Here is a 213,812-nt window from a genome sequence, read left to right on the forward strand (position 1 = left end):
GCGCCATGAGTAGTGCACTCATGCATCTCAGATTTGCTAAATGTAGGCTATAAACCAACAATTAATGGATATATTAACAAAAACTGCCCTAGTGTGCTCTTCTGAAACATAAACTCACTGTTATTCAGTCAGCTGGCAGAGAATTTTGATGTTGATGCTGGTGACTGTTCTGTTTGCTTGCACCCGAGCATGCCACAAGACTGCTCAACTAAGGGAAGAAGAGCAAAACAAATCAATTTTGTCTTGCATCCAGACACACCACAAGATTGTCTGACTTAGACCAGGGAGCAAACTATTTTGCAATAACTGTTTATTTCATGTAGTAACACTGTAGTATCAGTCTAGAATAAAGGCACCCAATCTGCAACTATTAGAAGGAAATATGTATTTCAGATCCTACAGATACATCACTGCCATCTGAATAGACTAGACCTGTGCAGAGAGGAGAGAAGACAAAACATTGCTTTGGATCAGGCAGATCTTGACCTATGGAAAAGTGTATTAATACTCCCTCTTTTGCCCAACTGGTGATGCTGTTTGATGCATCCTTGGATGGGGTTTGCCCTCCTGGCTCACTGCTGACTGCTGAGCTGCTGCCCACCATGAACCTCAGATCCCTCTCTGCTGGGCTGCTCTCCAGCTACTCCTTTCAGGGTTTGAACATGTGCCTGGCATTACTTGGTCCCAGGTGCAGAAACTGGAATATCAGAGACACACAGACCCACCATGCTCAAGGTTGGAACCAGGCTAGATCTGGGCTATGCATCCAGTGGGTAGCTCTGCTCCCAAGTCTCTGTGCCCCCTGTAGCATCCCAGTGATCGAGAGATTTGCAGGAACATAGAAGAAAGAGGGTTTATTTTAGGTCAAATGACCTGAAATTATGATGGTTACATTGTGTAAAAATGGTACTTCTTTAGCACAAAATTACTAGCACGGGCTTAACTCTGCATGTCTCCAAGACTGGTGTTAAGGACAGAGGCAGGACCATGAGTCAGAAGTGGGGAATATTTTTCAGGCTATCTTCTTTCTCCAGAACAATTCTACATGGTAACCAGCCAAATTTTCCTGCAAAGGACAGGGAACTGTGTCAAAAACAGATACAAGAGTGAGATCAGCTCTGGTGAATGCTGTTCATGTACCTAGCAAAGGGTATTCAGACCAACAGGTAAGTACTTCTGGTTTTGTTGCATGGCTAGTTTTTTTTTTTTTTATTCAGCTCCTGATGTTAATAAAAAACCCTCTTTTTCTCTTGATTTCCTCCATTTTTTAAATTAAAAAATCAGGAAGATATTTTAATCATCACTACGTATTTGTACAAGTATGGATAGGATTTGACTGACATGACCAGAAGTGCTTTTTCCTCTATGTCATTCATCAGCCACAATTGATGACAAATGGAATGGCATTTTCTGTCTATGATTAGTATGCTTTTAAGCAGGGAATTCATCTGTATTAATTTCTACTTCATAAGTGGGGAGAGCTTGTCTCTAAACTGGGACACATTATGCTGAAAACTTTCAACTAGGAATGCCAAATGTTGCAGAAGCAAGGAGATTAACACAGATCTGGCTTGATATAGCATACCAAGACAGCACAGAGGAAATATTTTAAAAGCTGAGACTACCCAAGTTATTTACAGACGATGCCCAGTGTGAAAAGCACTGAAATGTCACCTGTTTATGTAGCAGGTGCCATTCATGACAGCAACTGTTGTTGAAAAACATCCTTAAAACTCTGCCAAGATTTGCTGTGCCCATGACTTGACACCACATCCTTCTCTTCCATTGCTTCGCAACACACTCAGTTCTACACAGTACTTTCTAGAGGGACACTTTAATGCCCTTTTTGCTTTCCACTAATCAAAAAGGCTAAAAAGGTGGCCTAGCACTGAAAGAAAATGACCGAGGGTCTGAACATGGACTTTTCAACACATGAAACAACCATAACATTATTATTCATAGAGAGCTATATTAAGCATCAGGTGCTGAATATATAAATATAGCTGCATTCATAAGTGTATGCAGAGTGTTTGGAACTACTTGATTAAACTACACCTTATTAGTGAAAATTATGATTAATGATGAGCTTATAACAACAAAGCTCTCTCTGCAAGCACTACAGTAAAAAGAAAGAAACGAGAAGTACACTTTAGGTTGCAGTTGCTATGCTAATATTTAATAAATGAAGCCGCGCTGAAAGGGTATGTGGAAGATTTTTATATTATAGAGTTTAGGTTGACAAAAAAACAATGCAATTTGTTCTATTATTTCTTGGGGTTTTTTAGAAAACAGTAAGACTTCATTGTTACTTGAATTTTGCAACATGATGAAAGAGTGCCAAAGATCGAGATAAAGGGTCAAGCTGGAGGCCCTGGGAAAAATACACTTAAGGGAGTCTAAGCAGATTTGTTGCTCCATTATGTTCCATAAATTAAACTTGTGGCTTTTCCATCCAGCAATAATATTAATCCATTAGCTGAAGAGGAGACAGGATCCTTCTCATTTATTATTTATAAGACAGGGCACGCATAACTTGTCTGACATCATCCTTGTCAGCTAATGAGAAACTGCAATAAATCCATCTATATGGATCTCTCACAGAAGATATGAAAAATCTTAGATCTAATGATCCATTTTTCTGCAGTAGAAAAGGGCTTGCTAACCTACACAACTAAATAGATAATTGTATATCACTGTGTATTCCCAAAGGGATGAGCTTTCCACACCACTACTACTGTTTGAGGGATGTCTCTGTGTCCACATATGTACATTGTATAAACATCAAACAACCAGCATGAGTCAAAGAGGTGTTTCTACCATCGACAGGAGTAATCAAAACTAACCAGAAAGCAATTTGAACATTTGAATTCCTCACCTCTTAAATATATTTTACTATGGTCGATCAACAGTGTTAGGCTGAGATCCTGACTGGCACAGGGTGGGGTAACAAAAGCCAATGCCAAGATCCAGGGAAGCATTTCCAATACAAGTCCAACATGAGCATGAGGGTCATGAGTTGAACTAAGCTGGCACCTGGAATGAGGCTCTACATCACTCTATTGTGTAAAAAATTATCTTCCAGTGCACATCTTGATCTCTCTCTTACCCGTGGACTGCCCTAGACCAAAAGCCTGGCTCAGAACATGCAGGCAGTATTTTGGCCGCACCTCTGAGCACAGAAAGCTAAGGACTGGAGCAGTATTTAGTTCTCTACACTTTATTTAGCAGTACATCTGTAACGTGGAGAGTAGTAGAAATGCAAGATGCTGCCAGAGGATTGGGGAAGGCTGGGGACACCACTGTTACAAAAAACCTCATTGGAGTTGGTCAGAAGTGGTGATTTATGTAGGAATTGTCCTGGTATGGAGACACAGAACAGTATGGAGGGAGAAATTTGAGAAGGAAGGGAAGGTTTACAGAAGGCATTTTATGGGGAAAGTGCAAATAGCACAAACAAGGATCAAGGGCACAATCCTTTAATTCCCCTTCTCTCCCAGCAGGTCTCCAGCTATCTGACATTAGCAATTTCTTTCATAGTGTAAATGATTTTATAGGACAGGATTTGACAACAGCTGGTGTTTTCTTGTAAAGCGCATCAGACCACTCTGAAGCAACTATCACATTCCCCAGGATCTCAGCTTACATAATTTAAAATCTGACAGTAATTTTCCTATTATTTCTGCAGAACTCCACTCTACACCATATATAACTAACAAACATATAGGAAAATTAGCCTGTCCTAAAATGAAAAAAATACAGGCAGCTCCTTTTGCTTCACTGAAGCTTTAACTAAAACTCTGTTGCGGTTTAATCCAAGCTGTTAACTAAGTACCACACAGATACTTTGCTCACCCATCTTCCCCCCTCAGTAGGATGAGGAGGAGAATCAGAAAGATGAAACCCATTAGTTGAGATGAGAATAGGTTAAGAAATGCAATTAAACAACAATAACAATAGCAATAAGTTTGATGCAGAGGAATACAACAAAGAAACAAAACCCAAGTGAAACAAATGATGCACAGCACAGTGGCTGACCAATGCCCAGCCCATCCCTGGGCAGTAACCAGCCCCTCCCACCAGCTTATATACGGCGCATGACATTCTGTAGTATGGAATATCCTTTTGGCTGATACGGCTAGATTGTCCTTGCTGTGCTGCCTCCCATCTTCCAGTGTGCCGCCTTGTTGGCAGAGCATGGAAAACTGAAATATCCTTGATTTAGAGAAGCACTACTTAGTAACAACTACAACATTAGTGTGTTATCAACATCATTCTCATACTAAATACAAAACACAGCACTGTGCCAGCTACCAGAAAGAAAATTAACTCTATCCCAGACAAAAGAGCAATTTAAATACTAACATTATTATGTCCTACTCGTGGGAAACCAGAGTGCTAAAGCTCTGACCTTTGCTATTTTCCACCAGCTGTCATATCTGAAATAGGTGGTGATTGGTATATGCAGCCAGCTGTAACATTCTCCTGTAAGAAAAAAGAAACCAAACCTTACCACTGAGAGGGACCCGAGGCACTTTCATGCCCTCCTGTGAGATCACCAGAGGAGATCAAAACACCTGGCCCATCATCTCACGAGTGTAATCATCACCTATCAGAAATAATTCCTTATTTTGGTTTCACCCGGGCGTAGAAAGTTTCTACAGATAATTTTAGGGAAGACAACTAAGCCTTATTTATTTCTACTCTCACTTTCATGGTTGCACAATGTTTTTTGCCCATAAACACATGTAGGTCTTCACAGACAGTATGAAACCTTCCTTTCTCACAGCTCTGGTGTATGTCCATCACAACCAACAGCTTGCTAAAAGTTCCAATGACCATCTTCTGCTAAGCTGATCAAAAAGAAGACAAAAAATGCTAATGAAATAAATCACTCATTTAAAGATTTAGCTCAAGACTGCTAAAGTACAAATATGTCCATTAAAAACACATTTAGAAGAAAAATGTCAACCTACTGTACCAAAAAGTTGTGTGAGTTGTTATATTTCTTAGCTGAAGCAGAAATAATTGCTGAATAATTGTGCCTATAACAAGAAATATTGCTGAGTGAATTAACACTTTTTTTCAAAAAAGATTAAATCTTCCAAATGATCAAATATTTCAAAATTTGACATGCATATTTTCAATTCTGTGTGTTATTCCAAACTCTTCAACAAAATGCTCTTTTGCTTTATAAAGCCTATACTTTTGTATGTTTTAACACAGAAACTAGTCCAGTATTTTAGAAACAGAGAGAGTAGGGTCCAAGAGCCCCCAAAAATTGTGAAGTTCAATGACCATGGGCTAGCTTTAGATATGTGATGTATCAGTTTTTATTGGAAGCATTTCTGTGCTTCCATTAACGGAAAGAAAATATGGTCCAAACCAGAGCTTCTTAGGTCCTCTTTATTATACCTTATAAATCTGTGCCTGTTGCCTTGGAGGTCATTAAAAAAATCACATGTAAGAAACAGGAAAACAATCAAGAAAGAAGGACAGAGAAGCCAAAGGTTTTTGAGTTGGCCCCAAAAAGGCCAAATTCACCCCAGTGTAATTCTGCTGAAAACAATGGAAGTACACAGCAGCTGAACTTTTCCCACTGTCTTTATACAACAGTAAGCAGCCTGTAAAACTATTTTATCCAATACTCCTGCACATTTTCAGTAGATGAACAGAACTTTGCTATGTGGAACTGAGGACTTTTTTACTATTTTTGTATTCTTGCAAATTATTACTTTCTTAATCTTTGGAAATCCTGTTTCCAGCCAGAGATTCTTTGTGATGTTGAGAGGGTGACAATCCTGACACAGGAGAGGAAGGGACAAGAATGAACACTGACAATACCAAGCCTCAGCATTCACAATCAGTGCCAGAGCACTCCCTAGGTAACAGTAATTTGCTATAAGCTCATTAAGGGATAAATTTGGCTTCTTATAATTCAGTTTCTGATAGCAAGCAATAAGAAGTTGTTTTTCGAATGGACAGCTGATGGAGCTCTTATACTTCTGGGAATACAGAGTGAGGACAACTTCCAAAGCAATGATGGTAAAACTTCCCTGTGGGTTCCTTGGTGTGAGGGAGCCTCTGCCTTACATCCCCCCACGCAGAGGTGATCAGTGTGATGGGGCAGAAGTGCATTACCTTGCAACCCTCAGCATCAGGAGCTGCAGTTCTGCCGAAAGAGATGCACAAAAGACATCTCCTTCTTGCAACAACCACCCACCCTTCTTAACAGGCCCACACAGGCTGCTTGTCACCATTACCCTGCTGTCACCTCCCCAACGCTGGAATGAGATTTCCCAGCAATTTCTGCAGGAGCTGCATTAAGTACCAAGGTGCAGCCGCAGAGGACATCAAATAGATGATATTCTTTGGCTTAGAGAAAATTACCCACAGATTTACACAGTACTTAGACAGATTAAAGCAACACTAATATTCCCATGAAAAAACAAGGAAATACTCACTACTTGCATTTTTCACTCTGCTAATGTGTGTAGTTTTAACTACAATAAAAAAATTTGTCTGATTACCAAAAAAAATTTGCTGAGAAGCGTAGTGCAGTAAACTTACCCTAGCTCTGCTTTTTCTCTTGCTTTTACAGCTAGATCATTACTAGATCATTAGGGCATATGCAGAGTAAAAAGCAACAAATCATTTGCCAAAAAGAAAGACATTGAATTTCTGTAAGAAAAAGGCTTACATTTAAAAATATATACATCTACTTCAGCTAGCATCAGACCAAAGATAGGAAAGTGTACATTCCTTTGAGTAATAAATCATACTTGGCACTCTCCTTGGGAGGGCTTTGTTAAGGAACTAGTCTCCTGATAGAAACACATGAAGCTATTGAAATTTTATAAGCTTTCTACAGCTGTATACATGAGAAAAAAAATAAAAATAAAGCAGTAGGCATGAAGTAAGTTTGTATAAGAAATAATTTTATGGAGTGTGAAAAACGTATTGTGCATCCCTGTGCTTGAAGGCAGAGCTAAAATTCAGCGAGAGGCTTTTGCATAGGGAGGGTGGTGCTGCAGCAATCTGCTAGCACATCTATAGAGCAGAGCCCAGATAAGCCTTCGGGAAAGGAGAATAAGCTCATGTGCACAGTCCTACTCTTCACCCACCCTACCAACACACTGCAGCCTGTGAGTCACTCAAAAATCCTGTAGAGACACAGACAATAGAGTTATTTGCTTAAATACACTATGAATGCTTTCCCCACCTGCAAAAAGCACCAGGACACCCATTAACATCTCGCACAAACAACTGCAGTGACCACGGGATCTGCTGTTGAGCTCGTACTTACATTACAGCATCAGCCGGGACAAAGCTCGGCATTAACTATTTCTTCGTAAGCTGCTTCCACATGCTTGTCTGCTCATTGTCTGCCATTCCTTCCATTGATTGCTTGTGTTTGACAGCATCTGGATTGCCAAATGATCCTTTGCCTCTTCTTTTGCAAAATCAGCAGGCTGCGGAGGGATGCGTGACCACTGCTGCAGCCGATGTATCCAAACAACTCAATGCAGCAGAGGCTTTAGCTCCCCCTTCCTAGCCTGGGTTTTTTCTTTCTTTGTCTGTGTGGGGTTTGTTTTAAAGAGATATTGTCCTAACTAACCTCAGGTTTCAGGAGCACAATACAAGCTCCAGGCGCGGGGCAGTCAAATAGTTGTGGAAGGATACCAAGACGGAAGGCCAAAATAACATGATTTGAAGAGATATTACTCAAGGCATAACATGTATTTGAACTGTTTCCTGTAACAGATCAAATTTTGTGATTGGTTGTGTTTAATTCAAAATTTTCTTGACATTTTGCTGCTTTATTTCTTCACTTTTTGCATTTTCTTCAGCTTATACAATAGAAATAATAGGTTTTCTGCTTATTGATGTCACTCTTCAACTCTCCTTCTGTGTCAAAGAATATTTGCATTTTAAACATTCGCAATTTGAAGAAGTCTCCTGCTAAAACTTCTCTATATATAGCAGTTTTACAAATCTTTACTCTTCTGCCTCTGTTTTGCTAACATAGCATGCTCACATTCTTCTTTCGAACTTCCTGAAATTCATTTTGTCAGTGCTGATTACCTCTAGAATCAGGAGTCTGTGGGCTACCAGTAGCATCCCAAGCTTAATTACACTTTTCCAAGCTGGCACAGGTAGCTGTTAGCACTTCCAGATTTTCAAAATTGTCTCCTTATTAACTTCGCATTCATATTCCTATCCATGTGATCAACTGCATAAAGCAGAACTCAGCATTTAAGGCATTTCTATGATTTTTCATTCTCTCCCCTCGGTCACTCATGCTAACCTGTCAGGTTGTCCTCCAGGAAAATCAAGAAACCTTTCCTCTGAGAGCCCTTCTAATCTTGCCAGTTGCATTTCTTTGAATTCCACAGTGTAGAATGCTGCCCCTCCCCTTGATCCAGTAGCGTCCTGCCAGAAGCACATCGTTCCAACCTGTCAGTCTTCATTTAAAATGCTGGACTAACACAGCACTTCACAAGAGCTTCAGGACTGGCTCAGAGGATGAAGTTAGGGATTTCTAGGGAGTCTTTAGCTCTCTTTCCCCTCTGGTGTCCTGAACTGCACAGGTGAGGCACTAGAAATCTCTATAGGGTAATGACAGCAGAGGCAGAGAAAACAAACACAAAGTGCTAATGTCCTCCTTAGACAACTCTTGGAGTTTACTACAACTCTGCTAGTTACTGCAACTCTCTTTTGGTTAGAAAAACCTATTTTCCTGCCAAGGAGCTGAGGCTGACTTCTCTCATATTGAATGTTAGAGCAACACCGCAAACACTAAGAGGCTATTGCTGGTCTGTATAAAAGAAAATATTATTTTTCCAAGGAAAATAAGTCTGTTTCATATTAAAAGTACATCTGATAGTAAGCGAAATTATTTGTGTTATCATAAGCAATTTACCAGAGGAGGACAACATAATTATATTTGGAGTCCTGATGTAAGGTCAAGAGGAACTGAGCATAAGTAAACAACAGCACTGTCCCTACAATATTGCTTTTTGTTGCATAGAGATCAAAGAAAACACATTTTTCTGGTCGTCACATCTCAGCTTTAACCACAGAAACAGTAAGAAATCCTTTCTGAGTTTGAGTAAACAAAAGGACATTGTAACCAGGCAGAGCAGATTGTTTAGCCAGGAAAACATGTAGTGCCAGTCTCCAAAACATTGCCCTGCTGGATAAGCTCCTGCAGCACAGTGATCTCACACAGCTGTCATGTTGCTCCCAAGTTTCACTGCTGGCCCCAGTGCAGTGGCACTCTGAGAACGACCTTCCTGAGCAGGGCACACATGTCGGCTGCAACTGCCCGTGGCTATGCTGGCCACATAGGCCAGTAGCATGGCATCAGCCCTGTTTATCAATGTCACATTCTGAATGCAAAAAAAAATCCATATAGAGGGGTGGGAATGAAGCCACAGATAACACAGGAAACATCGCAAGGATAGGAGACAACAGGGGACTGGACATCGAAATAAAAATGCTTTAAAAGCACACTGTCACAAAGTGCTCAAATCCTTTTTAAGCAGCAGGAATAAAGAGCCCTCCTCTGAAATTCCATTCCTAGAGTGAAAATAGAATGTGAACGACTAGCATTATTAGCAATCTTCTTATAGAAGAACGTCAGCTGAGGATAGCTCTGTGTCTGAAAACTGAGCCTGAAAAAGCAGCTGGGCTTCCCAAGTGGGAAGCAGGTGAAGGGCAAATTTCCCCTCCAGGGACATTTTAAAACAAAGGCAAAAATAAGTATTTGATTGATGCATTCAGCATCCCAGCTGTGAAAATCAAGTAAAATTACAAGGCTCATTGCCACTGCTGCTGAGTTTGGTATGACTTTTATGACGTGGGTGAAGTGCAGCTGGCTACTCAAATTGGTGGCTTGCAGAGCTGACACCTTGCAAAATTCACCTGCCTCCTCTTTCAGAAACATTTTTCTTATTTCTCTTCCTCTTAATTTTAACTTCCCTCCTCCTTAAATGGGACACCTCCTCTCACACAGCACCGTCAGCATTAGCAGCCTCTCTGTGTTGTCCGTGAAGCGAGAGGCACTAAGTCACATCCCCCTGTGCCTCCTGGGCATTCACTGTGGCCGTGGCAGAATGGGCAGAGCTGGGTTCCCACTGGGCAGACTGGGCTGGAGGCAGCCAAAAACACCTCATTCACCCTGCCATGTAAAGGGCCAATGCCACATGCCAGAACAAGCAATGGTTTCATCATCCAGATGCAGCCCACAGCCACCCCCATAATGAGGGGAGCTGAAGTCTTCGAGTGGCAGGGTACAGCACCTAGGTAACAAACCCAGTTCAGAAGGTACAAGAGAGCTCTGACTGCTCTAACTGTGGAAAATCTCATAACACCTGGCCCAACTACTCTGAGAAATATGAATCAAAACACAAAATCTAAATCTAAATTATTTTTTAATAGTGAGCTCTATTTCCTCCACAATTTTATTGGATTTTTCCCAGGCATTGCAAGGTCACACTCCTCTGCTATAGGAGGAGGACTGGCAATGTTTGCTTAATTCTTCTCCCCAGCCCCCAGCACAGCCAGCCTCCGATTAAACAGAATAAAAATGAAATTTAGCCATAAAACCTTCCTACAAATTCCATATGTAAGAGACCTGCACTATGTAACAGCAAAGATTCAGTGGGGTCTTTGAAGCTGGTGAATATATAATGTAACTAATCAGTGACATTTGAAGATAAACTGAATTGTTGACAACCTGAAATAATTTTTTTAAGTATCAACAATAGTGACCAGGTTTTAATCCTCTAAGGTTAAATATATGGAACTGCATTATCTGGACCTTGTAGTAAGATCACTGTAATATTTGGAACAGCAAACTCTTCAGCACAACCTGGTTCAGCTGTCTCGAGTGACTCACATGTGGTTTAAAGCCACTGCAAAGAAAAAAGTTTTTTAAAAAGACAAAATATGAGGAAGAGGTGACCTAACTGAAAATTCTCCAGTACTGCAAGTGCCAAGGCACTTGGTTTACTTCTGTTTTAGGTTGAAATTGTGATTTCTGCATTTTGTAATTGATCATATCTGCAGTAGACCTCTTGTTAGCCTAGATAAAAAGAAAAAAAGTTATAAATTAACATTTCTAGGCTGTGATCCAGGATGATTAAAATCCATCTTGCTCAGGCTATTAGTGCCATAACAATTTTAATGCCAGCAAGGCCAGGCAATTAGCGTTTGTGTGATTAAAATACCAGCCTGGTCTTCTAGACCCAGAGTGATTAGTATATTACCAGTCCTAGCTATTAGTGTTTGCACCATCAACGGTGTGGAATTTTATAGTCCTTTGAGAATCAATTTAGACTCATATTAGCTTGACATGATGCTTTTTGTTTTACCTATACTTTACCTCATTGAAATATACATATGCATATTTCAAATATTTACATAATCATAAGAAAAAAATATTTTGTTTGTTTGTACCATCATGATAATGGGAGATTTAACATATTGTCTGTGTAGGGGTGCTCATGAAAAGACTGGATTATCAAGTAGGAATTCCAAGCAGGGAACTTAAAACAATGATGAAATTTGTTCACCCTCAGACTAAAACTTAAATGCCAGCTCAGTCAGTCCATGGCATGCAGCCAGAGCCGTGCAGCCTGACTGACCCCATTTGCCCAGGGCAGTGGATGCATTAACCACTGCAGTGCAGTGCAGCCCTCTCTGCATCCCCAGCTGGGTGCAGAACATGTGGGTGGGTCCCTGGGGCGAGTTGTCTTTGACACCAAGTGTTCAAATTCAGGAGACTGGTTTTTCTGTGATAAATACTGGCAACACCAATAAGGGGCAAAATTCAACATTAAGGGCAAAAATGTCATGGCAGAGACCTTGGCTTAGGCTGCCAGGAAAAGTGGGGCCATGAAGAACCACCTTTGTGGAAGCAGATACCTACAGAAGGCTGAAACCGTGTCATGGCAGATTGTTGGGCTGTGGCACTCAGGCCATCAGTGCTCAACTCAGAATTGCACCTACACTGCATCTTAGGATCTGTGTGGCTTTTGTATATTTGTATATCTATATGCACACTCTGTACTCTCTATATAATCATATATGCATATCGACCATTTACTGCAACTTTTAATTTTGTATTATTTAATCAACTCTCCAGATATCCATGCAGTCTTATTCTGTGACCACTCTGAAAGCCTAAAAAAACCTTCATCAGTGGATTCAAATGCCTTAGGAACTCTAGGTAGACAGGATTTCCTGTAACCCCTTACGCTGTTCCTCTCAGTTTAAGTGGGTAGTGAGGTATGATTTGCCCTCACAAAATTCATGTTGACTTTCTCAAAGAGTCATAGTTATCCACGTACCCTCTAATTTTATTCTTTATTTTAAATCTTGTGGAAGTGTCCTGTATGAACATAACAGTCTGTCGTTCCTCAGATCCCTGTTGGAACCCTTTTTGAAAAATGGTCCTATCAATTGTTTTCCAGTGCTGTGAGAGCCAAAGGGTTTTGAAGGGGAAGTTGCAAGCATGGACAACCATTCAAGTATTTCCTTTAAGAGTTGTTAAATGAGCTGATTTTTGAAAGTGTCTAGGTCCTAGCAATTTGTTATTCTTCATTTTCTCTACTGTTCTATGTATGTTTCAGTCCAAGGCAGCAACTCTGTGTAGTTTCCGTCTGGAAGGATGCCAGTGTGGAGATTGTCCTGTGCTTTATTGTGGTGAACAAAGACACAAATAACTGAATCAGCTTTTTCTGTGATGGGCTTATTTGTTTTGTTTACCATGGAAGAGTTTGAAAAACTAGGTAGAATTACTTTTGCACTTTTGCAGGCTGTTCATCAGCAATCAGCTCAGAGCTGTGTCACTTCCAGCCTCGGTTTATTTATTAATTCACCTCTCCTACATGAGATGTTTCACCTAAGCACTGGTAGCTAGTACCTTCTTCAACATGATGTCACAGGGAGTGTAAGGTTGGCATGAGCTAGCAGGAACCACTGTGTTGAACAGCCAGGCAAAGCTATTCTTAACATATTATTTTCCACAATTCAAATTTACCAAAGAAATTTACTCAAGAGAGGAAGATGAAGACCCATACATAACCATTTGCAGACCCCCAATGGAAAAGCTTTGGAAAATGTTTTAGGCATCTCTCATCTTTCTCTCTTGTACCTGCTCACCAGACATCATGACAGGACAGAAACGCAGGCTGTGTGAAATGAGAGGTATCATGAGTCAGATTGCAGTGTCAACACTCTGCACCCTGCCTCCATTCAGCAGACAGAGAAAATATTGCTAATTATAGCAGTAAATAATAGTAAAATTACTATACAAAATTGTCCTAGTTTGGAGGACAGGTATCTGCTAAGAAAGACAGGAGCTTCTCTTTGAAATGGAGAATGTAAACGCCCTCCCTCCAAATTATTATAATTTTGAAATCAAACGGTTCTCAGGCAAAGATATGGGAATTAGGAATAGCAGTTCTTTACTAGGGAAATTAAAATAGAAATACAATACTACAAAGAAACAAACTGCAAACCCTGACAAAGTCAGAGTACAACCTGACACCCCGTCAGGCAGGGTGTTGGTAGCAGTCCCATTAAATGGTGGCTGCATCCTCCTGCAGTGACAGATGTGATTCAGTTGGAGCAGTGCTCCTGCAGAAGGTGCAGTTTCCCTCTAAAGATCCAGTGGTGATGTGGAGAAATCCGGTTTTCCTCTGGAGTCCAGTGGAGAAAGGGGTTCCCTTAGTGTCCCAAAACCTCTGTTTTTATCTTGGTAAGAAATGTTGGGCTCTTCCCCCTGGCTGGAGCAACTTCCAATGGGATGAAGCAATTTAATCAGTCCCACAGTGGGACTCAATGGCCATTAGCAGAAAATGACTCGCTGGAGGAAGGAAGGGTTGTGAAAAGATAAAGAACAATGCCCCGTCTGGTTTCAATGGATGACCCATTAGCAGAATATCTGCTGTTGAGATAAGGATCACTGCCCCCACCCTCAACAGATGGTGATAGAATAGACCTTTTATCACACTCTGTATTGTAACCCAAGACAAAAATACAGATGTCTTATATTTTTAGTGTATATTCAATAGATAAATACAATGGAATTTTATGTATTTATTTAGAAATAAATTTCTTTCCAAAAACTACAAACCAATTTGATAATCTTAATAATTATTATAAAAGTGTTGATAACTATTATCTGCTGGCATAGTGCAGCCATGACAAAGGAAAGTGTGATCTACAGGGGACAAAAAAAGGTAAGTTTCTATGAATGAGAGCTAATTACAAGATTCTATCAGATTCTGATTTAGTCACAGTTAAGAAGGATGACAAGAAGACATTGAGAGCAGGTTCAGGGAAGCCCTAGCAATGCAGTTAGAGAACCAATATTCACCTTAAAGAGATTAAACCTGCTTAATTTGTTTATCAAAAGAAGGTGAAAAAAATATGACTAATCACCAGCAAAAGTCATCGATAGCCAGGAAGCAGAATGTGTTTTGATGTTTTGAACCTACTGGACAGTATTAATTTCTTATGCACAAATTCTCTCATTGTCTCCTCATTTTTTCATACTTTTTTTCCTCTTTTTTTTTTTTTTTTTTTTTGTGTCTGTTCCACATTTCACAGTTATAAGCAAAACTTTAGATTAGATAATGGGAAGAAATTCTTTGCTGTGGCAGTGGTGAGACACTGGAACAGGTTGCCCAGAGAAGTTGTGGATGTCCTGCCCTCTGAAGTGTTCTTCAAGAAGCGTTAGATAAGGGCTTGTGAGCAAGCTGATCTAGTCGAAGGTGATCCTGCCCACAGCACAAGTGTTGGAACTGAATGATCTTTGAGGTCCCTTCCAACCCAAACCATTCTGTGATTCTGTGAGAATTGTTCCAGTGAGTCATACCAAGCTCATGAGCCCCTGTCAGTGCAGGGACATTTGGTCAGAGCCCTAGGTTACATTCCTGGCTCTCTCAGGCACAGGTTCCAAAACACTTGGCACCTCCATGATGAGCCTAGAGAAAACAGATCCTCTGCACCATTCAGTGTAGTGGCACCAAGTGTCTGCTGGCAAGAGAAACTGAGCTGCTGTTAACAGTGTTGATACTCACAAGGCTTTTAGTTACCTGCAAGAAGAAAGTCTTGAGTCCCCAAAATCAGGAAACCTGCCTACAACAGCAGCACAATAGTTCAGATTTCTTTTTTTTTTTTGTCTCTGTCAAAACAAATTTCATTTGCCTTTTTGTGCTTTCTGAAGGAATTGTTTGACAGTGACAGCTGGCTAGCAGGTCTTTAAATGGTGCATAGGATCTTAGGGGGCAAAACTGGAGAGTATAGCAAATGAACCACATCACTGCATCAATCAATTCAGAATCTGCATGGTAGAGTAATGGCTTCTGAGAATTCAGGACACTAAAATAGAGCAAATACCGACTATTTAGCTGTGATTAGCATAATCTTGATCCCAAGATATTACACTCTGCTGAAAGGCAATGTATATTACCTTAGGATGGATGCCACATAAACACTTGGAGCAGGAAAAGAGTGAGCAGATGCTGGTCTACAAAAAATGGTGTAATCATATCGTTTGCCTGCATGCATGGACCTACTTCTAATCAAATTTTGCAGATGACACCAATTTGGGGGTAAATTAGTGAATGCACTTGAGTACAGGCCATTCAGAAGGATGGAAGAATGGTTCAACCTTGTGAAATTCGAGGACAAATGCAAAGTCTTGCTTCTGGAAAGGAGGAGCCTCTGGCACCTATGCAGGCAGATCCTGCCTGGCTGGTGACAGCTCTGTGGAGAAGCAAGTGAGCAGCAAGATGTGTGAGCCAGCAGTGCCCTGGCACCAGAGAAGGCTAACAGATACTGTGCTGGGGCAGAGCCAGAGATCAAAGGAAGAGATTATTCCCCTGCACTCTGCACTTATTATATTACTGCCAGACCCCAAGTACAGGAGAAGCATTGACTGTAACTGGATCAAGTTCAGCAGAGGCACCGCTTTGGTGGGGGCTGGAGCCCTGGTCCCATAACGAAATTCTGGAGGAGTGGGATTGCTCAGCCTGAGCCAAGACGGCTTCAGGAGATCTAACAGCTACTGGAGGCAACAGGAAAGTCACTGAGGGGGAGCCGGATTCTTCACAGCAAAAGACAGGAAGATGGGAACCAGCAGGTATAATTTGAAATAATAAAAGTTTAAAATGTTGTGCTGGTTTGGCCTGGAATAGAGTTAATTTTCTTCACAGTAGTTGGTAGGGGCTGTGTTTTGGACTTGTGCTGGAAACAGTGTTGATAGCACAGAGATGTTCTCCTTACTGCTGAGCAGGGCTTGCACAGGGTCAGCCTTTTCTGCCTCTCACCACACCCCACCATCATGGAGGCAGAGGGTGCACAAGGAGTTGGGAAGGGACACAGCGAGAATATCTGACTTCAACTGGCCAAAGGAATATTCCAGACCATAGAGCATCATGCTCAGCAATAAAACTGTGAATGGAGGTTGGCAGGGAGGCAGCTGCTCAGGGACTTGACTGTGCATTGCTCGATGAATGATGAGCAACTGTTTTCATTTTCATACATAATTTTGTGTGTGTGAGTGCTTTATTTTGTTCTTGGTGTTGGGTTTTTTTTTCCCTTACAATTAAAAAAGCAAAACAACTTTTGAAATATTGAACAGGTTTTATCTCAATACCTTAGCTTCTTTCCCACCTTTACCCTTCAGATTCTTTCCCCCATCCCACTGCAGGGGAGGGAGCAAGCAAATGTGCAGTGCTTTATTGCTGGCTGGGGTTAAACCACAGCAACTGGATAGAAGTTTGTCCCTGTGAGGACACCCAAGCAGAGGCACGGGTTGTCCAGAGAGGTGATGCACTCTCCATCTTTGAGGGTTTTCTAGCCCTGACTGAATGAAGCCCTTTTCAGCCTGGTCTGACCTTAGAGCTGACTGCTGGGAGAGAAAGTTGGACCAGAGGCCTCCTGTGGTACCTGCTGCTTTTACTGCAATCCTATGATCCCATGATCCTTTGAATCCATCCTCTTGAAAATGTGTCCCTCCAGTCCATTAAAATTCTGGGCAGACATCACAGGAACAGCTCCACTTCTATCCTGGAAGCAAGTGCACAGCCACCTCTTGCTGTACCTTACCTTATACTTGCCTGAGGTCTGATCCCAGCAGCACAGCTGCACTTCGGCAAGTTGGCTGAGACAGATTTCTTAGGACACGGAGTCGGAGAAGCTTATTCATCCTTCCTTACAGTAGTTCTTGGTTAAAAAAATCCTGAACAAATAAAGAAAAAAAACAAAACACTGCACCTTTATCTTACTTTCATATATGCAAACAGGAAAAAATGATTGATGAGAGCCCCCTTATCTCTCCGTTAAGAAGCTTAAATGGGAGTCTGGGCTATCTGCCTTGAAGACACTCATGTGGGTTCATTTCCATTAGATGCTCCAGAAGGTAATAAAAAACTCACTTGTAAGCAGTATGTGAGTTTACATTTGTATCTGATTCTGTTCTCAGTTTGTCTCATGCATAGCTCAGGTCATGGCTAAAGAGTTTTATTCCCAGACCAAATGCATTGTTCATAATTTTTTATGAAACTAGAACATTCAAATTTCTTCAAATTCATAGTTTAGGTATTTTTGATTGAAAAAAATCCAAAATGCATTAAAAAACCAAGAAATACTGGATTATATAAATTGTACACTGACATTTCTTTAGCTCCACAAAACTAATCCTGCTGGAATAGATAAAAAATTGCAATGTTAGTGCCAGAGGAAGGATGAAACCGTGTCCCTCAAACTGGGATAAAAAAACTCTTGTGTTGACACTGTAATTGAAACTTACATCTGCACAATGAATATAGGCACTAATTACTCAGAAAACTGTGGATTTTCATGCTGTATGTTTTTAAAATATAGGTAGATGCTCATGTTTACACCAGCACTGGCACTGAGTAATAGTCCTAAGATCATATACACAGAATCATAGTCATAGAAAGTCAATCTTACCCTGGGCTGCATCAGAAGAAGTGTGGTAGCAGATTAAGGGAGATGATTCTGCCTCTACTCCTCTCTCATAAGATCTCACCTTAAGTGCTGTGTCCAGGCCTGTGACTCTTAATATGAAAAGGATGTAGACCACTTGGAGTAAGGAGGGCCAGAAGATGATTAAAGGGCTGGAGCACATCTCTTGTGAAGACAGGCTGAGAGAGTTGGGTTTGTTCAGTCTAGTTGCTCTGGTTGCTCTTAGAGCAAACCTCAAGTACCTAAAGGGAGCCTACAGGGAAGTCAGGGTGGGACTGCTTATTGGGGAGTGTAGTGATAGAATAAATTGAGCGGTTTTAAACCAAAAAAGAGTTTATCTAGATTAGAATTAGGGAGAAATTCTTCTACTGGTGAGGCAAAGAAGTTGTTACCCATCCCTAGAAATGTTCAAGGCTATGTTGGATGAGGCTTTGACCAGCCTATCTTTCCTCATGACAGAGGGTTTGGAATTAAATGGACATTAAGGTATCTTCCAACCCAAAGTATTCTATGGTTCTATGAAAATCATAAAATCATGAAATTGCTAGATTGGAAAAGATCATTATGTCCAAACTTCAGCCAAGTCCACTAGAAAAGAAATTCCTAAGTGCAACATCCACAAATTTTTTGAACACTTCTGGGGAAAGTGATTTCACCATATCTCTGGCCAGCCTCTTCCAATGCATGACCATCCTTTCTGTAATGAAATTTTTCCTAATATCCAAGCTAAACCTTCCCTGATGCAACTTGAGGCCATTTCCTCTCATCCTGTCACTTGTTACTTCGGGGAAGAGATCAACTTCCACATGGCTACAACCTCCTTTCAGGCAATTGCAGAAAGAAGGCCAATGCAATTGCATGGTCCTTTCTCCAGGCTGAGGAACCCAGCTCCATCAGCTGCTCCCCATGGGAGCTGTGCTCCAGACACTGCACACTCCAACCCCTCAGTGTCTTGCTGTCACAGCGCTGTTTAATTCCTTCTTGTCAATTTGCACTTGCATTCCCTTTTTCGCTTCCAGTCGGCTTCCCCGGGGAGCGCAGCTTTGCCGTGGGTGTCCGGGAGCAGAGGAACCAGGGCTGCTCCCTGCGTTGCCACCACGAGAGGTCCCCCCAGCCCCGCCAGCCGGGAATGCTCTGCGGGATGCGCCTGGAGCCCGGCGGCGTCTTGAGAAACGCACTCAGTCAGACTTGGGCGCCTGAAGTGAAGCACCTGGATACGACATTTACTTATGGGGTTTTTTCCTCCCCCACAATGGATGTATCTGTATTGGGAATAAGAACAGGAAAGCAAGATGCAGCAGAGAGCAGTCTGCTCATAGCTTATCCACCCAAGTGTGCGATGGTGTTTGTGGTTCTTTTACCTAAGAATGTACTTTAAATAATGGTATTTGCAAATTCCTGCCTCGTAGCCTCACCTTTGCACTTATATGTGATTGAAAGGCTGCAGTTACATGTGGCGCTCTTTTAATACAGTAAGTTAGAAAAAAAAGAACAAAACAAAATAATAAAAGTAGAACTAGGAGGTGAAAAAAAACATTGACTAAATATTCTGAATAATTTAGAGAAATATTCTGTCGCTGGTAAGCCCTCAATAAACCCAATTATTTTCTCTTCTCTCCAAAGTTACTTTGCAAGTTGTAATGGGTGTGCAAACATTTTGCTGCCAAGTATGGGCCCCTAGTGAATGGATGCGCATTAAAATTTTCATACAACACTTGTCACTGAATCCTATTTGGAACTGCATTTTGGTAGGCATCGAGATGACTTCAGGCAGGGGTGTGCTCCAGCTGAATTATGAATGTGAATAAAGGTCTGTGGTAGCGAAAGTGACACATACCTCTGCAATATTCATCAACATGAAAGGCAGGTGCAGGCAGCAGCAAATTAGCCATCCTGTTAGGTTTGGTCAAGCTGCATCTCAATGGTTGTCACTCTTTTTTTTTTTTTTTAATTAATTTAAAATCGTGTGAGAGACCAATTCGTTGCAAATTAATTGTGATTGCAAAAGGTAATGGGCGAGGAACAGACTGACCTAGTTGTACAATTAGAACCAGGGGCTAAATTTGGTGAGATTGTGCCCTAGCCTTAATCCAACAAAGCATGCATTTAAGTTTGTAAACAATTCATGATTATTCTCATGTTCGAAACTATGCACCTGTAAAAATGCCATGCAGGATTGGACCTCTCCCTTCAATACTTCAGAGTGTTCACACAATAGTGCTCTTTGTAGTGTCTGAAAATCTGGTTCCTCAGCTTCCTTTGCCTGCAGTGATACTGCCTCATCAGAGAAACAGGTCATTTTGGGCCCAGTCCTGCCATGAGCTCCCCTTAGGCAGATGTCAAAATCACTAAGAGTTTCTATAGCCCAAACCTCTTAAAACCTGTTCGCACTAACTGCAGTGATGAATCCAGGTGCCTGTTGCATTCTTGCTCCATCAAACTGAGTTTGGAAATATGGCAAAATGACTTGAGGTAATTCAAGATCGTTGCTGCATCAGGGGAACTGCATTAGCTTGCGTAAAAATTAGGCAGTGCCTTGTCTTGGCAAAACACCCTGTTCACTTACAGCCTCAAAATTCTGTAAGTGACTTATGATTAGGACACTGTAAGAATACAGTCCAGTGGACTTAAATGTTTGTTTACCTAAGCTGCCTAAAATTCTTGCTTAATTCCCAGATAAAAATGTTCAGTAAGTATACAGCACTGTTACCAAGTAAAACTGGGGAATGACGCTGTGCAGGGATGTGTGGTGCCTCTGTAACAAATCTCAGAGGTACTGCACCACTCAAAGCACAAAACACAAAACACACGTGTGTGTTTGCATGCACTAGCCAGAAACACTTCAGCTTTAGCACTGGATGAGACAGGGGAAAATGAAGTAACCTTGTAAGGGGCTGATTAGAAGGGGAAAATGTAGTCCTGTCATTAAAGACTGAAGAGAGGAATAAATTTCCAATCTGAAGACATGAGCTGAAAGAATTTGAATTCCTCTCTGATGCTAAGTATATCAGGCATTTGGACAGCGGCCATCACTGCAAAACTCCTGTGTGGTGAGCCAGGAGTCAAGTTCACCATGGAGCTGTCACCATGGAGGAGTGGGTGCGAGGTGCCCTTCCCAAAAGGCACTGGCACACCGGCATGGGTTTGTGTTGGAGCTCGGTCACGCAGCGAGCTAGGAAGTGCCTTACAGTAGTGCCTTCAGCCACGGCACCAGCTTTTTGTTTGGATATCAAAGAGACAGGGAAAATATTTGTGTGCATCTGTATTCCTACAGGCATTATATTCCTCTCAGAGAAAATAGAACCTGACCCTTTAAAGGGGCTGCTGCAGAGATTAGAGCAGTAGTTTTCAGAAGCAGTTGCCTTCAGTCTGCCAGCTTTGTACTTTAACAATTTAAAGTTCTGAAATTTGTGTTTAGTGAATATTTCTAACTTGAATGGAAAGTGCAAGAGAGGGCTTATATCCAAACACAGACTGGGGTTCTGAAGCCAACTGTCTTCTAAAAATCTTAGCAATTGTGTAGAAAGAACTTGAACAAACCCATATGTTTCCACCAGCTTTGAAGAAAGCATATGAAAAGCTTCTTCTTAGGGCACACATTTCTGTGTGCTATTAAACTATGATCACATGTATTTGTATATAAGGGCTTTTTCCTTTTTTTTTTTTCATATACTTTATGATGGTTGGTACCAGAATTACTACAGAAATGGGGAAACTATATCATATAAAGTGTATATATCAGCAAAAATTCATGCATGGAAGCACATGAAATATGTAAATAGGTATAGAGGGTATGAGTAAAGTCTCAGTAGAAGAGTGCGTGCTACACAGTTATCACCACTGCAGATGCTCCTGGGTGTCATGTTTTTCCCCAGCACTTCATTTCCTCTTTCTATTTTTTTTTAAAATTTTTTCTTCTCTTACATAACATGGAAACAGTGGTTCCAGGATGCAGTTGTTGCCATGGAGTGCAGAAAGTGCATTCTGTCCTTTCTCTTCACCTTCTGCACAACTTTGACTTTACATTAGGGTGTGACCCTCCTGCTGCTTTATGAGCTGAAGCATAGGAGTGATTTCTCCAAAACAAGTTTCTAGAAATGCCCTATTATCTGCACAAACCCCAAGTCCCTGAATATGTTTCTTCATGTCTTGATATTAATTCAAATCTCATCACTGCAGTACAAATTACAGCTGAATTTGGCCTTTGCTGGCTTTAAAGCAATAAGGGAAAACATGTGTGTAATCATTAACATCTGTGAATTTGCACATTTTGAAGTTGGTTTTTAAATTAAAGGAATGTGCTCTCTGAAGGTCTTATTAGTTGAGCAGGCATAAATCCTACAGCTATATTGAAGTCTGAGGTGCAAATAACAGTAAAGCTTTGTCTTCAAATGCTCACAAGACTTTTCATTAAATATTCTACATTGGGCAGTAGCTTTATCATAAAAACTTTCAGAAAAAACTCAGACCATTGTGCTGGAAGTAGGACAGATCAGAAATAAACACATAAAGACAGTGTTTTTAGGAAAAGGTAATAAAGACCATATTTGGATAATATAGACCATAATACCTCTATTCATATTCTTCATCTTGCTTATGTCCTTAAATGGTCACTGCTACTGTAGCACTAGACGCTGCCCAGAGGCAGGATTCTGAGTTTGAAGTGCCCCTTCATTTTTTTTTCTTTAATACATTCAAAAAGTTTTAACATATCTAGGAGTTCACCAGTAACCCACCTGTGATGTAGCAGATATTTTATTTTTAAATAATCATCACACATTTGAAAATGCCTAATCAATCTGCTCTGTGCTGCTGCTCATTGAAAATGTGACTGCACAGAAGTGTTGTTCCCAGAATCCAGCAAATGGCTCCACACAACAGTGGAAATATTCCCACCATTTCCCCATCACCCCATCATTAAAACTGTACCCACACAGAGAGAACCATATAAACATTTTAATCCTGTTGAATGTTTGGGCCCATAGAGGAAAAATTTGCACCTAAGTACTGAAGTTACCTTTGTAAAGTTTGGAGGGGTTTATTTTTATTTTTTGTGGCTCTGCCTGAAGCACAACTAGTTGCCAATGTGCTCCACCATCTGCATCCAGCTCCCTGACTGACCAGGCATCTCTTGGAGTTCACTGTAGCTTTAGCCTGGCTAGGACATCCCCAGATGTCCCTCCTATGAAAACCAGGTATTTGAGGTGGGATGGCTGGCATGCACATGGGTTTACCTCAAAATGTGATCCAGACATGGCCTTTGTTCACATTCTGGGTCAGAAACTCAGATGTTTCCTGGGTTATGGTGTCTAGACATAGGCTTAATGCTTCTGGGACAATAATTTCCATTTTCCTGCACATAGGTTTCTCATCTGCATAGTGGAGGTAAAATGGTGCTGTCCATGTTGCTTGCTGTTGGGGATAAGAACAGTCTCCTGAGCTCTTTGTTGAGAGTTAAGACATGCACACTCTAATTTCTGTTTATGTCTCTAGCTAGTGCTATAATTAACACATGCCCAATAACTTGTTGCAAAGTGTTATAGCATCTATATAGAGCTTATCATACTTCATACTATGAGAAATCGAAAGGGCAGATTCAACTGAAGTTTGATCTCTCAAGGATATGTAATGTGTGCTTCTCTGCTGCAGTCTGACTGTGGAGATGCCACATACCACATAAATGCAGAATGCTTATAGAAAAAAGTATGTCACACCACCTGTTCTCATCCAGCTTTTCTTTTTTTAACTAAAGCAACTGCAAGTGAAACGCAGACTTTCAGGCCAAAGAAACACTTCAGCCAGCATCCAATTTCAAAGGGTTCATATTAAAATTGTATGAAGAGAAATCCAACAGGAATAACTCTGGGAATTCAAAAGCACAAAAACTGGCAGTTTCAAATTCCATTCTGGAAGATGACCTATTTTTAGAGACAAATGAAAAGTTCTGCTTCACTTTAAAACTGTTCTATTTCTGGAACTCCAGCCAGCTGCCGTCTCAATAAAAACGAGTAATAATAATAACTACAACACATGAACATTGGCCTTGTCACAAGGGCTTGCAACTTTGAAAAGAAGCATTGCTGACAGTCACTGCAGCGATTGCATCCATGGCCACACTCACCATAAATGAAGGTAACTGCAAACTTTTGGCAGCAAATTTTGTCAGGAATTATTCTTGGTAAATAAATGCAATGCAAGCTGTCAGGAAAAGTGTGCATCTGGACACCTGTTTTTCATTTATAACATTGGATAAAGTTCATCTCATCCTGGAGGCAGGAAAAGCATCATCTGAATTCATCTGTGAGAAACTGAGTAAATGATAACTTATGCAAGAATGCAGAAATTCCCTTTCAACTAGAAGTTAACAAAATGGGTCAGTGGTAATTAAATTATTGATTAACTTGGCCTACCACCCATTCCACAATGTTAACTGATGTTTATGCGTTTAGACAACACATCTCAGCACACTTTTGAGCATAGGAGCCCTGACTATTTAAACAGGTAGTTACCTCCCAGTTAATATATGAATATTGTTTTTAAAGCTCAGTACTTTCCAGAAGGGAAAAGAACAAAAAATGGTGAGTTTTATTTGTGTAAACAGAGGGACCCTGTGTCTATCTAAAGTCTTTTCTACCAGTAAATTTTCTAACCCAACTCCTTTGGCTCCACATTCAGAAGGGCTTTATTGCAGCTGTATAGGTGATACACACAAAAAACAAGATCCAAGTGTGGAGGCCAGGCTGCTACATACACGTGTGACAATTTCTCATCCTTCTCTATATATGAATATGCCATGGCTGTTGCCTTCAGCTAGCATGCATGATGTTCCTAATTTGTGGCTGATGAATGTGCCTTCAAACAGTGAGTTTGTCAAAATAAGTAAATACACATATAAATATAGTAATTTCACGACTATAAGGTGCACCCTTTTGACTAAAATTTTTTCCAGAACCCGGAAGTGCGCCTTATAGTTCGGTGCGCCTTATCTGATGGACAAAGTTCGGAAATTTGCCTACCTGGAAGTGAGAGCTGCGAGCCGCGAGGGGAGCCGGCAGTGCCATGGCTGCCAGGTGGAGGCAGGGCTGCGCCCCAGCAGGCATAGCCCAGCCCCGTGGAGGCGGCACGGAGGGGCGGCAGCCACAGCTTGGCCCCGGGGAGGCGGCACAGAGGGGTGGTAGCCAGAGCCTGGCCCCAGAGAGGGGGCAAGGAGGGGCAGCAGCCACAGCCCGGCCCCGTGGAGGCGGCATGGAGCAACGTCGGGCATGCCCCGGCCCTGCCGGGTGGAGGGAGGCCCGGGGGCTAATGGTTGCCGGGTTGAGGTGGGGCCTCGGCCAGAAACCGCGTGGGGGGAGCTGGGGGCGGAGCCTCACTGCAAAAAAAAAGTGCGCCTTATAGTCCGGTGTGCCTTATCTGATCTACAAAGTTGCGAATTTTGCCGACTCCCCAGGGGTGCGCCTTATAGGCTGGTGCGCCTTGTGGTCGTGAAATTACTGTACTTCCAAATTAGAATCAGTTTTGCCCAGAAGTTAATGAATTACATTCTTGCAACAGTGAAGAAATAGAATATCACAATTGCTGCATCATTTGAATGATTTTTTCAGCAAATGGTTACAACTCTCAAGTGAAAAGTCATTGTTGTGAAAGACTACACAATTGTCTCAAAAAAAAAAAAAGGCCAATCCAGATTTTTGCAATTAAATATGTATTTTCTTAAACAGTTGCACTTGTGAAGAAGACATTCATTCTTGTTGCAGACGGAAATAGTCTCAAATAAACAAAAAGGATTGATTCCCAAATTAACTCTATCTCAGCCAAAATCAGGACAGCCTCTGTTTCAGTGTGTTTGCACCTAAACTAGTCCTTTTTTCCCTCACTAGTTCCTGTATTGTTAGTTGCCAGTACAGCAACTCATTTTCATTGCAGAAATCTAAACTGTGAAACAAGAGCAATATAATAGTTAATCGAATACTATACAAATAGAAGCATTTGTATCATGGCCTTAAGGGCATTGGCTGATTTTAGATTCGAGTTTTATCTTGCACATCATATCATCTAGTGTAAAATTTGAATATAAATATGAGTGAAGATATTTAGGCAAGCAATACCAAAAGCAACTTCAGCAGCATCTCCAGTGTCTTGATTTTGCAAAACAGCTGCGTGTAAGACTACTTTTTTCTTTCTTTCTTTATTCATTATACCCTAATGTTACCTAGGCTTACCCATTTTGAGGGGCTTGTTCCAATTCCTTTTTAGGGAACATATCAAGGTGAGAAGCCAAATACAGCTTCTGACAAGAATAATTCAGCAAGACTGTTGTCAGACAGAGACCCTTGGATAGGTTCATTATTTCATCCTAAGCAAAATTTGCAGCTGTTACTTGCTGACTGAAGACCTTCCAAATTTTTCCTTTTTGTTGTGGATCTTTAGATATCATTAGTTTTGTATATGTCTGCCCAACATGTCTTGACAGCTACTTGATCTCTTATTATCTGATAAGAAAATGTAGAATAATTTACTGTTATTAATTATAAACTCTCTTAAGCGCTACTTTGCAAAAGCAGAAGCAAAGTGTACTCACATAAAATGAGCAACATGTGAGTATGCCCTGACAAGTTTTGCCTTTATTCCCAGCAAAACCTCTTCTCCTTATGACTTCACTCAGCTGGTTCTGGGGAAGGAAAGATGAAAGGGTGCTGGGCTTTGCTGCACATGCTCTGCTCAGCCATAGGCAACTCTGAGCTCCCTCAAGCCATGCAGGCAGCCCAGCTGTCGAGATGCTGAAGGCATTCTCTGCCTCTTGATGTCATGCTTCCCAGCACCCACAGGGCTGGGAGCATCCTGGTCTAGGAATACAGCTGTAATAATGAAAGGGTTGGAATAAAATTTAAAATAAAAGTATCTGTGTAAAAATCAGAAGAAATCCAAGTTTGCCACTCTTTCTACAGCTGCACAGAGGCTTGTGGGCATGTCTCTATACTTTGCTACCAATGGTTGCACACCTGCCAAACCCATCTCCCAAGCCTGGCAGACCTTCAAGGCATCTATATTAACGGAGTCCTGAGTTTAAGGGAATGAGTTTTTCTGAGAAGTAATAAGTATCTCATACTACACTAGTGTGTTTGCATGGATGTCTGTCCTGAGCTGGTCCTTGTCTGGCAGGTTCAAAATGCAAGCGCCCACGCCTGCCCATACAGACAAAGGGTCTGTATTTTTCTGCTCTCCATATGTATACATATCTATATATGCAGATAAATTCCTTCCCAGTCCCTCAGAATTATTTTTTCCAATGAATTTAACATCACTAGCTCTAAGATAAAGCCTTCATTTTTTTCTTTTTCATTAAACCAAATTCTCTCATGATGAATATGGATATAAACCTGCAAACCATTATTTCTTTCTCTAGTCTTTATGAATGAAATTCAGCTCTGGCACAGATGGCTGTATATATCATCTTGTCCTAGATGAAAAGATTGCAGAAAAAGGGACTGCAGGATTTTCTACCCAAAGTAGCTCAAACTCTTAGGAGAAAGGTCTCAGCTCCACTGCTTAGGTTACTGCATGGTGCTACAGCCTCCAGCAGCGACTTTGGGAGTGTGTTGCTGTGAAGTTCCACAGCTATGCAGTTTGCCTGGCAGTAAGACATGAAGGTCTAAGTCTGCAAATGCTAAACCACAGGCTGCTCTCTCTTAAGCTCTCTGTTCTGTACTTCTATTACTGCTGCAGGAATATTTGTGATCTATCCGTTCCTGGCACATTGTTCCTTAGCCTTCGGTAACAGGGTTCACAGAAGCCTGTACAAAACAAAAAAAATCTAGTTGTCAAGAGCTTTTATGATATAATATTCCAATCTCTTAATGGATTGAGCTAACTAAATGGAAGTAAAAAGTGGTTTTGCTGCAATGCCAGTTCAGCTATGAGGTACCTACAATTCAGCATGAAGGGGGTTTATCAAATCTCCTCTTAAACAGTACAGTACTGAGTCCCAAACTAAGACTGATGGAATGAAACAGCTTTTGATTATGAAGTAGACTTTCAAATGAAGCCATAAGTGCCTAATTCTTTGCCTTGAGATTATATCTGAACATTTTTTTACAGATTGCAATCCCTCTGAACTTTAAAACTTTACAATAGCATAATTGATTTTAATCCTTCCTAAGCACTTATCTGATATATAAAACTAGATACTTTATATTGTGATTCAGCCCCAAGCTTTAAAATTTGTAGATACAGTCACTATGAAAAATAAAATGTAAAATCAAAAATTATATCTCTAATGACAGTGTTAGATTTCTCAGTTTATGGTTTTAATACTGTGATTAATATGCAGCCCCTGTGCTTGATGTAAAAGGAGCCCATAGTTGTGAGATCTTTTGTCCAGTGTAGAACAAACCATTATTAATAATTGACTTCACAGAAACGTATTGTCAAGGACACTAGCTCAGCTATGCAGGAGTGTTTAGAATACAGGATTAACAAGACAATATTTAGGATCTTCAGCACTTCTGCCATGACTGTGTCATTTTAATGCCCAGCAATGTCGAACTCCACAGACAAGTTAAATGCTTGGAGTACTGCAGTGGAGTGAGGCACGTGAACATCTAGGTGATGGGGCAAAAATCAAATTCATAAGCAAAATTAGATATTGAAGTGTCCACACTACCTGGCAGAGTCTGAAACATCTACAAATGGGATATTTACGGGAGGGCACACTGATTGCGTAGCCAAACACATGAAGTAGAAAATGGGGAGAGAAGGATAGATCCCAGTGTCTTTCTGTGGGCCTGAGGGTGCAGCACCTTGCTGCCAGATCTGGTTTGCAGCCACTCCAACCAATAATGTGTATGGATGCCTTTTGACTAAAAAATAGTTGTTAGGATTGCGTAAGAATTTTGGATTAGATTATCCCATCTTTCAAGCAGACAGATTACAAGATGTAATGGTTGTATTCAGACAGACTCAGTTTCATCTACCATCAGTGAAGCAGAGCAGGACACTTTGGGAAACTACTTGCAGCATTTGGATTGTCTACGTAAATTTAGCCTACTTAGACTTGCCCTCACGAGAGAACAACCATCACTCATGAGATCCTCTACAATGTCAGGGATGGCTATGACGAGGGCAGAAGTGGGATGGAAAGCAAGAGGCTTAACCCTTTCATCAGTCTTTATACAGTGGAGGAATATTAAGGAGCTTTCACCAAATACAGCTGCTCCACTCATGCAGGAATTGCGAATGCAGTTGGGGTAGTCAGGTGAATCCCTCCAGGGTTCCCTTGGCCAATGCTGGCACAAGTAGATGTAATTTCGATCTCACAGGTCAGCAGAGGAGAAGTGGTGAATGGGTGTCTCTCCTGCTTTTAGGGCAGGAAAATCATAAATTATAAACTGAATGTAATGTCTACAAAAAGCTAGCTCAGGTATCTTCATGAAGTGGGGCCTGCCCGCCCCAACCCTGAGATGGGGTTGGCAAAGTGGCTAAAGAAATAATAAAGGAACAGGAATGACTAAAGTTATTATAACTGGAAGTTTTAATACAAGGAGAAAAAAAAGGGGGCGCACAAGGGCGCAACACAAAACATAACCCGAAATGCCAGCTCACAGCTACCTCTGAGAAGCAAAGTCCTTGCTCCCTAGAAGTACGATGTTCACAGGTCTGTGTAGCTCCTTTAGAAATTAGCCCCTGCTATGGGGTTCAGCTCACACTTATATAGACCATGGGGGAATGTTCTAGAAAATGTTCTTCCAGCCAATCACAGACTGTTGTATAATCCCTATTTGCATGGTCCCTCCCAGTCATTCCCATAATCTTTTTCTTCTCCTTTACTTCCCACCGTAGCTTCACTGGATGATATGTATCTTGGCTTCTCAGTGTCCAGGCTCCAGTGTTGTTACCTGCTGTGTGGGTGGTTCACAGCCTGCCCCTTCCAGGATGGACTGCTACATTTGCATATTTCAGACCTTAAAATTGTGCTTTAATACTGATTGAAAGTGGACATGATTCATGCTTCATAAGAAAGCAATGGGAGCCAAACCTAGAAAATACATCAAAACATTTATTTGTTTTCTCCATGTTTTTCTTTTTTCCTAAATTACTCACTTTATGGCAACACCGCCAGGTGCCAGTCCAGAGTGGGATAAAAGGATACAAAAATAAAGCTGCAGTGCATTTGAGAACCCAGGTGCCTGCCTAACATGAGGTGTTGTACTTTGACTACAAAGCATCTCACAGGGTTTAGGACACAGAAAATAAACAGGACCAAGCACAAACACTACAAAGACTAATTTTAGCCCTTAGTCTCTTATTTCACTGTCTTGAACTGAACAGAAGCTGCAGAAAAAGAATTCCTGAGAGCTAAATCTCCATCTTGAATACATGGATATTTCTCTATGTTATATGACACTCTCCAACCTGTCATGTTCTGCTAGGACTCAAAACCATTCATAACTTGTTAACAAGGTGGTGAAAGGGAGCTGGATATTTTTCCAGAATGGTATTTACACATTTTAATAAAGATAAATATCTTGATCATTTTAAGGCTACATAGACTAGTGCAGAAAAGTAGCCTTCATTGACAACTGGAAACAAGTTCATTTGCTAGGAGGTGCTAAAATTTCATGCACAAATTGCTTTAATCAAAACTAGACTGACCATTGACAGGATCAAAACACATACCACAGATTTCTTGATAACTTCATAGCTATTATTAATAAATTAGTAATAATAATGTAGGACAAACTCTGTGAAAGCTAGAGAAAACTCAGGTTGGAGAAGAATGAACCATTGTGGTCTTGATGCAGATTTCTTTAAGAAACATGCATTGCTGAAATTCTGAAGGCAAATTAATTTATTATTTTTACAATATTCACATATTTTCATCGTGCTTTTGGGAAACTGCCCCAAAATAAGTATTACATTTTTAAATATATATAATGTGAGTGACTGAAGAAAGTAAATTTGGTATGTCTTGGTGAAATTAATGCAGATCTAAGTCCTGTCACCATGTATGAAATCCTAAGAAAGATGTAATTAATATAAAATCTGTGAAATATAGTGAGAAAAATACAAGGTTTAATGAAAAATGTAATGAATGTTAACTTCATCTCTGAAGTCCAGGTAAGAAAATATAATCATCTCTAAGAACTTAACAATGCATCTATAACAGACTCAGTCCTGAAGCCCTGAATTAGAAGAAACTTTGCATCTGTGCCAGCATCTGCTGAATCAAAGTTCACATTGAAATGAGCTTTCCCTCTTTCAAATTTTCAGTTTTCTTTGTTTCTTTCAGCCCTGTTTTCCCCTGAACCCACCACCACACAGCCTCTTTTTTCTTTGTTTGTTGCCAGAATGCATAAACGTTCTTTAAGTATTTTTCCCAGCGCCATCTGAAGAAAAACATCAAACTGAGATGCAAATAAAAATGCCATCTGTTTTCACATCTTTTAAAGTGTCTGACTTTTTTTGTTTATAATTTTATAAATTACTTAATTTTAAAACCTCAGACTTTAAATGATATCTTCATTATGCCATGGAAACTAGCAAAAGAGCAAAGAATTAAGAAAGCAGGTTTTTTTATGAACCTTTTCTTTTTCCCTGAGAAGCTTTAACAGAAGCAGCTGCAAGGGTGAAATAGTTAATTAGCTGTATGATATTTAACCCTTTGGTTGCCAACTTTAATCTACATTTTTAAAGGGAATCAACATGTTTTGTGCACTTGCTCCACTTACCTCCCAAGTTAAGCTTTTGGGACAAGTGAATTCTCCTCTCCTTAGCTGACAACCAAAATGAAAGCTCCATGCTTTACTTTTACATGTGTTTTGCTACTAGTTACACTGTTGTCCTGCAAGTATAACTGAGAGAAGTTATGACCATTGAGTCGCTAGCACTCCTGTGCCCAAAAATGCAGTCTTTGTGAGAAAATAAGTTGCTGAGATACTGCCTGCAGGCACAACTGAGAGCTATGATAAATAAATAAAGAAAAAATTACCAAAAAAAAAACCAAACAAGAAAAAATACCCCAAGGTTTTGTGGGTTGTGTCTTTAACATTCCCTGAAGTACAATCCTGAGATAATGTGTGTCTGTAAGTGTATAAAACTAGGCTGTACGATGATCACATTTGGTGGAGAGCAGATACAGGTGTAGAAAACAAGTATCAGCCACTTTTCCATTTCCTTTATCCCAGGCTTCTTGATGGCCAAACCAACCCCCAGTATCATATGTGAGTAAATCTAATTCTACAGAGCAAAACCGCAGTGGGAGGTGGTGCTCAGGCTGTCCCATGTCCTTGGGATCCCTGTCACAACGGACACACATTTCTTCATGCTGTGAAGGTCCCCAGACAGTTGTTTGTTTGTTGGGTTTTTTTGAGCACCACGTGCAGCTTGCTAACACACAAAGGCTGAAGTAAAGACTGAAGGAATTGACCTGATCACTCAGGCTCCCATCTGATTTCTTCAGGAGAAGGAAACTGCAGGTGCCTCGAGGCAGAGCAGGGCTGGGGCACAAAGAAGAAAGTGGCAGTGGCAAGCAGCCACAAGCCTCCCCAGGTGCCACCTCCTTGCAGAGTGCCACAGGCTGCTCTCAGATCTCCAGCCACTGCTGCTGTATGTAGCTCTCACGAAAAAAAAAAAAAAAAAAAAAAAAGCCACCCACCCTTAGTTAACAGGCATCCAAGAGGCATCCAGGTCCTATCCTGGGGCTATGCTTCCTGCTGCAGTGGGGTGCGACCTGCAGGGCTGCCCGTCATCCAGAGACATAATTTGTTCCTCTTTGCAAAGCAGAAGTGCCTAAGATCCACAGCCTGGATTAAAATTCAACTTTTAAGGTTTTCTAAATGGTGATTAATTTAAAACTTTCCTATAAATTAATTTAATTTGTTGAGACCTAACAATTATCCTAGAAAAAGGATTTCCAAGCTCCGTAGCTGTGTTGCTGCGACCTTCTTTCACAGAAGTTGGATTGGAGTAGGATATCTTTTCTAAACTCCAAATATAGTATCCCCCATCCACATTTTACCTTGGGACACCTCAGGTAAGTCCCAAGACACAAGCTGAAAGTTATTTCCCCAGATGAATCCACCCCCCTCAGAAGAAGTGGGGTCAGATGGAAATGTGGATGGCAGCATCAGTTCCAGCACACAGGCCTGATGTCAGTGAGATGGGCTAATCCCTCTCCTCCATGAGCATCAAATATAGCCCAGGGTCCCACACAGCTCTTTTACACAACAAGGAATTAGCCAATTGTATAGGAAATGTGATCCTTTGCACTACTTTGGAGTACTGGTTTTTGGGGTGCTTTTGGCAGTCTTTTTGGTTAAAGACATTAAAAGTAGATTAGGCTGCCTGATTTTGTTACTGGCACTATATACCCTTGTTGGCCAAAAACTGCTACATTAATGGTGATCACTGGGAAGCAACCTGCCAAATCAGAATAAGGTCATTGCAATTTACACCCAATAAAAAAGAAAATGTATTAAAATACATTCCCAGGAAAACACATCATCCAATGGATGGCACACAAAATAATTCAAGGGTTGCATAACCTCACAATCTAGCCAAGTACACATGCATTAAAAAAGTATTTGCTGACCATCTAAGGAACCATTTGGGAATTTTAGCAGCTTTTTAAAGCATGTTACTGTTATCTCTTAGTCCTCTGTAAACACCATTTGCAACATTTTATATACATCAGTGACTTGTGCCAAGCAAAAGATCACTGCCTCTCCAATATGTGTCATTCAGTACTTTTATGGGTTTCAACACTAGTGAAACTAATTTTCACTTTATTCAGGCAGGAGCTGTGACTCAGATTAATGTGCTGATTTCTTCCCCACTGACACATTACATAAACAACCTCTGACCATGCTATCCTCTATATCCATTTATCCTCTTCCTTCCACTCGTTTCATATAAGCATGTAGGAAAGCATGTTGGGTGGTTTGGGGTTTCTTTTTTTGTTTGTTTGTTTTCAGGGAAGGGGGGGAGGATTGTTGGCATTTTTTTTGTTGTTGTTACTTGGTTGTTGTTGTTGTTGTTTTTCTTTTTTCCAGAAGATAAATGTTTTTTATTGTTTTCCATTTTCATTATATTTGTTTGGCTTTTTTTTTTTTTTTCTACTCTGGTTCCTTTTACATCTTTAGCTGTTTGTCTTCCAAGATCCCTATCCATCTGCCCAACTCATGCTCCATCTCTGAGACTACCTTTTTTTCTGAAATAGTTTGTAATGCTCTATTTGTTTCAGATTGTAGCTAATTCTCCTGATTCTATGTAGACAAAGTAGGGTTTGTTAGATTAATATTTAACCAGGCCAGGACCGACTGAGATCATCTAACCTAACTCTCTGAATAACACTGGCCACAGGACTGCCTTGAATTAACTTCCCTCTCAACTGGAGGAGACCTCTAGAAACACATATGAACTTGATTTAAATTATTCCAGTGATGGTAAATCCACCACAACCCGTGATAAACTGTTCCAGAGTTTAATTAACATCTGTATTAAAAATGTGTGCTTTATTTGTAGTTTACATTTATCTGCTTCATCTTGCACCAACTGGAGGCTATTAAAGCCTAGTTTGTTTTAGAGTTCAAAAAGTCTTTTCATGGTGAGTTTCTGGTTTTGATATAGGTACGTAAGCATTCATTGAATCTCACCCTGAGGCAAGTTTTTTAAGACTCTGGTCATTACTACAGCCCTTCACCTTCTTGACATGCAGACATAAGACCCTGTCACTCTGTTTGTTCTCTAAGTTCCGTGACCATCTAAAGCCACAAACAGTATTTCAGGTAAAATTTTCAGTTTATAATCCACTATTTTCACATCCGAGTAAAGAAAATGCATTTTTCAACAAAGCATCATATTCTGATGGCAATTGTCTTGAAAATTTCCTGCATAGGAGACTGAGACAGGGAGAGAAACATCGCAGCCAACATATAACAGGACACCATTTATGAATTAAAGTGTTACTACTGATAGCATCAAGCTGTTCTTACTAACAGCAGGTAATGATACACTCAAGTACTGAGACAGAAATGATCCTGCATTTGCAACCTGTCTTTTTCATATTTAATTCTTCCCCTAGCATCTCAACATCAAAACAAACTTTCATATAAGAACACTGAGAATCCTTTTACGTTGTCTTTCACACAGATCATCTTGACAGGAATATTAAAATATGTACGTGTGTTTCAGTATTTAAAGAATTTTTTTTTTATATATATTAAATGTTCTTCCTTCCCCCAGAAGAACTTGAAGTGAGCTTTACATATTCTGAATACATTACAGATATTTAATCACCATATATCTTCATCTACTAAGATAATCGTGAGTGGAAAATAAATCACATTTTTGTACAACTCCTTGGAACTCCCAGAAACTTTGACATTTGAAATATATCAAAACTGTCTTTAAACTGTATATCATGGGTTTCTGAACTGAAAAATATCACTTGCTCATAATGTGCTCCATAAAATATTTTAGATTTTATTCTTTCATAGCTGTATATCAAAGCAATATTAAATTTAGAAACAATAACATAAATATCCCCAGCCACAATTTTCTGCTGCCTCCATGAATTGTAAACATTTTAGACAGGAACAAGTTAAGACAAACTTATCACAGATCCTCAGAGTCTGCTGAAATCAGCAATAGAACTACCCCTGACCTCAGTGTCTATGAGCCAGTCCCTTAACACTAGGATTGGAATGCTTCATTCACAGGGTTTGGGGAAAAAAATTAAATTATTGCAAAAAGTCATTCACTGTTGTACAAAATAGCTAGTTTTCCTGATGATCAAAATTTATTAGTTTTAAAAAATAATTAAGTAAACCAAAACAAAACCCAAAACAGAACAGCTGAGCTTGGGAAATAGAGAATATTCTCTTAGAGAATGCAGACTCCCTAACCCACAGATCAGAATTGATCTAGTAAATCTCTACTGCTCACCTTACTACACTAAACTTTCTTTATATAACTTCTCCCATATGTGCACATGTTTAAAATCAAACTACTTCACTGAGGTGGAAGAGAATTTATTAATATTTCTGGAGCAATGTGATGCCAATATAATATAAATTCTACATCCTGAGACACTCTGTTGAACTGAGCAATGTTTCTTCTGATTGCCCCTGTAGGATTGAGTCACCTTTACGAAGAAAGGTTCACATGTGAGTGTGTGTAGGACATAAGGTTCTTATACAGAGCTGTAGCAGTTTGGGTTTGAAAGTGTGTGTAGTTTTACCCAGTAAGACAATCTTCCTAGCAAGACCTCAAGCATGATGTGCAGCTTCTTTTGGAGTTTTTGTGTGCTCTGGAGAAAGCTGGGCATTTTTTTAATCAGGAAAGATCCCAAATTTTGCAGTACATGAGGGAAAATATCCAGAAGTCTATGACTTCAAGGACCCTGGATTTTTTTAACTTTTCAAGCATTTTCAAGTTTTAATCTGATGATGAAGCATCCATTCTATAATCCTGCTTCTGTGCTATCTGATAGTGGGTTGTTTTTATTTCATCTTTCAGTCTACAATTCATCTTTACTACACTGTGGACTTGCCTTTTTAAGTTTAAACAAGCCTGGTACAGGGCAGATCTCATCTCTCAACTCTATTATTTCTGGCTTTCTCTGTGACTTCAGGAAGGCAATTCTATTTCCATACAGCCATACAAATAAACTCACATACTTTCTCAAACTTCAGGGCCAGAAACATTTTAAAACTAGGGCTGGGAGTTTCTCTGGAAATTTACCAACTTATTTTGGAATAATTACTGCAATAAATTCCAGTAGCTTCACAAGTGTGGGCACACCCTCAAAATGGAGACAACAATTCTGCAGTAAAGGGTAAATTCCACAACAAATCCTTTCCATAAATTACTGCCTCAGCAAGGATATAACAATTCCTCTACATCTACACATCTGGTCTTGTTTTTAATATCTGCCAAAAGATTTTGAATGGATATTTTTGATATGAGTTGATTTTGTCCTCTTTTGTTGTTATGGTAATAATTCTGACCAGTTCCTTTTTAAAATTGAGAATCTTGACCTGGAAGGGCTCACCAATTCAACACATCATTATCATAATTACTCTTGTATTAATGGAAAAAATTATTTGCTGTTTTCATGACAGTAAGAACAAATTGGCTCTCTTTGCTATTTTTACATCAATAATGTACCCTTGTTCTACAGTAAGCATTTTGGTTTTCAACACTTCTAATACTTTGGAAATAGTTTAACTGTCTTTTGTGTAACTGGTTGCATTCTAAGCCCAGGATGCTCACCTACCATAGCATTATTTGCTGGACTCCTTCTTGATGGTTTCTAAGCCTTTTCAGCAGATAAATGATGTTGAAAAATACATATCTTTTTTATTCCTGAAATTGTTACAAGCATATTTAAACATAACAATGTGACAAGTATGTAGTGAAATAAATGATAGCAAAATTTTGCCACGTGGTATCTGTCTGCAAGCATGCACCTATCTGTATGTGCACATGTATTTGCCAGTGTAAACATGGCAAATAAACACTGGCAGTTATGACATTTTACTATCCCAAAGCCACAAACGTTAGTTTTAAGAAAGTTGCACACTGAATGTCTCAAGAACATTTTCCTTTGATCAAAGTTGATATTTCAGTCAACCATTGAACCAAATGAAAATCATTTACACAGGGGATGACTTAGATCAGTGGAAAAAGTGAAAGATGTTATTAAAACACGAACGAAAGGGAGGTGTAGTGCATTTAAAGAAGACAAGGTGAGATTTGTTTTAATTTCTTTACCTAAAAGTATTTTAGAGATTTGTCATCAGGGTGCCCATTCTTCTCCTGTAAGCATTGAAAATCTTCACAGGAGCAAAGGTCAAATGTCCCACACTATATATCCTGAGAGCTGAAGGACATGGGAAACTCCAAGCATATTTCAGAGGATGAGGGTGACAGCAGTGCAGTGGGAATTCATCTATCTTGCTGTAATTTGGGGAAGAGCAGAGCATGGGGCTTGGTGTTACATTCCCTGCTGATATTGGGTCCCCCCTCTCCTGCTTGTTCTCCTCCTCCTGCAGCCAGAAGCTACAGCACTGCTGGCAGCCTTCTGCTGAAGCCTTATCATGAGAACTGCATCTGAATGAACTGCAAGTCACAGCTGAAAGGCTACGTGCTTCCTCACCCCAGGCTATGAGATATGTGGAAGTGTTTAAACAGAGCTGATTTCAAAGGCCAGAGTCATTTTTGGTCCTGATCCTTTTGGCCTTAGTGCAACTCCAGAGAGCTGAGTAGTCACAAAGCACAAGTGGTATAATGCACTTTGTATATCTTATCCAGTTTTACCACTTAAAGCAGTAGAATTAAAAAGCAATCAAACAAAAAGTAGTTCTTAATCACTACTCCTTGGTAGGGTGGGAAAGAGCAAGAGGAATGAAACCACTGTGAATATCAAACTAGCCAAGATCTCATTAAGTGAGTATGATCTTCTGCGATGCTTATGCTACTGGCCCACCTTAGTGCCTTCAGGGAACTCCTCACATGTGGCCCTCATCACACCCCCAAATCACTCCCTGCCTCCTCTGCAAAAAGAGACATTGGAGGGTGTGTCTGCCAGCAAAACCCCTCTCAGGTACCACCAGGAGAGACTGTCACAGGTGGCAGAAGCCAGGGCTTGCACAGCAAAAGTCAGGGCTGTGAATCACGTAGGGCTTCCTCCACAGGCTCAGGAGCATTCCCCAAAAGAGATGCAGTAGAGCTGTGGGTCATTCTCCTTTCCATAGAGCTGAGAACACTCAGAGGACGGTACACCACCAGACTGCAGACTGACACGTGAAATGGAAATAACCTGTCTTGCTTACAGATAACTTCTTTGAACCCCAATAGCAACACAAGGTGACAGTGCTAAGTCCAGGATAATTTGTTCTTCACCATGCTGTTCATTCAAACTGCTTCTCACCCTTGAGTTAGCCATACATTTCTGCAGTCACCTTAGGATGAGCACTCGGCTGGACCCTGGAATAAACACAAGTGGTAGGGGCTGTCATGACTCTCAATGAACCAAGGAGGATACGGGATATCTGCCCAGACTGAGAGGGCTCTGGGCTTAAAGAATGGCAAACAAAGTATTATTTCCCTTGAAAGACCTTTAGGAGATTTTCACACACATTTCCTAACCAAGAGTATATCACATAGGTTTTACCACGGGAAGGGGAATCCCGGGGCATTTTGATAACCCAGAAAAACCTGTTTAAAACTTCTGAGCTTAGGGCATCTGCATATAAAATAAGGTGGGTGTATGCATGGAACAACTACATCAGATTATACACACTTCCACCTCCTACAAAATTACATATGCAAAAGAAGGAGGCTACATGTAAAAGAGAGAACTACAGTTGTCTGTATCAAGATAGACACAAGTTTCAGGAAATTATTTTGGCACGAGACATGGAATACTAAATAGAAATATAGTGATAAGGCATAGAACCATGACACATCTTCAGTTTAGATAAGGCTGCACAGCATAAAAACATAGATCACTGTTTTTACTCCATGGCAGGTGGCTACAGATTCCTGCCAGACAAATGACAGCTAAGAGACAGCAACACTTAGAGAACATAAATCACACTAACCAATTGTAATATTCAGAAATTCTAACTAGTAAGAGCTCAAGTTACTCTATGGGTGGGCAGAATGAGACAGGCTTTGAAATCCATCAGGAAGTACTAGAGTTAAAATATGGGAACAGGGCTGATTTTTCATACTAATTGAAGAGTCCTCTAATTCTGCTCATGGTATCTTCTATCTTGCCCTCCTACTGAAAGGAGCATCTGCTTACTGGGAAACATGTGAAAACGTGCTTCAGTATACTGTACACGTGATGCTTTGAAGTCAAAATTTACATTAGGAAGTCTTCAATTTAAAGCAGATAAATTAAAAATTTCTTTCTAGTAAAGTGAATAGTTCTATTTACTTCAAGAAAAAAAAAATTTCCACCTTTTGTAACTTAAATACTTTCAAATGTCCTAAGTAACTAAATTTTAAACACTTACATATTTTATTTTCCAACATCTGTGTTGCTTGTTCAGTGATAACATTTTGTCACCTATGTCATAGACAGAAGTGTTTTCATTTTGTTTTGTTGTCAGTCTATGTCCCTCATGCAGGAAGAGAAGCTTATGAACCAAATAAGAATTTAATGCTTTTTAAATAATTTTAATAAGTTTTCTGGAGAAAGAAAAAGGAAATACTGAATTGCATGCAGGAATCACAATTAATTCAGAATTTACAGCATACTGTATCTTTTGCTTGGGCAAGCACATTTGTACAATAGAAGCCCCAGACATAATCCCTGCATTTAATGAAAATATGTAGAGATTCTACCTTATCAGAACCCACTTCTTTATGTATGGACTATGAAACTGTTAGGATGTCAAGCACAAGTCAACTTGTGGCTTTCAGGAATTTTTTGTGAAGATTTTATGTGCTGGGACTTTTTCCACTAAGATCTGTTATGTGAATTCGCATCTTCTTTTGAAGCATCTTTTGAGGCTTTGGGCTATGCCACCTTGGTAGGACTTTGTTTAACATCAGGGCATATGAAGAGTAATTCAATGAGAAAGGATTACTAAAGTCGGATTTGGGCTTGCTCTGGTTATCCTCGTTTACACTCCCTGAATAGTGAGAAGTCAGAGGAAGGAATTCTGAAGAAAACTCAGCAGTTCTATCACTGTGAGGACTGTGGGAGACCTCACAGTGTGATTTGTAGGAAATATGGAAGAAATAAGACCTCCAGCAAAATCAAACAAAACTTTTATTTATTTTTGCAAGTAATGGAATTTTCAAGTAAAAAGGTCAAAAAGGACAGTAGGGCAAATTTAGGAACTATTTTTTGAAATGCGGGGCCAGGCAGGCTCGGCCCGCTCATGGTTGCTGACGGGGCCGGCCGGGTGGTGCTGCAGCCGCCGCCGGGCTCACTGGCCCCCCTCTCCCATCAGCACCGCCCCGCCGCTGCGTTTACGTACTCGCCCTGCCGGCAGGCCAGCCACTGCCGCCGCTGGCAGGCATGCCGGCCACCTCGCCGCTGCGTTCACGTACTCGCCCTGCCGGCGGGCCAGCCGCTGCCGCCGCTGCCAGGCTCGCCGGCCGCCCCCTCCCGTCTGCACTGCCGCCGCGTTTCCTCGCCCTGGCCGGCACTGCAGGCCCCCGCACCGCCGGGCTCCCCCACGCTGCTGGCCCCGATTCTGCTGGGCTTCCCCCGCTGCCAGGCAGCCCCACCCGCCGGCCTTCCTGCTTCTGCCATGCTCCCCTGCACTGCTAGCCCCAGTTCTCCCGGGCTCCCCCGCCCTGCTGGCCCGGGCTCTGCCGCACCCCTGCCCTGCCCTGCTGGCTCAGGCTCTAATTATCCTTTATATAACTTCCTATACTTCTTAACATCTCCACCTTCTATGCTATTTGTAAAAAATACCAAAATCTTTGCCAAAACATTTTCCAGATATCAACAAAGGAACATATTTCATATTAGTATCAACATAAAATTTTTACATATTTCCATACCTACTAGCTAGTTTTGACAGTTGTACATTTCTGTGGGCTAAAAGATTTATTAAGTGGAACTGAGTATTTCGTTGACACAAAAATCAGGCAATGTCTCAGTTCCCTGGCATAGCATATTTCAAGCAATGCGAAGAAGAGCTGCAAATTCTGCACCAGTTAGCCCTTAACCCAAAAGTTTTTTTACAACATCTTTTTCTTCAGTGCTGGACCACAGTAGCCTTTATTGTTTTCTGACTTTCTGCTGCTTATTTTAGAGTTTCTTCAGTATTTCTATTGTAGTGGTCATCAGAACAGACATCCTCCTCATACTGACAAACATCTGTAAGATGTTTCTGATTCTTTCAGACAATCAACTCAAAAAAGTTTATTTTTCTCTTCTATTTACCCTGAAAGAAGAATCTCATTGCACTAGGGGCTGAGCAAGGAGAGAAGCTGCTGTGTCTCAGCCAAGCTGTGGTAGCTGCTTATTCCTGTTCTAAATACAAACTTCAACAGAACAAAATCATCTAAGTCAAAGTGTGTAATTATGCTATAACCTAGCAGCATATACAGGGAAAATTATTCTGTTTCAAGTGTTGGTATAACAAGATGAAAAGTTCAAGCTCCTGGCTTCAAATGGATTTAACCCATTACAGATACTGTAGTGGCCACTGCTACATCAACTGCGGCAGCATCACCATGAAATGTGATTGACAATTACCAAGTATTCATAACAGTTACCAGTAACAGTTACCAATATATTTGGAATTATTTGGAGGAAATGCCACAAGCATTAAATAGAAATACTGGTACTTTACACAGGAGACGTTGTGACAATTAAAGCCAGTCCCAGCCTCTTCAGGTCTGCTCGCAGCAGTTCCTGTCCATGGGCTGAAATCCTTCAGGTGGGCAGGTATGGAAAGCCCTTGTGAGCTGCATGCTTCTGATATTTCAAGGCACTTCTGTCCATTGCAGCAGTTCCCTGAGATACACATAAGGCTCTTTGCAGCTTCCGGAAAGGGAAGAGATGGGTTTTTGTTTCAGACCTCAGCGAGACACCATTGACTGACAGCACCACCCAAAGCCAGCACAGACATCAAAGTCTGTCAGCTGAATGACAGTCACCTCACCATGCCCACACATACTGTCATCACACCTCCCAGTGGCAACGTGTGGATAACCTCACATGTTCTGTTATTAAAGACCCTTTTATTTTGTAAAAGGACTTTTACAAAAGGGGTTGCCACTGCCTATAGTAGTAGTAACTTACTTGTCACTGCTTAGGGTGAAGTCTGCCTGTTCTGAGGACGGGCAGAGCAATGGTGTGGTCTCACAGGAATATCCAAAATCCTTCTAGCTGATTCTGCTGTGGCAAACCCACATCAAGGGAGAGGCCTTGGTCTTTTCAGAGAAAGTGTTATTTAAGTCTCTTTGACCTCTCTAATCCCTCTAGCATGCAATTGTACTTTTTTATTACTTGCATTAAACAAACTTAAAGAATGTAGGGAATTATGACTAATAGCCCCACTTCCCCTGCCTGAAAGCATTCACAAAGGCACATCTGTCATAAATGTTTAAAAATCAAGCCAGACAATATTACAAATATGAATTTAAATGCAATCTCAGCTGTAAACTTCATTGCCTTCTAAAATAGCTGTAGACAAAACATTACTGTAACACAGTTTTTAAAGATTCTCAATGTCTCACAAAGCATATTTTACAATTTTTTTACAAAATAAACTATCAAGTCTTCCAAACTCAATGAGAGTTATTCAGTCTTCAGTCCATCCCACAAGTTCAGCAAGCGACATTTAACTCATTCTTTAAGTCCATTCTTTACAGCTGAGTTAAGGACTTTCTTTTCTTTCATTCTTGTGTTGACTCCTACATATATCAGCATACTTCACATGAAAAAAGAACTCCTTAGAGATGGATTAACTCCCACGGGAGAATATCACTAATATATACACATATGAAGCATGAAAGAGATGAAATAGCAGCAAATTTAAAAATGCTAGTTCAGATTTATCCTCCTCTAGCTAGGTAGGGAAGGAAAGTCATCCCCCATAAAGTGTTTTATGGGCAGGAATTTAAAACCTCCAAAGGTACATCAGGTAAGTACATTGCCAAACATTCATAGTTTGAAACAACAGGAACGACCAAGGTAATTTTTTAATTTATATGGTAGTAGAATATATTGAATTTTCAAGTAGTGATACCTAGTTGTGAAAGAGTGGCCCTGACTCTCACTATTTCTTCCTTTTGATAAAGACTCAATTAGCATAGATGAAGGAAAATTTCATTATGCTTGAATATCAGATGTAAAACAATCTTTTCAATAAATATTCAGCCTTGACAAAACACAAAATAATTTCACATACACATTTGTTTATAATATATATTGTTTTTAATCATGAGATTGCAAAGATGTCATTCACCACCACCCCCATTCTGCTTAAGAGTGTTGACAAAGTGCTTTTGGTGTACATTGCCCTGGTGGCTCAGCAAAACAGGGAGCTCCCATTGTCTGTTCCACTTCTTTGAAAGAAGAGTCCTTCAAGGGGGATCTAAAACAAAGTCTCTGCCACTTTTGTGCCAAGTCTAGCATTTTGATAACCCCTTTTTATGCATAGCTTAAATTAAGTGCAAGAAACTGTGTCAGGAGAGGTTTAGGTTGGATATTAGAAAAGGTTCTTTACCCAGGGGGTGTTTGGGCACTGGAACAGCTCCCCGGGGAAATGGTCACAGCACAGCCTGCCAGAGCTCAAGAAGTGATTGCACAATGTTCTCAGGCACATGGTGCTGCTCTTGAGCTGTCCTGTGCAGGGCCAGGAGTTGGACTCAATGATCCCTGTGGGTCCTTCCAACTCATGATGTTCTATGATTCTGTGCTTCTGTACAGAAGCCCCTGATGCGCTGGTCCTGCTGTCTCCATTGGAAGAACACAAGCAGTTATCTTGGAATGGTGTGGTGACCTCTTGGAGGTGGGTCTCAAGATCTGTGTGGTTTTCGGTGCTACCTCTCTTCCCTTGTATCCAGTGAGTCTTCAACTTTTACCAACTTACTTCATTTTGCTCACATACCAAATTTCCTAGGAGTTATTATCTTTGTTCTTCATACCAGAGGAGAGAGGTGAAAAAAGAACCTTTGGCTAATTTTGCTGCCATCCTTTCTAGAACTCCTTGGTCATGAAATATTTAAACTTCTTTCCCACGAGGTATCAAACAACGTTATCATTATCTTTAATTACAAACTAACCTGATGTATTTTTATAATTAAAGGGAAGTAAATAAGATTTAGAGTTTAACTGTGAGCTTCTGAGGATGGTAGTGCTTAAGTTAAATCACTTATTGGAAATACAAAATACTATTCACAAAAGAGGAAGGTGAAATGGACATAACGACAGACAAACGTGAATCATATCCACAGTACCTTCTATTTCAGCAGAAGTTTCTGTATGGTTTCAGCATGAAGATGAAGAGCCTAGCTCTAAGAAGTATTTGGGGCAACCATATCATGACACTAAAATACAGCTTTGAACAGAACTACATTTCTTGTGAAACAGGAATGAAAACTACTGTTGGCATATCCTTAATTAAAAGGTAGCTATCAAAGCCTTTTAAACCAGAGAGATTACCAGCTTCCAAAATGTAAAGCTTACATTCTCCTCCTTCTATACAGTCTTCTAACATGCATTTCTGTTTTCTAAGTGTGTGTGCTGAGGAAGAGGGACATGAAAGCTGTGGATATCAAAATGCCAATACATATTTAGCATTAATGCGATTTCCAAAAGATTAAAAATCCAGTAAATAATATGATTATTGATTCTGTCCGTTTTGAAGTGGTGTGACATGCTGCTCCCTACATCCCAGGCAGAATGAATCAAGCAGCACACCACGTGCTGCACGCTGCCTTTCCCACAGGATGGCAGGCAGCATCTGCTCCCTGGCTCAGAGTGGATCACTGTCCCACCAGACAGCCCAGCCAAAGGCAGCCAGACCTCAGTGACCAGCGCCCCAGGGCAGCATCTGTCCATGCCCCAGGGAGCCTGCACAGGCTGTGGCTTGGGACGGAAGGGCTTTCTGCTGAACAGATATGCAGGTAAGCTCTTTTTCAACAACAGAGTCAACACCCCCACAAAACCTTTGTGTGGTCTGAGCCAGGCAACAGTGAGCTTTGGCCAGGCTGAACCAGCAGGGCTGAAGGAAGAGCAGATGTGCAGAGCTAATCTACACAGCGTGTTGGTACAGCCCCAAACTGCTGGCAATTAAGTCACTTTCCCATAGCTGGCTGAAAGATAAGCTTTTAACAGTGTTAAAATGTTGTAGTAAATCATAGTGCCAATAACATACACAAACATATTTACGGCACTAAGGATCATAAAAGGTTCTTACATCAGAACCTTTCATTTTCTGTTGCAAAAGATAGGGTCTTTATTATAGCACTTGCTATTTGTAATTCTGTCTTGGAGTTATTGCAACATTATGCAAGGTCCCATACTTTTCAAAGTTGCTCTGTTCTAAGTCTTGCATGAAAATATAGCACTAATCTGTAAATCTCTATGCATTTTCATAAATACTGCAGCAAACCTCTTAATTGCTGATTATCGTGTTCATGCAAATTATAACACATTTTCATCTGTGTTCACCTGCCACTCTGCCCACTGGCTTTCTCTGTGTTAGAGATCTTTTCCAGTGATTTAGCATCTTCCACTGGCATTCATTCTTGAAGTGATGTGTGGGCCATCATCAGGAAAAGAAAACTTTCATGAAGCTGAACTCTCTATGTAATGGGATTTGACCTGTGTCTACACACTCCTATCAACATAATGAGTCTAGGAAATAAGTGCATTTGAAATCACACAACAGTGCCTCAAATGACTCGTATATGATACATCCGGATAGCAGTGCTGTTCTGAGGGCTCCTGAAACCACACCTGTCATCAAGTATATCCTGAACCCACTGCTGGCTGAAGTTTTTTCCTGGCAGCAGAAATGGCATGAACAGTACTGGGCACTTCACTATTCAGACAGGTTTACAGAACAAAAGCCTCTTGTTTTCTAACACCATCAAGCACCAAGTCTTTAGGTAATTATATCTTCCTCCAGGTACAGTGTACAGCTTTGTGATGCAGGGCACTAGAAGCAGGTTGGGCTCTCTGAATGAACAATGAGCAGTTGTCCTGTACATTCATTGGGAGGTAGTAAGATCCCCTGTTGTCCCTTAGATATTTGAGTCTCAGAGATATTGGATGTCCCATCATTGCCTCCTTACCAGTGTTTGTTCATTCTTTTTTCTGCAGCCAATGAAGAGGTATAAAATGAAATAATACTTTTTCTTTATTTTTGAATTATTTATGTATATATGCCCAGTAGAGATAGGAAGTGAAATGAAGAGCACACATGTAAAATGGGTTGTTCTAGCTGTTCCCCTGTCCCAGTAAGGTGCTTGTTCATCAACACTGCTCATGCAGCTTGGATAAATAACAGGAATAATTGCCTCACAAATGCCCAGCAACACAAATTTTCTTTCTCCAACCAGAGTATCTCCAGGTAACAATTGACAGAAGAGCTTGCTGTTCAGCATGACAGAACTGAATGGCAGCCTGCACGTAGCCTGACAATGTAGTATCAGCCAACCTGCTTCTGATCACTGTTTAACTCAGAAGATGACACAGCTATTAAAATCAGCACCTGGAGTCGATATAATGCCAAGTTTGTAGGCAAATCTGCATTTTCTCCCACCAGCCCCTCACTGAATCCTCCAGAGGGTAAGCCAAAGCTCTTGATATTGATGGCCCTTCTGCCTCCTATGGAAGGACACACTGCAAGAAAGTGTTGCTCTTTGGCTATGGCTGTACCTCAGGTCATAGAGTGAAGTAAGACTGGGCATTGCCTTATGGGTTTTATTGAATTTAAGTTGTTGGCATGTTGCAAACACTTTCCAGCATGTGAAAGGGAAGAGCAAACAGGTTCTTCCATTTAGACTCTCTGTAAAGAAATTTGAATACTGGCACAATTTTGCTTGGCACAAAAGATACCTTTGTAGCCCAGTGACTAACCAAGGCTGGAGAAGTCAGTGTAGCTGCAGTTTACCAGAATGTGAGTGCAGCACAGCTGTACAGAACAATGCTTACAGCTGATTTGAATGATTTATTTTTCCTTATCTGAACAAATAGTATACTGGGGACAGACATACAGAAGCTGATGAAATGACAAGTTTTATTCACTTTAAGTAAGCAAATACAGCCAAGATCATCAAAGATCAAGAAATAAGAGCAAGATGTTCTCAGAAATCCTTTCAGACATGTTTTTCCTGCAGTAGTGATGAGTGATACTTTGTGAACTTTTCACTGATACCAGTACCAAATAAGTATCATGAAGTCATAAGTGTTTTAGTCTTGCTACAATCTTTCACAGAAACAGTCAGTGCCATTCCAGAGCTGTCACTTTTGTACCGTGGAGGATACAGGACATCTTCTTCTAAAACACTGCACTCTGTTTTCATCCCCACTACACAAAAAAGAGACGTGAACAGGTTGGAGAAGGGCCACAAAGATGATCAAAGGACTGGGAAACCTGCCATTTGAGGAAAGACTGAGAGAACAGGGCTTGTTCAGCCTTGAGTAAAGAAGGCTTAGGGGAGACCTTATCATCATGTTCCAGTATTTAAAGCGTAGCTACAAAGAAAATGGAGACTGCTTTTTTACAAGGAGTCAAATGGAAAAGATAAGAGGTAATGGGCACAAGTTACTCCTGGGGAGATTCTGATTGGACACAAGAAGAACGTTTTCACAATGAGGAAAATGAATCACTGGAATAATAGCTCCAGGGAAGTGGTGGATCACCCAGCATTGGACAATTTCATGATTTGGCTGAACAGGATTCCGTGTCATGCTTTTGCAAAGAAAGGTTGGACCACATGATCCTTGAGGTCCCTTCTAACCTGGTATTTTTTGATTGACTATGACTGGAAATTATTTCTGACAGTCAGTGCCACTGCAGACTGGTTCTCAGAGCCTGAGGTGTCCTCTGTGTTCACCTCTCCTGTCTCACAAGACCCATTTTGTCATCCTCTTCCTCTTTTAGGACATACAGATTCCCTACTGAATACTCCAGTCTGCTCTGAGAAGAAGCAGGTGTTTCAAAAGACAAGAGAACAGGATGTGAAAACACAGACAGTTTCAAGGCTCTGATCCTTCTTCTACTAGAGAAGAGACCCTCTGCAAGTAGCATCTGTTCTGGTTTGCAGGAGAAAGGCAGGGGCAGTGTAGGGCCAGATGCTGCAGGTTCACAAGGAACAGAATAGATCTGTGTTGTGATGGTTGCAAACTGTTACACTGACATAGCAGGAGCACCTAAAATTTCTGAAAACACTTGCTGTTGATGATGGTGACATCAGTATATAATCCTGAATTACCCTATAGATCTATTCCCACTCTGCAGCTTCTTGTAGGCTGCATCTTCACCCAGTTCCTGCTTACAAAAGGAGTCCAACAGGGCAGAGGGCTTAGTCTAGACATTTGCTGTGATTTTAGGGAACACATAGGAAGCCTCATAGATCATGCCCCCTTCAATAGCTGGTTATTACTACTAAAACTTCAAACAAAATCACAAGTGTTGGTATGGAAGAAATTTCCCCTGTTTATTTCAGTATGATAATTTGTGGGTATAAAATAAAACAAGTCACGAGGTCCAGAATAAACAAAAGAAAGAATTGCTTCATCCAGCATGATGTTAAGTTGCAGAAAAATGGGGACATTATCATGTTACTGATGGTTTTGACCATGTTATGAAGTTCAGTTCATTCCTTGATAAAATCTGTGTTTAGAAACAAATGCATAGACTAGGTCAGACGATGGGATATATCACATAAATAATGGATCCACATTTCTACAGCTCAATGTTTTTGAGAGAGAGCAAGTACGTCACTCAGAAATAAATCAAGAAATAAAACACTTCATCATGCAAGGACATGTTCCACAGAATAAATGGGCTTCCAATAAATTACTTTTCTGTGGAAATTCAGTAAGGAATCTAAAAAAAGCTACCCTGTCCTCACTTATAATACGACTTTGAAGATATTATTAGAACTTATGACTCCTTTTCTTGAGTCATCTTCACTTAGTCTTTATAGTCTCTTGTTTTTTCCATTGTTTTCAACTATTTTTTTCATAGCTCATTGATTTTTAGAAGAGCACAAAGAGATTTAAGGTGAGGAAGAGTGCAAAAATGTATCTAGGGAAAATATACTGAAACATTTCAAATCATGAGCTAGGAAATGCATGTTAAAGTAGATACAGAGCTCCAGACTAAAACCAGATGCATGTCAGAAGAAGAATATTTGCTTTGATCAGCCAAGCCTGATCTCTTATATAACCTCTGCTTTTTTGTTTATATTTTTCCTATTTTTGTTTATATTTTCATTTGGTATTTTTATGGCTGTCACTAATATGGAAGATTTCTTAAGGACAGTAGGACAAAGCTGTGAATGTTTCACACAGGAAAGGTGTAGTTTATCATCTATAACCAGGAAGCGGGGGAAAAAAAAGAAAAAGAGCTAATCTCTCAACTTTTTCAAAGCAGAATAAGTGAAAAAAAGTTGTATTGCAACTGGGACTGCAGACAATTGCTTAGGGATTAGATTATTTATATCCTATTGACTGTCTCCTACTTAAAGATATGGGCATATAAGCTCTTTGCTGTATGGATATATAGATGGAATTAAAGAAATCTCAAGTCTCTCCCCCTTTTGACTTCTGACTATAAGCTTTTGAACGACTAAGTTTAGGCTCTTGACTGCAGAGGGAGTAAGTGTCTACAGTTTGCAGTCATTACATAAAGAACTTGAATTACTCAGCAGAGAAACTTGGATTTTTGCTTGCAGTATGTGTACAGTAATTTCACGAATACAAGCCGCACCATTTTGACTTAGATTTTGCTCTCAAACCGGAAATGCGGCGGGAGCGGTCTGCTCTCTCCATGCCCAGCCGGGGCCGCGGCGGGTGCGGGGTGTGCTCTCCGTGCCCGGCCGGCACCGCGGCGGGAGCGAGGCCGGGGCGAGCGAACCCAGAGGCGGTGGCCAGCCCCGAGCGGCACCACCGAGCTGAGCCACCTGGCCCTGTCAGCAACCCCTAGCGGGCCGAGCCTGCACAGGCTTAGTTGAGCCAGTAAACCCCCTGCCATGCCGCGGTTCTGTTACTATTTGGCAACTTTGTTGCATGCGGGTCGTCGCTGCGAACGACAGAGCGGCTTATATTCAGGTGCAGCTTATTTATGGACAAAGAACGAAATATTTGCCAACACCCATAGATGCGGCTTATACTCAGTGCGGCTTGTATTCGTGAATTTATTGTACTTTGGAATATAGGATTTGATATAGGCAGTCCATGATTTTTCATTTGAACTACTAAACTGAATTCCCAGATGCCAAAGTAATGACAAACAAGGAAAACTAGAATTATATTGTTAAGGTCTGTGCTAATATAATTCACAGGAAACTACAACTATTATTTTAGCATTTTGAATACTGCATTCCTACAGGTTCATGCTTTACTTAAACAGGTACTGAATCAAAGCTCTGGTATAAAAGAGTGTTTTAGAAAACAATTTCAAGTAAAGAACTGACCAAAAAAATTCAAATAAAACACTAACCAAAGCCATTAAACTTGTTCTCACTTTGTTCTTGATTAATTGTGGGGAAAATAAAGATTGGGAGAGAGGGCCAGTTCTGCTTAAGAAATAAGGGAAGGGAGTATTACAAAATCTGTGAAATAGACTGAGAGTATTTTATTTAAATGGGGAAAATTCTGAACTGTGAAGTTCAGAAGAAGAATAAAGGGCAAAAGTGAACAAATGCTTGAAGATAGAAGTGTGGTGATGTGATTGCAGTGTCTCTATGATGAGACACATGTATTTATAAACAACATTTTGGCTAAAATAAGAACATTCTTTTTAGCCACAACTCACTTCATGATCTTTTAGAAAGAAGTGCCAGCCAGGGTGCCGAGCCGAGTGCCTGCCAGTAAAACCCAGGATTTTGTGATTGTTACAAATTGGATACTGTGTTGTGCGTCGGGTGGGGCCAGCTCAGCGCCGGCAGCGTTGGGGGAGGGAGGGAGGGAGGCAGGGGAGTTCCCTACTTCAGGCGGGGAAGAGGCAGGGGGCTCTGTGCTGACATCCCCACAGCTCGGGGAGGAGGCGGGGGGCTCCGCCCCCGCTCTCCGCCGCGGCGCCGGGAGCAGGGGGCACTCTGTGCTCGCCTGCCGCCGCCGCGCCGGGGCCAGGCACCCGCCACCGGGAGCGGGGCGTGCTCCATACTCGCCCGCTGCGCCAGGAGCGGGGTGTGCTCTCCGTGCCTGGCCAGCGCAGCGGCAGGAGCGGGCCGCTCTCTCTGTGCCCGACCGGCGCCGCAGCGGGAGCGGGGTGTGCTCTCCGTGCCTGACCGGCACCGCGGCGGGAGCGGGGCTGCGGCGAGCGAACCCAGATATTTTGCTAGAGTTTCCTTAAGGGAATGCTTCTGATACTCTATGTTTTGATAACAACTAGGCAGGCGGCCATCTATGATCTCTGCTTCGGATCACTGATTTGCACATCTCAGATTTGTTTCTGCATTCCCTTTCTTTCCACTTAGCCTGATTTAATTGCATCTTCTATTGAACATTTAGAATTGGATTTGGAGATTTTTTGGGGTTTAAATTGTTTTCTGCAAACCATGACAGCTCATGGGTGAAACCTCAGTATGCTTTAAGAGTAAAGGTTGGATAATAAAGTGCTTTGAAGAAAAGGGTATGCTTCAAGGTACGTAATTTTTCTTTAAAGTAGGATGAGAATACAGTGCTTCAAAAATATCCACTCGCTCCTGAAATACAAATTATAAAATCATTGAATTTCCCATTTCAGCTGCATGAGCAATATTTCTAATCAAGCTTCAGCAGCCTTGGGAAAGTCAATTCACTGACACAGCTCCACCAGCACCTCTGGAAAGAGTGCTAGGTTATTAAAGTTTGCAGGTTGGTGCAGAACTTCAGCAATCCTAGCGGGCAGAAAATCACAGCCAACCATTTCAATACAAGTGAAAAACTCAATGTAGAAGAGGAAAGAAACTTTGTGTTTTCATTTAATGAAACAATGAAGAAGGAAGACACGACAGAAGCTTCTTTCTTCATTTCTTGGATGTGCGTGAGGACAGGTAAGGGCTGTGAAACTTCAGTGAAATACGCTATTGCCCTAGGGATGCTTGTTATTCTTATTAATCTTCAAGAACACTTTCAATACAGAAACTTTTGACGTTTCAGATCCAGATTATTTTGGTTTGGAATTAATGAAGAATTGCTTTGCATTATTTCAGGTAAGGTATTACAAACAATTATTGTTACATTATTCCGAAGGGATAAGAAAATGTACTGAGGGGAGATGGATGGCCACAGAGCATAAACTGACATTATTCCTTTGATTTCATTTTACCTTAAACTTACACAACTGAGAATCTACTACTGAGAAAAAGTAACTTGCCTCAAGTCATAGCCATGTAATAGATCCAGGAATAAAACCACAATTTCTGACTCCCAATCACAGGTAAATTAGTTATTACTTCCTACAGCATGCATCTACATTATCCTTGAGGACAACCTCAAAGCCAAATTCCCAACCTACCACGTTATCTAGATGTGGCAATGCCCGTGAGGCTTCTCTTAGAGTGATCCACCTGGTGAGCCAAGAACTAAAAATCTCCATTATGCTTAGATCTTAAGGTACTCATAAGGGAACAAGTCAATGCTGTCTCCTATGAAGACCCACGGGGGGAAAACCCACAGGCAAACTACAATAAAAAATGAGGACCAAAGACAAGCAAAACAAAGCTGTTTTCTCCACCCAAGTCACGAGGTCAGAGACCTGCTATTGCAGAACACATAAATGACAGACAGAATTTTTCTCCCTGAAAGTAAAAAACTAATAGAACTACGTCCAAAGCTAGTATTAACTAGAGCAAGTTGCACTGCAATTGACTGTACAGAGTGTTGCAGATTAGGGTGAGTCTGATGACACACTAGGTGATAACAGTGAGCCAGTTTTTCAGGAAATGCCAAAGGATCTTGATTTTTCTGCCTAAAGGTCCTGTATCTGAAGTTCTTAAGCATTATGACTCTCAAGGAGCTTGCAAGTGCTGAAGCAGGAAGTGGGAGCGGGTATCAGCAACACCTGGACTAACAACACCCATGTGATAGAGCAGAAACAGGATGTTGGCTTTTATTGGGGTGGCAATGCAGATAATGCAGGAGCTTGGATTTGGGTATTCTAAAGCATCTCCTGACCACAGGAGTGACTTGCCTCACAGAACAATATCCCCCTAAATGCTTTAGGAGAGCAATGATCAGCACTTCTGACATCAACTGGGACCAGGATAGATAAGCATTACTACAGAGATAGCTCTGATCTGCCATAAAAGGTTCTGGAAATGGTCTTTCACCTCTGTAAATCAGCATCTCACCACTTTTCATCAGGACCAGCAGCCACAGTAGATATGCATGATGAAAGCCTGTAATTGCAACAATCGGTTGTTTGCTCTGTGATATTAATAATAGGATATCCAGCATTTATGCCACACTTAGAAAGGCTGCAGCTGGCACAAACAATGGCTGCATGGCCAGTGAGTGGGCTGCAGCACTGGCACTGCCTTTTCTGTGATGATTCCGCCTCTCTGAAAGTCTGTTGGAGCACCTATGTACTGAGGGAAAGCAAAGGGAAGAGGTGCAGCAAAGAGGTGCAGACAACACGTGTCTAAAGCAATATGATAAATCATTTGATGTATATGATACAAGTATGTAAGGCTTAGCTTGAACATTGGATATGTTAAGAGTGGAGCAGGGGTACAAACCCCTTTGTTTGGTTTGATTGTTTCTTCCACAAATAATTTTTCCCAAGATTTAGTTGTACTTAAGAAACGCCTCCAGAAAGTTTTCATTTCTATCAACTGACTATCTTTTATGGCTTTGATCCAGTTAAGCATTGGCACTTTTTTCTGTTTCCCTAAAAATCCTTAAAGAGGAATCTAAGAGCCTGAGATCCTCATGTAGTAAAAAGAGAAGGATAAACCCACTAAACGTTTCTCAAGGAAGATTCTGTCTAAATTTAGAAAAATTTAAGCAATTAATTGGGAAGAGAGCATCTCCCTCTGCACGACTTCGAAGACACCTCTCTGGTTTCACACAGGAATCAAAAATGCTTCTCCCAGAAAATCTTTTTAGATACTTAGAGAGTGAGTAAAAGTTGGGTCCTCAGCTTCAGTGATCTCTGCTCATACTCCAGAAATTTCAGTGATTAGAATCAAGTATCTAGAGAGGAACCTAAAGGATTTCAGACCACTTGTACTTGAATGCCTTGCTAGGTTAGTGACTTCAAGAGAAAGCATGAGCAGATGATCAAAAAGTGTAAAAGTAAAGTGTCATCTTAGGTAGGTTCTGTTTCTGACTCAGGTCTGTTCTGTGCTTTATACAAATCACAATATTAACTTCATTTTATGTAAGGAGAAAAAAATCTTTATCAGCTTTGGAAAAAATACTGAACTACAGAGAAAACTGTTGTTAGCATTACACACATCTGGCCAAATTTTGAGGAACCATAGAATAGGAATTAGCAGATCATTCAGGCTGACATGCTCCACAGTGAAAAATAGTGTCATAAATGTAAAAAAGTGTAAAATGTAATGCTTAAGCTTCAGAAGGTTAAATTGGCAATAATCAACCTTACTTTTTCATATGTATGAAAGAAAGTTCAAAGACGTGTAATAAACCACCAGGAGTTGTTTTTACTTAAAATCCAGAGGAAAAAGAGGTGCCTTCTGTAAAGAACATTGTTCTTAAAGCACCATTGAAATGAAAGGACCTGTTTTAGTTCTGCACAGTCCACCCATAGATTTTATTTCAATACAAGCATTTCCAGTTTTACCACAAAAGCTACAAATGGAGTCTTAACTTTCAGGTGATAGAGGGCTGTGTGTCAGAAGAGCACAAATTAATGTTGAAAGAGAAGTAAGCAGCCTGGATAATTTTATTTATTTATAATAGATGGAAATGGAAATTAGAAAAAGAGAGAAATCTATAGTTTGTTCACATTTTTCCCAAGTAATGTATACCTGAAAGTCAGATTCATGACCTGCACCATACTCCTTTGTACGTGCATCATCTCTTCTCCCTCTCAGTTACCAGAACATCCCTCAAAGGCCTGCCTGGGTAGGTGACTCAAACCAATATTTAAACTTCGTCCAGCTAGGAATAAAATTACTTTCTGCAGCACCCTTTGTGATGTTCTCGAGTCTTTGTGGAAGTGTTCCTTGCCATCTCCCGGAAGCAGAGCGCTCCTTGCCGACCCACTGCTGCCCACAGTGCTCCATCCCGCCAGCAGAAGGCTCCCTATCCCACCGAGTGCGGCGGGACCGTCATCCCCGGGCAGCAGGAGCGGGAGCGGGAACCGGAGCGGGATGCGAGATGCGGGGTGCGGGATGCGGGGTGCGGGATGCGGGATGCGGGATGCGGGATGCGCAAGGCGAGGAGCGGGGGGCGAGCGCGTAGAGCGGGGTGGCTGCAGCGCACACACGGGGAGAAGAACAAGGGATCACCACCGGGCACTCCATCGCTCCCAGCTCGGCTATCCAGTGCCCATTATCCGCCGATTGTTTGCTTTTGTTCCGACGCTCAAGGCAACTGGGTTTAGCGTATTGTCTCTTTTTACTTTTGCCTTTTAAATGAATTCTCGGTTACTCGGTGTGCAAATATTTGCCTGCCGCTAGCAGTTGACAGGCTCGTATCGCTTTCATCTGCACATGTGGTGTGCTCAAAGTATGGGGTGTGCTCGGATGGGAGCTTCAGTGACATCTTCAATACGGCTGATCATCCTAAAATCCATCCTGCACGATAGTTGTATGTTTTGTTAACAGCTGAAGTACAGAGGGGTGAATTTATCTCTGTGCCAAAAACTAGCTTAGCCTCAGATCTCAGAATATGAAATACAGTAGTGCATTTCTTCTGCTTTTCCTCTGCACTGCAAGAAAGTCACAGCAGCCTTGAGGATTCCCCTGCTCTCCAGGGCTACACGGGACCCTTCAGCAATCCTGGGGACCATGGCCTGCAGCAGCACAGAGAATGTCTGTCCATACACTTTCATGACCCCAAAAGCCTCCCACTTCAAAACTGCTCTAGCTAAAAAATGCCTTTGCGCTGAAAAACACTTCTGTGAGTTACTTATGGCAGCTTCACAGCTCATTTGCGTAAAGGAATCATGAGCCACAGATGAATCAGGCTCAAATAAAATGATTTGCAATAGCCCACACAGTAAGCAGCAGGGAGGACGTGAGCCAGGGACTAAGAGCATGCTCTATTGTGCTTGGTTTTGCCAGTGCAAAAATCCAATGCCAGCCTGCAAAATACAGCATTTTCTATGCTACAAATCTCGACAAAGAGATGAACAAAAGCAGTTTTCTCTTGTGTCTTCCAGCTGCCTAGCAAACCGACCTTCATGTCTGACTTTCAGAACTTTATGGAAGATTGTAACTTCCTTTTGCAGACAAAATTATAAGGCATCTTTTAAAGAAACTTTATAAGCTACACTATTCTCCCTCCTCGGGAGGAAACGTAAATGTAGTGAAGACTTTGAAGTGAGCCTTGGGTTTGTTACAATGGACTAACCTGATTAGAAATCATGCAAACTCTTGCTGCTCTTTAGCTGCATTCCCCCACAGGCTGTATTACAGCTCTCTAACCAGTCCCACAGCATTGAATGATGTCATGGGATCTGCAGCTCAGCGAGATGAAAGGGATAAAGCGGAACCCGCTGGCACTGGGGAAAGCTTCCAACACACAATCCACAACACAGCTTGGGAACTCAAAAGCTACAGATCCAGCCACTCAACCCCAAGCATTTCAGAACCGTGTGCATTCTCCCAGCACAAGGAGCGAAAGGGGGGAGAGAGCTAGTGCAGAGCACTGAAAGGCAGAATTGGAGTGCAGCTACCTGCTGGAAAAGGAGCTCTTTTTCCTCGCCAAAGCACTGCCTTTGATGTACGGCAACTGATCACTGATCAGATTACAGGCATTTGGTCTCAGTGCTCGTCTGCCTTTGATCTGCATGGTTAATTTTATTTTCCCGGATTTGGAGTTTCGTCTGGGCTTGTGCCGACATACTTTTTTTTTTTTTTTTTTTTTTTTTTTTTTTTTTTTTTTTTTTAGGTAAAAGCATTTAATACAGAAGCTCCGGCGGTGTGAAATTAAGCTGCAGAAACTCTCTGGCACTGGAAAACTTCATCAGATAACAGGTACTGAATTTCGGGGTCTTTTCAGTTTTGTGTTGCAAGATTTTAAGAAATTATAAAGTTCACATAACCAATAATACTACACATCACTGTGTGTACAAAGTTCAAAAGATTGTTTGTAATTTATGCAGCATTTTGTTTGCAGCTCTTGGGCATATTGAGAACAGATATCAATAGATAGAAAAGTGAAGCAAACACAGTATTTTTCAATGAGTTGGGGGTATGTAAAATTTTGGGTTGCACTGCTCATTCATACCATCTATAGGCTTGTAAATTTATATTTGAATACATGTATTACATGATTAAGGGGAGTACTTATTTTCTAAGGAAAGACCAACCATATCTCCTACACACTGTAATACTTTGTTTGCTCTCAGTGTGTTTATTAAACTGTGTCTTCTTCAAACAACACTTTTAAGCCTAATAGTTCCATGCTTGTGATGAAAAAAAGTCTCCACTTCCAGAAGTTATTAGAACTACATTTATAAACATAACATCCTTATACACAAAAGGAAATGGTTTTATTTTAAGATTGAAGAGATAATAGTTCAGCTGTACCATATGAAATCTTGAAATAAAAGTAATCTTTTAACCTGATGATAGAAGTTTCCCCTAAGACATTTTAATAAATATATTAAAGAAATCTTAGGTTTGTCTACAGCCAACAGCTAGTTTTGTTGAACTCTGTATAAGTTTTGCTGCATTTTAGTGATGCAATTTCCATTCACAGTGTTTTGTATGCTGTTCCTCAAACTCATATTTATGAAAAGTATTGTGTTGAAGAGATTTTAAGACATCTATTCCAGAAATTCATTATAAGGGAGCAGTCTTTTGAAGAATTATTCACACATTTGCAGTTTTAAAGGGCCAGATCTTTTTGTGAGTTTGGGCCAAACCCATGAGTATTCTGTGCCTGCAGCTGGAGTCAGATTGTTAAAATAAGACTCAAACTCCTTCTGTAGTATTTAAATATAATTTAGATTTTCAGAGGAACTTAGAACCCATAATTGGGACCAGACTTGCAAACATTCCAGACACTGAGGTCTTTGAAGACCTAGTCTTAATGGTGGATAGTAATACTGACTTACATATTCTTAAGTCTAAATTTAAGTGTTTATAAATATGTTTAAATATGCTTATTAACAAATTGCAACTAAAAGTCAGCATAAATTATAGAAGTTAAACATCACTTGAAAACTATTCTTTGAGAGGTCTACCAGGCCACAGGACCTTCAAGATGTTCATATTTCAGTATGCACCATAGTGCAACATGCAAACCCAAATTTTAACAGTCTGCTTACATCTGAGTAAGATCGAGTTATCAACACTTACAGATAAATGTAGTTAGCTTTCATTAGTCAGTCTGCAAAATTTGTTTCTTCTAATTAAAACTGTATTTGTGTATATAAAACTTCCATTTACTGAATATCAAGAGATAATACACCAGACACAGATTAACTAGGCCTGACTTGGTATCATTTTGTTTTCTGTGCCACCAATTAATTCATATTCTTACTTAACAAGTCAATTATATTATAAGGAAAGTAATTAGCACTGTATGAATAATATGTGCATAGCTGTAAAGGAAGAATATAATTTAAGGCCAAGCCAAAGCAAACTTTAGCATTTCTCCGTAAGTAACAATGATGTACTAAAACATGTTCCTGTAACCCTGAAAAGATGGCTTTATTTATTAATTCTATGCTTCACTCATGAGTTTCTCTGCCTTTCCAGTCCCCTCTTTCTTGTTGCTTGTTTTTCAATATGTACATTTATTTTCTGAGAAAAATTATTTCTAAACCTTACCTCTGCTTGGTGTAAAGTAGCAAGGGAAGCAAATTTTTAAAAATAGCACAAGGAGTCCTTTTCCTCAGAAGTCAAAATAGCTCTACAAGTCTAATACAATGAAACTATCACTACAAGGATCTGACCTATCACACAAATGGGTGAAGTTGCACACAGAAGGAACTCTGGTTAATCAGATAGATTACACTGTTGAGTAGGATTTGCATAGATAATTATTTACAACAGTTGGGCCCTGAAAATGCATTTAAGAAACAAAGTTTTTTTTCATTTTGTAAAAAGTCCCTAGGATTTTAGGTAATCTCCCCAGATATTTAAACAAAGATGGGCGTCAACTTAATTAAACTGAAAAACTCTTTGCTTGTCTGTATGTAAGTGAGGCTGAAATGAAAGTGCACTTGAACACATTCAAGCATGGTGGGAAGAGGATTTTCAGCATTTTTGTTGTTTTAAATAGCAGTGCTCTGACAGTTTAGCCTGTCATTGATCTGACTTTTAAAGATTAAATAGTAATAATTCTTGGCACTAGTAACTTTGCTTTTACTAAGAGCTGTATAAACATTAATTAATCCTCAGGCTTAAGCCTTCAGAAACAAAAAGTTCACAATGCTTTTTCAAGCAAATCTGACTAGGAAACTCACAAGTATATGATTTATTTATAAAAATAGCTTGAGCAATTTCTGATTATAAATGGAACCATTTCCAAACAGTGTGCCTTAGATAACATCGTAAACATATTTTAAGGTTTGTAATAGTTCAGATTATCAAAAGACATTGCACAGTTGTACTGACATCAGTTTCCAACAGCTGTCATAACAAGAGTAGATCTATCTCACAGTTGACTGGGGGAACTGTGTTAGCATTTGAGATATGGAGATAACAACTTCCTATTGCTGTACAATTTCTGCTTCCACATCAGATATGTCACGCAACTTAGTCTTATCAAAGGGGTCAGCTGAAACTGCTTTCCAAATATTTCTTTTTTGCTTTCTCTGTTGTAGTGAGAATCTCTGTACTAGTTCTAATCTTCAATTTCCTGAGAAGCATCATGATTTAAAACAAAGTGAACACTACAATCTTCAACATCTTTCAGTGATGAATGGAACTAATTCATCCATTTTACATTCAGAGGAAAGATTTTGCATGCTACAACAAGGACTTACAAACTTTTAAGTTTCACGTTGCTCTGAGTTCATTAGCATAGTAACCCACTCTCTGATGAAAGTCTTAATGTTTTTTTATATGGTAATCCTGAATGTTTAGTCAACACCTCAAGAACTCTGAGATATTTTAATACCTCTGTCTAACTATACTACTTTAAAACAAGTATCTGAAACATACATGATGATTCTACTAAGAAAAACTCACACAATAGTTTCACTGGTGGCTTCAGAAAACAGATAATATACAAAAGATTGTCTGCAAATAGTGAGGCTGTGTACAATGCTCAGTGCTGTGCAGCAGCTGCTATTCACAACAGATGCGCTGCTGTTGCGCTGCAGTATGCCATTCCTCACTGAAATTCCAGCCTCTTGCAGAGCTCCTCCTGGCAAGGGTCCTGAAGCAAAGCTCTTCTTTGAAGGCCCTTTAGAAGATGATTACATGAAAACCCCTGTACATTCTGAGTTGTTTGGGTTTCATAATTGAAAACAACTAATTTCACAGCAATCATTTCTCTCTTTGCATGCAACTTGCTGGATTTCAATAAGCACTCCTCATTTTCAGAGACGCCCATGTGGCTGGTGGTCTTCAAAATTTTGTCTGTGAGGAGCTCCAAAAATTCTGTTTATTTGAAAATGCTTTGCCTCACAGTATAAGCATTTGTTCATATTTTCAGAGCCTAAGCCTGTTCCTTGTGTGTCTGTACAGTTGTCTAGACTGTAAGTGGATCATTAACCTTTTCATTAGAAGTGAAACTAATGACCTGAAATCCCTGCAGCAGCAGTTGTTTTACCAAGGTCTCCAAGACTCGTTTCACCAATGTTGGAGCGTCATTAACTTCAGAACAGATCCTAATTTGTGTCACAATAAGTAGCAGTAACATCCAACCTAGCAATGGCGAAAATTTTACTATCTGTGAAGGGCTGGATTTCTCCATTTCTTCATGGATATTTGCATTTGGTATCTACACTGTGCTTACAGCTGGGTAACTTATTACCTGCAAAAATGGGTATTTCAGGCTCTGAGCTAGCAGGAAAAAAAAGCTACTCAAGTACTTTGGGAAGGAGGGCTTGCAGAAAGGAGAATTTGCAGTCTGTTGTCTGAAAGCCTCTGTCATGATTTTTGTGTGAGAGAGGTGGAAAGGGCTTTCTTGAGTTACAAAAACTCATTCTGCAGAGGCCAAGGGCCAGTCCCTTTAGAACAGCCCAGCAACCATAAGCCTGAGCTCCCTCTGAGGGGGATCAGCAATGGCAAGGCTGCAGTCCCAAAGCTAGGCAGGGTCTGGAGGCAAGAGTGGGCACGGGAGCGCCCTGTTATCCTGTCCTCCTGGTGGAATAAAAGGGACACCAGCGCCTCACTTGTGATTCACCCTCGCTTTGAACCACTGGTACGAGGCACACACCCACTCATACCCTCGCAGCGCGGACACACAGTGCCATCCATCCATCCATCCATCCATCCATCCATCCATCCATCCATCCATCCATCCATCCATCCATCCATCCATCCATCCATCCATCCATCCATCCATCCATCCATCCATCCATCCCTGCATTGGCTGCCCGCGCTCGGTGACGCTCCCGGGGCGGGGCGGGCGGCGTTGCCGCGGTGACGGGGCCGGGCAGGCGGGATCGGGATCGGGATCGGGGGCGGTGCGGGGCGAGCGCTCCTGGGCCGGCCGGGGCGGCCGCAGCCGCGGCGTGGCAGGTGGGTGCAAGCGACAGCCGGGCGGGCGGAGCGCGGTGGCCCCGGGGCGAGCAGCGGCTGCTCCGGCACCGGAGGGACACCGCGGGCTGGCCGGGCACCGCCGCCCCGCCTGGCACCGACCCGCGCTGCCCGCCCCGGGGCCGCGGTGGGCGGCGGGGCAGTGATGGTACCGAGCTCCCGGGCTAGCCGGGCCCTCCCCCGCTCCCTCCCCGCTCCCTCCCCCCGCGCTCCGGCCGTGCCGCTCGGAGCCCCCCGGGTGCCGGGCACGGCGCGGCTCCGCGGGCGCGTCCTGCAGGTCCCGACAGCCCTGGAGCGGCCGCTCCACGCCCCGGAGCGCGGCGAACAAAAAGCCCTTGAAAGCTGGGCTTTCATGTTCACCAGCGCTTCTCGTGTCTGCTGCATAAATAAGCTGCTGTTTGCTTCAAACAATTCTAGAGCTGGAGTTGAAGGAATAGGAGCTCCTAACTTATTCTTTGGGCCGGTAAGAGGCTTAAAAGCCCCTGTTACAGTTCGGTTTATTGAAAAGGTTTTGATTGTTTAAATTCCTTTCGTGAAAAGTCTAAATACTTATTTGACACCTTTATGTTTACGACTACTTGAGATGGATGCTTTTACTAAGTTTATGAAGTGGTGCAGTAGGATTTCATATGAGTAAGTGGCAAATTGATTCAATCTGTAGGTAGGTTTCTTAACTGCTGCATAATCTCTTTCAAGCACGCCTTCACCATCAGGTGAAGTAAAGCAAGTGACTTAGGTATGTTACCTGGAAGCTTGTTGCCATAAGAGAAAAGGTTGGGTTTTTGGGTTGGTTTTTGTTGTTGTTTTTGGTTGGTTGGTTGGTTTGTTGGGGTTTTTTGTTTGTTTCTTTTAGACCTAGAAGTAAGCTTCTTCATTAGTTTACTAGTAAGATGCTTAAAATGTCAGTTAAGGAGGCTATAAGTCTCTTTCTCACTTTCCCCAACTTCCAATTCTAATAAAAGAGAGTGGTATCAACGAAAGTAAACTCATGCCTATGGTTTTGAAGACATTGCATGCCATTCAAAACTGCTCAAGCCCGGCTGGATAAACGTAGCATACTGGCATTGCACCATTGCAAGGTGTATTAACCAGCCCAATGCTTTATAACTCATGATCCCTAAAAATTACTTTGAAAAATAACTTTTAGTATATTTTGGTGTAAATGAAGTATGACTATGGTACTGGCATTCTCAGTGTATTACTTATTCACATATCTAAGTACCAAAGTACAAGTGCATCTTGACATTGAGTTTTCATCAAGCAAACCGGTGCCTCCTAGAATTTGAGATGGGTGAGATGTATTAAACAGAGGGAGCAACATTTTTTCTTACCTCAGTTTTGATGTTGTATGAGTAGGCTCATCAGCTTTGGTGAGAGTGGGAGTTCTTGTGTGAATCACAGGCTCTGATCCTCTAAAACGCTTTGTTTATGTGTAGGAAAAATGTTGCCACATTGCACCTTTGTTACAATATTTTACTCTAATGTCTAGTTAATGATAAGCTGGGTATGTTGAAGAACACAAATGATAAACTGCTTTATCACCATTATTCCTGTAAAGACAAGTACTTCAATTAATGTAACTTGAAGCGTGTGGTGCTCAGAAGGACCACAAGTATTTCCTGGCTGTGTCTTATGGCCCTGTCTTCTTCTCATCTCCCTCAGCCCCTAAAATATATCTAAGTGTTCCAACAAGGTTCTAACTTTGATCTGCTACCTTTGTCTGTACAAAATTAGGAGTAACTCCATAGCTGCTTAATGTCATACAATTTCACGTATGGTAGGTTCGTAAAATACAGATCTTTTCAACGTGCGATGAATTTTATTATTTTAATGTGATGAACGTGCCTTAGCTGACGGTATGGAGTTTTTCCTCCCACGTTTCTCAGAGAAGTTGGAGCAAATGTGGTCAGACAAGACCTCATTTACTTCACAAAGGGGATGACTACAAGGGTTGTGGGCAGGGTGTGAAGGGAAGGTGCTCTAGACCTGTGAGACAGAAATAATAATGTGCAGTGCTGTAGTGGAAGTTCTTGTCCCTAACTTGCTCCCTTTCTTTGTCTTTGCCATTGCAGCAGCATAATCACTTTCCCTTCTCTTGTTTCTTGCCCCTGGGGCACTGACTCTGCTAAAGCCATCTGCCACTCCTTGTTTTATTGCCTGCAGTTGACAGCTGCGGGTGGGAAGTAGGTGGTTAGAAAGGAGCTGAGACCCTGTTTGTTGGATACCAGAGACCTCTGTTGGCAAGATAAGACGATTATATTTCCATCCCTCTTTCTTACCCAGAGCTTCTCAGAGTACTCTGCCAGTGTTATAGAGCATGTGAAAAGTGGTTGTCAAGTAAAAATATCAAATCAAATATGGGACGTTTCTAAGACCTGGTGGTGAATTAACTGGGAATTCACAACTTCAGATTAAGTGAATGAGAAGCTGGGACTCTTCACCATTTCTAAAGTTTCCCTTAGAAGATGGGTGATGTTGACTTCAAAGTTTTGATGCCTCCGTATCTGAGAAACCTGCCAGTGAGCCATAATTTAGTCATGCTGCTTTGATTCTTGAGGTGGTGTGTCTTACAGGGTGGAGCTTTAAGTTTTTTGAGAGAAAAAAAGAAATATTTTTCTGACATGGACTTTGAAATAAAATGATGAGTACTATTCAAGCAAGCTGGTAAATGTAAGAGTAAATTTTAGAGGGCAATGGATTCTAGAATCCTAAAAGGCTGGAAGTTCTTACTTCCACCATGTTTCTAATTTATTTTTGATATTACCCTCTTCATGCATATGCATAGTGAGCCCCAAATGACCTTAAAAGTATGCAACCACATTTCCTAATGCAAGTTCTCTATTCTGAGTTCAGTACATTACCAATAATGATTGCTTTTCCCTGAGTATTTTAGGCAAGCATATTACTGTTAACCTAATAAGATGTATTTGGAATGATTTAGTGACCTCAAAAAACTCTGTCCACAGGTTTCTTTCTTCTAATAAAATTGAGTATAACTGAACTTGGCATTTTAAATATCAGAATCTGGACAAGAGTAAATAGTCTTTAAAGGTATGGAACCACTGTTTACTCACACGTGTTTTAGAGGGCAAAATCTTCTAATAACTTCTCACTTGAAAGCATGAGGTGAATGGCTGGTGTCCAACAGACATCAGTATAATGCCACTTGATATGAAAGAGGGAAGAAACTTGCCCAATGGCAACCTATTATTAAGTGCTGCAGTCTCTGCTTTTTACACAGGACTTTTGACCAAGCTGGAGATTGAAACAGGAAAACATGCAGCTGAGAGTTCTCTCTCCTTTGGGACTTGCATTAAATACAATAAGTTATTAGTGTGCCCTAACGATTAAGGTGTCTTTCAATTATATTAATGAAAATGTTGTCATGAAAGAAACATCTTATTTTATTTGTTCTCTTAACAATGGTTATTTCTTGTACACTGGGTCATTTCTTCCTCACATGTTAGTCTGTATAAAGTTTGATGTTGTTTTGGTAGGAGTGGTGACAATGGGCACAGTGATGGCATGATAGAGTACCACAGGTATTCATACACTGCTGAAATTACTTAAATGTGTTTTGGTGATGCTGAAGTGCTCTGAAGTTTAAGGTCCACAGACTTGCAACCTTCTTTTGGAATTTTTGTTGATGATAGAAGACATATCATATAGAAGATACCTCATATCCTAGACCTAAAGCCATAAAATCTCATGAAACTTGTAACAATCAGTCAAAAAACTGAAGCTTATTTAAGTGTAGGATAAGTTGGAGAAGTGCTTGATAGTTTGATGTCCCTTATAAAACACTTGATTTTGAAAATTTACTCTGGGTTGTGGAATTCCTGATGATTAGACTTGCTGAGACTGTTACAAAGGCAGTAGATTTTCTTTTAGATGGACAATATTTCACAGCTGCAATCAAATTTCACACCTAAGTGAAAACAAAATATATTGTGGCGCTGGATGGTTTACCACGTGCTTTTTGTGTTCTAAAAGTCTTTCAGGTACTTGCCATAAGAAGATCATCTTATAACAGACAGGGCAATTTCAAAACTGAAATACAACCTGTCAGCATGACCAGCAGAATTTTTGATATTGCTTTTTGTTCTGTACTGGCATTTGATTTTTATTCCAGTATTAAAAATTCAATTCATTGTGTATTGGAGAAAAGGTGTAGGGTTAATATACCTGAATTACATTAAGCCAATATATTTCTGTTGCAACTAATTGCAACAATTAGTCTGCAGGGCAGTTAATTGGGCTGTTCTTAATTTTCTTTATTTTTTGCACACTTCAGGTGACTTGCACAGAGAAAATAGACTTCTTAGATTGTGTTACAGCTCTGTATTTTAGATCATTAGGCTAAGTACAGCTCACCAGTATTTTTTTGTATGGAAAATTTTATGTGAAACTCGACAAAAAGTATACAATTATTACACTCTTGAGTTTCTTTTTGATATGTTACACATCTCTTTTCAGAAACAAAAGTAGTTTTGAAACTTAAAATAAAATTTACTTTTAACTTTTGAAAGAATCTTGGTTTTGAAGTTTTGGTAGTATTCTATAGATGGTCATAATTACATTAGAACTGTACTATGATTTAGCAGGTTTTTTAATTTTTAAGGAATATATATGACTTGGAGTAATGACTTGACATTCAAATCTAAGAAATTCAATTTTATTTATGACTTTATTTCCCTTGAACATTTCCATAAAGTTTTAGCTCCTATAGCAATTAAGAAAGCACATGAAATATTTATTTTTCCACTAAACAGTATTACATGAAATCAAAAAGTTAATGGAGATTTTTCTCCCAAATCCCATTAATTTCAGCATGATTCTTTGAATCAATATTTAATCAGTTTATTTCATTTAACTCTTAGACTTTTTGCTTTAGTGTCTTGTCTTCTCTTAATCAAGTAAAGTCAAGCTTGTTTTACAGGACTGCTTTTCTGTAATGCAGAGTTGTTTATTGTATTACGATTCTTAGTTATTTTTTAATTTCTTCATATATTACTCTTGAATTTCTGTAGCATTCCAAAGGAAATGAACAGCAAATTGAACAGGATCAAAATTAAGTCTTTCTTGATACTTATTTCAAGGTTACTGATGTGCAAAGTCTCACAGTTTGTCTCTTATCTAATCTGGTTTTACTTAGAAGATATTCAGTTACTTTTTGGCCAGAAGATGTAATGTCTGGTGTGTGTATTTGCTCATTTTGTATGTTTCAAAAAGCAGAAGGTAAATGTTTCTTGAAATTTCTGAGTTCCCTTAACAGTGTTTTTACTGTCTCTGTCCACTGTTTGCTCTTTGCTATTACTAGAAATTATTTTGTTTGTACATACCTATTTTTTTTAGCATTAGAATTGTTGACTTCTCATAATTTCAATACTTTTAAAATTTGTTGACTATCCTTTTCCATTTCTCTAGTTGTTCTACAGTACTTTTTACATGAAGCTGTGTTTTGGTCATCCTGAATTATTTCTGAGATTTTTCCATTTTCCTTAATTTTTCCCCCTCAGACCTAAAAAAGAAACTTATGTCAAATACTGTATCTGTATGTATTCATATTCCTTGAGACGATGTCTTCCTTTTTCACCCATGTTGACATGCATTTAATCTGGTAATTGTCGTTGGTCCATGCACCATTACCATCACAAAGTGATAAATAACCATAAAAATGTCATCTTGACTTTTCCATGGAGTCTGACACATCTTTACCTGCTCTGTTCTTTCTAGTCGACTTTTGCTCTTTTTGCACTTCAAAATACAGCTTGCCTTTTAAAATATCAATAGTAACACTGAAGTATACATTCTTCTTATTGATTAGAATTCATTAGCTAGGGTATTCATGCAGTAAAATGTGGAATTGTGTGTTAATTATAGTTTATGTTAATTTTGGTTGTATATTTTTGAAAGCATATTGTACTTGCAGTAGTTCCATATTGAAAAGAATTTTGCAACTATTCAATGTTTTTTTCTCTTATTTTCCTTTTGTTTTGGGTTCCATCCTTTCATTTTTCAGTCTCTACTCTTAAATGTTAAAAACTACCTGGCGTATTTGAAGAAATTTATTTTTGTCTGTTGATCATGTACTTAGCTGAGAGTTTAACAAGCAAGAAACATATGTTAGGGATGTTAGATTAATAAATGTTGAGGTTCTCTACTCTAGACTGATTGCCATTTCTTAAGATTCAAAATTACAGAAACTTTGTGTTTATTGTCTTGTTTTCAAAAGGCATATGATTTTTAAAGCATATGTTTGTTGTTTAGCAGCTTCCAGGAATCCATCTGAAAATGTTAATGGCATTGACAGATTTTGACATGCCACGTGTCATGAAGTACAATGGATATGTGACTTCTGCAATTTAAACAATGTAAATATAATGATTTTCTCTTTGTTTCTTTTATCTTTTTCTAGGGAGATTTAACCACAAGAAATGGATGCTAAAGGATTACAAGGAGATGATAAACTGAAGGTGTTTGTCATTTTGCTAGCATATTTGGTAAGTTAAAGATTAACATTTTTCCTCCATGTTGAAAACAATGTACCAAACACAGAAACTGTCTTTTGTTTTACACATTACTGCTAACACCAAAGTTCTTCAGATGCTGCGTGCAGACAATTGCTTACACATCTTATTGATTTGAGCTTGAGCTTGGTCATACAATTTTTGGCTGCTCCTCACACACAGTTGCAAAATTTTACCTTGTGTGAACCTCTTCACAGACAAAAGAGTGGCCTGGGACAGAAAATATAGGTGAATATAGTGCTATGGAGGTGCTACTGCATCACTTCAGAGGTGGCCATCTCTCTCTCAGGTGTTCAGAGTATTCAGTTTATGGACAGAATCTGGCATAGCACACATTGTCTGCTCAGTGTACTTGGCTCTGGCTTGCTGTAGAACTAAGGGTAATTAATAATTCAGAAAGTTATTTTTAAGATAAAAACATGGGCTTATTTCTCAGATTTATCTTGATGAATTTACCCTTTTTTGGTTTTGTTGTTGGTTTGTGTGTTTTAGCTGAGTAAGGTAATTTGTGAGACTGGAGACTGCAGAGAACAAGAATTTAAGGACCAGACTGGAAACTGTGTCCTCTGCAAACAATGTGGGCCTGGAATGGAGCTCTCAAAGGTAAAGGAATTATTTTTTATTGAATTTACTTTATTTCTGATAAGTGCATTTATCTATGTAATCTAAAATAATGGATATCTGTACTTACATGAAAGTATTTACTGTTTTTCAAGAACCATGTTTCATTTTATATAAAACGGTCCATGATGCCACTAATAAAGTAGGGAGTACCAACTGGATGGGCTCTCAAATTGTTGTTTTAAAGCTGAGTTAGTGCAACATAGGAGGGAAGAAACTACAAAGGGGGGGAAAAAAACTGCAGGGAGTTAAGACTGTAGTTAAATAACAGTTAAATAAACAGTTAAATAAAGGTTAAATAACCTTACTCTGCAGAAGACAATGTGAAAAATTAATTTCAAACCAGTGATTGGCACAGATTGATGATGTGGAGGGACTTAATTTTTACACTGCTGACATTCACAATCTGTTCTGGGTGTTAGATGGCAAAGTTTAAATATTTTATATATGACCTCTTGTCTTGACAGAATGGCTTACAATGTAAAGGTCGTAAGTACATAAATACAGAATAAGATTCAAATGAGAGCAAATATATTTCCTTAGAACAGGAGGAAGCTGTGTTGTGTTTTCACTAAATCTGTGGTTGGAGCACCTTAAGAAGCCAGATTCAAGTCAGGCTCAATTTCTTTGTTTTACAGGTCATTAAAAATGCTATAAACCTAATTCTTATCTTTATGCCATGTAAAGTAATTGAAAAAGTTGAGGCCAGAAAAACGAATGATAATATTTAGAAAGCACATAAGAAGTTCTTGTTAATATCATGGAGAAAAAGATTCACAATAGTATTTCATGTAATTGTATTTTGCTTTTATAACAATTGCATCTCTTCCAAAAGAAAATCCCCATAAAAGTTTCTTAATTACTAGGTTTTTAGGACAGTGGAAATGAATCAGTGGAGATGAATGGGGATTATGGGCTGGGATTCAGTAGAATGAGAAAATTCACTTGGCAAAATTTTCAGCAGTATTCCAAGTCTGAATGCAAGTCATGTTGTTTTAGTTGTTTTCAGTTCAGAGAAAGTAGGTGCTGTGCATGAATAGGGGTAGAGAACAGTGAAGGAAGACATAGCTGAAGGAAGGAGACAGGGCTGTGTTGTGATTCACTAACTCAGTTACTGGAGGGGAAGGAGAACAAAATTAGTTGTGTGTCTTGGGAGACTCGATGTCTTGAGAGAGCAGGTGTGTCCTGCCAGAGACATGTGGATGGTAAGGCAAAAAAGAGTGCAGGGTGGTGTCAGGAAGGGTGAGCAGACCTATCCACACTCATGCATGTGTAAAACTTTCTTCTGTGTGCAGCTCTAAACCCACATCTTGCCCCTCGTTGGAGTGTGAAGCTGTGACCCTGACATTACTGTGCAGTCAGATCCATACCTGAAAGGTGGGGTCAAAAAGAGCGTGGCCTTTGCATGCAGAAGGGCAAACTCTGTCTTGTACTTCTCCTGAGAGTGTAAAAAGGATGGTGAAGCTGGATTTGGGGTGTTTAGGGGAATTGGAAATGTTTCTTTTGAAAAACTTGTAACATAAACCATTACTAAGTTTGGTGGGCATGTGTGTTCAAACTGCAGTGGGAAAAAGAAGCTTTTAGTTTATGGCTCTGTAGCTCCTGCTATGTTCATCTCTGAAAAAAACCACAAGTATTGTGGCTTGTGTGTGATTTGAAGGGATTTACTGATATTGAGTGACACATTTTCTCCATCTCGTGACCCTCTGTGGTGAGTGTTCAGTGCATTAGCAGAAATATTTGGTTTCACACTTTAGTGGGAGTCTCTTTTTATGTTGGGCAGTATTAGTTAAGGTTTAGTACAAGCAATGCTGTTAAAGCAGAGATTTGGACATGACTTAGGACATGGTTGCGGTTTAGTTTGGATTTTTTCAGATTTGCCTTAAATTAGGTTCTAGGGATGTTTAATTTATAAAGACACTTGTAAATGTGGCACTTCATAATGGTGGGCCAGTACTATGTGCATTTATATAGCCAGGAAATATACTTATCTAACTGGCAAATAAAACCCAAAAGCTATAAAAACTAAGGCCCTCACTGATTACATTCAATTTAATAAAGAATCACTAAACTAAAACAGCAAGGTTATAGTTCGCAATAGTACTATTCAAGTTATGGTTTTGCTTCACCTATTTGTGTTTATAGTCTGATAGTCCTTATTATTAGGACTAGTTTGGTGGTTTTGAAAATATGAATGCTTGATTCATTTCACTATGTAAGCAATTACTTCTCACAGACGGTAACAGACTTTCAAAAATATTTTTTCTTCTATACTAGAAATGAAATAACAGATTTTGCTCAAACTTAAACGAGTGGAATCATCATTTGCTCCATAAATAGAGGTACCACTTTCTGTGAATCATAGTGAAGGATGTGATGCTGTGGCTGTAACTGAAATGTGGTTGAAAGTAGTCATGTAGAACTACAGCTTGAAGCAACAAATACGTGAAGTCAAAGGTCAGAACGCAAAGGGAAGAGGCGTTTAATGATACACTTGAAGTAATTTGCAGCCCAGGAGAAGTTTTGTTTGCTTGGCTTTTTTACATATGGGAAAGCAATGGTATAATAGTTTAATAACGGTTTCTTAACACTAAATAATGTGTCAGTTTTGCTATTAAATATTTACTACTCCTGGATAAAACTAAATATACTGATGGGTGTGTGAGCATGATTGTGTGTTTAAATGTAGAGTAAAATACAATGCTAGTGGTGGGGATTTTGATTCAACTCCCCCTGAGTGTTTTAAGCAATTGACAGATAGGTCAACTAACAAATGTAACAGAACACATCAACCTATGTTGGTGAATGCAAAAGCCCAGCTTTTATCATCTTGTGCATGAGAAATTATCTCAGTTACAACATAAATATGTAGTTTTCCCTCTTTTCATGACTGACTTCACAGAAATACACACCAGAAACTCAGCTGTACAGAGTGCATATATGTGTGTGTAGATGCTTATTTTTACAACTATTATTTCCAACTTCAGTTTTATATATATATATAATTTTTTTTTTTTTTTTTGGCTATACTATATGAACATTTCACCTTTCTAAAATTAGGTAAATGCTGCTGCCCTTTCTCAATTTATGCATGAGACACTAACAGAAATAACTTACCCATGGTAATGCAGGAATTTTTTGGTAGAACAGAGTAGACAGAGGCCATAGAGTGGAACAGAAACTTTCTCTTCACAAGGCACTGTATGGACAAGACAAAGAGTGATGGGCACAAATTGTACCAGAGGAATTTCTTTTTTACAGTGAGAGCATTCATTCCCTGAAACAATCTCCCTAGAGTCCCTATCACTGGGAGTTTTAGGATGCAACTGGACAGGGTACTAGATCAGCTCAAGTCACTACTCATGAAAGTTTAAATCAGATGTTCTTTCAAGGTTCCTTCTAACCTGGCTGTTCTGTGATTCCGTGGTGAGTGTTTTAATTTTGATTGCAAACCAGTGGTCAGCCTATTGGATTGACCTCCCTGTACAGGTAAACGACTTCAGAAATGAAACCTTTGATAGCATGAAAAAAAACCAAATCCAGCAAAAACCCAGCCTTATTTCATGTAATTAATTCTGAATCTACACTATTCTTTTCAGCTTTTGCTGTCACAGTTTAATGAGACTCTCTTTGAAAAACGTTTTCAAAGTAACTTTTGCTTCCATGAAGAAAGATAATAGTACCATTTTCAGCTTTTCCCTTCTGCTTGCCTATATACTGTTCTAATAACTATACTGCAATGTTATATTAGCTTAGAAATAAAATCCATTGATCACTTATGTTAACTGCATTTTTATTAAGTACTTTTAACATATTGCCATCAGAAGAAAGGAAACTTTGTTATTGTACCAGTAGAATTGATGGGGAAGGGACTGAAAGCTGCTTCCCATGTTTTTTTGCTTCTATTTGTTAATTTAAAAAAAATCTCTGTATAGCCTTTTCTTCTCACGAACATGTGTCTTTGGTAATGTTTGTGTAGCCTTTGAATTATCAAATTAGCTTAGTTTTCAGTGTATGCAGTCTTTGTTTCAGGTTGGTTATTTTTTGTTTGGGAGTTTTTGTTAGGTTTTTTGTGGTTTTTCTTTTTTGTTAAGCAGTGCTTTCTTCTGGGTGGGAGACTGAAATGGTTGTGTTGATTCAGAAGGAAGTGTTTGCTTCATGTAGCTCAGCATTATTGCATTTCTCATTGATTTAGTAGATAGCAAAGCTCATGTAGTGAAGCATGAATCATTTACTATCTTTCATTCTTTAGGTGGCTTCAGTTTGCCAGTGCCTGAACAGTCCTTGGTTTGGCTTGATAGTAACAGCCTTTCATCCTATCTTATATGTTTCTGAAATAAATCAATCCTTACATATTATTGAAATCTATACAAATCACAATCAATGCAGGAAAAAAAATAAATCCATGATGTAGTTTGTGTTTCAGTCTTTTTCTTAAAAATGTTCAAGTACAGAAATAACAGTCCTTCCAGTCCTTTCACCATCATTTTTATTAGCTGAGCCACTACACTGAGGACAATACATGACAAGGAAGGAATAGAAAGGAATGCAAGGTGAAGGAATAGAAAGAGAGGCACCACCAAGAGGTGAGAGTGCCTGAAGCCAGCACTGCCATCAAGTAAGCCATGATAAATACTGTCGCTGTCACCGAGAGACAGCTGCTGTACAGAGAGGCAGCCTGATGGTTGCTAAGGTGGGGCTGTGTACCACAGCTTGCTTCCTTGTACCAGGTATATGATGAAGAAAGGGGAGACCTGCATGTTGTGCCAGAAAAGGGAATTGTGTATTAAACAGGGAGGTACTGTTTGAAGCTACTCCTGGCTATGGCAGTCCTCACAAGAACATCAGAGCGCTGTGCTGTGTTGTCACAGTGAAGCCACCAAGAGCAGCTGCTGCCAAGTTCAGCAGCCACTCTTAACTTTCCAAAGCAAGAGAACTGCTTGTGAGGAAGCCTGCCAGATCTCAGCTCAGGAGAGGCCAAAATGTTTTTGGAAACTGGAGCAGCTGCATGTAGGGATGTCAAATCATCTTCACTGGGAATGAAACTTTTCTGACCCTAGCTGTGCACTTTGACACAGCAGCTAAGTCTGATATTTGCAGCATGCTGTTGCAGCCTGTCCTGCTCAGAAACTTCTGCTGATAGATCCAGCTCATTTTTGGATTCTAGATGAGGCTGACCCACACCCTGAGGTGTTTTAGGAAACTAAAACTGTGTGCTATTTAAGGCCATGTGCTCAAAGGTAATAGGAAAAGCTTCATTTCCCAGTACCAGCGTAGTGCCACAACCTGTCACATGACCCGACAGCAATTAGAAGTGTCTTAATGCCTGGAAGACTTTTTTCTTGGGAATACCCAAATATTCTTGTAATCATCATGGCATAAGTGGAACTGTTCTGGCTGTGTTGTCTAGGGACTCACATAGGTTGTGGGTAATCAGTGCAACTAGGAACAATTCTGAAATGTACTTGCAGATTATGATCTTAATGATGCCTGAAAGCATTTTTAAATGAAACTTGAGGTTATTTTAATTGAAATAATGTTTAAAATCTAATTCACTGTTCTTTTGCTGTCTGTGTTGGATTCAACTTTTAGGGAAAAACCATACCACTTAACTCCAGTACCCTTTATAGTCTGCTAGACTTATGGTTGTTCTGTCTGGATCAGTGTTTGTGTAGTACATAGTGAAAGAAAATGTTAACAGTGGCCTTGTAATTCGTGAAGAGATATCTGCATTATTCTGTGCATTTAATATTTTTAACCAGAAACAAAATGATGCATTTGGTTAACTAGTTTGCTACAGATTCCTAGGCAGCCTTGACCAGTCACCTCACTTGATACCTCAGTGAAACACTTCTGAACAGAACTGTTCTGGAGATACTTAAGCTAAAGGTGAAGAGATGGAACATTACTGTGATTGTGAAAGCTGTATAGATATCAAGAATATTGAGGTGCATTTGAATTTTGAAGATTCTTTGTAACTAGCTTGAATTCAGTTTTCTAAAGCAGTGTTTCAGTTTTTGTGGCTTGCACTGTGTATCTTTTGAGAGAGAAAGTTCTCATTAATTGAAAAGGGAAAATGGAAAGGGAGGAGTGTGCTAAGTGTTCTTCACAGAAAGCTTTGCAACAGCAAAGATACAGTATATATTTGTGCTCTTTTTTTATTATGGCACAAAAGTAAAAAATGCTTTTTTGAAATCTAGCTAATTGATATTACAAATTTTCTATTTTCTGCAGTCCTAAGGTCAATTGCTAGAGGAGATGAGCTGTCTTTAAACGTTGAGAGTGGGAGCGTGGAAAGGGTGAGGAGGAGTTGGGAACTATTCAGTTCTCATCAGCCATATAACTTGACAGCTTTGTAAATAGAACACTGAGAAAACTGGTGCACATCAGTTTTGCACATGTACTGATAAAAGATGAACAGTCAATTGTTTGTATCTTTGCTGGACTACTAAATTATAAAGTCCAAGATTTCAAAGGGTTTGTATCCATCATCTAAATCATATCCTTCAGTTTGGGAATGTGGTTAATTATGAGTACAGATCTGTTTGAAGTTCTGCCTGGTTTAAAAGTTTAAATATTTATTTGCACCTGCCAGGCAGTTAACTACCTCAAATATTATGTGAACATAAAAAGCACATACATAAAGTTTCAGTTGTTATGAATTGGTATCTGTGGAATTCCTGGCAAGGGCTTAGAAGTCATCTTTGAAAAGATGGGAGACTGTAAATTCCTTGGGCAGAAGATTTCTTTATATTGCATCCACCATTTTTATAGCTTTAAAGTAAACCATTCCATGATGCAGAGGATCACTAGGATGTGTCCGTACATCCAGCTATAGCAGAGCAGATCTGATCTAGAAACAACTTACTCAGCTTTGGTAGTTCAGACCAGTGAGGGAAAGCATTTGATTCTAACTTTTATTTCCTGCTTGGTTTTTTGATCCAAAGCTTCAAAGGTAGTCTGGAAAGGAAAACTTAATTATAAGTTAATTCAAACCTTATATTTGAAAGTCTGATAGGACTTAGGAGGGACTGATTTCAAGTGATTTATCAAAAGATCCGAATATATATGGTTTAACTGGGTTGTATAATATATTCTATAACACTGGTATTTGGATAAGCTAACTAGAAAGAGTAGGTATTTAGAAAGAGTATGTTAGAGATTAATGACATTCAATGAAAAAGTTTATTTAGACTTAGGGAGAGCAAAATCTAACACAAGTTAGTCTAGTTCCAGTCTCCGGTGGTAATCATGTAGCTTCGTATGCAGTCTTACAGAAATGAAATGGAGTGTAAAAATTAATGCAGGAAGATACAGCTAAAACTGACATGGCTTTGGCATTGATTCCTGGTAGAAACTTGTCAATTTGAAATAAAATGGTATAAAATGTTCTACATATGAAGAAAGTAAAAAAAGAAAAATTTTTTTTTTCTATTTTTTAAAAACTTTTTGCCTACTATCTTTAATATGGTCCCAGTGTATCACAGGAGCACCATGCTGTGCAGTGTATGAAACTATAGGACGTTTTTTGTTGTTGTTATTAACTGCAGTGATTTGCATATCTGCTTCTTGATCTGAAAAATACTCAGTAGTAATAAACTACATTTCAGCTAAAAGAAAGCAAAGAAAACCAAAAATTGTTGTTTAAGTTCGTGGATCTCTAGACACAAGACAATTTTTGCAGTTGCTTTCATAAATTGTTCATTTTCTGCGTACTTGAGGGCTTGTTCTTCAGAGGAAAGTTCATTCTTAACATAAAGGAAAATTAAAAATTCTTAGAATGTCTTGTAAAATGCATCTGAAGTTGTTTATTGTTACTTTATCATTGAAGATTAGCGGCATTGTAATATGCATATTGGCCAGCTTGATCACAGAGGTTGTCCCAGCACAAAGCCTTGGAGAATCCAAGTGTGCTGGATCTTGGAGAATCTGAGTGTTTCTAAAGTTTAAAAGCTTTCTTATTGCAGCAGATTTGGTTAGGTTGGTGACTGGGAAAAGCAGTTTATATGCATCAAACATGTGCTTCATACATGTTTATATGCATCTAACTGGTGGAAACCTTCTCTGAAGTTACCGTGGTTGAAGATTTCCTGCAGCTTTCCCACTGGGAAGATGCCCTACTCTTCCACTGAAAATACATGCTGGAGAACAAGGTCCCCACATTATGCCTTTCCTAATAAGTTCTTTCTGGCAATTTGTTGTATTTCCCTTGTGGTTTTGGGGTATATCTCTAATGCATCAAATTGAACTCTGAAGTACTGAACAAAATTGACAGGGTATTTGGATGATAAGAGGGAACAGCAACTTCTAGTAAATTGGTAATTCCTAAGAAATTGATTGGTAGCTTTTGGTAATCAGTTCATAAGATTCAGTCCCCAAACCATTACATATGGCTTGGTGTTTATCTTTGCAGCTTGTCCATTGTATTAGGTGTCCTTTTGCAAATGAATGGAAATAATACCTTTAAACTGCTAAATTTGGGAGAAATAACCAAGCGTAACAATATTGCTTGTATAGTAAAATATTGTGCCTCCCTGTGATCTGCAGATCTATTAAACTTTTCCAGCAGTTTGAGAACTGTTAGAACTGTAGTGGCTTGAGTTTTCGAGATTCTTAGTGGCTAAGCAACATTTCATGCCTAGCTGATGGTCATTAACCAGCTCCGGTTTATTTGGTAACAGAAGTCCTAAGCTTTTGAAGATCAGTGCACTCTTTTTGGCAATTAACTTTGATCACCTTAGCTATGAACCTTAATATCAAAGTGCTTCTTTGCTGTTTTTGTAACTGAGTAAGTGCCTTTATACTTCACTTGTCCCAGTTTCTTCGCTTTCACATGACTGACCTAATTAAAAAACAGACAGCTCAATAATTCTACCATAAGCTAGTAATAATGAAACTGTGGGAGTCCTTGAAACCCTTTATCATTCAAATACACCGAGGTTTCATGAATAAAGTGGATGACTAAGTATTACTTATAGAAGTAAGGGAGATTATTAGCAGTGGAAGACACATTTGAACTTGCTGAAAGGATGGCTTTTGTCTCCAGAAAGACCTACTCTCAGTAATAATTACACTAGGTCTTCATTTTATCCCAGCATTCTCTTCTTGTTCACGCTTTCAGTGACTGAATAGCTCGCTGTTGCTTGTTAATCCCTACAGGAATGCGGCTTTGGATATGGGGAGGATGCACAGTGCATGACATGCAGGCCAAACAGATTCAAGGAAGACTGGGGCTTTCAGAAGTGCAAGCCTTGTCTGGATTGTGCCTTGGTTAACCGGTTTCAGAAAGCCAACTGTTCTGCCACCAGCAACGCACTATGTGGGGACTGTTTACCAGGGTAAGACCATTTCTGAAGATGAGACTTGAACAAATTCTAACCTAATTGACAGAAGAATTGCTTGTTCATATTTTGTGGATAAATGTTGGTACCCATTGTGTATGCATGAAAGAAAGTTCTATGTTCTAATCTTGGCCTTACTGTATTATCTGAACATGTAATTTCTGAATTGCTGTAGTAATTACCTACAAGAATGGTTTTATAATTACCTACTTGGTCTGTGAGAGTATTGTCTGTACAGCACCCGAGTAAAATACCTCAGTGTTACTGATGACTTACTTCATTGTTATAAAGAATTAAACATTTGGAAACATACACAGGTACCTTCTTCAAAAATGATCACATTCTTTGCTTGGATGTTTTCCCCTCCTTAAGTCAATGCCTAATAATTCTCATGCACATATATTCTTCAGTCAAAAGCAGTGGCTATGGTTTACTGCCTGAAATCTCCTTCACCCTTCCTTCTATAAAAATTCATAAAGCATGATCCTGGCTGAGAATCATAAATGAATCTGAAAGAATTGTTTGCTGAAACTGCTTTTGTAAATCAAGAGCAGTTCCTACTTTTTTGTCCTGTCATCCCAAACTTCCATTGTTAATTTTATCTGTTTGTAGTGTTAAATCTTAAGATCTCTAAAAGGCTGTTCTTTACATGGTTTCCAAGTCCTAATATTATAAACACCTGCCATGAATTAGTAAAAAGTTATTTTTGTTGCTTTTTTGAACTGGTGATTTAATAGGGGTAGTGTATGAGAACTGATTTACAATTGTAACAGCCTTTTTATTTTCAGAGTGTATTTTCAAGCATGCTTAGAAGTTCATACATTTTTTTTAGTATCTATATTTCAGCTGGTTTATTTTATTTTTTTAAATTTTTTAAATACAAACTATCAAATACCTGAACACTGTTGAAGCTTCTGGCATTATTCCTTCTCAAGCCAGAGGTGAAATCTCTTCATTTAAAAGACTTAGCAAATGTTTGGTAACTAATCTTAGCCTAAGTCACTGCACAAGAAGGTGTAGCCCCAGGTGTTATAGATGTTACTCAAAACCACTTTTGGTGCTACTTGCAGCTATGTGGTGAATTGATTTATGCTCTTATGGCATATTAATTCATATGTATTGTAGGGCTTACTTGGCTGTCAGCAGGGAGATGATTTTCTTCTTCTATTAGCAAACAATATAAGCTGAATTTTTGAAGATGAGAAAGAAATGAAAAAGAAGCCACATTATGACATGAATTAAGGGTAAAGCTGAACTGGAAGGCCTGGAAATGCTTCTCAGTATTCTAGTCCAGAATGCATCCTAAATAGGTGTGTTGAGCAAGTTTTAAAATGAGAGTTGCTTCCTCAACCTGAGTTTTCTGGCAGCAAAGCTGAAACCAGGAGGAGGGAGGGAGTCATGGCCGTGGCAAGAGTAGTCATGGGACATCTGGTCTGGATGTTTTGGGAAGCAGAACCATAGAACACACCACCTCTCATACCTTTGGTTCTTTGGTTTAGATGCTGCCCAAGAGAATGGAGGATACAGCTACCTAATCAAATAGTTTAGCTGATGTTTTACCTCTGTTTATTTCTGTTTCGCTTGGGTTTCCAACATGCCATTCTCTATTGTTCAGCTTCAAAACACTACATTAAGCATGTCAGCTAAAAACAAATGCTAACACATTTTGTTCAGAGTGAATGATCACAGTGACCCCTTCGGTCTTGCAGCCTATGGATCTGTCTCTGTTCACATTGTTAAGGCATGAGTTTCTTGAGCAGTTGGAAAGCTGTTTGCTTTAGCTGATAAAAGCTTCATACTTTAACGGCATTTGCAGTGCTAGGAATATAACATCAGTAGAGTTAGTACCTTTTATTTAATGTGCCATTACTGCTACAGAAAACAATTCATGTAGTCATCTTGAGCAGGCCACTGCTGCTGGTTCTCTCTTAGTACTAATGAATGGTTGAAAGACGGACAGACCTACTTGATTAGGAGCTGTAGGTAAATTCTTTAGAGGATGTCATACATAAAAATTTGAAATACAGCATTCTGAAGTTCTGGTCTTTCCTTTGGTGCTACTCTTGTTCCCTGATTGGGAATGTAGGGTTTTGCCAGTCACTGTAGTCAGGAGAAACATAAGCTCAGTAATAAAGTTCTTGAAGGGTCTTTAAATAAAATGTCACTGATATCCAGCCTGTTGTATATTTTTAGAGGTGATAATCACCTTGTAATATACAGATCACCTTGTAATATATAGATCAATCACTTCACTTTTACTTTTTTAGACATATAACTAAGCTTGCATAAGGTAGGTTCTTAATGTGTGTCATGAATGTTGTGGTCTGTGTGGAAAATGAGATATTGATTTCTGTGGGAAATCTCCAGAACTGTTTATTTCTTCTGTGAATATAAGATTATCAGGACTATGCATTTGGACTGACAGATCTACAAGTTTTCCTCAGTTTATTTTAGATCTGTCTCGCAATATTAGTAGCCACCATACTTTTGTTTACTTTTATTTTCTACTATTTACTGGTTGTTTGCATTGAGACACAGATTGGCAAAACTTGCAATTATAGACGATTTTGTTAAAACACCTTATTAATTTTGTGAGTAGTAACTGGTTTTCATTAACCATTTTTTCACATTCTTCTATCTTCTAGATTTTATAGGAAGACTAAGCTTGGGGGCTTTCAAGACATGGAATGTGTTCCTTGTGGGGATCCTCCTCCTCCCTATGAGCCTCACTGTAAGTTCTGGTTTTCCTTTAGAGTGTTTATCTTTTAACTTTAAAGCCTGGCAAAAAAAAAATCATTCTCACAGTTACAAACTCATTTTCAAACTCATTTTCTTGTCAGCAAATGATTTTGTTCATACACTTCAGCAGGTCCAGTACTATCATTGAGAAGTTCCCACAAACAGGCAGTCTCTTGCAAATAAACATTCTTGTCACACCACATTGTCAGGGAGTCTTGACTCCACTTCTGATCTTGTCTTATAAACTTTTAATTTCTGTGCTAATGCCAAAAGAAGGCAATCTTCCTAGACCCTCTGCCAACTGTCAGGTAGGGTAGTATCTTTCCCTGACACCCAAAAAAGTATTCGTTGATACCTTTAAAAAATAACTTTTATACTAAAGTTACAGTGAGAGAGAACAATATAGATAATAACTTTATATTCTTGTATACTGTTAAAAGGAAATAAGTAATTGGTTTCTCTATTTTTCTTTTACCAATGAGAGAATTAGAATCTCTTCAAAAGTAGAGAACCTCTTTATTCTGTAGCAGAAGCCTGGTTACCACTTCTTCCAAGACTGTTGGTGGTCTACATTGCATCATGTTTTTAGTTCAATGAAAAGAATGTGGGGTTTTTTGTTTATTGCTGTCTATTTTATAAAATGAAAAATACATACAATTCAAGATAATTATGTGGAAAATCTTGGGTTTACTTGTTTCTGTAACTGTTCAGTTTTTTCCCCCAGTTTAAACAGAAACATTTGCTTATAGAAGGAATAGATTGTCAGGTTCCTGAAATACTTTATGCTACTTTAATAAATACACACTGTTTCTCATAAATATCCTTTCTTTTTTTTTAAATTGTGTAAAAACAAAATAGAACCAAAAGTATACTATTGTGCATTAAACCCATACTTTTCAATAGTTTTATATTGTAGTAACTTCAATTAAATAATTATTCTTCTTCAGCATTTCATGTAGTGCTTAGATGGTCTTTTTCAAATAAACCAAACTTTCTTCTTTTGTTTCCAGCATAGTTTTAGTGCTTTTCGGATAATAAACTTATAAAACCAGATTTTCAAATGTTTTCCACATTTATAAAAACTTTTACTTTCAAAGAATGCAACATTCAAAGCCAGTAAATCAGGGAATAAGTCAAATAATTTCTAATGTTTGCAGCAGTAACTCATGCGCGTGTATAACATAAACTTAGAAAGTAAACTCAAAAATGTTTAACTTTTCTTGTAGTCTAGACAATATCTTAGAATGTTTAGAAAGAGTGTTCTTCACATCAAACAGTATTGGTTTTGATGCCAAGAATGAAATGCTGATCTCAACTTACTGCAGTAAATCACTTAAATTCAATAAGTTGCAGAAGTTATTTCTAGACAGAGTATGAACACAGAGAGGCCATTTCATATATGCATGTATTTTAATTCCTTCAAGTGGCAAATTCAGTGTTTTCCCCTTCATCTGTTTTTACTATTTTTTTATCTGCAAAAAAAGTTAGTGAAATGTAAAGTGCAACAACCTTGTTCTAATGGAGGATCTCTAACTCATAAATTCATTTTATGTGTTTTTCCCTCTTTTCTTGTTTGTTCTCTTCCAAGGAAGTGCTCTCTTCAAATATGAATTCTGTTCTCTAGCATAATCGAAGGCAGGGATGAAGAAATTATCTTCCTTATCATTCCTCTTTGACTGTAATTAGTGACTTGTGTATTTCATATTTTTCAAAGTCACATATTATTTTGAAAAGGTGATGAAAGAACAGTTGCCAAGTCTTCTGAAATAACTCAGATTACTTAGTTTATAGTGAATTGGCTTTTGTAATTGAGCCTAAGCTTGGATCCTAAATTGAACCATTAGGAAGCTATTACTCATTTTAAGTGGACAACAGGCAACCCCATGGAAAAGAGCATTTTCTCTGGCACAAGCTGCAGTGGTAAATCCAGATTAGAGACTTTTTTTTCCCCCTACTCTCATGGCTGGCACAACACCTTTGCTTAAATAATAGAAGTGATAACAGCAAAGTTGTGAGAATTGGGAATTATTTCTAGCTTTTACAGGAGCAATAATAAAAGGTTTTAAGTCATTAAAATGTTTATTTGCATACTAACTGCCCATTAAAGTCCTAAAGAACAGAAATCCTACCATGAAGTGAGGTTGCCATATGTCACTGTGGTTTTCAGAAGGCTTTTGTTCAGAACTTGTGTGTGGGTTCTTCAGGTTCTAGCAGCAGCTGCCTCAGTTTTGGAAAGTGTACATGCCTTCCTCAAGCACCTTAGGAAGTTTTTCCTACAACAGTAGCTAAATGAACTGAAGTATTTTTTTGTTTTACTGAGTATCAAATAGGGGGAAATTTAAGTCCAAGTGAAAAACATGATTCTGTAAGGATACATAAATAATGGTGTGGAACATTTTCCATGTAATGCTGAAAATGCTAGTGGTCTATTTCAATAATGGATATATTTTGATAGTTAAGACTGCATTACTTGAAGCTGAGTGGAGACACACCATTAAGTGTGTGGGACAAGCTCTCAGTGATCAGAGAGCTAAGTTCTGGTTTCTCTGCCTTTCTTATCCTTCTCTCTTTCCACTGAAACAGAAAGTCAAATATTAGTGCAGCTAGCTCTTACGTTACAGATGAAAAGGAAAAGTTTAAATGTCCTGTTTCAAAGAATTAATTGTCCTCCAAGGTGTGTGGCAATCTTTTGTTTGCTTAGGAACATTACCATAAGGGCACAAAGGCTCACAGCCCCCTACCAGGACTACATGTTAAAGCTGAGACATGGATCAAATTCTTTCTGGTAGCAGTTGATTATTACCCAGTTAGCTATAAATCTAAATACTTGCTTTTATCTCCTTTCTGTAGACATTTTAAAACAGATCTGGTTTAAATATTTACTCATGAAAAAATGAGTTTGTGAATTGCTAGAGGCAAAGTTGAAAGGATTCTATAATGAACAAGTAAAGAGAATATTAGAGGCCAGGAGAATTGCTATCACCTTTGTGCAAACTTTAAAGGGGGACACAATGACTTATGTGTGTTTTTAAAATGTCAGAAAATTAAATACACAATGATATATTTCAATTAGTTCGTAAATAAACTGTAAATACCAATCTTATGTATAGGGTCAGCATCTAAACATTAGAAATGAAAGCATGTTTTTAAAATTGTGATTTATGCTCACTTTGTAAACTGAAGACATTTTTCTCACCTGAAGATTTTTTTTTTCTCATCTGAATGACAGAATATGAATTCTTTGAACTGGGAATTAGAGTGGAATTAGAATTTATCAAATATGTAAATTCTGAAATAGAAGGTAATATACACTGTCCAAAAGTGTTGAAACAGTAACATTGATATTGTTCAGTGATTCTTGTTTCTTAGTACCAATTTAAATTTGTAGAGTTCATTCTCTTGTCTGTTCAGGCCACTGTTTTGCTTTTCCCATGGTTATACTTAAACTGTTACTGAAGTAGCTTAGTGAACTAGATTATTAATCTGTCTGTGATAAAAAAAAGAATTTCAATAACTCTTTTCTTAATGTTATTTTTAAATCGCATGAGCTCATTGACCTTAAAACACTTGTGGTGACACAAGTTAAGGAGAGATGTGGGAATGGTTCAGGTAATGAGCAGGTTTTCTGAAGATACCATTGCTTTCTTGGAACAAGTATTATGTTTTCAGCTAGTCTGTCTTAGCAAATAAACAAAAACCCCCCACCATTAGAAACCATACTTCTTTCAGCAATAAGAAGATGGCAGATTAAAATTGAAGAAAGAGAATTATTATGTCAGCTATTCTTACAAGTGGTTCCATTTGTATTGTTCAACTCAAAATGCAGAAAAGCCCCAGAGTCACAAGAATCCTTTAGTTTCTGGACAGGCTTTCTACTAAGTAGAAGAGCCTGTGACATGGAACTTTCTTGAGATGTATTGCAAAAAATAGTTCCAGGAACTTCCACATTACTGTTCCTCTCTGTATCAATCTAAAATCAGTGGTGTTCCCCTTTTCTGTGCAAATTCAGTGTAGAATTTGGCTGTTCAGACTGTTAATTTTTAATAAATTGTGAGAGTCAAGGAAATGGGAAAATTAGCACCTAGGCACAAGAAAGTATTTTACAGCCAAATGGCCACCAAAAGAACAGACTTGTCCTTTTTTTCCCCCCTCTAGTAACCAGACTGTTACATTTATAAAAATACTGATTTTTTACACCACGAAAAATTTCACAGGTTGTCCAGCCAAATGAATTCTTCCTACTCCAGGACTATTTCTGCTTGTCTTCATGGCATAGATCAAGGAGCATGGGAAGCTGTGGGGGGACAGGATGGGGGAGGGATCCCATTCTGTGTGGAGCTTGGGAAACTAGCCTCTGCATGTTCCAGGAAATAAACACATTCTTTGCTTCATTGAAGCAGAAATGGTTTGTTGAATAAGTCACAGCAGTAGACATATCTGAAGTTTGATTGTAACATCATGTGCATTTGAAATAAACTAGTACTCAGGTCTAAAATTGCTTTTCTTTTTTTTTTTTTTTTTTTTTTTTGCCATGAACCATATTGATTTCAATTATAAAGAATGTCTCAAAGTAGAAAATAAACAATTTTTACTAAAGTGAGGAATAAACGTAGAGACTTGTTGAGACAAAATACATAAAGAAGATCATTAAATATGAAAACACTACATTTTTATGAGGCATCCATATTACCTGCTTTAAATTTTGCTCCTTTAAGGAACTCCTATGACATTTTGACTGCCTTACCTAAGACTGATCGCAAAGCTTCCTTTACAGTTTTCCTGTGTAGATTTTTTTTTATTAGTTACTTACTGTATGTTTACAGTATTATTTTTTTCTGGGAACTAAATATAAGCATCCTAGAACTGAGTCTCACTCTTCAAATCCACAAGGTATGTTATTTCACTAATGAAAAGTACTATTTAAGGGACGAAATCTGGTGTTATTTCCTTCTTCGTGGTGTTAAAAGTAGATGGTGTAGGAAAAGTAAGATTTCATATAAATCTACTTCTTTACATTAAAAAGATTAGGATCTGTGACTTTGTAAACTTTCATGTGATTGTAATGGGGGTATGCAAGGACTAAACACCAGAACAGATAGAAAGCTAGAAACTGCAGCCTGAAAGGTTATAACTTACATTGTTTTGTAAGGGGAGAGCTGGAAGCTTGCTGGCTACATGTGTATTCTGTAAAATACTTTGAATATTGGTAAAACAGAAAAGAACATCCCACTGTCTCAGCTTTGCTGAAGCTTTTTTTATTATTTCATTAAACATAAATACAGATTTTTAACTTGAGAGTAATTTTTGGATGACATTCAATTCCACATTAGTTCCACTGTTTATATAGTGGAATTTTAGTTTATTAGAGTCACTTTCTTCTTTCTGTTTACATAATTTTGTGATTTTAAAGCTGTTAGACTCCAGATAATGTTTTACCATCAATTAAGTTTTTCTGTAATTTTATTTGGTTGCTTTGTGCAGTAAATTTCGTATTACTAATGCAAAGCAGCCTTTGAAGGAAGACTGCTTATATGCACAGGAGGCAACTGACATCTGAAAGTATATAACAAGTGAAATGATTCTTAATTATTTGGTTCTGTATCTCCTCTTTATTTCAGTATTTGTTCTGATTTGAGGTTACCTAAGAGCATCTCTCACATTCTTCTTTGCCATTTTGAACACTGATAGAAAGCAGCTGGAATATTGTATAAACCTTTCACAACATTCATAAGCAGTGACAGCTAATTTAAGTACAGATAATATCATCCTTGGCTTATAAATATCAGTACTGTTTTCTTACAGAGATGTTGCCTTCCCATTATTTCAAAACCAAAATGTAGACTTCTGTAAAAATATAGAAGTCAGTCTGGTATTTTCTATATGTGACCTGATGGTAGAGTACAGTACATTCACGAATACAAGCCGCACTGAGTATAAGCCGCATCTCTGGGTGTTGGCAAATATTTCGGTTTTTGTCCATAGATAAGCCGCACACGAATATAAGCCGCTCTGTCGTTCGCAGCGAGGACCCGCGTGCAATTAGTAACAGAACCGCGGGAGGGCGGGGTTTACTGGCTGAGCTAAGGCTGTGCAGGCTCGGCCCACTAGGGGCCGCTGACGGGGCCAGGTGGCCCAGCCCGGTGCTGCCGCTCGGGGCCGGCCGCCGCTGCCACTGGGCTCGGTCACCCCGGGTCGGCGCTGCCCCGCGGTGGCAGGCAGGGACGGAGCTTCCCCCACTCCTACGGCAGCGGCGGCGGGCGGGGACGGAGCTTTCCCGCGCCCGTGGCGCCGGCGGCAGGCGCGGACAAAGCACCCCGCCTCCTCCCCGAGCCGCAGCAATGGCTGCGCGGGGCTCCCGCCGGCTCCCCGAGACGCGGCAATGGCGGCGCGCACTTCCCCCCCCCTCCCCGGCCCGCGGCAATGGCTGCGCAGGGCTCCCGTCGGCTCCCGGAGCCGCGGCAATGGCGGCGCCCCCCCCCCGTCGGCTCCCCGGGCCACGGCAATGGCGGCGCGGCCCCCCCGCGTCCTCCCCGGGCCGTGGCAATGGCGGCGCGGCCCCCCCGCGTCCTCCCCGAGCCGCGGCAATGGCGGCGCCCCCCCCCCCCCGTCGGCTCCCGGGGCCGCGGCAATGGCGGCGCCCCCCCCCCGTCGGCTCCCCGGGCCGCGGCAATGGCGGCGCGGCCCCCCCGCCTCCTCCCCGAGCCGCGGCAATGGCGGCGCTTCCCCCCCGTCGGCTCCCCGAGCCGCGGCAATGGCGGCGCCCCCCCCCCCCCCCTCCCCTGGGCTGCAGCAGAGGAGGGAAGAAGAGAGCTCTCCCGCCTCTCTCCCCGCCCCCCGTGCTGCCTGCAGGGAGCCAGGGCAACACGGTAACACTGTAACAATTGCGAAATGCCGGCTTTTACTGGCTGGTGCTTGGCTCGGCACTCTGGCTGGCACGTCTGGGGTTGTAAATGTCAGAAAATTATTAATAGATTAGCCGCACCCGACTATTAGCCGCACTTCTGGGTTTCCACCAAAATTTTTGTCAAATTGCTGCGGCTTGTATTCGTGAAATTACTGTAACTTATCTTCAGGAAGTCTGAAACAAATTCCACAAAGTGTTTCAGAGAGATGAGAATTGTATTAATGTCTTAAAAAGCTTTATTACATTTTTTCATCATAGAGTTAACCTAGGAAATCTACATGCTTTCAATTCATTGTCCTAAATAATTGAGATGGGGATGCATGTATAACTTAAGAGTCAAACAGCTCCTTTTCTTACTGTTCTGAATTTACTTTATATGTTGGGCTCCTCTTCTAAAAAAAGTTGCAAAAAAAGAGAGGATGGATTTTTCTTTATTTTAGTAACAGAAGTATTACTGCTAAAATGAGTTAAAATAGTTCTGAAGCATTACTTAATGGAGAGGAAATTCAAATACATCGCAGTTTAATCATGTTCTAAAACTTCACCGGCTCATCAACTTTCCTTGCATGTGCCTCTCGTTTCTATGCCTGTATGTATGGAAGGATTTTATTATGTAGCTTGTTACCACTACATATGTATCATGGTTAGTAGACAGAAATGATCAGAAGTGTTTCCTTCATTTCTATTTGCTATCCTGTCTCCTCCTTTTAAAACAACAACAACAACAACAAAAAAGCAAAAAAAAAAAAACAAAACCAAAAAAAAAACCCCCAAAAAAACAAACAACAAATCCAAGCCTAAGCAAACCAAGAAAATTCAGCTTATGAATTGAAATGACATTGCGAGGAGAGGCAGCTCCCAAACCCAACAGAATTTCTGTTAAGTAAGCCGGACACAACCAAGGAATCAAAATTTGGAAGCTGAAGCTCTCAGGGCATCCAATCAGTTTAAACCATTGAACTCCTGCCCACTTCACTGCACTATCCTTAAATGTTCTCTACCATTCTGTTTATTTTTTACAGTGAAATTTTGTTTTATCAGAAAGATTTCTAATCACATCTATTACAGCTTAATTCTGCAAAACTGTATGTGTGAGGGCTCTTCCAATTAATTGATCCACTTACTAGTGACCTCTGTAGAAGTACTCAGCATAGCTTGTCTGCCCTATTATGAAAGTCCACAGTAACCTCAAGTAATGAGTGTTTGAAATTTCTTGTTCTTTGAAGCTCTTACAATGACAATAAGCAGGGTCCTTATTTTGTGCCTGCTGCCTGAAGTCTAACTTAAGATTTCTTTACACAGTGAAATTTTATTTCACTGATGTGTTTCAAGTAGCCCAGTTTAAGCTGCAAACTGAAAGAACTAGTCTAATAGTGAATGCTTTAGGGGTGTCTCAGTATAGGTAACATTAACCCTGTCAAGTATCTAGAGGTATGTAAGGTGTAAATATTCAAATCGACTGAGGATTCTAACACCAAAATTGCATCAACAACTGTCCTGCTTGACAGCTACCTAACTGTGCAAGCATTTAAAAGCCAAGGGACATACATTTCCTTTGGTCTCCAGGAGTATTCCACTAATTCCAGGTGGCTTGGACATGTTGCAGCTTTAGTTTAGGCCAAAAGGTTTGTGGCTCACCTGTTTTGCCCTGATTGCCCTGGAAGGAAGTACATATGCCAGGACTGGGCAGGATGCTCTGAACAGGTGTGTCACTGGACAATACTGACCCCTTTCTCTATCACAGCTGACCCAAGAGGTAATGGAATTGGACATTTCTCTGTACCCTTCAGTGGTCATCTAAAGCTTTTTGCAACCCTGAGCAGTTACGTGTCAGAAGCCATCAGCATCTACGAGCCAATTGCTCTGTTGCTCGTCTCTGAACAGGGTTCTGTGGTGCCTTCTGATGCAAACTGCAGAGCAGGTTGGGATAATGTCTGGGAGTCCTTTTCTTGGTGACTTCTTGGAGTCTGGAATTCTTCCCTTGTCATGTGTACTGACTATGTGTTGGCTCCCTGTTGTTACTCTGATTCATCCATCACAAGAGTGTTCCTGTGTTCCCTGAATGGGTTCCCAGCACTGAGATGCAGCCCAGGTGTTGCTGTGCTTGGCACTGCAGGGCCCAGGCTCATTTGTGATCCTGGTTTCATGCCTTCTCAAATTAGCAAGTTGCAATACAGCTCAATGGCTCTAAGATTGCTTTTTGAGATAATTACACTTTGTAATGTTCACATTCTGAGTGCAACCCAGTCATGGTTAAATAATAGAGTCTAATTTACTACTCACAGCTTTTCAAAATGAGGGGGAAAGCACATCTGCTGTTTCCTGTTTGGATATCCCAAAGAAAGTGTACCAGTAAGACTGTTCCTTTCTTGAATAGAAATTGTTCAAACAGTTAAGAATTTGAGTTGTGTTTTTGAAGTAAAGTTCAGACTATAAATTAGTGAATTTCCATTTAAATTATTATCTGACTAATCAACCCAACTCTATTCCCTCCTTTCTGCTTTACGTGTGTAAAGTACAGGTGACTGGGTCAGACTTTCTTTTTCAATTATTCTACTCTTTAATCTCAAACAGTGGGCACTTCTCTGTTTTGGTTGTCACTACTTTTGTATTATCAGATGCATTGAGACTGACCAGCAAATCATAAAGGAGATCTGTTGATAACATCCAATGGAAGCTTTAAAAGATGAATATTTACCTCTTACTTGTATCTACTGAACAGGCTCTGCAAAGGTTTAATGCATTGCTTCATGCATTATAATGAGTAATCCTCTACATCAGAGAATATATCTACACAAAAGAATCAGTAGAAGACATTCTACTCTGTTAATTGGTGTGGGTTTAGCCCCTTTTAATTCAGAAAGGTATTGTCTTCTTGTCTTTCTTTCATTATAATTGTATTTACACTTCTGAAATGCAAATATTTTCTGTATAAAAAGACAAAATATCCTTGATATAAAAGAAAATATTTATGTGAAGTATGCAAGACCAGGATATGGTTCAGTAACAGAGTTTGCAATAGAAGTACTAAACCAAATACAATTTGGATTTTAATGCATATCTCTTGGTAGTATTGCTTTCTGGAGGCTTTAGAGAACTTGCTTTGAATCCCCCTTTTGTGTGTGTCATTTTCCAATGAAATTGTTAAACCTTTCCTTTAACTATATACAGCAATTAAAATATGTGGGGTTTTTTTTGACAAAACATGGTTTGTTAGATTGATTTCACACAGCTTTCTATAATTAGAGCTGTGGGAGATGGATTGTGACACATTCTTCTGGATCAAAATATACATTAAAAGTTCCATACTGAGGAGTTTTTATATATGAAGGAATGCTGTAGCTCTTGCAACAGAGTTAAAACACCAAACTGGGAAAGCCTAGTTCTTTCCTGCTGTTACTTTGTGCAGGTTTGTGAGGTGCCACAAATGGGATGCAGCCATAAGGTTTTCTCTTCCAGAATTGGAAGAGCTTGTGTCCCACACTTGTGATGATTGTCTCCCACACACATTCTGCAGCTATAAAAGGCTTTCTTGCTCACAGCCAAACATCTCCTATCATTCTACATCTCTCTCTTTTAAGTTCTGAGTTAAGAACTGAGTTGGCTTTGTTGATTGGACACCTATCAGAGGACTTGGTGGTTATTATGGAGGACATGGAGCATTTCTTTAATGCCTGCATCACACCAGTTTCTGGATCTGTACAAGAATTTTCCTTCCTGACAGTTTTGTATTCTTAGAGGGAAACTGCTTTTTCCTCCTTTGCCATTGAAGGCTAAATTTCTGAGAAAAGGGAATTTGCATTCCATTGCTTCTAACTATAATGTATTTGAAGTGTGGTGAGTGTTGCCAGTGGCCCATAGGTGTGACAGTTGTCATTTTTGGCTGCTAAAAATAATTTCAGAATTGTAAATTTAAGCGTTATTGTAAACTTTTTAAGATACATGATAAGAATAGAATTGTGGGATTTTTCAGTTTGCTTTCCTAGGGGAACACAGCATATCCATACTATTGTCATTTATCCCTTTTTAATCCTTTTGACCATGGCAACTAATTTCTGTCTGTGTTGACAGAGTAACAGAGATCTTAGACAAAGAATTTTCAGATTTTACAAAAGCAATTCAGTTAGGGAAGAGAGAGCCACATTAGTGCACAGACTGAGATGAGAAGATTGTGGCATAAATTCCCACCACATTTGTTGATGACCGAAAACGTACAGAAAAGAAAATAATGGAAATCAAATTATAATTTCTGAACCTCTTGAAACTGTTCATTTATTATGATTGGGGAGAAAAAAATTTGAATACTAAAGTTTGAAACTTTAAGAAAATCATCTACTCTAATGTAAAATCTAGATTAGTATTAGCAGTCCCTACTTAGTAAGATATTAGCAATACAAATATTAAGTTATTTCAGAGTGATCAGATAAAAGTGGTTCCATAATACAGATGGAAATCACAGAATAAATTAGGAACAGAAATGTCTTTTTTTAACAGTACTTATTCATAATCTCTAGAAATATAAAAAATATATGGCCATAATCCAGCAAAATTTAAAGTAGATTAAGTTGACGTGATGCTTGACCAAGATTAATTGCACAGAGAGGCCTTCGCCATCCAGTTTCAGCATGAGAATTGCACTAATTATATGTAATGCATTTTTATCTCCTAAAGCATGTACTAATGTACAGTAATTTCACGAATACAAGCCGCAGCAATTTGACAAAAATTTTGGTGGAAACCCAGAAGTGCGGCTAATACTCGGGGGCGGCTAATATGTGAATAATTTTCTGACATTTACAACCCCAGACGTGCCAACCAGGGCGCCGAGCCAAGCACCTGCCAGTAAAAGCCGGCATTCCGCGATTGTTACAAAGTGTTACTCTGTTGCCCTGGCTCCCTGCAGGCAGCACGGGGGGCGGGGAGAGAGGTGGGAGAGCTCTCTTCTTCCCTCCTCTGCCACTGCCCGGGGGAGAGACGGGGGGACCCCATGCTGCCATTGCCGCAGCCCTGGGAGAGGGGGGGGAGCCTGCGCCGCCATTGCCGCGGCTCGGGGAGGAGGGAGGGAGCTCTGCCCCTGCCCTCTGCCGCTGTGGCGGGAGCAGGGGGTGCTCCGTGCCCGACCGGCGCCGCGGCGCGAGCGGGGCCGGGGCGAGCAAACCCAGAGGCAGTGGCCAGCCCCGAGTGGCAGCGCCGGGCTGGGCCACCTGGCCCCGTCAGCAGCTCCTAGCGGGCCGAGCCTGTACAGCCTTAGTTGAGCCAGTAAACCCCCCGCCATGCCACGGTTCTGTTAGTATTTGGCAACTTTGTTGCACGCGGGTCCTCCCTGCGAACCACAGAGCAGCTTATATTCAGGTGCGGCTTATTTATGGACAAAGAATGAAATATTTGCCAATACCCAGAGATGCGGCTTATACTCAGTGCGGCTTGTATTCGTTAATTTACTGTATCTTGGAGAGAGCACAGTATTCCACAGTGTTCTTTGAAAATACATTCCATGCTCCTTGCTAGAATATGATGGAAAGTATATATCTTAAAATGAAATTTAAAAAGTCAACATGTGATTTTTTAAATAAATTCAATCAAATTTCATTCATGAATTCACATCACAAGCTCATGCAGCTGATAATAGGAGTTCACGGGAGCAGTGCCCATCTGGTGTTCAGAAGGTTTTATTTGATCACTTCATGACAACAAACAGGGCTTATTTGGTATCTTCGTTCTAACTCACAGCTGGCAGCTCTCTCTGTTAATCCCAGTGAAAGCTGCAGCTGGAAATGCAAAACTACTTTTGAACTTGCACATTCTTCCCCAGAGATGTCTGAAGCCTTGGAGATGTGTTTCTTTCATGATTCCTGTTAAATTAGGGAATGAAATGTTGCATTAAGAGTGAAGTCAAGCAATGAATCCTCAAATACCCACTGCAAGACCATGTTTTTTACAACAAAAGAAAGCTAAGAATGACCAAAAATACCTAATTTTGCATGTTTCATGTAATAAAAATTCACCATAGAGCTCACTTCATTATATTAAAAAAAATCCTTATTATAGAATGATGAAGTAATCACTGTATTCACTTCTAGCTTGTTCATGTAAAATATGAAGAAGCATTTTACAGGCATATTTAGTTTTGTTTTTTGACATTGTTAAGTCAGTTAAAACATTAAATTCCCAACTGCAGAGTATGAGAATTTCAATGTGTTTTTTCAAAGCAGCTTACCATACTTCAGTTTCTAGTAGTAACTTGTGCAACCTTTCATCTTATGAGTCAATCCTATAATTAGTATCCTTCTTTGCCAGAGGCATACTGCATGTTTGTTTTAGGTACAGAAAGTCTGCAAGAAATTTAACTTAATCATTACTTTTTAATGTAAGAGCTGGTTAGCTCAATTACACTAGATTAAAGTGAACTTGAAATTCCTGAGTTACAGAGAAGGGGCTAATCTGTGACCTGTAGTGAATAAGTACTATTTCCTATGGTTTTTTCCTTATGTGCACTTACTAATGTGGGTAGCCTTTCAGCCCAGGCTTGCAGTGGCTATAAGCAATTATCTATTTTCTGTATGGAATGGATTTGCAAGGTTCCTATTTAACTTGACCATTAGGTTATTCAAAATTATTCCAGGACTGCATCCATTGCAGTAAAGTTGAAAAACTTTTTTTTTAAATAAACTTTTGCTTTATTGTTTTTAGAGGTAATCTGAAAAAAATAAGTGATGGTTACTGCTTTTTCAGTATTTTTAAAACAATTTCTAATTACAGAAGCATTAAGCTGTTTTAAATATATTAATGTAATAACGTGCTTTTAAGATGCATGCAGACTGAAAATACTGGTTCGAATTTAACTCTCATAATCACACAGGGAATGGTTCCATTAGCACCACTTCAGAAGCACTGAGTTTTGGTACCTCTGGTATAAATCCATGCTGACTACTGTGACTTGAGGTACAGAGTCCAATCTGTGACTGTGAATATAAAATACTGCCAAACAAGTGCACAGTAGTGTGTTGGGGATTTTATTCTCCTTAGTGCTGGTAGGTACTTATTGATTAAATCTTCAGGGTTTTTTTGGCTTCTAAGGATTCTATGATTCTAAGTTTCTAAGCTACAAAATTCTCTGGCTGTGTTCCACTTAAATTTCTTGGTTTTAAGAAAATAGAGTAGAAAATGTGGAATCCATCTAGGCTCAAACTTTCCATACTGCCGACTCTTTATTAAGAAAATCGTTGTCAAGCAAAAGAGCACTGAAATGCCACACCAGAGGACTGGAATTACCTGGAGGACTGGAATGTATTGGAAGTAGGATAAAATGCAGTACCTCATAACAAGACACAAGGACCTTAGCAGTAATGATTAATTATAAACCAACACCTTATGAGCTGGGAGCAGCTTTATAGAAGAAGGGCCTAATGTTCCTATAGATCACTTGTATTCTTGGAATTGTCCTCTACTTTGCTCACCTTTAATTTTTTGGGTGATAGACCTCACACATTCTCACTCTTACTGGTTCACTTGTGCTAAGGCAGTGTACTGCCAAACTCCTCTCTTACAAAGATCATAGAAAAATCTCACATGTTATTTTGGGCAGTGACATGTGCCTTTGAGGTACAATCTGTGACTGTTTCCTAAAAACATGAGCTCTTTGTCCGAGCTTTTTTAACTAAAGGGTTGTGTCCACCAGTTTTAGAAAAGTTTCATTTCAGTCCAGTGGTATGATTCTATGTGCCCATTACTGAATGTGATTTATAGTTACCCTGTCTACATGTGGAAATTTAAGATGGAATTAATGCACCCTAATTTGGGCATGTAAAGTTAATGCTTAGCACTGAAGTTGTCAAACTCCCAATCAGGGGTTAGAATTAGATACCTCAAGAGTTTAGGCAAGCCAGATAAGGTAAGCCTCAGTGACTAACACTAAGCATCCTTTCAAGCCTTTTCATAATAATTACTTCTCAGGAAATCCTATTCCTGGCTTTGCTTTAGAAAGAGAGCCTAAGGTGACTAGCTCTGGCTTTGTCTTCAGACCTTCAGACTTCTATAGTTTTGAATCTCACTTAGATGCTAATATCAGGTTAGATGAAAACTGCAATTCAACATTGAATGATGGTGTCTGACTCCTTAAAACTTGATCTTACTCTTTTTTCTTTTTAATTAATTTTAAAGAGGAAAATTACTTTTAAGATTGTATTTTTTTTTCACTCCTGCTATATAAATAAAAACACAAATTAAAAAATTTAGAAAAATATTTCTCTTATTTTTGATAAAATGTCTCTTACAAACCAAAGCCCATATTCTAAGAGAACTTGCTAGAGTTAGAATATGCCAGAATCGAGGCCTGCAACTATAATGAGATTTCCTCGTGTATACTTACTCTAATCCAGGGTTATTTACATTGCTGCATATTGTTCCCCACTGGGCCTTCGTTCATTTAAAGCACAGGATAGGCAAAACCTGTAACTCTATAAGTCTCTCTTTATTTGCTACACACAATTTTATATCCTATGCAGAATGTGCGATATTAAATTCTGCCGGACTTTTCTGGGGTTCTGCCACCTGAACTTCTTTACCTTCTGTAAAGAATTTGTTACAGATTTTGCAGTTGTGACTGACTTTTATCTCTCAATGGAAGTGGTGTAAAATGTTTAACATCTGTTAACAAACTGAAACTCACTTGCAGAGCATCACTTTTCAGAGATAGCCTTTCAGAATGTCTTCTGTTTTCTATGGCTAATTCTTACTGACTTCTGTTAAAGAGGGGAGATGCTATATTTCAGGTTAAGTAATATAACGAAGCAAGGATCTTGTATATAGCAGTCTTTTGTTCTGTGTAACTTGACTTTATCCCTGCAGCTTTAAGTGGTGAATTAATAACTGCTTTTCATAAGCTATTGTTATTTCTGATTTAAAGCTACAGGTGTATCATTTGTAATACAGTTTGCATGTGCATGCACACTGATGCACTGTAGGTAACTTCTTTGCAGTAAATCACAACATTTATGATATCTGCAGTAATACAACAAGCTGGGGATTCATGGCCAACTTCTAAAGGTCTTAACCTTTATGATACAGAATTCTGAAAATTATATTTACTCCCATGTATTTCATATTACTTACCCCCCAAAAAAGTGTTTTAAAAGATCCTGAGATTGCAAACTTCAAAACTTAAAATATACTAATAGTGTTGGTTATGCAACTCTTAAACCTAATTCAGAATTGTAATTCAGCTCAGTGTAGTGTATTATGAAACTGTCTTAATTACATAAACATACTTTTTGTAGTCCCTAGTGCAGACTTATTTCTCCCCCCAACATGTGCCTAGTGTGGAGAATTTAAGGTAACTTAGTGATATATAAACATAATTGTAAACATCAAAAACATAAGTGCTGAGCAAGCCTACGTCTAGTTTATTTAATTTTGTTCCAGTCTACATCACGTGACTGTCAGCTGTGCAAAGAGGAGTCCTTACTACTTCTGCCAAAACTTTACAACTGTGCAAATTCAACTGGAGCAAAGAAATAAGCTTTTACCAAGCTCAGTTTCTAGCCTGGTGGCTAAAACAATCTCCATGAAGGTGGTAGAAGAGTCTTCATTTTGTACTTCTTGGTAAAGAGCTCTTAATCTTTCTCAGAAGGCAGAAACCCCATCACTACCTCCTTTTTCAACAGGTGCATCTGAAAGACATTACAAGCAATGCTTGTGATTTGTCTATTAGTTTTAATATAAGAGCATAGATTTTTGTTCTCCACAGAGAACAAGAGAAGTGAAAGCTCATCTTGCCTCTGAGTAATTTAAGGGAAGAGCAAAGTACATTTTCCTTCTGTATCTATAGGCTGAACTTGGTGACATAAGGAAATGTGTTACTCACATGACAGGTATTTAGAATCTATTCTGTATTTAACCTTTTCTTCACTCTGTGTAGGAAATATGTGACCTAATACAGTCCCCTAGCTTTCCAGATAGAATTGGATTTTAAAATTACAAATTTTACAGCTTAACTTTTGCATACTTAAGTCTTGTCCCTTTGTCACTTTTCAAAACAGCTACTAAAATACAATGGCATCAATATTTTATGTGCATTGATTTTTAGATGACTGTGCATTATCTGCAACCTGAAAGTTGTGGGTCTTTTGTATTTTGTTTCTTGTATATTCTCTCAATTTGGAAATAACCTTTTCAAAATTTAATGTAATAAATTGTCCAGTGTTGAACACACATGCACACACACATGCATTTCCAGATCTCTGAGTATTGATCTTTTATTAGTCATATCTAATAACTGGGCTCTTTCTGCATGGGATTTCTAATACTTGGAAGAATTTCTTTAGCATTTATATTTTTCATATTTGGTAACAAAAAATATTAGTCCATTACAGAGAGTTTGAAAAGTGAAGATGTTTCTAACTATCTGGATTTCATTTTCTTTTCCCAGTTATTTCAGATTTTAATTTTAGGCCAGGAGGCAACAAGGGAAAGGTACTGAAACTTTATTGAATTTTCTGGTAGCTGCTGGAACATCCAGCTGTCTGGGCTGGATAAGTTATTTGGCCAATTCAAGAAGTTGCTTTTTGAACAACATAAGGAAATTATTCTTAAACCTAATTTGATATTCAAATAGAGTAGTTTTTCTTAATGCACCACTTATCGATATATCTGGTTTTGAATATACAATCACTATTTTCTAAATGTTAGATAATTTATGAATGGAATTTATCACAGTAGACTCTGTTATTCTGATGACAGAACAGCTTGCAAACAGAAGTGATGTAGCTGAGTGCTATTACCTTTACAAAGCTTTTTTATAGCAAGGACAAAAACCACAGCTCTTGAAAATGTATTGCATAGGCTATTTGTGATGTTTATGGAAATTTGTGTCAGAAAACTTAGGACACAGGCTTGCAATCATTATGAAATCTTTTGCTTTACTCCCTGGATGTTGCCACAGCTGAAACAGGATAAGGAGGGAAATATTTGGGATAGAAAGCGAAGTGCTAGAAAGTGAAGTGTTAGAAATTACTTCTTGTTGAATCAGAGAGGGACAAAAACTCTTTTATTTACTTTTCATTTCTTGCTTTACTGGGATTTTTACAAAAAAATACATGGAGATATATATGGAAGGGCATATATATGTTCCCTGCCTAAAGGCAGGATTAGCTGCTCTACCAGCCCTCTGTCATGGTTACAGGACAGAGCTTTCCACACTGTCATATTTCAACCTACTCCAAACCAATCCATGCACCAGTCTGCAACCTCAACACACAGCATCTATAAGAGCTTGTTTGAATCTTTTGGAACAGATCTGTAACCTGTATGCATGGGATTCACAATGTTTAATTACAGTTTTGATTAATGAATGTGGGTTGCTCTCTGTTGAGAGAGAAAGAGACAAACTTCAGATATGCTTATTCTTCTATTTACCTGCATGCCATTGTCATTTAACTAGTGAATATACAGGTAGATTCTGAAGGGCTCATGGCCCCCCTCTCCTCCCTTAGCAAATGGGTGATGGCAGCAGCTGCCCATGAACATGGCTTGCTTTTCAGCAAGGCAAACTCCTCCTCTGCCTATGTGGGCAGTGTCTTGTTGTAAGTGTTTTGGGACTGAGGGCAATAGAGAGTGTACTGCAAACTGAAGACTGAATAGAGGAGAAAACGGCATAAACAAACCAAATTGATTCAAATTATGTACAGGGACATTTTTGTTCTCTAACTGGGTAATCCTAGAGATTAAATGGGACTGCACACACAGAATACAAAGTACAATACAAAAAAATATTTCCTGCTTACATTTTCTGTTGAAAAGATGAAACAGTTTTCATAGCCTGTGTGGGATGGATGCATTCTCTGTTGGATTTCAACAAGAGAATAGCCTAAAACAGAATGTTCTTTTTCACAGAATATGTCTGGCAAAGAATGTGGTTAAAAGTACAAGTTGGAGGTGCTGTAAGAAAATTGATTTTTCTGCTGTATATAGCAATCTCATATGTTCTGATATAAGCTCTATGGGACATTGATTTAACACACAGAAACACCTAAAAAAGAAGTTGCATTTTCAAAAAAATAAGTGCTGCCCACCCTCAACTGTCAGAGATATAAAGTTGGCTTATAAAGCAAAAGTCAGAAAGGTGATTGTTGATAACGCCATCGTCACTAGCATCAACGTAGACTTGATGCCATGAGATCACACTGTGTATTTCCAGTTTATGGAGGAAAGATCTGTCTTTTCTTATTGATAACCAACTGGTTGGGGGGTAGAAGGTGTAGTTCAATGGTGACACAGATTTTATCCCACTTCCTCTGTTTTCTTTTCTTCTTCTTAGGTTTTTTCAGGTTATTTGAGGGTAGCAGTGATCTGAGCCATTACTCTCATGGCCTTCTATTTTCACATAGCTAGACAATTCTCCAAGTTGGAAGTTTTGTGTATGAAACAATGCTGCTTTTGTGCTCCTATAGTGGTTCAATTTAGATCACCATGGTAATACCAAGATTTTACATCTCTGAACTGCTAAAAGAAAAATGTGTAGCAGAGATTGGCTATGCCTTACAGACATTGTGGTGTGTACCCAGTACTGTGGAGTTCATATATATTTTAAATTCACATACATAGTGCAATTGTTTTACCATTTTAAACATAAAAGGCTGTCAGCAGCTGGAGTTTGTGAAAATACACAGTGCAAGAGAAATGGTCTTGGAAATGAATAAATCAAATTTCAAAGATTTTAATTTATAAGCTTATTTCTCAGGATTTCCAAACAATGGACAAATACTTGAATAGTCATTTTCTCCCCTAGGGCTTTTTGGTACATTTATTTTAAAAATAACAAAACCAGCAAAATAAAACAAAAAAAAAAGAAAAAAAATCGTGGGCCATTAACTAAAGCCTTTATAGTCAGCACTTGGAGCACATTTGAAAAATGTGGTTTGACACAAAGAACTTTTGGGTGTAGGCCGTGCATGCAAAAGGCTTTTTACAGATGTTGGGAGACTCTGTCCCCACTGTTTACCACAGTCTCCAACAGTAATGTTTAATAAAGTTTCTTACCTCCTACTTGAAAGATCACGAGAAGGGAGACAATCTGCTGCTTTGTAAAGACTTAAAGATATATTAGGGGAAGCTTGCTTTTCATTTATATTAATGCTCAGTAGTGTATAAAACATATGTATTTTATCGATGTATACACATTTTACACATGTAATAGATAATCTCTAAGGATATATAATACATCCTTTTGCTTATTTGGGGCTAGATAAACATACTGCCTTCCCATTTTTAAATTAATATAAACATCTTTACTTTTATTTCTTTTTTTTTTTTTTTTCCCAAAATGAAGGAATTTCAAAGTGAGCCACATTGCCTTACACTGGCTTGTCTTGTCTGTGGATCAAGAGTGCACTTACAAATAGCCACTGCAGTTCAGCTGACAGGCAGTAACTTGTTAAATTACATAACTTGAGGGTACGTCTGAGCCTTTAATTCTTGTCAAATTAAGGTTGATACCACTGACTCGGGCCATTCAACATAAAGGTAATGGGCAAACAATTTTTGTAATAAGCAAATATTCCTTTCCCCTGTCGACCAGGAATACCCATATTCCAGGAATTAACAACATTTTAACCTTTGCATCTTACTTCCAATCCTGATTTCAACAGATGGCACTCTGTCCAATGTTACCACGTTACTGCTTTTGAAGAGGAGTTTGGATTAGTTCAGTTACTTTGAGAAAACTCTCTCCAGGTTAGCATTTACTTGACATGTTAAGAAAGAAACCCAAACATAATATTCCACATTTTATTCTCCTCAACTTAACTAGCTAGTATATATTTCCTGTATCCTGTATCCATAGAAGAAACATAGTGTTCTAAGTTCTGTTTTCACATGGTTGATCTACCACAAAAAGCTTTCTTTTAGGTTTGCTGAGTCCAGTAGTGACTGTAATTAATCATGGTTCTTTAAAAAAAAAAAAAAAAAAAAAAAAAAGAGAGATAAAATAAATGAATAAACATTAAATCAGTGACAAAGGAAGTATTTTTACATTTTGCTCTACTTCTTGTTGTTTGGTATAATAGGCTGAAAATTCAGCTATTCTGTTTATAGGCAGAAATTTTAGTGATACAGCTGGGATTCGTGTGTTCCATGTTAGCTGAGTTACTGCTGTTTAACTGTCTTGGATTAACAGAAACTTGCTTTTAAGGACCACACCTTTGCATATACTGCCATTATAATATAATATTGGTTAATTAAGGAAAGAATGTGTATTTAGGCTTACTGCTCAAAATTATGCAGGAGACAGATTGAGTTTTTCAACATTAGAACATTTTCAGAATATGTTAGAACTAAGACTTATAAAAGAAAATCAGTTTCTTAAATAAAATATGGGTAATATGCACATGCTTTCCAGAATCAGAAAAAAGTGTGCACCTCCTCCCTCCTACTGAATGTATCTCATCTAGTTCACAAAGTGTTTAATTGCATATTTAAATTTAATCGTGTAATCATCTAATAGATGTAAGTACAAGTTTAAATTTAAAATGCAACTCCTTGCTTTACTGAAGTGGGACCATTAAGTCTGTGAAAAGAAAGAGTTTATGAAAATGCATACATGTCTGAGTAACACTGAAAGCAGAGTTCAGCAATGCCCAACGGGCCACTACTACAATAGCAATCCACTTCTGAAATGTTGGTCTCTGCAGGGAAGATCACTATCATTATAATTAGAGCTAGACTACAATGGACTGCTCAGAGCAGCTATTCCAAAAAGTTCTTTGAAGGTGAAGATGAGTGGTAGGCATTCTCAGGAATAGAAAATTGCTTTCTCAAGTGAAAAAAAATCAACCAAATAAATCTTAAATAGCTAGATGGGTAAAAAAATTTTCAATGTTGCCATCCCTATTTAAAATGAAATCACTGTATTTCCAGTTTGAATATTGTTGATGGCCATTAAAGAAATAGATAATTTATATTTTCCTAGAATATGTAATATGTAACCATACATATAACTGTATTTTGTGAGCAAATGAAGAGGGAGCAAAATATAGAAGTTTCATCTCCGGTGCTCTATTTACTTTTTGCCCTCCAAAACTGACAATTCTTTCTTTTGCAAATTATGGAGACCTAATTACTAAGTACTGTTTAGTACTCTTATGTACATTAATACAAATAGGTATATTGATATGAAAAGTATTTGAAGATGTTCTAATCAGTTTTTTTTATTGTCTGGTTTTTAAATACTTGTCCAGTCTCTCTCCAACCTTCTAAAGACTAGATCAGGCAGTTGACTAAAATTGAAAACCTGATACCAAAGCACAGTCTGATCTTCCCACCAAAGCCAGCACACATTGCTTTAGAGATAGGCTTTTATAGAGATTTACTGCTTCTCATAGATATCCTGGAACATCATGCAGAAATTTCTTGTCTGCTATAACTATAAACTTAAAACTTCAGCTACAAGAATCCTAGAAACTGAGTGAAAAGTTTTCTCTGTGGACGATTGAGGTGCTCCTATCAAGAGCATCCTAGTTATAACAAAATGATTGTGACACCGCATTTTCTTTGAAAGTAACATTGGAGATTTGCAAAAGACGCCATAGAACTTAGCTCTGTGAGTAGTAGGAATTAGAGGAACATGAGGAGAAGGGTAGGTAATAACTATGTAAGAGGAAATGAGTCTGTGACAGTGGTCAGTCAGTCTCAGAGTTATTAAAGTGTGCACTGATATTCAGAGGGTACCTCCTGTGTTTAGTTTGTGTCCATCACCTCTGGTCTGAGGAAAAAGCCAGGCTCTGTCCTCTCTGCACACTCCCTCCAAGGATTTATACAAATTGATGAGGTTTCCCTGAGCCTTCTTGAGCATGAGCCATCCCAGCTCTCTCGAACTTTGATCACATGAGAGAGAATTTCCAGTTCCTCAGTTATTTTTGTGGCTCTTTGTTGTACTTTCTCCAGTTGCTCCACTCGGTGCAATTTGGTGAGTTGAAAGCATGTGAAAAATATCTACTGTGAATTTGCTCTTCAGATTTTGATGTGACAGTGGAACATAATAGTACAAATTGAAGGTAAATGGAAATATTTAAGCAGATGAAAAAGCAGTAACACTTTGTTTCTCTTCAGGAAATGAACAATTAAACTTACTTTCTTCTTAATAATGGCCATGATCTGGCCTTTTTATATTACCCTACTTACTAGCAACTACATGATACTATAAGCTGCAGAAACTGTTTCTATTTCATGGATTTGGTGGGTTATTTCTTTAATTTTCTGGAACCTTTATTTCACAGAATATAGTGTTTTCTTTGGCATTAAGTGGTCTAAAGTCTTAGAATTAAGTAGATTTTTCAAAGTGCCTAGGTTTTGTCAATCTCTATAGGCATTATAACAAAGCAATATGGTACCACAAATCCTTTGGTACCCATATTTGATGTGTGTAAAGGAAATACATAACTGTTGCAGAAAATTATTCCTGAGTAATATAATTCCACTGATTGCACTAACTAAGCTTGGAAGTTCTCTCCTGCCATTATGAAATTGCAGTAATGATATTGAACAATTGTATTTATGTACAATTTGATTAGAGGTTTTCATGTACTCTGGCAGACATCTCACAATTTAAACTTATGACTGCATGGACCATTTCTTTGGATATTATAGTCTTTAGGTTTTAGCCAAATGTCTTCTGGGGTAAATAGACACAGTAACTTATTTTTGTAAGTTAGTAAAATATGGTTTGTGGTTTCTTAAAATTTCACTGTCATTGAAGTACTCTATGTTTTATTCCTTTTTCTTATTGAATTTAGGAGGAATTTAAAGTAGATTGAAATAGGTGGTCTGTCAAAATTCATGTGTTGTTTAAATATCATTTAATTTTAAAATATATAATTTAAGACAGTTTCAACAGTTTCAGTTAAAGTTTTTAATCCTTTAAAAATATTTTCCACTTTCCACCTAAAGGTAAAAATGTTTGTAGCTGGCAACATCGATTAAGTCTTCACTAATTTGGGTATAAAGTCAATCTTTTGAATATTGACTTATTATTGAGGTATTATCTAGTATTTAAAGAAAAAAAAATCCCTGAAGAAAAAGAGTTGGCAGAGTTGAAATCCTGGATTTGCTCTTGGAAATTACCATGTTGTCATGACATAAGCAACAAAGCAGGATCATAATTTTGACAGCATTTGAACTTCAGTGGGTGTCTCAGTGCCCAGAAAGTTTCCTTATTATGGGAAGTTCATGTATTTGTGACTCCCTCTAGTGGATCACTCTCTCAACTCTACACTAGGAAATGTTCTCCATATTAAATTCATGTAACATTAAACATTCAGATGTCTTTGTTTTCATGCTGAGATCTGATTCCATTCTCATGGACAGTCTGAATGTGTTTGTGTGCATCTCCGCTCATTCTGTAATGTATCTTTTCTAAAATTGCTTTTTCTACTGAGAATGCTGATAATTATACCTGTCTATATGTGGGACTAACAAATACATTCTCTTTTTTCCTTTTATTTTTTCCTGTGCCACAAACCTCTTCTGTTTCCCAGACTTTCATTTACATGACTATATTCTGGAAAAGTCTGCAGTTTGCCTTAATTATTATTTAATTATATTTCAGGTACCACCAAGGTAAATCTTGTGAAGATCCCTTCAACTGCTTCTAGCCCTCGAGACACTGCTCTGGCAGCTGTTATCTGCAGTGCACTTGCAACAGTGCTCTTGGCTCTTCTCATCCTTTGTGTTATCTATTGCAAGAGGCAGTTCATGGAGAAGAAACCAAGCTGTAAGTTTTCAATTACTGTTTCTTGGTAATATTTATAGAGTGGTGTTAGTTTGGAAGATCTCTCTGTAGATAAAGAAGTGAAATGTCTACATCGTTTAAGCAAGTTTAGCCTTGAGATGGTCAAGGTAGCAGAGTCAGGACCCCATCCAAGTTTGCCAGCTCAGTGTGGAAGTTTCAGCTGCTACTGAGAGAATGCTGTGTAAATGCAGAGAAATACTCCAATTGCATCAATTCCATGCCATACTCTGCTAGATGCTGCACAAATACATTTGGACTATTCACAGTCTAAGATGGGACATTACAGAGTTGCAATGTCAATGTGGAAATATCAGTTTGAAACATCTGTGCATCAAATGCTATTGTGAAACACAGATTAGGTCATCAAGATAATGAATGCGGCCAGTGTAGAAGAGAGATTTGTCCTTTACAGTTTTGGTTTTATGGCCATATTCAAGAGGAATTAAATTACTAGATTTGCAATTTTCTTTTAAATCCATAAAAGCTCATCAATGTAATTTGTTTATAATAAACATTTTTCTGCCTCTTAATTTAAATTAAGAAAGAAGAAAGTGAAAAGCACTCTAGTTCCATTTAAAGTTTCATAAAAATTTTGTTAAGATATGTTTGTAGCATCTAATGAACCCTGGATGCCAAACAAGAATACTATCTAGGATGAATTGATGTTATTGCTGCTTTCAGCACAAGCAGAAATGGTTTACTGAGGCATTGTAAGAATTGTTCCTAATCTAGAATTTGCTTTACACAGGAGTTTTGAAAGATTCTGACACAGTGAATTCAGACTTCATTTAGTGAAGTGCAGTAACTTGTTTGCCTTGGCCTACAATTATAGAGATTAAAGGAAGTCTGCTGTTAATATAAAGCTCTTTAAGGCAATATAAATAAAATCCCAGTGGCTGAAAGCTGACGCTGGAAAATTTCAGATGGGAATCACTGAGAATCATTAAACACTGCAAAAATGTAACAGTGAATAAGATATACTCTCAAATCATCAAAATGAGAGCAGATGTCTTCCTAGAAGAGGCTATAGTTGAACCAGCTGTTCTAGGGTTTGTTGCAAAATCTGTGGTTTACGTTATTGGAAGCCACATGGTCACTTTGGATCTTTCAGTTGGGAAATGTATGGACATACTTTATAGCGTGACAATTACACATTCTGTGAAGAGAGAGGGTTCTTGGCAGGAGAAAGGGTAACTCTTACTGACATAGATTTTTATTCACTCTGTTTGAAGGGTCTCTGAGATCACAAGACATTCACTACAATGGCTCTGAGTTATCATGTTTTGATAGACCACGGCTAAGTGAATATGACCACAGAACGTGTTGCCAGTGCCAAAGAAGTACATCACAGACATGTGGTATGTTAGGTCTACTGAAAGGTGACTTTATTTTATCTAACACTTGAGTTGTGACAATTAAATTTAACTGCAGAGCTAACACTGTCAAACTACCCTTTGTCCTAGCGTAATTTCTTAATAAGCAGGAAGGGGTTTTAAGTAGCTATTTGGGGTTTTTTTTGTTGTTTTTTCCGGTATTCATTTCAGTGACTTCACTTGAAAAAAAAATGTTAAAATGTCTATCTCATTTATTTCTGATGAAAATAGAATAGCACTGCATCTGGCTTTGAGACTTACATTAGTGTGAAGGATTTACCAGAGAATATCTAAGAATGTGGTGTGAATACCAAAAGACACTAACAACCTGGACAATTCATACCATTGCCATTTTGTGAAGTCATATCAGAACAGATGCAGTTAGTACATTAAGAAATACATAATTTAACACAAAAGCACAGGTTTAAATATCATCCTGATAGTTTAACTCAAAATGCTTCCACCTAAGTGCATTTAACTGAGAAGAAAATTAATTTCAAACATAAGTACTCATGACTGGCTTCTCTATTACTCTTTGGGGAAAGACTTGGCTTTTATATATATTTCAATTTTAAAGGAATAAAGATGTTTTTTAAAAATGTTTTTACTGCAAGAAATCTCTTTCCTCAATCCATGTATAATAATGTCACTGGCAAACTCAAGTTTGAAAAAGAACAGAGACTAAGTTTGTACAGAGCTTTGACAGTTTTAACAGTATTAAATTAATTTTCATTCCTTAGGACCAGTTCACTTGATTCCCTCACTGTGCTGTGATGAAACCTGTAGCATGGAGCACAGCAGTCACAGTTGTGCTTTCCACTCACAGACCACACTCAATGAAAGGTAACTTACTTTTACAAATGTGTATTAAACATGAAGTATTTTTTATGCAGTCAAATCAATATTTATACAGAGACAACAGCTGCTTGAAATGGAATGAGGGATTTTGATAAACTGTACCCATATCATCCCATGTTGAGCAAGAATAGCTTTAAGGTAAAAAAATCAAGTATTACTTAGTAAAAGCTGACTTGACCCATGGTTTCTCTGAAGAAGTGGCTTCTCTCACAAGCAGATAATGTTCCTTTTACTCTGTGGCACCTTAGAGGCTTTGACCTCCCCCTCTTCTGCTAGAGATTAGCAAGCTGCTGAATAAACTCATGAATCTGGGGGGACTGGACTGAGGTATGGTTCACAAGTGATAGGAAAATTTATTTTTTTTAAGGAACTCTTTAGAACTTCAAGATTAGAAATATCTAATATTTCTGAATTTCTATCAGGTTTTAACCTTTATTTTCTCCCTATCAGCTGAGTATAAGTGCAGTAGTAGGGCAGTTATTTTTACAGCAGGGCCATGAGCTAAATATATAAAATTTACGGTGTCCTTCAGAGTTTCCTGGTTACAGATTTTAACACAGGATGTATTTATTTCTTTTAGCTAGAATAATTTTCCATATGAGGTTTAACTTGGCCTTCAGCTGTTTTGTTCTTATGGCCACACGTAACTAAAAATGTAGAAGCAGCTTCTTCATGAGTGTTGTTGTGCAAGGTGACTTAGTGACCTAAGTACAAATATCTGAGATTCTCTAACAACTTGTTTAAATACCAGCAAGCTCGAGTCATCTTTGTATCCCACCAAGGCTGACAAATAGAGAGTTGTGTACTTTTTGAGGAATCTTTTGGTTAAGGCTTTAAAAATAACTGTCATATCCATGCATGTGGACATCAAAGATCCTGTGGTTCCTTCCAGTAGAAATGGAGCTTGTGCCAATTTCCTTTGCCAGAATAATGTATTTCCTTCAATTGTGGTGCAATGTCCTGACTTTTGGCCTCATCTCTGAAAATGCTTTATGTGTATACCAAAGCTATTAAAGCATCACATTTTGGAAATGAGAAAGGCTACTTAAAAACTGTTATAGACATGTAAATATGGGACAAGTTTTGTCACACTGCGTATCAGACTTAATATAGCCCTTCCATTTTTAAAAATCTGCAGATAGTTTTTGGAAATAAAACATATAACTTGAGGTAGATAATACTGAGTTTCCACTTCTACTTTCTTCCATTTTCTGTAACATAAAAATAATTCTTGCTCTTCTTTATATTACGTCCTTTCCGTGTAAAAGAGAATAGAAGAAAAACTCGCATTTTGAAGACTAGACAGAACAAAATGAAAAATCTAAAATGAATGTGTTTTCAGGTTTAAAGCAACACAAAGTTTCGAGAAGCCTTGTTGCCTATTCCCAAGTACTTCTTTTACTTCCATGAGATATTTGTCTATCTATAGTTTGGGGGAGAAAAAAACCCAAACCAACCAAACTCCCCTGGTGTTGAAGATTCTAGACTCTGCCCAAGCATCTTTGTTACTGCACTTTAAGCCTGTTACATCTTGTCTTAATACTCCACTCTCCATGCACTGAGAAGAAAAAATTCCTTCTTCTTTGTGACAGTATTTATATCTGAACGCTACTACAGTATTTTTGTCATGTTTCTGACCCTAAACAACCCCAGCTATAGTTCATGTTTTGTAGAATTCTGGATTCACTGTCTGAAGTAGTGCTCACCAGAGTTTTTGTCATTTCCAGCCAAGGAATAAACTGTATTCCTTCTCAATAGAATTAGTTTGTACAGGATGTCTCTAGAGTATTAATATAACACTGTTAAATCTTCTTGAAATACCTATAATTATAAATGACAAATAATTTAAATACTGATAATATTTTCTGAAATGCTTTGTAAACCATGTACCTTTAATCCTTCTGCAGAGCTTCTGATTCTGTTGGAGAAATGATTCCTGCTTTCCTTGGTTCTCTTTCACACTCTACCTGTGGAGACATTCCAGATGCTTGGCCTCTTATGCAAAACTCAGCTTGTTGTGACAGCATTTCTATCTGCGAATCATATTCAGAACTGGCTGGAGGATCTGCAAAATCCTGCAGACCTGAGACTGAAAATGCAGCTGCTGTTGAATTGGATAGTAACCAGGAACTAAGTGAAATACTTATTTCAGCTAAGTCTCTTGAGGGAAATGTTGCAAAGTCCTTTGAAATCTCCGAACAGAGAACGTGCACAGAAGCTTCATCACTTCAGAACTCGGTGACTCCTGAAAGCCAGCCAAAGACAAAGTGTAATGGAACAACAAATGACTCTACAGACTGATAAAGAGGTAAAAAACATAACTACAGAGGAATGAGAATGAGTGCTCCAGGCATGTAGAGCTAGATAAAAATAGAATTGTAAGAAGTTGTAGGGTTGTATTTCTCCATAGGTTACACCTAGCTATTGCTGAAATTAAACCTCTACAAGAGACCCAGCAGTTTCACATTTTTAAATCCTTAACTGAATTTGAAAGGTGCAATTACGCAAACTGTGGTGTTGAAATAATATTAACCAGAATACAGGGGTAAGTCTGTGCACCAGTCAGCTTTTATCAAGGAATTTTTTCATTAAATTTCAAGAGAAAAATTCATTTTAATAGCCTTATGACCAAACCATTGTTTGAGGCTAGCCTTTGTTTATGAGTGAGAACTTCGCCTATTGCAAACAAAGCATAAAAGACGTACAAGTGTTCATCCAAAACGATTTACAAAGCCTTTCTGTGGAGTTATTGTAGTACTAGTAGAAACAAAAGAGAATCTCAAATGCCTTATAATGCCATTTATATTCCCGTGTCATCAGATAAAACATAAGTTAGTCCATAAAATGCAACTTTGTCTATAAAAGCTCAGGGAAAATGCAGGTTTGAGGTCAAAATGCAAAAAATGTGATAAACAATTGTCTCAACTATGTAACAGTGGAACTGTTGCAAAAAGTCACTCTGATACAGCTTCATCGTTTTATCTTTTTGAATATTAGCTGCTCCATGTTTTTAAAATGGAACTCTCTACCTTTGGAAGTAATCTGGAGCCCCAAGTAACTAATCTGTGAAAGGATCCCAAATTATGGCCTGTGTGCTGATGGCAAGTTATTTCTCTGTGTGCCCAATATCATTTGGTGGCCGTCCTACTCTATAGCTGTGTGTAGGAAGGGACAGTGACATGGATACAGCTTCACATCTCAACACTGCTAGTTCCCAGCAGTTCTTGATGTTTTGAGGGAATGCATTTCCACACTAACAAGATTTTAAAAATCAGAAGTTCTGTGGGTGTTTTCCCACCAAACCATGCATCAATTCCATAGGTATGTGATTAATATTATTTAAGAGTTTTCTTAGATCAAAAGAACTACAGAATTTCAAAATATGACTACAAAAATTAGCTTTTCTTTTACTAGACTTGTTACGGTGTACGAACTGTCAATTTTCTTATTGATTCCTATGTGTATGAAGACAGCTTTTCTAGCATCTCAAAATCGTGTAAGCTTTGTTAGTTTTCTCCTGTCCTCTATTTACTACTGAGATTTGTGTATAATTCTGAGTAATCAAGGTCATTAGGAGGATTAAGTTTTTCTTCAATTTTTTTCTTATAATAGACCCTACTGATTCATTTTGTACAATTTCTCCCCATTCAGCCTCTACAGTGTACCATCATGTGTGCATTTCTGGCAGAGAAATTTCAGTCATGTTCACGGGACAAGACCAGGACTAGGCTTACTAGAGATGTATTTTCAGGATGAACACTGGCCAGCTGTATAATTCCAAGACAATTATTTAGTCTCAGTCTATAGCATTTTCCCCAGTTATTCTTCATCATTCATGTCTTTTTTGAAAAGTATTTTGAGGCAAGAATGTCTTCATACTGCCTGTGGATGTATTACAGTCTTGCATAGGTCAATGTTTTATCATTATATTTCAAAAGAATAACAAAATCAGAATATAGCATATTTTTATATATTTACACACAAGTCTAAGCTTTTTAATGTGGGTTTTAATACTTTTAATAGAAGTACATACAGGTTTTTTATGAATTTATGTAACCACTCTTCTGTGGTTTTTTTAGGGACTGGAGCTATTTCTCTCAGTACTAAAGCTGAATGCTTCCCCTTACACTCCTCTGCTGATTCTCAACAAACATAGTCTGGTCTTCAGTGTTGCATGGTTTCCAACCAGCTGGGAAAAAATGGCATCATTTCACACCTTCTGAGCAATTGTGTCTGAGCTGTAACAGCTGTGAAATTAAACTTCAAGGAGCATCCTATGAGGACCCTGAAAGTGGATTTTATGACCTTTTCAATCTCTCTTTTTATTTCCTCAGAGTCTCAAAACATCTAATGGACTGAGCTTAATAGTTTATGTAACTACAGCAAGAAATAAAAATACTTCTCTGTATTTAGGGGCTACAGATATGGCTACAGGTGTCAGAAGATGTGGGACAACATGGGGCCAGTTACTCTGCTTGCAGATTTGTGCATGCATTAGGATTTTTTTCTCTGCTGGTTCTAATTTTAAATAATATTCCTGCAACTGAAGGACATAAAATCCATTTCTGTTTATAAAAGGATCACCTATTAATAAACTGAAGCTTTTACTGTGTATTACATTATAGTCAATAAGCTAGTTTGGGGAGTTAGAGAATTAGCATGTTACAGTATGTGTGGTTGAAGTCCCCTCCATCCAATTATTACATTTTTGGGAGGTGGCATTGCTCTGTTAGGTGTAGCAGCAGATTAGCTGTAAATTAGATTTAGTTTAATGAAGGTCAGAATATAGATAAGGACATTGTGTTTAGTAGTCTCAGTATTGGAATACAGCAATTCTTGTTATAGCATATAATTTTGAATGTTGAAATAATTGTAATCAACTGTCAGATCAAAATGTCAGATTACAGCAGGTGTGCCATGAAAGTATTTATACAGTGAGACTGTTACCAAGGTTTTTTATTGATGTATTATTTTTAAGGGTCAAGCTCTGTTGGTGAACTAATTCATCCATTTAGGAGTCCCTTTCATTGAGGACACTCTGTCCCTTTCACTGTAATACTGTGTCAATTCAAATTTTCCCCACAAAATATAAAAAGTGGTTTGCTTTATCACCATCCCTTAATATTATTTTTTTCCAGCCATTTTCATCCCTAAAATATTGTTTGCTTCTGTGAATAATCTCAGTAACCTCTACTGATTCATTACGCTCAACAGGCTCACACTTGTCTGTGATGAACTCTAGCAATTATTCCTTAAAGTACCCAATGTGCCTTGACTAAAGCAAAGCAATCAGTGAAACACATGCAAATTGGCAATAAGTATTACTCATCTTTCCACAGATGTGTGGCAATGGAAATGTTGAGACAGTATTCAGAATCCATTATGGAAAAAGACTTTTGGTTTGGAGCACACTGAAGAAGGTTGCACCTGCACAAGAATAGCTAAAAACATTTCAGGCAGCCATGGCAGAGAGACGCTCCAGCTCTTCACCACTGAGATTATTCATTGGTGCAAAAGCACAGTTCCCAAATTCAAAACAAAGTGAACAAGTTACCCAAGTGATTTTTTGCTGTTGTTTGGTTTGATGTTTTAAGTAGTGGATATCACCTTTTGGTCACTGATGGAATAATAAGCAGTTATACAGTACAATTACTCAGATAAATACTTTCACATATATATTTAAATATGAGTAGTTTTAAATAATTTCTTTGTATACTTTCATACATTTAAGAAGTTACAAAACATTTTTCACTATGTGTGCATGAAGAGATGTGTGCTTCTTTGTATATACTTTGTAAATAGAAAAAAAATCCAACGTGCATTTCAGTATATGGCAAAATATTTTTAGAACATACAGAGATTTAGCTTTTCACTAATAACAGTACTTGAAAAGCAATGTTCAAAAATTTTGCCAGCATCTGCCACAGTCTGTTTTCTCATTGGAATTTAAACTTTGTATAATTATTTTTATCCAGCAACCCTGGAGAAAGATGATCTTTTTGGGGTTCTTTTGAGGTTTTTGTTTTTTGGCTTTTTTTTAATGAGTGAAAGCTTGAGAGCAAATTGGGAGGAAAAACTTGAGAGTGTTTTTAAAATATATGTGTATATTTTATGTGTATATACTTTTTTTCTTAATTTAACCAAATTGGTCTTTTCTATATTGCCTGTGGCAAGCAATGTTGTACATGCCAATAGAAAGCATCCACTATCACTGCATTTAGACTGCCCACATGTCATGTCTAGGGACTTACATTGCTATTTTAAATACTCCTTTAGCAAATGTAAATTAAAATCTTGTATAAATTGTTTTGTAATACTTTTTCTACTTGTGAATAAAATGTTACATGAACAAGTCTTGGTTTGTTGACCTCAAATGAATAATAGCTTTCTGTACAAACTTAATGATGAATTCTTTTAATTCTTTTAGAATTCCATGATAGTGTAATTATATCAAGGTTATGGTAGAATTTGGTGCATCTTTGTCTTGAGATGTTTGCGGTTTAGCAGTAACATCATTCTTCAAGCAGGAGGACCCTAAAGAAGCAGTAAGTTAACATCAATACTTAAAATCAGAAATGTTTCAAAACTATTTAAAAATTCTGTTCTCAAAAAAGGAGGGGGGAAAAGCTGGGAGAAAAAAGACAGATTGCTGTCTTTACAAAGTCTTGGAAAAGAGAACCTGTGCTCCACACCACTAGGGTTGTTTCAGACAAGACAGATAAGCAAATAATGAGAGGATATGTATTTTTGAAGCAGAATTGGAGTCATGGCCCCAATTTAAATGATTAAGAAAGGAGTGGCACAGTCTGACTGACAAGAGTAGAAGATTGAGAAGAAAGAGTAATTTGATAATTGCATTAAATTGGTCCATTTGATAAAGCCATAAGCAGTGACTAGAAACTGAATCCAGATAGAGATTGCAGATAACATAAAGCCAGAGCGCTTCTGCTGGAGTGTGATAGCACTCCTTGACTTTTGGGTGGAAAGTTTGGGACACATTCAAAAGCTGCTGCGTCCCTGTCTCTGGTTTAGTTGAGGAAATTTCACATTGGCTCTTGGTGTAATGCTGCTATTTCTACATTCTTTGACATACATAATTCAGAGCTTAACTGGGGATCACCTTCCCAGAATAGCAAGGACTCCTTATACCCATGTGTCCATGTGCTGCACTCCTGAGCACTCTTCTACTTGTTTTCTACTGTGACTGTCACAAATGGCAGCAGTTCACATGCCCAGCCCACCTGAGTGTCCTTGGAGATCACTTGGAGGTCTGCAAGTCTGCACAACAGCACGTGGAATGTTTGGGAAGCCTCTTTGTGCCAAGACAGGAATCTTCGTGACTCTCAGCACTGCCAGGATTGCAATGAAGTGCCCCTGACAAAAATTTTAAAAAATATAATCAATAAAACAAAAAGAAATTTAAAAACTGTTATTTATCTGGAAACTAAGTACAATTCAGAACACATGACATACATGACCACTAAATTTGCATTGACAATTGCTCACATCAATTACTATATAAAAGTCATTAACAAGGCTGCAGTTTTCCATCCAAGCTTTCCAGAAGGTCTCCAAAAATCCCACCCACCCCAAAATCTTTTCCCTGCTTGCACTGATATTCAGTACAACAGTATTTCCTGCCTTTTCTACAAGGTACACCAAGCCCTTAATCCAGCGCTCCTCATCCTACCAGGAGTTTGAGATCACATGGCTTTTCCCTTTGTTGTGGTCTCTTTGAGGGCCTTTGGTTTGCATTCCTATGAAGTCCCTCCAAGCAACAACCTCCATGCATTAAATTAATCCTCTCACTGTCTTTGGTGATGGAGGTTTAGATTGCTACCTGCAGCACATTCCAGCGCAGACACTGCTGCTTTGTTTTGCCCTTTTAAGAAAGGGGGATTGAAGGAGGGTGCAGTGTTTTATCAGGCATGGAGAAAGCTGAGGCTGGGCACTGCAGAGCAGAGCCACACAATGCACACTTTGTGCTGGCAGGGAGCAATTTAATCCATATTTAGTTTTGGCCTGAGTGATGGTAAAGCCCACTTGCTCTTCACACAGCAGCACATGAGCCATTTCGATTATGTCCAATAAGGTAGCGCCTTCAATGGGATAAGAACAAGCGTGGGTGGATTTGCTGGGGAGCCTGCTGCTTTCCACAACAGCAGTGAATGATGGGATTAGAGGAAATGTTTTCTAATAGCCTACTGACTGAGAGGGTGGCAGATTGGGGGCACACTGCGGCTTCTACACAGCACCACAGCTTCAACAGCAGGGTCAGCTGAGTAGGACTGAGGGGGTTTTCCCATAATATGATTTTCTAAATCCTTATCACAGTTGGATTTTATTTTTTTTTTTTTGGTTGATCTGACAAAAGGAGATTCGGCATGTTCAAAAGCTTATAAATGACATCTTTTCTAAAGCATTGGTGGAAAAGCAGACAAAAAGAGAAGGCAGCTTTTAGAAAGTACTTCCCCTGAGCCTCAATCTTTGTGGAGTTTTCCACTTCTTTTGCCCAGTCTCAGTTTATGGAGGGACAATTCACCTGCTATTTAGTATGCAAAAATTCCCCTAAATATCGCAGTTAATATATCAAAATCTGGCTGTAACAAACAGTTTAAGGGAGAGAACCGATTTACAGTTTAGAAGAATTAATAAACCTTTGGATTTCCAGAGATCATTTTGATTTGACCTAGATCTGTATCACACAGTTCATTGGAACATAACGATAAACATATATAAATACAGAATGTGTACAAAATAATAAACTTGTCACCTTGATCATGACCTGAGGCAGGGCATTGTCCAGGTCAGTTAGTAATTTTATTGCTAAGTCCTAAACTTGAGGAAATTACAGAACACTGTGGACCAGTTCAGGGGAGACCTGTACACCACCCAAGCACTTATTCTGCATGTGGCAGAGATTACAGAATGAACTGAGAACATAAAAAAAACCGAAACAACTAAAGGTTCTGCATCAATTTTTTAAAATGCCTTTCAGCTCAAGCATTCAAGTGCCCTAGACATTTCATAGACCAATATGGGAGCTTTGGAGGGGGAAAAAGTTTCACATAATGGGTGTTCCACCAATACTGAACAAAATGGCAGCAGCAGAGGTTATTTGTTATCAAAGCAAGAATGAGAAAAGGATAGCTGGCTTTTTGTGCACCAAAAAAAAAAAAAAAAGGAGCAAAGGAGGATATTACATTGCAAAACGTACTTTAAAAGCCAAAGTAAAGTACTGGTCTACAGCCACCTTATTTCTCTACCTTCATGTTTACATAAACACACATAAATCTGCACCAGCCCAAAGCAAAATGAGGAAGATCTGGAATCAGGAGAGTAACAGCATTTACCATGCCAGTTTTGTCCATACCTTACAAATGTGCTTTCTTGCATATTGGTGTTGATTCCAGCAACATCAGGTAGCTGAGTTTAACTTGAAGTGATTCAGCAGCAAGTATCAGCTTGGCCATTTGTTGTCTCTCTGTTGCAAGAGAAAAAAGAAAATTTTTTACCAACCTGGTGCTAGTTTATGTTGTTAGATACAACAGTTGTAGTGTTCCTTTATCAGTTTCAGCTTCATTAAACCTTATCCCTGAGGATGCTCAACAATTGAAGGAGACACTGCACCAGTGCAAGAGAGAGAATATCATTCTGACTGCAATATCAAAATAGACCCAGAATATTCCAGCAAATAACACTTGAATTTTGCCAAAATACATCACACTTTTTGATGTTTTAAGACTATAAAGAGACAAAAAACCTTTATCAAAAAAATTTATATACCTAGACAAAATGTGAAAATTCACATAAGGAAGTTTTTTCTGGGAAGGTTTGTGCAGATACTCTTCATGTTAAACCTTCAATCTAATGAAATCTTCAACTTAAATATTTCTTTAAATATACTTCAGACTTTGAAGGATCTCTTGCTTACTCAACGAGGAGTAATCAACTTTTTATGGGCAAGGACTACCACAAAGTTATCTTCATTCACTGTTTTCTTAACTGGCAGAACAGATGGACTGAGGCAGAAGAGACTCCAAATCCTTTAGGTGATAAAATGCCTGTTGTATTGACGGGTTAATAGAAGCAAGCCCTGTGGGTTCAGCCTTCTCACTAATACAATGAGAGAAGCAGGGAAGAGCTCAAGAATGCCATAAATTACATCTCCTGTGACTTTCAATAGCAAATAGATAGTGTTGGAGTTTACTCAAGGTGTTGGCAAGTGCTGTAGTAGACATTCCTGAAAAGTATCAGTGCCAGATGATGTTTCCTAATGCACAGAGTGTCACTGAGGAGGGCTTGTGGCATTTATGGCCTGGATGCTTTCTTTTCCTAGAGAAGAAATCTTTTTGTTGCCTTTCTGCAGCAAGTAGACTCTGGACAGCAGGGGCAGCAGCAACAGCTGCAGGAGGCAGGGGAGAGCAGGGAGCAGTGGCTGGTACTTCCAGCACACACTGCTGCCTGCCTCTTGCAGCTGATTTCCCTCTGCAAGCCTAGAGGTACAGTCATAAGCTGTAAAAGTGCTCAGAGGCCTAAAAATCCCCAAAGATGCAAAATTGTGCCTTCTGCGGATGCATCAGTTTTGTAACTGCAGCAGCTGAGAGAGGTAAGTAAATAGAAATTATTACTAGCTCTTAGCTGAGGGGGTGACCCAAAAACAACTAAAAATTTTGGAATCAAAGCTTCCTTGGATCTGCTTTCTAATGTTTGCTTCTCATCCAGTCCAAGGTCTACAGCTGCTGCAGCTCCATTGTGGATACTCCTGCAGTTCTTACCTGATCGTAGGGAAGAGAAGTTGGCTTTTGGTTTGGCCTTGTCACACTCCGTGCTGCAAGAGCTGGGGGTTTAAATGCTTGACGATCTCTGTTCTTTTGCTAATTACTTCAGGTTTTGGACAAAACAAAATTAAAAAAAGAGATTGTATTCAGATTTGGCTTAACTTGCATTACATTTTCTCATGGAAAAAAAAAAGGCAGATATATGGCCACCCAGAAGATGGCCCTGGAATCAGCTACTGCTTCATGCTGTTACTGCTGCTCTGTCCTCTGGCCCAGTAACCAAGCCAGGAAAAAAAACCAAAAACCACATCTTTGACCAGATCAACCCCAACCCACACCAGCAACCCATTCTTTAAAAGTCTGCTATTGGATCACTGCCTATGGGTAGTTCAAACAAAAGAAAACAAAAAAAGGAGGGGAAAGAGACAGAAGAAAAAAACTGCATAAAAGTTGTACTGGAGAATCATTCAGCAAAATTCCCACTTGTGTATTAAAGGCTTAGCTGAATAACCCTGGGCTGCATGGAAAAACAAGTAGGAAAGAAAACTCTTCTATTCTCTAGAATTACCCTGCCCCTCAAGCATACCAGGCATTTTATCTTCATAGTCTTCATAAAAAATCTGTTTTGTGAAGAAGATATGCTGCATTTACTCCTTTTTCTTGACACAGAAGGATTTGTCCTCCCCATCCCCTGCCCCATGTCAGAAATAGTATCACACTGAAGACTTTCCACTCAGGAAAGGAATGTCTCTTATCCCCACTCCTCCTGTTTTATGGCTCTTTCCTACCCATCTGCCTTATTTATCACAGCTGCAATTGTCAGGTATTTATCACTGCTGCAATTGTCTGTGATTCCCATTCTCCTCAACTGCCTGGTCTGATCCCCCATTGCCACTGGAAAACAGAATTGAGTGGTTAATTTCAATAATTTGGAAGATATAAGACATGCACAAGGCAAAACTTGCTTTTAAAAAGGCAGAGACATTCAAAGCCAAATCACCCAGGGATTACTTTGGTTGGCTTCCTATCTATGGACAGCTGCTCCTGAAAAGGAAGATAATGGTGAAGTGTTTAAAATGGTGACTTAAGCACATGCCCTGATCAGAATTATTCTGCAAGGGCCCTCCATGAAAACTAGGGACAAGAACTGGCCACAGCAGCAAGACAGAGCTACCTATGACAGTATGTAAAAATTGCTGGTAACGGGACTTACCCTTAGGTGCTGCAAAAAGATTAGACAGGTCAGTTGGGAAGCATGATGGCTTAAACCGTCTGGGAACACAAAGCTGTCCTCTTTTTTGGCCGGAAAGAGTCACTTTCTCTTCCCTGAGATAATCTTACCATGAAATACTACAGCAAAACAAATAATCCTTCGTATCAGATCTACTTTGCACACCTGGTATTCAACTCAATTTCCTAAATGGGTGAGTCAAAGCAGGTTGGGCTGACATGTTAGTTAAGACACAGCAGGGCATTCCTTCCTGTGCTCTTAAGCTGGTGGAAAACAGCACCAAAGAGCAAAGGAGTTACAGCAGAAAGGATGACACAGTTAAATTAATCTCCTACTTAGTTAAATTAATCTCCTGCTTAGAACTGCTAATTATAAATCAGCCCAAATCACATACAAGTTATTTGGTTATACTCAGTTCAACAGAAATTATTTTAACACTAACATCTTAAAACACTTCAAAAACTTAAGAACAGTGAGATGGAAGAAGTGGAACAAAGAACCCAATTTAATTTTGGCCAAAACAGTCCCCATGGGCACTGGGAGGAGATGCCTGGAAAGGGAACACCCACTGCCTGCAGGCTCATTGGCAGCACCCCACTCCGACCTCAAACCCTCTTCTCTTCAACCTCACCAGCTCTTGCTGGTGAACAGGTCCAGTGTATACTATAGAATTATATATTTTTACATTATGCTGTTACAATCTTTACACTTCTACAGGTAATAAAGCCACAGGAGCCTAAAATGGGGGCTTTCGAGAGTCCCTTCAGCTGCTAATCAGGGCTGGGCTCTGGCTGACCCAGTCCCTCTGCAGCTCCTCACCTGCCCAGTGAAGGCAGAAGTGATGCCCTGGCCATGGCTCACAGCAGCTCCCTCTAACCCTGCAGCAGGAGCAATCATGTGTTATCCTGGCATCTGCCCCTCCCTTGGGTTTTGCAAAGTGCTTTGCTGGTGTTTGCTCAAAGTCCTCAGTGGGTGAATGTCTTTTACACAGGAAATGTGTGCACCATTGCAATGTCCTGCTGTGCTGTGACATGCGGCCACAAAGGAGGTTTACACTTGGTCTGCTTGTCTCTGGCTCTTCATTAGGTGATGGAGTGGGAAATTGCAAACTGGCGTCCATGAATGAGCCCTTTTCTTAGCAATACTCATGGACCTCCAGCAGCTGAAGAATGTACTTCTGTCTGAATTAATCCATCAGTTGGTGGTGTATGGAAGCCCAGATTCAGGACTGTCTGAAAATGTTGCCATTACCATGTGCAAGCTCTTCCAGTATTCTTCTGGGTGAGGATTTTTTGCTCCTCTTATGCTTTAATTAAGCAAAAGTGAAGTCTCAGGCCAACCTGAGACTCCCTGACAGGGAGGGGGACTCCAAACAGCACAGAGAGCTGGTGTAGCTGGCAGCCAACTCAGTGCAACGCTGAGGAGTAGAAGCCATGGGAAAGTGAAACATATTCATCAGCAGTGCCAAAGGGGAAGAAAAGACAAGATGGAAAGCAGGATGTATAAAACAGATCCTAAAAAAGACTAAAATTTGTATCATGAGATCTAGGTCTGTATGAAGAGACAGTGGTCTCTATATAAACACTTCTGAAAGCAGATTTTAAGTACGTAATTTCACGATTACAAGCCGCACTGACTACAAGTCGCATCTCCGGGTGTCGGCAACTTTTTGCTCTTTGTCCATACATAAGCCGCACCTGATTATAAGCCGCACGTTACAATACAGAGTGTGATAAAAGGTATCTATTCTATCACCATCTGTTGAGGGTGGGAGCAGTGATCCTTATCTCCATGGGAGATACTCTGCTAATGGGCCATCCATTGAAACCAGGTGGGGCATTGTTCTTTATCTTTTCACAACCCATCCTTCCTCCAGCGAGTCATTTTCTGCTAATGGCCCATTGAGTCCCACTGTGGGACTGATAAAAATACTTCATCCCATTGGAAGTTGCTCCAGCCAGGGGGAAGAGCCCAACATTTCTTACCAAGATAAAAACAGAGGTTTTGGGACACTAAGGGAGCCCCTTTCTCCACTGGACTCCAGAGGAAAACCGGATTTCTCCACATCACCACTGGACCTCCAGAGGGAAACTGCACCTTCTACAGGAGCACTGCTCCAACTGAATCACATCTGTCACTGCAAGGGGACTGCAGCCACCATTTAATGGGACTGCTACCAACACCCTGCCTGACAGGGTGTCAGGTTGTACTCTGACTTTGTCAGGGTTTGGAGTTTGTTTCTTTGTAGTACTGTATTTCTATTTTAATTTCCCTAGTAAAGAACTGTTATTCCTAATTCCCATATTTTTGCCTGAAAGCCCCTTGATTTCAGAATTATAATAATTTGGAGGGAGGGGGTTTACATTCTCCATTTCAAAGAGAGGCTCCTGCCTTTCTTAGCAGACACCTGTCCTCCAAATTAAAACAGCAACTTTTTGTTCTTTGTCCATATATAAGCCGCACCTGATTATAAGCCGCGCTTCGGGTTCAGACCAAAATTTTAGTCAAAATGGTGCGGCTTATAATCGTGAAATTACTGTAAGCCTGAATAAGGTATTCAGGTGATTTACATGCTTCCAGTCAAAACAAAAGATCACCATTTTCTCGATGCACCTCATCAAGGATTAATTCCCTCTTTAGAGCTTTGTGAATTCCTTTTTGAATGAGCACAGCTGTGCTGTACACATTTCATTTTAAACCAACCTGTAAGAACACACTTCCTGATCGCTGAGTTCAGCAAGGTAGCTGAGGATGTCACTTGAGTGTCTGCCTGCAGCAGCTTCACCAGGACCACTAGGACCATTATGCCTCCCTTGGGACTGGCTTGCTGTAATGGCCCTTTAATTACCTTCTCCTTTGCTAGGTGATCCCATCTCACTGATCGGAGTGTGTACCTGGAGCTGTAGTTTAAATACTGTAAACTTCCAGCTGAGCCAGCCAACAACTATTGTCACTTCAGCATCCCTTTTCTGGGAGAGAGAGAAGAGACATGCTAGACTCGGACCAACAGAAAAAGCCATTGAAGGCATAAACACTCTTGGGACATTGACACTGTGGCTGTGCTGATAAGGAGCAAGAGCAGGCCCAGTCTCCACTGGCACAGCCCTCTTACAGAAAATCCACAACAACTTCATCTCCTCAGTGTCACCAGTGCCCAGATTTTTGTGGACATCTTCCAGTCCCTGCAGGAGAGACGGCAATTCAGCAGCCTCCCTCATAATGATCCTGAAAATGGAGTGAGATGAGGAGGCTGCTGGCAAACACCTCAGCACTCCTGAAGAGTAAAAAATTACCAGTTTGGCTCCCATGGGCCCTGCCAAGAGATGTTACAAGCCCCAGATGACCTCTGGGCATATTAACACCTACTCTTTTCCAACCAGCGGTCATGCTGAATCCATGGCTTCCTTCCACTTCGAGCTGGGTTATTCATATTTAAATTGCTTAGAGCAGTAATAATGGAGAAGTTACAGACAGAACACCCCTGTCAGAGACACTTGCCTGCCTTATGCAGAAAATAAAAGCTTTTCATCTACCCCATCATTTCCCCCAACATTCAGGGGGAAATAAAATAGAATTCTAGGATGTCAGCCAAACCACCAGCTCGAACTTCCTATTACTATTTCATACTGCGACTGTGGTTCCAGGAGTTTACCTTTAACAAAGCCTCTCAACAATCACAGAAGCCCCATGCTGACTTCGGCCCTTAAACACTGTTTCAGAGGTCCAGAGCTAATGCAGCATTCACACACATGTCCTTTGGTAGACTGAGACCACTGATGGATCTTCTACCTACAGCTGGAGGACGAGAGGGGCCTTTGGGTAAGCAAAGTGTGAGCTGAAGGTCACCTTCCCAAGTCTAGATGTTGATAAGTGGTGCACAGCCCCTCTGCTCCAGCCTAAAATGCAGGTGAATAATGGAAAAGGAAGAGCAAAGCTCAAGGGTCCTGTTTGCTTCAGCAAGTCCTGCACTTCTGAAGAGGTTACCCTAAAGTGACTTTTTCCATAAGATGTGGTGACTGGGATCTGAAGTGTTCTCAGCTGGCACAAAGGCTCCCAACAGAGAACCAGTTCTAAAAAGGAGCTTTTAATGACCCGCTTTAATTATTATTTTTTTTTCTCCAAACAAAGCAGAGAAAGCTGGAGATGCAAGATGGAACGAGAGAAAAAAAAACCTGAATCAGGGAAGAAGAAAAAAAATACAGGCTATAGCCAGAGAGGCACAGATGCCAGACCAGCTGACAGACACTTCTGACAGACCAAGGGAAAGGCATGGAAAATGGGATAGCACACAAAGGAAGAAAATGAATGTCAAATGAGCTATTTCCCTGTACTGAGCCAGCCTACATCAGTTTTTCATGTACATTTGAGACTGTCAGAAACAACAACAAAAATAAATAAAAGCTGATTTTCTTGGAAAACAGAGATTACAAGCTGAACAGACTATTAAAACTACTTTGTCTTGGGAATTTGGCTTAAACACCAGATTAAATCAAAGATAGCTAATTTGATTAAGTAGAACAAGTTATCTAAATCCCTACTTAGGGAAAACACCGCCAGCAATTCGCACTGTTTTGCAAAAGACCTTCAATGTTAAATAGTTTAAGCAAGAGCAACACTTACAGACATATGGCACTTCTCCATGCATGAGGGACATGTTTGCTGGGCAGGCTTCAGGGCAAGACAACAAATTAATCTTACAGGAGACAAGAGAAAAAATTGCCACGATGGTGAGGAATCAGGTGTGATCAGAACTTACCTTGTCACCATCAGCTGAGGCTACAGACCCCAGTGGCACTGCCTCTTTCTTGCAATGGCACCTCCAGTTCTTGGGGGATTCCTTCCCCAACCTCCCTGTGACAGCACAGGGAGAAAAAGCAATATATTTGTGCAAATGTTAAGAGACAAGGAACTGTCACTTCATCTCTCACCTGTAATGAGTAGGATTTACTCTGGCTAGCATGAATCATTTTGATAACATATATAATTAGTTTTATAGACGTTTTAGTATATTATAAAAGCTGCTCTATCACTTGTGTTCCCCCAGGGCTCTCTTATAAAATGATTTTGTTACAACTGTATTCTCCTTGGAAGTGAAGTGCAGGCAACTGAGCACATCTGTATGTCAGAAGCATTGTAAGCCAAGGCATTCAAGGCAATTTTAATGCCTTTTTTATTTCTAAAATCCATGTGAAGAAAAGCAGGCACTTGTGGGCTCCAGCCCTATCAGCTGCCCAAAGCTGAGACATCCTCTGCTCCCAGGCTGTAGCTCAGCTGCCTCCACACAGCCACTGGCTGCCCACAGCAGATGCTGCAGTTCAGCAACCCAGGAGCTGGGATGCTGTCAAATGACCTTGGGGAAAAACACTCAACAGGTATAAATAACACAAGTCTTTAATAACTTAATCTGAGCTACAGGAAAGTAGGTTGGATGAGGATTTGCCTCTGTGCAGGGAGCCACAAAGTGAGTTAACTGGATTCCATCTTTGTGAAGAAGGAAAGTGGGGCTGGTAGGAGAGTGCACCAAGTGAAACCAGCCAGCCCTTCTGGTCTTATATACATTTTTTTTCATATGTATTTTAAATACTGAAAGTAGGCTATGATTGAGCCTTGGGGCTACTTCTGAAGAGCACCACTAATAAACAGACTATTTTTGACAACTACCCTGCTAATCTTCTGTGAGTATGCCAGAGGAGCTTGATGAGGTTAAGGGTTGCTGCAAACATCAGCCAAACACTGCCTTCTGACCATGTTCAAAGGACAAGCACCCTCAAACACCTACCTGATAAATTATTCATGAGGAGCAGCTGCTTCCTGTGGCCTGTAACTTAAAGGGGCTCATCCATCCCTACTTGGCCCATCTTGGCAATGCTTCACCTCCTTAGTGGATCACATTCAGGGCATTCCCCCAAGGCCCAGCTTTCCCACAGCACAGGGAAGGCAGATGAGAAATGCTGTCTCAGCATGATACAAACTCCAGGCCAAATGGGCACCAGCAGCAACAGCTGTGGACAGGATGGGAAGAACCTGCCATGCTGCCATTTTGCTTTTCCTCTGACGTGATCACAATGCCTAGGTCTGTCACAGCCCAGAGCATCTCTCTCAGCAGGTGGAGAGGGAGGCATTTAGAGGTGTCTAAGGACTGAAATGAAAGGGTCTTATGGAGTCAGAGGAACAATGGCCAAAAGGCATTTCACAGTACCCAAGATGTCCTGAAGATTAATTAAGAGCATCTTCTGCAGCCATTTTAATATTGTACTACATGATGCTTCAATGGTGCATTAACTCAGTCATGTACGACAGGCAGCAAAAGTAAACAACAGTGGTATTTGACAATTGAAAATTTGTAATGTTAAAAAAAAAAGTTCAGTGCTTTGAAGTGTTCTGAACAGAAACCAGGGTTCCTGACACTTCTATTCCAGCCATCTGTGCTCTCTCCCTATTTACTGGAGCAACAAAAGGCACATAAAAGGGCTGGTTCATCCCCATCCTTAGACTGGTAGGACACACCCCATTTTGAAGTTGTCTGTTTGGCAAGTTTTAGTCACTTACAAGCTGCCTTAGAAGCTATTGGCTCTTTGGCAACTGCTGGCAAGAGGTATCCCACTCCCTTCCCTCTGTGCTTTTAAATCTACACAGCAGCAGAGCACCAACCAGTCATTCTGTCAGATCTGTATTGCCACTTTGCTTCGGGTTTAAGTAGTTTGTCTCCAAGAGATTTTTTGGATACTTCCTCCAAACAAGAAGTCATAATGATTTCCTACACCCGTGCAACTCTGCATGCCAGCTGTTGAGGACTTGAAAATAAACAAATCTCAGCCCGGGGAAGATCAGAAGGGCCGACAGACAGCCCTACTGGTGCTGATTTATACTTCCTTATCTTTTATCTCCTTCCCTCTCCTCCCCGAGCACACTAGCTGTTCTCCCACGGTCCTTCTCCCAGGGAAATCTGTGTGCTTGCCTTCTGCTATCATGCATCTTCAATTCTCAAGTTCTTTAACTCTTGAATTCTTTCTAATTTTAATGTAATACTCCCTTTTTGGTACACTGCAAACCTGCTGGGATAAAGCGCTGATTTGAATTTGTTCCCAACAGCACACAAATCCCTGGCTCTGAGAACACAAAATCTCCAATACTTTGCCCAGAAGCAATCTGAAAGAGCAGACGCACAGTGCCTCCCACTTCACAGCAAGCAGAGGAGGTGCTTTGGCTGACACTGCTTTTCCAGCTCTCCACAGAAGACAGGGGGAAGCCGCCAGGAGGACAGTTATCCAGCAAGCACAGACTTGCTATCCTCGTGGAAAAACCTCCTTCCAAAGACACTCTCCTCATTCACAGCTTGTTGGACCACAAAAGGTGGCTCTGCCTTGGTTTAACTGAGGCTACAGGGCTTCTCTGAATTAATCTGACTTAGAGCAGGTTTTTCAGAAAACAGTCCAGTTCTGATGTACATTTCTGGTGCTGATCAGTCAACCCCAGCTCTTCGCATATGTTGCCCCTGTTGTCCCCTGCATATAAACTAAAAATCAGGTGCAACTTTGTAGAATTCCAGCTACCAGCTCTTGTTAAACATTTTCAGATCAATGTTCAATCTTTCAAATTTGTGCTTCTGTGTCAACATTATGTTAATCTTCTGATAGACTAAGATGCATGCTCCCTGAGCCATCAATATTGCTGCTACAATCATCTCTTCATTTCCATCTTAGTGTCATCTATGATACTAAGCTCTTACTTTGATATAAATTAATTTTTTCTTTTTGCACACTGATTTAGATTTTGACTTGTTGTACAAGAAACTATTTAACATCTGTAGAAAAGCTTTTATCAGCATATGATATGAATTCTTCCATCTGGCATTCCACTGAACACAAAGCAGAAACATTTTTGAACACCTCTGCCTCTTCTGTTACTAGCAGTGCTGTAATTTCCATTTGGAAAGAAAGACCTCTTTTACTCTGCCCAAGCTTTTAACTCAAGAGGTTTTTTTTCTTCTTTATCAACCCATTACCATGCCTGGTTTCTAATCTATATTCAATTCTTCCCTGCTTGATTTCTCTTCTCTTCCCTGCCTTCTTAACTGCTGCCTTTCCTCCTGTTATCTTTGGTGTTTAGAGAACTTCATCCAGCACCAGCTGTATTCGTGTCACCTGAAAGTAACTATTACATAACATTTCAGTCTATCTTAAGTGAATCAGAAAAATAATCACACCAAACATTAAAAAAAAAAAGCAGCAAAGTTCACACCTCAGACTTGCAAACGTAATCCATCTGTCCTTTTCTGATGTGTTGTAATTATGTGCTATTATTTCAGGATTGCATAAGGGTATAATTTCTTCTGAAAATGTTCACTACTTATTTTCCATAGCAGCTAAAATCCAAAACATTGTAAAATTTCAGATTAAAAGCATGATGCTGAGTTACAGTATTATAAACCAAACTTTTGGATAGCTGGTTCAGCAGCCCCAGTGGGAAAGTACGGAATGCTGGAAAAGGATTATAGTGGTTTTTACATTTATGAAGAGTTACACTGCTGGTCACAAGAGAGGTCTCACATTACTGAGAGTACACATTATTTGCTGGAAAATAAGTCTCTTGAAAAGCATCAGACATTTGAACAGCTGGAAGCATTTTTAGCAACTATCAAAAAAAAGAGAAAAAATTTAGAATAATATTTCCCCTTCTGTAGTAAGCTGTGGTGGTGGTATAATATGTTCCCTGGAGGCTTAATCATGTCTACTGTTCAATCCTCAAAGGTTATCAAAGGTTATTTAATTTAAAAAGAATCAATGGAGTCAACAGAGTTTCTTCATAAAAGAATGTGAACCCATCATTCTGAGATGTATTTATTTATCTACTAGCACCCATCTTTGTCAGACGTCGCACAAGTTATAAATCTGAGCAATAATCCGCAATCCACCATGCTCTGGCAAAAGGCAAGATTTTCTTCCTTTCTTTGCTGGTATCTGATTTCATATTAGGAAGATATTATTTGATGCCACTCTGATAAAACCTTGAAAAGACTGTTGTTTGCAGAAGGATCAAATGAGATGGTGAATTAAGGAGCCATGAGCATAAAGCTATGTAACTACTACCTATAGTTTGAAAAGGTATCTGTACACTAAATCCAGTATCACTTGAATTTCTTTCAAATTAAAATGTAGGGGCAATCTCTTAATTGTAAATGCTCTGCTTATTCCGCCAATTATGATGCCTTATTTTCTTTACCACAGTGCTTCCAGAGCCGTGTCAGCACGAGGATTTCCGTTTGCTAAGTTCTTTTTGTCACAATGAATCTTTCAACATGTGCCAGCTCCAGATAAACATAATCGTTAGTTTGTTCCAGTACAAAGCCCAGGCAACAAACAATGCAGGCTCCCTTAGCAACACCCTTGAATTCCCTTTGAAATGTTCTTCCATTAAATACCCCACTATGGGTTGTTAAATTTACATTCATCAGCTATTGTATACTTTACAGGCCTTCCTATCTTCACAATGGGGTCTTACTCACACCTAAACTGACACTTACTTTGTGGGGTTTTTTAATGACTTTACTTACAGAAAAATGCCCACCTAGTTTGTTAAGCAAAGCCATTCACTGTTCTCTCTCAGGGAACCACAGTGGAGTCAGTCAGTGGTACAAACCAGAAGCCTGGTTGTGGTACATGTCTGAAAATGTATCTACTATGGTTTAATCAAAGCATCTAAAAAGGTCTAAACTCAGCTCTACCAGAATGACAGTGCTACTCACACAAGGCAACTTCCACCTTGCAAAAACAGGCAGTGAAAAAAACCACGGTAAAATATCAAACAACACTTTTGCACAGATTCTGCTAAAAAAAAAAAAAAAAAAAGGGAAAATCGTCCAATCAGCTTTCACTCTTGTTTATCCCTTCCCAAACATCCACATTTTCTGGCCGGGTTCTTTTACCTTTACTTGCTTCTCTCTGTTATTTGCCCTCATTTCTCAGATTTGTTTCTCTTCCTCTCTTGCTTCTTTCACTGCATTTCTGCTGAGCAGAACACTTAAAACTTAGAATACCTTTTACAGCAACCTACAGAGGACCTCTAAACAAGGCTATTCCTACAAAAAAAAAAAATCACCAGTTTTCTTCCTTTTTTATTTTTTCCCCAAAACCCCCTCAAATACCATTTCATAATTTACTTAGAGGGAAAAACAAAAACCCACTGATAACATTCACTTTGTTCATCATCCACTATATAATGTGTGACCATACCAAACAGCTCCAGTCTATCCTGGGAAAAAAAAATTTGTTTTGAATTCTTTTGTTTCCCCTCCAAAACCCACCCTCCTGTACTTAAAACAGTTCTCCAAACTTGTCCACTCATCATTAAAAGGAAACTCCATGTGAACAAACATGCAGGTACCAGATCATCTGTAGGGTACCTATTTTACTCCTTTGTCTCTCTTACATGTTGAAACATATCTCCTTCCTCCTTACCTAAAATTTTCCATTACAGACCAGTAAGACTACAGATTTACTTCTCCCATCTTTCTCTTCCCTATCTCAAATACAGCTCCTAGTTTGTCACTTCTTTATTTCCAATTTTCCCTTTGTTTCAAACACAATTTCCCCAGTGCAGGACTCCTACAAGAAATATGGTTGAACAAAGAAAATCCATGAGCACATGAGAAAGACCTGTATGAACAGTTCTGGGCCATAACATCAAGAGGTAAACCCTAATAGTGAATCAATGCAACCAAAAGACATTTCATACCCTCCAGTCACTCTAAGGATGAGTTCAATTCCCATTTACTCTCTTCCAAAGATCAAATTTTCTAACAGTACATGCTAGAGGATTTGTCCTCTCAAATTCCATGCTTAAGCTCCTATGGAATGGAAAACAGTCATCTCCATAAATAAAACCACGTGATCCAATGAAAGGATTTATTACCGTTTCACCAACCTGAACAGTCAAACTCTAAAAGCAAAACCAGTCACAACAATATTTTATCCACAATTATGAAGACATACACAATCTTCCATAAAAGAAATTCATTCTGTTGTTATAAGTCCATGATAAATGTTTCAAAGTAATGGTCTAAGTCTGAAACAAGGGCATCCACAAAATCTTCAACTGAAGGGGATTTCTGAAGCATACCTACAAAAAAGCAAGACAAGAGACTCTTCATCAGGATGCTGTCACCTTGACAGTTTCACCAGTGGTAACACTTAATGCTAACTTTTAAGGTCACTATACAACAGAAACAGCTATCAGATTTCTTTGCCAAGAAAAAAGTGTAGTGTAGAGGGATTATTTAATTTCTTCAAGATAGCTGTTACACATTTTCACAGAATTGACAGGTTTCAAGACTGTTAACTGATTTTTGTCATTACGATCTTGTTTAAGCAGGGAATTATACCTGTTTTAAAGCAAGTAACTGCAGACTCAGTCATTCCTAAATGACTGAAATAAATTAGTGACTGAGCAGGAATATAAATCCTTATCTACTAAGTCTTAGTTCTGACCAAGGCAGAAAAAAATATATTTTCTCAAAGCATTACACATGTTAGAACGATTTAATTTAGTATTTAAATTTCAGCTGTAGCTGAAATTTTTGACAAGGTACAAAACATAAACAAAAGCATTTTCAATATTTTGCAGTTTTAGTTTTACTTTATTTACAGTACTAGGACTTACCTTTTCTTAAGAATTTAAATTACTGCATCTGTTAGCTGTAGCACTTGGCTACATGACAACAGACAAGAAAATTAGTATAATGAATTAGTATTAGAATCATGCCCATGCACTTTGTCAGGTAACTCTATAAAAAGAGAAGCTAAAAATTTCACCTCTTCTTCTCCAGAATCCCAATTTTTAGACAGCATGAGAATATATCCTTTAAATTATTTTCAGATTTTTCTTTGCATTTAACATCATATACAATTGGTCTTTTCACTGTTACTAAAATTTTCAAGATTACACATGAAAATTTACGGCGTAACTTATACCAGAAAAAAAAAAAATAGAACCCCAACCAAAAAAACAACAGTACAACTGCCAAATAATGTAAAATTTAATCTTTGTATTTCTTTGAAGTGATCTCTTCTTTCTGACATCTGCCAATGTAAATATAACCTTGTTCTACCCTTTCTGATCAGTGCACCTACTGAACATAAATTTATATTCTTTCACATCCTCAACAATATTTGCTTTTGGTGGAAATTATAATTGCATGCTGCCAAAAGACTATAATCTTTTACTATAACACAATTATTCAAAGCCCATCAGGAAACAGACCAGCTCAAAGTAAATTGGTGTGAGCAACCAAAAAGAATTTTCTTGCTAAGACCTTACAGAATTCCATTTCAATCTGATTTAAAGACATGTTACAAGTGTCAACACAAACTGCCATGGCCCAGTAGATTAATAGCATGCACTAAAAGGAAAACAAATCTCTCACTATATATAGATTGACTGAAATGATGTTAAATGAAGTTTGCATCAAGCTATTTTCAAAATGAAAGAGAACAGAATTAATATTTCCAAGTACTTGGTAAACATGTCATCTACTCTAATGCTGGAAAAATCACGGTGGAATTACTTGTAGTTCACAGTGAAAAATGGCTTGCTATGTGCTGGGCTGAGAAACAGATGTGTGCAGATACCCAGCTACTGATCTGAGCTCCCCAGAGAGCCGTGGCCTCTTGCAGACTCCTTCTCTCGGGTTCCTGGCTGGGGAACACGCATATTTGCTCCCTAACAGCCTTGGAAAAATTCCAGTTAAACACATATTTTCCTGCAGTTTTCACAGAAAAGAGTGCCTTAAGAAGGTGACAGGGATGGCAACCCACTGGAACATGTACAGTCATTCCTTTTTCACCAGATACCAGTATGGAGAGATGACTAAAATGCTGCACAGATGGAACATAAAGATGGTCATAACAGACATAACCACCACCCCCTGAGCCCCATTATACAAAACTCCCCTTCCAATACTGACTTACAAAGAACAGCCACTCTGGATGATGTACAGCCAATCCTTTGACACACTAACAATTATTCTGCCAATTATCAATACATTGCAAAAAAAGATCCCATAGTATAATGATAGGCAGAAGAGAAGAAACTGAAGCTGGGATTATCTTCAAGGAGATTTAACTTCCCCTCTTACATAAAAATGGCAAATCGTAACAAAAACATTCCAACCCTGGACATTACAAAATGAATAAGAGAAATATAATTAACTACAGTACACTTGGATGCATTTTAGTGCAGTTGAATACAGTCTTATCAAATATCACTCAAAACTTGTTACAAATTATATTTATTTATTAAAACCAGGTTTGCTTTAAATATGTAGGAGATTCCAAAATCCTTCTGGCAATGATGATGTCAAATGACCTCCTATCCAGTAGTTCCAACTTTTGATATAAAAACAGATTTCAGATTTCTTGCATTAGCGGTTTGTTGCATTCTCATTTTCCCAACATTGACATCAAAAGCAGATACCAACAGACTTCACTTTTGCAAAGAAGGGACAAAGAGTAACTGAGGTCATTGCTAAAGAACTCCTACTGTAGTGAAATGATGATGCTCTCATTAAATAAATAACTACAGATTTTAGAGTAGACAGCTCCAAAAGAAACAGGCAATGATGGTATTTCTGTGTTTTAACTTCATACTCTACGCTGATGTGCTAAAAAGTGGTCATGTCTCTCTTCAAACCCCATTAAAATATATCAAAGCAAGATCAGCTTTGATATATTGTAAGTACTCAGCACTTCAGTCTAAATGATTTAGTAAGATGTCCACAAGGTCTGATGGTTGCAGTTTTCAAATTTAGGAGTGTATTTTAATACGTTCAGCCCAACTCCTATTTCAGCTCAGTCTCTCCCAAGCCTAAGGCAACTGCATAGCTTATCTTCGCTGCTTTGAAGTTTCTTTCACATTACAGCACTGTGGTTAACCACACCCTTTTGAGAGATGGTTAGCTATAACCTACAATCACTGAAAATTGAGAGAAGAATAAAGCCTGTGGCAAAATTTGGCCTCTGCCCCCCTGGAACACTAATTATTTTTGGTCCATGTAGTTTGAGCTAACATATGTTGCCATTCACATCATCATTCTAGGATTTATGGATCTTTTTTACACTTTCAAAGAGATGTACAATCATTATCTGAAGATTTTTGCAGCCTCTTCAAATTATAATTACCCCATGAAGTACAGTCTGAGGCATGGAAAATTTTCAAACAGCACTGGAGCAAATGGGTGTTTATTTACACAGCCAGTTGGTTTGGTTACCATGTAGGCACAGAGCTGAGTATGACTGTGTGCAATGTAATACGGCATCAACAAAGCAAGAACACAACCTCATGCATTTTGCACAAGGATTTCTTCAGAAGCCCCACGGGCAATGTGACTGCACCAAGGCTGCAGGAGAAGTGCACTCCAGGATATGTTCCATGCTCTCAGTTCCCAAAACATCCAACCCAGCAGTTTTCACACTGCAATTCACTTTCTGCCTATGCACCTGGGTTTCTTTCCAGCTAGCAAGTGCCAAGGGAGGGAGGGAAGAATGGTGCACACCTGAATCTTGTTCAGACCTGCAACCAGCGCACAACTGGACCTGGAAGGGACACCTGGGTTATATAACTTCAAAGGAATTTGGAATCCCTAATGCCATGTAGTCCTAGGAAGGAGAAAATCTGCAAGAGCCATGTAGTCAACACAAAATGACAGAGGAACCAAGTTCTTCTCAAGATGTATTTTTTCTCTAAGGAAAAATTAAAAGATAATAAGCCTCTTGGACAAAACATTGTCCACCCATTTTCAATTGCTCTTGATATCCATAATTGTGACTATTTCTGTGTTTCATTGACTATGAAGGGGGTAAGATAAAAAGAGTCACTTCAGAAAGTGTTTTAAAAATTTTCAAAAAACCTCTATTATTTTGGCTCTTTTAAAGGAAACAAATACCAAGAGAATCAAACGCAAACAACAACAACAACAACAAAAAAGTATGTTGTGTTTCCTAATTAAAGACTAGTTCAAACAGGAACCTTGTCAGTAACTCCACAGGTCAGATCCTTTATCTTTCCTAATCAGTACATCTATGGAATCACATTGGAGAAAGATGAAAAGCTAGGTCATATCCAAACACAAAAGAAAAACAATAGATAGCTTCTGAGAAGAAAATCATAACAAAGAAACTGCATAAATGAAATGTGCTCATGAAGTAACCTGCTATCAAACAGCCAATGAACATGGCTAACTTCCTAATGAGATATGGAAGCACTTCAAGGGTGAGGCTGCAGATGTGCATCCGAAAGCCAGACGTGCAAGCCCATATAAAAAAAACCACCTGCAATAACAACCTAAAGAACTTTTTGAAATAGGGCATTAGTGAGCGAAAATGTTTCTCTGAAGAGGAGTAAAACAACAACCTTTAAAGTTTGGTGGAATCTGCCTTTAATCAGGTATGTTTTGTTATTTGCTATGGGAGCACAGTTTTGCAACTGATGGAAACCAACAGGAGATAGAAATCAAGTAGTCTGGAATATCGATAAAGAAAAAAAAAAGCAGCAAGAAGAATCAGAAACACATGGAATCTAAACAAACTGAATTGTTCCTACTTTTCTCCTTAAATTCTCTTTTTTTTTTTCAATAAATACAGACCAATCAAGTACAAATATAACTTTTTTTCATCAGGTGTAATCTATGATTCAGCTTTCAATAATCCCAAATCAGCAATCAAGTTATTGTCTTGTCAAAACACCTGAGTCACCCTGATTTAATTCTTCAGGGAGTCGTTCAAGCATGTTTGTTAAATTTTTTACTTAACTACTTCTACTGAGTACAAATGACCATCATGATATGCACAAAGAATCTGCTGATGAACACCAGTTATTTTTATGATCTTGAATATCAGTTAGGATTTCTGTATGAGAGTGTAAAAGTGAAATTCAGAATACAAAAGTGGCCAGAGAGAGAATCTGAAGCAAGTAAGATGTACCTTTGATGGAAGAGGATCAGATCATGGCACACTTAAGAAAACTGGGTATAAACAAGCCTACAAGTTTGGTGGAATGCACTTCTGAGTGCTAACAGAGGTGGCAGATGGCATTACAACTCTCAATAATCCATTAAAATAGGAGATGTACCAAAAGACTAGAAAAAAGCAAAAGTCACAGCTATCTTCATGAGGAGCAAGCAGCAGAACCCAAGGAACTGAGGTGACCAGTCTCACCTCAGTCCCTAGGAAGGTGCTGGACCAGCTAATCCTGGAAACCATTCTCAGACTCATAAGCAGCAAAAAAATCAGGAATAGTCACCATGGATTCACCAAAGGCATGCTATGCTTAAATAACTCGATAACCTTATAGGATGAAATAACTGGCCTGGAAGAAAAGGGGAAAGCAGTACAAGCTTTCAGTGAGCCCTTTGACAATCTTTCTCATAAGATCCTATCACATGTAATGGGGAAAGCCAGTTTTACTTCCATAGATTTCCTGTAAGACCATCCATAGATGAATTTTGTAACTTCATTCAAATAGTTGATTCATTCAAGGAAGCACACTGCCAACAACTTCAACATAGTCTCTAGGACATTGCAGGAAAATTCCATGTTCAGTAAAATAAAGAATATATCCCAGAAAGAGATCATAAGCATATCTGGTGTTTAAAAACATTTTTTCTTTCTCCACTATATGACTTACAATGCAAAAATTGGGTATGCTTGTAAAGATGCACATTCTTGTCTTGAAACTTCTTAATCCACAGTTCTGGGCTAGAGTTTTTCAAGGTTACAAACACAAACTTTTCAAGAACAGTACAGAGAAGTAAGTTTGGGAAGTCATACTGAATGAAAAGTAACCCCATAGATCAGAAACGCAAATAGATAACCTAAAAAATATATAGTTGCTTAATATATGATGAGTCTAAGGAGAGCAGAGGTCATGACCTCAAATATAAACAGATGGGTCAAAGAACTGAAATGTTCCAGACATGAAACTGTGCCAATCTCATGATGAAACACAGACATGTTTACCACTGTCTTCTTTATCTGTAGAAAAAAGTCCCACAAGTTCCAATCTGCTAAAATGAAGTGAACAGAGGCCAGTGAATTCATATTAATTCTTAATATGAAGAACTTCAGAGAAATATGAAAGATGTGCCAGGACTTAGCAAATGCTCATCTTAGGAACAGCAAAAGTAAAGTTTGGTTTGAATTCTGCAGCACTACACAGGAAAGTCTTTACCCTGATTTCATAGATTTGAGATAAAGTCAGCAATTTCTCAAACCCATTTCATTCTCCTAGCATTGTTTTTTAAAGTATGAACACAGACAGTATTTTTGTAATGGGTATGAATGAATTTTAGAAGTTATTTTCCAGATTCAAAAGGCAAATATGGTTGTGAAATGAATAATGAACTGTGTTTTTTTAATGACAGTTGTCAGAGCTGCATTTCATGAAAATGTACACTCGAAGTACTGATACAGCCAAAGATACTTCGATGACACTGAAATGGTGTGGCCAAAACAAGTTCAATTCCTCTAATACAAAATAATCAGAGATGTTACGAATTCCTTGTATAGAAAAGTTACTACTTTATTGTATCCAAGAAATGACTCAATCTATCTTCCTTCCTTTATTCAGAATTCTTTAGACAGCTTTGTAATACAAACCTTTCCATCACTTCAGCCCAGCTGTGTGTACTCCACAGACCATAATGATTTCTACTGACCATGATACAAAGGTGATGACCAGTCCACTTAGATTTTTCTTTCACAAATCCAGTGAACACCATAATTAGACTAAAAAGACCAAGTTGGGAAATGCAGTTAAGTTGAAGTTTGTTCCTTTCACAGGGGAACAAAACAGTTACAATTTATTTCCTACCTTGCACCATCAGCATGGGCTCCTTTCCACCACCGTGTGCCAGCATCTCTCTACGATAGCGCTCCCCCATTGCCCTGGAGAAACACAGGTGTTAGAGCCATCTGCAAACACAACCTGTCCAGCCTTCACTCGGGTTTGCTTCTAGGATCTCTACAGAACTCACAGACAGAGACCAAATGAAATTTTCCACCCCAAAACAATGCCATATTGACTCCTCAAATTCAAATTACATTTAAAATCCCACTATGAGGAGCTGAACTAGACATTTTATACATATGAGTGTGTGTTGGTGCTTACAGAAGTTAATTTGTGAACATTTCAGGTTTCATTGTGCCAAAGGAAAAGCTGCTCTGTTATAATGTCCTGAACATTCAGCAAAGGTATAAGAATGCTTACAATTTGTGACCTCACAATTTGCTTTTTAATTTCGCAAAGCAAAATGAGTAGGATAGTTACACTGAGCTTTGAAGTTGGTGACATGAAGCTAGTTTAATACCCACAGTAGCTTTGATTTCAATAGAAAATTACAAGCAATTAGGCATCTATAAATTTCAAGCTCTCTAATTACATCTAAATAGGGATTTCAGTGCCTCTCAACAGACACACCTGTATTTTAAAACATTGGCACAATTTTTTTGCACCAATAAGCATGTCCCAAAGTGTATATATACATACATACATATATATATACACACACACACATATATACATATCTCCATGGTTATTTCCTGCTTTGTAGTCCTCTTAAAATCAAGAAAAATGCTAAAACTAATTTGCATTAAAAAGTCCTACAACCTAATTTGTTTCATGTTTTCCAGAAGCAACTAACATTTAATTCTACTTAACATTTCTGTGTTTTTACCTATCAAAGGGATTCTGAGCAAAACACTGTTTCCACACCATAGAGGCAACAGCCCTGGACATGAGGTAGGAGTAGTATTTGGCACCGTAGCCCACAAGGTGACTGAATCGCAGATGCCAGGCCTGTAAGAAGGAAAAAAACCCAAACTTCATATTTATCTTTTAAATTCTTTATATTGTTCAACATTTTCTTACGATGATGGAAGAAATCTGTCGCTTTATTAATGGTAAACAAAAAATTAAAAATGAAAAAAAGATAGCCACCAGAAATAAATCCCAGAATGAACAATCCTTTATCAGAAGAAGCATTTTTCAATCTAAATTCTGTATATCCAATAGGCTGATCATCAGGATTGAAACTGTATATAGAAGGGGAGAAAATCAAGCAGTAAAATAAATTACTCATATTTGATAATAGCTGTGTAGTTCTACTGGTCTTGAACAAAACCCACAATTACCTTGTTACAAGTAACACAATATTTTATAATTTTCCATGTAGGGTAAGTGCAGTATCACACTCAGAAAAGTTCAATTTATAACTTTTGTCAGAAACAAAACGGTAATAGTGACTTGTATTCAATGCCATTAAAAATACAGTTATCCATGTGGCGACAATCTTAGAGATACACAATTCCATCCACATGCAACGCCATAAGTCACAGATTTGTCTGCACATTTTTAAATGTGTATATATATACCAGATTATAATGCACAATTGTTTTGCTATTCATTTATGTATTACTTTGCCTAGTGACTCATTCAAGTGATGATAGACTTATTTTTTAATTCTGCTTAGTGTTGACTGTTTCCTTATGTTTTCTTAGCAAAGAAAATTAGAACTATCAGCTTTATCTTAATAGAAATCAAAATAATTTTTCATTCTTATTTCCCTGAGTGCAACAGAATAATTTAAATTATGACAGATTTCCAAAAGTCATCTGGTCCAATGCTGACTCAAAGCAAAGCCAGCTTTGAAGAGATTTCTCAGGGCTCTGTCTAAATTCTCCTGGGATGAAGATTTCATCACCTCTCCAGTGTGATGTGTAAAGGCAAGTAGGTCCAAACTGAAATGTTGCTTCCCAACAGATTCAGGCAGAGTTTTTGAAATGAGAATGGATGTATAAAGGAAGGAGTATGAAACTTCCTTTGCCCTTCTGGTTCTCAGGAAGCTCCAGAGAAAAAGCAAGTGCCCTGTGTTATTTGTCATCCTATCCAAAGTCAAAACACTTAACATTCTTGTGATATGTCTGTTGTCATGGTTTTTGCAGGTGCTATAAAAAACAGAGTTTCAAAGAGGAACTGAAAGATAAACATTGATGTAGCATGACAGATGTTTTAAATTTAAATCCATGGGCTATGAGATGCTTGTTCTTATCCTACAGTCAATGGCTGAAATTCTGATAAAGCCAAACAAAAAAGTGAAAGGACATATGTAACTTTCCAAAACTATTTGTCTCTGCAATTCTTTAGAAGACTGTAATTAACTGTTTTTTACAGCTGAAATAAATTGTGCTTCTTCATTCAATAGTCCTGATTATTATCTTATTCTCCATATGTATATGTATTCTAAAAAAAAAAAAAAAAGACCAACTGAAAGGGTGGAAAAAGCAAGTATTTGGCTTTTACTTAGTCCTTTTTCCTTAAAAGAAAATGGGAGAAATGGTCCCTCATAATCCAAATTACTTTGAACAGCTGATGAGAAACAAGTTGCTAGTTACGTTACCTTTCCTAAGCAACACCTACAAATAAAGTTTTCAAAGCCGTAGTTCAACCATTCAAAAGCTACTTTTTACAAGATGGCTACCTCCACCCTAAGACAGGTGACCAAAATAATAAGTTGCCATGGGTGAGAAATTGAGCTTGTACTGGAGACCGACACAACTAAAGTAGGAGTAGCAATGTTAAATAAAATAAAGAAAGATCTCTAGTCTTTGCTTTTCCTATGGGTCTTGATGCATGGTACAAATTCTTTAAAATTATTAACTTTTTTCCTCTATTTTTAAGGTAAAGCATGGTACTGTACCTCATTGTAATGCAAGTGTGTTACAACATCCAGCTTGGACACAGAATCTCTGCTCTGCTTTGAACGGTATTTTGGCTGCCATGTTTATACTTTATAGCTATAGTTTTTCTAACCAGTCCCTTAATTATAACCACAACCATTAAACTAAAAGCACATTTTGAAACAGAGCGGAGAGACTACATTTTAGAAGACTGAGCAGGAAAACATGTCAGTTTCTCTTATGATAAGTTTTTAAAGTCATGATTAGAAGTTTCTACTCTCTCTGGAATGTGGAAAACTTTACTGATGAATTGGTTTCACATACTCAGAAATGGTTTTTAGGCTACAAACAAAAATAATTTCCAGGTGTTTGGCATGGTGAAAGATATTTCTACCTCTCCCATCAGAAAGGAATTACTTTGATAATCATATAAGCTGTAACTAAGACAGTATGTCTTCCTTGAAATCTCAGATTACATTGTTCACTCAAATGCTCTTGGCATTTAATGGTCTGCATCTAAATCAGCTCATCTGGACTTCCAGGTTGATCAACTATTCCATTTATTCAGTTTCTTGAAACTCTGCATCACAATTAAGCAAGGAGAGAAGAAAAACTTCTCAGCAATCTGTCTAACACCAAAAGTTTGATTTCAAAGTCTGCACCTAAACAGATCTCAGTACCCTCCGCTCAACTTTGTTTGACCTTGTCTTTGCTACTAAGCTTTACTAACAAATTCCACATTGTTTCCTTTTAAAGGACAAAAGGAAAGGATACAGACAAAAAAGAAAAGGAAAGGATACAGAAAGACCAAGGAATGACACTGCTCATCTCCCTCCCTGCATCTGGGGAAGCTTGCAAATATGACAAAGTGGAAAATTCAAAACTTTATTTGGAACAAGACAATACCTAAATCAAGAAACACAAATGGAGGATGAGTCAAAATGCAACTAAGATTGTTTTCCCATTGCAAACAGCAGTAAAGGAAAACCAAAAACAAACAGTGCTATTCCCTCCTGAAATTTGAAGCCTATATTTAATAATTTTTTATTAATTAGTACAGATTTTCCCCACTCTAGAGCATGAATAACACTAGCTTGCCATCATTTCCTGTGACTACTTTTGTCCCAGTCCTCACACAAAGTTCCTGATCAGGAACTCCCTATCTTCAATATTACCCAGAACCCATTACATAATTCAAGTACATTTTCTGATTCTATGCTGTCCTAACAATTAACTTTTCAAGACTGGACTTAGCTACCTATAAAAATATATTTAAACATTAAAACACTCATCCTCTACCCTAATTCACATGGAGCTACCTGCCCACATAAAGAAAATCTCTTCCTCTCCTCCTACTTCATACAGAGGAGATTATGACCTAGGCAATAATATGTTCAAAAAACACAAGAATATATGGGCTACTGTTCCATTAAAAAGTTCTATGATGAATAAAAAGACACCTCCCATCACTGTAAACATATTTAAAACTCAATGATTGACCTTGTAGCATAAAACTCCCTTTCTCCAGTTTAATAAATTCAGCTATAAGATGACTTGATTTCTTGTGTTATTTCCAACACGGAGTCATTTCTTCATTAAAAATAAAAAAATGACATATCAAATTCCCTTTTGGACAGAGTAAAGGCTAGACACACAGAACTAGGGCAGTCTCCTTATTAAACGTTATATTTTGGTAAGCAGCTAGAAAGCTAATGAAGACTCTGAGTAATCGCTTACTTCAAAAAGTTCCATGAACCCATTCCAGGAGTTTATAAAACAGTGCATTTTACAGCATAGCCCATGGGTTATGATAATATGCCATCCACAGGTCATGTTCATGCCTGCTTTTTATTCTGCACAACAGGCTGCAATAAAGGTGTGTGACTGATCCACTGCTGCTATTAAACAGGCTTTTTTTCCACCAACATTATCAATCTTTTCTTGTAACCATGTCTGAAGCATTTCCAAAATTCCATGTGCAATGTCTCTCCACCCCATCACGTGAAAACAAAAATACCTTACTGATACTTTTGTATTCTCACATCTTATCAGGACATTTTTTTTAAGTCCTTGTAGAATACATTCTTAGGGTAAGATTCAGTTCACTTTACTTTAGTTACATTGAACTATGTGTCTTGCCCAAACTAGTCACATAGGCCTCCTTTATAGTAGAGGACAGAAATATTTATCCTGTTATCTTTTGAGAGGATAGGATTACTGCTTTAGGAGAAATCTGAATAATTTACTACACCTTCCATCTTCTATTCAAAAGTTAAGTCCCTTCATTCATTTTACAACATGGTAGGATCAGTTAAACAAAAGTATTTTGCAGGCTACATTCGTTTAGGCTTCTATTATTAGAACTTTAAATTTAGAACTGTTAACACTGTCACAAAAATAATCTGATACAAAAATTTATATGTGATAGTAAAAAGACAAAGTTGAAAGAAAATCCGTAGGTAGCTTAGTATATACTAAGTTAGCTTTTGCTTGAATGTAGATAAACATTGTTCCGGGGGACTCCACTAATATCATCAGGAATCAGTGCTGGAAAATCCTACTACATCTTTTGAAAAGAAATCCTACAGAAATTCTGGACTATTGCTAGGACTTTTCAAAACCTTCTTTCAACAGTTTCTGCTGCAACTTTAGGTACATTGAAGTGTATTTTATGTCCATTTTGTTTTGCATCTTAAGACAAAAACACAAGTGAGAACCTGAAAAGACCCAATACTAAATTAAGGGAAGTATTTTTGTCATTTAAGACTTCTAATTACAAAATGTATGCTACAGTAATTATGTCAATGAGCAAGTTGTTGAATTGTTTCCATGAAGAACAATATTTGATGGAGATGATATCAGGTGCCCTCCCCCTTCTTAATTAAAATCTTATTCTGGCAGGAAACCCAACAAAGGAGCAGCCAGCTTATCTCCTTCAGGGGCTACTGGGTGGAGAACCCCTTGTGTCTGGCACTAACTGGATACTATTGCTCCTAATGCCCTTGAATTTAGCTATCAGCAGGGGTGGAAAACTCCTGAGAGTCAAGGGGAAGCAGCAGGCTCTGGTTCCTTGGAGCCAGGGGAGAAGGGCGATGAGCATGGGAATCAGCACAGGCTATTTCCCTCTGCTGAGGCCAAAGTTTATCCAGTGCCACTGGAAATCAAGGACAACGCTGCTCTGCCATGCAGACAAGCACACTTTGGCCAGTGCTTTGAAGACGTCCTCGACTCATTCTCACTCAAAGAAATGGTTTGATGAGTATCAGAGTGGAGAGTTTGCAAACTGTTTGCACCAGTAGCTGCCTTTGGGGAAAAGCTGGAGCACTCCTTAACTGCAGAAACAACTCTCTCCATAGGTGTGCAACAGCTTTCTGAGGCAACTTATATTCTGGATTTTTGACCTCAACTCCTCTAAATTTTAGAGAATTACATCATCATTCTTCTGGAATCTCACAATAATAACAACTGCAATAAAGAACCACTTTCTTTCCTGCAGTTTCTAATCTTGCTTAGAATAACAGAAAATTAATTTCAAGAAACCTCACCTCATGCTGCGCCTCTAACTCAGTACTCTTGAGTTTTCCAGTGCTGTGCATTTCTGTGTTAGGCATAGAGAGAACACAAAGTAAACCAAACCAGAGACGCTGCTGACATTTCAGAAAGTGACTCAAGCAAGAGATTAAGATTTCAATTTATAACACTTCCCTCTTTTTATTATAAAATGATAAATAAATCCAGCAAGGCAGGAAATGTAAATATTTTTGCAGTTGTTTACACTAAGGGAAAGGAAAGGAATTTAACATGCAATTAACCACTTAGGTGATTCTAGATATGTACCATATGGTCTTTGAATTGCTTAAAGAAAAATCTTTCATTTTTATTTATAAACTATTCATGAATTTGAGCTGCTTATAGCAAAATAATTTCGAACTATTTACTCTATATCCTCTTATCCCCAGAAAGGGACTGACGGAAGGGGATGTGGGTGATAATAAAGAACACTGACATCAAAAATCTGTATGCATGATTTGTATTGATTCATAATCTTTAAAAGACACAGAGATATGAAAATGGATTTTTATTGTGCCCTTTAAGTGATCATACTTGGTCAAGTTAAGAGACAGCGCTACTTGTAAAGTTACTTGTAAACATTATAACTAGTCTTTAAAGTAACATATAAGAAATTTGCAAACATATGATTTTCAAACATGTCATACCATGCCATACTACACAGATATCCATACACATGCAGTATCTCCTCCTCAATTACAATTAGTAATTTTTAATATTGCCTAAGTTTTAAATTCATAAGCCTGAGATAAGTAGAATCAGGTCACTCTTTCCTTTGGGTACAGACTTGCACTGAAGCCCAAATTTTTTATAGTACTTTTCCAATTAAACCTAATTTTAAATATTGACCCATTATCTTAAAATAAACATAATGAACATTGCTTAAGGTAAGCCCTTACAAAACCCAAGAAACACCTTAAGCAACAGGGTAACTGCAAAATATATTTGCAAATACAACTTAATGAAGTCCAGTATCTGAACAAACACTGGAAGATGAAATCACTAGGTTTTTACAGCACTATTTACTACCTTTTATTAGAGTCATTCTAGAAATAGATTTAAGGGATCATGACTGTAATACTTAATCTGCACAAGTGCAGTGTGAATTTAAAGAAATTACATTCACCCCACCTCAGTCACCTTCTGTGAAGCAAGGGTGCTAATACTTCTCTGTCTTGTTCTTTCCTGTTTTCACTTTTCATAGAAAGGACAGTCTCCCACTGCACCTGAAGAGTATTTCATTTCAGACTCTCCAGGCTGTATTCAATTTTATCTATCACTGTCAAATGCAGCTTCAGTACTGCAGTCTCAGGGGGAAAAGGACATGTGAGCCATGAAAATAGAACAATATCAAATTAGATTCAGCTGTGTTTTCATATATATGTACAATATTTCTAAATATATTCAAAATGTTAACAGGAGATGTATGCAACTACTTGCACTATTCCTTAAAACACCACATGGTACATATGGTAAATACTATCACTAAAGTATGTTTGAGTTTCATGGGGCTAACACTTCGAAAAAGAATTTCCTTAAAAGTGCTTCATATCTCATGATATCTGTAAACACTCTACTGCTGTAGATAGTTGCCCAGTGAATAGTGTCATATAACCACTGGAAAACAAATCTTCACAGTATTTGCTATCAGCATTTGCTTTATCATAAAGTGAACTTAACTCCACAAAGATAGAAACCTAAACAAACCTTGAAAGGGGACTTTAAAAGCTTTTGAAAGTCCCAGCACCTACTGTAATACTGATCTCAGCAGGGCACCAATCTTTTTGAAATGGCTTTTAGCTATTAATTATTTATAGAACTATCGCTTCCCCAGAGTTCACTGTGCACTCCTTTATTAATCTTTTCCTCTGACTTAGACTCTTCAACTTGATTTTATAGTTTACTTTTAAGAAGGCTCATATGAAAACTAATCCAGCGACTTAGACTCTGTATAAACAACTTTAGTTTCCAACATGGCAAGGTAAAAAATTACCTTGAAGGGGTTACACAAACTTCAAGAGGTTAAGTAGTAACATATGACTTCATCTCTCTTCATAACTCAAAAAAGTGCAATATGAGCAACACTTGTACCTCTCAAGTAACTGCAGACGGCGAAAAAGTGGAAAAGCCATCCTCTATGAAGGTTCTCTGGCTTTACTATGAAACTTATGTCTCTGTGGTCTGCAACAGCGGTTTCTTTAAAACTGCTTATAGGAGAGATTCAAGACATACTGGATACCTGCTTCCCTCTTCAACAAGTGAGGGAAAAATTAGCAATACTTTAAAAGATTAGATAACACCCATAGTCACATTTGCTATAAATTGTATAATTTTCCCCCTCCTACTCTTTGCTCATTATTAAGAAACAAATAATCACAGCCTCAATTCCAAATAATTTTTTCATAAAGGTTTTCAATACCATTCATGTGTGCACATATAAATTTCTCTCTGCCAGCCAAATATTGTATTTCCTTAACTTTCCTCGTAGTTCATGTTTCCAATCTGGACAGATTCCTGGTGATGTACACTTAAAATGTCCCTGTCTGAAACTAAGCTTTCACCTGCTTTGTCGGCATGTTTTCTGTGTGTTGACTCAGACACAAATCTACAGTTTGGTTGTACAATTATGACTTGCAAGTGTCAGAAAGCTTGCTAAGCATAGAGTCATGCTATCAATTACTTACATCCTATTTCCAAGATCAATAAATGTCTTGGGAAGAAGTGGATTTTTTCCGTCTTAGGCAATTCTTAACAAAACTGGGGTTATTTTGCTCACTTGATTGCTCTCAAGGTACTTATGAGCTGCTTAATAATTGCTTCTCCTACTTGTTGAGTGACCAAGTCTGAACAATTAGTTTACAGTTCCCAAGTTGTTCTCCCTTTATATGAGCAGTTGTCATAACACTACTACTTCATGAGTTTGTGAGTGGTAATTCTTTCAAGTCACTGACTGTTTTGACAAGTTTAAATATTCTGACAATCTGACTACATCTAATCTAGTTATTCTCTCTATTTTATTCCATAATCTCAGTACTGTTTCAATCCATCTCAAAAATTGCATGTATTACTCACCGAATAAAAATTCACTTATTGTTCAAAAAATGCTGAGGCAGAATAGGATATCACTGCTTTCTCTGACACTTATTGTTCTTTCTCTCACTTCTTGTTTCTTGAGTAATTATGGAATTCTATTACCTTCTCTACTTGCAATTTGAAACTCAGCATTTCTAGCCCTTTTTGTTCTGAATTCTTGCATTCTTTTAATAATTAGCTCTAGTCATATTATAATTTCTACTTTTTATTATCTTAATAAAGTCTTAAAGGGCTTGGTCTTTTACTGCCAAATCGTTTTTGCATCAGGATGGTTTGTATCCTTGGTTCAGTCTCTTGGATAACTACATAATGTCTTTTGAATCATCATACTCAGCTATGTTCCAGTTCCAGCAAATATCTGGCAAGCTTCTTCTTTCTGATGCATTGTTTTCAATCGTTATTGCTGTGTTTGTTTTCTAAGATGCTTGAAACTTCCATAGTTTTACTTGTGGCTCATTAGAACTTACCCTGTATTCTGTTTTTCGCACTTTTATATGGTTTTTACTTTTCTCATAACCTCCCTTTCTCAGACAGTCAGATATACAGGCCTTTTCTCCCACTGAGTTCTTTTTAGCCCCTTATTGATTAGCATCATAAATTTTATTCCTTCATCGGCCACCCAGAATTTTTTTTTTAAAAGCTCTTTTTCAGTAGCATCCATTCTATCTTTTAATTTTTTTTTTACATTTCCTTTAATCTGGCTTTCAGTTTTGCTTAGGTTCTAAGCTAACATCATAGCTTAGCCTAATAAACCTAAAACAAATTTTGGTAGGTTTTAGACAGAATAAATATGAAGTGAAATTACAGTTTAAAATTTAATAGGCAGCCACTACTTAGCCTTCCTTGCCAATAATTTAAAGATTTATGTTCACCACTTGAGTTTTCAGAATTCAAAACCACTTTTACCATCAGAGGTTAAAGGCTATCACTCCTTTACTTTAAGCCAGCTTCCTCACTGCTTGCTCAGTCTATTTATTCCTTTTATATTACTGATTACTGATATTCACATGAAATTTTACACAGAAACAGAGTTACATATAACTTCCCATTAGTCGTCACTCCAAAAACCTAACAGGAAATCCTAAGACAACAGATGCCACAAAGATACAGATAGCAGATTCTATAACAAGATACAGTAATTTCACGAATACAAGCCGCACCAATTTGACCAAAATTTTGGTGGAAACCCGGAAGTGCGGCCAATATTCCGGGGCGGCTAATACATTAACAAAATTCTAAAATCTGCCAACACGGAAGTGAGAGCCCGCGGCAGCCCCAAGCCAAGTTGGAGCCCGGCCGGCCCCGGCAGAGGTGGGAAAGCCTGGCAGAGGCGGGGCCAGCAGTGTGGGGGGCGGGCGGCAGAGCCTGAGCCAGTAGAGCGGGGCAGGGAGGGCGGCAGAGCCTGAGCCAGCAGGGCGGGGGAGCCCGGGAGAACTGGGGCTAGCAGTGCAGGGGAGCATGGCAGAAGCAGGAAGGCCGGCGGGTGGGGCTGCCTGGCAGCGGGGGAAGCCCAGCAGAATCGGGGCCAGCAGCGTGGGGGAGCCCAGCGGTGCGGGGGCCTGCAGTGCCGGCCAGGGCGAGGAAACGCGGCGGCGGTGCAGACGGGAGGGGGCGGCCGGCAAGCCTGGCAGCGGCGGCGGCAGCCCGCCGGCAGGGCTAGGGAACGCGGCGTGGCGCGAGCGAACGCGGCGCAGGGCGAGCGAGGCGCGGCGAAAGCGAAAGCGGCGCGGGCGAAAGCGGCGCGAGCGAACGCGGCGCGAGCGAACGCGGCGCGAGCGAACGCGGTGCAGGGCGAGCGAACGCGGCGCGAGCGAAAGCGGCGCGAGCGAAAGCGGCGCGGGGCGAAAGCGGCGCGGGGCGAGCGCGGCGCGGGCGAAAGCGGCGCGGGCGAACGCGGCGCGAGCGAACGCGGCGCAGGGCGAGCGAAAGCGGCGTGGGGCGAAAGCGGCGCAGCGCGAGCGAACGCGGCGCGGGCGAAAGCGGCGCGGGCGAAAGCGGCGCAGGCGAAAGCGGCGCGGGCGAGCGCGGCGCAGGGAGAGCGCGGCGCAGGGCGAACGAAAGCGGCGCGAGTGAAAGCGGCGCGAGCGAACGCGGCGCAGGGCGAGCGAAAGCGGCGCGGGGCGAAAGTGGCGCGAGGCGAAAGCGGCGCGAGCGAAAGCGGCGCGAGCGAACGCGGCGCGGGGCAAGCGCGGCGCGGGGCGAGCGGCGAGCCCGGCGGCGGCGGCGGTGGCAGCCCGCCGGCCGGGCGAGCGAACGCGGCAGCGGGGCGGTGCTGACGGGAGAGGGGGGCCAGCGAGCCCGGCGGCGGCAGCACCACCCGGCCAGCCCCGCCGAGCCGTGGCGCTGAGCTGGGCCACCCGGCCCCGTCGGCAACCATGAGCGGGCCGAGCCTTCCTGGCCCCGCCCCGAGCCAGTAAAGCCCGCTTTGTCGCGATCCTGTTACTAATTGGCCAATTTGTGAAAGCTGCGCACGGATTCTCACGACGAACGAAAGTGTGGCTAATATTCGGGGTGCGGCTTATCTATTGACAAAGACAGCAACATTGTCGAGGCACCGGGGGTGCGGCTTATAATCCGTGCGGCTTGTATTCGTGAAACTACTGTACTTCACCCAAACTGCTAGCCAGCCCTCAGCAAGGTGAGGAATAAACTTGTTGAAACTACTCTTGCACACAGGTTTTCTTCAACAACAACGAAATAGGAGGCTTTGGCTCATGGCAACCATGTGTGATGCAAAAACTATTTTCTCTCTGTAGAGAAGCCAGTTCTGCCTATTGACATCAACTCCTCATCAGCTGACCAATCACCCATGCCTCTGCATGTTCCCTGTTAATGAAAAGCTTGCTGTTTTCAGCACCCATGGCAAGCCACATCTTCCCACAGTGCCTGACAGCCTCCCTGAGCAAGCACTCCAAATGTTAGGTTGCATCTCATCCATTGATTTCCTTTGTCAGGAACATGACAGACATAGCCATAGCAAGTTAAGACAAGGACCTAGGTGGAGCCTTCCAAGGTCAGGATCCCTGTCTGGGCAGAGTCCTCCCAGCTGCAGGAAGACAGACTAACAACCACATTGGTGATACACCATTTTCATACATGTCTTTGCTCTAGGGTATCTCTCACAATACCTGCCTTGTCTTCTGCTGGCAAACTTGGCTGGCTAACATTTTTGGTCTCCACAGGTGTTTTGGTCTTTCCAAACACTAGCAACCATAGGTCATGATGCCAAAGAAACTTGCACTCTGGACAAAACTATATAACCATAATTGAACCTGTAACCTGATGCACACTTTAGGGCACCAGTAAAAGTGGTCCTCCTGAAGTAATGTGTACTTTGAATATGTTAAAACAAAAAGGCATATAGCAAATTATTCAGTGTTCCAAAAAATATCAAAAGCACCCTACATACCAACATGTTGCTTCCTATCAAATGTAATTATAATGATGTGTGTGGGTTAATTCCATGATTGCACTTTGTATTCAAGTATCACACAAGAAATTCAGCTGTTTCTGGAAGAAAAGCCTACCAGAAGACCATGTAATTTTGAAACATACAAAAAGGACTATTTGGCAATGATCTAAAAAAGAACCCAGATTCCTTGTGCCTCATTCTTCAAATCCCTTTTTTCCTCATAGTCACAGTCAAACTATTTCCCGCCAAAATGCCAGATTAGAAAAGGTTAATACAATGGGCAGACAATTAATACGTAAGTCCATAATTTTCTGAAAGTAAGAAGCAATAACTCAAACTACTTCACAAAGAAAATACAGGTATGATGATCTGGGCAGTTGGTGTTTATTGTACAACCCCTTCATTATTGAAAGCTCTTTCCTGTAACTGCAGGAGGCTGCAAACTCCACTATCATTGCAAAACCTGTTTACTCCATGTGTCATTTTCTGTTACAATATTGAACAAGCCCCCAGCAGGAGATAGGAATTATTATGCTTGGCGAAGGACTAACAATGGCGTATCATAAAGGTTTGATGACTGTCTCAAAGGAAAGTAATTTTCAAGTCTGAACTTGGGGGACTGGAGGGGACTAAGCAAGAGATTATGGGGAGAAACTTTGATCATGTCTCAGATTGATCAAAGGGTCACCTGATACATTTTCAAAAGCCTCTCTGGGCATCCTGGGGACATATGTAGAAGAGACCAGGGGAGACACTCTAAAAGCAGACAGTATCATCAACTGCAAGGCAGGCCATAATAAATGAAAACTGACTTCACAAGAGATAAGCTATGGTTTGAAGAAAAGTTTGGAGCAAAAGCAGACTACTGAATTCCCCACAGTGCACAGATTTTGACACAATGTACATTCAGGAAGAAATGGCTGGAGTAGTATGGTCATTACTATTTTGTTTATCTTGCTTTCCTAGAAGAATCAAAAGCAAGACTGGCTGCTTTTTAAAGGTATCACAAGGACTCAAGAATCCAGTCTGTGCAAAATTGCTATTCATTTTCCAAATTCAGTAACACTAATCTCCTCTGGCAACAAAAACTGCCAGACGCTACAAAAACAGGCAGATACATTTCCTTGCCCCCTGCCTGGCAATCATCAGCTTCTGGATTCAGTAACAGAGCAATCAAACCCCAGTGGAATTTCATCCTCCAGGAGCCAGCTGTAAACTCTGTATACTTTTGAACAGATAAGCCAGAACAGGCCAGCCAGAAATTGAGATTTGCAATATTCAGACAAACAAAGTCTAGTGGGGTGCTGTTTCTCTATGCTTCCTTCCGACTTCCCTTCTGCCTTGCATGTGGCACCAGCTCCTGCACCCGTCTGCATCAACACAGCCAATGCAAACACTGCTGTGTGCAATGCCTGTTGCCCCAGTGCCTGCAAAACCTGCTTGAATGGCAAATATAGACCTCAACAGGACTTAGATTGCACTATCCCTCAATAGAGCTTTTTTTACCCTATCCCTCCTACTGTTGGCACGTAACACATGATGCCTAGGCTTACCTTAAACAGGTATACCCCATAGGTGCAGCAGCATTTACTTACTAGGTATAGTCTACATGCCTCATTTTGAAAGCACTGTAACAAAAAGACACATACAAATCGTCCTATTATCTGAGCTGTGCCTGAGAATGACAGAAATTCACCTGCTGAAGACATATGCTATGGTTCTACTTCAGAGAATAAGTATGCACAGTAAGACTGAAGCCCAACCAAGTACATTCACAGGATATTTACTAAATTTACATGATTCTCAAAAGCACAAAAGGGAACTAGGGTTCATCAGGAAGAGATAATAATGGATGTTTGCAGTCCTGACAGACAATGCTGTGACAAAAAAATCACATTTATGCAGTGAAGATCTTCACTAAGGAAGAAATACTCTTATCCAACACCACTAACTTAAGAAATAGATGCCTGACTTAACAATACATATCGGAATCTAAATGAACAGAGAACAAATAAATTCAAATAATCAAAACACTTTGTTTTCTCTGCCAGCCCTATAAGTACCTAGTCAAATAACAGACAAAACCAAAAACTGGTCCCTACTACTGTATTTTAATGTCTAGCTCTGAAATCAAAAGAAAGGAAGAAATATATTCTCTTCACTTAAAAACCCCAACCTTTACTTTCAAGGCTTTTTTTTTTTTTTTTAATCTGGACTACAAATCAAACGTGAACATGTCTCAAATTTGGAAGGAGGAACAGCAAAGGACAGCAAGACAAACTGCAGACATTAAATACTCTACAAAGTACTGTTATTCTAACACAGTTTTTCACAATGTTTTACTGAAATTTAAACTTACAGTTCTTGACACTAATTTTACATTCCATAAATGTAAACATAGACTTTCTGACTATTCAGAAGTTCACGGTATATTTTGCTCGGATTAAGTTCCAGGCCAAAATTTGCTGTCCCACTTCAAAATGATCATAGCCTCACTACAAGATGTTACACTCTTCTGAAGGTGTGAGCAGTGGCAGTACAGTTTTGACAAGGAAATGTATCTCCCAACAGCATTCTCAGAGAAGGAAAGATGTGTTTTGCTAAGGAAAAAAGTACATTTTCTGAGAAGCAGAAAAAGGATTTGGGCATTCTGACCACAGTGTCAAACAGTGACTGGGGGAGCCAGGCTCCAGGTGGGAATTCAGCTTCACACAGACCAGGAAATCCCGTGACTGCTGTCTATGCAAACTACACCTTTGGCTGGCTGTCACACGAAGTACAGAACAAATGCATGTCGTGATGAAGTTCAAAATTAGATTGCTCAGTAGAACTCAAGGTTTTTACACTTTCAGAAACACATAAAAGGATAAATGCCATGATGAAGGTCACAGGAATACAGTGAGAAAAACACACTTCTGTTTCCTGCTTCATACTTTCTCTCATGCTGACAGCACACAAACACCAATGTGCTGCATAGTGTTTTGCTGCCTTTTATAAGCAGCCTTTGAAAATAAAATAAACCCTCTTTCCAATGTATTGTTTCCAGTGCCTTCTGTTTCCAATATATTGTTTCCAGTGCCTTCTTTACTAAGAAAATAAAGGCCAGGTAATGAAGTTCATCATTAAAAGACTAATACAAAAAAGTCCCTACTCTCTGGATAAAGGGAGTGAAAGAAGGAAAACTCTTTCAATATAACAATACAGCAGTAAACAAAAGAGTGTGCAGGGCAAGGGTCAGGGAGAGGGAGGGGTATTATTACGCTATCAAAGAAAAGGTGCAGTTTATACAGTTATTCTGTTGCTACTCACGGTATTGGGTACATAAGGCAGTCCATAAACTTTCTCCTGTGTTTCCTTTAAAATTTCTGTGGTTGACTTTTTTAGAGGATGTTTACCATGGTAGATTTGGTCCAAGACAGCATAAAATACCTGAAGAGAAAAAATACATTTGTCTTTGGCACATGTTATTGGCATTTGAAAAACCAAGTAAGACACAAAGAAAAGAACATGAGAGATGGAGTAGAGAGAATGAATAGTTTAAATACATATGGCTTGGAAATCTATCATCAGTGTAACACACTAATGTTACACAAGGAAAGAAACAGGTTTTTGGAGTACACCAACCACAATCACCATCATGACCTTCCATAAATCCATGTTTATGTCACTTAGCACACTGGGAGTACTAAACTGTCTGCATTTTTAAAATAAAGATCAGTCCCTAAGGCCCTCCAGCAATTCCCCTTTTTGAGAAAAGTATTTTTAAATAGACTTAATAAAAACCCCCTATTTTTAAGTTATTTATTGTAAAGTTATTTAAGTAGACACTGCAAAAAAAAGCTATTTCGAGATGCGTACATGCAGCCATGAGAACACTTCACCCCTGCAGGGGCAAGTTATGGCTTAGGCAGTGAATATAAGAACTATGTTAACAATATTACCGAATCAATGAGGTTGGAAAAGACCTCCAAGATTATCAAGTCCAACCTTTGACCTAAAAGCACTGTGCCCACTATACAGAGCTGCTGATGCTACTGAGTTTTTGCTAGAGCCATACAACAATGTAGTACTAAAGCAGATTTTTCCTTTACTTTAGCTCTCACCATCAGAGCAATAAAGTGCTGAAGAGTAAGCGCAGTTCAAAATACACTGCACCAAGGGGGTATTTTGCCAGAAGTAAGAGTGCTCCATAAGCCTTTTTATGAATGTGAACTACAGCAGAACACAGCTGCATGACCAAATTACTGAGATATTTGGAGAGTGGGAAAATGGCACTATTAAAAAGACTTTCCTAGCAAAGACAGCAAAGCAGAGTCTCTGGCACTGTAACAAAAGACATGAAACAGGCATGGACAAAAGAAATTATTGCAGCCTATTTTTTTTTAGTGTGAAGATTTCCTATTTTGTGTGCATGGAAGACAGGACACCCACTGCTGAGCAACACAAGATATTTTTGAGAAGTTTGAAGGATCCAGATGTTTAAGGGAAGAAGTCAGGTCATCCTGTGGTAGGCACATTTCATAGGAAAGTTGACAATAAGGAGTCTCAAAAAGCTCTTTTGCTTTTTGAGAATGAAAAGGAATTAAGCAAATAATTTGGCTAGAGATTCAGACCCAGTCACACTCCCAGTGTGCAATACCATCCCCAATGACATAAACACACTGTTCCAAGAACTATAACCACAAAATTTTATGGAGAAAAGGTTGTTTGGATGTTTTATGTTGTCTAAATAATACAACTCCCTGAATCTCTGAAAAGATTCTTTATTATGAAATTTTAGTACAAATCACTCTGAACTCTTTAATAATTCATCAGAATTCAGCATCTTTTTGTTTGTTCTGGATACAACATGTAGTTTCACCAAAACTGTGACTGTTTCTAAAGGAGTATGTTCCTTCTGTTTGAATAAGCTGTCTTCTAACATAGAAAATTCTGATAAACCCTTTAATAGTCTCTCTTGACAAATAACAAATGTGCACATTGATTTTTTTCCAAGAAAAACTGAGGGTTATAAGCAGTGGGGTGAATAAACCATGACTTGCAGGAGCTACTCCTAGATTTCCTGCTTGCTTCCTACATGGCTAATGAGAAGAGAGGTCTGTAAGACTCCACTTGCAAAATCACCCATTAATGACATTGCAAGTGTTGTGTCCCAGGTAGCAACACTGGAAAAGACATGTAAGCACTCAACATTGTCCATCTACAGACAGAGAGTAGACAGCAAGCATGTGTTCTGACTAAAAATATAAAGAGAAACATACACTATACCACAAAAACTACAATACTTTTTTACTCTTATTTATCTAGGAAGAGAAAGAGACTTTACAATGGCTTTGCATTCCTAGCCACTGCAATCTCACTCTGTTTTTTTTTTTTTACACAGTTTAACAAAAGCTATAGGTTTATCGTAGCAAGGGTGACTGAGAGTATGACCCAGAGTAAGTACCATGAATAGACCTGAAAATTACCTGATGTAATAGTCCTAAAGAGCTCACTCCTGTCACCTTAGACCTTTTTAACTCTGCAGTAGTCACTTCACAATAACCTCCCCTCTCCTCTCTACAAAACCCAAATCAAACACAAGAAACCAGCATCTGACAACTGACTTCAGTTTCAACCTTCAGTACAACCTTGATCCTCTTTTTTCTACCTCCCATCTTTCTTTGGACCAGTCTGCAGTTGTTCCTCAGTGTTCCTCACAACATGGGGGAACAGCATCTGCACTGCAGGGGACCTACTCTAAAGTGAAATTTGGAGTGAAGTAGTTTGTAGTCAAGGAGCAAAAGCTCAACTCACAGCTAGGAAGTGGGGAAATGTCAACTGAAGGCCGGTTCTATATTCTGCCTAAGAAACAATGTGGTGACAGGGAAATGAGTCACTGAAGTTCAGCTTTAAGCTCTCCCTTGATCCTGGCACATGTACAGTGTGGGAAGAAAGCTATGAGCCAGGCCACCTGGACAGCATGGTTAAAAAAACCATTCCTGAAAATAAACTTGGATGAACTTTATACCCATATGCATTTCCATCTACAAACCACAGTTCTGTGTGTTTACACAGGCCTTTGAAATGGGAAAGGGAAACACATCCCAGGACCACAGGATTTTAGGTGATACTGCTGAGGAGCAAGCTAACACTTAATATCAAGCAGTAGCTAGAAGATGATTTCTAATTTCAGTAAAACACATTTCTCAAAAGACTTAAAAATATGAAAACACCATCAAATAGTTGTGTATCTTCATCCTGCCTCTCTATTTTGCACTCATTAGTTTCACTTGATTCCAGCTCTTTCTAGTTCCTTGTCTGCTTAATAGCATTAATATGCACACACTTAGGCATTTTCCAGTGAAGTTACTACTGACTAAAAGAGTCTGAGATTCAATCTGCCTGACAAAAGCCTTAGGAGAAGATGTCTGGACTCTCCTATGTTTCCTTCTGAGTAACTGATTACAAAACCTAAAAGAAAATTCAGAGGCATTATAGTTGTGAAAAAGAAGCAATATTTCTTACTTTCACCTGCCAATAGACTTATTTTCTGAACAGACCACAGAAGAACCTCCAGGTGTTTTCCACACTGCTGGAATATTTATCAGCATTTTTTCCTCTTTGAAAGGTCAAATATAGCTAACATAGCATCTAGCCATCAATACAGAATATAGTCTTTGCAAAGACTGGAGGAACGGTATTAAAATCATCATGCACAGTTTTCTTGGGCATACAGTTAGCAGCACATATATACTTTGGTATCTGCAAATTAAAATATATTTTGCTTCAACTGATTATTACACTTTTTAATCTGCATGAGTAACAACATGCACTTCTAAACTTGAATGCATTAGCTTTATATTTGCCATTTAGTCAACTTCTCTGGGACTTCCTTTCTGAACTATTCAACAGAACAGCTCTGCCAATCTATCTCTTTGAAATGAGTGCACACTTCTGCAGGTTTTACACCTGCCATCTCCAACTAGGAAATGAATAGTATTTTTCAGTATGTCATTGTGGTCATTTGGCACAGGTTGAAACTAGCTGAACTTAATTTACACAAGCATAATTTGACGGCAAGCAGCCTCTAATTCACTGCATCACTGCAGCCCCAGTCAATCATTAGGCACCCATGGGAACTTGGGCCACCAGAAGTGGGTGTTCTTGAGCCATGGGGTGTGGAGCAACTCCAAGGCAGACAGAGGCCCAACAGAGCAGCAGGGGCATTGCACAGCCCCAGCACAAGCAACTGATGCAATGACTTCTCCTTTTGGAATACTTCCCTGCACCACAGAACAAAGAGGCCATGTCACTTGTGAATGCATTTGTGACTTACACTGCTCAATGTCCAAGCCCATTTAGCTTCCACAATGCCAACTTGGTCTCAAACCTTGACAAGATCATAGCAAATGCATATAAAAAGTTGAAAAAAATCTGTTAAATTGATACATAGTTGTTATGGACAAAGACACCAGAAAAGAATGGGTGCAAGTGAAAGGACTTTATCAACACTTCGGTGGTTACTAATCTGTACAGGTGTTGTGCCCTTGTGAATAAAGGTCCATGATTAAGGATTCACAGTATAAATTTAATTTCAGTCCATATTTTTTTCCAATAAAAACCTCTTGCATTAATTATTTATATTATTGCCCACATTCTTTCTGGATTATTAGACCTCTTTATAAGAATCTTTCAAATCCAGCAGTGTGCATTGCAAAATCAGAGCAGCAGAGAGGGTGCAGGTTTTTTGTTTTCATGTCACTGAGGTATAGCCACAGGTAGCACCTGCCCAGTCAGCACTGGCTTCTGACAGCCAGCACTGCACTGAAAGCACAGTTCAAAACTCCATTAAGTTTAACCAATGAAAAATACATATATACACTGAAAACAGTGTTCAGTCTGGCTTTGACTAGTGTAAATGACATGTATACGACTTACATGATCACATTCCAGACTTATGATGAGTTTAAAGTCTTTTATGTAACTGCACAGAAAAACTGCCAATATTTAAGTTTCTCTTTCAGATCAACCTCAGTTAACCAGCCTAACTCATGTTTGTAGATAGGGCTGCGATCATATGGCCACTTGTCAAAGGAAGAAATACCAAAGATCTGTACATTTGTTTCCTTCCACATCTCAGTAACTAACCTTCACTAAGGTACTAGCAGAGTTATCTTACCTAAACACCAAGTTAATTGTAGAAGGAAAAACTACATGCTTCAGGCTTAAGGCAAAACAAAGAGGAAAACAAAATCACAAAAATCACACAGCAAAACCTTGTAGCACACTAAATGCAGCCAATGTTAGATGCTAATGCTACTGTACACATCTGAGAACTGCTGTTGCAGGACTGAAAAAGGTCAAATATCATTTTAGATAGAAGTCTAATTTCCTTTACTTCCTTTGAAGAACAGCATCACTGACTGTTTACAGAAATGACTGATCAATCACACTTACCCACAGAAAATAAAGGTTTATGAATTTAGTTACTTCTGCTAACACTGAGAGAGAAGTCTTACATCCTTACAGCTCAGTCAGCAATTTAAATGTGACAAGTGGCTCCTTTCATCTGGAGATGCAGAAGACAAGGATCTCAAATCACATTCTAGCAAATAAACGTGCTGGTTTGATTTTACTATGGTAGCCTGTATCTCTCAGTCATACTATATTTTATTAAACCAAGGTACACAATACTTCCTCTACTTCAAGTTCTCCTTAAATGATTCCATTAACTCAAGAATTCATTCTTAAACTACGTTTGGTAATTTTGATAATGCAACCATTTTCAAAAGCTGTAGTTTTCATGATGTTTTCCTACAGATAAAATCATTTAGGTTTAAGCAGACAACACAGAATATTTCAGAAAAACAAACACAATTAATATAAATTTTAATTACAGTAATTTCATGATTATAAGCCGCACCATTTTGACTAAAATTTTGGTCCCAACCCGAAGCGCGGCTTATAATCAGGTGCGGCTTATATATGGACAAAGAACAAAAAGTTGCTGTTTTAGTTTGGAGGACAGGTGTCTGCTAAGAAAGGCAGGAACTTCTCTTTGAAATGGAGAATGTAAACCTTCTCCCTCCAAATTATTAGAATTTTGAAATCAAGGGACTTTCAGGTAAAGATATGGGAATTAGGAATAACAGTTCTTCTTTAGGGAAATTAAAATAGAAATACAGAACAAGAAACAAACTCCAAACCCTGACAAAGTCAGAGTACAACCTGACACCCCGTCAGGCAGGGTGTTGGTAGCAGTCCCATTAAATGGTGGCTGCATCCTCCTGCAGTGACAGATGTGATTCAGTTGGAGCAGTGCTCCTGTAGAAGGTGCAGTTTCCCTCTAAAGATCCAGTGGTGATGTGGAGAAATCCGGTTTTCCTCTGGAGTCCAGTGGAGAAAGGGCCTACCTTAGTGTCCCAAAACCTCTGTTTTTATCTTGGTAAGAAATGTTGGGCTCTTCCCCCTGGCTGGAGCAACTTCCAATGGGATGCAGTAATTTTATCAGTCACACAGTGGGACTCAGTGGGCCATTAGCAGAAAATGACTCGCTGGAGGAAGGATGGGTTGTGAAAAGATAAAGAACAATGCCCCGCCTGGTTTCAATGGATGGCCCATTAGCAGATAATATCTCCTGTGGAGATAAGGATCACTGCCCCCACCCTCAACAGATGGTGATAGAATAGATACCTTTTATCACACTCTGTATTGTAACGTGCGGCTTATAATCAGGTGCGGTAGAACAAAAAGTTGCTGACACCCAGAAGTGCGGCTTATACTCAGGGCAGCTTATAATCGTGAAATTACTGCCATTAGATAACACATCTACATTTTAAAAACTTGGTCAAATTAGAAGAACTAAAATATGCTTTTTAAGTGTTGAAGAGAGACTAAAAAGTACAATGCAAAACACATACCTGCAGTTGCATATCAGCTGCAGCACACACCTTTTTGGACTCACATAGTCTTGACACCATGTTTTTTGGTAGTGGCTTGAAAAAAATAAAATCAGAAAACATTTAAACTTATAGTTAATTTGTAAATTGTTTTTAAATAGCTAGAAGAGGCTGAAGATAAAAAACAAAAAACAAACAAACAAAAAAACCTGGTGGTAATACAACATATTTGAAGTGTTTTGCATTAAGGAAGGAAACATTTGCTGAGCAAAGCATTAAATGGCCAGTTAAGACATCAGCATTAATCCACATAGCAATAGAGAAATCACTGTGTGAAATCTGTTTGTTTTTCTATAAACTGATTCCATATTCCTTTATATGCCTGTTAAAAAGGTTATTACTATTTTTAGACATAAAGAACAGACTGGGCAGTTAAAGTCCTCCCACATCATATAACTCATAATACTGAGCTTAATAATACTGGGTTTTCATAACTTCAACTGAGACAGCATCAGGCCTTCTGCCCTAACCCACATAAAAATATTTAGTTGTACTGACAGTAAATATCAACCCTTTGAAATTTTTAACAAAGTTAAATTTATTCCACATCTACGGCAATAAAATTATCCATGCCACCACAGACTGAAAAGTCAGAAACACTTTTCAAGTCATTAAATAAACTTCTTGACTTTCCATCCAGATGTCTGCAAATACATCCAAAGACTTTTTAATGCAAGATTTTTAAGAATGTCTGTCTGGAATGCTTGACCTTACACTTCTTCCACCACTTGTTGAAGCTTTTCAATAGATATTTTTCCTAACAAACATTTTCCTTTTTTTGCTAGCAGCTTCCTTAGCCAAACAAATGAAATATGGTTAAAATAACTGCATTCTTTCTAAAATATTAAGAAAGGTACTACAAGCTGTACAATGCTATAGAAATGCTAGGTATTAAACTTGACTCTAAAATCATACTTATGCCTTTTATAGTGTATTGAAGCATTCAAGAAATAATCCAAGAAAGTCTACAGATATGGCAGAGCCATAAGTTTAGATTCTCTGCAAATTATATGAATTCAAGACGAACAATGTTCACAGAATAAAAACCCAGTTCTAGAGAAGGTACACCTAAGTAAAGAAAATTTTATCAATTGACTCTAGAATCTCAAGGTCAAGAAGTTGGAAAAATTCTCTGGTTGCACAGCAGCTTTATGCAGCACTTGCTAAGGCTGGCAACCTCTTCTCCAAATCAGAAGTTAGCTAGGTCAAGCATGGTATAGAACAAGAGAATCTAATAAGGCAGAAAGTAAAGTAGAAGAAAAGTTATAATTCGTTAAAGTAGTTCGGTTGGACAATTACTGTCCCTGGTCTATGAATGTCTCTGTCTCATCCTCTTACACCAGTATGGCACACCCTTCAATGCCCTTTCAGTTTGGAACTAAAGTACATCTGGGTTTGTAATAACATGGTTTCAACAAAGAAACCTATAGAATTTTGAACAGATTTTGTTAAGCACAAAACCCATCAGTAAGTTTTGGCAGTTTTTTGAAGGTTTTTTTTCCTAGTGAACTAGTACAACATGGATTTAAACAAAACTGATTTCTTCCAGGGACATCTGTATGTAGGATACAGTAAAGTATGAGAAAACTGGATGGAAATTCATAAACAGTAATTTGTCCATGTTTAACGACCTGAACAACGAAAAGCTTAGCAACAGCAAACATGTATATTTTACAAAGTTATCATTTAAGAGTGTTAAAGTCAGGAGCTCTCCTTCCAGTAAGATCAAACCAACTCTTTGAACATCATGGTATTTCAATTTCATATTTCTTCTATATTAAATGATGGCAAGAAGAAGTTCTAGAGACCCAAGTAAAATTTTACCAAGAGTCTCCAAGAAAATTCTGTTAACTATTTTTGTAGTCATATGAATGTCAAACAAACAATGTCAATCTACTGTGCATTGAAGAGCAATCTCTACTGTTTGAGCAGATAAAAATGAACAAGAAAGTACAAGTCATTCTTATGACTACACTGTTGACAAAAGGCAAAGGAGGAAAAAACATTTATGTCTTTCTTAAATCTATCATTGTTACTAACCTGGCTCAAAGGTTGTGTTGTGATCATAACTCACAAGCCAAACAGAATTTGGCACCAGAAAAGAACTGTCAAAATTAGATTAAATTGAAAGACGAATTTAAATTGATAAAGAAATCACTTATTTTTCCCAAAACACCTTTGAGATCTTAATACTTCAGATTTCAGGGAAGGAAAATTTGATTCCAGAGGGTTTTTTCAAAGATCACAACTCCACTCCAAGGTATGTTTCTGTGAATGTCATGCACACAGCTATGCTGAGGTCTTGAACTGGAGTATGTACTGTTTCAGGCAATGGAAACTATTGCTCCTTGCTCCATTACAATCTCACAAAGCAACTGAATTAATTTTAAAAAAAGCATCAGTATTCTTACTTCACTTCTCCTGAAAGATGAACTCTCTGATAAAACCAGATTGAGACTCTCATCTTCCTTCTAAAAGAAAGACTTCACAGAGCTTTGGCTAAAACTATGTCATTGAATAACCATTCCATTTTTAAAATTTAAATGCCACATGCTTTACTTTGAGGTCCGCTTTTCTATCCTTCTCCATTAAATAACTTTAAGATCTTGGAATGAATTTTTCATCATCTTTTTCATGGTGGCTAAAAGAGCAGAATTCCCTGTGTCTCAAAGCATGCTTAACTCCCTACCTTTGCACAGTAACTGCAACACATTACAACTGTTTACTATCTATGGGCTTATTCTTATAATCGTGTTAATACAATACTGTCTTTGTAATTCCATCTCTGTGAAAAATGAACTCAGTTCAAATTTGAACAGCTGAAACACTGGCCTTTGTTCAAGAGAGCCTCCAAAGACACACAAGCTTAAAATTGTTTAGCTCAGACCTATCACATATCTCTGCACTTTACAAATGAAATTAAACAATCACAGTGATGTAGAATGGCACCCATGCACCAGATTGTCTGCTTTAGTACTGTAATGCCCTCATTTTTATATGGCTTGGATTCATGAGTTTATCTGACTTACTCAATTTTAGTAACTAATTATTACAGTCCTCTCTTTTTATTCATTTAATTGCAAGAATTCTTTTTTTTTGTTTGTTTGAGTCATCTTTCAGACGAACGGAAAACTAGGTTTGCTATTTTCTTGAAACAGATTTGTAATGGCCAGCTTTTTCAACTAAGTTGAAAAGACTTGCTCCTTTTGACAGAAGAGCTTGCAAGCTTTGTCACTCCTCAACATTCAACAGCACAACCTTTCAAAAGGGACAGAAGGCAGAGACAAGCTTTCTGTGAACTTCAAGATATTTTGGACCAGAACTTCATGATCTACATCTAAATGAACTCTCATCTTTGAAGATCTGCCCATCAATTTCTTTTTCTGCAATGCTACTGAAATAAAATTTTCAACAGTGTACATGTTTTAATAATCAAAACACCTCTTTCCCCTCCTCTTCTCACAAGCATAAGCACTGATTGTAAGTGCAGATTCTCAAAGATGAGTCCTTCTACAAGTGACTTTTATAGCAATGGCTAATATGAGATTACAATGACAAGTTTTTCTGATGCAATTATGTTCAATAGGAATATTAAAAGCCACACCACCGGAAGTCTGCATGCAAAAAATAGATCATAGATGCAGTAACAACAAAAGAAGGATGCTTTGGCAAATTATCTGCATTGCCCCTGACACAAACTGTGTCAGTAGCAAGTCCTCCTTCTGCCAACATCCAGCAGCATCCATCCACTCTGTTAGTGTAGTTGTTGCAGAAAAGATCCTTCTGGCACAGAAAAGCTCTCATAAGAAGAAAATTAATGGAAATTCTCATACAGAACAACATATTGATTAAACGGTTTCAAAATTTTCACATTTTAACTTTTTCATCCACCTTCCTTACTTCCCCTTGAAAAGAAGGACTCTTTTTTTTTCCTTTCAAATAAATCAAAAACTGGAGAAACAAAAAAAAATTAATTTCCTATTTGCACAATAAAATAACTAATCAGAGAACAAGCAGAGAAAAGATCTTTGTGAAGTAGAAAATTAAGAGAGATGGGATTTTCAAGTCAAAGTACTTCATAACATATACACAACAGAAAAGATTACTTCAATCTATTTGTATTTAAATGACGAACATAGAAATCTGGTATCAGATTCTTAAAATCAGTTTAGATGAACAAACACAAGCAAAAGCAGATTTATATATGCTGGATAATAGCTTAAAAATGCATTCTAAAATTTTAAAAAAGCACTTAAAAGGAAGCCATCTAAAGCTCTCAAGAGCCACAGAGCAGTTTCAAGCTCTTCTTCTCATCTTTCAGCATAATCCATTCTTGCCCCCTTCAAGACTGGATTTCTACATCAAACCTCTCTCAATTGCTCTCTGAAAGGGGAAGATTTCACCACCAATAAACAGAAGTAGTTTATGGAAATGCCAAATGGGACACAGTGTCTGGTTCTTAGCTTTTGCACTGAAACTAAACATGGTTTAGATTTGTCAAGTGATTTTGAAAATACAAAGCCGTAAATAATGTCCTACAAATCTCTTTCAGATGTTTTAGTGAAGTTCATTCTCTGAACTCATATGCAATGAGATTAACTCCATGCTGTTTAAACACTACATGAATTTTATAGAGAACATTAGAAAGCCCTATTTCTGTATGTGGATTCAAACAGGTAAATGATCAACACTCCTGAACTGAGTTTAACTCCCAAGTTTCAAAGAGGCCTTTCTCTGCGCAATCAATTCTGCAGAAACGATCACTCTGTTGCAAAAAAAAACAAAAACAAAAACAAAAACAAAAACAAAAAAACCCGAAAAAAACCCCAAAAACAAAACCAGAGCAAAATTCTCAGACAATATCTATTAAAATAGAAGTTAAGCAACATATTTGCCTAACTGTTCAATGGAGGCAAACATAATTCTACTTCCATAATACTGAAATACACTGAATGCTTAGTGTTGGATAAAGAACTCCAACGAAGTATTGGAGCTACACAACTTAGGAGGAATTTTTGAAACGTCTGTATAAATAGAAATAATTTTCTATTGCCATGTCTTAAAGTGACCACCAAAAGTCACATTGTTCCAAAGAGCACTGTTTAGCAAATTCCCCACAGAATGCAGATACTTGCAATAGACTGATTACAAATAATTTAATGTAAGAACAGCACCAGAGTTTTAATGCAGAAATTCATGACTGACAGAATCTAGCTAATTGTAATATAATCATAAATAAAGCAGTATGTTTTTCATCACAAAAATATTTCAATCACTGCCCTATATTGTGCTAAAAATGGAAATTCTGAAACACAGCAGATCATTTCCATTTACATCCATGATTGGCTACCTGAGCTTCATTTTAAGAAAGACTTTAGAGAGTTCAATGATAAATCCTATTTTTGTCATAACTTACCTGCAATTAAATTAAACCATTCCAAACAACTTGATTCACACGGAAGTTGTTCAACTACTACATTTTGTAGTAAAAAAAGGCTGGAAGTTTTAAATATTTAATTGGAACTTTAGCTATAAGAACCTAGTATTCTTCCACAGATCACATTTATCTTTTTTGCAATGACAATATTAACATTTTTTCTGAATAATTGAAATCGTAATATTAAAATAATTTTATCCATTTCTACTTGAAACATTATTAATCAACAACACATGTAAGTATTATTATTTTCCTACATGCATTTATTCATATTTTACAAATTTTTTCCCTACCTGTCCTGTTTTATAATGCCTTGCAAATTGGTTAACCACTCGATAGTCATTTGCAAAGTACTCCATCAGAATTGAGGGAACTTCAGCAAAATCAGTAGCACATCTGGTTCCTAGAGGTAGAATAATTGTATGTATTAGCATTTGCTATTTCCACTAACACAAATAGTTAACTCTTCCCAAAAGGTTTTGCAACTTTCAGTTTGGACTTTTGGTGAACTTTAATGTTCTTTCATTTTTTAAGTCAATATTTTATTTCCATTATTGTACATACTGCCAGAAAACCTTCATTATGATCCTACACATTTTACTATAAATCACAAAGTAAAACAAAATATTTGAACAGCTGGGTGAGGCACCTTATAAAGCTCTGAATCACACCCTTTTTAAACTAAACCAGACTGTAGCCAAACGGGCCCTATGTGAAACACCAAATCTATTTAAGTGTCCTAAACCTAAATTAAACTACAATGTAAATAAAACTCTGCCTTAATCCCATTCACAGTTACAAGTCTTAGCTTCCATCTGTTTGCTGAGCTTACTTATGCTTTATATTAACCTCGCCTTATAATACCAAGCCATTCATTCAAGAAACACTCTTGCAGATTGAAGATATGTTCTATGTAAGTGAAACGTGGTAATATCTTAGCTGTTACTATTTTCAAAAAGCACTTTCCCAAAAGCCTTATTTATTCTAATCTTTATCAGCATCTTACCCAATGGAAGTTATTAAAAAGTGTAACACATTGCCAAATCAAAGTTGAATTTCTGATTTCTATATTAAAATTAGCAATGTAAAAGTTGTTGCTTTCAGAGTGGACCCACTGGGTCATCAACTCTATCCCTTTCTGCCAGAGACAATGTCAACATTCAAAATTAGTCTTAAATCCCATTATGATTTTGCTATTTTTAAAATCACTCTGACCTCTAAAACCTTTCTATAATTTTTAATCTTAACTTATAATCTCTTTACTCTCAATTACTCAGACTCATACTGCTCTTTAATATAAATAGCATTTATCCCACTGGTTTTTACCTACTAAATTGAAACTACATTCTGTCTGAGCCATCATTATCCAAAGGCAAGATTAAGTCTAAGAAATCGTGCATTCTAGTTCTCTGTACCTGCTGCAGTTTGAGTTCACCCTCAGACTAGACACACAAAATGAATACAACCAAACACTGCATGAGGTTTCACCTTTACCATTCTAATACTGCTTTTAGATACAACTCTGATGTAATTTCAAATCACATTGGACCTTTTCACAGACACATTAGCTATATGCACTTCTGCATTGACACATAAAACTGGTTCTGTTTGTCCACCACTGCTGAAAAATCCATTTGATAGCAAAAATTCTCCTTATATTCTGAAAATGTATGATCTGCACTGTGTAGTTCTGAATTAAAGAAAATTAAAGCAAGGGAGAGCAGGAAAGATGTCAAATTACTCAGCTCATCTCAACTAGAATGCCAAATATTTTGTTCTCACAATAGCCTGTAGTCATCTTGTTTCCATCCTTTACCACCCTCGAGTTCCATGAGAGCAGACAGCACCTAACAGATATCCCTATGACAAGCCCTTTGATTGTTACACATTCCAAATCCATTATAAAAGGATTCCCTACAGAAACAACACCACTGACCTCCAACCTGCAATGCTGCTTTTGCAATGCTAGATCTGGAGTGAAATCCTCAGGGATACAGGACTGCCTGGAGCTACGGCAACACAGAAACCATACACAGGGACTCTTGGAAAGTCTTAGCCTCAAAACAAGCCATTTCCTGCCCCTTCAAGATTTTGACATGCAGACACTCATGATTCAGCACAAGAGAAGAACTTGCACCAAAGCAGCTATTTTGGGCATATAAGTATTCCTTGCAAGACTACCTGAGTGGAAGGACTGGGGGAGAGTCCTTAGCTGTCCCAAAGACCATACAGAGTTTATGTGGAAGGAATTACGCAGTGTTCTAGTAACCTACTTATAGAGGTGTTAGTAGGTTATAGAACAGTTCAATCAATTTTAATTTTAAACGGATGACTTAAAAAGACAGTATTTTGTCACTGGGTGCAAAGGTATCCTTGATAAAACATTAACATGGACACCCCTTTGTATCACTAGCATAAAAATGGTAAAACATATTAAAAAAAACAATTCATCACACAAGAGAGTTACAATCTCATCTGTTTGGTTATTTGTTTTGTTGGGGTTTTTTTAAAATTTTCCTTCATTCATTTTCCTAAGTAATTTCCAACCCAGGATACATTGTGGTTCTACATTAGGTACAACATACTTCCCAACCTCCAACTATTCAAATGATTATAAAATCTACAAAGGACAAACTTGCAAGAGTGGATGCCACCAATAGAATAAAGATCAATAGTACATAAAGAAGAGATATAAACACGTAATTCTTATTAGAAAAAAGAATATTCAAGTTGTTTGGTTGAGGTTTACATAATATCTAAGGATCTGATAATGTATTCTCAAATCATCAAGAGTATAGAACTATTAACATGACAACCATTTTTGGTTCATACTCTTTTTATCCTTTGGTTTTGCTCCATTTTAATTTTTTTTACATCTACTCATTTATTCTCAAAATTAAACATTTGACTAAACCAAAAAAATCACTATTATAACTTCCTTACCAGTGACATGCTGGTACCGAGTTCTTCCCAGCATAGAATGCATAGCATGCCCCATTTCATGGAAGAGATTCTCCATCATGCCAGGACTTAGTAGCGTTGGTGCACCCCTTGCTGAATTGGGAAGACTCAGCATAAGAACAACTACAGGTAGCTGATACTCTCCATTTTCCTTTAGCCTGCCTCCTCGGACTGTAAAGTGACAGTCCTTTTCAAGATAAAAGCAAACATGGACAGTCAATGTCATTACATGAATGATATTAAAACAATTATTAAATTAAACTAAATTGTTTAATAAAATCTGAACATATACTCAGTTACACAAGTAGAACTCAATGATCATTAACAGTGTTGTTCAATAGCAGCACTGTTTCTCAATCCTCATTATATGCTTCAAATTCACAAGGAAATTACTTTATTCCATAAAGGAAAGACTATGATGCTTTTAGAAAATAAAATTATTTCTTTATGTTTTAGAATTATCAAAACCATTCAAATTTTCTAACAGGTATTGGTAGTGCCAAGATATTTACTGATGTATCAAATCCATAACAAACAGATTGTTCTCTCCTCAGCCTTCAGCAGTAACTTCTTTACAAAATATACCACACAGTACTATTAGTATATTGTGAAATACTAAAAAACAAGAGTTATATATTAAACTAATGTAAAGTTTGCCCACTCATTACCTCACTAAAGGTGAATAAAAATTAGTTGAGTGCAAAGATTAGAAAGTGTAAATGTCAAATTGTTTCTACTTGTAAACAGTAGGCCAGAAAACAAGTGTTTAAATATCTACCATTTGTCTAAACAGAGTTCTGTGACATTTCATAATGCCTGTTACTCTGTACCGCAGTCTGAGTTTGGTCTATTGGGTGATGTTTTTTTAAATGAACGCTTGCTCTAAAAAATATTTTACCTAAACCCACACATGAAGTTACAGACCTTCCCTGTTTAAATTTATTTTTAAATGAAGCAAGTTTCACTAAATTTACATTGAATGCAAACGGCACTAATGCTACACTCATGAAACCCAAGCTGAAGTCAGATCATAAATGTTACCTGATGTGGTTTATCAGGCCGCTGGAAGAAGTCACAATAGATGTATCCTAGCAAACCTTCAGTTTCGTGAACAACAGCCTGAAGAAAAAAAGAGTATCATTTCCATAGCAAAAGCATTGATAACATGTAAATTGAAGACCTAATATTTAAATGTCAAGACTTACAATGAATAAATAACAAACAAAAAATTCACATCTTGTGTCTCAAACTACAGACATTTCTGCATTTACTCAAAACCAGGTAGTCACAGATCAGTATTGAAAGTACTTTCTGTATTAAAAAAGCACTATTTGTAGCCCCCAAATGACAAACAGAAGCTGATTTACCACGGAAATACAAATAGAAAGAGTAAGGAGTAACTACAAATTGACCCACGGTATATAAAGAACAGAATCTCTTGCTGGAGGCTGAGGATAGAAGAGCAGTGGAGATCTGGCAGTGAATAAATGTAGGAAGACAACAGAGGAACTTGGGAACCTGATGAGTAAGTTGCTGCCCAAGTTTTTATTTCCACCCTCCCCTAAAAAGAGGGCAGGAAAATAAAATTAAAAATCAATCTCAAAGTAAAGATGACTTACAGAGCAAAAAAATTGAGGTAAAGACACACACTGCTAGGACACACACCTACAGCATTCTAGTCGTGTGCGGTCACCTGCAAATTGAAACTAAATAAACTGACAGGACTCATTCAGAAAGGTGTAAGAATAATCTCCAAACACAGAAACTGTTTCTGATTCAGGCATCCTTGACACTGAGCTACTGATAAGGTGATAACACCAAACATCCAAAAGGCACTTAAAAAGATGATAATGCTCTTGAGATCTAACTTCAACTAAAATTAGACAACTAGTTTGTGCTTTTGATAGGTATCCAAGTAATTTTTTTAAAAGTTTGATTTACAGCTCGCAGGAACACACTAACTTGTTTATCTTCCCTTTGGTTTCAGATGCTGGGAACACTTACCAACTTTCTAACATCTTCAGACCAAATCTCTCCTCTCTTTGTCTGTTCAGCATACAGAGAGATCCCTAGGAGCTGACTGAATAGAGTGTTCAAACCTTCCATGCATGCCCCAAGAGAGAAAAATGGACAGTACAAGCCAGGATCAATGTTGTACCTAAGGGAATACAAGAATCCCAAACCAGTCAGTTAACAGAGCTACATAAAGTACAGTACTCACCTTCAAGCCACAGGATGTCACAAAATACACCAGTTCAGCCCAAAGGCCCTCAGTGAACATGTTTGGCTTTATTTTTCAAATATTGAAACCAAGTTACAGGCACAGTGCTTTGCAGTACCTCAATTTTCCCTATATTCAAACCTGGATATCAAATTCAATAGATGTTAACTATGATTTTCAGAAATGTGGTGAACGTGTAGCCCAAAGAGACTATGGCAACATGATGGGTGGCCAAGCAGTGGCTTTTGATACCCAAGAGGCCACTGGCACTCAAGTGCCTTTCCCATGCCAAGGCTGCATCATGTGACTGATCAGAAAAACAAGCTGGCTTTGGCTGTGGTGTATGCCAAATCCTCAGCTAGGGCAGGAAACCAGCTGATAAGCACTGCTGACTCTGCAGTCTTGCCTTTCACAGCAGCAACAGAAACACCAAGTAGACACGATCACCTCCCACACAAAAATCACACCTCAAGCTCTGGGGACACCCTTGAACCACACAGAAAATATCTTACAGCTGTGAGCCACCAGAATATTCTAGCATGTGACATGGATTTCAAACATGGCCAACATAGCTTCCTGAGCCTAACCTCAACCAACTGTGTCCAAGATGCTGTAGCACAGAAGATACTCATCGGAAGGAAGACATCATACATCTGCATGCAGTCATATAAACTGAGAATGAACAAAAAATTCAGAAAGTAGTTCAGAGATGCACTCTGTAAAAGGGTTTACACTCCCTTAGACTCTGACTCTAAAAAGTAAACACAGGTGTATCAAACAAATAAATGCTTTGCAAAATTACACCTTTCACAAGCTGACCAGCACCACAAAACACTTTTGAGACAACAGCAAAATCAGAACTGGAATCTGTTTGTAGTTGTGTATGCACCCCAAACATCAAAAAATATTCTTGCCTCATTTCACATGCAAAGCCCAAATGTTATTGTATACTATTTTCTAGGGTCTCAGGGTAAAGACTGTTTAACTCTAGACAAGCTAGACTACAATAGCTGGACACCAAAGATGCAAACCGTGCTGTTTTAAGACTTGTGATCAAAAGGCTTAGTTACAGACCAGTTGTGAAAGAACCAGCTAGTCCCTACCCACACACCAACCTTTCCTTCCTTCCCACCCCCACAGAGAAGACCTGAAAAAGAAGCCCACTGAGGATACTTCATTTGCCAAAGAGCTGTTTACAATTGCAGCTCTGAATCACTGATGGGCATCACTGACCTGTGAGGTACAGCAGGGTGGGGTTACCCCTCTAAGCCAGGATACGGTGAGGTACAAGATTTTGCTTATTTTCACAAATATAAAAAGCTAACACCAGTGTATTCCATTATATTTTAAACTATACTAGAACATAGAAAATAAAGCAGATTTTGCCTCTACCATACTGACACACTTTTTCAAGAACTTCGCGCTTAAATTCACACGCCACACTCTTCCATATGCACGTTTTCCTTCTTACTCAAAAAGCCATTACATCCAAGGAAATAAGCTTTATATAAATCACTTTAGATCAACTTAAAGATTGAAAGCAAGTCTCTAAAAGAAAGCAGAAGAGATGAGGTAATTTTCATATAAGCCACAGAAATTTGGAGTACAAAGGACACTGACTGACACACAGAGCTCCCCTTCCACCTCCAAGTACAGAATTGCAGGGTATGTGTTAAATATTCCCAGAATTTTTAAATCAGTAATTCTTAAGAATTGCAATGTTTTCAACAGTGGAGTTTTTTGGAAAGCTTTGGCAGGTACAGTAATTACACGAATACAAGCCGCACCAATTTGACCAAAATTTTGGTGGAAACCCGGAAGTGCGGCCAATATTCCGGGGTGGCTAATACATTAACAAAATTCTAAAAGCTGCCAACACGGAAGTGAGAGCCCGCGGCAGCCCCAAGCCAAGCTGGAGCCCGGCCGGCCCTGGCAGAGGTGGGAAAGCCTGGCAGAGGCGGGGTCAGCAGTGTGGGGGGCGGGCGGCAGAGCCTGGGCCAGCAGGGCGGGGCAGGGGGGGCGGCAGAGCCCGGGCCAGCAGGGCGGGGGAGCCCGGGAGAACTGGGGCTAGCAGTGCAGGGGAGCATGGCAGAAGCAGGAAGGCCGGCGGGTGGGGCTGCCTGGCAGCGGGGGAAGCCCAGCAGAATCGGGGCCAGCAGCGTGGGGGAGCCTGGCGGTGTGGGGGCCTGCAGTGCCGGCCAGGGCGAGGAAACGCGGCGGTGGTGCAGACGGGAGGGGGCGGCCGGCGAGCCCGCCGGCGGGGCTAGGGACCGCGGCGCGCCGCGGCCGGCGAGCCCGCCGGCGGGGCTAGCGAACGCGGCGCGCCACGGCCGGCGAGCCCGCCGGCGGGGCTAGCGAACGCGGCAGCGGGGCGGTGCTGACGGGAGAGGGGGGCCAGCGAGCCTGGCGGCGGCGGCAGTACCACCCAGCCAGCCCCGCCGAGCCGTGGCGCTGAGCTGGGCCACCCGGCCCCGTCGGCCACCATGAGCGGGCCGAGCCTTCCTGGCCCCGCCCCGAGCCAGTAAAGCCCGCTATGCCGCGATCCTGTTACTAATTGGCCAATTTGTGAAAGCTGCGCACGGATTCTCGCTACGAACGAAAGTGCGGCTAATATTCGGGGTGCGGCTTATCTATTGACAAAGACAGCAACATTGTCGAGGCACCGGGGGTGCGGCTTATAATCCGTGCGGCTTGTATTCGTGAAACTACTGTAAATCTCAGGTGTCTCCACACTTCAATAGAATTACCCAGTGATTGCCTTCTGCCCAGACTGTTACCACAAAACTTAAACGCAACACTAAGTGCTTCAGACCTCCTGACTCTGCTCTGAAGCTCTCCCTGCATACAGACTACAAGATCTGCTAAAATGACCCTTCTTTTGGCAGCAAATCATAACAACCTCCCTAACAGTTTAGAACTGTTTTTTGTCATCTCACTTTAAAATCTGGTACTATCATCCTACATGCCACTATGAATAGTAAGCTGAGTTTTTAATTTGCAATTCAAAGAATTGCTTCTTTAACTAATATCTGGGTACAAAAGTACTGTCTCAATACACACGACAGGCAAGCTCAAGTGGTTTCATTGCACAAGGGCTCTTTGCAGGGCTTTTTTGCTGAGTGTGTTTCAATCAGTCCTGCCAAAGCTACACTTTAGTGCAAAGCCTGCACATTCTCCTCCCCGCAGAAATCCAGTGTCATCTTTTGCCATTTCCTCCCTGCCCAGTCAGAGAAGGGAGATAGGGTATGAGGTGTTTCAAGAAAGAACCCATGTGCTACAGTACTACAAACATACTTCAGTAAATCAAAATTTAACACTACCAACAGCTCACATTGATAACAAAACATCCGATTTTCACAGCTACAGGAAATTAAAACCTGTAACTCCCAACAGTGAATTCAGCTGCAGGGTAAGAGAACATGAAAATAATAAATTAACAGCCCCCTTGACAACATTTCATGAAATTAGACAACTTTTACACAAGAAGTAAGAAAATCAAAAGATGTGTAGAGACTGCTCAAAATTTTCTAAGGAGCAGAATTTTTTTTGACGGACCAGCTAAGCCTGGAAACAATTTCCAAGTACATGAAAGACAAGAAAGTCACCAGGAGCATCAACACAGATTCACCAAAGGCAAGTCGTGCTTAAATAACCTGACAACCTTATATGATGAAATAACTGGCTGGCAGAAAAGGGAAGAGCAGTGCACGTCTCATCCCCTTGGACTTCAGTGAGCCCTTTGACACTGTCTCCCGTAAGATCCTCGCAGAGAAGTTGGCAATATATGGGTTGGATGAGCAGACAGAAAACTGAATGGCAGGGTCCAGAGGGATCCATCAGCACCACAATGGTTGCTTGGAGGCCAAGAACCAGCAGTGTGCTCCAGAGGTCAATACTGGGTCCAGTCCTGTCCAGTCGTTGGCAGATAACAACCAAATTGACATCCAATCTGGGAGGAGTGGCTGATATGTCAGAGGGTCTTGCTTCCATCCACTGGGACCTTTACAGTTTTACGATAAATGGGCAGACAGGAATTCAAGAAGTTCAAGAAGTCCTCCCCTGAACCTGGGAGAACAACCCCAGGCACCAATATGTGCTGGGGGACATCCAGACCCATCAAGAAAGGTGTTTTGCAGACAGGGGCCTGGGGGTCCTGGTGGACACCAAGTTAAACATGAGCCAGTGAGGGACCTTGCCACAAAGGTGGTGAATGGCGTCCTGGGTGCATTAGGAAAAGCATGGCCAGCAGACTGAGGAAGGTGATCCTTCTGCTCTACTCAGCACTGTGTCCAGTGCTGAAGTGCTGTGTCCAGTGCCTGGCTCATCAGGAAAAGAGAGATATGGCCACACTGTTCAGCCTGGAAAGAGAAGGTTCAGAGGGATCTTACAAAGGAGTATAAATTCCTGAAGGGAGGGTGCAAAGAGGACAGAGCCAGGCCCTTCTCAGTGCTGCCCAGTGACAGGACCAGAGCCAAGTGGCACAGAATAGAACATGACATGTTGCATCTTAACATCAGGAAACATTTTTTTTCCCAGTGACAATTAGCAAGCAGTGGCACAGGTTACCCTTAGAGGCTACAAAGTCTTGCAATTTGGAGATACTGAAAGCTGCCTGGACGTGATCCTGGACACTCAGCTCTAAGGGACCTTGCTTTACCAGGGGGTTGTAAGAGATGACCTCCAAAGAAAATTCCCAACCTCAACTATTTTGTGAAGATGTCATATGGAGCCTAGGACCAAGAGCACACAAGCTACAACATGAGATAGATTCCAGCTTTATCAGAGAAAGACAGTGTTTTATACTAATTGCAAAGGATTACCACATTCAGTTGAAATACTGGATTAATGTGTTTGCTGGAGGCAGGGAAAAAAACAACCTCTGAAACGAAGTTTAATTTCATTTCAGTCAAAAACACAGATAGGTACCAGCAGGAGAAAGCAATGGTATTTCTTAATGGATAGAACAGCTGACATTAATATATTGCAGGGAGGGACACCAATGCCTACTTCTCATTCTCAGCACTCCTAGAACATGCACAATGTCCCCATGACCCTACCCTAAGATGAAAAGGATGGGAAGAAGGCTTTCTGATAAATACTTTGTAGTATACTGTCATTGTCCAAAGTGGACAGAGTGGGTGGGGTGGTGGCAGGAAGTCATTCTGTAATAGTTTTGTCCTTTGAAAAAAGCATGATACTTATCCACCCTCCCAGAAAAACAGCAGTAACAGACTAATGCCTTAAGGCAGACTCCCCAGAGGAACTAGCCCCCTACTCTGGCTAATGTTTGAAGATGTCACAATCTTGACATTTTGAGTACAATGAGGTCCTGACTAAACAATCACTTTAATAGAAACTACACAAAGTTAAGGTCAGTCCCTTCTGGTAGAACATTGCCAGGATCAAACCTCTCCCACATTTAATGAAAGATGTGTGCTAATGTTCTTCTTTCCAATGGAAAATTGAAAAAAGTTTTGAAAAACAACATTTTTTTATGCACAAGGCCAAAACAAAAATGTTTCTGCTTCTGATCTCAATTGTCCATTTCTGCCTTGCCTATTACACCAGTGTGCAAAAAAAAAAAAAAAAAAAAAAAAAAAAAAAATCAAAGCTGAAGATACTGAAAAATCCTCAAATACCACTTAGTGTCTTATGCCACAGACCCAATACTTAACTTACTTTTGGACACACATGGAAGCAGTCAGCAGAGATTATTACACCTTGAGTTATCTGGCATCCATTGTTTGCTAGCCAGTGCAATGTCCTAGGAGTTATGGAGAAAGGGGTTAAAACCCATGGCATAGTGCAATTATCACAATTAGATGATAATACCAATAATACTCCAAAATGAGTACTGGGTACTGAAAAAGAAAAAGCTGCTCCACCAAAAAGTGTGTAATACATCTTCAAAAATCTTTGTCTAAATAGCAGTCTATACCCTCTAAGCAGTAATCATTCCAGACACCAAAACACAGATTCAATGTCCAAGTTTTGAATTTGGTCCTACCTCATACATGAACTCTATTTTCACAAATTAAGTACAACCAACTATAAGTGAAGAAAACCTAACCCCAAACATGCACTGAATCCAGGAAAACTTTCTCTTTGGGCTTACTTAAGAACAGCAATTAGTCAAAACCTCAGCTATCTGAAACTGATGTTCTAAAACCAAAACCTCAGTTCCTGGAATTATTATTGATAGATTATCTTGCCTTTCAGTGGCAAGAGCAAGCATATGACTGACTCTCTTCTGAGCCCCCACCTTCAAGATTTAATACTACTCACTGAAAAATAAAAGATGTAACACTAGGTAAGATTAGATGACAATGGAGAAAAGAAATGAAAAGATTTGAATCTTCCTCAAAAATATAAATACTCAATGAACAGAACAAGAAATGCTGAAATCTCTACTAGATCTCTAAAACTTAAATCTGGCATATGGGTGTGGGTAGAAACATATTTGGAACTATTTACAAAGTAGATGTACCCTTGTTGAAGATTCTTGTTTGATTTCAGACACTCAAATGGTAGCAGTCATTAGCAATTTCATTGTTTCCAGATGAAAAGGAAAAAAGCATCTGTTGGCTAGCAAATGATTACCCAATCTCAGTTAATGACAGTTCATCACGTTAGTGGAACTGCAAGAACACATTTCCCAGGCACAGTATTTTGGCATTCAAATTCATACCAATCTAAAAACATGATAGCTCAACTTTTTGGCACCAATGGGGACTGTGATTGTGACAGCAATCCAAACTTCTCTTCCCTCAGTCCTTTCAACAAAATTCTCATGCTTTTAAAGGATCTCAGGTTGTATCTTCAAAACACACTCTGACCCAGGCCAGATTTTGTAAAAGACCACATAAAACTTAAGAAGACTTCTCTCAATACACTCCTTTATACCATTTTTAATTGCCCATTAACAAAGACATAACTTGTCTGTGTAGGATGCAGAGCCTTTTTGAGGGTTGATCCAAGACTGTAAAATTAATTTCTCCTGAAGCTAAAGGGAAAACTCAAAGTTCCCCATCTTCTATCCCAGGTGTATGGTGCTTCTTTGATCCCCTTGTTTCAAACATGAAACCAAGTGTATTTGTAAATGCAGACCAAAGCTTCCCAACAAAACCCTATGAAAACCAAGGCATTCCTGCCTTGGCAAGGGGTTGGACAAGATTATCTCCAGAGGTCTCTTTCAACTCTTAACGATGTTGTGATTCTGGGATTCCACAGCACATTACTTTTCAATCAACAGAATGAAAGGACAACGATTTCAATAAATTAGCTGATACTGACTGATACATAAAAAGGAGAATTTCCAAAGTGCTTTAGCTTAGTCTGCCCTTGAAATGCTCACTAGTCAGAGCGAAGCTAACTTCATAATCTACATGTTAATAAATGCTGATGACCCTACTGTGCATATAATTATTTTTATTATACGTGTTAAAGCAGCAACCATTCTAAGAATGACTTTATGCACAATTTTCAAGCTGTTATCAATTGTGAGCTTGAATAGCTGTACAGCTTTGTGCCTTCTATTTAAAACAAATAATAAAAAATTGAAATAAAATTTCAAGAAGTAGCTGCTTTATTATGAGCACACTCCTTGGCAAGCTGCCTCCGCGTTCATTCAGACAAGTTACGATTTTATCTATAACAGGAAGTGCACTCAAGTATTTTTGGGAAAAGAAATCAGAAAGGAAATTATCATGACCCACATTGAACTACAGTAACAGGCAATCTGCTACCAGTAAAATTTCTGCTAAGAATTACTGATACTAGGAAGAAAGGTTAATGTTCTGGAGACAGACAGCATTTAGTGACAATAACTACTGCAAAAAAGAGCTGAAAGACAGGTTTTCTTGAATGCTGTAATTTGCAGCACCAGAAGAGCAGACAGACTCTTCAGCGAGGAGGATGATGCACGTGGCAGAGTAACACCACCACCAAAACATTGTACTGCTGTCTCCAAAGGCGGCAAACACATGGAAATGTAGTTATGGCATTTCCTAAGGAAGAAAAAGGATTCAGAGCAGCTAAGCAAGCCAGGGCAAGAACAAACACCCTGCCTGGATTCCTTTTTGCTTAAAATGTGAGTTCTGGGCCTTAGGATGCCTATGTCACCAGAGAAGAGCAGATACAAATATTACACTTTCAAGCTTCGTAAGGTACCAATTAGAAGTAACTAGCACAAGTCTAGAGCTCAGGTATGAGCTCTTGCTTCTTTCTGGAATTCAGGCTTCCCTGACTGGAATGCTGTATAGTTGAATCTCAGAAAGACGAAGAGCACAGTATTTTCTATGGGAATATGCCTTTGAAAATGTAGGCAAAAGAGATGGATCTCAGATGGTGTTAACTTGGCAGAGAACTATATACTCCAGTCAAAAAGATTTCTTACCATGTAACATTTCTTCTAGTGTATCTCAGGTAAAAATTACTGCGGGTATGGGTTAATTTTTGGTATTTGCAAGTAGCACTGCTACAAAAAGATTTTCCCAACTACCCTTGAACTTGAGCATAAAAATTTTCTTAAGCCATTATGTGAAACTTTAAGGATCTGAATGTAATTCTGGAAGAACAGGAAAAGGAAATATCAAAACCTCTATCCATTACAGACATAACCACACCCGTCAGAAAACACAATGATTAATCTAAAAGAAGACTTCCTGAAATCAAGAATTTTGTACATGCTTTGCTATTATTTTTTTTTAAGGTAGCTTTTAGTTTTGACGTAGGAAATATTGCATTTATGTTAAAAAAAAGTGGACACCAACACACACTCACCCTGCACAAATCAGTAGCACCATCAACAAATATATACATGAGCTCCTCTGCAGTGGAAAAGAGTATTTTCCTCTGTGCCAAACTTTCAGTTAAGCTGCTTTGACTTATGAAAGACAAAAATCAAGACTCAAAGAAGTCCCTTTTATTTGTTTCTCCTGTAGAAACTCTCATGCCTACATGTCAAAAACCATAAAAGACTGAGACACAAACTTGAACATAATAGGTTTGCTCTGTATTCATTTTGCATATTCCAGTAACTTAATTCCCTCTGAACATCTGATTTCAAATGCCAAAGCATTTGTATTTATAATAAAGCCCAGGAAAGAATGAAAATTTTCTCATATACTCTATGTCAGAATTTGAGCTCAGTAATTTCATGAAGAGAAATCTCAGTACCCTCCTAACAAAAGTAGACATATCAAAGAAAGCTGCAGTTCCTTTAATGTAAATTCCTGCTTTTTATTAAAGGATAAACTACATTTAAGAAATCCAGACACTTTACTTTCACAGTTTGCAGCACAGCAGTATTTTTAAGAGAAGCAAAGTAGCCAAACCCATTAAAAGAGCTATTATAAAAAAAGTTAACTGACACAATGAGGTTTGGTTATTCTTCAAGAACAGCAGGCTTCAAACAAAAAGGCTGTGCCCTTGTGAGAAACAAAGATGTAGTATGTGATTACAAATAATTATTTCTAAGCTTGTATGACTTCACTGAGTCTAAATAAAATGCAGACTCAAAATCACTTTAATTTTAAGCTGTATCTATGGAACAAGGCTAAGACTGTTTTGTGCAACATGACTTTTATCAATTCTATTAAGAATGCTTTTTATAAAATCGAACATTAGGGATATCTGTTCTTCACAACACAAGCATTCAGACTTTTTACAATTGCAAATTAGCTGCCAGGCAAAAATTCTTATCGGTGGCTCTTAAATGTAGTCCCTGCTATATCCTGACTTCTTTTGGGGTTTTTGTGAGAAAAATTATTATCCTGTTGACATTCACAAAAATACAGCAGATGAAGTTAACTATCTCTAATAAAACAGATCCTGTCAAAACTTTCAAAGAAACTTGAAAAGATCTTGTTAGTGAAGATAAAATGAGATGAACCCCTCAGGTTAACTTGAAGAGATCAAGACAAGGAAAACCCCTTCCAATTTTCATTACATGCCAGACTATGAAACTTAATTCTTTACCTAAAGGGAGACTCTTAACCATGATTTATAGAAGACTCTGAATTTCTTAAAAATAATAACAATAATAATAATTGAAAGCCTTTGTACTCTCATCAACCATAAAGTAGCACCTGTATTTCACATTTATTTTTTCTTTCTGCTAATTGTACTTCCTAGAATATTTTGGAGGAGGTCAAGGGGTAATTTGGAATATTGGTTTCAACACTGCATGCAATTTTCAGATTTGACTTTGTTTTCAAATCAACAATCTATTTGTTCTTCCACAATGTCTTGAATAATGAAATAATTCTTTAGAATTCTTGAAAGTTGAATTCTGCTACACAGCAATTCTTTTCAATAACTTTCAGGTTTCCCTCCAACAAGCTTAATTCACCAGCTTTAGTGACTGGTGAGTTGGAGTGGGCTTTCTATACCTACAATAGTTGATTTAACAGAAGGCATGCCCTCCCTTTCTTATAGTTTGTTACAGGACGTTCTTCTCTCTAAGAACTTTGCTTGAAAGATTTCCTAGTTACATTCTGCATTACTTTTCCACTTCAGCTTTCAAACTGAGCAGTGACAGTTTTCTCACATGTTCTGCAAACAGTCTGGGCTACTCTTCCACATGGCATTCCCTAGAGAGAACAGTCTTTCATAAAACTAAAAATAATTTTACAAAAAGCAGCCATAAACAAGTTTTTTTACTAGTAACTTGCAAACCTCAATATTAGTTGCAGCTTTTAGGAACTTGAGAAACATCCAGTCACATTTTCATACCTTGCTGCTGAACTGGGGAAAAAACACAGAAGTGGTGTCCACCTGAAGCCAGCAACCTATGTACAGTCCCAACAAGAAAGGAGGTGATTTATTCCTAATTTCTGCTAAGATGGTAGCCCAAGATTCTGCATCTGCCATGGTAGTCTCATTTTCCTACTCATCATGAAACTTATTTTTGCATTGATCTGTCATCCTCAAGGCTGATCTGACTTCCCTCTGCAGCCCTAAAGAAAGGGACTAGCACAGAGTCAGTACTCTACAAGCACATCACAGCTTCAAGTTGAATAAAATCTGGGACATTTTGGCAAAAGTCCTAACAGTGAATTATAGCCAGTAAAGTCAACCCAGCCTGACAAGAATCATAGGTTAAGGAAACAAGAGTCAATACCAAATACACAAAGTTCACTGCTGATGGTTCTCAAGAACAGTTCTGCACCTCTGTCAGAAGTGAGAAAGCCCTGCCAATCCCATCTTCAAGACAAATGGCTGACCTCAAAAAGTCTCTCACAGCCTTTTGGGGTGATTTTCTGTTGTTTTTTCTCTGATCCGGAAGAAGTCAGCAGGACTACCACATCTTTGCATGACGAGGGCCTTGAGAATTACAGAAGTAATGCAATTTAATTAATACTGGGGTACTTGTCTGCACTAAAATGCAACATTATTATTTTTATAATATACATATTAGACATCTTCTTACTTGTTAGATGCTGAAGCATGTTCTAGCATTCACTGGTTTATTACCCTGAGTCTGCCAAAATTTTTGAGGTTCTCCTAATTACTCTATCTTCTTTTAAGATACTACTACCATGAATTTCAGACTTATGTCTCCTGTTGCTCTTAAAAGTACATTTATACTGACATGTATTTTCCTTACCTCTTAAACTATAGCTACAAAAACATTACACAGTCTTCAGTGTAGGCTTAAAGCCAGAGAGGCTACATAACATAGTCTGGGAAAAAAAAAAAAAAAAGAGAAAAGTAAAATATCCTGTTCCCATCAATGGGAGGCTTACACTTTTGAAGTAGGATCAAGTTTCCAGGGAAAGGACTTGGTGAAAGCTGACAGAAACAAAATTGTTGCGGCCGGGCTTAGGCAGCACAACCGCAACTCTGTGGCTTGAGTCTGGAGCGCCTCCTGCTGTTCAAGTGACCGAACAGCAGCAAAGGTCCGTAACGCCGTGGAAAGCAGCGACAAAACCCAACCCGTGCGACAGCACTCAGCATCAAAACGCTACTGTCCAAACGCAGAAGGGCATCCTGCATCCTGCAGAAGTAAATATCTACCTCTTAAAACTAGTTATTAGAAATTTAGTGAAGGATTTGTTTCCTTAATCCTGTTACAGTAAAGACTAAATGTGTATTTAAAGACAAAATATAGAAATACATTTAAAATACTACAGCATGCTACAAATATAAAATAGACACATTAAAAATATGTCATGAGTTTCAGTGTCATTTGAGATGTAGCTGGTCAAAATCTGGAGGACTAAAGAGAATGGTTGAATAGGCCAAACTAAGAAACAGTAAACATTTTCCAGCAGACACGCTGTCCCATCTAATATTTCTTGCACCCCCTAGTGCTGAATGACTTAATCAAGAACTAAATCCCTGCCGTCTCTTTCTTTATACCTACATTTTTAAAGGTAATCTGCATTTTATGTACCTGACAATACCTGGGAAACTATGGGTGTGTACTTCAGCTGGAGCCACGGTGACAACAGTAGTCCAAAAGGAATACCCAAAAGCATACATTTGCTTCCCTTTCAACAAAAATGTTTCACTAAGCAGAAGAAAAGAGAAAATTCTAATATAAAAATCCACCATGCAAACTACTACTGAGTCCCAAAACATGAGAGACAAATACATAAGCCATGCTCTGTGCACAGCACTACTACAAATATAACCATGGCATTTCTGTTAAAGACCTAAAGCTAAAAGTAAATTTCTTCCAAAAGAAAGAAATCCTTGGAGAACAAAAAAAATATAATAGACTAAACAAAGAACAAGAGAAATGCATGACAGTTAAGTGCATCTTCTTTGAAAACATATTTTGTAATTCCAAGATGAAAAAATGCCAAATAAAATAGAAGTAGAAAATAACTTATTGAGCTTATAAATAAAAAAATATTTTAAAAAATTATTTCAAACATTTTCCCATTAAAAAAAACAACCAACCAAGGAAAACAACATCACTTTTCCTTAGATGAATAATTTAATATTAGAAGATAATTGTCTCAGTTAGGAAGAGAATAACAACAAATAGCCAAAAGTCAAACTCCAGCCAAGCACAAAGGTTTGTGTGACAGATACAGTTCTCATCTTCCAGTTACAAAAGTCCTGACCCGAACATACCATACCACCCACAGAGCATTCAAGAAGGGATGTGGTCAAACAAGGTAAGTACAAATACAAGATAAAGGATAGGAGAATCCCATTTGGGTAACAGGGCATTTAGGGCACAGATATGACAAGGTACATTCCCATCCCCTGGTTGTTATATGAATACAGTAATTTCACGATTACAAGCCGCACTGAGTATAAGCCGCACTTCGGGGTGTCGGTAACGTTAAGGTCTTTGTCCATATATAAGACACACCGGACTGTAAGTTGCACTTTTGCTCACAGTGAGGATTCGTGTGCAACTTTCACAAAGTTGCCAAATAATAACAGAATCGCGGGAACGCGGGGTTTACTGGCTCGGTCCTGCTCAGGGTGACCACCAGGGAGCGGCCCCAGCCCCGCTCGCCGCTGCCGCCAGGAAGCGGGAGAGCGGCGTGTCCGGCCGGTGCCGCCGGGAAGAGGGAGAGGGGCGTGCCTGACCAGTGCTGCCGGGAAGAGGGAGAGGGGTGTGCCCAGCTGCTGCTGCTGGGAGGAGGGAGAGGGGCGTCCCTGACTGCTGCCACTGGGAGGAGGGAGAGGGGCTTGCCTGGTCAGTGCCGCCAGGAGGAGCGGAAGAGGTGCGTCCCTGGCCAGTGCTGCTGGGAGAAGGGAGAGGGGCGTGCCTGGCCAGTGCCACCGTCGTGCCTCCCGGGGCCAGGCAGTGCTGTCGCTGTGCCGCCACTGCCCCACTGCCCGGGGCCGCTGCTGGCTCGGACTTCCAGGTTGGGAAATTTCCAAAATTTGTTCATATATAAGCCGCTCCTGAATGTACGCTGCACTTCCGGTTTGGGAGCAAAATTTTAGTCAAAATGGTGCGGCTTATAATTGTGAAATTACTGTACTCTGACTCCTGCCTAGTTTCACTCATAAAGCACAGTCCTTGACACTATGCAGGGGAGAAGTGAGTTTTAATTTTCAGAGCTGATTACCCACTATCCAGTACCCTGTTAAAACACCCACAATATTAGTAGAACAAATGTAAAGCCTTGTTCAGTCAGTCAGATCAAACACTTTTTCCAAAGACAACTATCCAGAAAACAGGACTGTGAAAGAGCCACACTCTTGTGTTAAAGCAAAGCAGCTCTCCAACACAATGGAGAACTACTCTTTTTTCCCCAGTCTTGTATGTGCTCGTATACCTGCCAGAAACAAATAGTCCTGCCCAAGCTGGAGGGAGATAAACATTGGGCCCCAATCCTGCATTGTAATCAGGGAGGTCCTACATAGACTTAGGAGACTCTTCAAGATACAACTTCAAGACTTGGTGCCTGAATATAAAAAAATAGTAAAGATACACTGCCAATGTGTATGTCTGTTTTACCTGCAGCTCTCCTTCACAATGTCACCATGTAATCCTTAAAATAACTTAATTGGGTCTCTTACAAACTCCCCCAAGGAGAGGAAAAATTTTTTTTCAAATGCCAAAAAGAGCAAAATAATCTACTTGTGAGCATCAGCAACTCAATTATGAGATTGTTAGCTTCACGAGAAGATCTAAGAAGGACAGTAAGACTAAGGACAATCAGCATCAGAAGACACTCCTCCAAGAGAAGTAACAACCACAGTGCCTTCTACACCTAATGCTCTGAATTAGTGCTATGGCACACACCAATGCTGAAAACAACCAGGCCAGCTGCTGGCAATCTTTCTATGCCATGTCTATACTACCACAGCTTTCTGATCCAGAGTAAACTACAATTTTAATCAGATACATCCAGTCTATTTGTTTAAAAACAAAAAAAACCTGTAAATCTGTAGTGAAGAAAGATTTTTTTTCTAAACCCCCTTGTGAGAGCAGCACAACTTTCAATTATCTTTTCCAACAGAAACCTAAAACGTTTCACTGCTGCTGATCTAATAAAGGCAACATGCAGGGCTTACATCTTTCAGAGCTGACATCTCATTATGTGCAAAGGTCCCATGAACTATTTAAGTCTGTGTAAAGGATTTATTTCACAGCCTTTGCAAGAGAGATAAGAATGAATTCTATCTATAAGCAGTAAAGATTCAGTGAAGAAGTTTCTATTTCAAGTCTGCAGAATAGGATGAAGTTGCACATTTGGTAAGAAGCACAATGAAGTTAAAATATGAAGAGCAGTCGAACTGTATTCAGTATTCAAAATTTTTTTTTAAACAGTACTACAGCCCAGCTAAGAACTAAAACCAATGCAGGAAATCTTCTATCTGTTCTGAAACTGCTTCATCCTCTTTTATCTTCAAAGAGGGCCAATACTCTGCAAAACAACACAGGAGCAAAAAACTTCTACAGGCATTCCATCAGTAACTAAAAAACAATGCTCCCACCAGATAATATTTTTTTTTTCATATTGAGGTATATCTTCAAAGAAAGAAATCCTGTTTATATTGAGGACTTGCTTTGTCTTTATTGCAAGGACACTCATTTACATTACAATCAGGAACATAAGGAGCTTACCTCTCAGCACGAAGAACTCCACTGTAGTAGGGGTGATCCCACGGCATCAGCATCTGAAAAAGAATTCCAGCTTATAATTACAATAATGGACAACAAGTGAATCCAAAGTAAAAGTTTGTTTCATTTGAGTATTTCAGCAGTTTCAGCAAGTCACAGAATTTTAAAACATAATGGGAAATAGTTCGGGCTCAAACCAAAAATAGCATCATACATCATAACCTGAAAACATTTTTAGCATTTCTTGAAGATTGGTCTTCTTATTCAATTATATGATAGGAGTTCATACCAGATTTCAAGAAATACACTCAGTTCAAATAAAAAGATAAACCTAGATATGTACAGCATTAAGATACATCCAATGTAGTATACAAACTGGACTTGAATCTAACCTAAAGTACAGTCTTTATTTTTCAAGAGAGTCAATTAATTCAAAGCAAAGTGATACTCCCTTCTGCTACTTTATGTTTTGGTTATGCCAGTATCACTTCATATAAAACAGTTCTCTCAAACTCAATATTTGGTTTTGAAACAGCAGCTTAGTAGCCAGAAAGCATTTGAAGCCAGAAGAGAGACTGTTTCTAGTTCTACAACATCTTGTACACTAAAGTACTAGTAATTTCACGATTATAAGCCACACTGAGTATAAGCCGCACTTCTGGGTGCCAGCAACCTTTCGTTCTTTGTCCATACATAAGCCGTACCTGATTATACGCCGCACGTTACAATACAGAGTGTGATAAAAGGTATCTGTTCTATCACCATCTGTTGAGGGTGGGAGCAGTGATCCTTATCTCCACAGGAGATGTTCTGCTAATGGGCCATCCATTGAAACCAGGCAGGTCACTGTTCTATCTTTTCACAACACATCCTTCCTGCAGAGAGTCATTTTCTGCTAATGGCCATTGAGTCCCACTGTGTGACTGATAAAATTACTTCATCCCATTGGAAGTTGCTCCAGCCAGGGGGAAGAGCCCAACATTTCGTACCAAGATAAAACAGAGGGTTTGGGACACTAAGGGAGCCCCTTTCTCCACTGGACTCCAGAGGAAAACCAGATTTTTCCACATCACCACTGGACCTCCGGAGGGAAACTGCACCTTCTGCAGGAGCACTGCTCCAACTGAATCACATCTGTCACTGCAGGAGGATGCAGCCACCATTTAATGGGACTGCTACCAACACCCTGCCTGACGGGGTGTCAGGTTGTACTCTGACTTTGCCAGGGTTTGGAGTTTGTTTCTTTGTAGTACTGTATTTCTATTTCAATTTCCCTAGAAAAGAACAGTTATTCCTAACTCCCATATCTTTGCCTGAAAGCCCCTTGATTTCAAAATTATAATAATTTGGAAATAGGGGGTTTACATTCTCCATTTCAAAGAGAAGTTCCTGCCTTTCTCAGCAGACACCTGTCCTCCAAACTAAAACAGCAACTTTCCGTTCTTTGTCCATATGAAATCCGTGCCTGATTATAAGCCATACTTCTGGGTTCGGACCAAAATTTTACTCAAAATGGTGCGGCTCATAATTGTGAAATTACTATAACTGTAGAACATTACCTTATACTATATTTTTAAAAGAAACAAAACAACTTACTGAATTGTGGGGGTTGAGCTTCGTTTTCATCTTTGTCATCATTTCAAAGTCTTTTTGAGTTCTGAAAAATATTTTTATTACGAAAATGTTAATGAAAGGTTTTTCAGCAGTGAAATACAGCACATGATAATATTCCATCCTAATAAAATGTCCATCATCAGAGATTTATAGCTCTATATTAAATGACCATATAAAATGGCAGGTCCACATGCAACAGCAGAAAAACAAACAGGGAAATTCGTTTACAGATGCAAATTATACGGAGTTTTGCATATGGCAAGAAGACTAGGAGAGGTGTTCTACACTTCAACTTGGTCTTCTTTCTTGTATTCAGTCCGGGGTGTTCTCTGATCACAAACACCAATTTTACTCTAAGCAAATAGCCTTCTCTCAAAATTTTGGGGAAGTCTTGGTTTTTGTTTCATCAGAGCACATAATAAGCAGCACTGACTCACTTATTAGCGCACAAGTACTTCTATTCTTGAAATAAAGAGTATGGTTAAAAAATAAACTTAGTGAAAAAGACATACCTTTTAGACAGCTGCTCAGAAAGCTTCTCCAGAAATTCTCTTACTGTTTCTAGAAGGAAGAAAAAAATATTAAAATTATTTTTCCCTAATGGATGTCAAATTTACATGAGAACATTCCCAATAAAAATTCCTTTGGATTTTTTAACAAACTACTCCATTGACATTATTTCAAGAGAATTTAGTACTACATTTAGTTCGTTATGTGCTGAGATAATGACACCTTCACAACCTAAGGTGCGAGTATGAGTTCTGAACCAAAACAACACATCCTCCTCAGTGAGTACTGTTATTTACAGTGAGCACTGAGTATGGCATACAGCAAAATGTAACTGCAAAAAACACTTCACTGGAAGAAGATTGTGTAAACTTAGGTAAAGAAACTAACAACCTTTGACCTCATCCATCTGATTTACACATCTGATTTCTTAACATGTCCTTCCATACATGCCTTATACCTGGATTTTTGGCCATAGTTCCCTGAAGAGCCCTGTGGGCAAAGGTGTCGTAGCCAACCAACTGTGCCAGGCTGTTTCGGCTCGCAAGCAATTCTTCCAATCGAGCCAACTGCTGAGAGTTTGAGTGGAGAAAAATCTTGTAAGCAGCTTCTCGAACCTAATGCAAGGAAAAAAGTCACATTGCAACAGAGTAATTTTTAACAGAAACAAGTGATGCAACTGAAGATCTGGCATAACAGCTGTATTTCACTGATATTGGTGGGAAAAGGCCCAAAGCCTTTCAACAATAGCAATTACAACTGCCTGACAATTACAGCTCTTTTACCCATTAAAAGTGGAATGAGGAAATGCAATGAGGCAATCTAACAGATCAAGACTGCCAAAAAGGGTCCAGTTCTCTACTCCTGTCAACAGTCTCTCATCACCTCCCTCTTTCTGCCAACATCTGTGCTTTTCAGACCACTCTGTGGGCTGTCTTAGCTCATTAAAACTTCTGAAAATAAACCCAAATTGTTCTCTGCATACCAGTTAAGTTTGCTTACAGAAGGATCTGACAAGAAAAAGAGACGGGGTCAGGGGAGAGAAAACCCTTATTTCTTTTGTAGTAGAAAACTATTAGTCTGCCCATCTGCTCACAAACTTTCTCCTTTTCTCATATTTTTTAGTTAGTTTGGGTCTTCTCATAACTCTGAAAAAAACTTACCTCATAGAATTTGATAAAATGCTTTTATGTTTCACAAACCAATCACAAATTTTATTTTCTAGATATGGAATAAGCTCAAGAAATCAAGCAACAACTTATACTTGCCTTCATCTGAACCAAGCTTCTCTCTACATAGTAAAAGTGAAGAAAGAACCCTAGAGTGTTTTAATATGTTCCTGATCCTAGAATTGTATCTAAAAGTCTAGGGAGCCACTGCCACATTTCAATGAGTCTAAATTAATTTTAAATTAATAACTCTAAATTAATTCTTTTTTACAAAGACAACATTAATAATAATTAATATTTTTTTTTCAGGATATGTCAGATTGGATGGGACTCTATGAGGTCTCTAATCCAACCTCCTGCACAAAGCAGATAGCTATAAGCTAAGACCAAGTCACACAAAGCTTTTTCCAGTCTGGTCCTGAAACCCTGCACACATGGGAGAGACGGCATGACCTCACTATTTCACTGTACAAGAAAAACTCCAACTGCCATATCTCAACTCAACCTCTGCCTTCTGACACTTGCTCTCCTGTCATATACCACGCTGAAGAGCCTGGCTCTATTCTCTCCATGTCATCCTTGTAGGTACTGGCAGGCTGCTGGCAGGGTTCCCCACAAACCACCTCTACTACAGGGTGAACAAGTCCAAATCCCTCTTCCCCTCCTCATAGTGCAAGCACTCCAGTTACTGCCCATCTTGGGTTCTGTTGAAGACAGTCCTGAAGAGCAAGGTGATAATCCAGTCCAGTCCAGATGCTGTTGGCCCCTTTGCTGCCAGGGTCACTGCAGGTTCATGCTCAGTTTGCTGTCCATCAAGACTGTGGGCCTTTGCCACAGACCAGACCCAGTCAGGCAGTCCCAGCCTGCCCTGTAACCAGGAATTCTCCATTTCCAGGTGTATGATCTTGCTCTTGTCCTTTTTGAATTACATAAGACTGCCACTGAACCATTATCCCAGCTTTTAGGCCACTCTGAGTGTCAGCCTTGACCTTCATATGTATTGATTGTTCCTCCCTATCTGCTCTCCTCTGCACATCTGGTAGGCAAACCCTCTGCCACTTCCTTCATGTAACTGATAAAAGGTTAAACAGGGGACCCAGGACAGACCCTTGCAAGAGTTCTTCCACTACCAGTCTTCCTGTAGGGTGCATTTCAACCAGTACTCTCTGAGTCTGATCATTAAATTAGGTTTTTAACCTATCTTGTTGCCCACCAATCCAGACTGTAATCTCCAACCTTGGACTAAAGTCACTGATGAACATTGAGGAAAAAGAAATTGATGAGCATCTCAGCCTTATCTGTCTGCTGCCACTGTCACCCATCTTACTCAACACTGAGTCCATGTTTTCCTTGCTCAGGTTTTTAGTCCAATGCAGCAGAAATTGCTTTTGCTGCTTCCAAGTCACAGCTACAGTTGAGCTTTGACCTTCCCAACATCATCCCTACACACACAGGCAATGTTTCTACATTGCTCCCCCAGATCTCGTACCTACTTCCCCTCCATGTATGCTATCATATGGAAATGAAGCTTTGTTAAGAGCTGTCTGCTTGTCGAGCCTAGCTCCTGATACATCTGCTTGGCTTTCTAAGGATCAGAATGCACTCATACTGAATAACTCAATACTCTCACACACTTGGAGGATGCTGCCTTTAGAGAACTACCTGCTTTCGTGAGCTCCTTTACCCTGCAGAATTGCATTTCATGAGATCCCACCTCTGAATAAACTGAAGTGTGCTAGCCTAAAATCTGGAGTTTGCCCCTCTTCTTCCTCCAGCCATTCAGGATCTGCACAGCCATTATTTCATACCTGTTACTATCAAGTACGCCATTGATTATTACATTCTACAAGAGCTTTTTATTGTTAGTAATAACAGCATAATCACAAACCACATGCATTTGCCTTACTAACAAGTCAAATAACTGATATGCACTTCTGGTATAAAGGATGCCAAAGTAAAGTCAGGGAATACAAACCAGATCATCAGGACAATCAGCATGTAGACCAGCAACTCGTAAGTAATTGCCTTCAGCTGTAAAATTATACCGAATATGCTCTGGCAAAACATGTTTGTCAATCTTGTTGGGAATGTGCGTTCCTATCAGAAATTCATTACATAAATCCAATATTCTGACGTTGAGATCAACTGCCTTTTTACGCTGTAAGAAAAATAAAGCACAAAACAATATCTTCAGACACAGTATAAGCAAAACTCAAAGTTTTTAAACCTTAGAGGACTCTTTCAAAAATGAAGCAGAAAGCACAACACTTATGATTATACCCATGGAATCAACAAAGTCATAATACAGGGCAAGTCAACAAGATCAGATGCCCATAAAGCATTGAAATTTCAAAGAAAATGCCCATATTTCTGCAGTAAGAAAATGTACAGTGGAGTTCAAGTAGGATTTATATAAGCTTTGCTAGCTTGTATCTAATTGCTATATAAAACATTGAATAAAAAAAAGCATCTTTGAGAGAGATAGCCTAAAATATATACAGAATTAAAGTTCTCTTTTTCCTGTTTGTATTGTGCTGTTTCCTGGAGACTGTAAATTATTAACAGTATTTCAATCCCTCTCTTTGGAGTTTGTGATTTAGAGTTTTACCATCATCACAGTATTTCATATACTTAATCATGCAATATGAGCTTCAGTGAACTTGCTCACATTAGTAGAATATGGTCTCAATTGTCTGTGGGTTCATAGCTCAAAAAAACAAAAGCTGAGGGTACAGATACAATTTAAATTGTGAAGTCCAAAGAATGACATAATGTGATCTCTGTCCTCCCATTCCCACCCTTTCTCTTGAAAACAACTCTTTCAGTTTTATTTCAAAAAGCAGAAATTCTTTGTAGCAGAAGTAAACTTCAACTTACAACAGGGAAGGGTTTCTAAAGTCTTAAATGAGAATTGGAAAGATATACTGAGCAGCAAGCAAGAGAAGTGGGATAGGCAGGGGAGGAAGATAAAACCATGCAAAAATAAGTGAAATTATAACTGAAAGAGATGAAGCACCATAAAACCAATAGTCAAATCAAATAGTCAACCCCAGTGCTGAAGTCTCTGTTTTTCTTTAGACAAAGTAATTGTAAAAATTATATTCAAGAACCATTTTTTAGGTCACAAAACACCATGAAACAGAGTAACTCTATAGCATCAATCTGGTAGAAGAGTTTTTGTACAGATCTTTTTGGAGGGGATGACTCAAATAAACATGGAATTAACTTTATATGTGACATGAACTATGAACAGATAGGGCATCCATACCACAAAGTATGGTGTAAGCTGCTGGGTTTGGAAAATCCATCACTAACTACTGCAAAAGTATGTAAAAGCTCCAAGGCAGGTAATCAGACCATGCCCAGATATTCCATTTTGAAAAAGATTTACAACTTCCAGTTATGTGAGCACCCCAGGAATGCCTGGACACACACCTGACCCCTTCTAACACACCCCACTTGTTTAACCTACCATCAAGGTGCATGGAGTGCTGCTTTTCCCTTTCTGTAAATATGTTGTTCTGACAGCTGGGTAGCTATTTTAAAAATCTGATGCAGACACCAAAGAAAGAAAATAGGATCGCAGGACTTGCTTATAACTCCTCAGAATAGAAAGGAATGATGAAGACCAAACTAGGGAGAACAACCATCTAAAAACTGTCTTTAGAAGTGATTTAAAATAGACAAAATTCATCACTTCTAAGGTGACAAATTTCCTCACAGGACAAACAGACCCAGAATCATGTGATTTCATGTCCCACATGTTTCATTATCTGGTCTTTTGTAGACAAATTTCTGTTCATACATTATAACCAGAAATTACCTTTTCTTCATCCAAATGAATGCCACTGATCTCAAAATCAAACATAAAAAGTTCTGCCACTCGCCTAAAAATACAGTAAATCCCTGTTAAAACAGCCTCATTTGATAGTAAGCATAATTTATTAACAGATTTTGCCTTGAGTAGTTATTTATGTTTCATGTCTTTCACAGAGAATAATGCCACAGTTACATGAATGTTTTTATTAGGGACAAAGATTTCCTATGTTTTAAATCCTTAACAATTTACTAGTGAGAAACAATTTGTCCTTTGTTTTTAGTTCAGTCATCTGCTTTGAAAATATCCTTTAAAGTAATTCCAGTACCTTAATCTAGATGTTCAACCAATTTGTGCAAATAACCATTCTAATTTCTTTTCACACTTCATTTATCCTAACATCAGAAAAATACCTTCCCAAATCTAACATCCTTGATCTTGGTGAAAGAAGGAAGAAGGAAATAACTTATACATTAAGCTTGTCTAACCATGTCAATGAATAAATAATTCAAACCTATAACTGCATAAACAGATAATAAAACCTATTACAGCAATCATAGAATAAGCTTTTAATAAATATACTGCTAATCCAATTTTGAAAAATATAAATAAACTTCTATAAAGTGTAATCACGTTATACAGTCTATTCCCTAATTTTACTCCTAAAAACTTTATATGCACACCACAGTACAGTATATAATTTTAATCAAAAGAATATTATTGAAGAAAATCTTAAGTTTCCATTTTTTTGTCCTCACAAGATCTCACTTATTCAGCATAAATATATCTTGTGCTCTACAGTTACAGACATTCTCCAAGATTACATAAGTACAAACTTCCTAACTCTTGTGCAGGTAATTTGGTGGCGACTAATAAATTAATAACGGAGATATGGATTGTTTTTCCAAAAGTTGCATTTATTAATGTAAGAAAACACAAAATGTAAGTACAATAAGTACTTACATTGATAAGTATAAATACCATCTAAGAATCTAAATCTGTAAGATTCTATTTATAATCTATAAAGATCTAAAAGCATTAATAAGTACCTGGTTTCTGGATCTAAGGAATTCATTACAGTTTCATCAGCTAGCAGACGTCTCAGACTCTGACACAGTTCAACATCTGTATTTAATCTGAAAAGACACAGAGTAAAAGAATCACACATTAGCAACAGACTAATATTTCAGTTTCTTTGTATTACTCATTCAAAGGCAGTTTTTAGTGAAACATCATTAAAAGCCAAGGACTGTATTTCCAAAATGCTTTCTGGTTCACAATCACAGTTAAAAAGCAGAAAATTTCTATAGAGTATGTGTGGAAAAACCAGTATGGAAACAGGTCTTATGCATCTGACAGAAAAATACTTTTGGAGGGTATTTTGTAGCAATATGAGCAAATCTAACACTGACTGTTTCTTTTTTTACAAAGATAATCATGGTGAGAGCATATAGGTAGGAGAATGGTTTTCTAATCCTTACTTTGAAAGGACTCAGTTAAAGGAAAACCTGTGCTCAAGTTTGCCATCAGATAAGTGTGCTGTCGACTGCCACTGGAATAGACTAAGAGCTTACTACCCCCACAACATTTCCAACACCAAGCACTGTTCCCATGCAGGTAACACTGTGTCCATTGCAATTGCTGGCATGTTATCCTGCACTCCCAGGTGGGATACAGGGAAACACATGCACACAGTAGTTTATGAGCCTCTCAAGATAATATGCGAATAATTTCTTCTTTCTATAGATTTATTATCTGAAGTGGTATTCAGATATTAAAGTCATATTGTTATACATGGTGTGTTTAATCAAAGTGTGCTTAACCAAAGTCCTGATAAACCCACTTTCAAGCATTTTGTACATAAACTTCACAACCACTAGAGAACTGACACAAGTCCTAGAAAAATGTCACTTCAGCCTTTGATGGGCTTCAGTGACAGGGAGTCATAAACTGCAACTAAAATAGAAAAACCTTTCATGAAATACTGCAACAAAACGAAACCCTTAAATATCTGTAACAGAACACTGACACTGTTCCCATGCACAAATACTTTTTGTCGATGGTTGCTTTCAGAGATCATCATACAGTAATTTTCAAAGCTGTATATGCAAATAGAAAAAAGAAAAAATGAAAAGAAGAAAACATACTTCTCTACCACGGTACCAATGTTCCTGCAAGCTTCCTCAGCAGCCTCTCTGAATGCAAAGTCAGGGTGGGCAACTTTTACGAAATCAGCCTGACACAGTAGAAGAAGAAAACAGTGAGGCAAAAAGACCAAAAAAATCCTGGCTTATAAATAAATTGCATTTAAGTAGCTCCATTTATATTAACATTTATTTCTATAGTTCTATGCAATAATTTTGTAGAATTTGCCTTTTTCTGTCTAAAACATAAAGCTGATCGGAAAAGTTTGCTGACAATTATTAAAGCACACAGTGCCTGTGTCTTTCCAATAAACATCATTAATTCACACATTTCTTAAAACATTTTAAGTAGTGCATATCTTAGAGTGCTTGAAAGAGGACAGAGCTACTCCAACACATGAAAGATTTTTAAAACTAAATGTTCTAGTTAAGAAGAAAGCACACCACCAAATGTGCATATTTCCTAACAGGAAGAAATACTGATTTTTTATAAATCTCCAAATACTTCAGGGGGTTCATCAAGCTAGAAGGATGCTAAAAGGGGCTGGGAAGCTAGGGGTTTCCAAAACTGCTGTCATGAATTCAGGGCGGCTTTAGCATTGAAATTATGGACTTTAAAATTAGGAATAGATTTAAAGTCTAGGAATATACTGAAGACATTGAGCACAATTTTACAGAAAGTACATGCAACATGCTGACAGTATAAAGCTGATAGTACATATTGCAGTTTGATTGAAAAGTTAGCCTTGGAAATGTTACACAACTAAAATTTTTACTTCTTAGAATTCCTTTTCAAAATCCTGTATAACACTGACAGAAGAAGTGCTGAATGACAGATATCAAAATTCCTAACAACAGATACCAATCACCAAATAACTTCCAGACAGCTCTGTAAGCTGTGTATCTGTGAACATTAAAAGCCTGAATATAGTACAAAGGACATAATTTTGACTCAGCAAACTGATACAAAACTAGGGCCATCGAATTCTGAAATTCATGTTTTACTTAGGTATTGATTGATTACGCAGAATTAGGCACAGTCTATACAAAACATAAGAACTAGTGACTTGACAGAGCTTGTAAGTACTTTCAGAAGGAAAAAGTGCCTGGCACAAAAGATGTCCTAAATCTACAAAAGAATAAGAAACAAGATTGGAGAACCGAAAACACACAGAGACATTTAAATGTGAAAACCCAAGTGACCTCAAAAAACTCAGTCATCTATTCACTAAGAACTGATTTCAGTATGAAGGTTGGTTCTGCTTCCTTCAACCAAATAATGATACTTTGGTGAAAGATATACTTTGGGCAAACTTCCAGGGAGCAATATGAAATACTCCTAAATGTAAAATTTTTTGATGCAGACTATCAGACCAAGTACTCTAAATCTGCGGATCACAAAGACTATAAGAAATTGCCGCCTTTTTCTTGTGTTAATAAAAAAGTGATGCTGCCTTTACTCTGAAAGTTCTTTGTGGACCTTCATCTATAAATGATCGTAACTTGAAACATGTGCATTGCCACCACAACTTTAACTCTGAAATCAAAACCCTCTTTTCCATAACATAAGTGACACTGGAGAGTTTATGTATTAATATTGCAGCAGAAACACAAGTATGATTTTACTGTTGTTTTTCTTGTTGTGGCTTCTGTACTATTTTTGCAATTGTCTTAAAAATAACTAGACAGTTTGACAGGATTTGTACTTAGCTATCATTTGGTAAAAGTCTTTGTAATTCACTTTCAATCAATTTAATTTTCTGCTTTAACACAAAGCTTAATGGAGCTGATCTGCTATTTACTGTAGTGCAGAAAATCACAAAATGGAAAATGGTGTAAGTTCAGTCAGTTTAAAAGAATTTATGTAAAAATTTTAAAAAGCAACATACCAAGTCTGCTACTCTGCACAGGCTATCTGAAAGCTGATCAAAGATCATTACAGTCTCTGGCCCAGGTGGTGTTGAACATGCCTTCTGGACTAGCTGTTCCGATTCTTGCAATGCTTTGTTCTGTGCTTCTTGAAATCCTTCTGGACAGCTCAGTTCTGGAACACCAAACAGACCCTACAGAGCACAACACAATGAAAACACATCGTTATTGCCCTCTTTGATTTCTGCACTTTTGTTTCAAGACTGAATTATCACTACAGAATTTTACCAAAATGACCCTAGCTAGCATATTGCAGCATTTCACTGGCCAGCAGCACCAGATACCAAGAGATTGCAGGCAATAGCAGGACAGTTGTCTCAGGCTCACTAAATTAGTCCCCAATACTGGAAGCAGATCTTCAAGAACAACTAAAACTGTTTGTGGAATGAACACTTTCATTCCTGAAGTTCCTATCAAGCCTGGCCCTGTCCCACAGAGCAAGGTAAACACACTTCTTTGTGCAGGGTAAATGCAGATGGCACTTGTGTTCTGCATTTGTGGAAGAGACTTAGAGAGGTTCTACCACTGATCAAACAAAATTACTAATGCTAGCAGATAGAGAAGTTCCACAGTGCAGACCTACAACAGGAAAAAGATTTCAAAGAATCACAGAATCCCCTGAGTTGGAAGTGATGCCTAAATATTTTTGGGTTTTATGTATTCTTCATGTATTTGTAGATTTTGTAGACTTTTAATACATAGTCAAACTTCTGGTACTTTTTCAGCTCCCTTTCTCACAGTTAACAAACTCCTATTGTTGAATTCTTGAAATTCTGTTTAGTCTTGCCTGTTAGTTTAGCAAGGACACTTTATCTTGCACCACGTATCATAGACAAAATAAAATGTGGAGTTAGAAGATGGGGGGTGCTCCAATGGGGCTGAACCCAGGGGGGGAATTATTTAACCCAGCTACCCTTCTAAATGGACAATATTGATAGGTATATTAACCTACTAACCTTGTAAAAATTATAGAGCTACTGTATCACGTATAAGTATCACCACATTTTGCACCTTGAAGGTTTTCAATTAAAGATTTGCTTTTATATTATCATTTTAACATTGTTTGGAAAAGTTTTACCTTTTATTCCATGTGACAGAAGGGACCCACAAGGATCAGTGAAGTCCAGTTCCTGGCCCTGAACTGGACCATCCCCAAGAGTCACATGTGCCTGAGAGCATTGTCCAAACACTTCTTGAACTCTGTCAGGCTGGTGCTGTGACCACTTCCCTGGGGAGCCTGTTCCAGTGCCCAACCAGCCCCTGGGTGAAAAACCTTATCCTAGTAATTCCTTAATTTCACTTAAGTTAAAGCAACATCGCTTCAGGCAATACAATCCCTTTGCAACTGCCCAACTACAACATGAGCATCTCCTCACCCCCTGACTACAGCATTGAACAGTGAAAGGTACGTGACTTCATATCACATCTCTCCTTCCCGAATTCATCCTCAGTATCTAAAAATCACAATCTGGATTTTCAAATCTGCAGTCCAATCAGTTTATAATCCACTTTCTGCAAACTCTTTGTATTATAGCAGTCAGCTGCAGGTTTCCATATAGCTTGCTAGTATTTATCCAAATAAAACAAAAAGCTACCAATTGACAGCTCATCTGTACAAGCATATATTCTGAAGCAAAAGCAACTCTTCAAGTATGCATCTGGAACATTTTGCGCTGCTTTTTCTGTAACTGTTGCTTTTCTGCTAAAGAAAGAAAACCTTTCCTCACACTATGTTTTAATTTATTATTTGGGAACAGGAACTGGACTGAAGTGAACACTGAAAAAGGTATTTTTGTATCTATACATGTATGCACACAAACATAAATATACTTGTATCACAGCACTCTTGAATAATGTTTCTAGTGTAAGACGCTCAAGACTGCCTCTTCACTCAGATCCTCAGCCAGAGGATGCAGTATCCTGCAATATCCCTGAGAGCTTCAGGTCTTCCTGCTGCCATACATTATCACCCACCCTCCCAAGCAAGTTCTTCCTGCATATGTAGTGCTCTGTGACCAGGATGTATCTCCTCTTAGAGATAAATTAGCCATGGAACTCCTCTTACGTATGATATCAAGTTTAACATATAAATTTAAAATTATGAAAAGCCTGGTGCAGTTCTCTCTGTTCTTTAATGGGATTGGTTGCATGGTTGAAACACTTCTGTCTTTGCTTGGTCTTAGTATTTACATCCTACCTGGAACAGCCTCTTTGTGGGCCTGAAACACAGACCTCTATTCCAAAAGAACTGTGGGCCAAGTGAATAACGTGGAACACATTCCCTAGACCAGGCCAAATGGACAATATTTGCACGGATTATTTCCTGAAGCAAGACTTAAACCAGTGCATGCAGAGGCATGAGAACCTGAAGAAAGGTTCCCAAGCAAGTGCCAGATTATAAAAAGAGGTCAGATTTGTCCTCTCTAAAACCCAAAGTTCAACAGCTCCAGCAGGCTGGGCACCATGGCAGGGATAGCTGAGTCAGCAGGCAAACACCTGGATTTTACAGTTGCACCTCTTCTGCGTGCACTGTGCCATCTTACCCTCTCCGGGAGCCTGCTGATTCCCTGGACACACACTAACAAACGTCCCCCACTCACCCTAAAAAGATACGCACCAGAAAACCCAACCCTCACCAAAGCAGCCAAGAAATCCATTTTATTTTTGCCACAGGCAAGACATCAAGAATAACGCCCGGGCAAGAGGATGCGAGCAGCGTGGCTGCTGCTGAAGGAAGCACTGTCCCAGTGCAGTGGCACCGACACGTGAACGACGGCACAGCCCGGGGAGCGCTGGCAGGGAAGGGGCAATGGACAGGGAAATCTCACTTCAGGGACATACGGGCACCACTGAGATCAAAGCGTTCCCACGCACAAGGCCATCACTGTCAAACGCTTCTGCTTCCAAAATCCACAACGTTTGAATCTGCTAGAATCAATATAAACTCTTACTTTAAAAAAAAAAAAAAACACACACAAAAGAAAAATTATCCCCCAAAATACTCCCTTAAAACGGTTCAGGGAAGCAGAGCAGAGCACGAAGCTGCCAGCAGCCAGGGCCGCCTCCTGCCGAGCAGGCCCGGCCCTCCCGTCCCGGCGCTCACCGTGTCCCTGCCCGCCGCGCCGCCGCGCAGCGGCTGCTGCTGCTGCTGCTTCACATCGAAGGCGGTGCCCACGGGACACCAGCTGGTGCTGACGGCCCGGCCGCCCTGCCCTGCCGCCCGGCCCCGCAGCGCCCGGCCCAGCGCCGCGGGCAGCGCCCGCCGGCAGCCGCCCAGCATGGCACAGCACGGCACGGCACGGCACGGCGCAGCGGAGCGGAGCAGGCCCGGCACGGCCGCCCGCACGGCCGCGACCTCCGCGCGTCCGCGCCGAGGGGAGGAGCGGCAGCGGGAGGCGGAGCGAGGCCGAGTTCCGGGCTCCCGGGCTCCCGGGCGCCCGCAGCCGCTGGGCACCTCTGCCCGGGCTGTCTGCTCTGCCCCGGCCTGTGCCGCTTCCCGCCGGGCACCTCTGCCCCGGTTCTCAGCACTGCCCCGGCTCTCAGCACTGCCCCGGCTCTCAGCGCTGCCCCGGCTCTCAGCACTGCCCCCGGCTCTCAGCGCTGCCCCGGCTCTGAGCGCTGCCCCGGCTCTCAGCACTGCCCGGGCTCTCAGCACTGCCCCGGCTCTGAGCACTGCCCCGGCTCTCAGCGCTGCCCCCGGCTCTCAGCGCTGCCCCGGCTCTCAGCGCTGCCCCCGGCTCTCAGCGCTGCCCCGGCTCTCAGCACTGTCCGGGCTCTCAGCACTGTCCGGGCTCTCAGCGCTGCCCCCCGGCTCTCAGCACTGTCCGGGCTCTCAGCGCTGCCCCGGCTCTCAGCACTGTCCGGGCTCTCAGCACTGCCCCGGCTCTCACTCTGCCCCGGCTCTCACTCTGCCCCGGCTCTCAGCACTGCCCCGGCTCTCAGCACTGCTCCGGCCTGCGCCGCTTCCCGGCTCGCAGCCCCCGGCCCGGCCGCACCGGGGACTGTGCCGGCTGATACCTGTCCTACTACCTGTCCTACACGTTCTCCAGTCAAACCTAAGGCCCTTTAAAAACTTGTTTTCGGTCTGGATGTTTCTGTGATTTATACAAACTTGTGGCATGTGGCTTACGGGAAAGAACTTCAGTCTTGCAGTCTTGCCGAAAGACTGATACAGCCCTTTCCTCTGCCTGCATGCCCTTGTATTTCGCTCGCTGACATTTGGGAAGTGCAGCTGTTCCCCTCCCCGAACCCACCGTGCCCTTTCCGTTCGGGCTCTGTGATCCACACTCGCGGTTCAGCTACTGTACATGCCCACGTTCCCCTGGTACCCTGAGGTGTGATGGGAAGCCAGGCCTTATGCTTCCATCACTGCATTTGCACTGAATTTCGTGCACTGAATTTTCGTGCTGACCCATCTCCGTTGGCATCTCTACTTTATTCTCTTCCAAGAGAAGTGAATGAGACTTCCCAATTTTTTTTTAAATGTTTTTGAGTTTTAGAAGAAGGGGTGGGGGGGGGAGGGGAGAGGGGAAGAAAATTCAGGGGGAAAAAAGACAGAACTAATGTTTCATGGCACAGGAATATTTCTTGATCAGTTCTCTGGCATGGCTGCTTCAGTGTTGATTAAATATTATTTTTAACCTGGGAGAATTTGTTTTGCAACAGTTAATTCTGAAGTACAGCAGCTTTATGCTGTATTTTTGCACTGACCTTGATTACTTGCCCACATCAGAGAATCCACATTGCACTTCCTCCTATTTTGTTTCATTTCAGACCCGTGACTACATAGAGAGCAAAGAACCATATTTAATAGCTAAAAATGAAACAATGAAACTTGTTTGTGCCATACAACAAGAAGCTTCTGTAGAACATCAAACTACACTAATTTCAAGTTTGAAAATTATTTTAAAGTGGTTGGATGCAAACTAACCAAGTTTCAAGTTCATCTACACATGCCGCACTGGAAGATATAAACTGTCTTGGAAGTAACTGTTGCTTCTTGTTTATACAAAATATCCCACACGACATAATTCTGGAACTTTTATCTTTTATTTAATCCCACTTTGCTTTAAAATTTGTTCTTCAGAACTGTGGTACACACCCCTGTGAATGCCTACATTTAGTCACCAAACCACAAATGCATTAAGCCCAGCACTGTAGATTCTGGAGACTTGTCCTCTCTGGTGCAGAAGCTGTTCCTGACACCAACCATTTTCTGTTGAATCCAGCAGAAGTCGTCCAGCAGATAACAGCTTACTTAGGGAGGGCGGAAGGGCACAGCCATGCAGCATTCAGGGGTAACGCGCAGTTACGGGGTGGGCGGCAGCAGCGGCTCCAGCGGGTCAGCGGTGCCGAACAGGAGGAACCCAGAGAAGGTGGTGTCGTCATCTCCGTCTGCATACAGCCCATTGAAAGCCTCTCCCTGGTGGGCCTGCACCCACACCTCGTCTCCTCCCTGCAGCTCGAGGATGGCGGCTCCCGAGGCCTGGTCCTCTCCGCTTTGGTACCTGTCCACCGTGTGCAGCATCTTGATGCCGTTCTTAACGAGAGCTACTCGCACGTTCCTTGAGTAGACAGTGATGTGGTAGGTGAAATAGTAAACACCGGGGTGCTTGCAGGTGAACTTGCCAGTGGCTGAGTTGAAGTCATTCAGGCTGTTATACAGCACCTTGTCAAACTTGATCGGGCGATTCGGAGGGGGAAACTTGGTGTTGGCTGTAAGGCCAACACTGAAAGCACTCCTTGGCAGGACTCCTGGGGCACCTACATTGCCCTTGTCTCCTCTGTCTCCTTTCAAGCCTCTTTCCCCCTGAACTCCTGGATTACCCTGTGGCCCTATACTTCCAGTATTACCTTTAGGACCTGGATTACCAATCGGGCCAATTGGCCCTGGGAATCCAACTCTTCCAGGATGGCCAATTTCACCCTTTGTCCCTTTTGGACCTATGGGTCCAATGTCTCCTTTTAACCCCTTTGGTCCTTGCAGTCCCAGCTCTCCCTTCTGACCTTTGTAACCCACTGATCCTGTAAATCCTTTTGGTCCCAGTTTCCCAGGTGGTCCTCTTTCTCCTTTATCTCCTTTATTCCCCTTCTCTTCAACAGTCCCATTGGTCCCTAAAGGGAAAAAAACACAAAACCAAAACCAAATAATAATAAAAACTAAACAAAACAGCTGCACAACTTTCTTGTGATCCTCCACTGGAAGGTACAAATTGAATTTCATCATGAGGAGATATATATATGCGTGTCCACTGTGCTCGTGTACAGAGTTTCTCATACATTTAAGTGCAGGATAAGCATATTGCCTGAAGAGCCTGCTATTTTGTTAGAAAAGAGGTGCTCTGACTGGCAGCAGCAAGAATAAACCCAAAGAAAGGAAGGTTGTCTATGGGCTGATGATAACACTGACAGCTCATATAATCTCATACAAAACCAGCATCTGTCCACACTTTTTAACAGTATTTGGTGTGTAAAATAGGGGAGAGGGTTCACAATTTAATCAGAGGAAGGGGAAAGGGGTTTTTTTACAACACCCTGAACTTGCTTGCCACATGTTTCTATAATTTCTACATGATGTTTCTATAATTTCTACGGTTATAATTTCTTGGGTTACATAGATTGCTACTGCGGCACAACTAAAGGCTTTTTGTCCCGGCTACTTGTCATCCTATGCTTTATTTATCCTTCATCTACCATTGATCTGAAGATCAAAGCCTTCAAAATTACTCTGATTGTTGCACAAGGTTTTGAAGCTGAAGATCTCATGATGTGAAAGGCACTTTAGCAGTTGATAGACAAAAGACACCATAAAGAACATATGCTCAACACATCAGGAAAAGAAGATGATCAATTCTGTTCAGCAGCCTTTGGCTTCTCATGTTAGGAATAATGCTGCTTGTACAGTTTGTTGTTCTCAATATAGAAATGAGAGAATTTAAAATAGATAAGATAGATATGATGAGTTCACAAACACAAAGGCAACAGTTCATAGATAAATATTAAGTTCAAACACTTCTCTGACCTCGTTCACCTTTCTGTCCATTGACTCCATCTTTTCCCGGTCTGCCAGGTACTCCTGGTTCGCCTAGTACAGAAACAAAAACCCAGATTTTCATTAAACAAATTGCCAGAAAATTTGGGAAGAGTCCTTCTTTAATCCTTCCTCTTCAAGCCTGGCCAAACAGTAATGTAAAGCATACCCTTATTCCCGACTTTTAGTCTTTGCACTGCTGGTACTTTTATCTTATAGAGAGATTGACAAACAGCAGAGAAACTCTGCTTGAGGATGGTGCTTTTTGGGTGCAGAAAGAATCCTTGGCATAAAGAGGTGAGTTATTGAGACACGTACAGTTGTTATAACCTGGTGAGGATCACCAATGTGAAAACTTCTCTTGTGGCCTCCATCCATGGAAGTTGAGCAAAAAGCATTGTTGGGGCAGGAAGCCTAGCAGTGAAACAAGGACATGGTTTAGTGGTGGGCCTGGTGGTGCTGAGTTAATGGTTGGACTAGATCACCTTAAAGGCCTTTTCCAGCTGTAATGATTCTGTGAGTCTATGGATGGTGAACTCCTGCCTCAATAAGAGACATGTGCAGGAGTTTGACGGATGGCAATGGATCATTACAGTGGAATAATATTGCCTATAAAGCTGAGGAAGGCATTCACACTCCTGATCCCCGAACCTAGCATAATATAGACTTTCCACTGCTCTACAGAGAGCAATTACAGAAATTATTTTTCTAGTACAGAGGTAGTACAGAAGACCAAGAGGTCCGTGATCAAATAACTGGATACATCCTGAGTGCGGCAACAGAATCAAAACAGAGTAGGCAGTTTGGTTGTAATCATACTCCAAGAGTAGCTCTTCAGCCATATGGACCAGGCAACAGTTCTTTAGCCATTTCCTGCACAATGGGTGCATCCCAGCATCTGCTGAAATTTCATTGACTTGGTAAGAAACAAAATTAATTCTCATGTATTAAACCACGAAGATGTATCTACAGACAGTATAAAGAATAGTGCATTCACCCTACTTTGTTGAAAAAAAGAACAGTCAGTATAGTCATCATAACAGATGAACTTAGGAAAAAAGTTGGGGAGTTTATCAGAATCCAAGGGAAGACCTTTAGAAAATACATGAAAATAAGAAAGCTTTAGGGTTGTTTTTATTTTTCAGACCTTTCTGGAACCCTGCATACAGAAAAAGAGGGAAATTAAATGTATGTACCTATTAAGAGGTTAATGAAAATCTTTTTTCTTTCTATGTTTTAAAAGGTGATGAAGTGTTATATGTCCACATGTCTGCACATTTATCACTTTGTGCAACCCTGGCCTTGATATTCCAGTATGGATACAAGGGCCATCATTAACCTAAGGCTTAAGGTATTATGGGGTGATTAGCTTGAGCATGCTGAGATTATCTCTGGCTTTGATATCTCACAAAAATCTCTGTTGTAGACTGCTGGAGTAGACATAAATCACACATTGATGTTCAATAGTCTCCACTTCTGAACTTACTCTAGTGAGTCTTGAGTTACAGCAAGTAGGCATGCACAGAATCAAGTCCTGTAAATATATAATTTAGGTAGGAAAGAGAAATCTTACCACTGCATACTTCCTACTACACCAAACAAGGAATCAGTTGTTGCTTTTTTATTTAGTGCGCTTGAAGGTTTTTGCAGAAATATAGTTTCTGTCTTAGAGGAGTAGGAGAAGGATGGCAGGCTTTAAAATTTTCAAATAGACTTGAAAATATTCCCATGATAGAAGGTATAGCCTTTTTTTTGTATTTTCTTCTTCAAACAGGTAAATGACAAATGTCTGAAATGTCTTCTGAAGGCTAGGCAGAATAATCCCATTCACGCAGAGTAACTGTAGACAAATTTGTGAGTAAGTGGCCTTGCATTTGATATTTTAAATCATTCATTCTGAATGTAGTACCTGTATCTCCCTTGTCTCCCTTTGACCCGTCACGTCCATCACGACCAGGTATGCCATTGTGCCCAGGATTGCCAGGGATGCCAGGATACCCTTGGGTGCAGATGTCCTGGTTTTGTGTTTCTGCTGTGCTGACTACAATTGCCAGCAGTACAATCCAGCTTTTCATTCTTTAGGTAGATTATATCACTTTGGCTGAAATGTTTAAGGAAAAAATACATCTGCCTGTGTCTACCTTAGAAAGGAAAGCAGGGTAGTGGAGGGAGAAAAATAAGGAAATGGGTTTTCACCATGTTATTCTTTTGTTTTATTTATAAGTCTCTATATAGCAATAATTACAGTCCTGGAGACTACTAAGTACTACTTTAAATAATTATTTAATGGAGATATCAGTTATAACATCATTCTACATTTAAAATATTAGCTTTACACAATTCTCCATCCACATTTTTCCCTACACTTACTTATGACTGCATGGCTGTACCTTTTATCTCCCAGGAAGGAGATGGTGCCATGGGAGGTGAGCTAAGGCCATACAACCCCCTCATTCAGCACAAAGCAAACACTTTTAAATTTAATTTTGTTTTTTATTATTATTCACTTGAATTAGTCCCCTACTGGGTTAATAAGTTGAATGACCTCAGAGGAGGGGTTAGAGCTGGGGCAGAGTGAGATGAGGGCAAAGGTGTGAGGGATCAAGTATGAGAGTTTTTTGGCAAAAACAAGTCTTTAGCTGGGTGCTCCAAATTCATGTAACTTTGCTACTAAAAGTTCAGCTTATATATATCTTTTCACTAGAGAGTCTCTCCTATATAATGTCTTTTAATATAGGCCCATTGGAATTCATTAAGACTTAATCCTGGACACAGCTGGTTTAATTGAGTGTAAGAGCAATCGTTGAGATTAGACTGAGGAATAAAAAGCAAATAGCAACAAAATTAATACGTGTTTTGTTTGGAATTAATATCCATAAATGTCTAACGCACAGAAGCTTCAGCTGTATAGGTTGAGTACTTAAACAGGTACAAGTGACTATTAGTATGAGTAAATTTTACACAATTGGCTTTGAAATTGGTTCTTTTATTGATGAGGAGTAAGATCAGTATTTCTTTTGCAATATTAACTAGCATTAACTAAAAATTGATGTCTTCTCTTTAATCTCTTTACCACAATTTCTCACTCTCGTGAAACAATGTACAGAAGTACCATATAGAGAGACAGCAGTATGTCCTCAATAAGAATAATTACACCCTTAACCTAATTTATAGAGTAAGACTTTAGCTTTGGGACAAGTTCCTTAATCTTTTTATTCTGTATGCAGAAAAGTTCCCCATTTTGGAGCCATTACTAGAAATGATTTATGGTCTCTGCCATTGGATTTACTCAGAGATGTTTGATCGCCAACCAAAAAATCCCACTTTGCCTGCTGCTGCTGGTTGGCACTAAAGAAAGGTGAAAATAGATAAAATATTTGCTCCTCCTGAAGTATATAAATATTTGCTGCCTTAGTCAAAGGACTCCAGAAGAGTGCAAAAGGAAGAAGTGCTCTGTATGACACTGTTGGATATGATGCATCCTATGGAGAAGTCCTTGTCCACCTACAGAGAACCCCATTCCCAGTTGTCCAGGAAGTGTTTCTTGCCTAAAGAATACACAGTGTAGTCCCCATAACTCCTAACCTCAACCCGACATCAGTATTATCATCATCACGTATATAGGACCTCAGTTCTTACCTCATTCACTTGGTACTTGCAATGTTCTTGGGCATCTTTGAACAGAGTGTAAAAGCTTCATGCAAAGGAATGCACACTCTGATATGTGCCTTCAGGACAAGCACTTGTTTGGTCACTAAATTCTCAAAGGTCAGTGATTTAATTTTAAGAGCTGTTCAATAATTAAAACAGAGATTTAAAGTGGAATCTTTGTATTTATTCCAATATTAAGCAGAAGTGCTCTGTGCTTTGACTTTTATCACTGTTAGATAAAAGAAAAATGTTAAAATGGATCAATAAGGCTTTGATTTCCCTGTTCCTTTGTAAAAATGCATCACACAAATGTTAGCCTGTGACAGCTTGGCTGATTTGTGCGATAGAAGGTGTGTCACACTATTATTGTGCTGCTAAAATATGTAATGAAGTTCATTTCTGAATCAGGTAATTTACAATGGAGTTAGAGACAAGGACTATGGAAATTAAAACTAAAAATGCTGAGAATGTGGCACTACAATTACTAGGAGATTATGGAAAAGAAGTAAGAAGATTGAATTAAAGTAAATAAATAGAATTACAAGGTTTTTCATGTGTAATAACAGGCTCCCTATCTAGCTGTTCAAGCAACAGTCAAAGCTATTGGGCTACTAAATTATATATTATTGGTAAATAATTTGAAAAAGCCATAATTCAATTCTTAACCCTGTCTTATTGTAACAACTGAAAGTAGTTCCTGCTGCTAAGGATTAGTGGAAGTCAACTGAGCTTATCATCAACTCCCTAAATGCTGATCATCAGCAGCAAAGGATAAAACCGTGAGTTAATGTGTTAGAGGAAGTGGCCTTAATTCACCCTTGTTGGTCAAGTGATTGCAAACAGTGTCTGAAGGTGTCACCATGCTGCAAAGATGTGACACGTGTGTTCTTCACATAGCAAAGAAAGTTTTCTGTAAGATCTTCACCACCACCCTGTGGCGACACCAAAATATTGCAAGAGTTGAGTTGCCCTGGCTTGAACCTGGGAAGTCGTGTCCGCCGTGCTCTGAGGAAAAGGAAGGACCATGTGCAGCAATTCACTGCTCTACTTGAATGAACTTCTGTAGCCAAATTAACCTCGCTGCTCTGCTGAGAAGAAACAAGAGCCACAATGAACAATCCTTTCCTCTTTACCCATTAAGCATCTGAAATTTTCTAAGCCTGCTGAACCTCAGCCTCCCTTCTCAATTAAAAGTTTGAGTCATTAAAAAACAGCTCATCCTGCCAGTTAGAATTAATGTCATACATTAGTTACCAATACTTTGATGGAGTCTGGTTTGATGTATTTTTTACAGACAACCAAGAAAACTCTGTAGAAATAGCCTTAAAGACAAATGTTTCCCTCAGCTGCTTTTTAGTGCCTTGTGTCATCACAGAATAATGATTTGAAAATCATTACATGGGAGCAAGAGTTCATCATTTGCTCTTAAAAAACATTGCATGTGGAAGGCAGGAAATAAGGGGTTTTCAGACTGTGCTAATTACCTTTGTTAGGAGATGAATATGACAGCAATGAACACAATGGTTAATTAGACATACCTGACCTTACTAGCAGAGCAGTTTCTAAACACTTTTTCAAGTATCTCTAAAGTCTGGATGTGCTTATAGGAAAGGGCCATGATGCACCTGGGGCTCCCCCTTTCCTCCTAAGCAGTTTCAGCTTTCCTGAAAAAACATCCCTGTGAGAAACAGTTGATAAATCCTACATCACCTTGTGTTTGGAGAGAAACTCAGTCCTCGAAGAGCAGTGGTACTCCTTCCTCTGCTGACCTCTGCCCTGTCAGATCTGCCCTTCTGAACTTCACTGACATGACTCCAGTAATGTGGATGGACACCTTGAAACCCCTTCTTGCTGCAGAGTGGTTTGGCTGCCATTGCAGGTGTCCCACTCTGAATGCTTAGAACATTAAAATGACTCAGATGAATGTTGTCCAGGTGTCATTCACACGCACACCCCCACCCCAAGATGCACAACAGAAATGTAGGATGTAATGATGTAGTGTAAACAGAGGGAAGGTGTGATGGATACGGGTCACTTGTGTGGCGCAACCTGCCGTAGGTGTCCGCAGAGACATTTGGGGGTGCCACATGGAGTTTACAAAGGAGGTGTAGGTGTAAACACATGTGCATACACACACACGTATCTGTTTTTCAAAACCAGAGTTTAAATACCTAATAGTGGCAGTAGGTGAGTTCTCAGCTCCAGGCCCTGGACAAGTTCTGACTGCAGTGACTTAAGATTAACAAAAAAAGGTGTTATGCTGACAGCTTATACTGTTTTGTCATATTCTCACAATTACATGTCCTCTAAATAGTTAGAGTAACCAGATTTTGTAAAGCATTTAGAAACACATTGATTTGTGTAGGGAGTATTTGTGAGCTTTCCTTACAAGCAACGTGGTATGCTGTTTTTCACTGCTGAGTTTTTAATTTCTCCTTTGATTCTGGAACATGAAAAGGCCCAAGTCCTTGTCTCTGTTACCAAGCACAGATCATTATGCAGCCTTTGGAAAAAACCTAAGCAAACAACAACAACAACAACAACAACAAAAGAATCTAATACAAGCAGTGCTATTTCTGTGCAAACTAAAAGCGCCATCTGATAAATCAGCTCTCAAGGAACTTAAAAGTTGATAGTACAGAACGGTTTACAGGATTTAGCCTGACTGTCCAAGCATGAAATAAAATGCACAAATGGGCTCATTCTGGCCAGATGAACCAGAGGGTCCTTATAAAGCCTATTGATTGCTACGTCCTACTCCAGTGTCTGCTTAGGGTATGTTTTTATGTCATCCAATCTATCTCACTAAGCGCCTTTCACTTTAATGTTGGAGCACTCAGCACACATCCCACTGCCGCAACAGTCACCTTGGGAGGCAGAAACTCTCTTCTTTGAGATGAACCAAAAAATATAAAAGCCTGGATGCAGGAAAGAGTGGTAAAGAATTAGCAAACTAACTATTGTGCTAGCATTTGAACTCATCAAAACATTTCTGATAAAAAGATTTCAGCAACGTATGTTATTTTGTTAAAGCTGGCGAGTCTCAGCAAAAGATCATTTTTGGCACAGCCTGGAGCAGGAAGGACACAGGCACACTTTTCAGATGTAGCCCTCTGCCTTGTCAGAATAATGAGATACAAAAAACTTCGCCAAATCAGAGAAGTTGAATCCCCAGCTGTGTTGCCCATTGCTCTATTAAGCAGAGAGGTAAGCCTGTTCACACATATGTGCAGAACACGCCTTTTGGGTGAACCCCTTTAAATGGTTTTGCTTTTGCTCCAAAGAAATCAAAATGTAATCCTCCTTACCTGCACTGCAGTACTTAACTCACCATCCTGTGTTAGCAGGAGCTTTATTAGCACAGAAGCTGCACCTGCATGCAAGGGGTACTGTCCTCTGCCAGGACAAGGTAAAGCACACTAACCACAGGCTGAGACAGCAACGAGTATGGGCTTTGCTTGAACAATGAAGACTTCAATACCAGAACCAGGCGTAGGCATTGTTAAAATGAACTTGTGCTGGGAAGTACTGAAGCTTTTACTGGGAAACCAAGAGAAGATGGTGTGACTTTTTTCTTTAAAATACCAGAAGAAATATGGCAGTTGATACATTTCTGCATCAAAAAGGAAATTCTGTAGACAATTTAAAAAAACCACAACAATTTTAAAACTGCACAATAAAGTTTTATAAGACAGAGATGAGGAATTTTAGCTTTGTATATTATTTAATTCCAATATGTACAATAAGAGAAAAATAATAGGAATGTAAGTTTGTACTTATTTCCAGAAAATAGATTCATTTGACAAACAATGTTTGAAGAGTAAATAAACCTTGCAATGCAGTTACTCCAGAACAAATGCACATCAAACTACTGCAGTCCTGCACATTGTACTTCAGCCGTCAACAGCCAATTCCTCTGCTCTGCAGCCAGGACACTTCATTTACAACATGTGTAACAGCACACACACCGGGTGAGATGCACAAAGCAATGTACGAAGGTACAATGTTACAAAACACCAAAATAAAACACATATGCAAGTTATCCCTATTTACAACAAAGAGTTTTAAATTAGAGATCGTTCAGAAGGCATCTCCTACGTACAAATGCCACACATATAGAAAAAAAAAACCAGAAAGGCAGTCAGAGAAAGGTACTACGTTAGTTATGGCTAAAGACCTTTGGCTCCAAAATTGTGATATAATTATTTCCAAAAGACAACTAAAATGTGGAACATTTGAAAAGTCTGTCTTTGAACTCAGTTCTTACACTGACCACTAAAATTTAATGTGAAATTTAGCATGGCAAGAGCCACTTGTAAAACAATCTTATTATTTTATACATCAAATGCTCTGAGTTGGATGCAATTATGGTTTGGCATTTTCC

The 213,812-nt window shown here is 39.3% G+C and overlaps 3 protein-coding genes and 1 long non-coding RNA gene across 6 annotated transcripts; 1 reads left to right on the forward strand and 3 right to left on the reverse strand.

Annotated features, from left to right (window-relative positions):
- Positions 1 to 57,466: 57,466 nt before the first annotated feature.
- LOC116992818 (tumor necrosis factor receptor superfamily member 19-like) lies at positions 57,467 to 113,387 on the forward strand. Of its 3 annotated transcripts, XM_033052814.1 has the most exons (11): positions 57,467 to 57,565; positions 57,734 to 57,819; positions 68,924 to 69,008; positions 69,528 to 69,638; positions 78,816 to 78,994; positions 81,643 to 81,728; positions 106,237 to 106,401; positions 107,652 to 107,777; positions 108,533 to 108,635; positions 110,558 to 110,958; positions 112,730 to 113,387. In XM_033052814.1, exons 3-10 carry the CDS (start codon positions 68,943 to 68,945, stop codon positions 110,949 to 110,951), a joined length of 1,230 nt encoding a protein of 409 aa, XP_032908705.1. In that variant the 5' UTR covers positions 57,467 to 57,565; positions 57,734 to 57,819; positions 68,924 to 68,942; the 3' UTR covers positions 110,952 to 110,958; positions 112,730 to 113,387. The 3 variants fall into 3 exon arrangements, with proteins under 3 accessions (XP_032908705.1, XP_032908706.1, XP_032908707.1); XM_033052815.1 differs by lacking the exons at positions 57,467 to 57,565; positions 57,734 to 57,819 and adding an exon at positions 62,428 to 62,487; XM_033052816.2 differs by lacking the exons at positions 57,467 to 57,565; positions 57,734 to 57,819 and adding an exon at positions 62,797 to 62,968.
- A 2-nt stretch (positions 113,388 to 113,389) lies between these two features.
- LOC116992819 lies at positions 113,390 to 118,146 on the reverse strand. Its single transcript, XR_004417113.1, has 3 exons — positions 118,024 to 118,146; positions 115,892 to 116,024; positions 113,390 to 115,184 (listed from the first exon to the last, which is right to left on the reverse strand). It is a non-coding gene; the product is annotated as an uncharacterized LOC116992819 (long non-coding RNA).
- A 13,406-nt stretch (positions 118,147 to 131,552) lies between these two features.
- On the reverse strand, positions 131,553 to 202,027 carry LOC116992965 (mitochondrial intermediate peptidase). Its single transcript, XM_033053131.2, has 19 exons — positions 201,851 to 202,027; positions 198,708 to 198,881; positions 196,822 to 196,910; positions 195,724 to 195,810; positions 194,681 to 194,744; positions 192,833 to 193,015; positions 190,149 to 190,305; positions 189,694 to 189,742; positions 189,164 to 189,224; positions 187,571 to 187,623; positions 171,807 to 171,960; positions 170,844 to 170,921; positions 169,785 to 169,989; positions 167,135 to 167,244; positions 161,366 to 161,440; positions 154,773 to 154,892; positions 139,387 to 139,508; positions 138,525 to 138,598; positions 131,553 to 131,780 (listed from the first exon to the last, which is right to left on the reverse strand). Exons 1-19 carry the CDS (start codon positions 202,025 to 202,027, stop codon positions 131,686 to 131,688), a joined length of 2,127 nt encoding a protein of 708 aa, XP_032909022.1. The 3' UTR covers positions 131,553 to 131,685.
- A 2,028-nt stretch (positions 202,028 to 204,055) lies between these two features.
- Positions 204,056 to 207,852, reverse strand: LOC116992759 (complement C1q and tumor necrosis factor-related protein 9A-like). The gene is made up of 3 exons (XM_033052696.1): positions 207,687 to 207,852; positions 205,769 to 205,831; positions 204,056 to 204,861 (listed from the first exon to the last, which is right to left on the reverse strand). The coding sequence occupies exons 1-3, from the start codon at positions 207,850 to 207,852 to the stop codon at positions 204,056 to 204,058; spliced, it is 1,035 nt and encodes a 344-aa protein (XP_032908587.1).
- Positions 207,853 to 213,812: the final 5,960 nt, after the last annotated feature.

Source organism: Catharus ustulatus, chromosome 2 (genome assembly GCF_009819885.2).
Source record: "Catharus ustulatus isolate bCatUst1 chromosome 2, bCatUst1.pri.v2, whole genome shotgun sequence".
NCBI classification, from domain to species: domain Eukaryota; kingdom Metazoa; phylum Chordata; class Aves; order Passeriformes; family Turdidae; genus Catharus; species Catharus ustulatus.

Bases quoted from the DNA above. Each gene is read 5' to 3' on its own strand.
- LOC116992965 (XM_033053131.2), bottom strand. From the start codon at position 202,027: ATGCTGGGCGGCTGCCGGCGGGCGCTGCCCGCGGCGCTGGGCCGGGCG. The intron at 196,911-198,707 runs GTATGTTGCTTT...CTACTGTGTCAG, and splicing joins TGTGCAGAGTAGCAGACTTG to GCTGATTTCGTAAAAGTTGC. The intron at 193,016-194,680 runs GTAATTTCTGGT...TTTTTCTTACAG, and splicing joins TTCATTTGGATGAAGAAAAG to CGTAAAAAGGCAGTTGATCT.
- LOC116992818 (XM_033052814.1), top strand. From the start codon at position 68,943: ATGGATGCTAAAGGATTACAAGGAGATGATAAACTGAAGGTGTTTGTC. The intron at 81,729-106,236 runs GTAAGTTCTGGT...ATTATATTTCAG, and splicing joins TCCTCCCTATGAGCCTCACT to GTACCACCAAGGTAAATCTT. The intron at 106,402-107,651 runs GTAAGTTTTCAA...CTCTGTTTGAAG, and splicing joins CATGGAGAAGAAACCAAGCT to GGTCTCTGAGATCACAAGAC.
- LOC116992759 (XM_033052696.1), bottom strand. From the start codon at position 207,852: ATGAAAAGCTGGATTGTACTGCTGGCAATTGTAGTCAGCACAGCAGAA. The intron at 205,832-207,686 runs GTACTACATTCA...TTTCTGTACTAG, and splicing joins GGGAGACAAGGGAGATACAG to GCGAACCAGGAGTACCTGGC. The intron at 204,862-205,768 runs GTCAGAGAAGTG...TTTTCCCTTTAG, and splicing joins TGGACAGAAAGGTGAACGAG to GGACCAATGGGACTGTTGAA.